At 46.5% G+C, this 243,793-nt stretch overlaps 3 protein-coding genes across 3 annotated transcripts; 2 read left to right on the top strand and 1 right to left on the bottom strand.

Annotated features, from left to right (window-relative positions):
- The first annotated feature begins 310 nt into the window (after window positions 1-310).
- On the top strand, window positions 311-124,177 carry NELL1 (neural EGFL like 1). The gene is made up of 20 exons (XM_032960037.2): window positions 311-630; window positions 8,171-8,299; window positions 19,180-19,330; window positions 23,809-23,991; window positions 27,335-27,431; window positions 32,991-33,063; window positions 33,642-33,724; window positions 40,359-40,487; window positions 42,726-42,828; window positions 68,466-68,560; window positions 71,937-72,039; window positions 76,584-76,712; window positions 85,673-85,798; window positions 92,555-92,677; window positions 97,415-97,510; window positions 114,857-114,997; window positions 116,331-116,524; window positions 117,323-117,499; window positions 119,556-119,795; window positions 122,891-124,177. The coding sequence occupies exons 1-20, from the start codon at window positions 522-524 to the stop codon at window positions 122,939-122,941; spliced, it is 2,532 nt and encodes an 843-aa protein (XP_032815928.2). The 5' UTR covers window positions 311-521; the 3' UTR covers window positions 122,942-124,177.
- Window positions 124,178-179,725: 55,548 nt separating this feature from the next.
- DBX1 (developing brain homeobox 1) lies at window positions 179,726-190,854 on the bottom strand. Its single transcript, XM_032960036.2, has 4 exons — window positions 190,090-190,854; window positions 189,144-189,245; window positions 182,989-183,188; window positions 179,726-181,725 (listed from the first exon to the last, which is right to left on the bottom strand). The coding sequence occupies exons 1-4, from the start codon at window positions 190,592-190,594 to the stop codon at window positions 181,378-181,380; spliced, it is 1,155 nt and encodes a 384-aa protein (XP_032815927.2). The 5' UTR covers window positions 190,595-190,854; the 3' UTR covers window positions 179,726-181,377.
- Window positions 190,855-207,867: 17,013 nt separating this feature from the next.
- HTATIP2 (HIV-1 Tat interactive protein 2) lies at window positions 207,868-222,067 on the top strand. The gene is made up of 7 exons (XM_032960035.2): window positions 207,868-207,953; window positions 208,207-208,320; window positions 210,045-210,237; window positions 211,379-211,486; window positions 214,624-214,761; window positions 215,943-216,004; window positions 218,460-222,067. The coding sequence occupies exons 2-7, from the start codon at window positions 208,214-208,216 to the stop codon at window positions 218,677-218,679; spliced, it is 828 nt and encodes a 275-aa protein (XP_032815926.1). The 5' UTR covers window positions 207,868-207,953; window positions 208,207-208,213; the 3' UTR covers window positions 218,680-222,067.
- The last annotated feature ends 21,726 nt before the right edge of the window (window positions 222,068-243,793 follow it).

Here is a 243,793-nt window from a genome sequence, read left to right as displayed (position 1 = left end):
ACACAACACACACACACGTACACGCAGAACCCCCTATCTATATCACGAATGTCGCGTCTATTGGCCCATTGGCTTTCCACACCGATAAGAATTTTGTAATTCTATAATTGACGAACGTGTTGGTACAATGACACGTCACAGTTAGGAACACGTCCATACGCTTCGCATGCAAGCGCATTGCGTGCCTACACCTCTGCTTGGCTGCTTGTTGGGAGAGATAGGCGGGGGGATGGGGGGGGGAGAGTTACTGCTGCCTAGGAGATGGTATCTCCGGAGCATTCGGGAGAGCTATCAGCCGTTGACCACTCGTAGCGAACGCCGGGTGTGCGGTAGGAGACACCTCATGCACCCTTGATCCTCCCTATTCCTCCTCCACTCCTCCATCCTTCCCTCCATACCCACCCCCTCCCTCCCACAGACCCTCCCTCCATCCTCTCTCCTCCTCCTCCTGCTGCCAGGGTAACTCAGCCCCTGTGCTCGCTCAGCTCACTGCGCTGCCGAACTCGCAAGCATACTATCGTATGCGCTCACGGCCAACAGAGACTCGCAAAGGCAGCAGCAGCAGCAGTATCGCCATGGATGTGTTGGTTCTTGCCCTAGCGTGCAGGGTATTCCTGTCAGCGCACGCAGGTGAGTGTGAGGATGATGATGGTGGTGGTGGTGATGCGCTTTTAATTAAGTACCGCTTGCTAACACGGATGCGGTTGTGCTATCTGTAGCAGCTGCTGCTGCTTCTGTTGATGATGATGACGGAGAGGATGCGTTGAGTTGTGATGTGCGTTATAATGCAGGAATACCTTGGGTGTTAAAACGTGAATGCAGGGGGGTGTTAGAGAATATATATTTTTGTAATTGTTAACTGCTCTATGATGTGGGTTTCGCGTGGGAATGAGCAAACCTAATTCTGTCTCTCTCTTTCTCTGTGTAGATGTTAATTTACTTGTTATTTAGTAAACTTGTGCTTTATTTCGTTACTCAACGCTCCACTGTAACGTGTGTGTTTTTTAAAACATGCAATATTGATTGCTTTTTTTGCGTTGACCTAGGGCTCCGATTTGTATATGGAGTGCCCCTGTCAATAATATCTGGCAAATGCAAAACATCATTTCCCTAACAAGCTTTGACCTGATAACGAGAATGGAACTGAATGTCAAAATCGATCCGAAGATTCGCGTGCTCAAAACCACCAACGCTGCTGCTTCTGGGTACAATTGGTCTGGAAATCCTCTATCGACTGTTAGACTAAAATGAACCAAAAAAATGAGCGGTGAGAATAACGGAAGGATACTTATTCATATATTTAATTGCTGTGCTGCGCGTGAACGCGGGAGGGTGGGGGGGGGTAGATCCAATGATTTCGCCGCTTCGTCTTGATTCATCTGTTGTGTTATCTGTATCACCTGCGCACGCAACTTGGCCAGTGAACTGTCAGGGAAGGCGAACGGCGCGTCCCGCCTAAGTAGATGTGCGGTCTGTAAAACAACAGCAGTCTTGATTTTCCACGGCATGAAACAGTCTACGGCACAGTAAAGCAGCCCCTTGTTCAGTGCTTTGTTAATGCCCCCCCCCCCCCAATTAATCATCAGCGCGCGCACAAGGTGCATCGGATTATTATCTCAGCACCTTGCCTCAAGAATGTCGAGTAAAATCGACGTCGCCGTCTCTCTGTGTGTGTACGTGTGTGCACGTGTGTGTGCGCGTATGTGTGCACGCGTGTGTGTACGTGTGTGTGTGTGTACATGTGTGCACGTTTTGTGTGTGCACGTGTGTGTGCGCGCGTGTGTACGTGTGTGTGTGCACGTGTGTGTGTGTGTACGTGTGTGTGTATGTACGTGTGTGCACGTGTGTGTGTGCGCGTATGCGTGCACGCGTGTGTGTACCTGTGTGTGTGTACGTGTGTGCACGTGTTTGTGTGTGCGCGTGTGTGCGCGTGGTGTGTACGTGTGTGTGGAGAGCGGTAGTGTAGCGGTTAGCGCGCTGCGCTATGAACCTGGCGACCCGGGTTCGATTCCCGCTCACGGCCAACACCAGTGACGATTATCTGAACCGGTCCTGGGCCTCCCCTAGGTCGACTCAGCCTCAAATGAGTACCTGGTGCGGTGGATAAGAAACATTGCCACTAGGGAGACTAAGGCGGTCGGGCGTGGTGCTGGCCACCCACCCCCTCGTGTACTGTTCCGGCCTTCAAAGGTGCTCGCTAACAGCACTTGCCCCTAAAGTCTGTTAAGGCTATACGGGGGATCTTTGTCTTTGTGTACACGGCGAGTCTAGCTCTATCGCGCGCCTTCGGGTTGCACCCGCGTGGCTTGCTCGACGTGATGTCCCCGATGTTGTTCGCTCCACGCGTCCCGGAGAAGTCTCCCCGCACGCGCAGCGAAACGTCGGACGTCGTCGACAGCGCAACTCGACAGAGGCTGCGCGATCGTAGCAATACAGTCCGTGTACCAGTGTGCAGTATGTAACGGGGCGAGTGGCTCACCGCGACACCACGCATATGACCAAATCGAAATGCGCTCGATCTCGCCACATCTTGGAAGCTAAATCGGGGGTGCCGAGTCTGGCTAGCACTTAGATGGGCGACCGCCACGCATAACACGGGTGTTGATAATATAATCGGTTACCGCGGAGGAAGTGGGAGGGCACGTTACGGACAGCAATAAGATGCAATGTTGTACTATGCTTCTACGCTCCCCCGTCATCATCCACCAAACAGTGACCACGTGATAAAGTATGTTTCCTGGGACCCGCACGGCTTGGGAAAAGGCCCTCATCTAAACAGTGAATCGATTGACAAAAGGAGGCTGTGCGAATGCTGCATACGTACCGTGTATATATTTAAAAAAATATATATACACGGAGCTTCATTTCTCATGGATTATTTTCCGGACTTCCACAACACCGGAAAATAATCCCCGAATATAACCCCCACCTCGTTGAAGCCGCTCCCGCATGGAAAATCTGCTGCGTTTAGGCCGCCCACTGGCGCACGACTCGTGTCCACGTGGGTGGCGGGTTCCTTGGGCATCGCCATGGATTCCTTCTCAAGTGGATTATGCGTGTGCACTGTAGATGTGTCGCGGGACTTGGTGCGTTGAAGCGATGGGGCTCATCGTAATGCGCGTTGTTTTATCCAGGTGGCCTTTTAGCCCCGTGATTTGGCAACATAATATTAGGAAACCAGACACTCATAACAGCAGACCGTTTGGTGATTGGCGACTGTATCCGTAATTAAGAGTGAGAGCCAATTTAGCATTTTAATTTTTTTTGGCAATGCAGTACACTCTGGGGTGGGTGGCACAGTACATGCCACGACCCGTGGCCACGAGTCGAACTTAGATATGCAGGTCCATAGCGTGCTGCGATTAACACTGCCCTGCTACTCTTACAAATATATATTTCATACTGTCAATTAGTTACCCAGAAAGGCCTCTCTGAAGCTAAAGACTTGCAGGAGACCATACTCTTTGGTTCTTTCGGTAAAGTCACGTAGACAATAAAATAATTAGATCACGACGTTTAGATCTCAACACAAGCAACCGTCATCAGGTGAAACAAACACAGCAGCAGAACTGCTGACGTAGGAGGAGAGCCCTACATTGGGATGTTGTGGCCAATGCTATTAATTCATTCGTGTTTGGCCTATGATATAAAATCACAATGCCCAGAGAATACCCACCACATAAACGAGGGGGTGACGCCACTCATCACTGCCATCAATTAGCCACATTTGGAGTATTTGACTGCTATAAATTGCCACATGATGACAAGCCACTTCGCTGAGCCATTATTTGTGGCCAAGTCACTTTGAAAAAGAGCTATATAGCTCAGTGAGCCTTACCTGGTAAAATAAAATAAAAATAAAAACCTCGTAGAATCGCCTGTACAACACCGGATAAGTCCTCATGGGTCACCCATTCAAGTCCTAACTATTAACCAGGCTCAAACCTACTGAGTATGCCAGGTCCAAGGTTGACCGGCTACTAGGCAAACAATTGACCACGTGAAGTGGAAGAATAGCCCAAAAATATCCTCAGTTGAGCTCCTCCTAGCGGGTGCTCTTCTGCCAGCAGTTGCGTGAGCGAGCAATTGCAGGGCTGCGCCTTTAACTTTGGACAGTTTTTTTTTATATTCGTTATATAAGGAATTATAATAAAACAACTAAATGTACATCGCGAGTTGCATTTTTTAGCAGCGAGCTAAGAACCCCGCTGGAATTCGATGGTGGATGAACACTTTGTGTTATGATCAATTACATTAATGGACATATACTTTTGATGTGTTCATGATTGATATTTTTGCTGTATTGATTAGTGGAGCAAGCGCATTGCACGGCAGGAGCGTGCACATTATTGTTAAGTGCACAGGTAGGAGGCTGGAGCAGTGGAAAGAAAGAGATTAGAACCAGCGGCGGGCACGCATTATATTTAGACATCTTTAATTATCTTAATGGAACTTTGATGTATCGGCGCAATGCTTCAAGTACAAAGTGCACGCGTTAATCTGTTCACACGTTTTAAAATCAATATCACGCCAAGAACACCCAACGACAAGTCTGCTGCACAGCCTGGAATAGGCTGTTAGCGAAGTTCTATTAAAGTCGGCACGCATGCCACACCACACTGGCGTCATGGTGGTGGCGATGCAAGCACCACGCACACAGAAGGTCCCAGTGGCGTGTGTCTCTCCAGAGACTCGGCATTGTAAGCCGTCGAGTCCGTGCGCCTATCAGAGAGGTAGAGAGGTCCATGCCAGGTTGTGATAGCCATTGTCTAATCTGTGTTCACTGCCAGGAATCGAACTGGGGTCCCAAGTGCAGTCAATGAAGCATGGCTCATAATTCGCACTTAATTTCTTGACTTACTTTTTGGTTCTTTCGGTAAAGTCACGTAGAAAGAAAATAAATTAAATAATAGAATACGACGTTTCGATTGCAACACAAGCAATAATCATCACGTACGAATGAATGAGAAAAAACAAACCTAGTAAACTTAGAAATATAATGCAATACAACACAGAGAGTCGGCTAACACAACAGTCAACACCCTACCTGGTTGATTACGTTCTTCCAAAGAGTGCTACATTTGAGAGATAGACAAAACAGACACGGAGACACATAGACAGACACACAAGCAGAGAGAGACAACACAGAGACACACAGAGAGAGACAACACAGAGACACACAGAGAGAGACAACACAGAGACACACAGAGAGAGACACACAGGGAGAGACAACACAGAGACACACAGAGAGAGACAACACAGAGACACACAGAGAGAGACAACACAGAGACACACACAGAGAGAGACAACACAGAGACACACAGAGACACACAGAGAGACAACACAGAGACACACAGAGAGAGACAACACAGAGACACACAGAGAGAGACAACACAGAGACACACAGAGAGAGACACAGAGAGAGAGACAACACAGAGACACACAGAGAGAGACAACACAGAGACACACAGAGAGAGACAACACAGAGACACACAGAGAGAGACACACAGAGAGAGACAACACAGAGACACACAGAGAGAGACAACACAGAGACACACAGAGAGAGACACACAGAGAGACAACACAGAGACACACAGAGAGACAACACAGAGGCACACAGAGAGAGACACACAGAGAGACACACAGAGACACACAGAGAGAGACAACACAGAGACACATAGACAGACACACAAGCAGAGAGAGACAACACAGAGACACAGAGAGAGAGACAACACAGAGACACACAGAGAGAGACAACACAGAGACACACAGAGAGAGACACACAGAGAGAGACAACACAGAGACACACAGAGAGAGACAACACAGAGACACACAGAGAGAGACAACACAGAGACACACAGAGAGAGACAACACAGAGACACACAGAGAGAGACACACAGAGAGAGACAACACAGAGACACACAGAGAGAGACAACACAGAGACACACAGAGAGAGACAACACAGAGACACACAGAGAGAGACACACAGAGAGAGACAACACAGAGACACACAGAGAGAGACAACACAGAGACACACAGAGAGAGACACACAGAGAGACAACACAGAGACACACAGAGAGACAACACAGAGGCACACAGAGAGAGACACACAGAGAGACACACAGAGACACACAGAGAGAGACAACACAGAGACACACAGAGAGAGACAACACAGAGACACACAGAGACACACAGAGAGACAATACAGAGACACACAGAGAGAGACACACAGAGACACACAGAGAGGCAACACAGAGACACACAGAGAGAGACACACAGAGAGACACACAGAGACACACAGAGAGAGACACAGAGACACACAGAGAGACAACACAGAGACACACAGAGAGACAACACAGAGACACACAGAGAGACACACAGAGAGACACAGAGACACACAGAGAGACACACAGAGACACACAGAGAGAGACACACAGAGAGACACACAGAGACACACAGAGAGACAACACAGAGACACACAGAGAGAGACACACAGAGAGACAACACAGAGACACACAGAGAGAGACAACACAGAGACACACAGAGAGAGACACACAGAGAGACACACAGAGAGACACACAGAGACACACAGAGAGAGACAACACAGAGACACACAGAGAGAGACACACAGAGAGACACACAGAGACACACAGAGAGAGACACACAGAGAGACACACAGAGAGAGACACACAGAGAGACACAGAGAGACAACACAGAGACACACAGAGAGACAACACAGAGACACAGAGAGACAACACAGAGACACACAGAGAGAGACACACAGAGAGACACACAGAGACACACAGAGAGACAACACAGAGACACACAGAGAGACACACAGAGACAACACAGAGAGACAACACAGAGAGAGACACACAGAGAGAGACACACACATAGGCACAGAGAAACAGCGCCTCTGTGTCGAGGCCTTAAATAGAGAGAGAGGGGGCAGAGAGAGGGGGGGGGGTAGAGAAATTAGCATGTCAATTAAAGATTTGGAGCTTTCGTGACTGCAGGAAATCATATTCTTAGCTCTTTCGGTAAAGTCACGTTGAAGGGAGACAATAAAAAATATATTTTTTATTTTAAAAAAATATATTATTAAATATATATTTTTTATTATTTTATTGTTTCCCTTCAACGTGACTTTACCGAAAGAGCTAAGAATAGAAAAAATAAACTTAATAAACAAACTTAGTAAAATTTGACTTAATTTACCGACTAGAGCCGTGCCCCCCCCAAGGTCCAGGTTTCATAGTTTCATAGTTTAATTTATTTGGTATAGCCCTGTGAGCCATTCGGTTCTTGAATCGGGTGCAACCGCAACAAACAAAAAAACTAAAACATGAACAAGAAAACATCTTAAAGTGACTTTGTGCATGTGCAAACAGAAAATCCAGGAAAAAAAAACATCAAAATATTCCTGAAATAGCACCGTACACCAACGCTGTATGCAAAAATCCCAGTGGGATGCAAGTCAAACAACAACAACAAAACTTAGATTAAGGCCATCAATCTAACTCCGTACTACAATAAACAAAAACATGGCCAAACCAAATCACTTTTAGAAATCACCAAAACAAAACCATAAATGCAATGTAACAGTGATCATAGGAACTGTGACCGAATTTTTTACAATAAACTGCATAAATAACATGTAACACCAAACCCTAGAGCCACAGCTGGCTGCATGAGTCACTCCACAAACAACAAGAGCATCAGTCGGAGAATCACATTTTCAATGCACCTTTAAGATCAGCACTCTAAATCAAAATACAGATAATACTTTGCAGCGGTCATCCGGAGCGAAACATTTTATTTTATTTTAGGCCACTGAATAGCAGTGGCAGCTAGGGGTGTACAACTCCTCTAGAGCAGTTTTGAGTGAAGATCTCATAGGTAGTGATTCAAGTTGCAGTTTATTGGCAACAGCATTCCAGACCCTAGGGGCATCAATAGCAAAGGCCCTTCCTCCAGTTTGTGTACGGCAATAGGGAATGTGAAGCTGGTTGATGAGCGAAGACCTGAGGTCAAATTTGTTATTTTAAACGGAGAGGAGATCCAGCAGGTAGTCTGCGTATTTTTGTAGGTTTGAGTGTTCCTGTTGCTTGATTACGACTCGCCGCGGAATCGTCACCACATTTCTTTGCCGTTGTTGCTGCTGCTCCAGCACACGGGGTGGCGGGCGACTCCACGCTGCAGGTGGAGGTCATGGCTGAGATGGGACTCCACAACGAGACTGACGGCGTGCAGCCGGTTCACGGCCTGTACCCCAGCAGCGGAGCCTACCTCTTCCAAGGTGAGAGGTCTTGAAGACACTCGCCGCTCCTGTGTGCACCCCCCCCCCCTCTCTCTCTCTTATGTATCGCGTTGGAAGAACAGCTACGTTGGTCTCGGTAATCCATTAAACGCCGTCAGGATTTGATTGATGCACGGGTATGGTGTTCGTGCCTCTTTTTATCGTAACCATTTATGGGGCAGTGAATGGATGTTGAACTTCTTTCGCACCGTATCTAGCCAACCGTGCCAATCGGAGGTGCGGGGGGTGGAAGGACAGCGGAACTACGCAATGGGCAGATGCGCAGCACGAACCCACCACGTCTATCGCTGTTCCCACGAGACCCACGTGGCTAAACCGTCATCCATCAGTGGCAGTGCAGCGGGTTAGCGCGCCGAGCCACGTGCACGCCACCATCGGTTTGATTTCGAGGCCACGGCTAACATCAATGGCGGGTGGTTATCCGATCCGTGGTGTTCTCGATCCTTCACCAACCAGCGCGGTGGGTGAAGCGTGGTCGAGCAACCTGAGCGAGAGGAGGCCGTCGTCCATCAGCGTTGTGTTTTGATCGCGTGTTGCCACCACATCGCCGGGCGTTTGTGTGGAACTACGCGTGGGCAAACGTGTTCAGTTTCATTACTCGAAGGCGTTGCTTTTACGGGGTTTCCACAAAGGGTCTCATCCATTATTGATGCATTATAATTGGACAGCCATTCGAAGTGCATCGTTGAAATGTTGCCAGCATATTCATTAATATACTTGAGCTTCCATTAAACATGAAACACTGGAGTGATCCCCGACAGCACGGTCGACAGGAGCGTTGGAAACAATCACAGCGGAGATATTGGGTGGAGCACCTGGAACTCTTTCAAGTGCCTTAGCGGACGCCTGGAGGTTTCAACAAGTGAAACTGTATATAGACTCATATACAGGAGGTACCGTAATGAGTTCAATCCCAACCCTGACCTCTGTATATTTGGATGTTGCATGTTTCTCCCCGTGGTCACGTGGATTTTTCTCCAGGCGCTGTGGTTTTGTCCCTCCACATTTAGAAACATGTGTTTAAAATATTTGGCGGATATAAATTTGTACGCTCAGTGGGCCTCACCTGGTAAAAAAAAAAATAGTTTCGGTTAATAGTTTACATATCACATTTTTAGTGATATTACTCTCCAATATCGGTGGTTCTGCTGAATGAATGTATGTAGGTTGAACTTCTTTCGCACCAAGCGTAGCCAACCGTGCTGTCAAGTGCCTTCTTCACTCAAGGCGCTTGACATTGTTTCAAAAACGGTGGCTTACTAGGATGATTTATATGGCAGGTGCGTGCAAGGATTGGGGAATGCGTGACAATGATAGAGGGCAGTTAGGGATCACGCCAAGGTATGAGGAGGGACGGTAACGGGTGCAGGGGCAAATGACGTGAATTTCGTAACGCAAGAAGAGTATAGGCTTTAAGAGAGAGGGAATCAGAAATGCATTTGGCACGTTTGATTCACGTGACTCCATGAATATGGTTCTGTCGGGTGGAGGAGGGTTTGCGGCACATTTTTACACGAGCTAATGCCCAAAAGAAAGAAAAAAATCACCACGATTCATAACGTTGGTCGCGAAAGCCTACGCTTAAAATTGAGACTCGTATGATAAAGCCTGCGGACTACCAGGTGTGTGAGAGAGTGTGTGTGTGTGTGTGCATCGTTTCGTTGACCTTGCTCAAACTGCAGTCTCATTATAATTCTTCAATAATGAATGACACCGTTATGCACACCCTGCACGCACACATACGGCATGTGCCGTTCTCCAAGACACACAGCAGAACATTACTTTCCGTGCATGGAGTCTGCAGAGAGGCACAGTTCATACATGAAGTGTTAATATTTCGCCATCTCGATGGATTTCGTGTTCGCATAATAGGCAAATAGCGCAGCTGCATGACGTGTGTGAAGAGCGGTTGTACGTTTTAAGGAAATCCAATTCAACTTGCCGGAGGCTGTAGGATTGCTTATTTTGTGTGAACCAGTTCAGGGAAATGTAGAGCTTTGAGAGGCAAGTTGTAGTCGGGGAACATCTGACAGGCTCACAGAGTTGGACTAAGAGAACGTTGGGATCGTTAAAGTTCAGCGTTAATGCCTATGGCTCGCTGAGTCAGATTAAGGCGACTGTCATCATATACTTGGAGTTTAATATTAATGTTGAATCCTCACAGATTCAGACCGGGCACCTTGAGGATTGTTAACGCTCAGTGGTGTTATCCGAAGTTCAGAGAGTCAGACGAAGGCACCTTTGCGATTCTTAGGGCTCGGTGTTTTTACGAAAGCAACCTGAGGCTCCGAAGCTGCATGCGGCTCTTTAAGGACTGCTTCGTGGACGTTTTTTTTTATTGAGGACCACAACCGTCTCGTATTCACGTGCATTGCGGCCCTTGAAATATTGAGTTTTGTACCAAATGCCCGTTTTTGCTATTTTGGTTACTGACCCCTGATCATGGGAGTCCATTTTACCATGGGAGTCCAGTTTACCATGGATGTCCAGTTTACGATGGGAGGCCATTTTACCATGGATGTCCAGTTTACCATGGATGTCCAGTTTACGATGGGAGGCCAGTTTACCATGGATGTCCAGTTTACCATGGATGTCCAGTTTACGATGGGAGTCCAGTTTACTATGCGAGTCCAGTTTACCATGGGAGTCCAGTTTACGATTGGAGGCCAGTTTATGATGGGAGGCCACTTTACCATGGGAGTCCAATTTACCATGGGAGTCCAGTTTACCATGGAAGTCCAGTTTACCATGGGCAGGGGTCGGCAACATGTGGCTCCGGATCTGAGTGCGACTCTTTAAATACTGCTTCGTGGCGTTATGTATTAAGGGATCACCGTGTCTCCTATTCACCACATTGCGTTGCGGCTCTTGAAATATTGAGTTCTTATTTTTTACTGAATTCGAACAAAAAATGTCTCTTCTTGTTATTTTGGTTTGCCGACCCCACTCGTCCCAGGTTATCACAGATTCAGACCAAGCCACCCATGGGATTGTTAGCGTTCAGTACTTATGCCCGAGGCTCTCTGAGTCAGACCAATGCATCTGTGGGATTCCTTTGGGCTCAAGGTTGTTGCCCGAGGATCACCCCCTGCTGTAGTTATTATATCAGAGTTCATTGCTGCGGTTGCACGCTCGGTGAGTAGAGTGCGTGTTCCGTTGTGGTGGGAGTGGGGGGCCATAGGAGCGGAGGGGGGGGTAGAGATATGGTGGGGGGGGGGGGGTGTGTAAGCATTGAGCTTGCGGTGGCGATTCTCATGCGCACGCGTCCGCGAAGTGCACGTAACAAGGCACCTGCCATGAATCATTTATCCCCGCCCGCTCGCGTGAAAGGGGCCCCGCTCTTAGGACCGTCGCCTCTGCGGTGTCACCGTTGAGCCAGGGCTGGAGTGCGCAGGCCCCGCCCGCTGTTGCATTGCCGCATTAAAGAGAGCGAGCGCGTTGGCCAAGTCACCCCTGGAACGCGCCCGAACTCGTCAGACCTTGCTTGGAAGCTAAGCAGGTTTGAGCCTGCCCAGTTTTTTGGATTTCTCGGATGGGCGACCGCCATGTGCCGCTAAAGTCAGATTTGTGACATGCCTTGTGGGCAGTAGAGGGCAACATCCTTTGTTGTTCTGCACCTCCACTCGACCCTCCCCTACAACTTCTCCAGCCCGCAAGTGAGCAGAACGGTATGGTGAAGCCTGGTCGAATAACCCTCACGGCCACGCAAGGAATGGTGAGACAGTCATCCAGCAGTGGATTGACCAAAACAAATAACAGGGTGTACATGTGCGTGCATTAAAAAAGACATGCCACAAAGCATCGAGGATGCAGTACTCTGATGTAGTAACGCATGCTGAGGGATTATAACAAAAACGAACTATATTTGTTATAAGTTACCATGGAGTGACGGTTAACATACTGGACTTGGTAAGTCCCACTTAGCCGTATAGCTCTTTTTCAGAAGTGACCTGGCCACAATTGATAGCTGAACAAAGTGGCTCATCATGTGGGCATTTATAGCAGCAAAATACTCTTAACGCACGTTTCTAAATGTGGAGGGAAATCTGGAGAAACCAGAGAGAATTTCACACAACCACGGGGAGAACGTGCAAATTCCAAATATACAGCAGGCATCAGAGTTACGATCGAACACAGGACTTCCTGGATACCAGGCGAGGTAGTTAACAAAGCACCACTGTGGCTCCTATGGTAAATGGGTACTACGATGCGTTAATTGGATTGATTATTGGGTTGTTTGATAAACATCCCCTCACCTGCAACACCTAGCAAGCTGTGGTGGTCACCGATGCAAGTACTAACTTATCACGTGCTGGACCCTGGTTGGCTTCCGAGATACGGCGAAATTCGGCGCGCTCGGAGCAATTTTGGCTGCACTGTCGGCTGAATTCGCGCGGATTTCACCGTTCATTAAATATGAACGCGGCCGACATTCACGTACGCGATGCGGCTGGAGGTGAAGTCGCCGTGTAAAGTCCCCCCCCCCCCCCCCCACCCACAGCTAAAACTTTACTAGGGTTAGCAACAGCAGGACGAATAATGTCAAACCCCAACGCGTCACGTCGGAGAGAGGAGCAGAAACGGGAGGGATGATGGCACGCCACCCTCATATTAACTCCAGAAATGCTTTTTCTCCGCCGCCGCCGTCTCGAACGAACCGACTGTCTCTTCTCTAGAATGCGTCCAGGTATTTTTTTTTTTCGCGTGCGCATCGCCATCGACTGCGACGGCGCTTGTCACGCCGCTGTTGTACGGCATCCGGGCGCGACGGACGCTCTACGAGCACGGATCGCACCGCAAGACGCAACGCGCACAGACGCGCGCGGTGCCGCGGTCGGTGGCTGCCAAACGCGCAGTTTCACTCGAGCGAAGCGAGCGCTCGAGAGGGAGGATTTGAACCATAACGGACGGGCCGCAGAGGCCGCCGTGGACTCGAGCGACGCGTACTTACACACACGTTCGTCGGTCGCTCATCACACGCTCGCTGTAGCCCCTCGTCCACAGCTCCGTGCAACAACGACTACGACAAAACCCTGCGAGGTTGCCAGGAGAGGGCACTACGGTGAAGGATCATTGAGTCCATCTGTGCAGAGCGCATGCTCTGAACCCCTTTGATGCGTGCAGTATGCGAGGGTTTCCTTCAGGAACACTGGCTTCCTCCCAAATGCCAAACAATCATGAAAGAAAGATTGAATGAGAGACTCGGTGAGACCTTCCCGGGTGCATCGGGTGTTATTTGTTATAAAGGTGGCTCGTCCAGTGTCAATAGCGAAGTGATGATTTATTATTAATTCATGGTTAGTGGGAGGAGGAGGGAGCGAGGGAGGGGTAGGCCATGTCTGAGTTTGATAGTGTAGAGACATAGCGAGTCTGCACTTTGAGCCAAGAATGTCTTACGATGCTTTCATTTTTGTCCCTGGGTTTTTGAGCTGCATTTGACTTTATGAAAGCATTTTTTTTCACATTCGACGGTTTTAAATGCATACTTCATTGCCGCCTGATTGCCTCCTAATTGGCTGACAATACAGATGTTTCTATTGCTAAGCAGCCCACTTTCGTTCATTGGATTTCACTTAAGATAGTTTTTTTTTTGTTAACCGGCTGCCCATTGCTGCGCTTGCAGTTCATTGTGTACCGTCTTCCATAGATGTACCATATATATTCACTCTTTGCTTTTGCATCTCTGCTATCACTGGGGAAAACCTGCTTCCAGATGCAAGGGGGAGCCACTGTGTTGCCTCATATTCTCCCGTTCCATTTAAGGCACATTGCCTTTTGGCAGTGAACGGGCGTTTTGGGATTTAGCGAAAGAAAAGAAAGCAGAATAGAAAATGAGTGCACCCTTTTTATTGTTTATATAATTATTGATTATTATAATTTCATCACAAGAGCTGTGTTTTGCCATATAGCGTTAATTAGGCAATAATATCAAAACCAACTTTGACCTCACAGGCTAATGCCGGCTATTAAAATGATCTCACTCTCACAATGGCTCTGTGATTTTGACCATATCGTCGTAAATGCATCAGATCTGCATCAGATAATGGGAGCTCGGCATGGTTGAGACTGGTTAATATGTGGGTGGGAGGCTGTCTGGGAAATGCCAGGTACGTTAGGTTTCGGGGCTGCAAGATGGCCAGGCGATGGAGTTGTAGCAGTCAAATGAATCAATCTGTGTGGAGCTATGAGAGAGTCATCCCTTGATATGCAGGGATTTTGCCCCAGGCACTTTGCTTTCCCTCCGCAAGCCAACACACACTCAATTATGCCATTGGCCAAACGTGCCAATATCGGGCCCTCCTGAAAAACTCACTCTTTCAACTCAATGTGGCCGTCCTGGATAAATGAAGGGCGACATGACAGGCGTTATACAACGCGCAACAAATGGCGACCGAGTTAATATTGAATTCTCGCTGAAATTGTCAGTGGGCACCGCTGCATCATCGCCAGTGTTTGCGCGGTGTGTAGCGTTATGGGCTGTGCCTTTTAAAAGGGGCTCTGGGCTACATTTGGCACCTAATCACAGCTGGTAAGTGTGTGCTTGTGTTGTTTATGATTTTTTTCCCTTCATACGGCTTACGAAACGATAATTGTAGCGCAGCTTCCCAGAGATCTCGGGATAATGTTTTCTTTGGTTGAAAGTGTCTCTTCGGACCTGGATATGCGATTGTTCTCATTAGCGGCGTGCGCTTAAAGTTGGGCCTCTGTTTGTTGCCAATTCGCAGCGTGTGTGTCTTAATAGGCATAAAAGTTTCACGGAGATTTGTTTTAGAGTAGTGTCAGGGGTCACGTAAATGTTATATACGATCAGCAACAAACGGGTCGCGCCGCATTCTCCAGTAATTACAAGTGCGTGTTTTCCTTCACGGAGATGGAGCATTGCACGCCCAGTTTTAATGTGTACTTTGAGTTGTGTGTTATCGCTTTTAAACACAATCCTCAGAAGCACGTTCAAAATGAAAGTTACGATGTAATGAATGCGGGGACATTTTCGCTGGAGTTATGGTTTCAAGAGTTCAAGAATAATTTCTTAATTCATCACGTGGTGAACTGCAGTGCCTTCAATCAGCTGCAAATGTGATCTGAACCCATTGCATACAAAATGTACGAATTAAAAACATTGATTCTTACAAAACCAATTATATGCATGTATCATAAACTTAAGAGTCAAGATTAATCTCCGAATCGATGCATAGTTCCACTAATGGCATCCAGTGACTAAGTATGTTGCCTCTATCCAATACAGTTTCATATTTTAATTGCACGCGGAAATGCCAGTTTTAACGTATCCAGTTGGCGCCCGTGCGATAGTGACGAATGGAAACGCAACCTCGACGTAACTTTCGTGGCTCGCCTTTCGGAGTTTGCAAGGTGACGTGTGAAAGACACGGATTCCCATGCATTGCGTGAGCACGTCGCCTCATGAAGACACCCTCGTTGGAACGCGCAACAGTTCGCTCTCCGACACACGTGTTTGGGTTTGCACCGCGTTGTTTTAGCAAAATGTCCGACGTTTCGCCCCGCGTTGCCGGGAGCTTCTGAAGCCCCGTTTTTGCTCCGACCGGGGCTGTGGAATTGAGAACGTCGGACGTCGCGCTGACGAGCACGTGGTACAACCAGAAACCACACTGGAGAGCAACGCAGCAGCACAACCGCGATAACCAGACGCGGCAGCGTTGCAGAGTGAGGATTAAATCAGCCTGCTAAGGCGTCCCTTTAGGCACGGCCTAAATCAATAAGCTTGCTCGTTGCATAAACTGTTTCACTTCATATACTTAGAAGTCATCAATTGTGCAAAACAATTTCAACGCGTCGTTATTATTTTTAGGAGCAGGCACACGTTCGCTCTCCTTTAAAATGAAAATCCGTAAACAAGGTGGCACGAGGGGTCTGGCAGAGGAAATCTTCAGCGGCGATGGCGAGAGCCAGTCACGGGCAAAGCAACTCGCTTGCAGCGCTTCTTCATTAGAGGCGTAACAATGATTCGATTAACATCGATGAATATAGATTCTTAAGCTCACAATACATTTGTCGAATCGCGTGTACAACAGTGCAGGACATCGTGGTTGTGAGATGTTATCCGCCTCGCCTGGTGTGCAGGAGGTCGTGGGTTCGATCCGGAGCCTGACGCCTGCTGTATATTTGGAGTTTACATGTTCTCTCTGTGGCCAGGTGGATTTTTATCTAGGTCTTCCGCGTTTTCCCTCCACATTTAGAAACATTCTATTTCATTTAGGATTTGTATAGCGGCCTTTCCAGGGCATTTAGAGTGTTTGGCTGCTATAAATGTCCACGTGAAAAGCCACTTCGTTAAGAAGCTATCAGTTTTATTTGGTTCTTTCGGTAAAGTCACGTAGAATGAGAATAAAATAATAAATTGATAAAATAAAATAACACAATAATATTCTCACGACGTTTCGGCCACAACACAAGCGGCCTTCATGGTAGGACAGCGCTGTCCTACCAGACAGTCTTGTCCCTTCACCTGATGAAGGCCGCTTGTGTTGTGGCCGAAACGTCGTGAGAATATTATTGTGTTATTTTATTTTATCAATTTATTATTTTATTCTCATTCTACGTGACTTTACCGAAAGAACCAAAGAAGATTAATCCTTGCAGTCACGAAAGCTTTAAATCGAAATAAAAGCTATCAGTTGTGGCCAGATCGCTTCTGAAAACGAGCTCAGTGGGACTTACCTGTTAATAAAAAAATACTTTAAATATTTTCCAATTTGTGTATGTAGTGGATGCTGCCTTGGTTTAGAGGTGACAACACTGGATTGACAATCCAGGGTTCATCCGTTCGGTGACCCAGTACCGGATTTACAAACAATGGCCACACCCAGGAGTAGTGAATTGGCAGATTGGGTGCTGTGGGGTCAAATTTGAGTACTTGTCTTCCAAAATAATTCGCCGGCATAGAAGCGTAGGCCTCATATCCACTGGATGGGCCTTCTATAGCTTCCTCGAGTTGAAGCCCTTCTGCTAGCACTGGCATAAGCAAAGCAATTGCAGGGCTGCACCTTTTCCTTTTTATAAATGCGGTGTATGTGATGGGTTTACATGACCCCTGTAGCCACGAAAGAGACCGCCATGTTCCCCACTATTGCAAAATAAATATACATACGTTCTCACCAAGGGACCCATTCTGGGTTCCAATTGCATTCCCCTCCCCGCACCTCACCCCCGATTAATGACTACAATGTTTTCTTTGTCCGCGACAGAACAGAGCTTTACACGAAGATAAAAAAGGCATTTTCGTAACGCGACGTTCCTTCTTTCTCCTTTGGTTTCCATCCGCTTGTCGCGTGCTTTTCATCTTTAATACGTTTATGCATTTGTCCCTTTTTCTCACAATGTGTTGCGATCATCGCCTGATTCTCTCTCCTGGCTGCTGGAACCCCCTTGACGCTCAGCTACAGCTTGCCCCCCCCCTTTCACTGCCCTTTTTTATTTCCCAAGTAGACCAAAACACAGCGCTTTCATTGCACCTGCACCTAACTGCTGTTTTGCTCCCACATGTTTGGTGCCTTCTTTCTCGGTTTGCGTGTGTTTATGTTACTGATCGACTCAAATATACTGGTCACTTGGCACCTGTAACTAACTTTTTCTGGCACGCCTCGTTCTCAAATTATATTTGCACTATTTGTTTTTTTTATTCTTGTGTGTCGTGCCATGTCCCGTAAGGACCTCACGCTCTGCAATACCGATATTTGTGTCTTTTTAGTTTGCTGCTGCTGTGCTCATGCACCACGGATCTCCCTTTTGTAAAATAGCCGGGCAACTGATTTTAAACAGGCATCCGTGTAGCAAGGCAAAATACATTTAAACGTAGCTGCATCGGATATAATTCCCCTACAACCCATTATACACATCTCCTTCGGAAATGGATAATTAAAAACAAAGCCACAGCAGTGCGATTGTGGCCATGCAACCCAAACTATGGACCATATCGTAAACCACTGCAGTCTGTGCTCCTTCAACGGAGGAGGAGGAGGAGCAGTAAAACTACACGAACTCTCTGCCGAAGCACTCTCGTGGCTAGCAGTAGCTCGACATGATCGTTTAGCTCATGGACATTTGTGGCCATAGGAAAGATTAGAATTCCAATAAGACATCTCAGCCGTGGTAAAGGGGTCTAGTTCACAAGAACTCACATTCATCGTGGCCAAGTAGCACGTGAAATCTCCCACTGAAAGCGGAATGACAAGGAATAGTCTTAAAATGTGAGACGCGCAATTGCTTGTCCACGTGTGAGAAACATCGTGACAGCGGGAACGGTTTTCAGATGTAATGTCTCCTCTTGACATGAGCACAAAAACTGCGATAAAAAAATATACTGATCGACGCTTGTTACATTCAATGTCCTCGTGGGGGTGCAGATGTAGTGCCAATGCATTGGAGAAGAGCGTTGGCTTCAAATGAACCTTGAAACATAGAACTGCGGTTCTATTATACATATTTAAAAAAAAATGTGAAGCTGGCGGTCCTTTCTCAATGCACTGCTGGATAAGAGCCTCCCAAAGCCGGTGTCGGCCGTGTGGGTTTTGTGACCGTACTTCGCCATGCTGGTCATCGTGGGTTGGCGAACGGTGGTCCCAAGACCGGCTCGGATAGCACTCGCCGCTGTTGGCGGTATCGATATTGACTGTTGTTTCTCGCTCGCGTGGATTGTACTGACGCGCACCTCCTGTTGTCTGTTACGTTTGCAACGCAGAGCTGGTGCCATTCACGCAAGCGGAGGCGGTGACATTCTAGGCAGATTCAAGAATAACCTTGACCATTTGCACTCCCAGTTGCAGTCACGAATGTTCTTCCCGTAATTCTTGTTTTTTTCGTTTTTTTTCCCCCCATCTCAGACTCGGCCAGGAATCTGAAAGCGCCGGAACGCTTACGGAGGAAAGTTGTTCACCTCCTGCAAAACAGGACGGAGTTCACCGTGTTAGCAACCGTCAAGCAAAAGCCACTAACTTCTGGAGTGTTGCTGTCCATCCGCGAAGCGGAGAAAAGGTGAGAAAATATGCGTGCGATAAACAAAAATCTAACGACGTTTTTTTTCGGACAATCGTTCGGTTTCGGAATGCTTTGACTTCCAGTGTGAAGTGTTGTCACTCGTTAGATTGTTACATTGCAGGGCCGTTAAGAGCTTGTGGCAGCTTGGAGAGGCCTTCATCCAGCAGTGGATTGATCGTGGCTGATGATTATGCCAATCGTGATTAATAAGCAGCAGCCAACCTGCTGTTTATGGAGTCAAATGATCTACAGGGCAATCAATAATAACTGCCCTCCTCCAAGCCAACGCATCAGGGCGCCACGGTGGCGAGATGTTAAATTCGTCGCCTGGTATACAGGAGGTCGTGGGTTCGATCCCGACCTTGATGCCTCCTGTACCTTGCGTGTCTCTATCCCCATAGTCGCGTGGATTTTTCTCCGGGTCCTCCGGTTTTTCCCCTCCACATTTAGAGTCAGTATGCCTTTCGAGTATTTGGCTGATAAAAGTCTCCACACAAGGCGCTTTGTTGGGCCGCTTCTGAAAAAAGAGTTAATAGCTCACTGGGTCTTAAACCTGGTAACATAAAAATACTTCACTTACTAATTTTTGATTGCTTGCGTTGCAATCGAAACGTCGTATGCTATTATGTAATTTTATTTCATTATTATTTCTTATTTCTACGTGACTTTACCGAAAAAACCAAAGAGCAACATAAAAATTGTTTCTAGTTTAGATTATCTCTCACCACCACCACCCCACCCACCTCAGAGTGCCCCTCTCTCTCTCCCTCTGGCTCAGCCGGCACGACGCTGTGCGATGGCCACGGCGGTGCCACTGATCTCGTTTGTTGCTTCCTCGAGGGGCACGGAGGGAGAAAAAAAGATGGCGGCGCTCAGTAGGCAGCGCCAAGTATTCTCATTAATGTCACAGCTTTCGCCTTTGCCCATCGATCGTAATGATTGCCTTTTCTCAAAAAATGTAAACCCACTGTCACAACAGCACCCACACTCGGGCACGCCGTGCTATCGCGATATTACGATGAATCGTTTATAACAAGAGCTCCTTCGGCATTTCGTCGTCTTGTCTTTGCTCAATATTGCTGAGTCGTAATTATCGCTTCCTGCCTTTTATTAAAGGTCCTTTATATCCTGACAAAATGTTGGTGAAAGTACAGATTACAATAATTACAGTTCAAAATAAATACCTGTTACCCATTGAAATTAGTAGTTTGTAAAATGTGTCATGGAGCAAAAGACAGCATGGCAATTATACGATATAATGTTCTTCGTTCACTTAATTGTGTAATTATTATTTAGTTCGACTGGTGGCGTGTGAGTTGCAAGCATTATAGAATGTAACAACGATGCAATCATTAGGAGACTCAGGTTTACGTTGGGTGGACAGCGGTTTTAATAACTTTTACGCAGTTGCTATCCATGCTTCTTATTTTGCTTGACCTCACTGCAGCCTTTGACACAACTGATCACCCCACTCTCATTTATACACTTTCTTCTCTTAGCATCTCGGGCACCGCTCTTTCTTGGGTCCAGTCCTATCTTTCCTCGCGCACTTCAGCTGTCTCACTCAACCACGTTACCTCTCGCCCTTCACCCGTCAATGTGCGTGTCCCCCAAGGTTCTGTCCTCGGCCCCCTTCTTTTCTCTCTTTATATATCTTTATATATCTCCAATTGAATCCCTCCACTCACCATTCAATCTCCCGCATCATTTGTTTGCTGACGACACCCACATTGTTCCATCTTTCTCCTCCTTCACTGCTGGTCTTTGCCCTGCACAGCTCCTCTTGGTCGATCGCCATCCAGTATTGGATGGCCTAACACTTTCTCTCCATCAACCCTCCAAAAACACAAATCCTCTTCTTCCCAGCTTCTCCTTCGCCCTGTCCCACTATCTCCTTTCCCCCATTATCTCTACCTCCGGTAGTCTGTCTGCAACCTTGGTGTAATCTTCGACTCAACACTTTCCCTATTTGGCTACGTAACTACCACTACCTATTCCTGCCGTTTTCACCTTCACAACATTCGCACAATCAGCCGTTTCATCACAATCACTGCCACCAGACCTCCTCATTCACTCCCTCATCTTCACTCGACTCGCCTCTTGCAATTCTCCCTCGATCGGTCTACCATCCTACGCGTTTAAACCACTCCCAACAAATTCAAAACGCCGCTTCCCGTATCATCTTTAATCTTCCCTTCCATTCTCACACATCGCCCCCCCCTCGTTGAGCTGCACTGACTCCGCGTTTATAGTGGTTGCCTCTTTTAATGTCTTACCTTTAGTTTATAAATCTCTCTTTGGCCTGGCTCCTCCGTATCTCTCTTCTCTAATTCCACTTCACATTCCTGCCCGCTCTCTGCAATTCTAAATCTTTGCTGGCTCTTTCCGTTCCTTCTCCTCTGTGCGCACGGTCTCGGTTTTGCTCATTTTCTCTCCGAGCCCCTCTTCGCAGGAATAAACTGCCCTTGCATGCCAAACAATCACCCTGTTCCGCTCCTCTCTTAAAACCCACGTATTATATTCTCTCTTGCCCACCCTTCCTCCTCCCCTTGTTGCCCTCCCCACTCGTACTAACGCCTTCCCTGTCCCTAACTCACCATGGTCATCCATCATCAATCCACTCGTTTCATTTCCATTATTCCACGCATTGTCACCACCACCTCGTTTTACAAATATCCCATCCACTCATCTCGCCTCATCTCGCCAACCATCTTGTACCATAGTCCACTGCACAGTGCCTTGGTTAAGGTGCTCTATAAATGCAAGATAAGATTTACCTGAAATGCAGAAATGCGCAAACACAATACAAGAACAATTAACGATACAATTGCAAAATCTGGAGGACACTCATCATGATAATCGTCGTGCCGTGCAAACGTGCATCGTACCCTAGCGTGAAAACGATCTCCTTCCGACAGCGCGAGTGAAGCGCGCGAGTGACCCACAATCGACCTGTGAGGTCGAGTCCAGCCCTCCTCCTCCACACCTGCGGGGATGCACGATCAATGTCCGGTGCCTCGCGTGTGCCGCTCTGCAGTCTCGGCGTGGCTCTGCTGTGGACCCCGCCGCAATTAATCAGGCGGCCCATAACGAGCGCTGCTGCTGCTGCTGCGGCTGCTTCCGCTGGAGGATGGACGCGTTCTTTTGAAGTCGAGAAAATGTTTTTACGCATCATCCCTCCAAATACGAAACTAAATTGAACATTACGAAACCAATTTAAATTATGTTTGCCGCGGTCGCGATTATGGGGGCTGCCACCAGCACCATTCAGTGACTTGCCACGCTTCAGTGTCGACATGTTATTCGGCTGCTAATGTTACTTAACGGGCAGGGCTTCCGCGGCGAATGTTATCGTTAATAACCGGTAGCACCACTGGTGTGTTGTTGGAGAGGAATCCACACACATTTAACAATTGGGTCCGGACGTTTCGCTGACCGTTACAATCAGCATCATCAGGCGCTTGCAATGAAATAATTGTGAAAATGGCCTCCAGTCCTGGGCCGTAATAAATTGTCATGTTTGTTCATCACGTGACGACTTTTTTCATTGGCTCTGTCAGGTGGAGGAGGGTTTATGACACGCATGTTACGAGTGCAATCTGACACAAAAATCTATGGTGAATCGGCACGTTGTTTCCGCTTCCATTGTGGTGAATATAGCGGCATATAATGGCCATGGGAGGGGGGGAGTCACGTTAAACCCATTGCATGCAACTTATACATATTGATTCTTACACACGTGACTTGATGCTTACATCATGAACTTAAGAATCAATTATCAATGACTCAATGCATCGTTCACACACTTATGGTCAATAACAGCTGTGCAGCTGTGCTCAGTATCATCCTCTCCAGGGTCAGGGGACGAATCGTCTATACAAAGAGAAAATTATTTTAGTCAAGGTATTAAATTTACTGTACATTTATTTATCACAATGAGCAAGACACTATTTAATTTTAGGATAATATAAACATTATATTGAGCTGGCTGTGTTTTTTTTTTAGACATGATATTTTTATTTCATTCTTGAGAAAAAAAGTATGACATTTATATGACGTTTGCAAATATAACTGTTATGAACACCGCAAAATGTAACATGTAATTTGCTTAACTATTCAGGAATTCTTTTGTTGAGCTTCATGAAGTGAGTTTTTTTATACTTTTAGGTAATTGAGGGAAATATAAACGGTTTTTTTTGGCGAGTGTGTCATTCGTGAACGAGCCTGTGGCGTGCAGCGTGTAGCGGCCTCCTTGCCTCAGGCAAGGGGGCATGCAAATCCTCCTGGAGCAGATCGGTTGGCATCCTGGGGCGACTTGTTGGGCAGTCTAGCGTGACGGCATGGCATGATGTCAATTGTTCTTCGGGCGTGACTTTTGAACTCGGCTTTTGAACACGCCTGCTGATGTCAGCCACGAGTCTGCTGTCCGTTATTCACTGAATCCAAAACCCTCTCAACCTCCCTCCCGCGTGCAGATACCTGGAGCTGGAGAGCAGCGGGCAGCGCGATGAGATCCGCGTGCACTACCGCGTGGGTGGGGACGGAGGCGCCCGCGCCACCACGGAGGCCTTCCCGTACCGCCTGGCCGACGGCCAGTGGCACCGCATGGCTCTCACCATCGGGCCCTCCCGCATCCTGCTTCACGTTGACTGTAACAGGCACGTCCGCGTCGTCCACGCGCCCAGCGCCCGGTTGGGCTGCGTGTCGCGAGCGTTCCCCCCCACACGCACAATGATGTGCCCGCAGAAGTGCGTGGGGCGACAAAGCTCGATAGAAGAAATGCCGAACACCCAGCCCGACGCAGGAAACGACACACCTGCGAAGACCCAGCGTGCTAAATTGACAGGGTCGGGTTTAGTTCGATGGGTGCGGGGGTGGGGGGATGGGGTCTGCTGGTGATTTTATAGATTTTGGGGTCCCTCTTGGTACCCTTGGATACCCGCGCTGCCCGTGGTGTCATCGTTAACGCACTGGGACTCGCAATCCAGAGGTCACCGGTTCGACTCGGCCTCCGAGTGCGGCAGTTGAAGCAATGGGGCAGGTTTCCTGAAACCTCTCAGCCAACGTCCCCCTGGCAGTATTAATGAGCGCACCACAGTTTAAGCTGTCGGCAGGTTCAGTGTGCTGTGGTCAACTGGGGGTACTTCCACCTCTTCCAAGACGTCTGGCCGACGTGGAAGAGTAGGCCAAGGGATGTCTCGCAGAGACCTTTCCCCCAGCAGTGACGTGAGCAAGTAATTGCAGTGCTGCGGATTTATATTCATCCAGTTTCAGCACCTCCCCACGTCCGATGCTGAACACTTCATCGTTAGTTATCCGTGGTTATTTCGGTTCCAGTATTTTTGCAAGTGTGATAAACCAGCAAAACGTTTTAAATGTATGCGCATAACTGACAGTGAGAAAAAAAATAACGCTGTGGTATTAATGAACAACTATCCGATCGCATTTTCCATCATGTTACAATATTGCATTCCAAGATTGTAACATGATGGTAAAGAAATACTTTTATTTTCACGTGGAGAGACAGATGAAAGACAGAGACATATCGTCTGCGTATCTATTGTTTGTTATATATTTGTATTCTCCACGACAGCTCTAATTATTATTTTGTGCTATGTATTATATATGTGTGCGTCAAACTAGGACCCAGAGCTTAAAGAGAGGATCCTTGCCTATGGCAGTTCGCCAGCATTGATTCAAGCAAGTCCGACTCTGATCCAGAATTTGAGTGTATCAAATCATTGCCACTGAAGCTATCCATTGCCAGAATGTTGTTTGGTTGATAGGTCGTGTAAGAAATGCTTTAATATCCTAACGTGACGAGACTTATTGTCTGTTTACCCAGACGCATGCATTGCCGATTATTCAGTTTTGTCCGTTGTCAACGGCAAGATAAAATGTCCTTGGCAATCTATTTAATTGAGATGTGAATTCGGCCCATAATTGTTTTTTTTCCCCAATTAATTTTACTCGCACCTATTTAGCCCAGACCTTTGTTTATGATGTGTGTTTGCCTTTAGACAGATGAATTATCACACAGGCTTAACAAAGAGTACTATTCAGACCTCGTTACCATTTTTGGCACCATTATGGCAGTTATTTACGTATCTTGGATAAACCATTGCCATTAACGCCATTTACTAAGATAGATTGTTTTATTTCGTGAGTTTTAAATGTTAATTGTTGCCAGGTTTGTTTGCTTGCGTAATATATATTCGTTACAAGTACCCGATCCACAGGTTTTAATTGACGTATTCCCTGTTTGGAGATGCACTCATAGTTTTTGCAGTCAGTACAATGTTTAATATAATTTAAATTATTCCAAGCACACACACAGTCACAAGGACAAAGATCCCCCTTATAGCCTTAACAGACTGTTGGGGCAAGTGCTCTTAGTGAGCACCTATGAAGGCTGGAACGGCGCACGAGGGGGTGGGTGGCCAACACCACACCCGGCCGCCTTTGTCTCCCCAGTGGTGATGTTTACACATCCCATCAGGTTACTCATTTGAGGCTGAGTCGACCTAAGGAAGGCCCAGGACCGGTTCAGATCATGGTCACTGGTGTTGGCCACGAGCGGGAATCGAACCCGGGGTCGCCGGTTTCACAGCGCGCTAAAAGCTACACGACCGATCCCCACAACAAACACACGCGCAAGTGAGCAACTCGTATTTACGAAGCGACGCACCGTGTGAATGTATATTGAAATGCATTCCTCCAATTCTTATCTCGGCCAACTATTTTTCAGCGGGGGGCTACAAGCCCCGTACCACGTTTGATTTGTGCCGTTTACACCAAGCAACAGCGAATGTTAAGGTAACTCGTGAATTTAACTGTGGCCAAGCTGTAGTAGACCTCTTAATGTTTACTTATTTTATTTTATTCTGCCATTGAGATGTATATATATCCCCGTTTGTTTATATATTTTAGCAATAGACTCGACCTATGTTTCTGCAGCTCCGTTTATTTATATATAATTTGCGATGTGATTCGTCTGTGGAGTTATTATGCCTCAGCCGATTTTCTCTGCAGGGAATATTTAGCTTTTATTTAACATTCATTTATGTTTGCAATATATATCTATTTTTTTTTATTAATTTTACCACGTGTGATGGCGTTTTTTTTGTTCTGATTCATATTTCGTTTGTTGTCGTTTATTTGATTTATTTTGATTTTGTCATTTTGATGACCCAAGGTCACCGTTCAAATTAGGCTATCCCCTGATCTCCGGAGTCCTCACCTCATTAAACAAAATAAACTTGACACTTAAACTAGACTCTTTCATTGTGGAATTGCTTGTCCTCCCAATGAGGGATGCCGCCTTGACGTGATGGTCAGCACACTGAACTTGCAATCCAGAGGTCATCGGTTAAATAGGATCTCACGGCACGGCAATTTAAATTCTAGGCAAGTTTTTCCAACACCCCCCCCTCTCCCTTCACTCACACCCCCCCCCACCGCCTCTGCTCACTCGGCAATATGAATTTGATAAATGGGTGCAATCCAGTCAGTTAGTTGTCAGGTAGGTCGCGTGCGGTGGGGGGGGGGAGGTGTGAGTACACCCACCTACTCCAATATGCTTTTGGCCAGCATGGAAGCCGAAGCCAAATACTCTCGAAAGCAGTGGTTCTTAACGTTTACTGCAGCCCTGCACCCCTTTGGTAATTATCAATCGTAAAAAAAAATGTATGATGCGAATAAATACATTGGTTTGATGAAACAAAGTAGTTGTGCTGACGTGCCCATGCTTACTTTGCACTATCGATTACTTATCTTCTAAAATAATCTGGCCATGTCTCGCACCCTCAGAACGGGCATCTCGAACCCCCAGGGTCTGCGTGCACCCCAGGTTAAGAACCACTGCTCTTAAGCGACTCTGAAGGGACTCGCCAGAGCTCCCTCTGATTGAGGCCCTTCCTCCAGCAGTGATGTGAGTAAGCAATCGCAGTCCGTACGCACCTTTGCCTCCTAATGAATTCAGCTTTGCCCCCATGCGCTCAGGATTTACGAGCGCGTGGTTGGTCCGCCAGACATGAACCTGCCGGAATCGACGGGCCTGTGGCTGGGCCAGCGTCATTCCAAGCACGCTCTTTACAAGGTACGAGAAAATCGACACAAGCTTGACACATTTACAAGTGCACGTTGCCCACCTACTTATGCAAAAGAGTAAGGACTCTAATTTGGCTCAATGATACTTCCCCTCAAGCACTATTTATTTTGTGATGTACGGTTCCATTTGCCACATCTTGGCCTGGTCACACATCGGCTAATGAAGTCACAATGGTGTATTTCACTCCGTGAAACTAAAAATAAAATAGCGTTATACTATGGTTCTTCTGGAACAACGCTTGCGAGCAGATTTTGCGTATTGAGCAGAACCCTGGATGGGTTTCAGTTCTCATGGCATCAGGCTTGACAATGCTCATGAGATGTTGAATACTGGTTTAGAGTTTGCTATTAAACGAACAATGCTGCCAAAGTGTGAATGGTTAGCATACTGGACTTGCACTTCAGAGGCTGTCAATTAATTATTCTGACACAGCAGTTGAAACAACGGTGCACGTTTCTTAAACCTTCCACCCTTGTCCACTCCCACACGATGTTTGACCAGCAGTGGCACGAGCAAGCAACTGCAGGGCTGCGCCTTTATCTTCTACCCACCAGGCTAGTGCTGAATGAGTTTTGTGTAATATAAAATTAACTGCTTTCCCCCAACACCTTAAACACACCATAAAAGATCCTGAGTGGTCTCCCGCTCAAGCAGGCGTGGGATGGTGCTCATATTTCACTGGCAGAGGCAACCCAAATGTGGAAATTTCAAAATCCTATGACAAGGGCAAGTTAGTAACTCTAATGTTTTTTTACACAATAACTCTTGCAGAGTTAATCCAATATGAAGAGAAAGGTTAAAGTAAAGTTGCGTTGCCCATTCGATACTTACCCTATAGAATCTGCGCTATTTCTGTGAAGAAGGCACATGCACTTCTCTTTATATGACGTCATTACACACGTGACATAATCTCATCGTGCGGTTTTCAAAGCGGCATCACTCTTGCTGATTAATTGCTTACGAGGGCAAAAGCGTGTTGAGAAGTGTTACGCAATCCGTGCACATGTATTATGTTTCTTCCTTGAGTTTCGAATTGGTTAAATATGTACTTATACATCTTGAGTTGGGTATTATCTTGTTGCTGATGCTGTGATACACATAGCTGGGGTAGAACTTTTCTGCTCGTGGATAGCCCAAGGATGAATCGCTCATTATAGCTGTGCTGGACTGAATCATGCGTGAGCTGTGTTGTGCTGGTTAATACCAAATTGGCATTCTATTTAGAGGCCCTTTGGCTAAGCTATCATCGTCGTCTTCAGTAATCCCTCTATTTAACACGCACTTAACTTTTCGTAAATCCCACCGTCTTTGTTAACTGGGCAGTGCAAGTGGGTTAACCACGGCGAGTCGATCGGCAGGCCGCGTGCAGTGGGGTAAAGTTTGCGTACTCCCACCTCTTCCGAGATGTATGGCCAGCGTGGAAGAGTAGGCCAAAGTAACCTGCTTGAGGGGGCTTCTCTCGAGCTCCCTTTAAGCGGTGGGCCTTCCGCCAGCAGTGCCGCGAGCAAGCGTTGGCAGCGATGCACCTTTACCTCTTCGTGGACGAGCACTACGACAACATCTCATTAATTTAAACTCCCTGTGATCCCCACAAAATAACGCGCCACAACAACGTTTCCCCCCAAAAAAATAACAAGGGAAGAATATCAAAAAGGTTTAAGGGAGGGTAGAAACTAAAAATAAACACGAACGCCACTTTGAAATGTTCTCAGTGATGTTTCAAACTGGACATTTATAAATGACCTCTTTCTCCGCGAGACAAAAGCCAGCCCTTGGCATCTCCTTGCCCCCATCCCTGGCGCGAGGCAATGTTTACTCCCCCCCCTTTCCCTGGCAATTTGAGATGCCACTTTGTTGGTGACTCCCCTTGACCCGAGCTTGATCTCTCTACGCAGGGGTTGGTTGGCATTCTTAACCGCCTAATGTCAGTGCATATACTGTAATACATTAATATTGGAAGGATGAATGGACGCCCAAGGGTGAAAGAGGCCTCCTTGGGCCAACCCAACGATATATCTTTCGTTGCCGAGAGAAGATTATTCACCACTCGGTTCAATTGACCTCCGAAAACCGGGTGAAGATTTCATCCAGCTTCATCGTCGACCAAGAAAAAAATAAAAGCACAGTTGTATTGGGTAAGTCTTTGTGGGTTCACGGCTGGAACACTGGGCCTTGGAACCCAAGAGTTCGCCGGTTAAATTCGATCTCCTGGCGTGACAGTTTAAACAACGGTGCCAAGTTTCTTAAATCACCTCCCCTCCCACCGACCTCCGTCCACCCAGTGGTGTAATTGCGTGCACCACAATGAGTCGATCGGCAGGTCGCGTGTGGTGGGGTTAAAGTGTGGGTCCTCTGACCTCTGTCAATATGTCTGGCCAGCGCAAGATCCCAACCTTGACGCCTGTATATTTGGAGTTTACATATTCTCCCTGTTTCTCCGGGTCCTCCGTTTTTTCCCTGTCAATTTAGAGTCAACGTGCGTTCAGAGTATGTGGCTGCTGTAAATCTCCACGTGATAAGCCACTTCGCTGAGCTGTCATTTGTGGCCAGGTCGCTTCTGAAAAAGAGCGATGAAGCTCAGCAGGCCTTACCTGGTAAAAAAAAAATAAAAAAAATAGTTCATAGTTATAAACTGGCACAGAATAGGGAGACTTTAATTCAGTAGCGGTTTGATAAAGTGGTTGTAAAACAATCAATCATTATATTAATAAATTAACTCGCATGATGATCCCATGGTGTGAATTGTAAGATAGTGCCCTCCAGAGAGGCAGAACAAAACGCAAAATCGCCCTGTCCACATGCTGCTTCCGTCCGCGGGAGACAACGTGGGCCCCCTACCTGCAACGTGCCTTCTAGCGAGGGTCTCCGCAAGACAATAATTCCTTTGCGTAATTTAACGCCGAACGCGTGGTGAATAATCGCTCGCGTATTCACATGCAAAATTTCCATGCCCACACCGTAGAGGAATGCGCCGTGACTTAAAGGCCCCAGCGCAATCGCGTGACCCGGATTTGGACTTGTGCGGTTAATTCATTATTCCCGACAGATTCGCGTTTTTTTTTATTATTTCGTACTGAAATTACTCGTTCTACATGGCTGGAAGTGCCTTCATATCATGGTGTGCATATCTGCAGCCATTTGAAACCGCTCTGACCGACATAAACTGTGTCACGGCTGAGAACACACTCACACACGCGCGCACGCGCGCTCGCGCGCACTCTGACATCCACTTGCTCAACCAATTTTATATTTTGTTCGCGATCGCGAGGGTATTTCGACAAAAAAAACGTTATCTATTAGCGATGCAGATACGCTCTTAAATTTTTTTCCTTCCTATTTTCGCAAATAAGATTGTAGGACGGAGTTTAGAGGAGCATTGGCGCTGAAAAATGCAACACCCCCCTCCCCCTCCCGTCCCGAGTGAGGTGCGTGATGACTCAGTGTACAAATCTATTAATGGTTGATGGCTGTTTAGATACATCAATGTGGGCTAATTACCGTCGGCATGCATTGTAAAGTGTCTAATTTAGGTGTGAAATTCGAAGCGTACAAGTAATTTACATTCTAATTAATTTATTTCAAGTGTCGCTTCATTCCATTACCGGAGGATCATAATTTTAGCTCCGTCGGAACAAACCGTACCTTTTAAATATTTCTAAATTAGTGGCGGGGTAACTTGTTATTTTCCCAAGCAATGAATAAATAAGGGAGTAATCAAGAATGAAAAGGGCATTCTCCGTCAGGATGCAATGTGCCGCTTTTGGGCACGGGGGTCAATCTGCGCGAGAAACGTCTTCCCGGGCTGCTAACAAACCGGAGGCCTGGAGGTGCATTGATCATTGTCAAAGGCGAAAGCGACCGGCTCGCTCTGATAAACCTTCCCGCGAGGCAGAGAAGGATCGTTCCTGGCCGCGCTGTTTTAATCTCCGGCTGGTGCTAGATCACAGTGGGTGCTTTAAAAGCGCGGACTTTCGCGTGTTTGAGTGCATTATAAAATTGTTCGGTGTGTTTGGCGCGCGTGTGTTATGGTGTGGCGGTGGCGCCATGGTTAGCGCACCACGCTACGAACACCGCCCGCCCGAATTGGATTCCCGGCCACAGTTAACATCGGCAGGTCGTTATATATGGATCGGTCCTAGATCAACTCGGCCTTAAATTAGTATCTGATGCGGCATGCGAATATCAATACTCGGGTGACAAAGAAAGCTCGGAATGGTGCTGGCTGTTACACCCCCTAATAGGCTTTGCCGTGCCGGCCTGCAAAGGTGCAAAGTAACAGCAATTTCCCCAACAGCCTGTGCAGGTTATGAAGGGTTTGTGAATTGTGCTGTGAACATCTGTGGTCTATTTTCAATTCTCAGCCACAGCTAACATCAGTTGACAAATGGTATCTGGACGGTCGTGGGCCTCTGTTCGTTACCTGGTGCAATGTGTAAATGAGTATCTGCTGATGGTGTGTTGCTGACCACGCCACCACCCCGTAATATGCCGTTCTAGCCTCAATGGGTGCTCACCAACAGCAGCTGTGTTTGGCTGCACAGTGCAAGAGAGTACGCTTTGAATGCATGTGGCGTCCAAATGCAACCACATCTCAAGATGCGGGTGGGGGGGGGGGGTGACCACTTGTATTTTCTCCGTGCTTGTGAATTTTAAAGGCGCGCGTGCTTCGCCGCCTTTGCCTGCTACAACATTTTAATGAAGTGTTAAACTGATTTTTTTTAATATATTGCGGTGAGATCTATCAGCGGCGGCACTTCTGAAAGTGTTTGTAAATTTGAGTACAACATCACTGTGACCAGAAGGAATGAGAAAAGCTGTCTGATGTGAGCGTTCTCTTCCACGTAGATATTGCATAAGACTTTCCGCCGCATTAGATTTAAGAACCGCAGATGACACAGAGTGAACCTCATGGATATTGAATGTGTACATAGCGCCCCCCCCCCCCATTCTCCATGCCTGAGAGTTCTTTTTTTTATATAGATTACCAGCATTGCTTTTTTTTAAATAAAGAAAAGACGGCAGAAACTCCCTTGATTATATTTATTTTTTCTTCGCTGGAGGACAAATTCACGCAAAATACACAGAGATAAAAAAAAATCAAGTTGTGTGCTGATGCGAGGTGGATCATCACAGCGCAGGATCGCGAGCGACAGTGTTGGCTTGAAGAGGCTTTAATTTGGGAGTGAATTGATCTTTGCTCGATGGTGATGATACAAAGACGCGCTATGGAGTGAAAGAAATACGTTTGCCAAACGAACGACTAATTGGTTCGTTTCTTGTCAATTAGAATTTTACTTATTGCAGCGAGATAGAGAACATAAACTGGTAAGAGTTAATGAAGAACACTTACCAGACAATTGCTTTCTCGTGTCTGTTATTGTTCCAAGTAAGAAGAATATAAATTAAAAAATACAGTTTAATGCATCTGATGGCAAATGTGACAAATGACTCTTGTGCAAGAGTCAGACCTGTTAAATTCAGTTAATATATCTTGGAATCAAGTTAAACTTTAAAAAAAAATGCATTGTGTGTTTTTTTTTTGTGCAGGGCATATTGCAAGACGTTAGGATCATCATCACACCCAACGGATATGTTTCACAGTGTCCCGATCTCAATCACAGTAAGTCATTACCCTCATCGCTGTGACTAATTAAAGTGCTGATTGTGATAAGTGCTGACGTCCGATGGGGATACTTGATGCACAAAAGGAAACTCAACCCTTTCCCATCCCGATGACGTATGTGTACATCATCAGTTTTTCTTCTGATTTCCGGTGCGCAATAACAGTCTCGTATATGCTGATAATAACGCCTTGGCGATCTCGTCAAGGAGCATAAACCATCAGACAAACTCCGCTCATCCTCACAGCGTCTTTTGGTTCGCCAGCGAACAGAGACGGTCAACGCATCGAGCGCTTTCAGATGTGCTTCTGCGGCCGTCTGGAACGTTCTTCCTATTAGGAAGCCACTTGAGCTACGCGCTTTTATATCTAGATTAAAAAAAACTAATTTCTTTAGAACTGCTTTTGGTGTTTAGTTTGTTGTCCTTCCCCCTCATCTCCCATTACGTACCGTGCAAAAAGATCTCAACATAGATACATACATATGGCTACACAGAGGCGGTCGCTTTGTGGGTGGCATCTCAGTGATATCTACACAGCCACAGTAACTGCCCTTTCTCCTCTGCTGCGCTCGTTAGCGTGTCCTTCATGCAGCGACTTCCACACTCTGGTACAGAACATCATGGACCTCCAGGAGCTGCTGGCCAAGATGACGGATCAGGTATGGCACCTATCTGAGCCGTGGTACAGCATTGTCGGATGCTGCCGTGCTGTGATGGGTAGCAACATTGAACTTGCGATCCAGAATATATGCATGTTGAACTTCTTTTGCACCACGCGTAGCTAACCGTGCTAATCGGAGGTGCTGGGGATGGGATGGACTGTACTGATGAGTCCTAATGCAGACGAAACCGGTCTACAGATGTGTCTTTGTCTCACCACTGCCCGTTCGGATGGTGGACTCTGTTGATGAGTCCTAATGAGGATGAAAGGCCAATGACGATGAAAGAAGTCGCCACTTTGGTCCAATCTTCCGGTGCGGCAGTTGAAGCGATGGTGCGAGTTTCTTAAATTTCCTCCCCTCCTCTGGCAAACTCAACCGTAAAATGTGTGCGACCACAGTTAGTCATCGGCAGGTCTGGCACGGTGGGGTCAAGTGTGGGTACTCTGATCACTTCCAAGATGTTTGGCCACTGTGGAAGAGCAAGCCAAACACCCTCAAAGCCCATCCGTCAGCAGTGACATGAGCAAGAAATTGCAGTGCTGCAACCTTCAAATTTAACTTGCGAAGGAGGAGGACAATGGGGGGGGGGGGGGGTGGTGGGGGGGGGGTGTACATATTTTCAAGGCGTTGGCAAAAAGTTTATTTTTGTGCAGCTGCTTACGCAGGACGAATGGAAACAACTCACCGCTGTTATCATTCACTGTGCCCCGCACTGGAAGAATGTCCCTTCCCCACAGCAGAGCGATGTGAGCCAGGGTGACCGATGGTTATAGAATGCGCTCCATAATAATATTGTGCCTTGAAAACGCTGGGAAGTTAGTGTAATGCATGCGATTTGCTTCGAAGGGTTAGTGGTGAGTAAACGTACAGTGAAATGCTTTCTACAGCTGTAAGTTAATCAAACCGGTGTGGAATTATATTGTTTTCATTTGTGCATATATATTACAGGCTAAAACAGTCCGAATATTTTTTTTTGTGATTGGAAATTGCGCACACGCATGCGCACATCTGGGACACCTTGTGTATTGCAGGTCGCGCCGCGTGAAAACCCCAACTCAAATGCACATAACCCCAGAGAACCTTCATGCACGCCAACTCATAATCTTCAGCTCTGAAGGCGTCTGCTGAGATGCTCTGCACCCAGTGGCGGCTCTTCATTGTCGGGGAGCTGCTGCCCCCGCCTACCCCCCGGGAAAATCGGATAATGGGGAAAAAAGCCTTAACTACACTGACCTCATTATACAAATTATAAACTGCATACACCCCCTTCCACCTACTTCCTACTACTTCCCCCCCCCCCACTTTCCATGCCCCATCATCATCAACCCACTGCTGGATGACAGCTTCGCCAAGCCGCTGGTCGACTTCTCACGATCCTGCGATGTAGCAATCCACCTAGCGCCTTCACGTGAACTGGTTGCATCGCTGTTAAGACCGGCACGGCATGCGACGGGGTGGATGGGGCGGCCAACACCACGCCCCAACCGCCTTTGTCTGCCAACAGTGCTGATGTTTACACACCGGGCCAGGTGCTCATTTGAGGCCGAGTTCGATCCTAGGGAAGGCCCGGAACGGTTTCAGATATCCAGCACTGTCATTGGCCGTGAATGTTACTCGAACTTGGGTCGCTGTGTGTTGCAGTGTTGTGCGCTAACCATTGTGCCACCGCTCCCCCACACATTGTAAATGCATTTAGACATGCACAGCATCTTATGCCGGTTCTCAGGAGAGTGAGAGATGGATTACTTCGCTGGTCATTGAGCAGTTAAAATTGAACCCCGATGTTGATGGCAGGCGCTCCCCATGGGAGCTGTTAATTTTGATCTTGTTGTGAAATATGCGCCACACTTTTAATGGCAGAAAGCTTTATTGATGTATTTTTGTACGGTCAGCAAAAAATATCAGAAGGAAAGAGTAAAAAAAAATACAAGTAACTAAAAAAATATATGGAAATGCTACCTGACTAACGATCTGCTCGCATGATCTGCTGAGAGTGTTTAAAAGTGCAAGAAATGCCAGCGATGCATCTGCCTGTTTGAAAGTGGCTCCAAATGCACAATGGGCTTTCCACATTAATCCTCATAACAATGATAGCCGCAGTCGATTTTTTTTTGCCCGTATTAAATAAGGCGGTGTCAAAAGAAATATTTACTATTACTAGGCAGGCAATGTTTCACCTCCTTTCATCATTTGAAGCATTATTACGATTCTGGGGTCATAATTGGAATCATTCTTTATCATTTTTCCATCGTGGCAAATATAGTGAGTCAAGTGTCTGCAGAGGTCACTTTAAGGAATCGAATAAGGCAACACATGCATTAGAAAATAATCATTTATTATACCGATGCTTGCAGCTAAATCGATTTTATGCCGAAGGAGTGTTTAATTTGCCTAGATTGTGATTGTATAAACGTGTCATGTGTTTGCTTACCTCCTTGTACAGCATCAAGTTATCGAATGGTAAATTCTAATTAATTTTCAATCTTCTTCTACGAAGGAATGTGCAAGGTTTTTTTTCTACAAACGAAGCAAAAAAAAGTTTTGCTGGCTGGGTAACGGTTTGGCGAGAGCTCGGTGGTGACATCGCCGCACACATCCGCGTGATGACATCGCCTGTATCCCACAGCGTTGAAACACTATTTAACTGTTTATAAAAACAAAACAAATAGTTTACCACATGAGACCCACTGAGCTATACAGCTATTTTGCAAAAGCGACCTGGCCACAAATGATAGATCAACGAAGTGGCTTGTCGTGTGGACATTTTTCGCAATCATAAACCCAAAACACAGGCTTATAAATGTCGAGAGAAAAACCAGAGGACCCGGAGACAAATCCACGCGACCACGAGGAGAAAATGAAAACTCCAAATATACAGGAGGCAGGTTTAGGATCGAACCCATGCCCTCCTGTATACCAGGCGTGGTAGTTAACATCTCACCGCCGGTTCGTGACTGGCGCTGACGTCACCCTAACCCGACTGTGTATTTCGCGCAAATACGCGGGCAGAGCTAACATAATTTGAATATTCATAATGTGCAGAACTTTGTCCATCCACTGCTGGAAGAAGATCCCCCACCCCCACCAAACCGCCATGTTGTCGGGGTTGTATGATCATACTTCACCACTCTGGTCATTGTGGTCAGGCGGTTGACGTAGAATGGCCAGGATCTATTCAGATACGGAACCAGAATATGTATTCATACTGAAGGAATCCGATGAGCTATGAAGCTCTTTTTAACAGGTGTCCAGTAAAGGGGCGGATCAGAAAGCCGCACAGCAAATAATGCACCAGCACCATTGGATTGTAAAGTATTGGAAAAGTAAACAATTTTAACACGTAGCAGGCTTTTGCGACGAATATTATTCATAATATATCGCATAAGTATAAATGTGTCGAAACCCTCCACCACCCGACACGGCCAATCAGTGAGGGATTTGTCACGTAAACAAAACGCGCCAATTAGTTACTACTTCAGCCCACCGGTGTGTTGGAGAGTAAATCCACAACATTTACAATTTGAGTAGTACGACATTTCGCTGGTAATTACATCCAGCGTCATCGGGCGATTTGTCAGAATAGTGAAGCCATCCACCTGCTTCCGGTCTTAAATAGAGCAGCAGGGCGACGTCATTACTGATGATGCTGGATGTAATCATCAGGGAAACGTCGTACTCAGATTGTAAATGTTGTGGATCCACTCTTCAAGACACCGGTTGGCTGAAGTAGTATCTATTTGGTGTTTTGTATACGTGACAAATCCCTTACTGATTGGCCGTGTCGGGTGATGGAAGGTTTTGACACATTTACATTTACGCAGTCTAACCCAAAAATCATTATTATAAAAGGTAAACAAATTTCAAATTTTTTTACAACTATTTTGTTACCAGTTAGAGCCCGCTGAGCTCTCAGCTTATTTTTCGGAAGCGACCTGGCCACAAATGAAAGCTCAACGAAGTGGCTCATCGCGTGGACAATGTTATAGCAGCAGCCAAATAATCAAGAGACGATATCACTCGCCACTGATGAAAACCGCGGCCTGGAAATAAATCGGGGTCGTCAGGTTCATCATGCTGTGCGTGATCCACTGCACCGCTGCTCCCCTCTCCGCCCAACCAACCCCAACACACGTAGCGACGCGTATTGCTTGAATTATTTTTGAACCACATCAGTACATTTGAACGCATTTTTGCTCCACAGGGGGGGGGGGGTGTTTTGATTTTGCGCTTCCACTCCGTACGTGGAACACCCCCCCCCCCCCCCCTTGCTCACAGGGTAGATGCAGTCGGCAGCCTGCGGGGAGTAATGGTCACACGCGCGGCGTTTTTGAACGACGCTGTGACGTTAGCGGGAAGGCGCCACTGCGGTGATTCACGCCAATGATCCGTGTTATGCAACAGGCGATGGGCAATGTTGCGAGCCGTCCTGTTCCATTCGAGACTGCTCTAAGTTGTCTCCGCCTTTTAACGCACAGGCGATCGCAAGTTAGTAACATTTCAAAGCGTTACGCAAAAAAAAAATAGCTTTCCCCAAGATATGGAGTTTCTGGATTTCCATTCATTACTATCCGGCCCTAATACGAAATCACCTGAACATGTGCAAGATTCTTTCTATATTTCAAAAGCTAAGCAGGTTTGAGGCTGGGTGGACCTCGGATGGGTGACCACCATGCGGCTGCAGGACTTGTGCTATGTGTTGGTCAAAATAATGCTGGGATTCAAACTTCTATTGTTTGACTGTACTTAATGTTGCCATCGCGTCCATGCCCCCCGCCTCCACTTATCCAGCAGTGGATTGACAAAACGCCCCACACGTGCGGATAATCCAGAGCGAATAATTCCGAATGCACCCAATCCCATCGCATCTTCATAGGTAAGCAGCGATGAGTTTGGTTAAAACGTTGATGTAAAACGTCTGGGGAATGACAGGTGTTACAGGCTTGGGCTGCATGGTGGTTCCGCGGTGGCGAGATGTTTAATCCCTCGCCTGGTATGCAGGAGGTCGTGGGTTCGATCCCGATCTTGACGCCTGCTGCTGTATATTTGGAGTTTGCATGTCTCTCTCTCCCCGTGGTCATTGCGTTTTTTCTCCTGGTCCTCCAGTTTTTCCCTTCAAATTTAGAATCGACGTGCGTTCAGAGCATTTGGCTGCTATAAATTTGAACGTGTGGAACATCACAACGTTATCGGGCTAGAAACACAATCATACTCTTTGGCTTTTTCGGTAAAGTCACGTAGGTATAATAAAATGAAATAAAGCAACTAATTCATAATAAAGGTTTTTGGGTTAGATCGCGTTTATTTATAAATGTGTCGCAACCCTCCACCACCCGACACGGCCAATCAGCAAAAAAAAGTGTCACGTTGACAAAAGACAAATAATTCACTACTTCAGCCCACCGGTGTGTTGAAGAGTTAATCCACATTTACAGTTTGAGTACGACGTTTCGCTGGAAGTATTTACCAGCGAAACGTTTCGCTGGAAGTATTTACCAGCGAAACGTCGTACTCAAACTGTAAATGTGGATTAACTCTTCAACACACCGGTGGGCTGAAGTAGTGAATTATTTGTCTTTTGTCAACGTGACACTTTTTTTGCTGATTGGCCGTGTCGGGTGGTGTAGGGTTGCGACACATTTATAAATAAACGCGATCTAACCCAAAAACCTTTATTATGAATAATATTGGTCGCGAAAGCCTACGTGTTAAACTAAAGCAACTAAATTAAATCACGACGTTTCGGAGGCAACACAAGCTTCCGTCTTCAGGTGGAACAGTCACAGCAAGATAGCTGCATCAAGTGATGCAGCTATCTTGCACTTGATGCAGCTATGATGCAGCTATCTTGCTGTGACTGTTCCACCTGAAGACGGACGCTTGTGTTGCCTCCGAAACGTCGTGATTTAATTTAGTTGTTTTCTTTTATTTTATTTTACCTACGTGACTTTACCGAAAAAACCAAAGAGTATGAATCCTTGCAGTCACCAAAGCTTCAAATTGTAAAATACAATCACGGCTGGCTTTGTCACTGAAAGCACTGTTGTGTAACTGACATTTTGTATCAGGCTCTGTTTTGCCAAAGGAACCAAGGTCAGATGTGTGAATTCGTGTGTCTATACATATGTGTGTATGCATATGTATGTTTTGAGCGTCTGCGTGCGTGCAATTCCCACCCACGACCAGTAATAGGACAGTAATAGTGACTAATATTTTACTTGGTGCTGGGCCTCTCCTAGGTCGATTCATCCTTAAATGAGTACTTGGTGTAAGGTGCAAACATGAGCACTGGGGGAGACAAAGGTGGCTGGGAATGGTCCTTGCTACCCCCTTCCTGTGCCGTCCCGGCCTTCATAGGTGCTTACTAATTGGACTTGCCCCAACAGTCTGTTCAGGCTATACGGGGGATATTTGTCTTTATGTCGTTGCGTGCAAGCACGCGTTTGTTTGTGCACACGGGTATATGTGTATAATTGCATGCAATCGTTGATGTTTGTGTGCGTATGCATTGTATGCGAGGCCTCAAAGTGCACCTAGCCTGGCACAAGTGTTGGGGTGACATAACCTGAAGTTAGTGGCGAATGGCAGCTGTTGCTGTTGTTGTTGTTGTGTGTTTGTGTGTGCTGTCCACCAGCTAAGAGGTGCTGAACACCGCCTGGCCGAGATGGCAAACTGTCGCTGTGAGCTGACGTGCAGAGTGGAAGGAGTCACGTACACAGAGGGGCAGCGCTGGGAGACGGGCTGTAAGATCTGCTCATGCAAGGTACCAGGCAGCAGTCTGTGGCAGATATTTCATTTATTCTTCCATCTGTCTGGCTGTCTGTCAAAATAATTTATGTTTTAATAATGCAGAGCTTTCGTGACCACGATGGCAGGCAAATTTATGTTTTTTTACATCGCAGATTCTACAAACAGATTGCTCACTCTCTGTACAAATTACAGGGAAGCCGCCATGGAGCGATGGTTAACACACTACAACTGCATTCCAGAAGTCGGCGGTTCGATCTCCCGTCGCGCCAGTTGTACAACGGTGCAAGTTTCTTAAGTAAACGAAACTATTTTTTTTATTTTACGAGATAAGGTCCACCGAGCTATATAGCTGTTTTTCAAAAGCGACCTGGCCACAAATGATAGTCCTCAGAAGTGGCTTATCACGTGAAAATCTATAGCAGCCAAATTCTCTAAACGCGTGACGTTGATTCTAAATGTGGAGGGAAAAACCGGAGGACGCGAAGAAAATCCACACGACCACGGGGAGAGAGACACGCAGACTCCAAATATACAGCAGTCGTCATTGTTGGGATCGAACCCACGAACCTCCTGTATACCAGGCGAGGGAGTTAACATCTCGCCACCGTGGTGCCAAATCCCTTCCCACCACCCCCCAGCCTCAGTCTACCCAGCCGTTTTCTGGATAGGACATTTATAATTCTATAACGTTTTTTAGTCCACAAACACATTTATTATTCCCTTTATAAATGACACGACCGTAGATTGGAAAGCAAGGAATCATCAGGTCGCTGCCAGTTATGAATTACCAGTGAAGGCATGCCATCAATACTTGATGTGATCACTGTCTCGTATTCAAATTGCTAAATTCATTCCCATAAATGAAGCCGATGGCAGCTAGTGCTCATTCATACTGGCATCATCACTCTTAATGCATGCTATTTACATTAAATATTGTATGTCATCTATGTCAACCATTCACATACGGCAGTGACTTGTTGTTGCCTTTGTGTGCCGTCGGTGAGTTATCTAAGTGCTAAAAGCTGCCATTCTGTTCGTGTTCGCGACCTCGATTGCGAATTTGCACGGTAGATGATAACGTGATGTGTTTCTCAGGAATGGGCCTGCATTTTGTTAAGTGGTACGATGCACGATGCACTGAGAGTGAGTTGGCATTAACGATGGTAGATTTGCGTCAACGTGAATCTCGTTTCGACCACACTGACAAGTGCTCGGCAATTTTATGTCACTTGCTCCAATCGCCTGTCTCCTTCGTGTGCTTCATTTGACACTTTTGACATTTTGCCAGGTAACAGATTTTGGGATGCTCATTATTCACCTTTGTCAGTTTCACGTTGCCACGTTGGCAACGGTACATGAGCAATAGGATACCGGCCGCGGTGTGATTTTTAGCACCCTTGGCTTGCAGTCCAGAGATCACTGCTCCCGTTAGAACTCTGGCCGTGCCAGTTGAAACAACGGGGCAACTTTCTTAAATTGCCACCGCTTCTGTCCACTTGCCAGAATTAATTGGTACGCCACAAATCATCGATCGACAGGTCACGTGTGGTGGGGTAGAGCGTAGGTACTCGCAGCTTTTACAATGACATTTGGCCAGGATGGAAGAGTAGGAAAAAATACCCACTAGAGCTCCCTTGAGGATAGGTCTTCCCACCAGCAGTGACATGAGAAAACAATGCCAGGGCTGCACTTTGCATGAGCAATGTACCTATAATTGACTGATCGTTAGTTCATTTGGCTTTCTGAAGCTTACGTACTATTGACAATTTGTCTTTGTGGCATCTAAGCGTGATGTCATGGGTTGGTGACGTGGCCTCGCGGTATCGCGTTGGCTGCTTGTTACAGAGGTCCACTGTTTGATTTCAGCGGCTGCCCTGATTATCACTGCGGGTGTATAATCCAGAAAGCTACTACTTGCCGCCTACTTCACAGTGGACGTCAAAGATCCTGTGACGCCATTCCCAAGAGTAGGCCCCTCCTGTGGCAGCGTCACGGTCACAAATTTTCCAAATTCGGAATGCAGCAATTCGTCGGCCCTTACAGCAAAAACCTTTTGCAGGACTCTCCTGCAAAAAAAGGTCCCGAGACTCGGTGAGGTTCTTTTTGGCCGAACGAGCGCAATGCACCGTGAGGGTTCTCGAGGCTCCTTAACTTGGGCAGCCCAGCAGAGCTCTGCGCAGCCCCCGGGGAGTTTTTGTTGTTGTCAATGGGTGAATACCATCCTGATGGAGTCAACGCTTCTACCTTTCAGAACGGAAGCGTGGAGTGCGAGCAGCTCGCGTGCCCTGCGCTGCAGTGTCCTTCGGACTCCACTGCCATATTCATCCCCAACAAATGCTGCAAGGAATGTAGACGTAAGTGCCTCTTTGTAACCCCCTCGCCTCGCTTTGCGTAATTAATGGTGTCTCCTTTGACATACCCTCGTCCACCTCCTTGCTCCATCCCCCCCCCCACACCCCTCAGCCCCCCCCCCCTTCCCCGCAGCTTTCTACGTACGTTTATCCCTCCCGCCTTTGCCCCGTAAATCAATTAACGTGCAATGTCCTTGAAGGCAATGTTGGCACAGGGTGTGGGCATGTCTTGGGGTGTTTCTGCCATGGTGAGTGGCAGGCAGTTGTTTATCGTCGAGTGGGGGTGAGTCCGATCTTCGCTTTGTAAAAAAAGTGCCGGGCGCACGTGAGATCGTGAAAATCGGAGCGAGGGAAGCTGTGAAGGGACGGTTCAGCTGCGCGCATCTCTCGGTCTGACTCTCCTCGCCTCTACGGCTCTCTTTTGCCATGCATCATTTGACTCGAAAGCAGGCCGCACTTGGCTTTTTTAAAAAAGTGATCTTTAATATATACCACGTAATACGGGTCTGTCTATCGCAGGTTCAGTTTCAGCGTTTTCATTTTGATTTAAAAAAAAAAAACAGTTATCCTCTATGAAATGTTCTGCTAAAGGATTGAGCACACTTAAGCCCAGGTTTTTCGTAAAGCTGTGTGGATGTGCCGGGTTAACGCTGCAAGCAGGCAGCGTGTGGCCTAAGCCTTTGTCTTTGTAAATGCTCAGGGTGGGGGTGCTAGCCCATTGAACCCCCTTCCCTCCTCCCCCCACTTCCCCCCCTTGCAGTTTATAAAATCCGAGCAAGATGACAGAAGATATATGAACAAGAGACGTAGATGTCGCGAGATGAGAGAAATATCGACACACTTTGAGACGGTAGTGCGATGAGAGTATGCGCGTATGTATGTTGAACTTCTTTTGCACCGTACGTAGCCGACCGTGCTAATCAGAGGTGCGAGAGAAGAGAGATACGGAGAAGAGAGATATATGAGGGAGATAAATTGCCTTGTTAAGTTTATTATGATTTTAATTTGAGATTATATTTGATACACACCTATTTTTTCCATGAATTATGTGCCCCTTGAGCTGCTTCAGCACCTTAGCTTATGCCTAGCACCACCACTGCAGATACGTATCCCCAGGGTAACGAATGAGATGCCTTTTCAGAATGAGTACATCAAGTTGGTTTATGACCTACCTGTGTAGAGAGCGAATGCTGTCTCTTCATATATACGTGGGTTGTCTACAGACACTCAAGCTTCCTCTCAATACTCGAATTTGGAAACAGCCAAACAGTTGAACCGATGTACTTTACTGGAATAGGAGGTGAGAGTACAGCAATGGATTATTGAGACTACCAATGTAGACATCTGAGTGTTATCACCCCATATGTTTGGGTTTTCTCCACACATCTCAAACACTCGTTGTAATTTAATTGTCAAAACATCCTGATGCAGGACCGTCCTTGAAATTGGTCTTCAGACTCATAAGTTTGAAGGACATTGTGATTGAACTGCTGACATTGTTTCATGGTTAGCACACGTGATTTGTGATGTAGAGGTCACCGGTTTTATCTCCCGGCACGGTAATTGAAATAATGCTGGAAGTTTTTTTAACACATTCCTGCGGAGGGAGCTGGTAGGAACGTTGGGTTGCTCGGTCAATGGCCAGGGTCAACGGCGGCGTGGTGTTTTCCACAAATATGCCCGACTGTGAGGGCGGGCACAAGCCGGCGTGAGTAGGTTAAACGTTGAGTTTTATAAGGGCACCACGGGGTGACCAGCCCCTCCCCACCCAGCCCCACCCTCCTACCGCCACCGCTCCCACCCCCCACCTCTCCCACCCCCCACCCAGCCCCACCCTCCCCACCCCCCACCCAGCCCCACCCTCCCCACCCAGCCCCTCCCCACCCTCCCCTCCCCACCCTCTCCAGCCCCTCCCCACCTTTCCCTCCCCACCTTCCCCTCCCCACCCAGCCCCACCCCACCCTCCCCTCTCCACCCAGCCCCACCCCTCCCATTTTATCCGGGTGTCCGGATACACGTGGACAGACATCCACAGACATACACAATTAATCCCCTGCCTGCTGTGAATTAATCCCGGTTGGGCTTCCAGTCCACTACATTTCCTACCAGTAACATTTCCTTTTGTTCCCATCCACCTCGATTTATAAATGGGCTACGCCACAGTTAGTCAATTGGCAGGCCGTGGTGAGGTCAAGTGTGGGTACTTCCACCTCTTCCAAGATATTTCGCCAGCGCGGAGGAATAGACCAATGTATACTCGTAGAGATCCTCTCTAGAGCTCCCTCTCGTGTGGAGGCTCTTCAGCCAGCAGTGGCACGGCCCAGAAATTTCAGGGCAGTGCCTTTATATCTTTAACCTTTGAATGAAAGAGTTGAAAGAAACAAAACGAAAAAATGTCAATGGGGCTTTGTAGTTAAACAAAAGAATATAATTACTTTTGGGAACACAATGCCTTTCCCCTAGCGTGAGTAATTTTTTTTCTTTCGGAGCGCACCTGAAGCACGTCGCTCAACCAGCCGGGGGGAATCTTTAGAGTCAAACGAGCGGACCGGTGATGGATGGCACGCCACGGGGGTGGGGTGGGTGGAATGGGGGGCTCTGGGTGCATGGCCATCGAGGGGGGGGGGGGCACGGCTGAGATTTGTTTAGCAGACCTGCGCTTGCTGGAGCCTCGCAACAAACAACAACAACAAAAACCCTTGCAACAGCGGTGGCTGTCACGGGCGGAGCAGCCCACGGCGACCGCTCTTGGTAATGTACACCCGGTGTAAACGCGCATTTGCATTGGCGCGAGACGGAGAGCGTGATTCAGCGTGATGGGCTCTGCATGTAAGTGTTTCGGATTAGGGGGGGGGGCACTGCGTTAAGTTATTTTCGCCGCGCGGCAAAAAAATCGCGTGCTGTTCTTTTTTTGTGTGCCTTCACGTGCATAGAACAAAAATGTGTGTTGGTAATAGCCGCACAGCCAGTAACTTAGTTTGAATAGGCCGCAAGCACTGTGCAATTAATCATGGCGTCCCGTGATTGTTTTTTGTGTGTTTATTGTAATTATTTTTCTACGACCGTCATTCATTTGTAACGTTTGAATTGCGGTATCGCCAATTCTTAAATTCAGCCCGAAACAGGTCGGAACGCGCTGTTCCAGGAACGATTGTCACGCCACATCCATCCCGCCTTATTTTGTCCTCGTTACGTTTTATAACCCTGTTCGTATCATTCTAGGAATATAAGATATGATGAATAGGCGTACCGTGTGATTTAGTGACAGTGCCTCATGGTGATTATCCCGACTCCAAACCAGCCAGTGTGCCATGAACATTTCGAGTGAGGAAATTAAGCCCTGAGTGTCGCTCGCCGTTAATGTTTACCCCAGCGTGCTAACGGTGCCAAAAGGTGTGCTCACGAGCATTGGCTCAGAAATCTCGGCTGTTTAAACAACAAAAGCGTACACAATCAGAACCATTTGTTATTCAATTGATAACAAGCTCCTGGGCAGGCATCGTCATTCCCCTTTCAAAAAAATGTCCACGGGCGGTCCCATGTTGGACATTAAGAATATTACCGAAAGAATTGCAGAGTAAAGGTCAAGTACATTCCCATGTCGGTCCACGTTACCCTGTACAGTATACCGTCACGGGTTTCTCTGAATAAACCCTTTTGGTGTATATATCACAAAAAATATATAATTGTAACCAGCCCCCCCCCCCATCCCCCTCCTCCTTTCCCTCCTCAGAAGCCATGAAAACAAGTTTAGTTATTTCCAGCGACTGAATAGAATGGTGTTTCAATCTTATGTCTGCTTTGGAACAAACACCTCCCAGATTTAGGTGATGTGGCTAAGGGCAAGAGTTATTTTATCTGCTCTTTGTAATGGAAGCCTCCTGGCTGAGCACTCGATTGTTTTCGTTTTTCTATCTCTCTCTCAAAGCGAATATTTATTAAAGTACAAATATTATAGAAATACACACATACCGTGCACCGCAGCATATTTGACTGGCTCTCATCCATGTATAGGCGGATATGTGATAAGGTCTTGTGAGTATAGAAAATGAGTTCCAAAACGATGCACAAATATGTTGTTGGACATAACAAATTAGACTCTACTTTAAACATAAGGGAATGCTTCCCTGTGCTCTAGAAGCTAGTGAATGTGTCATGACGACTTCGACGCATTCCCTATCGCCGTACACAAACTGGAGGAAGGGCCTTTGCTATTGCTGCCCCCAGGGTCTGGAATGCTATTGCCAATAAACTGCAACTTGAATCGCTACCAATGAGATCTTCTCTCAAAACTGCTCTAGAGGAGTTGTACACCCCTAGCTACCACTGCTATTCATTGGCGTAAAATAAAATAAAATGTTTCGCTCCGGGTGACGCTGCAAAGTATTATCTGTATTTTGATTTAGCGTGCTGATCTTAAAGGTGCATTGAAAAATTTGATACTCCGACTGATGCTTCTGTTGTTGTGGAGTAACTCATGCAGCCAGCTATGGCTCTAGGATTTGGTGTTACATGTTATTTATGTAGTTTATTGTAAAAATTCGGTCACAGTCCCTGTGATCACTGTTACGTTGCAATTATGGCTTTATTTTTTGGTGGTTTCGAAAAGTTTTTTGGTTTGGACATGTTTGTTTTGTTGTAGTACGGAGTTAGACTGATGCCCTTAATCTAAGTTTTCTTGTGGCTGTTGTTGTTGTTTGACTTGCATCCCACTGGGATTTTTTGCACACAGCGTTGGTGTACGGTGCTTTTTTCAGGAATGTTTTGCTGTTTTTTTCATGGATTTTCTGTTTGCACAGTCACATAGTCACTTTAAGATGTTTTTCTTGTTCGTGTTTTTGTTTTTTTGTTTGTTGCGGTTGCACCCGATTCAAGAGCCGAATGGCTCACAGGGCTATACTAAAATAAATAAACTGAAAACTGAAAGACTGACGCACTTGTCTTGAGATGGTTTCCGTATTTAAGGAGCCACGTGCTCACACTCGAACAGGCGGAGACCCCCACTGCAACAGCCCCGAGTCTCCCACGCATCTCCCTTAAATACGGTCCGAGGCCACGCTCCCATTCCCGAACCTTCTCGCTGGTTCGAGACCGCTCGCTCTACCGGCAGACTCCACCGTCCTCTTCCGTCACCTGGCCACGCTCCTATTCTCGGTCATTCCCGTAGCCACCAGTCCACTCGTACTGTAGGCTGACTCCCCTGTCATTACTTCCCGTGGCCACTAGTCCACTCGTACTGCAGGCTGACTCCCCTGTCATTACCTCCCGTGGCCACTAGTCCATTCGTACTGCAGGCTGACTCCCCTGTCATTACCTCCCGTGGCCACTTGTCCACTCGTACTGCAGGCTGACTCCCCTGTCATTACCTCCCGTGACCACTAGTCCACTCACACCGTAGGTTGACTCTACCGTCATAACAAATGTACGTTATTTTGAGAACACATGAATCTATGTAAAAAGGTCATACTGTATTTGTGAACATCTATAGAAACTTACAGGTACACCATGTACAAATACTGCACTGGCTGTTGACGGTTAATTGGTCAGGGCTGGCTGATATGTGATGGTCGGATATTCGAAGTCATAGTATACAGTGAGGGAAAAAAGTATTTGATCCCCGGCTGATTTTGTACGTTTGCCCATTGATAAAGAAATTATCAGTCTATAATTTTAATGGTAGGTTTATTTGAACAGTGAGAGACAGAATAACAACAACAAAATCCAGAAAAACGCATGTCAAAAATTTTATAAATTGATATGCATTTTAATGAGGGAAATACGTATTTGACCCCTCTGCAAAACATGACTTAGTACTTAGTGGCAAAACCCATGTTGGCAATCACAGAGGTCAGACGTTTCTTGTAGTTGGCCACCAGGTTTGCACACATCTCAGGATGGATTTTGTCCCACTCCTCTTTGCAGATCTTCTCCAAGTCATTAAGGTTTCGAGGCTAACGTTTGGCAACTCGAACTTTCAGCTCCCTCCACAGATTTTCTTTGGGATTAAGGTCTGCAGACTGGCTAAGCCACTCCAGGACCTTAATGTGCTCCTTCTTAAGCCACTCCTTTGTTGCCTTGGCCGTGTGTTTTGGGTCATTGCCATGCTGGAATACCCATCCACGACCCATTTTCAATGCCCTGGCTGAGGGAAGGAGGTTCTCAACCAAGATTTGACGGTACAATGCCCCGTCCATCGTCCCTTTGATGCGGTGAAGTTGTCCTGTCCCCTTAGCAGAAAAACACCCCCAAAGCATAATGTTTCCACCTCCATGTTTGACGGTGGGGATGGTGTTCTTGGGGTCATAGGCAGCATTCCTCTTCCTCCAAACACGGCGAGTTGAGTTGATGCCAAAGAGCTCCATTTTGGTCTCATCTGACCACAACACTTTCACCCAGTTGTCGTTTGAATCATCCAGATGTTAATTGGCAAACTTCAGACGGGCATGTATATGTGCTTTCTTGAGCAGGGGCACCTTGCAGGCGCTGCAGGATTTCAGTCCTTCACGGCATAGTGTGTTGGTGACTATGGTCCCAGCTGCCTTGAGATCATTGACAAGATCCTCCCGTGTAGGTCTGGGCTGATTCCTCACCGTTCTCATGATCATTGCAACTCCACGAGGTGAGATCTTGCATGGAGCCCCAGGCCGAGGGAGATTGACAGTTCTTTTGTGTTTCTTCCATTTGCGAATAATCGCACCAAATGTTGTCACCTTCTCACCAAGCTGCTTGGCAATGGTCTTGTAGCCCATTCCAGCCTTGTGTAGGTCTACAATCTTGTCCCTGACATCCTTGGAGAGCTCTTTGGTTTTGGCCATGGTGGAGAGTTTGGAATCTGATTGATTGATTGCTTCTGTGGACAGGTGTCTTTTATACAGGTAACAAGCTGAGATTAGGAGCACTCCCTTTAAGAGTGTGCTCCTAATCTCAGCTCGTTACCTGTATAAAAGACACCTGGGAGCCAGACATCTTTCTGATTGAGAGGGGGTCAAATACTTATTTCCCTCATTAAAATGCAAATCAATTTATAAAATTTTTGACATGCGTTTTTCTGGATTTTCTTGTTGTTATTCTGTCTCTCACTGTTCAAATAAACCTACCATTAAAATTATAGACTGATCAAATCTTTGTCAGTGAGCAAACGTACAAAATCAGCATGGGATCAAATACTCTTTTCCCTCACCGTATGTGTGTGTATATTATTAAATCTATAACTTTTAATTGCAGTTCACTGTAAATGGATTACACATGCGTATATTTAATGTATACGTTTACAGACCATAGATATGGTCTGTAAAATCTATAGTTATACCATAGTTATGGTCTGTAGTGGGTATAATGTCAGCACGATGTGCATGAAATGTTTCAATCTTCTACGGCTCCATTTTTTCTCACCCATTTATCAGCATGGCGAGGTATCGACAAATAACATGACACGGGGAGGCCTTCATCACAGAGTGGATTGACCAAGCGCTGTAAATGCACAGGATATGGGTCAACGTGTTGCGAATGCTTGGTGTATATTCTCTGAGTACATATTTTTCAAATTAACACGTTACTGTAATGGACATGAAAATTAAACAGTTTAGGAACGAGAGAAGGGACGGGGGATATAATATGAAATACATTTTTCACCACATCATGATCAAAGTGCGGTTTTCTGGTTTGGGCTACATGGTGAGAATGTATACTCTCTGATAATCACTTCCATGAGAAAAACAAGAAATGAACATCGCCGGGATAGCCACACCAATTTCATGACCCAGTGCAAACAGATCGGTCACGTTTTGATATTCGTAAGGAAAAAATACAAAATTAGCTGCACAAACCAGAAAAAACCCAAAGTGAAGATGAAATTTGTATGGGTTTTGCATTGACCAAATAGAACAGATAGGGTGGTGTGATGTGAGATTTCCGTTTTGTGATGACCAAAGGGTAAAAAAAACCCAGCAGTCATCCATCTTCGATGTCAGTGAAGTGCAAACAGCCGTGGTTTGTGAGCCGGCTCTGTAGAACGGCTAAGTCTATGGGCAAGCTGAGACGAAGTTAAATAACGCAGCGCTGTAATTGTTTGTTCACGGGACTGCCGGCACAAGGGCCCCCGCAAAAAAGAACTCTAAGAAAGCCCCTCTCGAGGGTATTGGTCTACTCTTGCTAATTTTAGCAAGACGTCTTGGAAGAGTGCAGCGAAGTGGATGCTTAATTTATCCAACTCTACATCTCGCTGTGTTAAGCAGGAGGCAAATTTCCCCTTACCCCCCCCCCCACCACCCTCCTAAACTAAACTATTAAACGATTTATTTTACCAGGTAAGGCCCACGGAGCTACTGTACATAGCTCTCTTTCAGACGCCACCTGGCAAACAAAGAGGCTTATCTTTGACTTCAAGCTTTCGTGACTGCAGGAATGCATATTAGGGGTCTTTCGATAAAATCACTTAGATAGGTTCTATCTACACGACTTTACCGAAAGACCCATAGAATATGAGGATTATCCTGTGCAATTTTATAACAGCAAAATACTCTAAACGCATGTTTATAAACGTAGAAGGAAAACCCGGACAACCCAGAGAAAAATGCACGTTACCGTGGGGAGAACACGCAAACTCAAAATGTGCAGACATCAGCGTTGAACCCACGACCGCCTGTATACCAGGCGAAGAAGTTAACATCTCCTAGCCGCAGTGGCGATGTTATCGCGTGGATATTCATAGCAGCTAAATACTCTCCTTAAAGCATGATCCCATTCCACCAACCTTCCTCTTTTTCCCTGCTGAAAAAAACACAAACAAAACCATGATTAGCAATTAAAACCAACAAGGGTAATTAAAATGGCATTACAAAGATATAGTTTTGTAACACACTGTTTCATGGATGTTTTTACTTGAAATCTGTACTATCAGGTCTAACACATAAAAATACCCTTGGTTATTATAGTTTAATAAAAAAAAGAACAAGTTGACCTGCCAAATATTTAACTTTTTTATTTATTCCTGTATCATTGGTGCTAATTGGCGTTATGTCCTTTGCCTTTCATGTTGTGGAAGCCAGATTTGCTGAAATAAGTAAATAATATATTGGTGTGTTTGTACCGGCAAGTGTTTGAATTTTTATTTTTGTCACCCGTCTTGAATGTTCTTTTTTGCAGAAAATAAATGGTACGGGAGAACTGCTTGCTCTCTCTCTCTCTGTATGTGATACGCTGAAATGATTCATGTGTAAAACAAAAATGCACAAATTTAAAAATGAGACAAAATCAGCAAATAAGACAATAGCTTGGAAATGCAAAAGCAAACACACCATTTAAGCAAAGACACCGTGAATAAAACACAACATGAGCATCATTATAACGAGAGGGAAAAAATTGAGATATTTTCATTTCGTGAAAAAAATATGTGTATATATGCACACTTCTGGTATAACACTACTCAATTAGCTTTATATATATCAATTGGTATTAGACATAGCAATCATTGCCTTTGGCAGATGAATGCCCGCTTGCAGGCCAGATGCTGAGGCCTCTTTGTGCCCACAAGGCTGCCATTAGGAGTACCCTCTGAAATGTGTTGAGATGTGGTGTCATTTAACGTTCTCTAAGATGCCCGGTGTATAGGGCTCCATATCAAAAAAAAATATTATCATAAGCAATACATCCTTATATTACCGTTGCAGCAGAGGAAGCTGATGGGCGACTTATAATACAAGCACGCGTGTATCTTTCTATATGCCTTCTCGCCCTCTGCGTTCTCAATCTTTAATGTCTCTCTCTCTGTTCCTGCTCCTCCTTGTGCTCAATCCACGCTCTCACTCTCTCTCTCTCTTCTCGCCCCCCTTCACTGGAATAAACGTTTCCCCTCCACATGAAACCTTCACTCGCTAGCTTCCGCTCCACACTCAAAACTATTGTTCCCTAGCTCACCCCACCACCCCTTAATCTCCCCCTCATCACCGTTACCGTTCCCTCTTCATATTCTCATTATGTCTATTACTCATTCCCCCATTCATTCAATCAATCCATGGATCATCATTGACCGTCATCAATTTTCGCTTTCACCGAATTTCACGCGTCACAGATGTACCCCCATTGTTCCCTCTCTCATCTGTTTTAGTCACCTCATCTCCACCGTTACATTCTTACGTTGCGCTGTTGTTGATTCTGCGCAAAACACCTTGGATAAGGCGCTATATGAATTATTTCAAGGTTAAGATGAGAAGGTAAACAGGTTGAAGATCAGGGTTGCATAAAAACAATATATTAAACAAGACATGATTGCTTGCATTGGAACCGCCATTCCCTGCCGTTGCTGCTGTGTCTGAATGCGGTTCATTGACAAGAGGAGTTAAAGCTATGCTGGGGGCAATGGACTTCACTGCGCCCGGTGTTTTCAGACGAATCCACTCTCAATGGCCTACGCCAAGCCAGATGATTCATTTAAAGCGGTCGAATGCGACAGGGGACAGGCGCGTGAACGCAGGCCCCCATCGCACAGCGCAGTTGCAGTTCATTGGCCGACGCGCATTGACCTGTGAATGGCATGATGCTCGCTCGACGTTGTTAGCTTTCAGTGCCCAATGAGCTCTAATCCTAGCCCAGGTGTGGACACACCGACTCGGCTCTGCGGTTTGGCACCGCGTGGCCCGGGGTTGCTGCGTGATTTCGAGCAGAGGGGATGCTCCTCTGGTTGTTGCGCGCCGAGCGAGCTGCGATCGAAGGTGCTGCCGCTGATGTTTCGCAAAATAAACCAAAAAAAGATGCCACTTCGCGACCAGAAAACAAAAAAATCCGTCAGTGTTTCATACGGCTAGGTGAAGATGAAACTAAAACTATTATGCTATTATTATTATTTTAGCAGGTGAGGCCCACCGAACTATCAAGCTCTTTTTCAGAAGTAACCCAGCCACAAATGATAGCTCAACGAAGTGGCTCAATTGGAAATGTCTCCAGAGGACCCGGAGAAAAATCCACACGCCCACGGGAGAGAACATGCAAACTCCAAATTTACAGGTGTCAGGGTGGGGATCGTACCCACAACCTCCTGTACACCAGGCGAGGGAGTTGACATCTCGCCACCATGGTGCCCCCAGGTGCAAAAATTAAGGTGCAGCCCTGAAATGACTTGCTCACACCACTGCTCTCAGAAGGGCTTCCACTCGAGATAGCCCTTAAAGAGTCCCTGTGGCAAGGACTATTTAGCATTGCTACTTAATGACCTCGTGTCCCAGTTAAAAGGGTAAAGGTGCAGCCTGAAATTATTTCATCGCTTTTTCACGCCTCTTCTGGCGAAATGACCTATGATAGAGGGAGCTCTGCTTTGGGATTTGATTCACTAACCAATGCTGGCCAGATGTCTTAATAGCCACACTTCATCCCACCACTCGCGAACTGCCGGTCGACTAACCGCGATGAAGCCGTTTATACTGATGGGTGGACAGTCGGGTGGAATAAAAATAAAACCTGCACCATTGTTTCAACTGGCACTCCGGGAGATTGAAACCGGCCTGCGACCTTGATTTCAAGTCCAATCTGCGGACCATTACTCCACCGCAGCAGCAGTTCTTTGATCAAAATAACGGCTGTATTCCATATGCATTCATATTGTGAGTTGTTTGCAAAATCTCTATTTTATATTTTATTTCTGATGTGGAGAGATTAATTGATAGCTGTTTATTTTCCCCCGATATCCACCCCCCAAAAAACGATTATATGTTTTTCTTCATCATTTATTCGTGTAATGTTTTATTTGTAGCGCAGTACAGTATATAAGATAAATAAGTGGGTGAGTGATTTATTTTTTTACGTAATGTGCATCTTTGGATTTTGAATTCACTTTTTGCATTTATATAACTTAGGTGTTATATGCAGTGCAGTATATATGAATATTATTTTGGATTGAGTTCACCATTACTGCTATGTAGTTATTGGAATTCATGATATTGATGTTATGGATAGCGAAAGCATTTTCTTGCCTTTTACCAGTTAACAGCTCTGCATACAAATGCGTTTTATAAATTACTCAATAACCTTTGACTACTCACAACACAAGTGAGTACTCATGCACAGGGGGTTGTAATCACTCGATTCTTTTCATTAAAAAAAAACATTACGTTTTTTAATGCATGCTTGCCAATTCGTTTCCTTAGCGTTTTTTTGTTGTTTTTACAAAAAATATGTTATTCATATTCAAATGCGATTCAGTGATGACATTAGTGGTCCTCACGCGATGCTGCGAGACCACTGAGTTTGATTCCCGGCACGCGACCACAAACAATGATGGGTGATGTCCGAACCGCTGTTGACATCCCCACGACTCCCTTCATCAACATGCACGGTGAAGTATGGTCAAGTAACCCCCAAGATTGATACGGCATGGTGAGAACTTCATCCAGCTGTGGATTGACAAAGGGCTGTACATCTGTTTTCCAAGTAGTTATCAGTGGTGGGCTAATGGTTTGGTGAATTCCGTATTTGAGTGTTTGACTTCATGTGGGAGGAAACTGGAGCATCACATATGAGGAGGTTACACACAAAGCTGCACACAGATAATTGTTGCACTACCATCTCCTAGCCACCTCGCAGCGCAAGCATAATACCACGTGGTATTCCGATTGAGTCTTCTCTCAACATACCCAGTACGCATCCCTCCTCTCCGAGTGTTAAAGGAAAAAGCAAACAACTAAACTACTCGAAGTGAATAATTTCAAGCAGCAATAGAGTTAAAATATAATTTACGAAGACATTTTTAAAAAATCTAAATATTAATTCCTCGATGGCGCTTTGGGCTCAGAGCTCCATCATCACGGCAGAACCAGAGAGCTTCTGAGATGTGACGAGCTTTAGGTTTCGTTGGTCATGGACCGTCTCGGTTCCTGCAAGAGGCCTGCGTCTCCAGTCAATCGTCTCCGATTAATTCGCAGACAGCTGCTGGCAGTGCCGGATTAAGCTAGCGCGGGGCCTGTAGCATGATGTTATAAAGGGTCCCTCAATAAAAGAAAACCACTTAAATATGAAAACACATTTTTTTTAACTTGCATAGTACAGTTATTGTATTTTTTCATTCGCGATGCAGCCAGATAATACGACAAATCGCTAACCTTAAACACCCAGTCGTTCACAAAAGTTGAAGGCAATATAGTACTATAGTAATCGAGCAAGTGCAGAATATAAGAACCGGAATTGATAGCTTGAAATCATTTAGCACGGGGCCCTTTAAAGTGCGGGGCCCTTAGCTACTACATATGGAGCTACTTTTGCTACTGGGATCATCCGGCACTGGCTGCTGGAGAGGAACGGCCTTTTATCCACCACCACATCGAGCTCGATTTGGTGCGTCAACGTCACTTCACCCCGCCCCCCCGCCCCCCAGAGCGAGACAAAATGGAACGTTACAAAATTCTCTGGGACGATTGTTAAGTGAAGACGAGTTGCAGTGGACAGACGGGGCCTCACTTAGTTTCATTCGAGTGTACCACAGGCTTGTATCTGTAAAACACTGAAAAGCAGTGAGTCAGGAAAAATATATATTTGGAACTTTCCATTTTGCAGAGGGGGTGTAAATGGAGTGAACTAATCGTAGAGTGAATTGGAATGTACTCCGATTGTAAATGTTGTGGCATTGCTCTCCAAAACACAGGTGTGCTGTACAAGTAACGAATTGGCATGTTCTGTTTACGCGACACTAAACCTTAGTAATTGACTGTGTCAGGTGGTGACGGGTTTAACGACACATTTATATGCTTACGCGATCTAACCCAAAAAAATACCTGCATTACGGATGAAGTGGAATATTGGGGGAACGCTCGAATGCAAGGGAACACAAAGTAGCTAATGCAGATGAACCATGCAGGTCCTAACCCTGTCACTGGAGGTCCCCAAGGCCCCATTGAGAAACACCAGGACCTAAGACAAACTCAAAGCTTATTCTTAGCTCTTTCGGTAAAGTCACGTTGAAGGGAAACAATAAAACAATAAAATATATATAAAACAATAAAAATTCTCACGACGTTTCGACCATAACACAAACGGTCGTCATCAGGTGTGCCGGTTTGCATTAATTTTTTTTATTTTAAAACGGTGTATTTACTTATTTATAAAAACGTCAGCGCCACGCACAGCGATTTGGCAGTTTATTTAGAAGGACTAGTCCATCTATGTTCTGAAAAGAGGAGGGGGAGACGAAAAATTAATGGATGCTGTCTGAAAGCCACCGTAAGCGTGAACAATCAATTAAGACCTGAAATGGTTTATCAAATCTTTCCAATGATTGCTAAGCCAGAATCCATCTTCTCGGTTGAAATTGTCTCTGTGCTTGTATATGTGGATAGCCTCATGAACGAATCTCTCATGGTAGCCAGATGGCTTACAAATAACCTCTGTCTTGGAAAAGTCAATGTCATGTGAGCCTACTGAATTATAACAATGATCTGCCACGGCCGAGATGTTGGTCCTACCGTGTTTAAGGTCTGCTTTGTGTTCACGAATGCGGTCCGAGACATGGCGTTTGGTTTCTCCAATGTAACTACTACCACAGAGGCAACTTAGTTTGTAGACACCAGGGTACTGTATGTCCGGAATCACATCTTTTACAGACGGAACCAGATCACGGATTTTATATAATGTGTTGAAACGGACCTGGATCTTGTGTTTATTCAAGATTTTGGAGATCTTTTTTGTGATCCCCGCAATGTAGGGTAAAGTGATGGTTTTGAAAGGCTCCTCAAGAGGGTCCTTCTTCATGGTTTGAGTGATAGCTTTGCGGATTGTATAGTCGGAGTAACCATTAGCCTTAAGAGCTTGGTGTACGTGCTTGAGTTCACTGCCTATGTGTTCCTGGTCGGATATGCATTGGGCTCTATGATACAGAGACTTGATGAGATAATTCTTCTGTGATGGATGGTGGTGGGAATCCTATTTCAGATAAGCATCCGTATGGCTAGCTTTCCTGTAGACAGAGTGGCTCATTGAACCATCAGGTCTCTTTTTAATTAGGACATCCAAAAAAGGTAGCTTGCCATCTTTTTCGACTTCCATGGTAAATCTGATGGCTGGGTGTATGGAATTGATGTGGTCGAAGAATTGGTCTAGAGCAGGCCGGCCATGTAGCCAGATGACAAAAGTGTCATCCACGTACCTCTTCCATAAGGTTGGGCGCAGAGTGGCAGTCTGGATGGCGTCAGTCTCAAATTTCTCCATGAAAATGTTAGCTATAACCGGAGATAGGGGGGAGCCCATTGGGGTGCCCTCAGTTTGTAGAAAGTTCCATTCCAAGTGAAGTATGTATGGGTGAGACACTGTTTGACGTTTTTTTTATAAATAAATAAATACACCGTTTAAAAATAAATTAATTAATGCAAACCGACACACCTGATGACGACCGTTTGTGTTATGGTCGAAACGTCATGAGAATTTGTATTGTTTTATATATATTTTATTGTTTTATTGCTTTCGTTCAACGTGACTTTACCGAAAGAGCTAAGAATATGAATTACTGCAGTCACGAAAGCTTTAAATCAAAATTTAAACTCAAAGCTGTTTTTTAAATATATTTGGCTCTGCGATGTTTTTTTTGGGTTGTACCTCGGCGTGCTGTTTGGCACGATGTCCGACGTTTCACTCCACATGCTGGGAGTTTCTTCAGGAAGGCCTCTCGTCGAACCACACTCTGTATGACCTGAAAACACATCGGAGAGCTATGCATTAAATTGCACAAATCTACACTGGTTTTATAATGTATTATATTTTGCCAGGACTTCATCCCATGATATGAACACATTCATTAGCAAATCTGTAACGGAGTCACAGGTTGTTCTTTTTTCTTTTGGGATAACACCTTTTAATTACGGCATCTGGTTAGAACCGGTGCAAAATAATAAGAATAAAAACGAAAAACACGGGGAACATAGTCGTGCACTAGGATTGTAAATACGAGGTGTCAGTAACGGTGTCATCCATTATTAAGTCATTATAATTGTGCGGCAAAATTTGAACGGCGCCGTCGAAACGTTTCGCGACGCTTTCCTTCCCGTGGGCCCCAATGTAAACCGGTCGCCAACAAGAAAAGCGCTCAGCGGCCTTCACAGGGCACGCAACAACCGAGGGCACTGGGAAGCAATCGCAGCCGCAATCTCGCCACAGCGCGAGTCGCCAACGCCACCGCAGAGGCGCGCGCAGCTTCATCGGGGCGGATCTCGCGCGATAAAAGTCTCAAGGACGATATTCAATTTATTTGGTTGCGTGCGTTGTAGCTTTTATATAATCGACCCCGCGCAAACGGCTTTTCTAATTACGGTTAGTTTAGCACTTAGGCTTTCGCGACCAACATTATTCATAGTAAAGGTTTTTTGGGTTTATAATTACGTGATCTGACCCCCAAAAACATCTTTATTATAAATAATTACAGTTATTTAATCATTCATAACACCTTCGTATACACGCTGTACTTTAACATAAGCGTGCATCATATATACACCGACTCACTCGCGGACTTCATTTCAGCTTCTAAGGCCCATTGAGCTCAACATTTGTCTTACGAGGACATCCACAGCCCACCATCCTGACACCGTGGGAATGTTACCATACACTTTTGATGTCCTGGCGTGGTTGTCCAAGTAAACTCAATTTTACTTGCACTTGAGGCTTGTTTTTAAAATCATACAGAAGCCGTGTTTGCTGACACGAAATATGCTCAAATATCTCCACAGCCGTTCACCTGTGAAGCTCTATCCTTGAATTTGCTGACACCCTCCATTTATCCCAAACTAACCCATAAGCTTTTGTTCGCATTGATCCGACATCAATACTTGTAAATTTCATTGGCGTTTGTGGACCAGCACTTAAAATTCACGGCTGTGCGACTGCGCGGTTGGGCAGGGTGGGGAAACACGATCGTATGTATTTTACAATGGACGCTGAAATCATGATGAACCACGACTAGATATACAATTATTCATAAGCACGCACGAACGCGCGACTAAACCTAACGAAAATAACGACTCGGTCAATTTACTCTATATTTTTAAGGACTAGCTGCATGCAGGAAAGCTCCCTAAGCCCAACGCATAACAGCTCAATAATCCACACACACACAAGCCAATTGCTCTTGCTGTTATGGGCTGGCAAGCTGAGTGTACAGCATGTAATTCGTATTGAGCACCCGTGCTTTCAGTCTGTTTCGTTACCCCTTAAATCTCACCGTGAGTTTGTTCAGTCCAGATCAGCCCAATAATGAGCAAGAAACATTGGTTTTCAGTGCAGTACACGCACAGCCCCGTTTTGTCGATTCTACAGATGGATGAGTAATGGGTAATCGGAGTTATTCGATGGGCGTAGTAGAATATACACGCGAGGGCATATAAGCACAGTGCAGTTGAGAACCCTGACCTAGTCTGCGAATGTGTCTCTGATTCACCTGGAGTGCCCGGAGTAAGCTCACCCACACATGCGTAGTACCCGCTAGCGCTCTCTAAGGGTCCGCTAAGCAGACGGGATCACGAACCCGCTTGCTGTGCTGCCGTGTCCTCACCACCTCGTCGCAGTCCAGCGGGAGCCTTTCCGTCCAACCTCAACCGGGCCAGCAACAAATAGCGCTCTTGATGGTTTATGAAAACTTGGGAAACGAGGCGATAGGGAGGGAATTCCAGAGTTGAGCAGTGCGGGGGAAATAAACAGAAAGGGAAGTGTTATGGCCTGCAGTGTGGTGGTTGAACCCGGTCAGTCTTGTAGACCGAGCCCTGAACGTGAGTGAAATAAACAATGAGTGAAGTTAATGTCAACAGTAGCCATGGTAGTAGGGAAGTGTTTTCACCTGCAGTGTGGTGGTTGAACATGGGCGAGGCGAAACGGACAGTCTGGTAGACCGAGTCCTCAACATGAGGTGGCAAAATCAACGAGTGAACTTCATGGTAAATTGTTCATGAGTTTGGGAGTTTACGTCACCCACAAACCCTTGCCTTGATAACATACGCTTTATGGCAGGCATGCGTTTTTCTTCAACCTGATTGCAAACATTATTTGGGAACGTTCCTGTTCGCTCGCCTGCCGACAGGGCCAATTCCAGGGGCAATCCCAGGGTCTCTGTGGCCCCTTGTGGGAATATCTGATGGGATGCTAAACAGTGAACTATTGTGTAAGCCACTACTGGATACATTTTTCATATTTGACGTTATGCCCCATGTGCATTCGTCTGTTGATGCCTACAGTGTGCTGGAAATGCGACGGACACTAGCCACAGCTCTATGATTTTCCTGCTTAGTCGTGCTGTAGAGCCCTTGATTAGGATACATTTTTGAGATTCTGGAGGATACGTTCGTTAAATTAGGTAAAAAAAAATCAAAAAAATTCCTGCTAAAATGATAATTGTGGAGATCATAATTTGTTTAAAGCCCTGAGCTTCTCCATAGTAAAAGAACCGTTGACTTTGTCACAAAGCGATACCTACTTTATCGACCGCAAAGGGATTATGGCCTGAGTCAACATTCAACCAGGACTTTGCCTGAAGGTGCCAGTTTTTTTTAATTAACTTATTTGGTATTGCAAGGTTTTCCACCCACTTTATTTTATTCTTAAGATTAGTTTCCCGCATCTTGTAAACTGGGAGATCCATGTGGAAGAGAGAAAAAAATTGACAAGGATATGCTTCCAGATCCCAATGCTTCCCTCTTGATATTTCGCTATCTGAAAGGTTGCTTTTTTTTTGTTTCAGCGGCATGAAAATAAGTCGGCTCCATGCTCTCTGTAGCATAGAAATGTCCGTGCCTTTGTTCTTTTGAAATCGCTCTTGGCAGATGTTTAAATATATACATAAAAATATCGTGAAATGTGCAAGTTTCGTGCGCCAGAGGGGCTCGATGCCATGTCCGTGTAGAACATTCTGCGGAACAAACTAAATCAATTAATAATGGGGGGTTGGGGGGGTAAATAGGATAAAGTATTTAGCTGTGCAGATGGTAATGATGGCAACAATATAATGGGTAAGTTTACAGTTTATCTTTTATTTAGGATGTTCTACTTATTTTCCCAGGTGAAAGCTAACTGAGCAATGAGCTATTTTTCAGACGCGATTTGGCCACACGTTACAGCTCATCGAAGTGCCTTATATTATCATCATATTTGGGAATTTATAGTCGTAGCGAAATAATTAAAATGCGTGTTTCTATATGTGTCGGGTGGAAACCGGAGGGTTTGGAGAAGAGCCACACAAATGACGGGGTGAAGAGCACGCAAACTCCAAATATACAACATGCATCGCCATGGTCCGGGATGAAACCCACGGCCTTCAACGTACCAACCAAGGGAGATAACATCTCGCAAAAGCAGAAACATTTTACGAGTTCGGATATATATATATTTTTTCCCATTTACTGTAGATTTTACACTTTTATTTAACATGATCTACCGTGTGATTTACCGGTTATAGTTTTCAATCTGCCCTATGAAGCGGATAATAAAAAAAAACATCCTTCCTAACATTGTACCTCTGTGTGTGCCAAGGGCATAAAATAGTGTTGTCTTAAATGCAACGACGTATTTTTAGCCTTATTCACACCAGTCACACTAGGTCCTATTGCTTGTTACAGTGGTATTACAAAACACGAAGACCTTGAGAACGATATTCATGACATTCATATTCTATGCTCTACAAATAAATAGTTAAGATCCCTATTCAGTGCCTTTTCACTGCCACATCTGATGAATTCAATGTGGTATCCTTCTGTCCACAAAGTGCATTTATTGTTATCTGTTTTTGGTTCGTCTAGGATATTAATTACATCTGATATCTCCGTGTGTATTCTGAGAGCACATTTAACCCCTTTTGTCTTCCCACTACTGCATCGTTAATAAGTATTTGCAGGCTACGTGTGTGTGTGGTGTGTGCATTCCCTGATTAGCAATTACCATTTTCTCACCCACAGTCCATCTCACAGCTTGTTGTGTGTGGATTTTGTCTTTTATGGATTGGTCTGAATTATTTAATGCACATACGCAGTGCCTATGCGATATTTATTTGGAGTCTATTACATTATATATAAGGACGCCGCCATGGTTTAACGGTTAGCACGCTGGATTTGCAATTCATAGGTCACCGATTCGATCTCTCGAAGGGGCCGTTTGAAAAGTTGAGAAGGTTTTCCTTCTTCAATCCTCCCTCCCTACCTCGCCCCTGTCCATCCAGCAGTGCAGCCACCGCTGGTCGATCGGCAGGTCACGTGTGGTGGGGTAACGTGTGGGTACTCGCACCCCTTCCAAGACAGCTGGCCAATCTAGATGGGGGACTCTGCAGAACTCGGTCTATTGGTAGCCCTGCCAGCGAAGGCGTGTGAAAGAGGAATTTCAGGGCGGCATCTTTACCTTTTGCATTAACTGCTGAATGTATCTCTCGTGTATAACACAGTTCTCCAATATATGTCATTTACAGAGACTATTTATTACTTTTGGCATCTTTTTTAATGAGTGACAGAGAGGAAATATTGTGTCAGTTATTATTATGATTATGCTTTCATTATGTTTTATTGTGACATATTTGTGGAAATGTCTTTATTTACTTACAAATGCAATCAAACGCACTTTTCACTCAATAAATATGACATGTCAGAGGATTCACGAACCTGACTTCGTACGTAGCGTGCAGCAAGAGGAGGCGATGGCAGTTCTATTTTTGTTCTGCCTTCATTCATTAATTTAGCGAACACATCTCAAAGTCTGAAGCAAGGGAGAAGTGCAGAGTCATTTATTTATTTCTTTAATGCCACTAAATTAACCCAGGAAACTTGTAACTAGGACACAGAGTGGTACGAGTTCTCATTAAATTAAACTCCACATCATTTACGCTGCGTTACGAGGCTCCCCTTCCAAGCCGGCATTGCGAGCCCCATTATGTCAACGTGCCCTGCACTGATTAAACTGTGCTGGAGTGCATACGAGCTGGAAAAATCGGGGCTTGCCGTCAAATTAGTCACTGCAATGGGATGGTTTATTTATTTATTAACAAACAAAAACAACTGTCAGTTCCTTTGCTAGCCGACAAAAGTGGGGTGGCAGTTCTTTGTATCTGTGATGTAGCTCCATGTGTTTCATGGTGTGTTGGTGGTGTTCAAAACGAAACGTCGGTTAAGGCTATACCGGGGGGGGAGGGAGGATCTTTGTCTTTGGTGCATTTTCATGTTTAGTCAGAAAAAAGTCATTGAGTTGTTTCTCGTATTCCACGCTCCCGTGGCAGGGGTGAGTCCATCCATAGGACAACCACAGTTGACTTCCCCCACAAAGTGGCGCTCATTTATCAGTGATGGGCTGAGTCAATCCTCAACCAGAATTTGAACTCACAGCCTCTGATTGCGAGCCGTTCGCTTTACTGCTGAGCCACCAGGCCAGATATTACAGGGTGGAGTAGCATTTCCTCTTCGCCATGAGACAGAGTTCCATATCTTATTCAGTGAACGACGTATTCTTCAAATGTGTGTGGTGTTGGTGGTGGATTAACATGAATGCTGGTTGTTATTTGAGCAATGTAAGTATGTATGCTGAACTTCCTTCGCACCGTATGTAGCCAACCGTGCTAATCGGAGGTGCTTAAGGGATTGACTCAGAGCAAAGGGATTGGCCTAGACCAGAGATGCAGTTCATGGGTATTGTGACAATCGGAAACACACCTTCTCATACGTTGCGTTTGAAGACATGTGTTTGACAGTTTCTGAAGTTCTTTAAAAGTTGCTGCTTCTGTGACCGTATGCAGTGAATAAAATATGAAATAAAGATGATAATAGCTTTTTTTTTTCCCTGTCAATTAGAGAAAAGAGATTTTGACATTTGGCTTAACTTGATTTTGTTAGAAAAAACCGCATTAAGCTTGGCTTACAATTTTCTTCCGGCTTCAAAATCATTTAATGCTGGAATTGATAAGAAGGATAAAATGGGTTTTTTTTTTAATCTGTCTTTGAAACAGAGTCGCATGACTCAACGAGGCTTTCCTTGATAAATAAAATATATTGCTAACACCAATGTTAGCCTTTAGTCAATCCACTGCTGAATGAAGGTTTCCCCCCAGAAAGTGGCACTCATTTTATCAACCCTGGAAGATTGATTGTTCTGAGTCAATTTTCAACCAGAATTTGAACTCACAGCCTCTGATTGTTGGGGGGGAGGGGGGGGGTTGTTTGACCATACTTTTATATATATTTACTGGGGGGGGGTTGTTTGACCATATTTTTATTTTATTATTTTTATATATATTTACCAGGTAAGGCCCACTGAGCTAAGAGCTCTTTTTCAGAAGTGACCTGGCTACGGGACCAGAACCGGTTCGGACATTGACCACCACTGATATCGCTGTAGCCAGAAATCGAATTTTGGGGTCACTGGATTCTTAGCGCAGTGCTCTAACGACAGCTCCCCTGTTCATCTGAGGTACAATATAACACATCGAAACATCTCCAATTATTCACAGTACCTTTTTTTTCACACATTATCAGAATTCAAAGTCTAAATACATCATGTACTTTGCGATGTGGTCCCAGTAAAAAAAAAAAATCCACTGGAGGGCTTTCCATTAAATATTATAGGGAAGTAATTTTCCCCTTCACGAATTTTTTTGCAAGAGTGAGAAAATAACAAAAAATCAAGAGTGGGGGGGGGGGGGGGGGGCATCCGACAGGGTCAACTGCCTGGCTGTAAAGAGAGAGTCTGTGCGACCCTTCAGCAGCTAGGCCAAATTAAAACCTTAATAGACTGCAGAGCAATGCAACTCACAATTACCTTCCCCAAAGCCTGCCAGTCTAATGATTACACGCAAAAGAACACAACGTAGTAAATAACATGATTTGGGGGGGGGGGGTATAACATTGCATACGCAGGTCATTTAAGGTTGTAGCATCGCCACGTTTAGTACGGCGATATCGCGCGTGGCGTGCGTTCTCATTAAAGTGTTCACAAGTCGTCTGTGAGATAATGACACTGTAATACTTAGCGCGTGGTTTGTGTAATCGTTTAACGTGAAAGTGTGAATTTTTAAATTGAAAAGGAAAATTTGCGCTCATTTGCCAGCCCCGTGTGCGTGAATCGCCTGAACTATTACGTCTGTCCCTGTAAATAATAACGAGCCGGTCCTCGGAGCCACTCTTTACTAACTTCCTACTGACCAGCGTGTGGTGAAGCATCCGTTAAACACTCCTCTGTGACTGACACGGCGGGGGCAATGCCTTGATCCAGCAGTCTACCGACGCAATTGCAGCAAACGAATTAATTCGTGAATTATTGCGCATATGCATCCTGGTCACTACAGTTAATAGCACAATACTCAAACTGGGGCCATGACTCAGAAATAAGATAATGATGGGTCAAAATCGGTGTCACGAGTATCGATAACGTGCAGTAATGAGGACCTCCAGTCAATGTGGGTGCTTTGACATGGTCGGTGGCTTTGGTCGAATGATAAAACAATACCAATACACAACATCTGGTGATTGGCCTGCCTGTTGGCTTGCACCAGATAGTTCAGTGCACTTGGCGACACCTGAACGTGTCGCTTACGAGAAAGTGAATGTATTCCGAGCAATAACGTTAGCAGCATTTCTGTGAGTGTGCATATACAGATTTAAAGCTATTTTGAAATTGAAGCAGTGACGGTTTTGCATGTAAATTCTTACGGCCAAAATAGTCGCGCCTCAGATTCTCGGCCGCTGTTGGCGCATTGTAACCTCAGCTAACCACGGGCTCCATCAAATTACCATTCAGTCGATGCGGGCTGAAAAATGCGTGCTGTATTAATTGAAGTGTTGCCGCACACCTTTGTCATCGTAATTAAATTCCATGCCACAAGCCACTGAACAGGAACCGGGACATCTCGGGAGAGACTCAGGCGGTGCTGCGGTGAGCACACAATGACATTTTCCTTTTTTGTTTGATGAATCCTGTCAGGATTGCAAGTTGAGCTCCTTGTAATCTACCTAAAGCCACGAGCGTGATTTATGTTTTGTAATTTTGAGAAAATTCCCAAGGAGCGGGTGCCACTTTCTATGAGGCGCTGGGCTCGGCTGCCGCCATGCGCAGTGCTCCCCTCACGGTGGGTTGTCACTGTCGGGTAGATAATTGGGCCTTGGCGTATGTTCCAGGCAGATAGCACAAATTAGACAGTGACACAAAGTTCTTCGGACGTTCAGGGTAGGTGTTTTATTTTAGTTTTTTTTTTCTCTCTCTCTCACCTTTTTCATTTCTCATTGTTTATTTTCTTTCCCAATTATGGCTTCACCTTTTGTCGTTCTTTTTTTTTATTCTCTCACTTTGAAAAAGAAAATTTGCCTGAAGATTTTACTTCGAATCAGATGCCGCTATGGTGCAATTGTGTTAGCACGGTGGACTTACAATTCAGAGGTCGCCAGTTCGACCACCACCCTCCGGAGCGACAGTTGAACCATTGGGCACGTTTCTGAAATGCCCACGCCTGCTGTCCGCCCAGCAAATGAAGCAATTGGCGGGATCCCGGGGTCCCATCACTGCCCCGGGGTGGGAAAAACCACGTAGCGACACGAGTCTTGCTGCCTTACCGACAACAAAACTAGCGGTCAATCGATTGGCCTCGTCGAGAGCTACTCGGGGCACTAAGTTTCGTAAAAACTTGAAAAATTACATAAACACGTTAAATTCACTTCCTGGGGGACGGGCTCGCCTTGGCAAAGAAGCTGAGGATCGACGGCTGACCGGAGGGCGTCGTCACCGCGCGCGACTGCGGCGGACGCTCGGGCTCGCGTTTGGCCGGTGGGGTGGTGCCCATAGTGTCGATCGCCGCCTGCTGCTGCTGGCGCTTGTTGGCGCGAGTCTGGGCGGGCGGCGCGTCGCTGTCGGGATCACGAGTGGGCGGACTGAAAAATAATAAATATTGACCTGATTTTTGCGGGCCCCCGGGGTCCCGCCAAATGATTCAAATGAAGAAATGTGCAGTGGACACCTCGGCGCGATCTGCCCATGGATAGCGATGATGACGACGATTATGAGAAACTGGATATGAGCACACACCCTGGGAGCAAAAGTCAGTGGTGCTTACATCCGAAGCAGCGTGCTTGTATCAGAGGCGTTCATTTGCCACTCTCCGCCAGCGGATTGCAGAAATGTTGTTGCTTACATAAGAACGGTGCTTGTATAAGTTGTAAAAAACACAAAAAAATGATTCTACAGCAACGCAGTTTTGACATGGCACGTCTGTTCTTGGCGAGTGCGCCCGCATTTTGAGTGAAAGTGAACAATTCCAGTTTGTCACCGGATGCTGTGATTTGTAACCTTGATCTTTAACCGTCTGCCGGTAGTTACATTTGAAAGTGCGAATTTATTGAGGGACGACTGTGCATTGTCTTGGTGTGGTCTGGGGCTGCGTTTGTTGTTGTTTTGCTGCCTTGCCCTAGCTTGCATTAAATGTTGAAAATTGGCAGGAATGTTCCTACTATTGCAGTTTGTACTTTTTGTTTTATTCATTTCTATATTCTAATCTGCACTCCTATCATTTTTGGGGGTTTATTTGTCGTTGTAACTTGCTCACCCGCCCCCTACTGGACATCTGTGAAAAAGAGCTTCATAGCTCATCGGATTCTTCCTTCTCGTCGAAACACAGATTCAATTGTGATGCTGACGTTTGTTCTAAAATAGACGTGGCCTCTCTTTCACAGCGACCTGCGTCTTCGGGAACCGGGTGATCCTCTCTGGCGCGAAGGTGGCAGTGAGGAAGGAGAGGGAGCCGCAGTGTCAACTTCACGAGTGCAGCGTGAGCCGTACTATCCTACCACATTATCCCAATTTATATTGTGTTTTTTGTTGTTTATTTTTTGTTTACCTAAGGAAAGTCTCGCTGAGTAAGTGGGAGTCCTGCTGAGTTTCAAGTGAGCAGACGATGACTACCACGCATGCTTCTCCAATTGAGTAATTGTGTTGATACGCTTTTGCGGAATTTTGCAAAACTCGTGCCATGATGCCAGGACACGTGGCCTACACTCTCTCCGTGTAACGTCACGGTGTCGTTAATGTCCCTCTGTGAAGCAGACGGCGCGTGGTGTGTCTGCGTGTTCTGGTTGAACACCCGCGGTATTAACCAGGGCGGCCGTGGGGCCCCAGTACCACAGCCAGCGGAAAAACGCGCCACCGCTGAGCCACGTCACCAATTTCCGTGACCTCTGCCCTTCCTCCATTCATGAGACATGAGCAGAAGTTTCCAAGAAAACATACCGCGTCGTGCGTGGCCGCTTGTGTGGCTTTCAGTCAGAGGAGGCGATAGCAAACTTCAACTGCAATTTTCACTCTCCATCGATCAGCTAATTGCAAAGTGCAGTCTGATAACTGGAAAGTACAGCAGAGATGAGCTAAACATTTTATTATGCAATAGATGAGCCAATATTGATTCGAGAGAATAAGCATTCCCCAAATATGTTTATTTATTTACTTTAAGAGATGTAATTTAACACAAAAGTGAACCACCCCCCTCTCTCTCTCCCCCCCCCCCCCCCAAAATAATATTTTTCACTCGCCGCCCATGAGCACCGTGTGATATTTATCACATCAAAGATAACCACTGCTCCCTGCCAACGCGACCTGTGAGCTGTTATCATTCCTCCTTTTATGCGGCAGGAGGGGGCTTTGAGGCAGGTGTCCTGTCGGCACGCAGATGTCACTTTTTTATTTTTAAACCATGGCCATTAAAATTTTGGCACGGCCCGCGGCCGTCAACTTTACGTGAGCTTTCTGGGTCTGTTGCGTTTCTGTAGCGCGACCTTGGGTCTGTAAAATGAATCCGCTCCCTCGTGGTCGCTTTTGTACAAGCAGCTTCATTGGGCAGAGGGGTCGTATGGCACCTGTTGCTTCGGTGCAATGGTGAGCGCATTGGACGTACAACCCAAGAGGTCGCCGGTTCGATTTGAGACGACGAGTACGTCTCTCTAATCTTCCCGCTCCCCTCCACCCAGCAGTATATCAATCGCGACATCGCAGTTAGTCGATCGGCAGGTTGAATGTGGTGGGGTAATGTGTGGGTATTCCGAAGAGTAGGCCAAAATACGTTGTAGAGCTCCCTATAGGCCTTCCGCCAGCAGTGATGTGAGCAAGACGTTGCAGGGCTGCGCCTGTACCTATTTTCTCTTCACCACATTTATCTTCTAAACGTGTAAACAGGCGAGTTGAAGTATTTTACGTCGGCTTTGCATCTTCATTGTTGTTCTCCGTGACTCGGTCCAGTCTGTCTCGCGGGGGTGTTATTTTCTTTATCGGTGTTCATAGTTAAAGCGCTGCTTGCGATATTGATGTATTGACTGCAGATAAGGCTCGTCTCATTGCCGACGGTGGTATTATTTAAACAGGGCTGTGTGAACAAATATAATTACGATGGCCTATCCCGCTGTGGATATGAAAAGGTCAGCGTGTCCCGTTGTAGCCATCACATTTGTTTCACTTACATTACGTAACAGGGGATTTTTTTTAATGAAACCACAATGCCTCACAAAGTCTTCCTTTCTCCCGTTTTTGCTGCTATTTCATAAATTTTCTCACGCTGAACAGCACTCCAGCTCGTGAAAGCAGATTTATTTAACATTTTCCATTTTAAGGCCGTATCCGAAGACGGAATAATTCATCGGTATATTAATAGAAAATGTGGCACGTGCAGCGATGTCAGAAAAGGCTACTACTGGCTTAACACCCATTACCACGACTTCACATTTAGCAAGGTTATGGTTAGAGGGGCATGCCTCATTCTCTTCACATTTAAAGAAAGCCATTATTAATAACACCGCTTCTTTGTTCGGCTCGTAGCAAAGTTTAATCGCGTTTTGACGTGATTTATTGCGTACACTGTTTAAATAAAGAATATCGACGGAGAGGAAGAACTTGGGATTTCAATAAATGGAGTGGATTTTATCCTGAATTAATGCAAAGTAATGGCATTATATTGCAAACGTGCCACGTTTAAAGAGATCTCAGAAGGGTTGCACAAGTCATAATATTATTTCTGTTGTGCCACTATATATTTTTTATGTGTTCTGCTCAGCACGCAGGAAATGTACGTTTGAATTGTGTATAACTTAAATAGCCATGTTTGGATTAAGTTATTGCAGTCAATGTTGAAGTAAACACTGAGCTCCAGACGATGACAATCAGCAGACCTCGAGAAACTCGTGTCTGCTTGAGCCCATACACTTGGCGAGGCCTACATAGACACTGGATTAGCAAAACAAACATACACAAATGTCATAATCATTTCCCCAACTTCATCTCGCTTATGCAGTCGCCGTCACGCCATGTACCCATTTGTATCTCTCACAGAGGTGCACGACCCTTCATGTTGTTAGAGGATGAGATCGCAGGGCTACCTCTGAGACCCCTTCAAGATTACAATTTTGGTCCACACAGCAGAGGGTGGCACTTTCCCACCTGCTTCTGCCATTGAGAGGAATGGGTTGTTTTTGCTGCTGCTGAATAACAGTAAAACGGATTTTTTTTATTTTAGTTCTCACAGCTGGAGTCAAATTAAGTTACAGAACCATCTCTCGTGCGATGGTTTTATTAGGAAAGTCAACGGTGGCCGGGCAGAGACCTCAACTGCACTACACTTGAGAACCTGTTTAATTCAAAGGTGGCGTTCCTGAATTCGAACCCAGGTTCTCAGTGGTACCAAACTCAGCGCTAATTACATCTCCGTGTGTTAGAGAGCTGTCCACGGAAGGACATACACGAACTACTTCTGAGATCCCTTCAGTCGATCTTTCTTTTTTTATCTACATACTGAGGAAGGGGAGGAACTTTTTCCTGCGTGCCCTGCTCAACCTTGGCCTTCTGTGTAATTTTTGTCTCCAATCGCATTAATATTAACGGTAAGTTCACATTTTTCACTTTAAATCGTCTTACATTGGTATCATATGCAATGTAAGTTGTGTATGCATGTTTTAGTGACATTTTGTGTTTAGTCTTATTTTTTAATCCTCCCCCCCCCCCAATTTTTTTTACCTTTCTATTTGCTTTTGAGAAATCCAGGCGTCCCTTGGAAAAGTTGTGGCCTCTGTGTGCTATCTCTCGCCTGCTCATAAATAACGGCTCCGTTTCGGGTGAGAGCACGTCTCATTAAGCGCCGTCTCCTCTCTCTCCCGTCTCGCGCGCAGGACGGGTTGATGGTTTTGGCTGACGAAGGTCCTTGTCCCACTCTGTCCTGCATCGCCGAACAACAAATAGACCTTCCGGACAGATGCTGCAAAGTGTGCCGCGGTGAGCAACCCGCGGGCGGAGTGAACACAACGACGAGGAGGAGGAGGAGGACTGTGAAGCAGATGCTTGACACACAGCGTGACTCGCTAAATGGGAGTAATGGCCTTTCAGCGCTTCATTACCATTCCCTGCAGAAACTGGTCATTGGTGGCAATGCTGTAACATGACCTTGTTTAATGGGGGGCGGGGGAGAGGTTTGGTATACAAAACTCAACAGGGGGGGGGGGGCAGGACACAGTCAAGTGTTAAGCAAACTTTTAACGGAGATTAAATGCTTGACAGAATGAGCAACGACACGATCTGTTTTTGCCCATCGTGCTTTCTGCTCTAGCTCTCTCCTCCTGTGTAAGGCTCGTACACAGGAGCACACAGTGGGTACCGCCCCCCCCCACTCCACCTCCCCGCCGCCCACAACGCTAAACGGTCGATTGGTGGTGCAGTCATGTGTCTAGGTGCGTTCGTGAAAAACAGCCGTCAGTCGGTTAGCGACACATCTGTCGAGTGTGTAGAGAGTAGGGAGACTCACATATGCAGCCTCCCGTGTGTACGGGGTATGGAGACTCACATGTACAGCCTTGCGTGTGTAGGGGGTACAACTACACTGGAGGCCCATGGGCAAGACGAGCCCAGGTGCCAGGCTACATGGAGGGCTTGAAAGGGCCCATGCCAGCCACGCCGCACCACCGCCGCCAGTGATTTCTTAATAGCACCGAATATTAACCATTTGGCACCGAATGAGCCACACGAATGTTTCAGAGTATTCATGTTCATTTTGTTGTCCTTCCTCCGCACCTCCCATTAGCACGACTCGCTACATACGGTGCGAAATAAGTTAAACGTACATTCATCCTCACGGTTATTGGTCAGTGTCAGCGGTAATCCTAGCGTTCCTGGTTGGAATAAAAGTAAAATATCCATTGGAAAGATGTGGCAGGCAATGACACCCAAACCTCTCAGTTCAAAGCATGCATTTAATGTATTTGTTTCTGCTATAAAGATTAATCAGCCTAATTATCTAGCTAATGGCGTGATTATTCAGTTCTCAAATTAAGGTTCTCACACATGTGCTTGTGGATGTAGAATGCGTTACGCACCAAGCGATCCATTATATCTCAAGGACTATCGGCTCCTGACTTTTGAAACGTTTCTAAAAAAAAAGACCACAACAATGGGAAAGCAACGTTGTTATTTTCATTGTTGTCTGCTTAGTAATAGACGCTTAATAGTCATCTTCTCCTCGTCGTGATTGGCTGATTCGTCACGGCTAAGCATTCATGATAACATCCATGCAGCTATTCATGTTTTTGCCTCGTTATTACTCACTCATTTGTATGATGTATTTTAGCATAGTTGATGAGTGTAGACCCATTGGCCAAAAACTACCAAGTGATCGGCAAAAACAAAAACAGCACCTGTAAAGGGTAAATGAATTGAGCAAGGTTAATAGAACTTGGGCGAAAGATACGATGGGAGTCAATTCAAAAGTCGAGCGGTGCGAGGAAAGAAGCAGAAAGAGGAGTGTTGTGAGCTGCTGTGTGGTGACTAACCGCGGTGTGGCGGATGAGATGAAACAGTCTGTATATATGTATGCTGAACGTCTTTCGCACCATGCGTAGCCAACCGTGCTAATCGTAGGTGCGGGGGAATAGTCTGGTAGACCGAGTCTGAGTAGTCTGGTAGACCGAGTCTGAGTAGTCTGGTAGACCGAGTCTGAAAATTCTGGTAGACCGAGTCTGAGTAGTCTGGTAGACCGAGTCTGAGTAGTCTGGTAGACCGAGTCTGAATAGTCTGGTAGACCGAGTCTTAATAGTCTGGTAGACCGAGTCTGAGTAGTCTGGTAGACCGAGTCTGAGTAGTCTGGTAGACCAAGTCTGAATAGTCTGGTAGACCGAGTCTGAATAGTCTGGTAGACTGAGTCTGAATAGTCTGGTAGACCGAGTCTGAGTAGTCTGGTAGACCAAGTCTGAATAATCTGGTAGACCGAGTCTGAGTAGTCTGGTAGACCGAGTCTGAATAGTCTGGTAAACCGAGTCTGAATAGTCTGGTAGACCGAGTCTGAATAGTCTGGTAGACCGAGTCTGAATAGTCTGGTAGACCGAGTCTGAATAGTCTGGTAGACCGAGTCTGAGTAGTCTGGTAGACCGAGTCTGAATAGTCTGGTAGACCAAGTCTGAGTAGTCTGGTAGACCGAGTCTGAATAGTCTGGTAGACCGAGTCTGAATAGTCTGGTCGACCGAGTCTGAGTAGTCTGGTAGACCGAGTCTGAGTAGTCTGGTAGACCAAGTCTGAGTAGTCTGGTAGACCGAGTCTGAATAGTCTGGTAGACCGAGTCTGAGTAGTCTGGTAGACCGAGTCTGAGTAGTCTGGTAGACTGAGTCTGAGTAGTCTGGTAGACCGAGTCTGAATAGTCTGGTAGACCGAGTCTGAGTAGTCTGGTAGACCAAGTCTGAGTAGTCTGGCAGACCAAGTCTGAGTAGTCTGGTAGACCGAGTCTGAGTAGTCTGGTAGACCGAGTCTGAGTAGTCTGGTAGACCGAGTCTGAGTAGTCTAGTAGACCAAGTCTGAGTAGTCTGGTAGACCAAGTCTGAGTAGTCTGGTAGACCGAGTCTGAGTAGTCTGGTAGACCGAGTCTGAATAGTCTGGTAGACCGAGTCTGAGTAGTCTGGCAGACCAAGTCTGAATAGTCTGGTAGACCGAGTCTGAGTAGCCTGGTAGACCAAGTCTGAGTAGCCTGGTAGACCGAGTCTTAATGGTCTGGTAGACCGAGTCTGAATAGTCTGGTAGACCAAGTCTGAATAGTCTGGTAGACCAAGTCTGAGTAGTCTGGTAAACCGAGTCTGAGTAGTCTGGTTGACCGAGTCTGAATAGTCTGGTAGACCGAGTCTGAATAGTCTGGTAGACCGAGTCTGAATAGTCTGGTAGACCAAGTCTGAGTAGTCTGGTAGACCGAGTCTGAGTAGTCTGGTAGACCGAGTCTGAGTAGTCTGGTAGACCGAGTCTGAATAGTCTGGTAGACCAAGTCTGAATAGTCTGGTAGACCCGAGTCTGAATAGTCTAGTAGACCGCGTCTGAATAGTCTGGTCGACCAAGTCTGAATAGTCTGGTAGACCCGAGTCTGAATAGTCTAGTAGACCGCGTCTGAATAGTCTGGTCGACCAAGTCTGAATAGTCTGGTAGACCGAGTCTGAATAGTCTGGTAGACCAAGTCTGAATAGTCTGGTAGACCGAGTCTGAATAGTCTAGCAGACCGAGACTGAATAGTCTGGTCGACCGAGTCTGAATAGTTTGGTAGACCGAGTCTGAATAGTCTGGTAGACCGAGTCTGAGTAGTCTGGTAGACCAAGTCTGAGTAGTCTGGTAGACCACGTCTCAGTAGTCTGGTAGATCGAGTCTGAGTAGTCTGGTAGACCGAGTCTGAGTAGTCTGGTAGACCGAGTCTGAATAGTCTGGTACATCGAGTCTGAATAGTCTGGTAGACCGAGTCTGAGTAGCCTGGTCGACCGAGTCTGAGTAGCCAGGTAGACCGAGTCTTAATGGTCTGGTAGACCGAGTCTGAATAGTCTGGTAGACCAAGTCTGAATAGTCTGGTAGACCAAGTCTGAGTAGTCTGGTAAACCGAGTCTGAGTAGTCTGGTAGACCGAGTCTGAATAGTCTGGTAGACCGAGTCTGAATAGTCCGGTAGACCGAGTCTGAATAGTCTGGTAGACCAAATCTGAGTAGTCTGGTAGACCGAGTCTGAGTAGTCTGGTAGACCGAATCTGAATTGGCTGGTAGACCGAGTCTGAATAGTCTGGTAGACCAAGTCTGAATAGTCTGGTAGACCGAGTCTGAATAGTCTGGTAGACCAAGTCTGAATAGTCTGGTAGACCGAGTCTGAATAGTCTAGTAGACCGAGACTGAATAGTCTGGTCGACCAAGTCTGAATAGTCTGGTAGACCGAGTCTGAATAGTTTGGTTGACCGAGTCTCAATAGTCTGGTCGACCAAGTCTGAATTGTCTGGTAGACCGAGTCTGAATAGTTTGGTAGACCGAGTCTGAATAGTCTGGTAGACACCGAGTCCTCAACATGGGTGGAGGACTCAACAAGTGAAATTCGCATTCAGTTTGTAACACAGTTGTGACTGTGTGCACGTAATCCTCATGCATCACAAGCAGGTATGCATCACACGACCAATTTGACACCTTAAGAATAAATATTTATAAATGAATCGATGCAATCATCAGAACACTATTCATACAGATGGTCACTGCATTGCACGCTTTCCGATGTGCCTCTGCGGCCGTCTGGAATGCTTTTCATTCCGATAATAGGAATCCAATGAAGCTATGCAACTTTTAAATAATCTAGGTTAACAAATTCACTTCTTCAAAACTTATTTTTGTCTTTCAGTTCGTTCTCCTTTCCCCGCCGCACCTCAGCTAAGCACGCGGTTGGCTACACGCGGTGCGAAAGAAGTTCAACGTGCATGCGAGACTTTTGACGTAAGTAAAATTTCATTGACGCCGCGACAATGTGGCCCTCTCTCTCCTCTTGCGTGCAAAGGACACGACTTCTGTGGGGAGGGCCACATCTGCGGCGATCACTCACAGTGCCAGAATCTGCTGACGCGCGCGGCATGCGTCTGTCGTCCGGGGTTCGCGCCCATCCGCGAGGACGAGGCCTACTGCCAAGGTGAAAGCCTGCCGCCCACCTGCCACTGTCACGGCTAAGGTTACCACCTGTTCTGGGTTGTTGTTTTGTTTTACTCCCTCCCTCACTCCCAGGATGGTCCTCTATTTGAGGCAGCTGTCGCGGGAAGTCTCTCCGTCTTAATGGAACTTTAAACGTAAAAAGTTGAATCTACTTCTTCCCTTCTTCCTCTGAGATGTCCCAGTTATTTTTGTAGCACAGCGGTGGCAATCTTCTTCATATCTGGGCCATCGTTACGGTTGCCACCGCTCCTGGTTTCCCCAGGATTGTCCTCTTGTTGAGGTAGCTGTTGTTCTAAAGAAATCTGTACGTCTTCCCAGAACTTTAAGAGTCCAGGTTTATTTCAATTTTGGTAATAATGCTCCACACAAGACCATATGTTTACATGCATTTCTTCCCTCTTCCAGTTGAGTGAGATGTTCTCATTCCCCATGATATGTCCCAGGTGTCTGTACCTCAGCGTTAACCACCGTAACCATCATCATCATCTGCATAGTCACCATTGTTTTCAACGTTGGCGTGATCATAGTGGGCAGGATGTTGAAGCTGCATCTGCACTGAGAGAGCTTTTTGGGGGCCTCCCTAAAGGTGAAATAGTTTTAGTCGGTGATCTAAATTGGAATTGTCTAAACCCGCCGGCCGTGGCCACAAATTTTGCAGATGAATTTAATCTGTTTCAATTAAGAAATGTCCCCACAAAACCCAACCTAAAAAATCCGGGATAGTCATCTCTGCTTGACGTCCTATTGACAAATGCCCCTCACAATTTCACACTGACTGGTGTTCTGGGTAATAACCTTAGTGATCACTCCTTCATTATTGGGGTGAGATCATCAACCAGACCCAAAGCACTCTATGAGACACTTCAGCACTCAGGCATTTACTAATGATGTGCTTCACTTGGATGTTGACAAGGTCTGTGATATCCCCAACCTGACAACGGCTTGGGAGACCTTCAGGTACACGTTTCTCCAAATTATTAACAAACATGCTCCGTTGGTTAGATTTAAAACTAAAGGCAACCGCCCACCATGGTTTGATCCTTTGATTACAAAGCTCATGAAAACTAGGGACAAGGCTTGGGCATGTGCTCAGAAAAGTAATTTGGTCAATGACTGGCTAGAATACAGGATTTTAAGGAATAGATGAGTAAAAAAATACGGCGTGCATAAAATGCCTACTTTTCCTCCACTCTCCTGGAATCACATGGAAATGCCAGTATTTTCTGGAAAACAATCAAATGTATCGAAAAGGCATCCAAAATAGACAATTTGCCCGTTGAGCTTAACTGAAATGGGAAGATTTTTCAGATCCCAAAAAAATAGTTGACAATTTTAACCTTCATTTTTCTGAAGCTGGTAATCATTTTGATAATGTATTGGGAGTCACCCCTGCTCATGCAAATTCCTACACCCCTGTCCAAACATTAAACGAATTTAGTTTCCAGCCAATCCACGAAAGTAATGTTCTGAAACAACTGTCTTACCTCAAAGGGTCCTCCTCTACCAGAGCAGATATTTTCCCGTCTTTGCTCTACTAACTGTTGGTCACCTAATATACAAACCTATAGTCCATATTTTCAACCTGTCCATCAAAGAACCATCAGTTCATCTAGAATGGAAACATTTCTATGTCCGTCCACTTCACAAAGGGGGCCAAAAAGATGATCTAAATAACTACCGACCTATCTCAATTTTGTCCCCGTTGATGAAATTTTTTGAAAAATGATTGACCTACCAAATTAGCAGTTTCCTGTCCACCAACAATCTACTACATCTAAAACAATCTGGGTTCCGAAAAAATACAGCACCACATCTGCTGCATTAGACTCTCTGAATCACATTTACAGTAGCCTTGATAATAAGCAATACTGTGCCTGTCCTTTTCTAGACTTGTCCAAAGCTTTTGATACAGTAGACCACAACACCCTGCTTAGTAAACTATGTTGCCTCGGTTTTCCGAAAACGCAATAAAATGGTTACAAAATTACCTCTTTTCTCGCACCCAAACTGTATTCACACATGGTTGGAGGTCAAACAGTGTTAAGATAACAAAAGGGGTTCCACAGGTTTCCATCCTCGGCCCCGTTTTGTTATCTCTTTATGTCAATGACTTGGGCACTGACCTGGATCATTCCAGGGTAAATATTTTTGCAGATGACACGATAGTGATTACTGCTGGCCGCTCTCCGGATGACGTGATTGCTAAGCTACAGGGTGATTTCAACAAACTACAACATCAGCTAGTTGCTCTTAAACTAGTCCTGAATACCTCCAAAACCAAGGTGCTATGCTTCTCACCAGGACTAAAGCAGGAAGTTATTTTCCCCCAATTACATTCCTTAAATAATTATCAAATAGAGCAAGTCAAGATCTATAAGTATTGTGGGGTCATCCTGGATTCAAAACTTAATTTTGAAGATCACATTGATTATATTGGTAAAACGACAAAAGTAAAAATTGGTTTTCTGTATCGACACAAGCACTGCTTCCCCCCAATGTTCCGTTTGGAATTGATAAAAGCTACCATACTGCCTCTACTTGACTACTGTGACATCGTGTATAAATCAGCCCCAAGTACTGTACTGAAGAAGCTTGATTCCATCTATCACTCGGCCTTAAGATTTACATTGAACTGCCCATATAGGACTCACCACTGTCATCTCTACATTGGGTTAAACTTAACATCTCATACTGTTCGACGGCTTGTGCACCAGATCTTATTTATGCACGATGTACTTACAAAAAAATCCGCAGACTACCTGCTGGATCTCCTCTCTGTTTCAAAGAAAAAATTTGGCTCAGGTCTTCGCTCATTTACCAGCTTCACATTCCCTATTGCCGTACAAAAACTAGAGGAAGAGCCTTTGCTATTGATGCCCCCAGGGTCTGGAATGCTATTGCCAATAAACTGCAACTTGAATCGCTACCAATGAGATATTCTCTCAAAACTGCTCTAGAGGAGTTGTACACCCCTAGCTGCCACTGCTATTCATTGGCGTAAAATAAAATCAAATGTTTCGCTCCGGGTGACGCTGCAAAGTATTATCTGTATTTTGATTTAGCGTGCTGATCTTAAAGGTGTATTGAAAAATTTGATACTTCGACTTATGCTTCTGTTGTTGTGGAGTAACTCATGCAGCCAGCTATGGCTCTAGGATTTGGTGTTACATGTTATTTATGTAGTTTATCGTAAAAAAATCGGTCACAGTCCCTGTGATCATTGTTACGTTGCAATTATGGCTTTATTTCTTGGTGATTTCGAAAACGTGTTTTGGTTTGGACATGTTTGTTTTGTTGTAGTACGGAGTTAGACTGATAGCCTCAATCTAAGTTTTCTTGTGGTTGTTGTTGTTGTTGTTTGACTTGCATCTCACTGGGATTTTTTTGCACACAGCGTTGGTGTACGGTGCTTTTTACAGGAATATTTAGCTAAATTTTTTCATGGATTTTCTTTTTGCACAGTCACGCATAGTCACTTTAAGATGTTTTTCTTGTTCGTGTTTTGTTTTTTTGTTTGTTGTGGTTGCACCGGATTCAAGAGCCGAATGGCTCACAGGGCTATACCAAAAATAAATAAAACTGAAACTGAAATATTCGCCATTACCAGCAGTATTAGCATCATTTTTGTCTACATCACTGGCATCATCATCAACATCATCATTATTATCATCAACATCATCATTATCATCATCATCATCAGTTTCATCGTTATCGTTCATCATAATTTATGTTTGTGTCAATCAATCGATTTTACGTGCCAATTGTCGCCCTCAATAAAGTAGGCTTCGGTGCACATTGGGGAGCATAGAGCAACACTGCCATAGTCATCGTTATCATGAACGTTCGGAAAGAGTCAGTCGGTGTCACCAAACCAAGTAGGATTTTTGCTGAAAAAATATAATAGATTCGATTCTGAATCGAATTGAAGATACACCCCCAGTGTCCATCATCAACATTGCAATCATCATCAGAAGCAACATTATATAGTCATTGTCACCATCATCGTCGGCTTTTATTTAATTTTATTATAATAATTTATAACGTGTGGCGCAAATATAAACTCAATGTCAGCGTTGGAAGTTGAATCATGGAAAAAATATGTTTTGTGCTCGCATTTCAACAGTAATAGGTTAATGGGCTGCTCGACAAAAATGTGTGCCTAGTTTGGCTTAAAATAGACACGGTTCAGGTGGTGAATATGCATTGGAAAGTACTGGGAATTCAGAATCCTGGGGGACCAATAGCAAACCCCCAGGGTCTGCCACTGCAATAATTAACTCAATTGTTAAATGAACTATAAACCCATGGCTTTAAGTGCGTCGGTCATGTGAGGGTTGTCTGACCGTGTCACCACGCTGTTCAGTACAGGTTGGTGAAGTGAGTAAGTGGGTATGGGCAGAACACATCGCCACAAGAGGTGTTGACCGATGGTTAAGAATAATAACAGGAGTTGCATCCAATAAATGGAACGCGTCCGAGAGAGAGTTCGTCCCTCCAGGGAGATGGAGTAATGAAATCAGCTCGTATGCAGCGGCTAGTGTGGGGATTGTGAGAGGTGGTGGCTGATTGCTGAGGCTTTCATCCGGCAGTGGATTTATCATTGCTGATGATGATTCAACGCATCGGACACAATGGTTGGCTTCCCATCAACCTGCAGCTGTGACAGACACGCAGCACTCCGTGTTCATTTGGTTAGTCCGTAAGAATGCACTAGGCTATCTGGCGTGGTCACAAAGAATGAATTCGTGATTATTCAACTGAATGCGGACCGCGCTATTATGCAGTTATCTGGGAGGCGCACATTTGCAGCCTCCCGCGACTGAATTGAGCATGGTGGTAAATAAGTGTATCTACCAGTGAGGCACATAGCCCATTTCTCTTCTGTAAGTTTACACTCAGTTGCACTCGTTCGTGATCAATGCTGTGGGCCTTTTAAATTTGAATTTCAATGTACAACTTTATGGATATGGCGTATTTAATAGAAGAGAAAAATAAAACAACAACAACCAATAACACATGAAAGAGAAAGATTACAGAAGCCTTATTTAAATCCTTATTTGAGTTCAGCTCTCTTGTTTCCAGAGCGGACAAAATTACATAAATTATGCATGATACAGTTACGCCTTTCATTGTTTTTATAAGTACTTCCAATGGCCGTTATGCAAAATAGATGACAAATGCTCTAATTTAAGGATGTTTCACTAAACATTAACATTAAATATATTCTCAGTGTGCAATTCATTGGAAATATAACATCGTGTTTCCAAAAAAACTAAGTTTGGCGACTCTTATCCATGCCCAGAGCAGTTCTATCGCATCAAAGTACTCGGGAAATTAACTTCTGATTCTGATTCTGACTACTAACATACCCATTTCCAGGTTCTTGTGGAGATATTTGCACTCTCTCCCCACTTACCAGTGCTTAATTTTAGTCGGAATGGTCTGGTATGATGTTACAGGATTTAATTTGAATGTGCCACATACTGTATATCCCATCTTATTTTAGCCTCATCATTAACATGAACCTTTTAAACAATCATTATATGTATATAGGGTATGATAATAATAGCAAGACTCAACTCTACTCCAAGCCAAACAAACAACATTCCCAGTAATACCGATTTGAAAAATTCAACCCGAGCGGTTACAAACAGCTTACGTAGCATATAGCTCCCCAGAGTAGCGAGCTTCACAAATGCAAGCCAACTTAACACAATTACACCGTTCGGTAAAAACGGGGGATGCCTTCGTGTTAGGTTAGCCTCGCGGTGATCCACACAGGTAGTCGACAGAAAGGCACTTGTCAAGACATCAAAACCACGTGAACTTTAGAGCCAGTGTCCCAGTGGTCTCTTGTTGAGCAGCAGAGACGGCTGGCTTGCAGCGCTGGGTTCTGCTACTCTTGGGCCATTATTGATGTTCCAGCTATTGTTTTTTTCTATCACACACCAACCGTATTGTGTCATCAGTTTGGCCTCGAATCGCAGCGGTTGTGCGGGATACAAAGGAATTGTCCGGAGGAACGCGTCCCACGATTGACAGTCTCTCGTGGATCTCCGAGCCAAAGAGATTTTTGAAAGCGCACGCTGCGATGCCTTGCAGAGTTCAATGCCCCCACTGCTTTGCCCAAACATGCCATCACCAGTGCACACACACACACACCAATAGAGCCTCTCTTCCACCCCCTTGGCATTTCATTGCTTTGGGGGGCATTAAATAGAGTTGGTGATCCATGTCATACCGTGTGTGTAACAATTGCCAAGGCCAGCCCGGTGGCTCAGCGGTAGGGCTGGGTAGCTCACAGGTTGTGAGATTCAAATCCATGGTCGGAGGTTGACTCCGTCTGTCATCCCCACATGGTGGAGCAAAAACATTTCTTCTACTTTTTTTGTTTTAACTGTGAAAATTAAAAAAAAATCATTATTTGTGAGTTAGCTTTTTGGGGGGCTATCCAATTAAAGCTTTCACGAGCCTCGACCAAAGTACAACAAATGTATCGCAAGCAAACGTGCCTGCTGATCGTTCCAGACTCATTGTTTTTCAAAGGCGAGAGAGAGAGGAGGGACGGAAATAGCAAGAGACTGGGAAATTTATCTGCTTTCCTATTCTTTTGTCCTGCCGGGAGCCATTATCTTCCTGGTATCGCGTGTGTGCTGGCGATGCACGGACAGACTGCAGACTTCAGCGGCTCCGCGGACATTCCCTCAAACTCTCACGGGCTATTGGGAGAGCGGCATCGCATCGCGCGGTGGGGGGGGGGTGAGATACGCCACACGTGCCAAGAGTCTGCAGCTCGGCAGCGAATTAAAAATGTTTCGCGTGCGCGCGCGTGCGCTCTCGTGTGCAATTGTTTGAGCGGCGTGCCAGTTCACCGAGGGTTCTGGCGGGGAGCGTGCTCGTCGAAGACACGGCAAAGGTTCAGACCTGCAAGTGTATGCTCATGTCACTGCTGGCAGTCGGGCGTCCACTGGCAGGAGCTCTTAAGAGAGCCACTTTATGGTGCACTGTCGGTCTACTCTTTAACGCTGCCCAGATATCTTTAAAAGGGCGGAAGTGCCAACACTTTAACCCCACCACACAACCTGCCCATCGATTAACTGTGGTGTGGCCTTGTATATTTATTTACGCTGGAGGAATCCGATGAGCTATAAGGCTCTTTGATCACAGATGTCCAGGAGGGGCGGGTAAGAACGTCACGTCAACAAACAATACAACACACACGATAGGAGTGCAAAGTACAAGAAAGGCAAAAAAATCACCCAAAAGTATACCCATAGAACTAAACCATCCCCATCTTACTAGGCAAAGCCCACTGAGGTATTAACTTTTTTTTTTTAAAAGCGACCTGACCACAAATTATAGCTCAACGAAGTGTCTTATCACGTGGACATTTACAGCAGCCACATACTTTAACGCATGTTTCTAAATGTGCAGAGAAAAGCTGGAGCGCCTGGAAGAAAATGCACGCGACCACGAGGAGAACACGCAAACTCCAAATATACAGCAGGCATCAGGGTTGGGATCGATATCACGACCTCCTGTAAACGAGATGAAGTAGTTAACATCTGGGAGCCAGTGTGGCTCCCATTGGTAAATAGGTGCTATGATGCGTTAATTCTATTAATTATTGGATTAATTGCTACACATGCCCTCACCTGGCAAGCTCTGGCGGTCACCTGTCCAAGTACTAACTGATCAGATGCTCGACCGTGTGAGGGGATTTAAGAAATACTCTTTGGTTTTATTCGGTAAAGTCACGTAGATAAAATAAAAGAAAAAACAATTAAATCGCGACGTGATTTACGTGACTTTACCGAATAAAACCAAAGAGTATGAATCCTTGCAGTCACGAAAGCTTCAAATCTAGAAGGGATTTAAGAAACCTTGCCCAGTGTTTCAGCTGCTGCCCCGGTGTGTCCCCCCCCCTCCACCCTTAACTCTACTGGGTGGAAGAAATTTCTATCTGCACAAAGTCTGTTGGCTGAAACTCCCCAAAAAAAATCCACTTTTACCCATACTCGTAGATAGATGCGTTTATCCTCAGCAAAGCGACTTTCCTCATTATTGTTCGTTGCGTTTTAGTCAGAGGGCTTACCATTTTTAAGTACAGCGCTTGTGTTAATATTTTAAAATCCATGTCTGTCTTTTTACGCAAACACAACAAGTGTCCCTGCCCCTGTAAACATTTAATTATTGCACAGTCTTTGCTTGTCATGCATTAAATAATGGCACACGTCTAAATGTGGAACATTAGGACGTATTTTTCTATAAACGTTACGAATGAGTCTCGTGGGCATAGGGTCAGCTAAATTTGCTACATACGTCCGGCCGTGGCCAGAAACAGAAGCTCAGATCGCCTAGTTCAGACCGCAGTTCACAAAACATGAGCCCAAAATCCGCTCATCTTTCTTTGTTCAAGCGATTTTATTGCAGGTTTTTTTTAAACGGTGTGCCGTCTGCAATTTCGTGAGATGTGATTTCGCGAACGGCAAACTTTTCAAAGAGATTAACGGTCGCTTGCCCATCCCTCGTTGGAAGCGTCAAAAAAAAGTTGTGAACTTTATTTTTTGTATTGACACCGACGTCATTGGTTGCAACGGTGCCTTGGGGCAGCGCGTGGGGACAATCAGCGAGTGGTGGAGACGGAACGCGGGAGGAACTGCGCTCTTCATTTCCCTTTAAATCCGGCGGTTTCATTGCGCTTTACAAGCTCCTGGCGTATCTCCATCACGAGCCCGCGACATGTTTAGTGGCCGTCTCCCGCTCCACCCCGTTGGTCAGGACGCCGTAACGGAGGCGGATTGGGGGGGGGCATGGGAGGGCGGTGGAGTTATTTATTTAGTTAGTGTCTCTTTGATGAACGGTTATCGGTCGTCCGCCCTCGGTTTTAATTTGACGGTGGGCACCCCCTCCCCCCCTCCCGGGCGTGTACACCTGCAGACGTGGACGAGTGTGCGGCGGGAGCCCATTACTGTCACGAGTTCACCACCTGCACCAACACCGCGGGCTCGTTCCACTGCGACTGCCTGCCCGGGTTCCTGCGCGTGGACGATTACTCGTGCACCGGTGAGTCACGGAGCGGGCAGCTGACGACGGCGATGATGACGACGACGACGATGATGATGACGACGACGACGACGTTTCAATGCTCGCCTGTGATAAAAAAAAAACCCCACCGCTTCTGAACGCGCCCGATCGCATCCCATGTTTGTGAGATCGTGGTTGGGCCCCGGTGTGTGGGTGGTGTTTGAGCGGTTGACCAACGTGCACACACGGGGTGGTCGTAGGTGGCTGTGGGGCTGCGCAATACGCTGGGCGCTAGAGGGGAGGTGCAGCTAAGCCAATTGTTGGACCGTACTTCTATGCTCCTCCACGTTCACCAACCCGCACCAACCAGCGTGGATAAGCATGGCCCCAGACTAACCCCGGTGACATAGACAGGCATGGGGGGGGCTCTCATCCAGCAGTAGAGGGACAGAATTGCTCTATCGGCGTCACGTAATGAGACGAAAGAATCCATTCGGACATTTCAGAGAGCTGTGCCACCCAACTCACTAGACCTGAGAATTCTGCTTGATCATGGGCAGTTAGAGCCCGGATTCAAACCCAATATCTCCACAGTGGTGCCTGGCTCAGTGCTGTGATCTCTGAGTCACCCTGACACAATCTTGAGATGTGGTTTCTTTGATAAGATAAATATGTTTCATGATCAATCCACTGCCGGATGAAGGTCTCCCCAAATGCCTTCCCCCCACCCCTTTTTCATTTTCACCAACCTCAAATTTAGCGGAGCAGTGCAGGTTTATCCCGGCGGCTTTCATAATATCAGCCACGGTCACCCCATGTGGCCTTTGAAAACGATGTAACGACTCCCCAGGCCCTCACCTGGTTAAATAAAGGTCATTGGATCAACCTGAAATTGAATTGTATTTGGAACGTGTGTTACCCACTGCCCACAATGCCTGTCGTCGGTGGGAGCTCACGGTTATCTCACAGGTGTATCTAAGTAAAGTAGGGTTGCTCCAATATGGCAATCCGTCGATATATCTTACGATATGAGGTCCTCGGTAATATTATCGTCAGTTTTTCAAAATATCTTCATATCGTGATTATCACAGCCCCATTTTATCTTTCCGATGTACATTATTTCCTGACAAATATGTTACGAAACAGCAAACTCATTAAATACATTTATGATTAAATAGCAATTATCCATTTAATTGCTATTTGAAACATTATTTCAGAGTAATTTGTGGCATGGTAATCATATGATGCTATCATGCAGGTAGTTTGGTAAACAATTTACTTATTTAAAGTGTAACTGACAGCATATGCATTATAAGCGCCATCATGTGTAAGGGTAAGAATGAATTATGGTAGGCTCATGGGTGAGTAAACTACAGTTGAAGGACGTTTAAATACTGTAATATTTTATTTGTACTTAGTACAGCAATGCACAAAAAACAACACGTTACATTTTTGTATGCAGTTCCAAAGTTACATTTAGATTTAAAGCTTTCGTGACTGCAGTAATTCATATTCTTAGCTCTTTCGGTAAAGTCACGTTGAAGGGAAACAATACAATAATAAAATATATATAAAACAATAAAAATTCTCACGACGTTTCGACCATAACACAAACACAAACGTGACTTTACCGAAAGAGCTAAGAATATGAATATAGTTCCAAAGTTGCGGGAAACTAATATCGCGAAAAATCAGGCTGACGTAAAATATATAGCCGATTGTGTAGCCGTTGGTGAAATACCGATCGCCAAAACTCAACCCTGTAAAAAAAAATATCTATAACGAAACGTCAACCCTGTAGGTTATGGGATTTGCGCTGCGTGGCGTTTGGCTCGCTGATCGCGTGCGGGCGGAACAGACTCTGAAGAAACTGCCAACGCGCGGGAGCGAGACGTCAGAAATCATACGGAACAACATGCGCGCGGCACAACCCCCAAAACACGTTGGGAGAGTCGCGAAACATCTTGGCCGCTAGACTCCTTGCAAACCGTTGCCTCATTAAGGGCTTGCTGGACCAAATTGGAGTGGGGGGGCGAAAGAGTCCCACACGTAATGTTTAATTTATCTTACCTTGCGTGCAATTATCCGCAGCGACCCATTTTGATTTGATTATATGCGGCATTGCGAGGCAACGGGCGGGGGGGGGGGAGGGTGTTGGGGGGTTGTGGGGGTGGGCTGTACTCTTCCAAATAATTATTTGGAGGGTGGGGGGGTGTTTTTCCAACCAGTAATTGCTCCGTCAAATCTGCCATAATCAGACCGGCTCGGTGGGTGGCTGTCATCATCCGCTGCCCTCAGCCCAGGGGCATCAATCATCCCCTCTCCAGAGGCCGGTGGAAATATATTAGCGATGGTGCAGCCTTATTGTACGTGGGCATATTTTTACACGAGGCGAGGATTATGGTTCGATCGCGGTGTTAATTTTCATTTGTAGTAAAATTTACAAACAATGCGCGTAACTTGCACGGAGAGGGAGAGAGAAATGCCACCCGTGAATGTGGGGCCCCGGTATGTTATACTGTTGGCTTAACCACCCCACCCCAAGTATCCTTTCCTAACTTTGCCCAGGCCTAGATTGCACCCGGCATTACAATATTTACGAGGCGCTTGCTTTCGCAAATATTTATTTGGGACAGATACCTGATGGAAGTATTTTTTTCTTAAATTAGGTGGGTGCCTTAGATGGAAACAACCAAACTACATCGCGATGTACCCTACTTTTAGTACAGTATTTATAATAGGAAATGGTTAAATGTGTACGATATTAATTGCGTATATGTCACCGTTATCCAAATGTATGGTAACAGACAGCTTTGTATGTAAATTATTGCAACGACTCATGAATTGGGCCACGAATATCTGGTTGTAATTCGTATTTTTTTGGAGGGGAGAGACTTGAGCTTGGGGTCATGGTACAGCTGTAGCCCCTCCTCCCCACCACTTCCCCCACCACCTCGTCACGCGTTACGAGCGCAACCAACGTGGGAAAGAGACCTGTCATGCATGTCTTGGTCGCGCACACAAGGCGCGTGACCGTCCGCGGCGTCGTCTTCGGACACGAAAGACAACGGCAACAGCGAGAACACAGCCCCCTTGCCCTACCCTACCATGTCACGAGGCCTGGATGCCAGCAAATGCATTGTGAAAAAAATAAATTGTGCGCGTGAGCCGGCGGTGCGCGTTTGAAAGGTCCAATCCGGACGAGGCCGTCTGCACCAACATCTCAGCGTCGAGACATGCATTAGGCCCAATTCGACAAAAGGCATGGTACATTTATCTTGAGTGGCACCTGCAATGTCCCGAATGGATAACTCCGCCTAAGTACGCCACGTGCACTTGACGACTCCCGCCAAGTGGAAGGCGTGCATGAACATTTTATCTCGCGAGTGTGCTCTTCGAACCACGTTTGGGGTCAATTTGCAGGAATATTATGTTGTTTATCGCACTTTGCTGCTTCCATAGAGGGAGGTGGTTTGTCGGGGGAGTTGTAGGGCGTCATTGCCGCCCCGTAATGGGCCATCTGTTATTGTGGATTATTGCGTCTAGGTCGGTAGAGCTGTTCTCCATCATAACATCGGTCGGGCTTCGCTGTCCATCGCCAGCATTCGGCAGTTAATTCCGCAGGGCACCGCTCTAAAACTCACCGCGCGGTAAAGAAACGCCAGATTACAAAACCGAACGCGTTAAAGAAAAACAACCCATATAATCGTTAAATGTATGATTCGTAAAACGATATATTTATTTATAATGGGAAAAATGTGTTGAAAACTTTCTGTGAGTAAATGCTCATTAAATACAGGGGCGAGGCCGTTGTAAGAGTCACAGTGTATATTTTTTTATTTTATTGTTTCCCTTCAACGTGACTTTACCGAAAGAACCAAGAATATAGTAGAAAGAGGTTAAGAAGAGGTGGATTGTGCAATGCATCTGAGCATTTTATCCTTGAATTCTCATCATTCCGCACACCAGCTTCGTCGTCCATACTGAAGCCAACTTAATATGAAGGGTGGCCTTAAATTTAGAATTTTCCACACTCTATTGACCAGCTTTCCCATATGCCGGCTATCAGCTGTAATTGAATTAATCACACCGCCCGTTATCTTGTTTTCAAAAGGTCTTTTATTTAATTTAATTTTTTAAGCTGACCTTTACGTATAGATTTTGTATAACTCCTTAATTGATGTATTGACTTTTTTCTTGACTCAAGGGAAGTGACCTCATTAATGCTGCGGCTGTCTTTTTGAAACTATCGCTACCTTAATAGCGTGAGGGCATTTCTTAAATCACTGCCCGTGTATGCAGGATTATTATAATTAATGCATTTTTAGCATGTGCTTAGCCAGTCAACCTGACAAGCATGAGCAAAGTTGTGGGTGTATATCCACATGAATCAAATTATGTCAAGTGAAAAGCCGCACCTCGCCAAAAGTCTTTTGTAACATTGGCTGGCGAATTTCAGTGGTCGACGTTTGTGAGTTGATAAATAACAGAAATTGCTTGAAAAGAACAGAAAACCTCGACTGGAATTCAGCAGAGAATTGCTCCAGCTTTTCTGCGCCCGTGCATTTCCTGAGTAGCGTCAGAAACTTTGAGATAACGGCACGTTTTTGCAAGCGCGCAAAAACAAGCGTCGGATGGGGGATTGTATCACACTCTGCATAATTTTTCATTATTTTTTTTCTTTCATTATGGCTGCGGGAAGCGATGTAATGTGGATGAGGTGAAGGGATACAAGTATGGATTCTTTTTTTTAAATTATGGAATATATAATGCCGTATTGGATAATTGCTTATCCCGCCAGAGTTAATCATTCCGATAACAATGTTAACACCACATTGTGTGCTTTTGCGGAGAAAGGGCCTTCTAATAGAAGACACGGGAAAAGAAATGTTCCAATTAAACAGATACAGTATGCTGCGAACTGGCTTATGAAATGATGAACAGTTTTAATAAATCTACAGGCCAGGATCTCAAAATGTTCCCTATTCTAAAGCAGCAATTCAAAGGTGGCGTTTTCGCAACTAACCGTATGAAATGTGCTCGTTATGCATCCGAAGCAAGCAAATTGAAACATAAGGGCCGAAGTAACCAGCTATATTTTGTGAGCCGCCGTCACGTCTCTGCCGTCAAAGTAGAATCGATACACTAGGCGACGTTTCGGGCGATGGGCCTTCTTCGTAGCTTGTTGGCTACGTACGGTGCGAAATATGTTCTACATACATACAATGAAAAATAAACAATTTACGATTCGGACAGTGGACCACGCCTCATCTCTCAGCTGCGAATAAGTGGCTGTTGCCTGAAAGGTCGCCGATTATATAAGTCTCTCCTTTTAGGGCCACGGTGTTATTGATTCATTCAGCGAGCGCGTGACCGCCCAGCCACGCGCCAGCGTCCTCCGTGGCCAAGTGTAGTTCCCGAAGAGACCTCCGCTGACCCTAATCAGTGGACGGTCATCAACATCACGCGGCATTGTTTGTGCAGTGCCACAGCTGCAAGTCTGGGGTTGGTCACGAATGCCCCGACGTTGGAGAGGGTTGGCTGCACAAGAGAGAACCTCGTCCTGCCCCGGAGTCTGTTCAGCTAGGCCCACCGATGGCGTGGCAGGGCGAAAAAAGGCGGAGATGCTGGAGGATCCGCAATGAGGAACTGGTTTGGGTGGCAATGGAATCGGCGTTCCAGTCGCGCCATCTGTCAGTACCCCGTTCACATTGGGGGGGGGAAACGAATGGTTCCTTCCAGCTAACTTGAATTCTTCGAACTTATGTTTTAAAAAATAAAATAAAAAATCCCCCTACCATCGCTACCAACCACCCAGTGTTACTGATGAACGCGTTGGGCTTTTGGTATGCGTGCCGTGCGTAACCACTGCCAACATTATCGCAAAAAAAACCACGCGGTGATGTCTTCGTAACACCAATGACCCCTGAGAAGGATTAGCAGTCATTTTATGTCTATATATTTTTGTTATGAATGCACGGTGCCCGGTAGTGCTTATTCAGAAAACGAAATCGTGTCGTTGGGGTAAACAGCTTCAGCACAAAGCAGCAGATGCCGGGGGACTCTGAGAAAAACAGAATCTCGTGTCTCTGCCTTTGTTTCGATAAGTTTCTGCGCAGTTATTGCTTCTGGAATGAGTGCAACCTAATGATAGCAGGCCTCACCTCTCAGCCCATTAATTACCACCCTGGAGAAACGATCCTCTTAATGGCCACCCTCGCTGACGGTGTGTGGGGGGGAATTAATGGAGTCGTCAAACAAAAGGAGTTTTTACGCCGTTGGTGCAACCGAAATTTGCATCGGTTTTTCAGCGTTTGTGTCGAAAAGGGAAAAACGGTAGACAGCGATTTTTTTGGTTTGTTGTTCCGTAAAGCTCTCTCCGGATTAACGCACTCCTTGACGCCGAGAGATGTAGCGGCTTTCTTCGGCACACCGTCTCGTCAAGCACTCCCTCTCTTTGTGCCAGGCTGGGAAGGGGAGGAGGAGACGTAGCTGCAGTGGCTTTCTTTATGGATTGTGTTAGATATTTTTTTGTACACTCTCTGGTTTTTAATCGGATTACGGATTCAGACCAGATGGCAAAGAAAGCAGTAAGATGTTTTTTTACTTACCCATGGCACATATATATTTTATATCCCCCCCCACCCCCCTTACAATGTTTGGGCATTTTCTTTCCATTTGTTCGCTCATTGCTACCCCGTTCATTTAATCAACTTTTGACACTATTGTTATGATGATGACATACTGTATTATGCGCGTGTGTATTGTCTGTGTGTGTGGTATTTTTTCTTACAGAGCACAATGAATGCATTAGCGGAACCCACAACTGTGACTCCAATGCCATCTGCACCAACACCGTGGGCAGCCACAGATGTACATGTGGCCCCGGTTACATCGGCAACGGAACGACTTGCCAGCGTACGTCCACGCACAATCGCACCACTCTGCGTTTTATTCGCGCTCTGAGGGTTGGAGTGTTTATGGAAAAAAAATCTGAACTCTGTAACGTCTGAAGGGAGCGTACGGAGTGTTGTTAGCAAAGCGATGGTCAAGGGCAACAGCGATCCTAAACGATTGTTGATACGTGTCAGAGGGAAAACACAGCAGAGCATGTGTACCTGAAATGGCTATTAAAGGCGAGACGTTAACTACCTTGCTTGGTCTACAGGAGGTCGTGGCTTCGATTCCGACCCTGATGTCTTCTGTATATTTGAAGTTTGCGTGTCTCTCTCCTCGTGGTCGCGTGGATTTTTTCCGGGTCCTCTGGTTTTTCCCTCCACATTTAGAAACACGTTTTTAGAAATGTTGTCTTCTACACATTTCCACATGATAGCCAGGTCGCTTCTGAAAAAGAGTTATATAGCTCAGTGGGCCTTGCCTGGTAAAACAAAACGTTTAGTTAGTTTAGACAGCATAACGATGAAAGATAGAGGCGGATGGGAGCAAGTTGGAATGCTTTTGGGAAAACTGAACTTTACAATGAATGGCAAAAAACGCAAGGTGCCTTGAAATGAACACTTTCAACCAGCGGATACTTCCTGCTCAGACGTGAAATGCAAAAAAAAAGTCCAAAGTAAAAAATTGCTCAGAGCAGCATGGAGTGTAGAATTCCACTGAGAGACGGATCAGGGAGCCAACCCACATCGGAGATTTCCGTTGGTTACTTGGTTTGATGCACCAAACCGCCCGCGATGATTGCCGCGTTCGCTCGCCAAGTTTCCCTCCTGCCGGCCAGCGTCGGAGACGGCGCTACCGCACGATGCGTCTCTCGGCAACTGGCGCGTCGGCGTTTGTAAAACATTGCCGTGTGACGTCCCCGCCAGCCGGCCCGCGCATTTTAATGCGATCATTGCCCTGTTTCTCAGCCGTGTTTGCAGTCATTATTATTTGAAGATGAATTACAACAACTTTTGCATTTTGATTTAAAGCTTTCGTGACTGCAGTAATTCATATTCTTAGTTTTTTCGGTAAAGTCACGTTGAAGGGAAACAACAAAATAATAAAATATATATAAAACAATAAAAATTCTCACGACGTTTCGACCATAACTCAAACGGTCATCTTCAGTTATGGTCGAAACGTCGTGAGAATTTTTATTGTTTTATATATATTATATTATTTTGTTGTTTCTCTTCAACGTGACTTTACCGAAAAAACTAAGAATATAACTTTTGCATTGTTTGCCGGGCGGCGGCGGTGGGTGCCGGGGGGGGGGGGGGGGTGGATTTGCACCGAGAGACGGAGAGGGAAAAGCGTGCATGAGAGAACATCCGCGAATAAGAGACGACATGCGAACGCGCGAGGCGCAGTCCAGAGACGGAGAGAGACAGGGGATAAGAAGTCCCAGAGACATGGGCCGGACACCGTTGCCAGAAGGCGCGATGGCCGGTGACCGAGACTAACGGTGGAGTTGCAACTGGGAGAGGGGACACGCTCTGCGTTTCCATCCCGACGACACCGGCAGTTGTCTGCACCGCACTTTATTTATCTCGCGCTTCAGCCGCGGCTAATTGAGGCAACTGAAGCCTGAATGCATAAACCACTGTTTCAGTCCAGACTCAATTAGGCACGCCCGTCGTCAGTAATACATAAAACATGGAGCGGATAGCACGGTCTGTTAAAGACTGTGCTCGCTTCTCGTAACGAAAGCGCCTCCGCAATTAGAAGAAGATTTACGTGCGGTTATTCCTGTAACAAACCAATCTTCTTCGTATGGCTGATGTTCATATTGAGAAACAACTATAACTTTGCGAGCGAAAATGTTTGAAAAGACGAAAGTTTTTTCATCGGTACGTACTGCCTGCTTTTGATATATGGTTCAAAAACAGGGTCATTAACAACAGCAAAAAAACGAACAAAAACTGAAAAGGGTGCAAAGAAGCATAGAGAGATGCACGCTTGGAATTGCATTGAGACGGAAAGGCCAACAGTTGGATTAGAGATTATACAAGGGTTAATGACACAATTCAAACTGTTAGGAAAAAGCGAGTGGGATTACGCAGGGATGGTGGTGGATGGTCAGAATCGTGACGGAGTGGCAGCCAAGGAATTAAATACGCGCCCTAGAGGGCGCCCGCCGAGGAGATGGAGTGAGTAAACCTACATGTCTGCACGTGCTAGGTAGGGGTTGCATTAACGGCTAAGGAGAGATGGTGATGGCTTGGGGAGGCCTTCATCCAGCAGTGGAATGATCTTGGCTCATCACGGTGACGATGGTAACTCCTGTACATGCCACCCATTCACTTGATTAGTTTCCTGAGAGTCTCTGACACTTCCGTTTGACCGATTCCCAAAATGACAGTGCACCGCATTAAATTAATCAACCATTTTACTGGAGGTGGCCAGAAGCCACAGAGGTCACATCACTGCCTCAGAACCACTGAGACCCTGGCTTTTAATGCGGGGAAGCCCGCCTGTGATTAAACTGGGCTCCCAGTATAGCGTCTTGATGGTGTCAGCCTGGTCTCAAATGTCTGAATAACAACAACAACACCCAGCGAATTAAATGTGGTTTTCAACTTCATACAAGTCACCTCTGACACCAAAAACATTTCAGCCTAAAGTTAATTCAGATGTAGTTCTGTTACGTCACGTTTCCCCGGGCAGTTTTTTAGAAACACGGTGATGCCACTGCTAACTGATGGAGATTGGAGTGTAATTTGTGCAGCTGCCAAAGCCTCGTAATTAAACGGCTCAAATGATGTAGGTTGCACGTTGCACCATTTCTTATACGAACCGTTTAATTGCATTAACCATCTACCACTTTGGTTTCACTTCCATTTATAACGCAAGCACAAAAAAAGGCTTTTACATTTTTTTTAAGGAAGAGGGTTTGTGGGGCATAGTTTCCTGCAGCCACAATGACTGGACTGTAATTTGTAACATGGGGTGCACTAAGGGTAGGACTGCAATAATTTTAAGTGGCACAATCAGCGATGATCCAGGCAAGCTCTTTTCTAATTGGTTTGGTGGTGGCAGAGGACACCTATGGATTATTACAGGCTGCAGAAAACGTTGCCTTTGCTGTGACAGAGCAAATTTCCTGACCCTCGAATCGTCATATAGTGAGCAGACGCCTGTTTAACGCCACCACATTTCTGGAAGGCTCATCCGTGCCTTAGTTAGTGGCCTTAAGTCAGCGAACGGCCTTCCTCTCTCTCTCTCTCTGACCTTTGGCAGCAGCCTAGTGGCTCATCGGCACCAGCCTATTCCCTTTCAAACCCCCGGACCACTGCACAGGCAGCAGCACCACCAGGGGGTGGCCTTTGTGAAACCATGGACAAATCTGGCTGTACGCCTGATGATGCTGGTTGTAATTACTGGCGGGAAAAAACGTCGTACTTGAATTGTAAATGGTGTGGGTTTACTCTCAAATATACCGGTGTTGCTGAACTAGTAACTAATTGGCACGTTTTGTTTACGTGACAAAATTACTTATTGGCTGTGTCCGGGTGGTGTCAGGTTTAGCGATGCGTTCATATGTACGCGATCGAACCCATGCACCTTTATTGTGGACCAGGATTATGCTTAACCAAATGAGGGCGGATCGGTCGGCTCGCCGTCGTAAAACTGCACGTCGATGTTGACCGGATTGAACATGGTTTTGCGAGCATGAGCATCAATTGCAGTTTCCGTAACGTGAGAGAAGTCTGTCCAGGAGGTTTGCCGTGTATTGAAAGGCAACGTTGTGACTCATTGCTTACAGCTGTCAGTGCCTGAGGCAGGAAGGGAAACCCTTCTTTTTAGAGACACATGTATGTATGTTGAACTTCTATTGCACCTTATGTTGCGAACCGTGCTAATCGGAAGTGCAAGGGAAGGACAGCAAACTAAACACAAAAAGCAGTTCGAAAGAAAAGAGTTTTTAGTCTAAATTTAAAAGTGCATAGCTCCAGTGGCGTCCTAATATCGGAAGGAAGAGCGTTCCAGACGGCCGCAGAAGCGCATTTGAAAGCACGCGATGCAGTCACTGTCTTTTGTTCCACGGTTAGCCAAAACGTCGCTGCGAGGATGACCGTAGTTTTCGTGATGGTTTATGCTTCTTGGCCAGATCAGCGAGGCAATGTATTCGTTCAGTAACTGGAAGCCAATGCAGCTCAACGAGCACTGGAAGGACATGGTCGGATCTTGCAGTACTCATCCGTTCATTGAAAACAACGTCTTGCAGTGTAATTCAATGAATGCTTTGGAAATACACTGAGAGATGGAGAAATATTTGGATCGGAGAACAAACACAAATCAAGGATTTAATTTCAAACTCTTTAAAAGATGGAAGTGGACCTGGGCAGGGCACATCACGAGAATGGGGGTTTATGGCCGATGGACATATGGGCTGGGTAGAGTGGCAGCCGAAGGAGCGACCGCGCCCAGCAGGATGACCACCACTGAGGCGGAGCGCTGAGATCTGCGCGCATCCACGAGAGAGACAGATTTGTGGCATCACAGGGCTGTCCCGAATGGCAGTGACATACGCGGGGAGGTCTTTATCCAAGTTTGGATAGAACATTGCTAATAATGACGATGACGACGACGATTATGATGATGATAATGATGATGTTGAAGAAGATTCAGAAATAAATTCTGCTTTTAGTTTGACTTTCCCCACCCTTGTCTGCCCCGGACTCTTCACGCAACTCCTCCCCACGGCGGCCCCAGCCTTCTGCGACGGCGGCTGTAAGAATGGAGGGAGCTGCGTGTCCCCCAACGTCTGCCTCTGTCAGTCCGGCTTCAAGGGCGAGCTCTGCGAAACCGGTGAGTGCCTCCAATGCTGTGCGCTTCCAGAGCCATTCAATATGAAAGCCGAGCTGCGACCGGTCCTGGGCCTCCCCTAAGTCGACTCGGCCTCAAATTTAGTACCTGGTGCGGTGTGTAAACATCGCCACTTGGTGGACAAAGGCGGCCGGGCGTGGTGCTGGCCACCTACCCCCTCGTCTGCCATGCCGGCCTTCATAGCTGCTACTCGCGAACATCACTTGCCCCAACAGTCTGTTAAGGCTATACGGGGGATCTTGATCATTCTTTGTTGGAATATGATGAGGTGGCAAGATGGGCAAGTCTTGTGGATAAGCACTCTTTATTACTTACGGTCCCCGGGTCATGCTCTGCTTTGGGGTTAATTTCAATGTGAAAACTCCACCGAAAGTTTTCCTGGGCTCTCGATGAAATGGGTTAAATAATGGCACGTGGAAGGCTTGCCTGTGAGTTGAGCGTTGGCCCTCTCATTACCGTGTTGCATTAGCGTGGGGAAATTTAGTAGGGCAGGCCTCCGCTAGAGCATTCAATCATCCATACCGAGTGCTGTAATGAGACAGTTCAAGTTCAGTTGATTTAGAGCACCTGAATGATTAGTAGTTGTCTTATAAATACCGACCCATGAGTCACACTTTGAATAATGTGGCTGATTATGTAATCAAGAGGGAAGTGGTCCTACTGCTGTGCTATGAACCTTGCAACTCGAATTCGATTTCCAGCGACGGCCGACAGTGGTGAGTGATATGTCAATGGCGAGCGACATATAAACAGGTCCTGCCTTCGCCAACCCGCCCTGACCAGCGTGGCGATCAAGATGCCATCATGGCCAAAGCCACTGATGCCACAAAGCTTCGCCAACGCTTACTACCCTCTGCCAGATCCCCGCAGACGCTGCAGAGTCGACATGCGATCTGCCCCTCCCAGGCAGATCCTATCCCACCATCTGGCCTTGCAGGTGTTCCCTTTGGTCGTCTGGCGGAGGTTTGGTAAAAAAACAAACCCGATGAACATCGTGGCATGGGGAGGCCTTCATCTAGACTTTGATTGCACCCGCCATCTAAATAATTTCTCGCTTGTACTGTTTTTTTATTATGTCAAGCCCATATTCTTTGGCTCTTTCGGTAAAGTCACGTGGATAGGTTCAAAGAAAAGAACAAAAAGCGATCGTCATCAGAAGGAAAAAAAGAGTTAAGCCCCTTGATGAAAGGCATTCTAAACATCTAAAATAAGATAATAAGATGAGATTAAATAGAGTCTGTAAATAATTACTCGATTATTATCATTATTTAATCCAGAAATGCCAATAGCCTCAGAGAAAGAATAAGTAATTCTACCTGCTTTGCAGATATTGTGGGACAAATTACATTTCGATAATGGATTTTGCCACGAAGATCACTACTCAAGAGAACTCCATTACGCTCTGCCAACCTATCATCAGTTTAATAAGAATGCATGATTATTTTACAGCCCTTTGCCAATCCACTGCTGGATTCGGGCCACCCCGCACCGTGTCGGTCATGGGGGTCGTTTGACTGTACCTCATCACTCTGGTGAGTGCGGGTTCTATGTTATGGTTGGGGAGGGCTCCTGCCGCTTTAGTTATCATTCAACAGGCCCAGAGGCCCAGAACGCAAAGCAGCCAGCAACAAACAGCACTGCTGAAGCTGCAATAGATAATTGCGTTTGTAAATTGCTGTCAAGTGCCTTGGATTAAGGCACTTTAATCCGAGGCACTTTAGTGGTGTAGTTATTTATGGTGACAGGAGCACAGGTGGGAGTGGTTAAGGAGGGTTTAGTGTAGGGTCTGGTTATAGCTGGGGTGGAGGATTGGGAGTAGCAGGAGGGGCAGTGATAGGGGTTGGGGTAGTGATAGGGGTTGGGGAGGTGATAGGGGTTGGGGTAGTGATAGGGGTTGGGGTAGTGATAGGGGTTGGGGTAGTGATAGGGGTTGGGGTAGTGATAGGGGTTGGGGTAGTGATAGGGGATGGGGTAGTGATATGGGTTGGGGTAGTGATAGGGGTTGGGGTAGTGATAGGGGTTGGGGTAGTGATAGCGGTTGGAGTAGCTAGGGGTTGGGGTAGTGATAGGGGTTGGGGTAGTGATAGGGGTTGGGGTAGTGATAGGGGTTGGGGTAATGATAGGGGTTTGGGTGGTGGTAGGGATTTCAGTTTATTTATTTTGGTATAGACCTGTGAGCCATTCGGCTCTTGAATCGGGTGCAACCACAACAAACAAAAAAACAAAAACACGAACAAGAAAACATCTTAAAGTGACTATGTGACTATGCAAACAGAAAATCCATGAAAAAAACAGCAAAATATTCCTGAAAAAAGCACCTTACACCAACGCTGTGTGCAAAAAAATCCTAGTGTAATGCAAGTCAAACAACAACAACCACAAGAAAACTTAGATTAAGTACATCATGTCCAAACCAAAAAACTTTTCGAAATCACCAAAAAATAAAGCTATAATTGCAACGTAACAGTGATCACAGGGACTGTGACCGAATTTTTACAATAGACTACATAAATAACATGTAACACCAAATCCTAGAGCCATAGCTGGCTGCATGAGTTACTCCACGATAACAGAAGCATCAATCGGAGTATCAAATTTTTTAATGCACCTTTAAGATCAGCACGCTAAATCAAAATACAGATAATACTTTGCAGCGTCATCCGGAGCGAAACATTTTATTTCATTTTATGCCAATGAATAGCAGTGGCAGCTAGGGGTGTACAACTCCTCTAGAGCAGCTTTGAGAGAAGATCTCATTGGTAGCAATTCAAGTTGCAGTTTATTGGCAATAGCATTCCAGACCCTGGGGGCATCAATAGCAAAGGCCCTTCCTCCAGTTTTTGTACGGCAATAGGGAATGTGAAGCTGGTAAATGAGCGAAGACCTGAGGTCAAGTTTGTTCTTTGAAACAGAGAGGAGATCCAGCAGGTAGTCTGCGGATTTTTTTGTAAGTACAAGTTGTCGAACATTAAGAGATGTTAAGTTTGACCCAATGTAGAGATCACACTGGTGAGTCCTATATGGGCAGTTCAATGTAAATCTTAAGGCCGAGTGATAGATGGAATCAAGCTTCTTCAGTACAATACTTGGGGCTGATTTATACACGATGGTACAGTAGTCAAGTAGAGGCAGTATGGTAGCTTTTATCAATTCCAAACGGAACATTGGGGGGAAGCAGTGCTTGTGTCGATGCAGAAAACCAATTTTTATTTTTGTCTTTTTACCAATATAACCAATGTGATCTTCAAAATTCAGTTTTGAATCCAGGATGACCCCAAGATGCTTATAGATCTTGACTTGCTCTATTTGATCATTTTTTAAGGAATGTAATTGGGGAAAAATAACTTCCTGCTTTAGTCCTGGTGAGAAGCATAGCACCTTGGTTTTGGAGGTATTCAGGACTAGATTAAGAGCAACTAGCTGATGTGGTAGTTTGTTGAAATCACCCTGTAGCTTAGCAATCACGTCATCCAGAGAGTGGCCAGCAGTAATCAGTATCGTGTCATCTGCAAAAAGATTTACCCTGGAATGATCCAGGTCAGTGCCCAAGTCATTGACATAAAGAGAGAACAAAAGGGGGCCGAGGATGGAAACCTGTGGAACCCCATTTGTTATCTTAACACTGTTTGACCTCCAACCATCTGTGAATACAGTTTGGGTGTGAGAAAAGAGGTAATTTTGTAACAATTTAACTGCGTTTTCGTAAAAACTGAGGCAACTTAGTTTACTAAGCAGGGTGTTGTGGTCTACTGTATCAAAAGCTTTGCACAGGTCTAGAAAAAGACAGGCACAGTACTGCTTATTATCAAGGCTACTGTAAATGTGATTCAGAGAGTCTAATGCAGCAGATGTGGTGCTGTATTTTTTTCGGAACCCAGATTGTTTTAGATGTAGTAGATTGTTGGTGGACAGGAAACTACTAACTTGGTAGGTCAATAATTTTTCAAAAAATTTCATCAACGGGGACAAAATTGAGATAGGTCGGTAGTTATTTGGATCATCTTTAGGGCCCCCTTTGTGAAGTGGACGGACATAGGAATGTTTCCATTCTAGAGGAACTGATGCGTCTTTGATGGACAGGTTGAAAATATGGGCTATAGGTTTGTATATTAGGTGACCAACAGTTAGTAGAGCAAAGACGGGAATACTATCTGCTCCGGTAGAGGAGGACCCTTTGAGGTAGGACAGTTGTTTCAGAACATTACTTTTGTGGATTGGCTGGAAACAAAATTCGTTTAATGTTTGGACAGGGGTGTAGGAATTTGCATGAGCAGGGGTGACTCCCAATACATTATCAAAAAGATTACCAGCTTCAGAAAAATTAAGGTTAAAATTGTCAACTATTTTTTTGGGATCTGAAAAATATTCCCCATTTCGGTTAAGCTCAATGGGCAGATTGTCTGTTTTGGATGCCTTTTTGATACATTTGATTGTTTTCCAGAAAATCCTGGCATTTCCATGTGATTCCAGGAGAGTGGAGGAAAAGTAGGCATTTTTTGCATGCCGTATTTTTTTGACGCATCTATTCCTTAAAATCCTGTATTCTAGCCAGTCATTGACCAAATTACTTTTTTGAGCACATGCCCAAGCCTTGTCCCTAGTTTTCATGAGCTTTTTAATCAAAAGATCAAACCTTTAGTTTTAAATCTTAGCAACGGAGCATGTTTGTTAAGAATTTGGAGAAACGTGTACCTGAAGATCTCCCAAGCCGTAGTCAGGTTGGGTGTATCACAGACCTTGTCAATATCCGAGTGAAGCACATCATTAGTAGATGCCTGAGTGCTGAAGTGTCTCATAGAGTGCTTCTCAACCAATATAGGGGGGCTTTGGGTCTGGCTGATGATCTCACCCCAATAATGAAGGAGTGATCACTAAGGTTATTACCCAGAACACCAGTCAGTGTGAAACTGTGAGGGGCATTTGTCAATAGGACGTCAAGCAGAGATGACTGTCCCGGATTTTTTAGATTGGGTCTTGTGGGGACATTTCTTAATTGAAACAGATTAAATTTATCTGCAAAATTTGTGGCCACGGCCGGCGGTTTTAGCCAATTCCAATTTAGATCACCCACTAAAACTATTTCACCTTGAGGGAGGCCCCCAAAAAGCTCTCTCAGTGCAGATGCAGCTTCAACATCCTTCCAACTAGGCGGTCGATAGCAGCACACTACCAATATCTGTTGATTATTTGGGAGAGTTATTTTGAGAGCCAGACCTTCAAAGCAACACTTTTTAAACAAGGAGTGAGCTAGTGAACATGCAATAGTATTACGAACATAGATGGCAATTCCACCTCCTTTAGATCCTCGGTCAAGCCGAAAAAGGTTGTAGTTGTCAATCGCAATCTGCAAGTCATTGACAGCAGGAGTGAGAAATGTTTCTGTTAGGAAAAAAATGTCTGGGTCAAGATTTGCCACTTCTAGTTTTAGTTGAGTTAATTTAATCACAAGCCCTCTGATGTTGACATGTAGAACACCAACACCTTTCCTGCCAAAAAATCTACAGAATTATACGAGTTCTTTTCATTTGGGTCAGGATGAAGCTCAATACCACCCAGAAATAAGAAAAGTAGAATTAATAGTTTGCACAAGTATTTTCGGTGAAAGGATGAAGAGCGGCGAAGCTTGGACGAATAGCAGTAGCTCGCAGATGGTGTTATTTTTAAGAGCAGAATGAAGTTTGGAAGGAGTGCTGGTGAAGTAATGGGACAAAGATAGGGTTTAAAAGGATACAATGATGGAGTGTAGAAGTGTCTATGAGCTGTTTCATTAGCAGGTGTAGTGGCAAATTGAGCAACAAGTATGGACGCAAAGTAACGAGGGTAGCTGTTTGTAGAGTTGAGTGTGGCACTAGATATGGCCGTGAGGGACAGCAGTAGGATACACAGCAGGAGAATTGCCATCTCTAAAATATCCGGGGTAAACACAGATTAACACACAAGCGAAAAAGAAAAAATATATACTTGTAGGCCGAGCACGAGAAAACGTCTTGCCGCACTCGTCACACATGCACGGCTTCTCGCCCATGTGCTAGGGTTGAACAGCCCCCCCCCCCACCAGACAGGGACAGCAGATTTTTGGCTGTTGTGGGCTCAGCTGAACCGCTTGCACCGCCTCCTTTCCCCGCCGCAGGATGGTGCTCGAGCTAGCCCTTCTAGAGCTCAGCCCACGACTGGAATGTCGTTTCTTGGCCTCTCGTGTCTCTGCTGCCCGACCAGACGGCCCCACTGAAACCCACACAGGGGACTACGACCCTTGGCCGTCTTGACGATCTCCGGGAAGTTTTCCAGGAACATAGCTTGGGGTCCGTTGCAATGTTGCCTTGGCAGGAACACAGCTTGGGGTCCGTAGTAATGTTGCCTTGGCATTTACACAGCTTGGGGTCTGTGGCAATGCTGCCCTGGCAGGAACACAGCCTGGGATCCGTGGAAATGTTGCCTTGGCAGGAACACAGCTTGGAGTCCGTGGCAATGTTGCCTTGGCAGGATTTACTAGGCCTCACTCAGGCTGCGCCAAGTGCACAATTAGTTAGGGGTAGTGATAGGGGTGGGGTAGTGATAGGGGCTGGGGTAGTGATAGGGGTTGGGGTAGTGATAGGGATGGGGTAGTGATAGGGGTTGGGGTAGTAGTGATAGGGGTTGGGGTAGTGGTAGGGGTTGGGTTAGTGATAGGGGTGGGGTAGTGATAGGGGTTGGGGTAGTGATAGGGATTGGGGCAGTGATAGGGGTTGGGGAAGTGATAGGGGTTGGGGTAGTGAAAGGGGTTGGGGTAGTGATAGGGGTTGAGGTAGTGATAGGGGTTGGGGTAGTGATCGGGGTTGGGGTAGTGATCGGGGTTGGCGCAGTGATCGGGTGTTGGCGCAGTGATGGGGTAGTGATAGAGGTTGGGGTAGTGATAGGAGTTGGGGTAGTGATAGGGGTTGGTAGCAGTAGAAGAGATGGGGATCGCTTTCAAGGAGGAAAGGAAGCAGGTTAGAGTTAAGGTAACTGTTTCGTGTGCTGCAGCGGCAGTTTGTTCCAGTGAAGGGGAGCAAGAAGGGACAAGGGATGAAAGTGTGAGTGCGCGCAGGTCGGGGTTGAACTCACGTCGCCCGGTTTTTGAGCACAGTGCGCTAACCACTGCGCCGAAATGCTCGCTCCCCCCGCCATAGTCGGTTGAGGTTTTTGAAAACGGCCTTTGGATGAAAAATTTGTGCGGGATGTGTTCCGTGAGATTGTCGCGAAATCGGACATGACCTCCCCGCCCCGGTGCTCCCAGCAGCAAGCACATGGATAGAGCACCACCACGCACTCCCTCCCCTAAGTGGCATTGCATGTTCCCATGATTTAGTGATGACGTTCGCAAGAAGGCAGAAATAACCATTGCGAGCGCAGTGCAAAAATGAACTCTACAATTGTACATGATCACAAAAATGCCATCAATAGGCTTTCATTATTACCATTGCACGCTTATTTACAACTCTTCTATTGCCGTTTTCTCTCAAGACGTTCACATTTGCTTCATTCCGAGAAAGGGATTTCACGTCAGTGCTCGCTTTCTCAGCATAATCGTGGGCATTGTGTGTGCTGTGAAGTTGTTATTTCTGAAACAAAATAACAAAAATCTTAAGCCCATCTCCGTTAGATAGCCTTCATTACACGTTGTTTCATTTGTTTCCTCGATATGCCTTCACAGCAAGTGTGCTTTGTAATGAACCTTCTGCTTCGTCAAGCAGGGACGATTGAAGCTTAACTTTGTTAGCTATTTCGAATATTTTTTTAATTGTTTATTTTCTGTTTAGCGACTTCACACCGCCTCTCACTTAAAACCGAGGTGATTGCAGCCAATGTATGAAGTCATCACGCACAGTGGCAGTGTCTTTGCGTGCATGCCACAACAAACATGGCTACGTCGTATCTCCGATGTGCTTTCGTGTTGTCCCGCCCATCGTCCGGTACAAATGTCTGACGTTTCGCCACCCGTGCCGGAAGCTTCAGATCAGTTTCCGAAGGAGCGGGCGAGGCGAAAAGTTGGACATCGCGCCGAACAGCATGCGGGTACAACCGCAAACACACACTTCGGAGAGCCAATAGTGAGAGCAGAACAGCATGCGGGTACAACCGCAAACACACACTTCGGAGAGCCAATAGTGAGAGCAGAACAGCATGCGGGTACAACCGCAAACACACACTTCGGAGAGCCAATAGTGAGAGCAGAACAGCATGCGGGTACAACCGCAAACACACACTTCGGAGAGCCAATAGTGAGAGCAGAACAGCATGCGGGTACAACCGCAAACACACACTTCGGAGAGCCAATAGTGAGAGCAGAACAGCATGCGGGTACAACCGCAAACACACACTTCGGAGAGCCAATAGTGAGAGCAGAACAGCATGCGGGTACAACCGCAAACACACACTTCGGAGAGCCAATAGTGAGAGCAGAACAGCATGCGGGTACAACCGCAAACACACACTTCGGAGAGCCAATAGTGAGAGCAGAACAGCATGCGGGTACAACCGCAAACACACACTTCGGAGAGCCAATAGTGAGAGCAGAACAGCATGCGGGTACAACCGCAAACACACACTTCGGAGAGCCAATAGTGAGAGCAGAACAGCATGCGGGTACAACCGCAAACACACACTTCGGAGAGCCAATAGTGAGAGCAGAACAGCATGCGGGTACAACCGCAAACACACACTTCGGAGAGCCAATAGTGAGAGCAGAACAGCATGCGGGTACAACCGCAAACACACACTTCGGAGAGCCAATAGTGAGAGCAGAACAGCATGCGGGTACAACCGCAAACACACACTTCGGAGAGCCAATAGTGAGAGCAGAACAGCATGCGGGTACAACCGCAAACACACACTTCGGAGAGCCAATAGTGAGAGCAGAACAGCATGCGGGTACAACCGCAAACACACACTTCGGAGAGCCAATAGTGAGAGCAGAACAGCATGCGGGTACAACCGCAAACACACACTTCGGAGAGCCAATAGTGAGAGCAGAACAGCATGCGGGTACAACCGCAAACACACACTTCGGAGAGCCAATAGTGAGAGCAGAACAGCATGCGGGTACAACCGCAAACACACACTTCGGAGAGCCAATAGTGAGAGCAGAACAGCATGCGGGTACAACCGCAAACACACACTTCGGAGAGCCAATAGTGAGAGCAGAACAGCATGCGGGTACAACCGCAAACACACACTTCGGAGAGCCAATAGTGAGAGCAGAACAGCATGCGGGTACAACCGCAAACACACACTTCGGAGAGCCAATAGTGAGAGCAGAACAGCATGCGGGTACAACCGCAAACACACACTTCGGAGAGCCAATAGTGAGAGCAGAACAGCATGCGGGTACAACCGCAAACACACACTTCGGAGAGCCAATAGTGAGAGCAGAACAGCATGCGGGTACAACCGCAAACACACACTTCGGAGAGCCAATAGTGAGAGCAGAACAGCATGCGGGTACAACCGCAAACACACACTTCGGAGAGCCAATAGTGAGAGCAGAACAGCATGCGGGTACAACCGCAAACACACACTTCGGAGAGCCAATAGTGAGAGCAGAACAGCATGCGGGTACAACCGCAAACACACACTTCGGAGAGCCAATAGTGAGAGCAGAACAGCATGCGGGTACAACCGCAAACACACACTTCGGAGAGCCAATAGTGAGAGTAGCGACATGATATGATGTGAACCGTCTCAGCTGTGGTGCATTCAGAGGTGGGTGCAAGGTCCCGTGCCTCACAATGGACACTGGGAGCAATGGGTGAGCAAACCAAATTTAGTTTTTTTTTCTCATTCATAGGAGATAATGAACCGAAGCCCGTGGCTCTCGGTTTAGTCAAATATGCCGCAGCTCTCCTGGCTTGTGAAAGCCCTTGCGTTCCAGTGCCAGGGTACAAAAAAAAAAACTGTCAAACGTGTTCACGAGTAACAGCACTCGGGAGCGACGAAAGTAAAACGTCTGAAAGTAAACGGCCAAGCGGAGGGATCCTGCGCCGAGTTCGTTGATCGATATATTTTAATGTAATCTCTGTACGAAGAGGGTTGCCGGGTTAAGGGTTAAGTCGCAGCCATCAATTGTGCTGTAGCAGATTGGCCGCGTGCGATGCATACAAACAGCGGGTGTAAAAAAATATATATTATAATATTTCAAACTGATTGCTTCTGGGAGGATGGAGCCGTGGTTTAATCGTGCCACCATATTTTAGATCTCCCAGGCAATTTTTTTTTAAGTGTGAGGGCGACCGCCAGACTGATTCAGGAGGACGGCAAAGTTGCAACAAAGGTTAAAGCAAATAAGAAAAAAACTAATCCAAGTCGTAGATGGCTTGCGTTTCCATCAGAGCGTGAAAGGCTAATTGCTCTGACATTAAATTCTGAGACAGTGACAAAGCTGTTACGATGCCTCTGCTTCTACTTCCTTCGACATTGCCCAAACATTAACATATTCAAATTACAGTTGACATTTAATAAAGAATACTGTTCGCGTTGTATGAAGGTCCTAAAAGTATACCAAAAAAAAAATACGACGCAAAAAAAAGGGAGAAAAGTAATTCTGACACATTTGACGGGAAAAACCAACTCGTGAAGAATGTTATCGTTTTGCGCTATCAAATGTCACACTTGCGGTGCTTTAATGTGCGAGGTGACTTGAAAGTTTTTTTTTTGAAAGGTGGACCGTACCGGGTGGCACGAGGGTGCAACAAAAATATTCAAGCCAAATCAAGATTCAACGCGACACCACGAAACAGACGGGGGAGCGGAGCGGTGGCACACTGCTTAGCGTACCGTGCTGTGCATGCGGCAAGCCTGAGTTTGAAGCCCGGCCACAATGAATATATATCAGCGGCGAGTGATATCTGAACCGGACCTAGCCCCCCCCCTCGCACCCCCCCCCCCCGCCCACCCTTGCCTTTGTCAACCCGCATTGACAAGCATGGTGAAATATGGTCTCCAGCAGTGGGTTCGCACATTGGGCTTTAAATTAGTATAATAATTATACATAACAGGTAGAGATGCACCATAATTTTAGTCTATTTTTATAATTATTTTTAGCTGGGCGGTGGTGGCTACGCATGCCTGCAATCCAGCACTATTGAGGCAAGGGTTGGTGGATTACACAAATGTTCTGAGGCTCCCTTGCCGTGGGTGCCCAGGTACCATACCCTGACTTGCCAGGCAAAATACAGTGCAACAAATGTGTACTCCATCTCGTTCCATCTGTTTGGGATAGAGCGTTGCCCGCCTGGCACGCGTAGTTTTCTCCGGGTGTTCTGGTTTTCCCCCAAATGCAAACACTCATTGATCGGCCAATCACATCTTTACTTATATAGAAGATCGCAGAGCTTGGGCAATTGTTGGCGCCGGCTCACTGCAGGAATGTGTAATGAGTAATTCGTGAGCAGCTTTATTTTATTTACCACTTCATTGCATTTTAATGTGTAGTAAAAATTGCAGAAAGCCATGCTTTTAGCTCTCCATGTAAAAAAGCCAAAGGCCATTGCCAAGAACGCACGCACCCAGATTGGATGTGACAGCTGAGCAGTTAGCAAAGGAAAGCATTTGTGAATATTCCGACGTGTCCCTGTAGAAACACTACCTATGTTGTGTGATGCTCCATTTTCATCTCGACTCATTTTCTAAATTGAAAACTAATTTTCTAAATTTAAAACTCATTTCTTTAGGACGGCTTTTTGTGTTTAGTATGTTGTCCTTTCCCCGCACTTCTGATTGGGACGGTTGGCTACTTGAGGTGCAAAAGTATTTCAACATACTACATACGTGCTTGACTACCGTACGTACTTCTCCTTCTGGTATATTTCTTCATGCTGCTCATTTTTGGAATGCCCTCCACATCGGCTCTTTGCCAACGTTTCTTAGAATAACCTTACTCAATCCTAGATATGTATTTGCTCTTATCTGTTACAACATCATTCGTGCTGTTTGTTGCTGGCTGCTTGGCATATTGGGCATTTGGTTGTGGATTCGATAACTGTAAATAATAATATATATGCGTTAAGAGGAGCCGTTGACCAAAATTTCACCAATTACATGTTTTTTTCATTTCAGGCATTGTTGTTGGTGAGTGTGTTGAGTTGTTTTGTTAATTGCGCTTTTACATCACTGCCGATGTAGCATCGTGAAAATATATGTTAGTTTATGTATTTTTTATTATGAAATGTTACTACCTCATAAGAATTCACTTCCCGACAATACTTATAATCATATTATTTGAATCCCCTTTGCCCAGTGTGTGAAGGATTCCCCAAAAGTAACGTATCCTATTTTTCCTGAATTATTATCGTGTTGAACTTCGTAAAAATGTTAGACAATTAATTAATGGGAATATCGTGAACATTTGGCTATTTTGCAAGTTTCCGCTCCGATCTTCTCTGCGTGCTTTTGACACCAGGGGTCACTCTGCACCTCCGTCACGTAACCACTTACGGAACAGCACCTGCACACCACCATCATAATTTTTTTTGAAAGGTTCCTACACAGGCTATTGTTGCGATAGGCCAAATAGATCAACATCAGAATCATAATCTGTATTTATCCTGGAAACATCCGAGGAGCTATGGTAACAGACCTGGGCTGCATAGTGAATGGGGCGGCACATTCCACTGCACAATACAGTCTGATGTTCTCCACATTGTAAGTGGTCTGGCATTGTTCTGGTTGTGTGCCATTGTCGTGTTCAAGGGAACACTTTTGCCGTCTGACAAATATTCACGACTTTGCCATGATTTAATAGCCATAGTCGTGTATCGCTTCCATAGGCTAAACTAAATTATAAATGCAAATGAGGCATTGCTTCCAGGGTAAAGCAAAAATGTCTTTGTTAATAAGACATAACACCACCAGTCACACATATATCAGCCAGACCTTGGTTTGAATAGAGGGAAGCAGGCAAATTACCATATGGAATATATTCAACATGTAAGGTCATTTGAAAACGTTTTCCTTCACGAGTTTTAACGGTAAGCATAAAGCAGCAGTTAGATATGAATGATCGCGTTTCATAAATAACCATTCGCAGCCCCTTTTCAATCAACTGCTAAACAAAAGCGTCCCGAACGACGTCGGCAGTCATTGGGGTTGTTTTACCATACTTCACCATGTTGGTCAGTGTGGGTTGTAGACGGGAGGCAAGCAGAGATCATTGCGGACATCAATCACAGCTGATGCTAGCCATGAACGGGAATGCATCTCGGGTCACTGGGTTCATGGCACAGTGCACCGCCACTATCGTACTCATTTACATTTTTATTTGCATATAAATATTCAAGTTAGAGTCAAAGTATCTACTTGCCTTAATGGGCAAAGGGATGGAGTTCATCCCAATTGGAGGCCGTCAGCCAGTGGTGTGTATTTGCCATCGTATGCCCCAGTGTCTTTTTATATATATCATTGGTTACTGTCATACATTACGTGTGTTTGTTTATGGATTATTATAATCTTGTCGTCAAAAGCACACTGCGCTAAGAACCTAGTGACCTGAGTTTTATTCCAAAGCATGGCTGCCGTTGTGGCGAGTGGTATCTGAACCGGTCGTGGCCACCCTAGGATCAGTAAAATATTACCCCCATTACCGACACGGCATGGGGAAGCCTTCATCCAATAGTGGATTGACTCTTGAGGCTTTAGTCTGCTGTTAGCCGTAATGACCCATTGTTGAGTGTACTGATTTCTTTTGCTCCGTGAATTTTTCTTCATTGTATTTGCCCAAGGTCTCCTTTACAAAGGAGACTCGTTATCCCAGTGTGCTGTCATTCTGGGGCTCTTTGGCAAATGCATTGATGGATCGGTGGATTGACGATTGATTGACGATTTCGCGCACGGCTTATTTCGACGATGGGGCGGACGTTGGGACGTGCAGTCGTTTGCAGTTTGAAGAACGCGCGTTTGGACCGCCCACAAAATTCGGCGGGCGCTAATGAAATATTTCACGACTGGCTAGAGCAATGAGTGAGTGCGTGGTGCCGGTCTGGTTGTGATTACAGGGAAGACAGCGCCGCAAATTAAGCCCAAATTTACACCGGGCGGACACGATGCATCTCCCCCCCCCCTCCCACCGCTCGCATGATTTGTTAATTATGAGCGAGTGAGAGAAGCAGCGCCATCAACTGCCGCTGTGCAATAAACGTGGCTGGGCGCACAGCCCACGGCTATAGGGGCCCAACTGTCACCTGCATAAATAATCCATCCGGTGCTCGCTCTGGCGATGGAAAGCGTTGGGCGTCTGCTGCTTCTAATTTACGTAGCAATTGCGCATGGTGGCTTGGAGAGTTACACACGTGCGGCCACTTTGGCGACTCATTAACGGGACCGTTGCAGAGTCTCCACGAGGAAGGGCCATTGCCTACAATAAACGTCGCGTGTTAGATCCAAAACAAAAAAATCCCTGCCCCTTTAGGGCAGTATTATTGATGGTCGTGTTTAGTTTTTTGTTATTTGTCCTCTTGCCACCAGCATTATTGCAGCAATTGTGTTCCACCGTGCACCGTTGGCCTTGGTTGAGATTATTTTTTGTTTGTTAGTTTCTCGAAGATTCGTAAAAGGCAGACTTATTCAACCGTGTACGTGACGATGCATCGGTTTGTCGATTGAAAGTCGATCTGTACGCTCACCATGCATGCACTGAATGGTGCATTTGGGAATCTATTATTTTTAAATCCCCCCCGAGTTGGAGGCCTTTCTGCCAGCAGTGGCACGAAGAAACAAAATAGCAGGGCTGCACCTTTCCCTTATATTCTCGTGATAGTATGTGACTGGATCACATACGATATCATCATCATTATCACGAACCATGGGCAGATCGCCCTTAGGTGTCCATTGCACATTTTGTAATTTTTCCCACTTTCCTTTGTCTTGTGCCAATATGCTCAAGTCGTGCCACATCTTTCTGGCACCAATCTCTTACGTCGTCAAGCCATCCTCTGTAAGGTATACATATGGTATAGATGTATATATATATGAATTTATACCATTACAAATTTCACATACCCAAAAAAATAAATTTTTATATCTGATAATGACCCTGAATTATGACAAATAATTGAATCTGCTGCCTGTGGGGGCAGATGGATTATTGCTCACCAAATACAAATAATACGCCATCTATATTACACGCACAGATCTGCAACCAATAAACCCTGAAGACCATTTTGCCAAATGGGATTTAAAAATATCAATCTCATCACAATACTTTTATCCCACCAAAAATGTATATTAATGAAGTTCAGAAAATATAACTTCCTTATCTATTGTTGAGAATGGCTACGAAAAGAGAAAAACGTTCTCAACCTATTAAAAATGGACCAACTTTTTCTCGGAGTGACTAAATAAATTAACGTACACGTAGCCTTTACTGGAAGGCGCACAGTTTAATGAAAGGTCGACTTATCGTAGCTGAATTACGAACAACCGTAAGACACATGCATCTAGACAAATCACACGCTATTCTCATGTACTGGCCCATTTCTCCTGCATGCCCTCAGCCCATAGCCCCGAGGCCCATGTCCCCACTTCTCACCCAAGCTGCTAAGTTTAAGTTACCCTTCACGTAACAATGCCTGGGCAATGTCCGGGCAATGTTATTGTTATTGTCTGCCTGTAAGTTCCCACTGTTTGGGGAAAGAGGCATTCCTTTCCTTCGTGATTTCTGTCCAGTAGCGGCCACCTAACTCTTTGATTTCGTCTCTCCTCATCTCAAAACTAAACTAAGAATACTCTACATTGCATGTCGACTTAATATTACAAGTTCATAACCAGAATCTTTATTTGGACTGGAGGAATCCGATGAGCTATTATTACGCTCTTTTTCACCGATGTCTAGTATGGACGGCCCTTCAAGAAAATGTGTAATTAGAAACAGGGGCGGAGCCAGGGGGGGTGACAGGGGTGACATTCTGCGTATAAGTGTACAACACTCGGTCTGGCGAACTCCGTGCAACTGCATTGTCAGAGTGTGTCGCTAACCGATGGCGTCTAGTTCAACAGCCTGACTCTCTAATCATTCTTGAAATTAAAATTTGTTGAATGTCACCCCGGCCTGAAATCCTGGCTCCGCCCCTGATTATAAGTATCTTTACAGCAGAACAATGCGGCCCCAAAATTACCAACGTCAAGTCCTGATCCACACAGAGCAGTAAAACTTCCATAAATAGGACACTCTCATCCCGGTGCTCTCAGCTCTTCAAAAGGCTCCAGCAAAGAAGGGGGCTTCCCAATCTCATCTCAACAAAGTCGTCTCCCCTCGCGCAATAGAACCCAGGTTATCTTGAGGGATCTTAACTCATCGCCTTTGTTGGCTGCTAACAATGAAAGCAGCCCGGTGCGTTCAATCGAAGAGACTCGTCCGCCTTCAGTGTGCGCCCACCCTCCTCAAACTCAACACTCGGCGGCGTCCGCACGATCAGTTGTCTTCAAGGCAGCATTGGAAGCAAAAAAAAAACTTGTCCTGCTGGACGGGATGAGTGTGAACAAAGGTGAATGAAACTTCCACCTGGCACGGGCAACGGAGCGGCGGCAACATTAAACGGCGGGCCTTGAGGCTCAGGCCCGCGACGTGGAACGCGTTGTTCCGTGTGGCGTTCCATCACGATGCCGCAGACCGTCCTTGTGAGGGGCGCCGTTAATTAGCGGCGTAATTCAATTAAAGGCGCGCGCGCGTGAGCTCCGGCGGTTTCGCCTCGCGCTGCAGAGATCGCTGGAGCGTCGACGGGGCAAGAGCGATTCCCCGATGAGCTAGGAGGGCTTTGCCGATCTCAAGTTCCTTGTGTTCTCAGGGTTTAGTGTGGATTACGCGACGAGCCGCGTGCGGATTTTTTTCTCCCCCTGCCATCGCCTTTGTGTTTGATGTTAGAAATCCCCACACTTCCTTCTCTCTCTCTCTCTCGTTCTCTCTCTGTCTCTCTCCGAGCTCCTCCACGTGAGCACCTCCCGCTGCGTGTCGCCGCTTTTACACAAATCCCTTCGCTCGCATCAATCGCATTATCGCCTTGCTGCGCCGGAAGCAAAGTCGGGCAGTGCATCTTATAAATGGGACGTGAATAAAGAAACAAGGGCGAAAGACCTCAGTTTCAAAGCAAACTACCGAGAGAGAGAGAGAGAAAACACATCGCCGGAATGTGTTGAGGCATTTGCCAATGTGTGTGTGTGTGCGTTTTTTTCAGACATGTCACGATACACTTTGAATATTGCAGTGCTTTTCTTTTGACGAGCGTTTTGTTGTTGTTGTTGTTGTTTTTTGGGAAGCGACGTTTGGATGAAGCGACCGCACCACCTCCCCACCCCCGGCTTGTGATTTGTCTCCTCGCTTAGACGTGAACGAGTGCGCGGTGGGCATCGCGCAGTGCCACCCCAACACGCACTGCGTCAATCTCCCCGGGTGGTTCCACTGCGAGTGCCGCGCCGGGTACCACGACAACGGCAGCTTCGCCCTCAACGGAGACAGCTGCACCGGTCAGACGCGACGCCGAATCAGCCTGCACCGGTCCGGCTAGGGCCGTCGTTGAATCGAATCTCGGAAGGGGGCGAACACGTCGAGCGCTTGATTCGTGATGAGAGGTTTTTTTTGGGGGGTTAGGTCACGTTAAACGATCTGACGAAATTTGTCTAAATTATCTAACCAAACCTTCAGGCATAGTATAAGAATGGGTTTTTACCCTTTCTGGCAATAAAACAGGTGTTGAGATGTTCAAACACCAAACATAAACCATTTGCTAGGAGTCACGTCGCCTTTGGGCGTCCTCTGGTCTAACGCTGATTGATACTAGGCCCTAAAGAAGGCTGTCTCTGGTATTGACCAATCCGTTTCAAAGACAATGCATTTATTATTACCAGAGCATGTTTTGTTTGCATGTTCACCACAAGTACGTGTGGTTAATGCAGACATGACTCCTTGCAAAAGATTTCTGTTTAGTGTTTAAAGATCGTGAAACATATTCTTAGTTTTTTCGGTAAAGTCACGTTGAAGAGAAACAACAAAATAACAAAATATATAAACGGTCCGTTTGAGTTATGGTCGAAACGTCGTGAGAATTTTTTTTATTGTTTTATATATATTTTGTTATTTTGTTGTTTCTCTTCAACGTGACTTTACCGAAAAAACTAAGAATATGAATTACTGCAGTCACGAAAGCTTTAAATCAAAATCGTGAAACATGTTTTATTACCAGAAAGGGTAAAACCTCTTATTATACTTTGTCAGTGGCAAGAACGGTCCCATGTTGTAATCCGTTAAATAGAATCGCAGAACAGCAAACACGTTGAATATTTAATTTGTAATATGAGATTTCTGGGTTTGGCCACAAAAATGACGGGAGCAAATTTGTGTCATCAAGATGCCAAATCTGTGTCTTGGGGTGGAAGGTCTGAAGAACAGAAATGTGGTTACCCGTTGTTTTAAGTAAGTGCCCGGTTCGAAATTGGAATAGTATCGGGTACATTGCAGGCAATGCATCGAGATGTACTACGTGGCAGGCACATTATAAATAATAATAAAATTGTATAAAATATGATTGTGATCATGATTTGGTCATATGCGCGAAATTCATACTCGTCGAAAACATCTATTCTGCAGTCAGGAACTGCTGTGCTGCACCAACTCGCTGTAAAAACTACTGCTAAAAAAACACAATCACATTTAGAGGAAACTGACGCAAAGCCTCATCATTGCATTGTGTTTTAAGTCCTCTCCGGACGCACTGACAGGTGTGTCCCTCCCTCCCCTCCCTCCCCTCCCTCCCCTCCCTCCCCTCCCTCCCCTCCCTCCCCTCCCCCCCTCCCTTACCAGACATTGACGAGTGCGCGACCGGGCGGCACAGCTGCCAGAACCAGACGGTGTGCGTGAACTTGGAGGGCAGCTACGACTGCCGCTGCCCCAGCGGGCAGCACTGCAGCGGGGAGTGCCTGCACGACGGGCAGACAAAGCGCAATGGCCACGTGTGGACCCTGCTAGGCGACCGCTGCTCCGTGTGCACCTGCGTGGTGGGTCTCACCTGTGCTTGCTGACTTGTCATTATTATTTACCTGTGATTAATTACCTGCGTGGTGGGTCTCACCTGGGCTTGCTGACTTGTCATTATTATTTACCTGTGATTAATTACCTGCGTGGTGGGTCTCACCTGGGCTTGCTGACTTGTCATTATTATTTACCTGCGATTACTTACCTGCATGATGGGTCTCACCTGGGCTTGCTGACTTGTCATTATTATTTACCTGTGATTACTTACCTGCATGATGGGTCTCACCTGGGATGGTTCTCACCTGGGCTTACTTACCTGTGTTTATTTATCTGCTTGGTGAGTCTCACCAGAGATGGATCTCACCTCTGTTTACCTACGTGTGCTTACTTACCTGGGTCTAACCTGCGCTGGGTATTACCGGGGGTAACTCACCTGCATTGTAGATTTGACCTGGACTGGCTGTCACCTGCGCTATGAGTAGCTACCAGCATTTAAACTTGTTACATTTGCCTCTCCATTGTGTCACTCTCACTTGTTGAATGTTTACTCTGCAGCAGTGCAAAATATCACACGTGGTAAATATTTGCCCTTAATAAATTGGCAGACCATCCATAGATCAACATAAACATTACACGTTTTAAATTCCGTGAGCCTTCGGGATGGCCACGTTTGTGCAAGGCGCCAAAGCGTCTGGCCCGCAGCTCCACGAGACGGACAACGCAGACGCGATGACACGGATGGGACGACGCGGACGCGGACGAGACGACATCGATTCTGGGATCTCACGGCCGCTCGTCCGTCGCCCGTGTGTCCCGCGCAGAACGGTCAGGTGTTTTGCCGGCGGACCATGTGCGAGTGCGACAACCCCAACGTGGACCTCTTCTGCTGCCCCGAGTGCGACAACCGCATCACCAGCCACTGCCAGAGCCACAACGGGCAGGTGACGTACCGCAGCGGGGACACGTGGATCCACGACTGCCAGTCCTGCCGCTGTCTGGTAAGAGCCGCCTTGCACCTTGTGCCTTAGAGTGTCCGCAGGGCAGTGGCGGCCGGTGGGGACATACTGTCTATTGGTTGGCCACGGAAGCCCCTGTGGGTGCGGGAGACGAGAATGGTGGGGGGCGGTGGGCGGAGGAGGGGGAGGAGTGGGTGGGACGGAGAGGTGTATACTTAATCCATTCCTATTCCGATGACGTACGTGTGCGTGATCAAATTTTCTTCGGATTCCGTTCCGATGACGTACGTTAACAGCATCGTACACGTATGTCGTCGGAACAAAATCGGAAGGAGGCCATGCGGGAGGGGGTGTGGCACGTTTTATCACCAGCTATCATAGAGTGCGGTCGTGTCGCCACAGTTCTCTGCGGTGAGTACAATATCTTTAAAAATGGCGCTATGCCTCTAAATAAAATGAACGCTACCCGCTGGCACGTTCCGAGATTCAGCGGTGAACGGGAAACAGCCTGCAACTTGCAGATGCCTCGGAACGGGAAAGGATTCATTGGATTAACCAAGAGCAGCATCTCCCCCTACTAACTGACCAAACTAAGGTCCACCTGCAGGCCAGTGCTGCCTCACCCGTAATAGGGATGGCTGCCGTCAGGGGGTCCCCTAGGTTTAAATAAAAACTACGGCTGGGCGTGGAAATGATCGTGATAATATGGCGATATCAGTTGGCTCTTTGCTTTTACTGGGGCATTAAAGCAGCCAATAAATGTACATCACTATCCTCAAATGGGCAGGTAAGTGTTGTTCAGTTTTTTTTGCTCCGTCTTCTTGCACTTGGCGGGGGCCTGGCCCCACCAGCCACCAATGACGAGCAGCCACCGCTGCAGGGTGATGGCAGCTCGACGCAGACTTTGGTTCGGCAAAGTTTTTAATGCCCATTCCGCGTGCGTCAATCGTTCCGTGGATTTGTTGGCAATCGATTTCGCCTTTCGAAAGAACGCGGCTTGGGATGCACACAAGCGACATTTGCTTTGTATGGAGACATATTCTCGCGTTGCCTCGTTGTTTTAAAATAACTGCGATGAGAATATGTGATCGTATAACTGTACGGTGTGTACTTCATGTAGTTCATGAGGCTATTACGATGTCGGAGCACTGGGGGAGCTCCATTAATATCCAAAGTTAAGATCTGCCTTTCAGAGTTCCATGATTAAATCTGGTTGCCAAGAGTCGTGAGTTAATGGTCTTGGCCCAGTGAGCAATGACTGTACGGGAAAAAAATCCATCACAGTGAAGTTGGTTTTATATATGGGAATTAAACATATCCAACTTGACATCTGTGAAAAAATAACTTCATAGCTCATTGGATTCTTCCAGTCTAAATAAAGATTCTGATTCTGATGTCGTTTTTAACCGTCATGCGATGAACATTACTTTGTGTGCGGTGCGAGTGGGAGAGTGCTGCCCCCTACTTTCTGGCGACGTCCGTCACGTGGAGGGATCTCTGATGCAGCTCAGTGATGTCCACTTGTCTGTGCTAATTCTCCAATGACGTGGGTCGCACTGATCGGAGTCGGATCTTGATGGATGCTTCGTCTCATAAGACGTCGAATATTGTTCTGCGTTTAACCTGGCGAAGTTTCGCCTTTGTCTTATGATATTCCAGCACACGTAAGATATTATTAAACGGAACGATAAAAAGCATTTTTTTTTTTTTACCAGGTAAGGCCCACTGAGCTATATAGCTTTGTTTTCAGAAGCGATCTGGCCACACATGATAGCTCAACAAAGTGGCTTATCCTGTGGAAATGTATAGCAGCCAAATACTCTAAAATCATGTTTCTAAATGTAGAGGGGAAACCGGAGGACGCGACCACGGGGAGAACATGCAAACACCAAATATACAGCAGGCGGTCAGGGTTGGGATCGAACCCACGACCTCCCATATACCAGGCGAGGTAGTTAACGTCTCGCCACCGTGGCAATGTCAACTACCTCGTAAACGTTTATTTATCAGGGGGGAAAAAAAAAATAAGAAGACAAAGTTGACGGTGACGGTACGGTTGTCCGCGCGCGCGCGTTCCATTTGACGCGTCGTCCGGCAGCAGGGGGAGGTGGACTGCTGGCCCGTGCCATGCCCCAAGCTGCACTGCCGCCACACGGTGCTGCTCGAGGGGAACTGCTGCGCTCGCTGCGTGGGCAGCCCCTGCGAGACGGACGGCGACTCGGCCGCAGCCGTCGTGCCGGACCTCACCAAGAGCTGCCGGGACGAGCGGGGGGCGCAGCAGCTCGGCGGGTCCTCTTGGCGGCCGGATGGAGGGCCGTGTATCCTCTGCCACTGCCAGGTGGGGAAACGCGGGGGGCGGGGGGTGGGAGAGGGGGTGGGTGGTTGCTTGTCGGCAGAATTCAGGCTCTTAAGACTATCAGTGTGCCTTTGGGGTGGATCCTCGGCAAGAGCACTGAGCTGGTGCTACCGGTATCCTGGGTTTGAATTCTGGCTTCAGCTGTCCATTATTAAACTGGGTTCTCAAGTGTGGTCAGTTGATGGTCTCAGCCCAGTCACCAAATAAATCACATTTTTACGTGTTTTTGCACTGAGTTTGCAAAAATGTTGCTCTCAGAATATAAAAAAACAGCAAAGCTGGGTTGACTGTCGCGACAAATATTACTTTCTGTCTCGGGGTGGGTGCCAAAGTGTTGCCTTATACTATTACACCAGAGGTCACGTGAAGGGATCTCAGAAGTAGTTCTGTGATGTCCCCTTCGGTGGGCCATTATTTATTGCAGAGAAATTTGCATCGCTGTGCGAGAGATACAAAGAGATGCTTCGCCTCATGAAATAATGCTCCAATTACCAAGTGGACGTTTTTCCAAGTTTATTTTGTTGAATCAGGCAACAGCTCAATGCACCAGGATAGTATCGTAGTTGCAAGTGTGACCTGATAGTGCAATCGGGTGAATATATATTTAAATGTATCACTGTTAATTACATTCATGCCGCATTCACATGACCACTGTGAAGAAGGCTGGCTCACTTTCGAAACGAGGCAAGGTGGTCTAGGCCAGGATTCCTGGCCCTACTGGGCCAAACCGGCACAATCTGGGTCTCATGACTCACTTAAAAGGGGCCAGTCTCTCCATAAGACATTTACTGTTGACGTCCCACGAAGTGGTACCAATTTTATCCATCCTGGAGTGGATATGATAGGCTAAATTAACCTCCCAATCTGGATGTAAACTCGCGTAACTCGAGTTGTCGTGCAGGCACTCTGTCAGATGATGTAAACGTGTTTGCTCAATAATTCGCTCAGCCACCTTATGCCCCAAAGTTGGTTTTCAGAGATAGATACACACCCAAATATATTGTTATTCTCCATGTAAACTCTCGGCTCACCCTGTATACGTTGCCAGAAGAAAAGAAAAAAACCTATACACGTAAACAAACTTTTAATTAGTAATATAAAACAAGTCTTGCTCCACTGAATAATGATGACCTTGGCCCTGTGAGGAAGTGCATTGAGAAAGAATAACGATGACCCTACAAGCCTTAAATAAAATGTAGCAATTGTAGGAAAAATCCATACTCTGGGACAATGTGAATTACTTCACTGAAGGGCACGGGCATCACACATTTTACCTGCCAGACGTTTTAGTTCATGTGCCGACTCATTAGAGAGCACTTAGAGATTGGAAGTCTGAACATTTGTTATCGTACACTCTTTACTTATGTATGATGGACTTCTTTCGCACCATACGTTGCCAACCATGCTAATCGGAGGTGTGGGGGAAGGACAACAAAATTCAACACAAAAATCAGTTCAAAAGAAACAAGTTTTCAATCTAGAATTGAAAAGTGCATGGCTCCGGTGGCTTCGTAATATCAGAAGGAAGAGCGTTCCAGACGGCCACTCTTGTGAGTCCAGTCCATCGCGAATGCGCCACGGTGATCACGCAGAGTCGGCTTTTTTGAACAGCACTACCGTTTTGAGTATATCGCAATACTGGCTCAGACTCGAGGATGGTGCCTGAACATTAGCCACGGGTAGCTAGTTCCAGGTCTTCGGGCCGGAGAGCCCAGTGAGCCTGAGCTGGCCGTGTGGCCGCGCAAGGGTTTACGAGTGGGCACAGCGGCAGATTACCGTGGGCTGTCGATTGGAGACAGCGTGGATTGGGGTCTGTTGAAGCCAGCTGCTCCTGCTCTGGGTTCTCTTGAGAGAGTCTTGGTACTGAAAGAGGCTCATGTATTAATAGACCACGTATATATATTTTTGTAAGTCTATCAGCCTATTTGCTTTTTCAGACCAATTGCCTGACTAGTTGTGAACAAGCCAGACTTTGCTGATGAGGCCTTAAAAGTTAAAACTGGTCCCGAATGATCTCGTTGAAACGAATGCTGTTGGGTAGTATTAGTCCAGGAGTCCCTTAGCCTGACAGACCAAAGCACATCTTATATTTATGTGGGGAGATAAATTATGTTCGTTTCACTTTATTCACCCATCATGCCCCACAGCAACACATAATGACCTCTTGTAAATGTGCACGTACAGCCCACACGCGATTCCACTATTGAACAGGGGCCTCCATACGCCTAAGTGGGTGATGAAGGTTATTTTACCATATTTCACCACGCTGGTCAGTTTGGGCTAGTCATGGTGGGCAGCATCAATGTTAATTGGAGGTGGGCAGCAGAGATGTTAAACTTGTATAAGTCCAGTATAACAACTTTTTCCGACGCTGTCTATTTGCGCATGGTGCTCACCATCCAAACACCATCCAGGCTCAAATCTGACTTGGCTTGTAAGATCTGATGAGATCGGTCACATTCCTGATGATTGTCTGATACATATATAAAGGTGGCTAGTGTTATGGCCGATGGATGAGACTGATCACACGGCATGGCAGCCAGAGGAGAGAATCAGGCTAAGCGCTGCAGAGATGCAGTGATGAGGTCAGGTCATGCGCGGGAGTGGGATGAATGGACTGTGATGGATGCTGCTGACAATGTGGGGAGGAACTTCATCCATTGGTGGATGTATGATGGCTGATTAGGATGATGACGATGGTGGTAGTTATGATCGTATAATTGGGTACAAACATATTAGGGGCCGTCCATAAATGACGTCACGCGATTTTGGACGATTTTTTTACCCCCCCCCTCCCCTCGTCACACGGCGTCAAAAAGTCAGACCCCCCTCAAATATGACGTCACAAGCTCTGCCCCCCCCCCAAAAAAACATGCTTCAAATCGCTTTAAACTATTGTCATTGTAGTGCGTATTTAATGCGGCACTGCACTCTGATGTTGTAGGAGAAAACATTAATTTAAAAAAGTCTATTTAATTAAGTAGAACGTGTTGTCTATATTTATTTAAAGTTGCGCATTTTGATGTGACGTCACATTTCTCAACCCCCATTAATTGTATATTTTTTTCTTTTCACAGGATGGGAACATCTGCTGTTCAGCCGACCCTCTGTGTCCTTTCAACAACTAGGGAGTTAATTATCACTAAGAGGACAATTAATATGTACACATCGGTAGTATGGCTGTACCGTTCTATTTTCGGTAAGTGAAAGCCATTGCAAACAAACGTTTAATTTTAAAATAATTTCATAACAGTCGGGGCAAAAATAAGAGCTCGATTATCAGAAGCACCATTATTCATACTCCTCAAATCCATCATTAGGATGTAGAACCCTTTGTTTATTTAAAATGTTTTCTGTTGGTGTTTTATTTTCTTTAACAGAAAATAGCATCCGAAATACAAAAAAAACTTAAACATGTCCAGAATAACTTATTGTGGATTTAAAGTCACTCCCTGTAAAGTTACTTGAATATGATGTAAATGCATCTTTTTTTCCATCTGTGATGTTTTTTTTTCATATGCTTTGCTGCGTACAAAAAAAATTGCCTACTTTATAATTTATTATCGTTTTAATTATGCCCTCGGATGATTATGTGTGCCAAAATTATAAGATGTAAATATGAATATTTATGAAAGTTGATCGCAATGAAATGTTTCCAGTTGTTTGTTGTACTTTCGCAATTATTTTCAGGGATCAATAGACACGCTGCGAAAATCTTAAGAACATAAATCGAATTGTGGAAGTCAAAAGTCTCAAGCTTTCATTCAAGTTACTTGATTGCATTATATTTGAACCTAAATATGACAGTAAATAAATAAATAAAGCCCACCTAGCCACCCGTCATTAAACCAACTTCTCAAGTGCGCACGGTGCATGGTCTCAGCCTGGTCACCGGTGACTTTGCTTCAACAACAACAACAAAAATCTATCAGACAATGACAAATTTGCCATGTGATAGACTACCATACCAAGAGTATGTATGCGCGAAAGTACACCACGTGCAGTGTAAAGTTTGAAGAAAAAAAAGGCCCATTCTAAAGATTTTTCGGGAGAAATCTTGGTTTAAAAATTCTCTTCCACGGCCACACGCTGTCTCAAGGCTTGCGCATCACTCTGCGCGATTTCCCCAGTGGATTCTTCGTCTCGTCACGTAGCGATGCCGTTCTATTGGTCCTGCCAGTTTCTCTCTTCTGAGCTCTTGCTTTCACATCGTGTCAAATGTCCATCGCCTGCTCACCCGACTCTTGGCCGGGTTTCTAGCAATGCTTGGTGATCTTGCGTGAGCTCACGTTGACATTTTTTGAAATACGGTACTGTGCTTCATTTGTGCTGATTGCTTAATAAAGAGCCACAATTCTAGACAAGGTGTGATATTAAATGTTTATTTGACTATGATGATGATGAAACTAATAATAATGCCCCTTTTTGGCCAGAAATACTTAACTGAAAATCCGCACATATTAGGAACGACACTTCCATTTCCTGGCCACCTGCAACATCTGCCAAGCCCTGGTCACCTACCCATGCTCAATGCTGCTTAGTTTGTGAGATCAAACATCACATGTGTGGATAGTTGTCCATTAATGTGATAGTTGAAAAATTGGAGAACATATTTTAAACTCGAATTAAAAAAAAAATTACATTGTGTACGTAAATGTGTAATTGTAAAGATGTCCATAATACAGGTATTTTAGGTTAGATCGCGTAAATATATAAATGTTTCGTTAAACCCGCCATCACCCGACACAGCCAATTAGTAAGGTTTGGCACGTACAGAGAACATGCCAATTCGTTACTCGTACAGCACACCGGTGTATTAAAGATGCGCCGGATGTGTACCGCGTGTTGTCCCGCACGATGTCCGACGTTTCGCTCCACGTGCTGGGCAGCTTCTTCGGCTTCCTCGAGAAACGTGGAGCAGACGTTGGACAACGTGCCGGACAGCAACGCGCGGTACAACGCAGGAACACATTGGAGTGCCGCACGGCACTATCGGCAAGGCCCCCTGCAGCGTTTTGGTGTGAGCATGTAACGGTGTTATGCGCATTATCTCACTCGCACACATACAAATAACTGGAATTCTACCCATTTTAAACTGATTGGATCGCTTTTATAAATTGGTATACTTATTGGTATGGATCTTGACAACTGTGAAAGCATCAAACAGAAAGACATCAAGTAAAGACTGTCCGCTTTGGCTGATGAAAGCCATTTCATCCACACTGCAAAGATGTTATGCTGTGGAAACGATGCACACAGCTTTGCGTTGTCCCTATGTATCCGCAATTATAATGACTCACGGACCCCCCCCCCCCCCCAAAGACAAAGATCCCCCGTATAGTCTTAACAGACTGTTGGGGCAAGTACTGTTCTTGAGCACCTATGAAGGCTGGCACAGCACACGAGGTGGTGGGTGGTCAGCACCACGCCCGGCCGCCTTTGCCTCCCTCGTGGCGATGTTTACACACTGCACCAGGTACTCATTTGAGGTTGAGTCAACCTAGGGGAAGCTCCGGACCGGTTCAGAGAATCGTCACTGATGTTGGAATCGAACTTGGCTCGCCGGGTTTGTAGCGCAGCGCGCTAACCACCCACACTCCCGCAACCATCTCACTCAAGAATGACAGATTGTTCTTGCCATTCTGCCTTTGGTTGACAGGAGCCGCAGTAACGCGCTCCCTCCCCCCCCACGTCTCCTCTCTCCCTTGCGCGTGTGCCACCTTGGCTTACGGCCAGGATTCTTAAAGTGTTTCAGTTTTGGAAGTGTTCCAAGGCATTGGAAGTCACAATGACGAAGTACACCTGAAAACAAAGCACGCAACAAAAATTATTAATGTGAGAATGTCCGGACAAATTTCCCTCCCCCGTGTTGTACTGACAGTGCACTAGTCCACTCTCTCTGGCATATGTGGTGTAGGTGTCTTTGTGAACTAAATTTAAATCGCAGTTTAACAAAATGACAACATTCTGCACAGTCACTTTTTTTTTTGCAAACTGATGTTTTCACAAGTACAGCATGAAGCAGCCATTCACACTTGTTATATAATTCAGTAGCTTCTATTTATTTATCAGTCATTGCTTTTGATAAACTATTAAACCGACCCATTAAATTGCCCATCCCATGGCTTGTACGGATTTTACTCCTAGCACCAATTCAATGTAATACTTTTTTTTAGTAGGGGAAAATATATAAAAAAAGAGATCACATTTCACAGATACATACCTCGGCTGTTCACCATGGGCCTGAAGCTCTATTAACGAGAAAAAAAAATACTTTAATATCATAGGGACACTCGCATAATCACACCGTTGCGTCAGGCCAATGCTTTTCAATATAACGCCACTGAAATAATGTCACCCCCAACTGTGACTTTAAATATCGTCTCGCTAACAAAGCCTCAAACGCGTGCTACGTCCATTGGCAACGGTGCATGAGAACACTACCACTAGCATCATCATCATCACTGTCTTCGAACCCAAACATACACTTCAAGTTCACATTGTGGGCAATCGCTCTTCTTCCTGAAGAAGGCATCGTCGTAATAAATGGGAAATCTGTATGTCCAATCCAATTCAATGGGTTTTTTTTATCACCCGGAAAATCCCGTTTCACCAGTTACCCAGCTCGTTTGCGAGGCAAACCCTTCGGACTTCAGCACAGGACAAGAACAACAACAACAACATCAGAGTAAGAACAACAGAGTAAGAGAACGACAATTAATCCAGGAAAGTCACACTTGGTCATGGGACCCTTTTTTAGGAGGCTCCGGCACTGGCTTTTTTATTTACTCTCAGATGTTTCCAGCTAATTAGGGATGATTGCTTATTATTATTGTTTATTATTATTATACACGTGGCAGGAAACCGGAGCACATAGAGAAACCCCACTCGAGCGAGGGGGCAACGCGCTATCGTCCCCGTACAGATGTAAAGAGATGGCAATTACTCTGCTTGCTGTACTGCCCTCTCCTGGTCAGTCCGGGGGTATGGCACGTCCTGGACGCTCCTCACGGGGAAGGGAGTTTCCCCCAACATCTGTGCGACCCACCAACATCCTGAATTACAAATGCATGCATGCACCACCACCGTCCAGTGATGCGCACAGCGGAACGGGTAACAGCACATCGGAGGTACAGGCGAAACATCATGCGTAGAGAACAAAAGTTACGAAAATGAACAAAATATAAACGGGCACATTTGCATATATATGTCCTGAAAACCCCACCTAAGCTAATTCACCAATTGCAATGAATGGGATGGCATTTGAAAGGTCATGATATTCGCTTTACGCGAATAAGGTCACGATGATGAAGGAAACGTTGTCCACCTTCGGATGATTCCGTTCTCGCCGCGTGCACAATTTCTATGGTGCTGCGTATGCACTGTAACATTTAAAATAACCCCGGGGGCGATGCAAGCCATCCCCCCCTCCCCCCACATTTAAAAACCGTACAACAGATAGACGCGTGCCATTGGAGAAGAGGTGCGATCCGTGCAGGCTCGAGGTGTGTTAAGCCGTTTTATGTTCCAAGTAGTTGGAACATAAAATTCCTCCCGACATCTGAATGCTGCAAATGTTCAAGGGGCCCTGGCTGTTGCGCCGTGATGGTGGCAATGACACATGATGAAGTACGGTCATTTTTAGTGCTCGCTTTTACTCCCCAATTCAGCCGAGATCTCCGCAAAGTCGTGAGTGTGTGGGAGTCCCATGGAGGCATCCGTCCCATCCCCTTTTTGCCCCCTTACCGACCGCAAAGCGTTGGGCATCAGTTCCGCGGGTCCCACTGCTGCTTGACCCACATTGCGTCTGTTAATCTTTGGCTGGCTGTGGCCAATTCAGGTGAGTGAAGGCCAAATTTCACCGAGAGCTGCTGACGTCGATATCGTTTTTGCACGCTGAGCTTAAGTGGGTTCTCGGAGGCTGTGCGCAGTGGTGAGAAGCCACTGCCTGTAAACTCGCGTATGGGTGATCGTTAGGAGTGCTCGTGTTGCATTTTGTCTCATAAATTGAGATCAATTAATATTCTCCCGATACAAGGATTAAATCGGACGTGCGATGGTTATTTTTGTATTTGTAAAAAAAAAATTGTATCTCCGAATTAAGTGAAACTCCTGCTTAGGTTTGAGCGGATGTGCCGTTCTACCGGTGAGTTCGGCATTGTCCGACGTTTGCGCCCAACATTTTGGAATTTTCTTCGGTTCCTGAACATGTGGCACAACCTGTAAACACAAGAGTGAATGCTACTGCTCGCATGCTCCGGTGCTACATTGCACCACAATCTCATAAAAAAAAAATGTTACCAAAATTAAGTCGCAACTTCAAACCGTGCCACACGAAACGCAAATTTGGACATATCGCCACAGGCTTAGTGATTATACAGGTACTCGATTGTATCGTTTGTATTCGAGATAATTTTTCTCCTTTGCAAATGTGCAACATTTTCGAGTGGCGTTTGAAAACGGTGGACGGGAATTTAAACCCCCGACGCGGACTCGATCATTCATCGAGTCCGCGTTTGGATGGAATTAGCCGGATAATCGACTAAAGCAGCAGGATAATCGATGGAAGTAGCGGGATAACTGCGCGATGCTTTTGTTTTGTCTGTCCACCAAAAAGCCGCTCCAAACATTGTCGCCGGCTCCTTTCGCCGATTGCCGCACCCCGGCAGCCGGCAAGCATTGTCCCGTTTATCATCCGCGTTTGTGCTAATTATTACTTTAATACGAATTACAACTTGCCGTGTTTACAGGGTTGGCGGTGGTGGGGAGGTGGCAGCGGAGTCTTTGGAGTTTTGTACTGAGAGGCAATACGAGGATGACGTGGATTAGAGGATGTCCGCACGTTATAGCGACGTTGCTTGTCCTGGAGGTCTACGCAGCTGTTGCCCTTATGGCTTCTCTGGTGTGTTATTTCTTTTTTCCGGGTTGTACCGTGCGTTGTAACGGCACGATGGCTGACGTTTCGCTTCGTATGACGGTTGCTTCTTCGGGTAATCCGAATGTGGCAGAGCTGGCCTGCATAAAAACACCAACAGCGGCCGGCAATTATTTCTAAATGTTAAACGTAATAAACGTTAAACACGCGCAGTATTCACTCTTGAAGCGAGAGATAAATAACTGAGAGGCGCGGGGAATCGTAGAAAGAAGGCGGCCACGCGAAAGCCGGCGCCAACAATTGCTCAAGCTCTGCGGTCCTCTAACATGAAGGTGTTTGCATGTGGGAGGAGACCGGAACACCTCGAGAAAACCCACGCGTGCGAGGGGGGAACTCTTAATCCCATTCAGACGACACCCACCCTCGCCTCCGACAGATTACAGAAGTGCGTAAGCCGCCGCCACATCCCCGGTTTAAAATAGCGGAAAAGAGAGAGCGAGCCGTTCAATCAATGTCCCCAAAGAAACTCCCAGCATATTCTTGGTTCTTTCGGTAAAGTCGCGTTGAAGGGAAACAATAAAATAATAAAATATATATATAAAACAATACAATTCTCACGGCGTTTCGATGACTGCTTGTGTTGCAGTCGAAACGTCGTGAGAATTTTATTGTTTTATATATATTTTATTATTTTATTGTTTCCCCTTCAACGTGACTTTACCGGAAGAACCAAGAATATGAATCACTGCAGTCACGAAAGCTTTAAATCAAAATTTAAACTCCCAGCATGTTGGAGCGGAACGCATCGTCCGTGGAGCCGAACGTACTGCGTGCGACACGACCCAAACACCACGTCACAGAGCTCCCACGTTGACCGCCAATGCGAGTTCGAGTGGGCTCGGGCATGCAGGCGTGATGGCCAGCAGTGGTCGCATTGTAACGATGACCGTGGCGGACAAAAGTGATCAACGTCCCCGGTGGGCGTCCCATCGTGGAGATGAAGAAGCGCTGAACTCGGTTTCAAGTAGCAGCGGCCGAGGTGGATTCTATCTACGTGACTTTACCGAAATAACTAAAAGAGTATGGATTCCTGCAGTCACGAAAGCTTCAAATAAAGATTATCGATAGACCGTTCATCCGGCGGTGTTCCCGGCCGATGACGATTCGTGAACACGGCACGTGTACGCGTTCTGCGATCAATTTGTTTTTCATCACGAGGCGCAGCTCGGCATCGCCTCTCCGCCGCGCTCTCTGCCATCACCGTTTTACTTTCGTTGTTGCCGAGTGAACCTTATGGCGGGACCCCGGGGTCCCATAAGCCCCCGGCTCTCGCATAAACTGCGTTGCGACGTCATTTCATGTCTGTTGAAGGCGAACGACACGGCGATCTATTTTTCTCGACGAGCTCTACACGATGCGCTAATCAAAATTTCTAAGTTTTGTTTCTTCCGCGCATTCGTCCTCGCTGCGCTTGGACACGACACGACAACAGAATGATCCGCGCCAGGCGGGTCGTGGCGTTTATGTGCGCAGTGGGACGGAGTCGCCAAGAAAAAAATAATGAATTACGATTTTTTTTTTTTTTTTTATTCGGGACCCCGGGGTCCCGCCATAAGGTTCAAGTGTTAAATGACCCCATTCCACTTACGTTACCATGGCTCCCGTGTTCCATTATCTCATTTTTTTTATCGGATTTGGTGGGCCGCAATCAATTAATCCCACAAAGCTCTGATTTTGGCTAATTACACAAAATCACCGGAATGTCACCGTTTTCTCCAATCGATAACCCCGGAGGAGTAATGAGACTTTGCCGACAAAGTGAAAGGTGTAATTAAACAGCCCATGCCGGCCTCAGCCAGCAAGCGATGTGGTATTTGTTAGCGAGCTATCAGAAGGCTTCTCTTGTGAAACGGACCCAATTCGAGCGCTGCATTCGTTTAACTCAATGATCGCCCGAAAGATTATCCCTTCGCAAATAGGGCCACAGTGTTTGTACCGTTTAAGTCTCTATAGCACATAATCTAGATATAAAAAAAGAAATGATGCAGCCCTGGGGTGTCTTGCTCACTCCACTGACTGTGGAAGGGCCTACGCTCGAACCAGCTCTAGAGCCCCTCCAGAGGGCTTTGTTGGCCTCCTCTACAAAACTGGCCAGACGTAATTGAAGAGGTGGGAAGTACCCACACTTTACCCCACCACACGCGACGTGTGGTGGGGTAAAGTGGGAAGTACCCACACTTTACCCCACCTAACTGCGGTGAACCCATGTACGCTGCTGAGTTGGACAGTGGCCAGGGGATTTAAGAAACTTGTCCCATTGTTTTAACTGCCACGCAGGAAAAACCAAACGGCGACCTCTGGATTGCAAGTCCAGCGTGCTAACTATTGCACCATTTAGTGTGCAGCATCTAATATAGATATATGTAGGGAAAGAAATTAACTGTGGAATCTTTCGGTTGCAAGTGTGATGGAATATTGATTTTGGAAAGTGGCTCCAAAATACACTGCAATGTGAATAGCCCACATTGTTACATTTTGCGAGTTCAAGCGCAAACAGTCCAGATCTATTCTAGATTTGAAGCTTTCGTGACTGCAAGGATCCATACTCTTTGGTTTTATTCGGTAAAGTCACGTAGGACTTTACCGAATAAAACCAAAGTCCAGATCTAATTTGATTTAAGAGTGAATTAAGCGCACGTTCTCGTGTGTATAAATTACCTAACACAGGAATTGTGAAATTGAGAGATGTTGCCAATAACAAGACAAGAATACGTTGAGGGTAAGTGGCTCACAAACGCATTCATAGCAAAGTGCAGGGGAGAGAAAAAGCAGTTAACTTTAACGCAATTAGAACAAAAAATACATGGCATTCCCATCAAGGGTAAATTGGATGTCATTAACCTAGGGGTATTGAGAGAACTGGTATCAATTTGAAGCACTTGTCAAGTTTGGTCCAATTACCCAGTACTCTTTTGCCTTGTGTGGGCAATATTAAATTACAAATAGATTATGCTCACAAAAGCTTGTTTTTTTTTCCCTGTCCATTCCACGACTGACATGGATTTGCAATGCCCAGCCTGATATATAGAGACAGAGACAAATGTAATGATTCACTTAAGAATCAATTGACTCTAAAGTGTTTCGTAATTGTATTTTATTGATTATTTATGTCACATCTAGAACTTGGGTCATGAAGACATTGAATTTGCTTACTCTTAAAAATAATGCCACATTAAAGTATGCCATGCCTAGCAAATTAGTTTACTATGACACGGCCATGCAATGCATTACAAGCACTTAACCGATATAAACCAGCTCGGCTGAGAGTGGAGGTTTCGTGAGGATCATTTATCCAGAGCTCTCCAACTCTGCTTGTCTTCCCACTTAACTGAAGGAATTCGTATCTCCATCTGCACAACATCTACCACGATGATGAAACAAAAATATGAATAAGGCTTGACACTTTCTGGCGATAAAAAAACCGGGAGGAGTTTACGATTATCGAACACCAAATCGATACCTTTTGCATCGAGGCATCCAGTCTGCATTAACCACACGTACTCGTGGAAAAACATGCAAACAAATGTGCTCTGATGATATACGCTTTGTCTTTGAAATTGATTGGTCTACACCAGAGACAGGCTTCTTTAAGGACCGTGTCTCAGCAGTGTTAGACCAGATAATGCCAAAAAGCGAATAGTACAAAGGCAATGCAAGTACCAAAAGTATCAATACTTAAAATTAATGATGAATGAAAGTATACATTATTTGGATGCCTTGCGATAGGTATCGATTTGGTGTTTGAATATTTTAACAGCTGTTTTATTGCCAGAAAGGGAAAGCCTATTGCTATTTTTTTTCATCATTTTGATACTGGCAAAAAGGTCCCACATCCGCACTTTTTCCTAACTGCGGCAGCAGGCACGGAGCGCCTCATTCCACGCGTTCACCAACATCCCGACTCAATGCTTGCGACTCTCTCCTCTTACCGCCTCCCGGAACATCCTGTCTCCACAACTCCAAATGATCAAAACTGCCACCTGCCGAAATTCTCAAATTCACTCGTTAAACTGCTTCTCTATATTAAATACATATGCACACACTGCTGTTGTAGTGTCTTCAGATCCAGTCTCATTTATATATTCTATGTAATTCATATTATATCACTTGATCATAAGTATACAGATAGCTTGAAAGCACAGTAATATAATGTGAGTCACAATCTGATGGTCTCGATATTAAATCCTGGTTAGGAATGGACTTGGGTCATCACAACCATTGAGGACAATAAAATTGGTACCACTTCATCGAGACGTCAACAGTGGCCATCCTAAGTATAAACGTACCCCTGTCACAGGAATGTAGAATTGCCACCATTGGCACAGAGCTGTTAAGAGGAGCTCAATTAAGCAACACACCACTTTGATATACGTGATGGGTGAAGTATCTAGCACACTGTGCTATGAACCAAGCAACCTGAGTTTCTGCTACGACCCACGTCAGCGGCGAGTGATATCTGAACCAGTGCAGGACCCACACACCCTCTTCACCGACCAGTAGCAACCAAGTACGGTGAAGTATGGTCAATCCACGTGACCGATACGGCATTCGTGGGTGGGGGTGCCTCGCTCAGCAGTGTATCAACAAAGAGCTCTAAATTATCGTGTGACCTTGAGAACTGCCATGTGCAGGATAATTGGCCAGCGTTACAAATGCCTTGATTATTGACTTCGCCGCTGTTAACGCAACACCAGGTGCGCGCTTTAAGCCCGGATCGTTTAATTGGGCCCTCGGGAGGACCTCGAACGGTGGTACGGGTGACGATTTTCGAAAACGTGGTGCCTCCAGAGCCCTGGGACGTCGGAGCCCTCACCCCCCCCCCCGCCCCCCCCCCAAGGGAGTGGTTGTCCGGGGCATTTCGCCATCCGCAAGCCTCCTTTGTCATCGCCCACTGGTCTGCAGCCGTATGACGACGCGAATGGCAGAGGCAATCACGACCGCGTTTCATGATTCCCAAGCCTCCTGCCGGCCGCTCTCGACAGCACGGGCGAGTTTCCATTAACGATCATCATTGTTCGTTCTTCTTTATTCGCATTCTTCCAGGGGAACTATTCGTCGTGGAAATTGTTGTGCTTGGAATAAAACGCTCCAATTATTTTACACTTCGAAGTTAAGCGTTTCCCATCAACTCCCCCTCTTCAATTTCTGCCGTGTGCTCTGATGTATGGGCGTGCTTTTTTTTGCATGCTGACACTATCTTGCAAAAAGACAGATTTTGGTATACGCCACTCCACCAGAAACATTCTATTCCTAGCTTAACAATAGTGTGAAGTGTCTGTAAAATAAACAAACATGTTTTGCAGTGGCAGTGACAGCCCATTGATAGCCCGAAGCAGTAATTGTTTTTTGGGTGAGTGCGTCACGTGGCTAGAAAAATGACATGATGGACAAGCGTCATAGCTTCAAAGTATCACAGTCATGTGAAATACTTTATTTAGTATGACTATTTACAAGTCACATGTTTTTAAGGGTACTTCTAAAATGATGAGATTTTTTGTTGGTAATTCTAAGAATCTGAAATTGAGCTGATTTTTGGTAAATCCCTCCTTCGGGCCTCGTGCTTTTGCTTAATATGCTGATACATAAACGCACCAATGATTCGACTGTAAATGTATTGTGCTTGTTTGCATTTGCTTCTCGCGTGCAATAATTAAAGCAATGCTTTGCGTGTGAAATCTTTCTGCTGAGAAAAGTGTGGAAAAGGACAATGCAAATGCTCTATTGTCAATTCTCTCCGTGCCTTGCTTTAATTATGGCAATTGCATCTGTCGTGTAAATCGCAATTGAACACGCAGGGCGGACGAATGCTAAAGGGCATTCTCGCGTCCCACGCGTTGCAGTGTTTTAATTAGCCGACCGATGTACAGAGCCTACCGTAGCAGGCAAACGCTCTTAGTGTTTCTTTCTCTTCAAAAAATGCAATAGCTCTGAAGCATCCCTGATGGCAAAAAAACAATGGCTTCTGAGTTTCTTTGACATGATTCACACTATTCCTATATTCTTTCGGATTGTGCCTCGGAAAAAAAAAACATCCGACGTTTCGCTCCACGTGCTTGGAGAGCTTCTTCAGGAACCGAATTTAAGAAGCTTCCAGCACGCGAAGAAATAATTCCCCGACATGTAGAACGAAACGTCGGACACGCGATGCAGCCCCAACAACACACCAGAGGGCCGTCCAGCACAACCACGAATACTCGCGCTGCTAGTAATATCGATTGCACGTTTTTTTTGGGGGGGGGGGAGTAGGGGAAGGGGGGGGGGCGCGCAATTATCGAGACAATCTTGCGCTAAATTAACGAGCTTTAGATTTAGGTAGGAATGCATTAATCACTTATTGCAGGCAGAGTCAATTTGGGTGCTGACACCGGGGTCCCCAGCGGTCACGTGCCCTCCGTGAAGGTCAACCTCCGACTCGACGCGATGTGTGCGGGCAGAGGAACGGGCTCGATTTGACCTCGCGAGGACGGCATTTGTCAGCGACCGTGAAGCCCCTTCTGCAGAACCACAGGGGACCAGATTGGGTTTGAAACCCCGCGCACAGCAGCGGGGCCAGATGGCTTTCCAGTCGCCATGGAAACTCGGCGACTTAGAGGACCGCTTGCATCTTATTTAAAATGTTGCACGTGCACTTGTTTGCGTGGAATACTGCGGTGGTGATTATGATAATGATAATAAGAATTTGCCTGTTTATTGGTACAAAAATGCGCGGCCCTGCGGCGATAGCTTGCTCACACCACTGCCGGTTGAGAGATCTCCACGAGAGGGTGCCCAAGAGGGCCACTACATCTTTCACGATGGAAATACGTCTTGAGATAAGTGGCAGTACTTACACTTCACTCCACCACACTGCAGTGCACCTATTATACTGCTGGATGGACACACGTGGGCTTGATTAAAGACACTTATCTGCCCACTGTGTCAACTGCCACAGCAGGATATGAAACCGGTGACCTCTGGATTGCAAGTCCAGCGTAATGCTCACCATTACACCGTGGTAACACCCAATGACGATGATGATGATGATGATACTAGTAATAATAGTAATTTGTCTATTTGTTGTTGAATGTTTAATGAAGTTATTCTGTGACAAAAGATCGCATGAACCGTGACGTGATGTCATAGTCGTGACATTTGCCGCGCCTCTGTTTAACATGGAGAAGTGAGGTTGCCCAGAGGTAGGGTGCTTTGTAGTTTTTCTGGCCAAATTAATACGGAACGAACCCTTCAACAAAAATAAAATGTACGGTGCTCAAAAGCGTGAAAATAAGAGTAAAACAAATATTCAAAAGCGCATTGGTAGGCAAATAGCGAAAACCTTTAAAACTCAATTCGCAGTTGCGCTGAATTCAGTGTCTTAAATAATGTATGTCATATTCCTTACGGTCATAGTCATTTAACTCTAAGGATGAAATTGATTTTGCACGGAGAGGCCTTTGTGTAGCTGCAGGACACGAGTTGATTAAGAATGAGAGGGCAAAGACCAATATTCGCATGCGTTAACATACATTATGCAAATTCAGGTCCCAGAGGTCGTCTGACAGCCGATTAAACCAGCCTTGACAATGTTCTTGTTTCATGGAAGTGGAAAAATAAAACTGTTGGCTAACGAGAATGGAGGCAGCTCTTGTTCAATACCCAAGGAATTTATCTGCCTTTCAACTTTTTCAATCTCTTCACACAATTTCGTTTTAAAAGAGCCACGTGACAGTCAAATGATGTATAAATACATTTAAAATGTGTGCACTTTATTTTTTGTTTTCCCATAAGACACCAAACGTTAAATGGCCAAACTTTATCCCCATGCAGTATTTTAACATTCTACCACGTAACCATATTTAAGTGGCTTTTAATGGAATCTTTTAGCGATATAACATATACAGAGACGACCACTACATTTGACAGATTAAATTGGGGAACTTTGAGTGCAGCAATGAACGTGAGTGTGTATGTATGTGTGTTCGTACGCGAGTGGGTGCTGCATAATCCTCTGAAACATAAATAGAGGAGAGAAAAACAAATTTCCTTTGTTCCAAACATGAATGCATTTTGTCCAAATATATTCATTCCACTGCAGGCTCCCATTAGCCCTCTGTAATACAGGTCACGGGCTGACTCTCCGTGAAAAATGTATATGCACTGACCTCGGCAGCCGCAGCCATGAACTGTTAGTCTTACTTTGCCGACATGAGGTGGGCTCGCACGCAGGTGCGTGTCTGCAGGAGCGGTGGTGCAGCGGTTAGCGCACTGCGCTACTAACCCAGCGACCTGAGTGCGATTCCCGCTCACGACTAACTCCAGTGACAATTATTTGAACTGGTCCTGGGCCTCCCCTTGGTCGACTCAGCCTCAAATGAGTACCTGGTGCGGTGTGTAAACATCGCCACTGGGGAGACAAAGGCGACCGGGCGTGGTGTTGGCCACCCATCCTCTCGTGTGCCGTGCCGGCCTTCATAGGTGCTCGCTAACGCCACTTGCCCCAACAGTCTGTTAAGGCTGTCTGTCGTGTGGTAACTATGAACCGGGCAAGTTGAGTTGAATTATCACTCACAGTTCACATCAGTGAAGCATATCTGAAACCGGCACTGGGCCTTTCCGAGGTTGTGGTGTGTAAAGATCAGCACTGTGGAGACAAAGGTGGCCAGGCATGGTGCTGGCTACTCGCTAATAGGGCCCTACAGCACAATGCAGATGTAACAACGCATCAATTGCTCGATAGAGTTTTAAGTTCACGATGCATGCGTTGAATCGTGAGGATGAGAATCAATGTTTCTCGATGTGCGGTGAGTCCATGGGTCTGCTGTAGTCACTGGTAGCCGCTACGTTCACAGAAATTTAAACAAACAAAAAAACATTCTTATTAAATCGAATCTTGAACCTAAATTGTGACAATTCATGGAATCGCCAAGGAGTGGTGAATGGTTACCCCTAATCATCATTTACAGCCTTTTGTCAACCTACTGTTGGATGAAGGCATCTTAACACCGTCAGTCATGCCGGTTGTTCACCACACTTCACGTCAGATGTACACCGTGGTGGAGTTTGAGTGGTCTAGAAATCTGGGCCCTATGTAGCAAATAATAGCTCGTATCGAAGCAGTACCAATACTGCTCATTCTCGCAAAAGTTTGACAGCCATGATTGTTTTTGGGATTGTTTTGTTCATGTTTTGCTGTAATCAGATTTCTGTATCCGGGGTCCCATCGAAAATGAGCATGTATTGCCCAGTGAGTTTTACCTGTGCCAAAATCAAAGCGGTAAAGTCACGTAGGTATAATAAAATAAAATAAAACAACTAAATTAAATCACGACGTTTCGGAGGCAACACAAGCTTCTGTCTTCAGGTGGAACAGTCACAGCAGAATCGCTGTACCAAGTGGGGAGCTCTTGAGATGACCGGGATTATATACAGGTTAAGAGGGGGGGAGGAGGCAGAAAGGGAAGTGGGTGGGGTGGAGGGCTGAGTTGAGCCGCCTTTTGTTATGCTGCAGGGGGTGTTTGGGGAGAGCGATGGTGCGCTGAAAGAAAAGCGAGTACAACCCCATTTTTGTTAGAGAGCAATGGAAATGGCTGTACAATTATAAGGCAGTTAAAGTTTGACATACAACCCACTGAGAGTAATGGAAATGGCTCTACATCTATAAGGCAGCTAACGTTTGACTTGGTTTATGACATCTTTCCAATGGTTGCTCAATTTGAAACCATGCTCTCGGTTGAAGTTGTGTCTATGTTTGTATATCTGGATGGCTTCATGGACAATTCTTTGGTAATAACCGGGAGGTTTGCAGAGAACTTTGGTATCAGAGAAAACAATGTCATGAGAACCCGCTGTGTTGAGACAATGATCAGCCATGGCCGAATAATTCGTTCTGCCGTGTTTCAAATCTGATTTGTGGTCGTGGATTCGGTCAGACATATGTCGTTTCGTCTCCCCGATATAGCAGTCACCACAGCTACAACTCAATTTGTAAACACCGGGGTACTGTAAGTCAGGAATGACATCCTTTACGGATGGGATCAGATCACGGAATTTGTGTACTGTATTGAACCGGACCTGGATCTTGTGTTTGTTTAGAATTTTGGAAATATTTTTGGTAACGCCTGCTATATATGGTAACGTGATGATTTTGATCGGAGTATCAGGTGGTTGTTTCTATATGGTGGGAGAAACAGCTTGGCGGATAGTACGGTCAGAGTATCCGTTCATCTTGAGGGCCAGATGTACATGTTTTAATTCACTGGCCAGGTGGTGTTGGTCAGAAATGCAATGAGCCCTATGGTATAATGTTTTGATGAGATAATTATTTTGAGTCGGGTGGTGGTGGGAATCAGGCTTCAAGTAGGAGTCTGTGTGGGTGGACTTCCTGTAAACAGAATGTCCCAAAGAGCCATCGGTCCTCCTCTCAAACAGAACATCCAAGAATAGCAGCTTGCCATCTTTCTCCACTTCCATGGTGAATTTGATGGATGGGTGTCTGGAATTAATGTGGTCTAGGAAATGATTCAATGCTGGGAGGCCATGTGGCCAGATGACGAAAGTGTCATCCACATATCTCTTCCATAGGGAAGGGCGAAGGGTGGATGTCTGGATGGCGTCTGATTCAAATTTCTCCATGAAAACATTGGCTATCACTGGTGACAAGGGGGAGCCCATAGGGGTACCCTCATTTTGTTTGTAGAAGGTACCATTCCAGGTAAAGTAAGTGTTGGTGAGGCAATGCCTAACCAGTGCAGGTACATCAGGGTTCAGTCCATGTTGGACCAAATCTTCAATTATTGTTATGGTGTCAGGCACTGGGACCTTGGTAAACAGAGAGACCACATCAAAGCTGACGAGGATATCGTCAGAAGACAGTATAATGTCCTTGACCATAGAAACCAATTGGGTTGAGTTAAGTACTGCTGAGGTGGTCTTGCCAGTGAAGGGAAGCAGAGTGTCCGATAAAAAACGGGCTAGTTTGCAGGTAGGAGAGTTTATCGTGGACACGATGGGTCGTAGTGGGGCACCTTCTTTATGGATCTTGGGAAGACCATAGAATCTTAATTGTGTTTGCCAGTAAATTTTAAATCCTTAATGGGTGTTGACCTTCGGAAACCTCGAACAGACATTAATACTTAAAATATTATCGCCTTTTAAAACGGAAAAATTTGGCATTTAGTTTGTAATTAAAATGTCAAAGATTATTCTCTTGTAAAATTAATTAATCCTTTCAATATGTTAAGTGGATTCACTCTTGATTGCTTGTGTACCTCATTTAGTTTCTACTTTGTGCTCATACGATGCGTGTAAATGTGCTTTTGCTTTGCTTTTATTGCGTGTGTATTCATGTTCCAACAACACTGATCACGGCCCTTTGTCAATCCATTGCTGGACGCAGGCCCTACCCACGCCGTGGCAGTCAAGGGGGTTTACTTGGCCATGCTTCACCACACTGGTCATCACTCCGAGTTAGCCAAGGAGGCGGATGGGCAGAAAGAACAGGCTAAAATATCACGAGCGGCATTCGCTGTAGCGGGGAATTGAACTCAGGTCACCTGGTTTATAGTGCAGCGTCCTAACCAAGGCACCACTACTCCCCACATTATTCACAACGATTTTTCCTCATCTTTTAATTTTTGTTGTTGTGCACTTTTATTAATATTTATGTACTTTTATTATGCCCTTCTAACATGCATATACCTTACAAAAGAGACCTGCTGTCTCAACCGTTCTCACGTGGGTACAAATAAAGATACCAGCCCACTGGTAATGTCAAAAACAACCACAGAGATAATCTTGCATTTGCACGAAAGTGGATCTTTTCAAGGTGACAGCCGAAAAACTTTCAAACAAATGTCCACACGCAAAGATAAGTTCGGCTGCTGGGCTGCGAGCAAGAATGCATGCGTTGGGCCTCACCTGCTAGTCATTGACAAACAGTGGTCTTCAGTGCAGAAGGAATAGCCCTATTATGGGCGAATGCCAAATGGCAGCAGGACCCTCTCGCCAGATATTAAAGTGAGGCATGAGTTCTTGCTATTGATTTCCCTTCAGCGAAACCAGGCAGTGAAATTGCCGTGCGTGATATACGTAAATTCATCCCCATGGCTAGAGGCATTCAATTGTTTATCAGACGGTGAAGCAGTTTCGTTCATTGTTTAAATTTGAAGCCAATTTTTTTAAAACAACAACAACATACGCACGTGGCATTCGGTTACCTTCGAAAGCTCACTGCCGACGTACAAGGCATGTGTATGCTGTAGGCGATGATGTTTTAATGGTGCAGAAGTGGGAAGAGAGAAAATCAAAACGGCTTTGAATACTTTGCCAATGCTCAAGTCATGCCAAGTCTGAGGTAGTTAGCGAGCTATGCTATCAACTCGGACATCTGAGTTCAATTCCTGGCCATGGCTAACACCAGTGTGGTAAGTGATATCTAACCTAAACTATTTTTTATTCTACCAAGTAAAAACACTGGGCTATATCGTTCTTTTTTCAGAAGCGACCTGGCTACAAATGATGGCTCAACGAAGTGGCTTATCGTCACGTGAATATTTAGATCAGGCAAAATATTCTAGACTCACGTTTCCACATGCGGAGGAAAAAACTGGAGGACCCCGAGAAAAATCCACGCGTCCATGGGGAGAGACACGCAAACTCCAAATAAACAGGCGTCAGGCGCCGGGATCGGACCCACGTGGTCATTTATACCAGGCGAGGTAGTTAACAATCTCGCCACGGCGGTGCCCTTATCAGAACATGTGTCCCCGCTGCATCGTTGACCTGCGCTGACCAACGGCGGTGAAGTATGGTAAAAACAGTGGTGAAGAATGGTAAAAACAGTGGTGAAGTATGGTAAAAACAGTGTTAGAGAATGGTAAAACAGTGGTAGAGAATGGTAAAAACAGTGGTGAAGTATGGTAAAAACAGTGGTAGAGAATGGTAAAAACAGTGGTAGAGAATGGTAAAAACATTGGTGAAGTATGGTAAAAACAGTGGGAAAGAATTGTAAAAACAGTGATGAAGAATGGTAAAAACAGTGGTGAAGTATGGTAAAAACAGTGGTGAAGTATGGTAAAAAACAGTGGTGAAGAATGGTAAAAACAGTGGTAAAGAATGGTAAAAACAGTGGTGAGGTATGGTAAAAACAGTGGTAGAGAATGGTAAAAACAGTGGTAGAGAATGGTAAAAACAGTGGTGAAGTATGGTAAAAACAGTGGTAGAGAATGGTAAAAACAGTGGTAGAGAATGGTAAAAACAGTGGTGAAGTATGGTAAAAACAGTGGTAAAGAATGGTAAAAACAGTGGTAAAGAATTTTAAAAACAGTGGTAGAGAATGGTAAAAACAGTGGTAGAGAATGGTAAAAACAGTGGTAAAGAATGGTAAAAACAGTGGTAGAGAATGGTAAAAACAGTGGTGAAGAATGGTAAAAACAGTGGTAAAGAATGGTAAAAACAGTGGTAGAGAATGGTAAAAACAGTGGTAAAGATTGGTAAAAATAGTGGTGAAGAATGGTAAAAACAGTGGTAAAGAATTGTAAAAACAATGGTGAAGTATGGTAAAAACAGTGAAGTATTGTAAAAAAGTGAAGTATGGTAAAAAATGGTCAAGTATGGTCCATTGAGAATGGCTGGAGTGTATCAACCCAAGTTCGTAGTCATGAGACCCATGGTAATTAATACACCGGAATTATAACAGATTTGAGTGTTTGATGGGAGAAACAAAGATCATGGGGGTGGTGGGTGAGCGGGCTATACAACTCAGCGTGGAGACATTCTGAACCACCCCACAAGCAATCATAACTACGCAAAGGTAAAAGTGCAGCCCTGCAATGCTTTGCTTATGCCACTGCTGGCCTAAGGGCATCAACTAATTTCTTTGTTTCGATGGCTTTTTGTTCATCATCAAATAATACTCAGTAGATTAAAAAATATATATATCCAATGATACATTGTTTAAATGCATGCCTATACAGGTCAATTGGGATTACCTATGAGCAGACAGGAGCAGGTACTGCTATTTTAGTGCACATAAACGACAGGAGGTACAATGTGTACGCATAATGTACGTTGATTACCACGTGACTAAACCAACCGGTAATGGATGCCCATTGTAATTTATATTCATTCAACAATCCCCCCCCCGCCCCTTCACACGTGAAGGGCTCACGAGTGACGCCATCGCATCGATCCCTCTATTTAAGGAACGAAACAGGAGGATTTCTCCGCAAATCTGGCTGTCGCCTGATGAAGCTAGTTATAATTACTAGCGAAACGTCGTACTCAAATTATAAGTGTTGTGGCTTTTCTCTCCAACACACCGGTGTGCTGTACTATTAACGAATTGGCCACGTTCTGTTTACGTGACAAACCTTACTAATTGGCTGTGTCGGGTGGTGGCGGGTTAAACGACGCAATTATATACTTACGCGATCTAACCCCAAAAAAACCTGTGTTATGGATGGCATTGGTCGCGAAAGCCTCCTACGTGTTACACTTTATGTTGTTTGCGCTCCTTGTTACGGTCCCATTTCCTCATTTGTTTATTAATTTTGGGTTTTGCTTGGCAGTAGGGTTTTCATTTGCTTGGTGTGTACGTGTGTGTTGGGGTTCTTTTACGCCGTATATGGCGGCATGAACGACGCTATATCAAAATGAAAGTATTACTATTATTAATACAAAATGGGGCTTCATAGAGCCGCTCTGGGATTGGATTTGTGGCCTACTCTTTCACAGACGTCTTGGAAGAGGGGGAAGCACCACCCATCCTCTATCCCTACCACACGTGATTTGCCGATCAACTCATTGTGGCGCACCCATTGATACTGCAGCGTGGACACAGACGGCGGGCGAGGGGGTAATTTCATAAACATGCCCCATTGTTTCAGTTGCCACTCCCGGAGATCGAATCAAACTGGCGACCTCCGGATTGCAAGTCCGGCATTTTAACCATCACACGTCGCGGTAGCATCCCCTGAACCACGACTCGGCATTAATTGCGAGGCTCAGCAGATCAATAGGGCTCTATTCCCCCCCATTGACCCAAGGGAGCAAGTTTTAGCCTCTCGTTTAAACAAATAATACCCATGACTGTGATTCATTGGGATGCACGAATAGGTTCTGCCACGGTACTGGCCATTTGTCTCGTTTGTAACAAGTAACGCCTTACATTATGAGACCTCCTTTGCCAGTAGCAAGATATAGTGATAGGTTTTTACCCTTTTATCCGGCACCAAAACTGACGCCTTTAAACAAGGAATCATGTTTGCTATAACCACAACACAAGCAGTCACAATGCAAACAAAAATAGACAACTCTGATAATGATATGCACTGTCCTTTAAATTGATTGGTCCACACCCGAGACGGCTTTTCTTAGAGCCTAGTCTCCACTGGTGTTGGACCAGATGACGCCAAAAGGCATACAACTCAAAAACAGTGAACTATCAGAGTCTTGAGAGCTCGGGTTAAGCATTTACATTATGAGACCTCCTTTGCCAGTAGCAAGATATAGTAATAGGTTTTTACCCTTTTATCTGGCACCAAAACTGACGCCTTTATACGAGGGATCATGTTTGCAATAACCACAACACAAGCAGTAAAAATGCAAACAAAAAGAGACAACTCTCATAATGATATGCACTGTCCTTGAAATTGATTGGTCATCTGGTCCAACACCAGTGGAGACTAGGCTGTAAGAAAATTATCAGAGTTGTCTCTTTGCATTTTGACTGCTTGTATTGTGGTTATTGCAAACATGATCCCTTGTATAAAGGTGTCAGTTTTGGTGCCAGATAAAAGGGTTAAAACCAATTACTAAGTAACGCCTTGTGGAGGTCACGTGCAATGACAATAATACCGCAGACGATAATTTTCAGGCCTTCACATCATTAGACCTCCTTTGCCAGTACTAAAATGTAATAATAGGGTTTTTCCCCTTTTTTCTGGCAACAAAACCACAATACCTGCAGTCAAAATGCATTTTGACTGCAGGTATTGTGGTTAATGCAGACATGAATCCTCGTAAAAAAAAGGTTTCAGTTTTGTTGCCAGATAAAAGGGGAAAACAACCCTTTTATTTCAGGCCTTTGTCAATCTCATTGCTGGGATGAAGACCTCTCAAAGCCACGTGAGTTTGTGAGTAGGGTTGCCACCTATCCTGGTTTTCCCAGTACGTCTTCTTTTTGAGGTAGATTTTCTTTGAAATCTGTGAGTCTTACCGGGACATTAAAAGTCTTGGTTTGTTTTGTTAGTTGCCTAATAATGTACCACGCAAAAAAAATGCATTTACTTGTGTTTCTCCCCGCTGCTAGTATCATGAGAGATTCTTCCCGTGATATGCCCTGGGTTTGTTTTCATCGCAGAGGTAGCGATTTGAGTCGTTGTGGGTTATTTGGCCATACTTCTCCATCCTGGTCAATATGGATTAGTGAAGCTGGTGATCAAAATTGTTCAGATTTCACTCTCCACTCGTCTTAGCGATGAATGGGAAACATCCTAACAATAATGTCAATACTTTAACACGTAAGCTTTCGCGACCAATATCATCCATAATATTGTTTTTTTTTGGATTGGATCGCGACACATGTATATATTTACGCGATCTAACCCAACAAACCTCTATTGTGAATAATGCCAATAGTTGTCTTTATTATAGTTACTGTTCTTCAGCGGCTGCTGCCAGACCATATTGGCTCGTAGCGGTGTAAGGATTCTTCAATTAATAGAATCGATGCTTCTCAATGCTAAAAGTAATGAGTTCGCCTGACTCACACGGCCCCCACGAGTGTAGTCGCCGTGTCACAGCGCCCTCCACCCTGGCAGGTCTCTCCCGGCAACATTTCCCTCCAGCACAGACAGGCCCGTGTCGCCCCGTGTCGCACTCAGGTGCGATACTGATCAGCTGTGAGGAGGTCGGACAGCTAGGACGCTTCAAATCACTTTTTTTGTATCGCTACTTCGCGGCACGAAGTTGATGCCTAGCAGCGATAGCACGCACGCGCGTTGAACGTCTTTCGCACCGTACGCCAATCGGAGGTTTCTTGGGAAGGACAACAAACTCATGGCGAAATGCAGCTCTTAGGAAATGGATTTTCAATCGAGATTTTCAAAGTGCATAGTTCCAGTGGCTTCCGAGTAGTAGATGCAGGGCAGCATGGGAGGTGTTCTCCAACCTCCGTATGACAATGGCCAAACAGCGATCACGGGATGTAATGCGACTGAGGCCGCTACGACGTGCCGTTACTGCGACCTTTGGAACGAAGTCGAATTGTAGACTCGACTGCTACTGTTCACTACAACTTAAACAATATCAGGTCCATGTATGTATGTGTGTCGAACTTCTTTCGTGCCGTACGTAGCCAGCCGTGCTATCTAAACGCACCTCCGATTAGCACGGTTGGGTGCGCATGGGGAGAAAGAAGTTCAACTTACAAACTTAACGATTCATTGAATTGCGAGAATGGAGAATCGGTACACCGCTATTGGGCTAGTGGACATGCCTCGCAGCTTTGTATGCGTAAAAATATAAACCTGTTCGAAATTGGGTATTCACACTTAAATTGCTTTTGTAAAATCAACAACAGTCATCTGCGGATGTCGTATATTTTAAAGTGTATTAAATTGTAAAGCACGCTCGCGTTTCACTTTGTGTAGTTCATTACGTAAAACGGCACTCTGGAGTTGCAGCGTACTTATTGCCGTCGTAGCTTGGACACAGTGTGCACATGCACAAAGAAACCCAAAGCAACACACGGACCTTAGACACGAAGCCAGCTCGTGGCGGTGCAAGTTTTGCTGAACGTTAAATTGGCCCTTTTAAAGTTTGAGTTATTTTGTGTTTCCTCTCGCAGAGCAACTGCAAAAAAAACTACTATGGCAATTTGGCATTGCGCGGGCGAGCAATGGTGTATCACGGCCAAAGAAATGTGGGGATAAAATATCACGGCCTGTAAAAAGAGACGCGTGGTAACGACTTCTATAGTTAATTCTAGGGGAGAAATGTCTTTACTTTCATCCTCTACCTCATTATTATTTCTTCTCGCCAAGTGACACATCCTGAAATGATTAAACGCAGCCTTGCATGATTTGATCAATGATCATCTCCGGGATATGTGATGGAATGAGATTGCGACGTTGAAATGGGCTGTTATCTCTCAGCTATCGATTTCGCGAACGTAACACCACCTTCTTTCCCTCCACGCCCACCACCACCCCTCCCACCACTACCACCATCGCCACCACCGCATTGCCGTCACCACAACCTTCCACTGTCACCACCGCCAATCGCCACCACTGCCACCGCTACCACCACCGCCGTCACAATCACCACGAGCCCCTACCACTGTCACCACCACCACTACCCACCACCACCACCCACCAAGCCCCACGCTGCCTCCACCCCTTCTCTAATCACCCCGACTCCTCAGCCCCCCTATTCCCACTTTCCGATCCCCCCCCACTCCCGCCCTTACATTACCCCCCCCCCCCCCCCCGTTTTCCGAGCTGCAAAGCCTTCAGTGAACAAGGCTAAATTTGGAGGCTCCGCTCCGGCAGGATAATGAAACCCCAGGGGAGACTGCCGATGACGATCACCATGCCCAAGGTCACGGAGAAGCCTTGGGGGTATTTTTTTTACTTTCAAATTTGCGTCAATGGAAATGCTTCAAATGATAGTGAACATGTATATATAATTTAGATATATCTGCTAACCTGATTTTATGGGGGGACCTGAAAGAAAATAAAAATATTTACTGTTGACTGTTTTAACTAGAATGCTTTGGAAAATATAAACCTTCTATTGCAGGCACATGTCACGTGATATTTTAATTAAATAATTATTGCAATTACACATGAATGGTTTTGATCAAATCAATGCCACTAAAACAGTGTTTTTTTCTCATGTAAATAGGGAAACCGTATATAACCGGAGCCGTTATCTTCAATTGATGCTAACGTCGTCATCGTCATCATCAGCCATGATCAATCCACTGCTGGATGGCTGAAGGCCTCTCCAAGCCACCATCAACTCTCTCGATCCTGCAATGTTACAATCCACCCAGCACCTGCACTCCATCTCTTCCATTGCTCCATCTCCTGGTGGATGGCCTCTCTATTCATAATTAATTCCACTCCTCGGCTAACACTCCATTATTATTCTTGACCTGCTAGCAATGTATCCTGCTCCCCAAGCCCACGTAATTTCCCTCGCAATGTGAATGATGTCATTAACCTGGCGTTTGTTCTCTAATCAATGTGTTCCTCTTGCTATCTCTCAGTATAATTCAAAGCAGGCATCTCTCCATGCTTTGTTGGGCACTTTTAAGTGTCTTGTACGATACATGTTTTATTTTAATGACCATGTTTCTGACCCGTATGCAATAACATTGTTCCTGATGTAACCCTTGTCACCGCTTGTAAAAGAGGCAATCTCTTATTCGTCTCAACGGGTTAATTTCACCTTCTGGTTTAATAAAGGATACAGCAGCGGCAACGACAACAATAGCGAACAGTACGCGCTGATTAAAAGCTAACACCCTGGTTGCCAACGCTTGCGATCATTCTCCATGGGAATGCCGACGCAGTGGTTCGATTAAGAAAACACGTTGGTTGCAAGTGTTACGCAAAGCATACATATGCGGTAAACACTTTGAATCTCCCCGGGCTTGCGAGCACAGGGCCTCTGTCGACCGTGTCGACCGTCATCCACACGTGCTGCAGGGGAGCTCCGATAGTCGTGGTACGCACACACACGCGGGGTGCCCCATCGGTTAACAAATGGCCACAATTGTTTTACCTCCGTCAAACGTGCACGGTCACTTACAACATGCCGCGGTTGCTGTGATTTTGTTCGCGTACGGCCCTTTTGTCGACGCAATGCTGCTTGCTGGATGAGGACGCCTCCCCATGCCGTCCTTGGCATCCCGGGGGGGGGGGTATTTGACCATACTTCACCACGCTGGTCAGTGCCGGTTGATGAAGGTGGGGAGCGTTGTGTCATCATAGTACGACAACAGATGTATCTGCAGTACCTCTGCTGCCATGAACTTAGCCCTGCAGGCTGTGATAACCTCTTTGGTGCATGGTGGTAGCCCATCCAAGCATTGTGCAGGCTCGGTCTCTGCTTGGCTTTTGAGATCTGGCAAGATCAAGCATTTTTCAGGTGAATTAGTCAGAGCCACGGGTATATACCGTACACTAATTGTATTTGTATCCAAGAGTGTATCCATGATACACTCGTAACTGACAACGTGTTTTATCTGGTTTCTAATGGATTTAAACACCGTGTCTGTCATGGGTGTTGTTTGACCGTACTTCACCACGTGGGTCAGTGCAGATAGGTGTAGACGTGGGTCAGATATCGCTCACCACCGATTTTAACCATGGACGGGAATCAAACTCGGGGACACCGGGTTCACAGCAACCTCGACACCACCACTCCACCCATGCACAAGAGTAAGCTATTGACCAGGTGTGCCAATGTCGTAGCATGACAGCCAAGGTGACTGCACGAGCTCACTGAATGTCAAATGAACGTCAGCCACTTCAGTGACATTTTGTGTATCTTATATCAGCACAATTCAAATAGTGTTGAATGTTCGCAAAGACACCCATAGACTCGCAGACCCATAGACTCGCTATAGAATATATATCCAGCAAGGAAAGACTCAGGCTTCCAGCATTTTCGCACAATTCCCCCCATCGCTACAGGTACACAGTGGGCCATCATCCTGAATGCCCCCTAGCAATCCCACATGCATGAATATTTAAACGTTCGACTGTTGGATGGTCGATAGAGGCCCCATCAGTGACTTTCGTTGGGTGCCAGAGAATCGCGAAAATACCTTCCATCGCTGTGGTGTAGGGGTGCACCGCGTGTCTTTCACACGATGTCCGACGTTTCGCTCCACCTGCGGGAAGAGTCTACGACTACTGAACGCGGTAAGCTCACGTTCTCCGTCAATTAGAACCCTTGTTAGACATTGCTCGGTTTCACCCCGAAATTAACCCAGGGTAGGAGTTACGGCATTCTAAGTCTGCCATCTGCTGGTGCGTGTGGTGTAGTTCAATAATATAATGTGACGCAACTTGCCAACGTCTGCTATTGCTTATGACCGACATGGTTGGTGATGACATTTGCATTGAAAAAAACATTTTAATTTCGTACCTTTTTCGTGTTTAAATACTTTGTTGAAAAATGTCTACGCGGAGAGACAAATATGTGAAGGAGACGTATTGTCTGCTTGTTTGTTAATTATATTCTCCGCAACGACGCTAAGTGATGATTTCATGCTTTGCGAAAAGACGCATTAACATCGAACTCGGGCCCACATCTTAAAGACAGGGCTGTTGTTGCCTTTAACATCGGGCAGGGGCAGTTTACCACCGTTAGTTCTAGCAAGCCCGACTCTGCTGATGAGACAGTGAAAGTCAAGAGCGGCCCACAGTTTGCTGCTATATTAATCACGCTGCTGAAATCATATGCTCCTAGAAGGTAATGTGGCCGATGGGATGTGCAAATAATATGTTTACATGGAAAGACGGATATATTAAGAAGTAGTCTGCTTATCTATCCTGTACTCTGACGAAATTACCTAATCAGATTACTTAGTGCAGCTGGAAATGTTAACAACCAAACACGGAGGCTTTCTCGGCCATTATTATCCATTATAGAGGCCTTTTTTGGGGTTAGATCGCATAAATATAAGTGTGGCGTTAAACCCGCCACCACCCGACACAGCCAATTAGTAAGGTTGGTCACGTGAACAGAACGTGCCAATTCGTCTGTCGCGTGATGATGCTAGTTGCAATTACTGGCGAAACGTCGTACGTGAATTGTAAATGTTGTGAGTTTACTCTCCAACACACCGGTTAGTGCTGTTCTAGTGACGAATTGGCACGTTTTGTTTACGTGAGGAACCTTACTAATTCGCTGTGTCGGGTGGTGGTGGGTTTAACGACACATTTATATGTACGCGATCTAACCCAAAAAAAGATCTCTGTTAGAAATGTTAACCATGTTAGAAAGGTCATCAATGTGAATACTGTGTAGTAGAATGCAATGTCAATCTTATACGTTCACAACAACCAATCAGCCAGACACAACAACAAGCTGTCAACAACCACTACCAAACACACCGACCGCTGACAATCATAAATAACCATACAACACAAAGAGCGTGCCAACACTACCAAAGACAAAGATCGCCCGGAAAGGCTGAACAGACTGTTGGGGCAAGTGCTGTTAGCGAGCACCTACGAAGGCCGGCACGGCACACGAGGGAGTGGGTGGCCAGCACCACGGCCAGCCGCCTTTGTCTCCCCAGTGGCGATGTTTACACACTGCAACAGGTACTCGTTTGAGGCTGAGTCGACCTAGAGATGCAAATAAAACCATTCTCCTAGACTGTTGGATGGTCGATTTAGGCCCCATCAGTGACTTGAAATTTAATTGAATGTTACAATTAAACACGCATGCCGCGTTGGCAAAAGTGCGCAAGCAGACATCACAAAAAACTCAGCCCATTATTCAAAAACAGTGCACAAAAGTAAAATGTCTGTAATTAGCGGCGCTGCGAGCAACTGCCATTTCCATAGTACTTTAGACCGATACAGTCGTTATATCTAAATCTAAGCAGCGGCGAGGGAATTGTATAACTCTTACTTTTTGTCGCTTTGTTGAGAATAAATCAAGGATAGGCTATTAAAATCCTCTTTTTGCGAGCATTTTTTGCACCCGTAAGATCCGCTCATTTCATTTGAAAAATATATATAACGAGAAATCGGATTAAACTTCGCGAAAAGACACTCCGTTGATTGAGCGTAAATTGAAAAGAAATGGCCTTCAGTTGGATTGAGCGGCTCCTTCGCCTCGAGGTTCCTTTTTTTTACACGGCGCGCAGACAGCGCGTTGGGAAGCGACCAGCGAGATTCGTCGGACTCTTCCAAAAAAAAAAAGCTCGATTGGCCACGGTGGCCAAGGGTTAATGGGGGCTCAAACGTGGCATAAAATGTTTGGAAAAGTGAATTTTCTCTGCGTATTCTCTCCACTTGGTCACAGTCTGCGTGTGGTGAGCCGGCCACCACTCCTCCTCTCTGCCACAACAGCCCACGGGCCATCTGTTCCCTGCTTATCCATCTTTGTCCGGTCCTCCTGGATCCTGACGAGGTAAGGAGTTTGTCACAGTCTCGCTCTTTGTGGGCCCTTTTTTGTATTTGTTCTTAACTCTTTCTTTAATACGCAGTGATTTGATAACGATGCATCTCTTGCCGTATATACGCGTATTTGCAAGGATCGCTTATTAAGGTAACGTGGCACAATATAGTATGCACGCGGTTGACAAATTGGATGTTGTTGTGAGTAAAAAATGTTCAAGTTCTCCTTTAAAGCAAGATTATATCTCACACATTGATTTTTGGTCAAATGCTGACGCTATTTTTTGAGCACATGAACCGGTTTACAAAGCCAAAAAATAAAGTTGTCCAGGTGACCGATTGAGCGAACGTGAATGATCGATCTTAAGAGTATGTGGAAAAATAAGTCGATTAATTTTGAAAGCTGCGGAATTGCAATGATTTACGCGCAGTGCAGGGAAGGGGGGGGGATGATGGAATGATAAACTCCCCGAGTGAATGGGGAGGCCTAGAAGACCATGCATTGTGCCCTAGCCGGGTGAATGAGCCTTTCATGCGGCCAGTGAAGGGCTGTCACAGGTAAGGAACGGCAGAGAGCCCAGCATTCACACATCATGCTTCATTCATTTCTCAGAAGTGACAGCAGCTATAAGGCAGGCAGCGAGAGCACTCCGCACGAACGTACACGAACGAACGAACGCACGCACACACACACACAGGCGTGCTTGCGTGCACACGCACACACACATATACATACTAACGAATGAACGGACGCACATGCATGGATGTACGAACTAATGCACGCACACACACACACAGACGTGCTTGCACGCTCACCACATAGACGCACGAACGAGCACGCAACTAATTTGCACGTGCACCTCCCTGCCACACAAAAAAAGCAAAACACAGCGCAGCACAAAACGCCACACAGCAGCTCACAATGACCTCTCGGTTACTCCCCACCCACCCCCCACCTCCCCCACCCTTCTCTCCGTCCACCGCCTCCTTGCTGGATTTCACCCCGATGAGTCTTTGCGGTGAAATGAACAGCAGTTAGCCAGATTGGGAGAGAGAAAGGAAATAAATAGGAGGGTATAATAGGATCAGCTCAGCGTGTGTTAAACCAGTGCGTGAGCCAATGAGCACCAAGCCCACAGAATGTACTAATCGTCGGAGGAGGCAGTTTGTTTTTAGGATGGAGTGACTTAACTGAATAACGCCATGCCAGAAAACAGCTGGGGAAGCAGATGGTTCCCTTAAACAGGGCTATTCACGAGATGGCTCGTTGGTAACATGCACGGACAATCCCCGATTTTGTTGAAATAGCTTCAATGCGGACGATTTATTTCAGCAGAGGTCTCACACCACAAACCATATGCTTGCTGGGAGACTTGTTTATTTACTTTTTTATTCATTCACACTACACACCATTAAGGTTAACAAACGCACAATAATAAGTGACGGCCACAGAGAGTATACCAACAGTAATTAAATGTTAAAGATATATAATTGGTAGACGAATGTTAAAGATGTATAATTGTTAGACGACTTCCTTTCGTTTATTAGTCACACTCCGTGGACGGTGAATTACTGGGTTCGCTGATTATATGGATCAGACACTTTTTAAGTGTTTAACAAGAGGAAAAAAATAATTTATAAACCTTCGGCTGACCCTGCCGGATGCGTAAAACCACAAAAATGTTCAATCACAAACATTCCAACATTTTGTTTTAGCGTTTTCCTAATTATAAGCGTAGACTTGACTCACGTATATTTGTGTCCAGTTGCAGCACTGTAGCCCTCTAGAAGAATATTATTCGAACATCATTCTGTCAGTAGCTCAGGTAGGATCATCTATGTGTATTCAGAAACATATTGAAAAGTGAGTCCTCTGCCACATAATTAATTACATGATTTGTAAGATCTAGATTTGAAGCTTTCGTGACTGCAGGAATCCATACTCTCTTGTTCTTTCGGTAAAGTCACGTAGGTATAAAATACCTGATGATGATTGCTTTTGTTGCAATTGAAACGTCGTGATTTATTTTTATATTATTTTATACATACGTGACTTTACCAATGAAACAAGAGAGTATGATTTGTAAGGTTGAGACAGTATGCATTAGACGTTGTTCGAGTGGAATTTAATAGACAAGGAATATTACAGCGTCAATTTCATTGATTTGACCAGGTAAGAACTCAAAGGACCAGGATAGTCTAATTTGTAAGAGTGACCCGGTTAGTGACTCAAGTAAGTGTGCTAGTTGTTGCTCAGTCATACACTCCAAAAGATAATACATTTGTTGCATAAAATACCATGAGCAACTGGCCCCCAATGTTATCATCTTGAGCTATGAAACAAAGTAGAAAATTATTGTTACATAATAATAATCACCAGCATGACATATGTCAAAATGTAGTCCGATAATTATTTTCCAAATAAAACGTATTTCAATCTTATTCAGGGGGGTATATTAGTTGTTCTCTACCAATACTATGTCATGCAGTGAAACTGCTCCTATCCACATTTCTGTCTGTGTACCTATTATCTGCAACATCTGCTTGTCCACATACCGTGATATACACAAGCTCATATTATCCGTGTTCCAATTTTATATTTCCCAAGCCTTTTTTGTAAGTGTAGTGAGTCACTTAGGAGACACTAATAGTAGGAGGCAACACACGTTCACTTTTACACGTTTGGACACTGTCCACACACGGGATAACTATAAACGGGTCGGAACAGCCGGTACGCTGTCTGACCCACGACGCTGGAGACGCACCTTGAGTTCCATTCCACCGACAGACAGCCCCTATCCAACCTCGAGACATCACTTTTATGCCCCCCCGGCGTGGCCTGGCTCCGCCCTCGGCCACGCCCCCTTCTGGAATCTACCAGAAGGTTCTGGGCCACTTTCCACGTGTCCCCTGCCTGGCTCCACCCTTGGCTATGCCCCCTTCTGGAACCCACCAGAAAGTTCTAGGGTATACCTCACGTGTCCCCATCGGTCACCTTTGGCCCACATCCTTTACCCCGGCCTATCACGTGCTCCACCATCCGGCCGGGGTGCCACGTCCTCATATGCCCCCTTCTGCCAGCAGCCAGCGCCACGCACCCTCGTGACCCACTCCGTGGCATTGCAATGCTCTGCTGGCAGAACGGCTGCCACACGCGGCTCTGCCGGCAGGTCGGCAGTTGCGCCCACATTTCCTCTCTCTGTCAGTAACCAGTGCTACGTGCCGTAATGGCCCTTCTATATCACTACATAAGTAAGAAAAGTTGCCCTGCAGCAGTGCTCTGGAAGCACTACATTAATCCCATTAGCCCTCCTTTACACGGATAAGAGGATTCATCAGGCGCATTATGAAGACATCACAATCAGAGTATGTATTTATACTGGAGGAATCCGATGAGCTATAAAACTCTTTTTCACAGATGTCTGGTAGGAGCATGTCGAAAGGCCTACAGTTGGCTTCCCAACAAAAGTGGTCGTCATTCGAGGCAAGATAAATGCTGAAACTTGCCAAGTTCAATCCATTGTTCGCAGTCAGATTCGTGTTGTACCTGTCAGACACCGCGACAAATCGAAAATTCAGCTAATAAAATGAACAATCCAAGTGGAGAGAGTGAGAGAGGGGCCGGTGGAGTGTGGGTCTGGAGAGGGGACTGGGTGAAGTCTAGCAGTGGAGAGATGGAGATTGAGAGGGCAAGAGCGGAGAGGTATGTCACTGTACCATCTACCCTGGACATCCTTGCAAACTAAACGCTCCATTTAATGGCGTTTTCCAGGTAAAATATTTCGAGTAAAATTAATTTGTATTTAATTTGTATGCTCCGCATTTGCGCTTGTCAGGGGCTGAATGTCACCTGGGATGTGTCGCGAGGCAGTGTCCCGGAGAATATGTCCAACGCCCCACATGCAGTGTACCTCTCGCTATGGCTGTGACTTTTGATATTTGTGTATACAGCATGTGCAAAGATCATGTGAGGACACCTTAAAGTAATGTAAAGGTCACGTATGGACATCTTAAGTATGCAATTAATGAGCGACAGCATGGAGTGCACTGGTAGGCACGGGAATGGACAATTGGCTAGGTACGGTGCGAAAGAAATTTAACATACATACTTGCCGAGGGAGATGTGGAGGGAAAGAGAAAGGAGAGCGAGAGGAAAGGGTGAGAGGTGAAGAAAGGGACCAAGGGACAGGGTTGGAAGAAAGGAGGCAATTGGGGGAACCTTCTGTGGTGAGTTCATCGCCACTACGTGGTGAAATTGAAAACGAATTTCTTTTTTAACTGCGTTTTGCGTGTTAGTTTGTTGTATTTCCTTTACACCTCCGATTAGCATGGTTGGCTACGTATAGTGCGAAAGAAGTTCAACATATATACATACAATGGCGGTTGTTGTGTCCATGCCCATTACAGTTGGTATACTCTTATTGACACAGTGGAGCGTCTTATTCTCCACAGAATATGTTATCTATAAATGGAGGCACACAACTTTTGTGCCGTGCTCAAAATTGCATGGCACCCAAGCGCTTCTTTGCTGACCGTTCCCGATGTCCACTGTGCACGAGAGACGACATTGCCCAGCAGCAGATGGCCTGACATGCCACGCTCCCGATAGAGGGGCATCTAGAAAAATTTGCAAGGGAAGGGGGCGGTCCCAAAGTGTCAAATTTTTAAAAAAATAAGCCCCTACATTCGTCATAAAAAATCTATGTATTTTCTCAAAGGCTACAGGAGGGCGATGGTCACCATTGCGACCCCCCCCCCCTCTTCAAACTACAACATCACCCTTGGATCCGCCACCGAGCCTTATTGATAATGATATAAGAAAACAACAACAACCTATGACGTGTTGATGACAACGTTTACAATGACGTGTTATGTCTCTCCGTGGTCGCATGGATTTTTATCCGGGTCCTCTGGTTTTTCCCTCCACGTTTAGAATCAACGTCACGCGTTTCGAGTATGAGGCTGCTATGAATGTACACATGATAAGCCACCTCGTTGAGCTTTCATTTGTGGCCAGGTCGCTTCTGAAAAAGAGCTGTATAGCTCAGGGGGCCTTACCTGGCAACATAAAAACGAAATGCTTTTAGTTGAGTATTATAGTGCCGCGCAGCTAACAAATGCTCACCTCCTTGGTCCTAGAGTCGATGCCCATTGGGCGCGATTAAAGATTGCCAACAGAGGGTGCTGCAGCCTGCCCTACAGTCTCTCAAATGCCTTCCGTCGCGTGTCCTCATCCACCCTTGCCTTTAACTGCCCAGCAAATAGAATGGATACTTAGCGAAGGTGTTTGCGGCAGGGTGAAATGTGGCAGGTGATGATATCATCCAGGCACAGAATTATACACGAGTGTTTATTGTTTCCCCATATATATTTATACAAAAGCAAGACAAATCGAGGGACTGCATTGGCAGTATGCAGGCACGACTCACAAAACGCCACATTTCGACATCACCGCTGCCTTATGATGGACATATATATAAAGTTCTGGGGGTGGAGCGGTGGCACACTGCACTGTTGAACCTGGGCGTTCGAGTTAGAATCCCGGTCACAGTTAACATCAATGGTGAGTGATATCGCAACCGATCCTGGGCATCCCCACATTCACCAACTGTAACTGTTATGGGTCAAAAAAACACACATGACCGACACGGCATGGGAAGACAATCATCCAGCAGTGGATTAGTGAAGGGATCTAAAAAATGGTTACGCTGACCGGGTTTAAAGATTATTCAAAGAAAGCCATTATACTAACACGTATTGTATGAGACATTATGTAAGACATTGCGATACAATCTATGATAAGATTGTTAATATGAGCGTATACTTCTAATAAGCTGTTCACAAAACGTTGCAACTGCCCTTGTACTGGCTCACCGCATGCTAAACCTTAATTTAAGCGATTTAAGAAAATGCAATCATTGTATTTTTTTTAAAGCCACGGTGAAGAATGAACCGAAGTGCATTGTGGCGTTAGAAAACGCCGAGACCGCTTACGTGAAATCAATTCGCCGTGTCATATTTATAATTCCTTGAGCCTTTATGTTTTTTTTAGAACACTACTAAATTACTATTTGCGAGCCGACCATACATTTCTCGGCATTGCTAACCTAATCCAGTCTGGGCGGCTCACAGCAGGCGGGCCACCCCCACACCGAGTCAGGGCGATTGCGATATTGCTCAAAGCATACGGCTCTTTTTTTTGTCTTACGCCAAGCGTCCCACCCTCAATTCTCATTAAAAGCTCCCCCCCCCCCGCCCAACTATAAGGTCAATTTTCATTAACATCCAGCATTATTGTGGTCATGTCATTAGAAAATCATTATTGCTCTCATGAGCTTTGGGGGAAATGGCCGAGTGAGCCGGGAGGGGATTTGTTTGCCGGAATCTGTTTGCGTAAAGTCTTTGGGGCGTATTGCCTTGGGCCCACTGCAGCCGTTTTACGTGAAAGTTCTTTTTTTTTCCCGACTTTCTGATCGGACGCCTCCGTCTGTCAGATTTGTGCTCAGCCCGATCCGCTCATTAACGGCTTACCGCGGCTGATAGACGCGTTTAATCTAACGCGTGTACACAAATAGTATTTAAACCGTGGGTTGAATGCTTTATTTGATTCTCAAAGTAGATCTGCAATCCCTGTCATTTTCCCATCCACTCTGCATACGATTGCAATGTGTGTGTGTATATATATGTAGCATGGCATATATAAGGTAAAAGTGCAGCTCCTCTTTGGCTTACTCATTTCATTGCTCCAGGTTGGGCACTCCACTAGGGCGAACTCTCGAGAGCCCCTCTACAGGGTGGTATTGCTTACCCGCGCGTGCTGTCCAGACGTCTTACAAGACGTGGAAGTGTCCAACCTTTACTCCACCGCACGTGACCTGCCAATCGACTAACGGTGCTCTAGCGATGTGTAGCGCTATGGGTCGACAGTCCGGAGGGAGGGTGGGGGGTTGGAATTTAAGAAACTTGTAACCGCTGTTTCAGTTGCTACGCCGGTAGATCGAATCGAGCCGGTGGGCTCGATGTTGCATGCTGCAAGTCCAGTGTACGAGCCATTGCACCGTGGCAGCATGTTGTTTAATTTCTGGACAGGGTTTCCTGTAGGTGGATTCAGCCCAAACTCAGTGCAGTGGATCATTGCTCATGGCTAAACATGTCCGATGTGTTTTCGGGGTGGTTGCCGCTTCGTCGCTCCGCACGATGCCCGACGCTTCGATCCACTTTGCCGGCAGCTCTCGGCCTGTGGAGAAACGTCGGAGAGCTCGAGACGGCAGCAGCTGCCGCAAAAAAAAACCTCCATCAGTCGTGCGAATCCGTTCACAAAACAGCACGTGTACGTTATTTATCGTGTGCCGGACTCGACATCCGTGAGTAAAAAGAGCTTCATAGTTCATCGGATTCCTCCAGTCTAAATCGAGATTCCGATGACTTGTGTACTTCGCCGGTGCTGATGAGCAAGCCCTTGCATTGAGCCGAGGGTGGCAGGGTCGGAGTGGGTTGGGGAGTGGCAATGTCCTATTCAACCGAAAGAAGAAAAAAAACTTTCGGGCTCGTCCAATAATTGTCATATAAATGACGAATGAATGAATAACCGAACACATTGAAGTAAACAAGCAAAGCAAACTTGCCAAGCCAATGTGCAGCAAAAAGACCCGCCGGTGGTTTTACGTCTGCGGCGATTCCCAAGCCACGAGGACGCGGGGATTAGATTCCTTTCTTGCACAAGCGGCTCGGCGAAGCCATTCACCCGAGGCGTGTTATTATCTGCCTCATTTTGTCAGCCAGAAACCAAGGAGCAAATGAACCATATGTGCCTGTTCCTCGCTGTGCCGCGGCTCTCATGCGTACGAACGACAAAAAATCCCATTCAAGTTTTTTTTTTTTGGGGGGGGTGGTGGGTGGGGGTGGATGTGGATGCTAAATCCCAGGAACCAAAAGCGGTAACGCGATACTGCCACGGAAGTTTCGGCTTGCAAGCGATCATATCGTATATATCATATATGGACGATGCGATCGGTATGTTGCATAGGATGTCGATGGCGTGTTTGTCGTCTGTCTCATCCGATGTGTTTTTATTGCACTTTTTGTATTTGACCCGCGACAGTCAATTGCCGCGACCGAGGGGTTTGGCCGCCCCAAAGCCTGATGTCTTCTTTATGCCAAGCTGACATTTTCAGCTTGAAATCATCTATTCAGCTCTTCTCTCTCCAGCTGCATTCAAACTCGTGGAAACTTTCAAGGCGGCTAGAGTGAGCTATTTAACCTCCGAAGAGGCACATACACAATTCGGTCACTGTTTTGTGCGTTTAATTGAATTAATTGAACTCGTTACGTTCACGAGATAATATCGTGCCTTCAAGATATGCGTATGCAATGCACATTTTTCTCGCTCGTGGCCCACAGCAGAGACGATGGGGGTTTTTTTTCATTATAAACCTGCGTTCAAGAGGTCAGCCGTTAAAGGCTCAGAAGCCCAAGGAGCGTTTTCACTCACCCCATTGTGAGCCATATTCAACTGTTTGCCCCAACATCTCATCACTGATAATATCCGTACCAATAATAATCTAGCTCCCCAAATTTGTTTTTAGAGTTGTGCAGCGCGTTGATCGGCATGAAGTTCGCCGCACTGGTCTGGGGGCTTTTGAAACAACCGAATGGAGCAGCTCGCATTCTCCCGTGAATATATATGAGAGCGAAACGTCGTTCGTCGTACCAGACGACACACGGCACGACACAGAAACAAACGCATCCCAGAGCCCTGCAGACAAAACGGCGAAAACATACGCGGAGTGGCATTAGGCAATCTGTCAAAATCCAAGTCTTGCTTCCCATTACATCAGCTCACTGGTTCCAGGCACAACAAGTGATCGTGAACAAACGGAGGCGAGTTTTTTGGACCGTACCGCTTGAATTTGATTTGTGCAAATGGCCAGCACGGCATTCATTACGTGTCCTTTTCCATTAAGTCTGCTTTCCGTGGCAAAGCCACCGGACAACACATCTATTGATTGCCTTTTTAGCCGTAACCTCATTGGCATGCAGTCGCCAAGTTGTAATAAACTTTGCTCTCCTCAGAGCAAAAGTGTGCCCGTGCGTCTGATCAATACCACGTGGTGATCTTGCGTGGTTGGCAGCGGAGAGGCGCATTGGCGAGGATGCCGTGCTATGAATCCCGCCGCCAGAGTTTGATTCCTGGCCATGGCAAACGTGCATTTGTTGAGTGACATCTGAACTAGCCTTTCAACAAACTGCACATACCAGCGTGGTGAAATATGGGTGACAAACTCCCCTGCCCAACACGGTGATGGGAGGCATTAATTCAGCAGTGCATTGACAAATGGGTATATTTATTTATTTCGTAATATTCATTACATGGATTAGAGTTTTAACAAATATTCATTAAAATATATCAAAGTGGGGTTCATTAAGGAAACAAGCAATGCTCCACATTTCATGGTCAGCTTTAAACTCTGCGCGTACCGCTTTAGTTCAGCATTCCCCTTTATGTCTAAAAATACTTTCTAATGTTATTCAACGAATCTAATTATTCGTTAAATTACAAATCGCCGAGCGTGAGAACTAATGAAAGGGAGCGTTCACCTCCCTCCTCCTGAACTAGATTTCTTTTAAAGGCGAAGATCTCTTACAGGAGTCCTCCCTCCCCTCTAGCCCCACCGCTACGAAATAAGTAAAAAAAAAGAATGTACTGATTAAACCGGAGCTTTATCTCAATAAGTGTCGAGCAAATTTGCTTTGCCACTTCTGCTCGGCCTGAATGCTGCGCCCGTGTGCAGCATACGTCCCGTGGGATTAGATGGATTAATTAAAAATCTCCCGGCTAGAGGGCCCTGCCAGCGTAATGGCGATTGCCTCGTGTGTGGCAACCCGCGGGCTCCGTGTATTTTTTTTTTGTGTAACGCGGCCCCGGGAGTGGCAACGGTGTGCAGTCGCGTTCAGATCCTCGTTGTCTCGCTCTTTTCCGTTTGTCAGCACGCGTTGGAAAATGTTTACTATGTTGTGTGTGTGTGTCTCTCTCTCTCTCTCTCTGTTTGTCTCTGTGTGAGTCTTTCTCTCTGCTTGTGTGTCTGTCTGTGTGTCTCCGTGTCTGTGTTTTGTCTCTCTCTCAAATGTAGTAATCTTTGGAAGAACGTAATCAACCAGGTGGGGTGTTGACTTTTTTGTTGGCCGACTTTCTCTGTGTTGTATTGCATTATATTTGCAAGTTTGTTTTCTCATTCATTTGTACCTGATGATGTGTGGAATTGTTCACGGGGGGGGGGGGGGGGGGGTTCATAGTTTTTTTAATCGGAAGCAGTTTAAATGTTATCTTTTTTTCTCATCCACAAGACTGTACTTTACTGTTTCATTTTATATGTTTCCATTTGTCACTATAGAGGAAGATCACGTTTTCCTGTATTCGATTAAAGAAAAAATATTATTTTATTTGTGTTTAATAAGTTTCTTATTGCCTGTGTTATACCACCTAACATTGCTTTCTGTATGACTTTTTGGAAAATTTGTGATAAAAAATCCGATTTTAAATAAGGACATATTGTATATACATATAAATTGTCATGGTTGCCAGTAACATTCAATCAGTGCTATGGCTTAGTACACTGTGGCACTTTTCTTTCCAAATCACCCACTCATTCACGTAGTTTCCTGAATTAAACTCCTGAAGATGCCCACAGTAGTGCATGGCAAAAGCTTTGAGAGAACACGTTGCTGAGACCAGTATCCAAACCCGGAGAACGACGCATGGACTACTCGAGGCTGAGAAAACTTGCGTGTTAAACATTGATGAATGCGTTCAAATGACCCACACCGCAAGGCTGCACGAATAGCTCATTTATAATGCACCTGCGACTTTAACAACCATCGGAACAAAATGTCAACCTTGCATGCGGCAGCGGCGGCTGTATAATCGTTGTGTTTATATTTGTTTAACAAAATTTTAAATAAGTTGGTTAGCTCTCGTGAGTTTGTTGTTTCGTTTCTCTTAAACCCTTTCCCCGCGTGTGTCTGTGCTTTCTGTGCGGCAGCCCCACGCAGGTCTCTCCGTGGCCAAATCAATTTCCATGGCGCGTCTCGTGCTAATGCGCGGGTCCGTGGCGCGCTGGCCCCTTACAAATTGCGGCAATGCGCCACGCCGTGTCGAGGCGGTGGTGGTCGCATTGTGTCGCCCCCAGGTGGTGGCGCGAGGGCCTCCCGGGGGGGGGGTGGCTTGGGTGGGTCGGTGGGGGGGGCTAGTGGGGGGTGGGGGCTGGTGATCGAACAAGGAGGGGGCCCCCAATCGATCGACCGGTGAACTCGGAATGGGATCCCTTTGTGCCGCTGGCCTTGAGCACGGTGCGCAGAATGAAATGCGGAATTTACGATAAAATATTGGCAATTTTTTTTGTAATAATGAAAGACTGGAGCATACATGTAATAAAATAGTTCGCCATGTTTAAAACAGACTTGCGACAGATATTGGTGACGTTTTGGACGAAAGCCGTTCCTCATATCATATAACATAGTCTGCTTTTTTTAAAATGTCTACAGTGTTTTTAATGGTTTTGTTGAGATTTTGCTATTTGTGCTCATGCATCACTTTCGGTGCAGTAATGCACACATGTTATGGTTTCGGCCTGTTTAACATAATTTAACATCAAGAGTGATTATTTATAGCAGAATAATGTATTATGCCTTGGATTAAACGTTAAACTACTATGAATATATTTTTTTTCTCCTAAAATACATTGTAAGTACAATTGCGTTGCATTAATTCATGCTTAAGCAACTACATTACATTGTCAACATAATAACTTTTTTCAAAACTCACTTTAAATTATTGTGCATCACGTTAATTCGTCGCTTCACACAACACACTATAAAGCGTAGCTCACTGAAGTAAATCAGAATTGCCACACTAACGGAAACCAACAACTTTGCAACGCCACGCGAACATTTGCATCGCACAAGCGTTCGTTACTTCCATTCGAACGAATTTCCGTCTTGTGGACTCTGCCTGCGGGCAGCTCTTTAATTATGCATTTTCTTGACCTTGTGAACTGTGGCCCATGATAGATAGGCGGCGGGGAGGGTGTGGGTGGGGGGGGGGGGGTGAGCTCCGACTTTTGTGCGATTAAAAGTTCGAGGGATAATGGGGGGTCAGGCAGAAGAGCACGGAATGATAGACTCCCGCGTGAATGGGTCAGCCTTCCCCGGCCCATTGTTGCCCGGCCGGGTGAATGAGCCTTTCAGCGGCCAGTGAAGGGCTGTCACAGGTAAGGAACTGCGGAGCCCAGAATTCACACATCATGCTTCATTAATTTATCAGAAAAAACGGGCGGGGGAGGGCTGGGGGGCTGCCGTTAAGGCGGGCCCTGAGTGAGAAGCTGAAGCTTTACCGCCTTCTCCCGCTTGCCTGCTGTGTGCTGGGGCTGCTCCGGCTGTGGGGAGGGCTGGCTGGGGGTGGGGGGTGCATCACGCACAGCGCAGCGACAAGTCGACGCGCCACAATGGGCAGAATTACCCCGCCAGTGCTGGTTTTCAAGTGAGCAGCCCTCCGAGGTTTTTTTTTATTCTTCTTCTTCCTTTTTTAAAGGGGGAATCGGAGCAGCGGCGTCCGCAGTGGCCGTGGCCAGGGAACGCCGCATTCTCCCAGAGGGGGTAAATAGAAACGCGCCCCTTAATGGGAGGATGAGCACGAATGAAGGTGTCGGCATGAATGGGCATCAGTGTTGTACGCGCTTCTAGCAGGGATCGCTCGGGCATCCACCGAGGAGAGAGGAGAGAGAGAGAGAGAAGATGATGAGGAAAAAAGGAAGCCAGTCCAGGTTTTCTTTAGCAGATTGTCTTTTGATTAAGTCAGACAGAACCCACTTCCAGTATTGCTCAGCCAACTTCCCACAATGCATCCTCATGAATATGTAAATGTGGATGTAAATGACCGGTGCCTCAAGCTGCTTTGGTTTGCCCAATCGACCGCGAAATGTACTCGGTCATAACTTTGGTGCAAGATCGTAAGCGAGGATTGCGACTGAAAATTTACGCGTCTCGGCTCGTTGAATCTCCTGTAATTGCATACCTTATGATCGTTAGATATGTTGAGACTGTTGTAGTTGTGTTTTCTTTGGTGCGGTGAAAAGGAGTCGAGGGAAACGGAATTATATCTGACGATAAATAAATCATTCACCAACCTGGACTGACTAACATGGGTAAGTGTGGTCAAACAATCCCCATGCCTGACACGGTATGGGGGAGACTTTCATCCACGTTAAACTTATTTCGCACAGTACGTAGACAACCGTGCTAATCAGCAGTTGATTGACGACAGGCTAAGAATAAAATAACGTAAATAATGAACAAACGGCAACAAATATACCAGATGCACGTCTTTTTTTTGTGTCAGCCCGACTTTGTTAAGCGAGCAATGTTAAGTTGTAGTTTTTTTGTAGTTGTCCTGTACCACTCTATGATGTTTGTTTTCGGGGTTGTACCGCGTGTTGTTCCGCGTTATGTCCGACGTTTCTGTCCGTGCGCTGGCAGATGCTTGAACTGAAGAAGCTCCCGGGGCGTTTCTGAAAGAGCTCCCAACACTTGGATCAAAATGTCGGACGTAATGCCAAACAGCACGTGGTACAATCGGCGAACACATCGGAGAGCTATAAAGTCGTTTTAGTGACAGCTTAAAAAAAAAATTCCCCCCTGAAGGGGGCAACAATTTCGAGAGATTCTCACAATGCTCGCTGCACCTGGTTAAAGTTCGCGAACTCTGGCTCACAGTTCACCCCCCCCCCCTTTTGCAACCGTGGCCAGTGGGTGTCTCATTGTCCGGCAGCAAAAATATTTAAGAGGATTTGAACTTCACAGTCCACCACAACGGTTCAAAACGAATGTGCCCGTCTTGCGGAATGGACCCTACTTTTCTCCGCGCCGCTTTGATATGGAACTCAGAGGGCCTCGCCCGCGTCCCTTTTGAGAGCTTTTCCCAAATCACGAGGCCAGCCCAACAAAATCCCAGGATGGATTTTTTTTCTCTTCCCCCCCCCCCCCCCCCGGCTTACCGGCGCGCTTTGTCGCTCGCCCACTGCGCACGACCCTTTCACACCTGCCCTCAAATCCGCTAACTGGCGTCCCACACGGGAATCGCTCACAATGGCCACCTCCGACGGAGGATTAGGCCTGGTGAGAGGCAAAGAGGCCCCCACTGGCCCGGCACGGAACAGCAGGCCCCACAGATAAATCCCTCGTTTGTGCGAGCTGCACGGTACGTCGACGCAACGTGGTCTGATGCGTTAATGCCCTTCCTTTGTTGAATTAGAGCAGCGTTACCGTGAGGTAAAAGGGTGCAGCCCGGCAATGTCTTGCCCACGCCACTGCTGGCAGAAGGGTCTCTTACACTCGAGGGAGCTCTTGAGAGCCCCTGTAGAAGATGTTTTGGCTTCGTCTTCCACGCTGGCTGGATGTTTTAGAATAGGTGGGATGAGTAACCAGATGTTACCCCACCGCAAGCGACCTGACGATCGCTTAACTGTGGTGTCCATACTTTCAGGGCAAGGTGAACAGATGCTGGCCGGTTTAGGATACTTGCACCGTCGTTTCAAGTTCCGTGCCAGGAGAACAACCTGATGGCCTCTGGAGCGCAAGTCGAGTCTCTTAAGCTTTACGTCTACGTGGCTTTCATGAAGGACCCAAGCATATAGTATTGTTAGTATTGTATCATTTGTGTTCGCTTTCTTTGCGGGGTACAATACGCATGATTAAGAAGAAGCTGTTGACAAATGACGCGACGAATTGTGTGTGTGTGTAGCTGGGTCATGAGTTACGCATGCGAGAGGTCATCAGCTGCATATGTTTCGCAGTGGTGAATGTTTGATTTGTCGAGTTTGTGAACCTTAACAGAGCTCGGTGAACGCAACTTCGCGTTGTTGTCATCCGAGACAAATTCAAGGTCAAACGTCAAAAGGTCATCACGACTCGCGCTGCTCATGCCACCGCACCTCGCCAGAGCTTCCCACGTATGAACGTGTGCAGTTAATTTTGACATCCCTTTGTGCGGTCATTGTTGAATGCATTACACATATCTATAAAATAAAATCAAAACTGGAACGTTTTATTTGTTTACAGCCTCACAAGATGGCGTAATTTTAAATTGATAAATTCCTAGTTTGGCACTGCCGCATTGGCACACTGGGATTATCTTTTTTTTTTAAAGATCGACATCAGCAGCAGCCATTGTCTAATCCACTGCTGGATGAAGGCCTCACCAAGCCATTTCTCGCGGTCACCAGAAGCGTCATCAATCCACCGAGCTGCTACAAACGAGCCGATCTCATCGTGCCATCTCCTCAGGGGACATCCGAACAACTAAAACATTTTTTTTTTATTTTACCAGGTCAGGCCCATTGAGCTGTATAGCTCTATTTTTCAGAAGCGAACTGGCTCAACGAAGTGGCTTCTCGTCACGTGGAAATTCATAGCAGCCATATACTCTTAAAACGCACGTTGCTTCGAAATGTGGAGGGAAAAACCGCAGGGCACGGAGGAAAATCCACGCGAACACGGGGAGAACATACAAACTCCAAATAAATATGCATCAGGGTCGGAAGCGAATCCACGAACTCCTGCATACCAGGCGAGGTAGTTAACATCTCGCCACGGTGGCCAGATCACATGCCCTTTGTTGTGTCCCTTCTTTTGGCTGTCGCTCTGTTGCTCGTCCTGGCCACCGGCCATCAATTCCTTTTGATAGATAAAATATACATCAAAATAGTTATCTTCGTAAGAGATTAAAGTAAGGTGCTTTGTTTCCTCCTTTTTCAGAGTTCCTTCCCCTGGCAACTGTTGAGGTTGCGGGGTTCACTTGCGTGAAGTGCTATAGCCTGTACTGACAGGTTCATTCTCTAGTCCAAACATTTCAAAGGATAACGTGCAAAAAAATGTACGTGGCAATTTTTTTGTTTTTAAAGAGAGCCAGCCACCCACAAAACCAACCTTAAAAATACAACCAACCCTTGCTTCTGCGGGAGGGGGGGGGGGGGAGATCTCGCACGGTGGTCAACGTTTTGCGGGAATCTGGCGACTCTTTAAGAAAGTTGCGCCGGCATTTTACAAGTGTACCTTTGTAGCGCGGCTTTTTTTTCCCTCGTTGAAAAACAAAACAAAAATCACACGCACGCGCACGCACGCACACGATTGCGAGCGGCCATCGTGGCCACCGACGCGGCTCGCAAAGACGGCGTGGAGTAGCATCAACAAGGAATCAAATCGTGACCGAGAGCCATGTCAAGACCCACACAAGGGCCCGCCCACCCCGCTTACGCCACCGCCGCCACCGGTGCATTGTGATATCGAAGCTGATTGACCTATTGAACGGCCGCTTGTTGCTCGAAGCGTCCGCTGAACGCTGAGAACGGCGCAAGCCATTAGGGCTGTCCACAAAAGCGGTGCCCCACACACAGCCCGAGTCAATACTCTTGCCCCCACCCTCACACTGGTCAACAGGTGTAGTTACCCCTGATCTATGCACCGCGTGTTTACAGGGGGTAAACTGGACTACCCCTGAGAACTTCCACGCTGTTTACAGGCACCTGTACGCTTGTGGCAACCGGGAGTCAAGGGAGGGGTGGGTGGGGGGGGTTAGCCAGCAGGCGTTGGTAAGATACCTGCAGAATTTTATAATAATGCCAAAAACAATGTGAACATCATTATCAGCTATGGTCAAATCACTTCTGGCTGAAGTTATCCCCAAGCCGTCACCATCTCTCAAAATCGTGTTGTGCAACGGGAGCTGCCCACACGCGAGTTGATTGCATTGCGACATCTCTCTGGTGGATGGCCACCCCGGTGTGTCCCACCCTTTGGCTGCCACTCCACCTTTAGTCTTGACCGCCAGCTATCTTCCCTTACGGCGACGTATCCGCACCTCCGATTAGTACGGTTGGCTACGTACGGTGTGAAAGAAGCTCAACATACATTCATAAATCCTGCCCAAGCCCACTTTTCTTCACAGTAAATATCCCCGCACCTACAATTAGCACGGTTGGCTACGTACGGTGCGAAAGAAGTTCAACACACATACAAATACGATGCCTCTAACTTGCGTGTGTCCTCCGTCTAACTTGTAAACATCTGTTTATCTCTCTCTCTCTCTAAAATCCATCTGTAAATCCATTCCATTGCTCTGTGTACATCGACTGGCACCTCACGGCCCCCAGAGATTCCCATTGACAACACCTGGTGTGCATGGTGGTGGTCAGGGCCGGATTAAGATTTTGTAGCCCCCCCCCCCCCCCCGGGCTACAGGTACTTTGAGGTCCCCCAGTAATATTTTCAAAAGGAAAACAAAGTTTGAGAAAAATCAAATTAATTTTTACAAGGCTAAAAACAAATAAAATTCAGCATTCACAAATGAAATAACTTTTTACTTAATCTCTGGAGGCCCCTCCAGCTGGCAGAGAGCCCTGGGCTGCAGCCACTAAAGCCCCCCGTGCCTTAATCCGGCCCTGATGGTGGTCACCCATCCATCGACTCCGCCAGGCACAACCCTGCGTAGCTTGTGAGATCTGATGAGATCAGCCGCATCTGGGGGTGAATCTAAACGTCGGCAATCTGATGGGCATGCGTATATAAGGAAAACAACAAAAACACAAATACCCATTTTTGTGTGGCGTTAAATTTTATACATTTCACAATAAAAGTTATTTTGGGTTAGATTACATAAAATATGAGTGTGTCGCTAACCCACCATCTACGCGATGTAACCCAAAACTTACTTTTATTGCGAATAATATAGGTCGCGAAAGCCTACTGTTGAATTTATATAAATTCTTCACTCATGTATGCTACAATCACAACGGAAAAAGAGATCTGGGAGAAACGCTGGTATCTCTGTGCACATCTTGAAACGCAACAGCCAAAGCAACAAGTGGCCATTCCGAACTGGTTTTTCTTTTTTAGTGGAACCTTGTAAAGCTGTAACAAACACAAAAAAATCACCCCCCGCAGGGCTTTGTTAATACGATTGAATTCACGGAGAGGGAAGAATTCTGGGTGAAGTAGAGCCACTCAGCATGCTACGGCGCTCAGCAAGCCCTGTAAGCTTTTTTTTCACCACTACAAACCTGTCCTTCCTGCCTCGGAGCCGCGAAGGTTTTGTTGCGTGGCAGGGGAGGAGGGAATCTCTCTTCCAACTCTGTGCCGTCCCACTGATCCTGCTGCCATCATCGTGAGATTATCACCGCGCAACATATCTCGCACGAGGGGCTCAGCTGTACCCAGTGGCGGCGCTAGGCAAAAGTAAACCAAGCAAAAAGTGTAGCCACCCCCCTCCCCCCCACCGCCCCCCCCCACCGCCCCCCCACCTGCCCCTTCCCCCAACTGCCCCCCCCACCACCTTCCCCTCCCCCCCACCTGCACCCAAAAGGAGCTCGAGGATTCGTAAAAATGTTTACCAAATCGATCGCACAATAAGCTCGGATGTGCGTCGTGGCAACTCAAGGGAGAGTGCAGGGAACTCGAGCGGAGGAAAGGGCAGTGGATTGGTGTCAAAACAGTGGGTCGCGTCAATTATCGGCTGAAATTCAAATCCTCACAACACATAAGGAAATTAACAACGTAAGATCCCTTACCTCTCTCCTCTGACTACGTCCCCATTCGTGTGCCCACGTTTCTCTTAGCTCACTGCATCTATATCTCTAGTCGTATAACCCCGACTGTCATCTCTCTAGTGGGGCTTGAATTCGCACTGAATATTTTCCGTTTTGACGATAGGCTTGAACAGTCACTTAGCGAGCAGGCCAACAGCCAGAGCGACCTGGTATATCGGGACGTACAGTCGTGTGCATAGCTATCAACCCATACGGTTTACCCGTATTCTTGCACAGGGAAATTGAGTAAAAGCATGTTACTGTCTATTTGTTTGTGTTTATCTCTTGTGATGGAACTTTGTAGGATGAACGTTGAGATTTATAAGGGCACGCGGTGACCAATGAGGTCTGAATTGGTCCGTAATAAGGTGGGCAGCACTGATAAGGGGTTGACAAGTACGGGTGTGCGGGGTTGCGGAAATGTGTTCTGTGTCACCGACCCGAACAGACCCTGCGGCAAGTCAGCCCTGCCCTCTAGGATTTGTGTAACGTGATCGGGGAACCACCAAATAATAACGCCTGGTTCAGGCCCCCAAATGGGCAAGCACCCAGAGGCCAATAATGCTATGTGAGCTTTAAAATCTAGATTGAAAACTAATTTCTTTAGAACTGCTTTTGTTGTGTTTTAGTTTTGTTGTCCTCCCGCCGCACCTCCGAGTTTGCATGAAGTCCACGTGGTCGTGTAGATTTTTTTTCTCCGGGTCCTGAAGTTTTTCCCTCCACATTTAGAAACATGCGTGAATACTCGTTAGATTATTTTGCTGCTATAAATTACCAAATTATTAGCCACTTTGTTTAGCTATCATTTGTGACCAGGTCTCTTTTGAAAAATAAGTTAATACCTCAGTGGGCTTTGCCTGGTAAGATGTGGCTGGTTTAGTGTTGTATTTGTATGTGTTTAGGTGATTTGTTTACCTTTCTTGCACTCTGCATTCCTATCGGAGTTTTTTTGTTCTTACGTTCTTACCCGCCCCTACTGGATATAAATAAATATTCTGATCAGCACAGTTGGCTACGTACGGTGCGAAATAAGTTCAACATTACGTACATAGCTAATGAACTATGTGGTTCCCATCTTCCTTGACTGGTAGACTCGCGGATTTTGGTGTTTCGCACAAATAAACCTACGGCAGTTTCTATCGCTTTGTCGCATCAGAGTGTTTTTCTGACCATTCCCAAGTCCTTGCCGAGTCGATGTTTGGCATTATCGGGCTCTGCCAGCCTCCGCCAATGTCCCTACGGCATGACGGCCGGCCGTATGATGTCACGCTGCCTGGGTGGGATGGGGACGCTATCAGTGTCTTGGCGTAATTAATTGAAAGAAGTAATTCATTCCCCGTGGGATTAGAGGCAGGGTTTTATTCTGATACATATGAGCCAATTATGTCGCAATTTCCAGCACCGCCACAATCCCTCGCCCACCCTCTGCCGATCCGGATTTGGTTAATTGAATGGGAGGGGGAAAACGGGATTTGCTGGGGGTGGTGGTAGGGGGGGAGAAGCAAGCTCAATTTACCCTGCCGTTTCATCGCCACCAGATTTGCTCTCATTTGTCGGCGTGTTTCACAAAGATTGGGGATTGGGAAGCCTTCCCAAAACGCACCACGGACAAGGGAGCATCTCTGTCAAATACTCCGAGCCAAAAAAAAGATTTTGCTTCCTCAAAAGGGGCCTCTTGTGCCTTGACTAGCAGCGAGTGTCAAAAGAAATTCCCATTCAAAGGGAAAATTAAATTACAGAATGCGTAGGACTTTGTTGTTGTTGTCGCCAGCAATGCAGTCGGCTCCATGAATAACGTGGCAGTTGTGTCCAAAGCAATTTGCTGGAAGTTAATGCTCACAAAGCTCACTCCGGTGTTGTTTTCGGGGCTGTTACTGCGCGTTCAAAAAAACACCCACAGAGAGTCGCGTATGATTGCTGCTCAGAAGTTCGTACTCGATATACGACCACAGATTTAACGGCGTGTTTACTCATCATTTGCCCGTGCTGTTATGTTCCCAGCAAAGAGAGCCGACGTAGCAAACCAGCAACTAAAAGCAACGTACAACAGACGGCAACTAAAAACCTTCACAAGAACCCCATTTGAAGCCGCACGAAACATTTATTTATATAGCCGACTTGTGTTTTTGTCCCTCGAATGTCATGCCCGTGTGTACGTGTTTGTTTTGATTTCCCTTCACGAAACTCCCGGATCCGTAAGGGAACATTCTTTGTGTGCTCATACGTGATGAATACTTCAATCTCACTTTTTGTAAGTGGCGGATTTCGAGACGGGGCTTATTTAATCCGCAGGATTCATACCATCCCACGCCTTAGACATTCCGCGAGTACAATGAGAGAACCGCTGAAGTGTAGATGCATGCCAACTCTGACAGAGCCCTAATCTTTAATGTTTTAAGCAGAGCACGTTAGTGGGGATAATTGACGTTTGATTTTTAGCAAAGTAAAGGCACAAAACTCACACACAAGCGCACGCGCACACATCTTTACACTATCTCAAGCTTAGTTCATTGTACCTACACGTTGCAAGCGCTCCGTGTCAAAGAAAACATGGGGTGGGAGATAATGTTTATATTTTAACAAGCCCGGCGAGTCGAACTTCTGCAGTCAATACGTTTGATTGAGTGATTTATAGTTTCTGTGAACGATTTACATTATGCCCATTGGCCGGTGTGTAAAGTAAAATTAATGAGTCGTACGCAGAGTAATTGGTCATCAAATTAACTCATTTGGACACGCAGTTTAGTGGCTCGGATAAATCCTAAGTCGAATTTTTAGACGAGTGAACGTGGAGCAAAGTGTAAAGCTCGATTTTTTTTTATCTGACTTGTTTTTTGTACTATTTATTTCACAGACCATTACATAAAAGGCCATCAGTGCAGCTGGATTTATAATAATTATGTCAATTATTAACTCAGGAAAGCCTCGCTGAATGTCAATACTGTGTTTCTGGAGGATTCCTGTATTGGGATGTGTGTCCAATTCTATTAAATGGGAGTTTGACTGGAGAACCTGGAATAAGCCCAGGCATATGAAGCTTCTGAGATGTAACAAGATCGGACACACACTCAGAGTGATTTAGTCATAGATTCCGCCTGAATGTTTCCACAAAAAAACATCAGATATTTTATCGGGATCCTCCGGTTTTTCCCTCCACATTTAGAATCAACATCACGCGTTTCGAGTATTTGATTGCTGTAAATTTCCACAAGATAAGCCACTTCGTTGAGCAATAATTTGTGGCCAGATGGCTTCTGAAAAAGAGCGATATTGCTCTTTTTTAACTATTCAAACTATGTACTATTTCTTTTTTTTATTTTACCAGGTATGGCCCACTGATTTACTATATATCTCTTTCTTAGAAGCGAACTGGCCACAAAGGATAGCTCAACGAGAAGCGGCTTATCACATCGACATTTATAGCAGCCAAATACTCTAAACGCGTGATGTTGATTCTGAATGTGGAGGGAAAACCCGGAGGACCCAGAGAAAAAAACCCACGTCACCACAGGGAGAACATGCAAACTCCAAATAATCAGGAGGTCGTGGGATCGAACCCATGCCCTCCTGTATACCAGGCGAGGTAGTTACATCTCGCCATTGTGGCTTCTCTCTTACCTGCTAAAAAGAAAGTTTAGTTTATACTACAGGGTGGACAGAGGTAGGGGAGGCGGGGATTTAATAAACTTGCCCCATTGTTCCAAATGCGGCGCCGGTAGATGGAATCGAACTGACGACAATCTGAATCGAAAGTTTAGTGCGCCGATTGTTACACCAAGGCATCATCTCCACACGCACATGCACTTCCTTGGAATCGCAACAACGCCTTGTGCAATTCCATCGACTCGGACAGCCTGTTGTTGTCACCGTGCCGCATTCAAACGAGCCATCATGCGCCAGTAGCAACGCCCTACCACAACGTCGCATCGGAAAATGTGAATGCCGCTTGCTCCGCGGTAAATAACAACAGCGACGACGTTGCTTTTGTGCGTTGAGCAAATTTGCCCGCGCGAGATGGAACAATGGCAACAGGCTAAGACGGCCTCCCCTCTACGCTTGCCGTGCGCGTTTGACGCCGGTGTTGAATCGGATCACGAACGGTTTTTTTCTCCACCACCCCCAAGCCCCCCCCCAATCCCCCCCAAGCCCCTCCCCAAGCCCCCCCCAAGCCCCCCCCCAAGCCCCCCCCCAAGCCCCCTCCCAAGCCCCCTCCCAAGCCCCCTCCCAAACCCCCCCAAGCCCCCCCAAGCCCCCCCAAGCCCCCCCCAAGCCCCCCCAAGCCCCCCCCAAACCCCCCCCAAGCCCCCTCCCCAAGCCCCCCCTCCCCCAGCGTCGGGATGCGAGGGAGAATTTGCGCAATGTGTTTGACTCGGTGTGGAGTGGCGTGCAAGTCCACGCCGCCAATGATGTAGCTCTTCTCTTGCCAACTCCCCCGAGAGAGGCGCGATTGTGCGGCGACCGTGCCGCACCTACGGGAAAGGTTGTTTATTTTATTCATTGAGCTCCTTCAAAGTCGTCGTACACCCACGGAGGTCCGGGGAACGCAGTGCATTAAAACATACAAGGTGGGGGGGGGGGGGGGGGCAGGTCATAGGGTACGGAATTTTCACCTCGGCCTGTCCCTACAAAAAAATATTTTGTAAAGTTGGAGACATCGTATTGGCTCGAGTGATGGACGTCAGCTCGCGTGCAAGAGCTGAACGAATTGTGCATCGCTGGACCGTGATTGATGGTGGCGGCTTGTGGTCTTCATCCAGCAGTGGATAGTTCATGGCTCATGATGACAAGAACACAATGCGTATTTACACCATGTTGCTGTTTTCCGTTGAATGGGCCCCAGCGTGTTTATGAGTATCCAGCACAAAAGAGCAGCCCTGACTTTGCTGACGAACGGCAGATTGTCGAAACTGATCCAGAATTTACCTGCTTTAAATAGACGCTGCTGACGAACATAAGTCCAAGAGGACGTGTCATTTATACGTGGATGGAGGGATGTCATCCTTTTTTAAATGCAGTACATATGTATAATGTGTATGGGTGGTGGGACAGTGCAGTGGTGAACCTGGCAACTTTAATTCAATTCCTAGCCCCCATCCTTGGCTAACAGCAGTGGTGAGTGATATATAAGTCAGTTCTGGACCCCACTCGCCTCTAGTAAACCATATACATGTATATATTTAAATGCACTAAATCAGTGGTTCTTAACCTTTACCGCAGCCTTGCACCCCTTTGTTCCGCAATCGTAAAAAAATGCATAATGTTAATAAACACACAAGTTTGATTAAACAAAGTAGTTGTACTCACGTGCCCGTGCTTAATTGTTGTTTTCAATTATTTACCTTCTAAACACATCTGTCTGGCATGTCTCGCACCCCCAGAAAGGGCATCTCACACCCCCAGATGGTGCGTGCACCCCGAATTAAGAACCACTGCATTAAATGCTAAGTTTTACTTGCCGACTTAGTTACCCAACATGCAAGGCACTGCAACTGCACGAAAGGGCCCAGAGACTAGAGGGGCCCAGGCACTGGGCTACGCAGAGGCCCCATCTCATGCCTTGCAATGAGGGCCCATACCAACCATACTGCGGCAGTGCCCAGCAAATACTCTGGCCTGATTGATCATCATTCCCAAGAGATAAACAAAAACAAATGCACGATTGCATTAACTTTCATTCCCATTTCGTGTAACGAGTTAATAATTGTGGACACTAAATGCAAAAACGCCTCGCGGAGGGTCTGACCACCCAGTCGGGTCCGGCCAGGGCTGAGCCACCCAGAGACTGTGACAAATCAGAGACAAAACCGAGGAGAAAAATCACACTCGCCAAATCCAAAAACCGGCTTTTTTGCCTCATTAGGCAGTGGCCTGCATGACTAATACTGTTTTATTCCCTTTGTTGGGCTCGCACCGTGGAACGCACTCAGCCCATCAATTTGTCGGAATGCATTTTAAAAAGGCTCATGGGCCCGCGGTGTGAAATGGCTAGCGACTTGTTAGTGTCGTTGATGCAGCGTTCCCTCTTCCCGCGGCAAACTGGGAGAACGTTTCGTTGCCGCTATTGTAAATGTACTACGAAGTTTACTGGTGCCAGAATATATATGAATTGCAAAAAAGTGCCGACGAAAAATATGATATGATAAATTGCAGAATCATATACGAGTATAAAATATATTTTTTTTATCTTTATACGTGTTTTCTTTTTATTATTTTATATATATGTTGTTATCATTCCTTTAACCTCACGGGCCTTAAATGCATTACATGAGAGCGGTAATCTTGTTCTGCAACTGCATACCAATTCAGCACTTGTTAAAGTACCCGTTAAAGAACATTTGTTCAACTGAGCATAATTACGTTTTAAAAGTCTTGTTTCAATAAATAGTTCAATTTACAATTGCGTTGTTTTAAATGTGGCATTGCAACCTCCTCTTTGCGAACGCAGTTTAATACTTTTTAGATCTAACGTACAACTAAAAAGCATGACATTGTTCACGCAATGCAGACCTGCAAAATATAATCCTAGCGCCTGCAGACCCCCCCCCCCCTCTCCTCCCACCAAAATAAACATGATAAAAGGTCAGTAAAACAAGAGCCACCGGTTATTTCAGCGTTGCACCTTTACCACCCGACTACTGGCCTGCCATCCTTACGATTTCCCGATTGATGCCAATAACAATTACAATAATAAGGCTTATTAAGCCAAAGTACTTTTTTTTTAAAGGAGGGTCCTGCATTTGGATGTTTTTGGCCAACACCATTGCCACTGGATTTTGTTTTAGTTCTTGGGAGGAAACTGGGGGCGGCCGAAACCCATGCAGAACATGGTGAGATAATACAAACTCTACACAGCAAGGCACCCGGCGGGGAACGAGTGTTACCACTGCGCCAGCCTACCACCCAATGTCCATACATTTAAAAAGGGGGCAGCGTCTGCCCGAGCTGAGACCAGGGCAAAGGGGGGGGGGGGGGGGATGGGGATGCGGGGGAGGGGATCGCATTGTCTGGCAATGATGCGGACGTCAGAGAATCATTCCTGCAATTTGCCACGTTGCTGTTTTGCGGCGTGTACAGCGAAGCCCCATGCAGAGAGGCAATGGGCTGTGACAGCGCAGTCGGAGCGCAGCACAAAGAGCCGGTAATAGGCATGAGGTGTCATGTAGCATAACTCTTTTGCTTGGCCTCGGGGCTCTGTTGCAGAGGTCCGCCAGCTCAGCCCCTGGCTGCTGAGGCCTCCCCGCAGAGCCCTCGACGATTGTATTTGGTTATTATGAAGTGTATTTGGTTATTATGAAGTGTATTTGGTTATTGTGAAGTGTATTTGGTTATTATGAAGTGTATTTGGTTATTATGAAGTGTATTTGGTTATTATGAAGTGTATTTGGTTATTATGAAGTGTATTTTGTTATTGTGAAGTGTATTTGGTTATTATGAAGTGTATTTGGTTATTATGAAGTGTATTTGGTTATTATGAAGTGTATTTGGTTATTATTAAGTGTATTTGGTTATTATGAAGTGTATTTGGTTATTATGAAGTGTATTTGGTTATTATGAAGTGTATTTGGTTTGTCGGATATGTAAGTCGGGGAGACCCCAGCCACACACTTTGGACGTTTTGGGGACGTCCTGGCTGCGCACGTTCCTGCAGACTGTTCTATTACAGATGAGTTATGTGACGTTCGACCCATCACGGATAATGGGAGTTACTACCGTCAGCGCTCGCCTCCGGCTAGAACAAAGCTCTGGCAATTGCTTTGGCACGCCACATCCATCTCGCCTCATTTTGTCTTCGTGTTACTTTCTTAGATTCATTCTCATTCGAAGAAAGCAGCGTAGGGTTCAATAAACAATTAGAGGATTTGCGTGGATAAGCCACTACATCAGCGACGGTGCCTCGCGTCAATGATCCCTACGTCCGAAGGCGGCGTAGCAGCATTCCAGAAAATATGGGTTGCGAAAGTGAGCCCTGTCCATGACGACGGTGCGTTGTGTGATGAGGAATGTCACCCGTGGGGCCACAGACGCTCTGTGTCAGCCAGGGGACGTCCTGCTCGCGGATGGTTTCCGTGTGGCTTTTGGTTTGAAATCACAGCTTAGATCGGCGAAGTTCGCCTGCCACTTTGTCACGGATAAGAGGAGTTCTGTTGTATAATATTATTATAATTATAAAATATACCGACTACTGACGCAGTACGGGGCCTCATGTTCATGCACTTCTACATATTCAAATGTCCCATCATCACCACAGCCGTAAACATCTGTTACTTTCATACGGGAGTATAACGTGGACCCAAAGATACCCAAGGTTTTTCGTCCAAAATGCTGTGGGCGTCTCTCTTTGCCACGTGATGCTGCGGGTGTTCAGACAACCACAACACACCGCAGTGGCTGAGCTCGAGCTGCCAACGATAGTGTCACTCGCCTCTCAGTGCAATTTCTGTGAAAGAGGTCGTCCTTAGCAATTGTCCCGTCGACAGGAATTGTGATTCTTCAATCGCATGTTTCTTCAACTTTCCTGCAGTCTGGGTATTGTAGAATTTTGTTGTTTTCTTTCATTAACACGTGCCTGTGTAAAACCAATAGAATGAAGAAGTTCAACACTCTGGCTAAACTTGCTAATGCTGTATCGAACTCAAAACATATTCCTGAGACTCTATGATACTTTCCTGCTGAAGAAATAGGCATTATAATTATTATAGACAAAGACTATGCAGAAAGAAGACCGTTCTTTGGCCTCTGCTTACCACTCGCAAATGCCCTTTTTTATTATAATATATGGACTTTGGCATCATTGGAAAATGGTAAAAAGTCATCATCATCACGATCCATGAGCAGATGGCCCGTAAGTGTCCACTGCACATTTCGTCATTTGTTTGCACTTTCCTCTGTCTTGTGCCAATATTCTCAAGTCGTGGCCACATCTTTCTGGCACCGATCGCTTACGATGTCGTCGTCAACCCATTCTCCGTTAGGTCTTCCTCTCTGTCCGGTTCCTTCAATGTTTTTTCCGAACCAGTGGGCATGCCCACACGTGCCCTGTGCCGGTCGACCTCCTTACTGTGTTACGTTCCAAAGTATTCTGCTGGGTGGGTGCAGGTGAGGACGGGGGGGATGGGATTTAAATTAAAAAACTTGCCCCAATTGTTTATTTTTCATGTGAAAAAAAATATTTCAATCAAGTGCACGGCCAAAGAAGCAATCTTGAATGCAATCACGTGTTCATAAATCAGCAGTAGTTTATTCAAACATTTTAGAAATACCAATATGCAAGGATACTAAAGTTTCTGAAATTTTTAAAACCGTATTCTCTTCCGAAAAAATGTACAATATTAAAAATATGTGCAATCCACGTTTCTCAATACTTACTTTAATAACTTTGTTTTCTACGTGAAAAATAACATCTCGTTCGAAAATATCGGATTCGCATGATAAATACTAGGCATAAGAGCTCTACAGAATAAAAGGAATATAAAAAAGTACCTCATTTCCCCTTCCTATACAAAAAACACACACACACACAACACCGACATGAAGGCAAGTGTTGAACGTATGTACAAGCGATAAAGTTTCAGGCACATGGTTAATTCCGCAAAATGTACACTCACGACAACGCACCGGCTCCCTCAGTAAGTCACGTCTCAACCCCTTCGCATCGCACGCACCGCACACACGCACCTCCGATTCGCACGGTTGGCCCCGTGCCGTGAGAAAGAAGTTCAACGTACGTGCACACGCATGCGCGATGCGAGAGAATAATGAAGAGAAGAGTCCAGTCGGCGTGTATCCCTGCTCGAATGACCGTCATGTGGCGTTCATCGCCCCTGGTGGCCCTGAGCCCGAGGCGGACGTCTCACGTCTCTCCCGCGAGGTCAACCGACCGCCGTTGACTTTGCGCAAAAGAAGCGATGTGAGTGGAAGGAAAGAGATGAAGAGGAAGGCAGAAGAGGAGGTGGGCCGAGGAGCGGAGAGGGAGACGGCGCAGGACCAGGGCAGCGTGGGGAAGATTGACAAAGAGAACGGGACCCCGCATGATTGGGAAAAACGCGTGGAAGAAGAAGAAGGGGGGTGGGGGGGGGGACACATTTTTTTAATCAACAAGGCGTGGTGGAATAACGCACTGAGCCCACCTCCCCCAGACGTCGCGAACTCGCAGGAAGAGCCTCGACCCTGGCAGTGCCACACGGCCGTGTCAAGCACAGGAGGCGATCATCAACGTGTAAGCGAAGGTTAAAGGTGCGGCCCTGCAAGTTATTGCTGAAGCCACCGCTGGGAGAAGGGCCTCAACTAAGAGGGCACTTTTGGCCTACTCTTCCACACTCGCCTGATGCCTTGGAAAATGCGGGAGTGCTCGCAATCTACCCCACACGCAACCTGCTGATTGACAATGTGAGGTGTACCCATTGATACTGTTCGGAATCATGATCTTTATTTATCCTGGAGGAATCCGATGAGCTATAAAGCTCTCTTTCACAGACGTTGTGTGGACCCAGGCAGAGGGTAGGGGGAGAGGTGGGCCAGGGAGTTTGAATTGCTGCACCAGGTAGTTTAAATTGCTGCACCAGGGAGTTTGAATAGCTGCACCAGGGAGTTTGAATTGCTGCACCAGGGAGTTTGAATTGCTGCACCAGGGAGTTTAAATTGCTGCACCAGGGAGTTTGAATTGCTGCACCAGGGAGTTTGAATTGCTGCACCAGGGAGTTTGAATAGCTGCACCAGGGAGTTTGAATAGCTGCACCAGGGAGTTTGAATTGCTGCACCAGGGAGTTTGAATTGTAGCCAGGGACCCCCCGGCGTGGCAAGTCCAGAGTGCCGACCAGAGCAGACACGACAGCATCCCCCCCCCCCACCACCTCCAACCGTCCCCGAATTTACAGCACGGAAATTTCGACGTCGTCCTCCGAGTCCTCGAACGACGCCGTGAGATGCCGCTCCTCGTGAAACTCCTCGTAGCGGAAGCTCCCGCTGCTACAGCCGCTGCTGCTGCTGCTGCTGAGCGGCGTCGACGGCGACTGTCGTTCAATTTCATCCACCGCCGTGGCGGCGGTGGTCGTGCCACCGGGAGAAAGGGCCCCGCGCCGGCCCTGCACGTCGCTCAGGTCCGGGTGCGGGTTGCCCTTGGTGGGCAGCGTCTGCTCCCGGCAGCCGCCGGCAGAGAGCAGCTCCCGCTCCTTGGAGTTGCGCCACTTCATGCGCCGGTTTTGGAACCAGATCTTGACCTGCGTGCGCGCGCGTGGGCGGTGCGGAGACGAGTGACACAGGGGTCATGGTTTGCGAATGAAGCGAAGTTCGTCGGGCGGTTTGTGGGTAACGAGCTGGCACCAAGCGGTAGATACCAGTCGGGTGGGGGGTGGGGGGTGATTACCACCCGCTCCACCCGGAAATTGGTATGTTGTTGATGTTTACTCGAGAAAATACGTGGGATTTTTGGTTTTGTTTCTATTATTCATGTGTGGCCCTATTTAAAGAAAAGGTTTAAATGTTTTACCCATAAACAATATTCGCATGGTCTACTATGAATTGATTCTACGGCAATGGGCGACATGTCCCTATGCCCCTGTCTTAAATTGCCGGTGAACAGAGTGGAAGAACGCAGGCGTCCATCATAAACACCTCGCTGTTTCACTTCGTTCGCACCGTACGCAGACAACCACGCTCAATCGGAGGTGCCTCTGAATCGCAGGACCCAGCGTGCTCACCGTCGCTCCGCACGGCAGCGGTGGCTGTCGACCTTCTTTTGGCTACTTGTTGCATTCCAGTTTCAACCGGGTTAACCCCCTTTTGTCTGACCCAAAACAAGGTTCTGAGAAATAAATAATTAAATGGGAAAATGAGCGGAAATATTTTGAACTATTGTCCATTTTGTGCGGTGTTCTAACAAGCTAGGAACAGCAAGCGAATAAAAAAGTCAACGGACGCTCTGCCATGCGCTCGCTGGTTACTCTAGGAAACCACCTTGTTAACAATCAGTGCGCTTAGAAAGGTATTTTATAGCGTTCTAGGTTACCATATGGAATTTAATTGTATCATAGTTATTTCATATTCGCGGATTCATACCTGATTGTTCACCAATGACTCTCACGAATTATATAACTTCACACTAATTAATCATCTCATATACCCCCTGGGACATCGCCACGTACTCCCAGGGGGTCCGCGTACCTCCTTTTGAGAACCACTGATCTGCAGTGCAAGAGCTCTTTGTGTGCGCAGGCCGGTTAAATCCTCCTGCGATCGATCGGCAGGTAGATCAGAATCTCTATTTAGACTGGAGGAGGAATTTTATGAGCTATGAAGCTCTTTTTTTCGAGATTCCCAGTATGGGCGGGTCAGCAAATTGCAATAGCAACAATACAAACACAACAAGGACAACAAAGATAGGAGTGCGAAACAGAGAAAATGGTAGGAAAAGTCACTAAGTGTGAACAAAACAACGCATTAATTATACATGTAATCTTCGATTTACGGCAGCCGCGGCTCACCTGCGAGTCTTTGAGGCCGAGCTTAGTAGCGAGCTTGCGTCGGTCGGGCTTGCTGATGTACTTCTGCTTCTGGAACATCTTCTCCAGGGCCTTGCGCTGCACGTCCGAGAAGACGGCGCGGCGCAGCATGCCCCGACGCGGCTTCCCGCGGGCCGCCAGGGCCCACGAGAACGAGCCGGGCATGGGGATGACGGCCGAGGCTACACAGGGGGGGAGGTGGGGTGAGGGGAAGGACGGCATGACGACGGTGGCTGCGTTAGCGAAGTCACTTTGGTTCAGTCTGGGGCGCGGCGGTGGCTGTGAGATGTTAACTACCTCGCCTGGTATACAGGAGGTCGTGGGTTCGATCCCGACTCTGACGCCTGCCGTATATGTTTGGAGTTTGCGGTGTCTGTCTCCCCGTCGTCGCGTAGATTTTTACCCCGGCTCCTCCGGTTTTCCTCTCCACATTTAGAATCACGCGTTTCGAGTATTTGGCTGCTATACATTTCCACATGATAAGCCACTTCAGTGAGCGATCATTTGTGGCCAGGTCGCTTTTGAAAAATAGTCATATAGCTCAGTGGGCCTTACTTGGTAAATAAAAAAAATATATTAAATTGTTGTTGATGATGTCTGACCAAGGTGAGAACTCGAGAGACGGTGGACGAGTCTTATTTGTAAGAGTTTGAAAACTAATTTATTTTAGAACTACTTTTTGTGTTTAGTTTGTTGTCCCTCCCCCGATCACCGCCGCATCTCCGATTAGCACGGTCGGCTACATACGGTGCAAAAAAAGTTATACGTACATACAGACCCGGGTCATTAAAATGACGTAAAGGAATACAAACAAAACGCAGCAAGGAAAATTTAACAAAATCGGAGTGGAACGACCGAGCTACAGGAGCGATAGATACATGAATACTGCTGCAGCAATAAACATATCAAAGTGAGATCGAATATTTATTGCAGCATAAGTTGGCTGGGTGAAATAACTTTTAAAAGTGCCCTCGAGTGATTTTGCATAATATGAGGAGGGTCAGGTTAGCACACCGCACTGTGACCCTAGCGACCGAGGTGTCATTAGGAAACACAAGGTGGTGCATTGATAGACTAATGACCCTCTTACTTTATTTCTCAGCAACTGTTTGATTAATTATAATCGACAGCAATGGCATCGCATGTTGCAGTGGAGGGTGTGAAAGGATGTACTGTACTGAGTTGTATTGAGACTGGTGGGAGATGGGCAAAGGCCTTGACATTCAATCTTGTTTTCGCTGTTTCATCTCCTTGCTTCAAGAGCTTGTCGCGTTATATTTTTCTTTAGTGTGGATTTGAAAATCCAAAATTTTAAGTTAAAAGAGGACGAATGTTACTGAAAATGCCATCGATAACTTCAATTGGGTCTTACCTATAATCTATAATAAATATCATTCATGTATGCATCGGCTGCTTTTGTTGTTTTAACAGCAATTACCTTTGACATTATCGATGTTTAGAGGGACAGACTTTATTTAACCGTTTCATCATCACGAATAGGCAAATATCAGTGGTGATTATATCTGCAATTTCAATAATCTTGCACGAAAATTTGGCAAGTATTGCCCGTGCAATATTGACACACGTTTCTCAAAAATGATCTCACAGCTTAATAAATGTGTAAATAGTCATAATCGTGCATTACACCTGTCAAGATGATGCATTTAACGTGATATATTTATAGCAGTTATTGATTTACATTTTAAGGACTGCAATCAGTGTAGTTTATTGTTTCCCAATTCCATTGACATTTCACTTTAGGTGACCATGGCTGGTAATGATGATGCATATTCTTGTTTCTGTCCTTTGTGCCCTATGACTGTCATACGTGTCAATGACTCCCATTGCATTAATGTGTTCTCACCTCAAGTCACCGTCTCTTATTTATAACCAAGTGAGAGTTCATTTGAGATAAAAAAACTATTGTCATTACATGAAGATAACACAATACAAACTAATATTATAATAGAACAAAGGTTTTGCAAAAAAAGCACGAATCTCTGTTATAACGACCAGGGGCCAAAACGTTGCCTAATATAAACATATCCATATTCCCTTATTAGCGCAGTGTCATCGACGAATATTTATATCAGTAATTTTCTATTCAAAAATATATGTTATCCGTACAGATATTCGCAAATGAGTTTTGTAAGCACCCGTACACCAGACAAAAAAATATACAAATTTGTTGAAAACTGAGCTACAGAAGATTAAATCATTTCTAAATGTGACGCAGAAGCAATGCGGTTCCATGTCCGTGGGACATCCACATTTTATCCATAATAGAGGTTTTTTGGAGTTAGATCGTGTAAATACATAAATGTGTCGTTAAACCCACCACCACCCGACACAGCCAACTAGTAAGGGTTGTCACATAAACAGAACGTGCCAATTCGTCACGAGTACAACACACCAGTGTGTTGGAGAGCCAAGCCACAACATTTATAATCTGAGTACGACGTTTCGCCAGTAATTACAACTAGCTTCATGTTCTGTTTACGTGACAACCCTTACTAGTTGGCCGTGTCGGGTGGTAGCGGGTTTAACGACACATTTAACTATTTACGCGATCTCATCCAACAAACCCCTATTATGGATGATATTGGTCGCGAAAGCCTACTTGGCAAATCCACATTTCACTTGAAAACTCGTCTTATTAAAATCCCCGCACGTTTCACAACCTGCAACCACACCTGCGAAGCTACACAGCACCAGCACGAAAACCCCGACATAAGTACACGTCCTTAACACACCAGCACTGCAATGGGTGTTATATTACTCACTAAGTAAAAACTAAATAGACCATAATCATTCACACCTGCTCACTCTACGCAGGGGGCAGGTTAAGGAACGGGTCTGTTCCGCTCAAGAAGAAGAAGGAGAAGGGAAAAAAACATTTAATCGCGTTTTCTGGATTTTCCTAGTCGGATTATTTGGCACTAAGCCCCCGTGTCAGGGACTGGGGGGACCCTGCACGTTGACTTATGGGGTGGCGTGGGCTATGCCTAAAACCTCGCGTCGCTACGCATTACCTAAGCCTGCCCTGACGCCCTGAAATGAAACTACTAAGGGCTGCGCGCAAACACCAAGGACACACGGGAAGGGATACACACGCCGTTAAAACGACAGGGACCTCGTGCAGACGTAAATCACAGGCGGTGAATTCACCCGTCTGTGTGTGTGTGTGTTGTGCAATGCTAAAGTGGTGAAACGACAGTGTACATTTGATGCGGAGGAAACTTTGGCTGTTGTCGTTGAACTATTCAGGTTTATCCGGCAGAGTTTGTTTAGAAACCGGATCTGAACGAAATTACAACCACAGCTTAGGTTAGCACTGTTGTGCCCGATCTTTGTTGTGTTTTTGCATGGTTGTGAAACGTCGGACATTGTGTAGAATCCACCTGCTGAACACGCGTGCTGCTGACAAAAAAAACTAAAACCGCATTGTTCCATCCATCGAGCTGAATGCAAATATTGGGTCATTTAAATTAACAGTATACGGAATAAAAAAAAAACTGCTGGTAATTTTATTACATTTCTCTTTGCGTTCCGTAGATTTGGAGCTGTTCGCAGTTGTGCTGCTGTACGGCTCTCCGATGTGATTTGCGGGCTGTGTCGCGTGCTGCCCGTCACGATGTCCGACGTTTCGCTCCACGTGCTGGGAGCTTCTTCGTGCACTAAATGCAGTTCTAAGGGCAGTTCTCGATGTTCCACATTTGTCAGCACCCTGCTACCTTCGTAACACGCAAAGTGTTTTGAGATGTACGCTACACAGCACCGAAGGATCAATGCGTAACCGCAATTGCCATCTGTACGGCATATGTCGGTTGATCTATTTGTAGATACCCCACTGATGTTCACGTTATTTTTCATCTCACGAGGTCTACGAAATGTGTGAAAGCGATTGATCAGTTTGTTACAAAGCAGTGTTTTACGTCGTTTAAAAAAAATGTGTTGAGATTGATGGCAGACGTGTAGAATTTGTAGAAATTAAAAAGATTTAAAATGTATACATATTATTTTAGTAGTGTATCTACAACCAGATCGCCTTGTATGTGTGTGTGCATTCTTTGGTTTGGGTTATTTGGCTGCTATACATTTCCACATGATAAGCCACTTTTTTTAGCTGTCATGTGTGGCCAGGTCGCTTCTGATAAAAAAAGAGCTATATAGCTAAGTGGGCCTTACCTGGTAAAATAAAAAATAAAGAGTTTAGTTGAATATTCTGTACACACTATATACACACATATATATATCCGACACACGGGAGGCTTACAGGGCAAATCTATCTGCCTTACTCTGTGAGGGCTGTGGGAATGAGAGGGACGAGAGGCAGTGGATGGGGAATTGAACGTTAACGTTGCGATGCAAACCGGGATGGAGGGAAGAAGCTCCCCGTGTGGGATCTTTCGCTGTGGACAGCAGCCCTGGCGACACGCGGGGAGGGAAGGAGGCTCGCTGCGAGACGGGAGCGCGACACGAGAGGAAATCGTGCGGCGTAAACCCCTCCCTTACCCATTCACACACCGGTGGGCTAAAGTAGTGAACTATTTGTCTTTTGTCAACGTGACACTTTTTTTGCCGATTGGCCGTGTCGGGTGGTGGAGGGTTACGACACATTTTTAAATAGCGCGATCTAACCCAAACACGTTTATTATGAACAATATTGGTCGCGAAAGCCTACGTGTTAAACTGACCTCCCTTACCCCCCCCCCCTTCCAAAAAAAAAACCCCAACCGCTTTTTCAAGAGCCCGTTCCACCCAACCGCGGCGAGTAAACAGGGTGCGTGGCGGCCACTCCAAAGGACCTCACGGGTCGCATTTGGTTTGTTAGCGAAAGGTGGAGTGGGTGGCATGAGCGGTTAGCGTGCTGTGCTCCGGCCACCCGAGTTCACAATAAAAATTAGAATCTTTAGTTATGCTGGAGGAATCCGATGAGCTACGAAGCTTTTTTTTTTTTTGCACAGACATCCAGTAATTTGATTCCCACTCACGGTGAACCCCAGTGACGATTAACTGAACCGATTCTGGGCCTCCCTTAGGTCGACTCAGCCTCAAATAAGCACCTGGTGTGGGGAAACCAAAGTGAACGGGCGTGGTGTTGGACAGTCACCCCGTGGCGAGGTGCTCGCTAAAAACGCTTCCACTGGCAGTCTGTTCAAGTGCTGCACGGGGATCTTTGTCTTTGGTGGAGCCGAGGCAGCAGTTGCTGTGAACCTCTGCGCCACCCAAGTTCAATTCTCGGCCACGGCTGACATCATGTGCGAGTGATATTGGAACCGGACCAGCCCCGCAACCCCCCCCCCCCCCCCCCCACCACTTCCCTCACCTTCCATCCGCGCCGACCAAAGTGTGGTTAAAACAAACAAACAAACAATAATCAACGTGGCATGTGGGGGCCTTCATCCAGAAGCGGATTGATCATGGCTGATGATGATGGTTGGTTGATGTTGGTTTGTCTTTGCGTTTATACTCCTTTGCCGTTTGCGTGCAGATGAGCACGCGTGGTTTGGATGACAGAACTTTAAATATAACTTTTTTCCGAACCGAGACGTGGTGTACAATGTAAGATCAAATGTGGCAACTGCGTGTTTTAATGGGTGCGCAGGCACAACTGAAAACACACACACGCCAATATCGACGTTTCAGGCAATGCGCCTTTTTCACCGCAGACAGCATGATGATATGATATTTGGACTTAAACATTTAAAAAAAATGTACTCCTCATAAAATGAATTTGCCGAGCATCCCTATGCAGGACCCCTCCAAAACAATCAGCGATACTTTCCCAGGATAAATACAAGGCATGGTAGGTAGTGTACTACTGTACCGTATTATTACATGCAAAAGCCAAACTACCATTACATCGTCCTCATCAGTAATGGTCAATTCACTGCTGGATGAAGACCTTCACAATGCGACCGCAAATGTTTACTTTTGCTTAACTCGTCATTGCCATAATTGTGACCATCTTTATTTAGATATTTTTCCCCTTAAATTAGGTGCCTGACCCTTACCTGGGTCACCGTAAAAAAAACTCAACACATTCGTCCATAATGACTGTGGCATTATTAAAGGGTAAAATTAAATTAGATTAGAATAGGCGACGTTTCGGGCAATTGCCCTTTCGCTCATACCTGGATAATACGCCGACCGAATGAACTGTTGAAAGTGGCCGTCGAAGTACGAGTAGGGAAGTGCCTTGGTGGAGTACTCTTGCATGAAGTGTGTAGAGGGATCTGCAAATGAAGATCGAGCGCGTGATTCATTAACTTCAAATTAATTAACGTCATCAATTTCAACGGCAACGCTGTAGCGCATCCAATGCAGGCAATTTAGAGACGTGGATGCTGCTGTTGTGCCACGCTACGGAATGATATTCGCGAGCGGTTAATTTCCACCCGTGCAAAGCATCGGTTAAACTTGCAACTTACACACACACACAAAAACACACGTGCGAAGTTATGGGACAGGGTTGAAAAAAAACGCGTACGACAGGATGGGTAGTCATTCGAACAAACAATATACATTTACGCACAGACACGCCGATAATGTCAGCATCATCGTTGTCTAAATTCTACAATGCATCGCTGCAATAATCATACACTTTATTTCGCTGTGGAAATTGCGCTGCTGTAAACTGAGTTAAGAACGGCGTGAGCGAGACGTTATCTTGTTTTCCGAGCGAATAGACTTACGCACGCGCACGCAGATACACACGCACAAGTACCCGTACACAACCCCACACAAACGCGCTGACCCACGCAAAACCCACAATAACACATACACACCAACACACACTCACTCACAAATACACAAATGCAAACATACACACGCATGCATGCGCGCGCGCACAACCAGACAATCATTGTGCAACCACATCCACACACAAAGGCAAAGATCGCCCTATAGCCTTAACAGACTGTTGGGGCAAGTGCTATTGGCGAGCAACTATGAATGCCGGCACAGCACACGACAGGGCTGGGTGACCAGCACCACACACACTCACACACACGCGCGCACATTGACACGCACCAGATAAGCCGCACCGGCAAAGCAAAAAAAGAGAGACCCTCATCTCACCTGACTTTGGCGGAGACGACAGGATGGCCCTCATGCCGAACTTGAGCGCGGTAGCCGCGTCGCTCGCCGTGGTCACGGGCATGCACGCCCCAGCCGCCGAGCACAGCGGCTCCGGGGGTAGCAGCCCCGCCGGAGGGGACGCGTTTGGAGGAGGCGCGGGACCCTGCCGCCCGTGCCCGTAGCCCCCAGGGGGACCCCGGTTTATCCTGAGCAGCTCGTCTATGAGAAAACTTGCACCAAGCGTGCGCGATGGTTGATGAATGCCCGCTGCTGCCTGATGCTGATGATGATGTTGTTGCGGTTGCTGATGATGCTGCTGCTGCTGCTGCTGTTGAGACGAGCTGGAGTTCCCAGCCGACACGGGGAATCCCAGTGTCGGCGTGGGCCGGTACACTGCGTGGAGCAGGTGCTGCTGCTGCTGTTGCTGCTGCTGCTGGTGATGCTGCTGCTGCTGCTGGTGGTGGTGGTAGAGCGCTACGTTGGCCAGGGCACTCGGGAACATCATGGGTGTGAAGGTGCTGTCCCCAGGCTGTGTCTGGCTTTTGCGCAACACAGACACGAAGGAGGGCAGGAGTGAACCAATTGGCGACCGCAGCAGAGAGCTGCTCTGCGCCGTGTTTACAAATCACTTTGGGTGGCTTTTTTTTGCTCTTTATAGGGCTCAGGCCACCTTGCGTGGCTTTACGTGCGCATGCTTTTGTACAATGCACTTTTTACGAGCCGTGCGCCTTAAACGAGGGAGTTATTTTTTTATGCTCCCCATTGGCTGAAATCGATTCACGTGGGTGAATTTCGCTTTGTCGTCCCTACGTCCCCCCCCCCCCCACGAGAGAGCGGCTGCTTTGAATAACAAAGGTGTCCGTCAGCCCCCACGGAGGGACGAAGGATTTTTTTTTCTCTCTCCCTCCCGTCCTTTTTTTTTACGGACCAATGAATTCAGTGATGGGGATGCTGCCCGTGCAGTGAAAGGGAAACTCCACACGTCGTTCTAAGTTTTTTTTAAAGTTATATGCCTAAGATTTTTTTTTGGGAGGAGGAGGGAGGGGTGAGAAGGGAGGAGGTGGGTAGGTGGGTGGCGCGCGCGCGCGCGCGCACACGCGCGGGGTGGGAGAGAGAGAGAAAGCTAAGGATTTATTGAAGAGTAATCTGTGTTGATTTCGATGTCGTTACACACGCATGTTTTCAGTGGGCTCGCAAAGCGGGGGTAGGCGTAAGGCCGTGCTGCTGGAACCCGAGTCGCAGACGTTACTTAACGTTAGCTCGTTCGCTTGCTCATCGCAAAGCAAACTCTTCGCGCCAAGCCCACAGCTGTGCGACAGAGTTATTTATTGCACTGTTGATGCCTTTGGCGTGTACAATATATAATGACTAACGACAAAAAGCACTGCCGCCTTTGTAAAGTCCATTACGGAACGAAGGTCTTCCCACGCTGTGTCGGAAGTTGGGCGTTGTTTGATCGATCGTTACCTTCTGCAACCCAAGCTGGGCAATCAATGTTCGCGAAGGGCATCGATCCGCAGCGGTTCAGAATCACACGGCCACCGATGTTAGCCGTGACCGGGAATCTAACTCATCTCGCCAGACTCAAAAGCGCCCACATGTGCGCAATTAAGTCATTACAGCATAGCTCTGTTTGAACTGTAGCAGATTCATATTTTCGAAACTTGTTTTAAAGGATAATCGACTGCATGACTATGTAATTCTTACGTATGTTATTGTTTTCAACTTGTTACTTCCCGCTCTCGTGCAAATGCCTCCCCATATTTTCATCCATTCCTTACTTTCCGTAATATCCTGTCTAACCGTGGCCTCCAAACTCTGTGATCTCATCTCGTTCCTGCCCTCGCCTTTCTCTGTCTTCCTCTCTTGCTGTCGCTCGGTCTCCACTCCGTTCGTCAGCTTTGTTCATCATCATCATCACCACCGGGGAGGCGCATCGAGCGTGTGTCGATTTTATTTGTATACCTCAACGAAATTAAATCTGTATTCTCGTGAAGGCGTGCATCCGGCGGTGGTGTTGCGAGGACCGGAGTCTTTGGACAGAGCCCTCTCTAGGGTACGGCGAATTACCATCATCACCATCATCATCATCATCAACTCTCATCAGATGTTGCCACGGTCATTTCCACTTGATATTTTTTTCTTTAATAAGATCATTGGTGGCCGATGATCATCATCTTCTTCTTCTTCCTCCTTCTCTTTCTCTTCCTTACAGTTATCCGCATGTTCTCAATGCTAACGCGTGGAATACGCGTCGCGAGATGCGCAAGACTGAACCGCACGCACGCCCGTTCACGTGGTTGCACGCGCGGGGTGCGACACGACCACGACTCATCAATCACGATGACTAATGGTGATGGGCCTCATAAAGACGTGCCAATCTATCGCGGCAAAGTAATTGCAATTGCGCGACAATTGCCTGCGGTAATAAATAAGTGCGTTCACGCGTGAGCGCACGCCAGCTTTTGGCGTATGCGCCGTATTCTCTGGATCACAAGACGCACTTGTCCCTGTCGCTTTATGAGCAAGAGTTGAAGGTGCTTCTCGTTTACCCCCTGGTGTGAGTGTGTGAGAGAGACCGAATTTGTATCATATTATTAACACCGGGCACATATGGGGTGCGTAGAGCAGCTTACAGTCTGACAAATATGGCAATTGTCGCAGGTCCAGTCCCATGTATTACGCATATTCAAAAGCGAAGAGTGTACACATATATATGCACAAGTAAATTACAGTCAAAACTCATTAATCTTTATTTACAGCCTTTATTATCAATTAATTGCCAGATGAAGGCTTCACCACGCCGTGTCGGTCATAGGGACTCATTTGACCATACTTCACCCCGTTGGTCAAAGGGAGATGGTGAAAGGGGGTAGGGTTAGCGCGGCGCTGCATGCCCGGTTCACGCATCACATGGCACTGTTCGCCGTAGCCAGACACAAAACATATATACTTATTTAAGGCTGAGTCAACCTAGGGGAATCCCAGGACTAGGTTGAGCGCGAAAAAAACTGAGCACAAAAATCAGGTCTGAAGAAATTAGTTTAAAATTTTTATTTTAAAAGTCCGCAGTCCGGGAACGTCGTTCGTTACCCGGCAGCGCAGCGCACTGACCTGCACGTCCCCGACATCTGCTCTTGAGACGCGCAAGATCTCGATTTTAACTTCAATCGGCGCTCTCCTCGCTCCTCGCGGGATGCGTTTAGCAATCATCGGGCGCGTCGAGCATATGCGCATTGACGGGTTTTTTTTATAACTGAACGAAATTAAATCGTGATTCTCGTGAATAAAATAAATCACGACGTTTCGGGCGCTTGTGTCGCGCCCGAAACGTCGTGATTTATTTTATTTTGTACCCACGTGACTTTACCGAAAGAACAAAAGAGTATGGATTCCTGCAGTCACGAAAGCTTCAAATCACGACGGACAATATTCGTATATATTTCCACACACACACACACAGGTATAATCCCCGCCTACGTGAATCGCAGCAGTGTGACTACGTAACAACCGCCGTGAGGTGATCGGCCAGGTCGCGTGTGGGTGGGATAACGGTGGCCAATGCTTCCACCTCTCCCAAGACGTCTTGGAAGAGTAGGCCAAAGCACTCTCGAGAAGGGGCGCTCGAGTGGAAGCCCCCATCCGCCCGCCAGCGGGATGATGAGAAAGCGATTGCAGGGTCGCGCCTTTAGCTTACTAAATAATAATCTTTAGGTCTCGTTGATATTTTAATTGAAGGGCAATAAGGTGGCGCTGAGCCGAGCACGATGATCACTTCGCAGATGGGACCCGGACCAGCGGGCGGTTGGGGTTGGTGGTAGGGGGGGAGGTTGGCCGAAGCTGGTGGAAGGAAGCGGTGGGGAGGTGGTGGTGGCGTAGGGGGGGGGGGGGTGTGGCAGTGTTGATTCGGGGGTCGAGTGAGTGACCGGAGCGGAATAGGAGTGGGCCTGTGGATCGCAAAAAAGTGTGTGGGGGGGTGAGGGGGAGTGCCGTGTAAACGTGTGTCCGTGAAATGAGAACTGAGCGCACGGCAGCTTGAGATTAGAGCCTTCTGGGTTGCCCCTATACGCCTACAGCATCAGCCAATTATTTGTGTATCAGCCAATTATCATGCCGCACAAAGTCGGGCTTGGCTTTTTAAATAAATAAATTACTATTTAAGCGATTTACGATTCAGAATAGACTCACGGGCTTGTGTGTGTCCCCCCCCCCTCCCTCCAAATCGCGTTATCTCGCCTCTGCGTGTCTCGCTTATAGAAGGCGGGGTAGATCTGAGGCTATCGGGATGGGTGTGCTGTCGGCCAATCTACGTGCAATTTATTTTCTATATATATGTTACGTGTATGAGAGAGAGAGAGGGTGTGTGTTGCACTAGATTACTTTGTGCAAGTGGAATATTTTTTGTTTAAATAGCTAGTTTATTCCAGAATGGTAGAGTATATATATAATGGGTGTGTTGGAGTACCGAATACTTCTGATTGTAAAGATGCCCCGGAAAGTAAGACGCACTCAAAACGTGTGCCCGTCGCCAAGGAAGTTATCCACATATAAGACACAGATTCCTCTGTAGCCTTAACAGACTGTTGAGGCCAGTACTGTGAGTGAGCACCTATCAAGGTAATGTTGACACATCACACTCGATACTCATTTAAGGCTCAGTTTACTCAGGGAAGCCCCAGGACTGGTTCTGATTATCGTCACTGGTGTTGGCCGTGAGCTGGAATTGAACTTCGGTAGTCGAGTTCGTAGCGCAGAACGCTAAACAACTACGCCACCCTTTTCCTGATGACGACCGCTTGTGTTGCGATCAAAAAGTCGTAGTTTTTTGTTATTTTTTTTACCTATCTACGTGCCTTTACCGAAAGACCCAAAGAATAACTACACCACCGCTCCAACAACAATATTCACCATTGGCAACTAAGTGGCGGTGACCTCATCAAAGCACTTGTGCCAGGCTAGGTGCACTTTGATACCGTGTGAGATGTAGAAAGCTCGCTGGCAGGAGGTCACGGGACAGACCCAGGTTTTTGGGTTGAATAGCTGAGATGACTACCGATCCCCACATATGGTCTCGCACACACACGCTTATCGGATTATAAAATGCACCCCCCCTCCAAATCTCTGCTTTATAATACAGAGGAGAAAGTGCGTCTTATAATCCGGAGAATACGGGATACATGCCTGTGCGACTACACCATTAGTGTATCGCACGATCGTGAGAAATGGTGACGGCTCAGAGAGAGGGCATCGTCATCATCATCGTCCAGCAGTGAACTGATCATGACTGCTAAATCCGAATGTGTAAATGACTAGACACTCCCCATCATGAACATTGGCCAAGGTTCGAAAACAATAACATTCTAACAATAGCACACGGAGGGGTACAAAGAGCACGAAAAACACGAACGCTTTCGTGCCCTTTCAGCACGCGGGTTTTTTCAAAGATGCTGCTCACACCCACCGATGGGTGAAATGTTAAGAAAATAACTTTAAAGGGGGTAATGTAAGACATTACATGCTCGACAGTAGTAAGGTTTATTTACCTATACAATTATAAATATTAAACACACACACACAAGATGCATGTGTTAAAAAAACACTTGCAGTCATCACGTTACTTGGAAACGTAATCACAAACGGTGTCGTAAAAAAGAAATTCAATTCACAATGACAACGATTGTCACACAAAACGGAATAAACCTATGGATCGCATTCTATGCAAACGCATTCGAAATGTTCAACAAATTATCTGGCGATGCCGCTACTGCGTTGGCTGCGGTGCACAAGCACAATTCACAACAACAAAACTAGTCAAAAACACTGTGGCCTTAAAAATGTACATACTAAATGACGTTTCGAGCAGTAGCCCTTCTTCATGGTACTTATTACAAAGCAATAATTGATGCGCCACAAAGAAGGCTCATTGCCAGAAGGCAATAATTAATCAGTGTCATTGACAAATGCGTTCAGTTTTTGTTGTTGTTAATTGTGCTGAATGTTTGATGAGCATTCTGTTAAAACTTACACCGAATTGCAACGGATTTATGTTGGTAGACCCTCTCCGAAGCGTCGGTAATGTTGAGGCCAACATGCTGAACGTAAAGGTGTAAGGTTTACATTTCGTGCCGTATCGAGGCGATGCATGATGAGAATATCGCATGAGGATAGTTGTGCGTTCCATTAAAAACACACCGAATCATGCAATGTAAGCTATAGCAAATCAAAGGCACATACGTGTCGTTTTGATTATTACCATTGTTATTGTTAAATATACCAGTAAATGCTTGCGTTTACGGAACGATGCAATAATAATAATAATAATGATGATAGGATTTAAGCGCACGTTTATCGTGATTGGCTACGTACGGTGCGAAAGAAGTTCAACATACAGTACATATGTATTTGTCTGACATACTTCACCGCTTTGGTCAGTGGGGGGTGGTGAAGGGACGGGAGAGAGGGGGAGGGGGCAGGACCGGTTCACAACATCATTTACCACTATTGTTATTCGTGGCCTGGAATCAAACTCACTCAGTTCGCTGGATCTAAACGTACAATGCGCTAACCACTGCGCCACCGCTCCAACAGCGGCAGCAGCAGCAAACCGGTTGCAGTCTTGGCACTTTAATTCGGCCACTTTGTCGGCACTTTCTCCATCGAGTGATGTTTTAAACGCCGTGCGATCAATCACCGTTTAATTAGTAATCAACAACAACGCCCACCGACTCAGCCACCCACGCCAGACGCTTTAATGCAAGTCCGCTGAAGCTTCACTCTCACGAGGGAGAAGAGGCATGCGTTCGCGTAGGGCCCGAGGTTGGCTTCCAACGTGCGCGCGTCCTCGGATATATGTGTGTATGGAAACTCTGCAATACTGTGTCTTGATTTTATAGGTAGGAATACCTTCCTTGAATGTATACTGTAAACTATTGCGATGCCCTCTTGAGTGGGAGGGGGGGAGGGCGAGTTTTTATTCAAATAAATTGAATGAATGAACGAATGAGGGGGATGAAACAGGATGGGTATAGCTGTCAGTCCAAGCCTTATTTCCATATTTGGAAATAAGCAAGTATGCCGAACTTCTTTCGCACCGTGCGTAGCCTACCGCATTGTGTCTACAGACTCCAAAATACATTTTTTATTTATACTGATGACTCGGTGGTGCTGCTGTTGCGTTGGAAGTTGGTGGCAAAAGCACAAATAGTCAATAAATGACTTTCTATTAAGAAGGGCCATTGCCCGAAACATTGGGCGTCATTACTTGTTTTGCCGTTTTTAAGGCCACGGTGCTATCGACGAATGTGTGGTGTAACTTTTTGCTTGTTAACTTATACAAAACTATGTTTACAGAGTTTTCGTGACAAAGAGCCGGACGGCGCCAGCGTGTTAACTGCACTCTCAAAGCTTAGTCATAAAGAGTACCAAAAAAAAGGTCGTGGTATATACGAAGATAAAAAAAAATCCGTGAACCCTTCCAAATACATTTTCGTTATAAAACTTGGGTCCATTTGCAGGCTTAACGCTTGGATTTAAATAAATAAATATTATTTCGTGGACAGGCACACACAAAGATCTCCCTTAACAGCCTCAACAGACTGTTGGGGCAAGTGCTGTTAGCGAGCATCTATGAAGGCCGGCACGGCACACGAGGGGGTGGGTGGCCAACACCACGCCCGGCCGCCTTTGTCTCCCCAGCGGCCATGTTTACACACCGCACCAGGCACTCATTTGCGGCTGAGTCGACCTAGAGGAGGCCCAGGACCGGTTTCAGATAATCATCACTGGTGCTGGCCATGAGCGGTAATCGAACCCGGGTCGCCGGGCTGGTAGCGCAGCACGCTAACCACGACACTACCGCTCTCCATATGTGTGCGCACACACGTACACACACACATATATACCAGAGGCCAGCCCTGTTCAGGATTAAATGACGCATGCAATAAATAGCTATGGTTCCTTTTGAAGTGGGTGTCGATATGGATTTCACGTGAGACAATGGTGACGCGCGCGGGCACAATCGCAGCCACGCCGTGCGCGCACGTGCGCACTCATTCAGAGTTCACTGCCAAAAAAGGGATATTTAGCTCACGCCAAGGACAAAGAGCCCCCCCCCCCCAGCGTATAGCCAAACAGACTGTTGGGGGTTGAGGGGGGTGGCGAGGGTGCCGCGAGCGAGCAACCACCGGCGGTGATTCGCCCCCGTATCACTCACTTTGAGCACCAATGTTTAACACGCCTGGTTCTCGCCGACGATCGCCAGATGGCCTAAACCGATCCAAGAGTTTGCCTGCTTGAACATATGGCTGCGTGATGATGTGTGTGTGTGTCTGGACATCCAATGGGGTTGATGGACCTATGTATATACATATACACACACAGTATATGAATATTGTTTATATGATGACAGACGGTATGACGTCCTGATTATATTTCCTCGTCACTCATGTATCGATACTTTCAAGGGTACCTAGAACTTTGCTCACTGGTTCCTCGTCCCGCGAATTCTTCAAGCGAACTCTGATCACCCGCGCAGCGGCTTTCGTCTCAGCCGTCGAACAAAGACGACGGTGACCGCATCGCACGGCGCTTCCAGGTGCGACGCTGCGGCCGTCTGGAACGCTCTTCCTTCCGATGTGAGGAAGCCACTGAGAACTATGCACTTTTAAATCATCTAGATTGACGGACTCATTTCTTTATAACTGTTTTTTCGTGCGTAGTTTGTTGTCCTTCCCCCCGGCACCTCCGATTAGCACGGTTGCCTATGTAGGGTGCGAAAGAAGTTCACACTGAGAACTCGGTCTACCAGACGGAGTTGGTCGCTTCATCCGCACTCTGTTCAAGCACCACACTGCAGGTCACCGCAACAACGACAAACATTCCCTGTCTCGCCTTAACAGACTGTTTGGGCAACTGCTGTTAGCGAGCACCTATGAAGGGCGGTCCGGCACACGAGGGGGTGGGTGGCCAGCACCATCCCCGACCGCCTTTGTCTCTCCAGTGGCGATGTTTACTACACAACGCACGAGGTACTCATTTGAGGCTGAGTCGACCTAGGGGAGGCCCAGGACCGGTTCAGATAATCGTCACTGGGTGTTGGCCGTGAGCGGGAATCGAACTCGTGTCGCCGGGTTCGTAGCGCAGTGCGCGAACTGCTACACTACCGCTCCTCACACCCACCCACTCACCCACCCACCCACTCACCCACCCACTCACCAACCCACCCACCCACCCACTCACTCACCCACCTTCTCACCCACCCACTCACCCACCCACTTACCCACCCACTCACCAACCCACCCACCCACCCACTCACTCACCCACCTACTCACCCACCCACTTACCCACCCGCCCACCTACTCACCCACCCGCCCATCCACTCACCCACCCACTCACCCACCCACCCACCCACCCACTCACCCACCCACCCACTCACCCACCCACCCACCCACTCACCCACCCACCCACTCACCCACCCACCCACTCACCCACCCACTCACCCACCCACCCACTCACCCACCCACTCACCCACCCACCCACTCACCCACATACTCATCCACCCACTTACCCACCCGCCCACCTACTCACCCACCCGCCCACCCACTCACCCACCCACTCATTCACCCACCCACTCACTCATTCACCCACCCACTCACTCACCCACCCACCCACCCACTCACCCACCCACCCACCCACTCACCCACCCACCCACTCACTCACCAACCCACCCACTCACTCACCCACCTACTCACCTACCCACCCACTCATTCACCCACCCACTAACTCACCACACTGCAGGTCACCATCGCTTCTCTTTCGGCTTCTGTCCTCGCTCTGCTCCGCTGTGGAATTTCCTCCTCCCGTCGTCTGAATTCCCAAATTATCATGAACTTCCTATATTTCAAGAAACAAAACAAACATCCAATCGTATACAGCGTTGTCCGCTGGACAGTTTGGTCCCTTCACCTGATGGACTCTTGTGTTGTGGCCGAAACGTCGCGATTTTTGTTGTTTTATTTTTTACCTACGTGACTTTACCAAATATAACCAAAGAGTATGGATCCTTGCAGTCACGAAAGCTTAAAATCTAGAATCCAATCGTATATTTACACATTCACGCGTGCTGTTTGTGACTGTCGGATCGTGAATTATGTTTTTGTTTGCCACCGTCTATAGACCGCCACGATTCAGATTTCCGAGGGGCGGTATCTTTATTTTTGGCTGCTAGAGCGGAGGCGCGTATCCAGAACGGTTTTCTGGATTTTAGCCTTGGGCGTGGAGGGGTACCCGGAGCACCTGGAAATAACCCATGCGTGCGAAGGGGAAACGCTCTATCCCGTACAGATGGAACGGGTGGGAGTCCACATGTTATCTGCGCTGCATTTTCCTGGTGAGCCAGGGATACGGCGCCTCGACGCCCGCAGGGAAGGGAGTTTCACAACATCTGCGTGGTGACTATTCTGGCAAATCGCCCGATGACGCTGGATGTAATTACCAGCGACACGTCGTACTACTCAAATTGTAAATATTGTGGATTTACTCTCCAACACACCGGTCGGCTGAAGTAGTAACTAAGTTGCGTTTTGTTTACGTGACAAATCCCTTATTGATTGGCTGTTTCGGGTGGTGGAGGGTTACGACGCATTAATACTTACGCGATCTAACCCCCCAAAAAAATTCTCTATTATAAATCTGTGTGGTGATTCACCAACAACCCTCTCTGCCTCGACCGTTGTGGAGTACAGGCCACGTGCGTAGCCATCGACGCCCGGCAGGAGACCTCTTCCACGTCGCCCCCGCTCCTGGTGCAGTGATCCGTCTTGCTCCTCCTGCACGCGCGCTCCATCTCCGTGATGGTCGTCCTTCGGAGTGGTGTTTCCACAACACCCCCCCCCCGCCGCCGCTCTGTCTGCAATTCCGTCACCAGTCTCGGCCCTCTTGGTCGTCCTTATGTGAGAAGCGATTTTACGATTTGTTGGGATAAGTTTTTGCTGTTTGTGCTTCGTTTGTTTTGGTGCCATTTCTTAATTTATTCATTTTAGATTTCGCTTGGTAGTAGGTGTTTCATTTGTTTTGTATGTACGTGTGTGTGTTTCTTTTGCGTCGTTCGTAACCAACTTCGTATATGTGATTTGGTCCTTATATATAATAAACGTGCAGCGTTGTGGGATGCTGTTCGCATGAATGACGCTATATAAATTTTTATTCAGAATAATTATCATCAATGTTTTGGGGCAACAGCCTTCCTTCATAACACATAAATTTGAGGTGCTATGTTTTATGTATAGGCAATCACAGACACATACATAGGCACATAAACACACATAGCCACACACCCACGCAGTAACACAAGCAATCACACATACAGGCACCCACAAGCGCACACGATCACACACGCACTCACAGACACATACATAGCCACACAAACACACATAGCCACACAGTCACACACGCAATTACTCACATACTGTACACAGGCACTCACAAGCGCACACAATCACACACACACAGACACATACATATCCACACAAACACACATACACTGTAGCCACGCACTCACACAGTCACACACGCAATCACTTACATACACAGGCACTCACAAGCGCGCACAATCACACACACAGGCACTCACAGAAATACATAGCCACACAAACACAAGAGACTCACAGTCAGCCACACACACACAGGCCCGTGCTTCTTAAACCTGTAGCCTTTGTGTTTTCTTTAGAGCGGGGAAGAAAATGTGTCAGATCGCGTTAAGATTGCGTATGGGGAATGACAGAAATCAATACAGGCGACGCTGGGCTTCTTGCGAAATGAGTTCGAATCCGTTTATCCCCGCTTGCTTAGTCTTTGGACCATGCATCTGCCGTTAGTTAAGCTGCCTTTTAAAGCCAGCGTGCGCTAAAAGGCGCATATTTCAGCGTGACTAATCAGATTTTAATTTTTGCATTTTATGAGCTCGCTTCATTATCTCCTCTTTTTAAAACACCATTTACCAAACAGTTAAATTGTCATAATAATGGCAGCGCATTATACACGCACATGTTACTCTCGTGCAAGCGTAAGAAGAGCAAACTAAAACGGATGTTTTTAGTAAACGTTTAATAAAGTATCGTATATAAATAATAATGATTTACAAGTCTTTAGTTTATACAATGCTGTGTGGTGGAAATCTTTCCCCGACGCCGTATGGGCCATGGCGGTTTGATTTGACCATACTTCACCAGGCTGGTCAGCGCGGGCTGGTCAAAGGGTTTGCGTGTGCAGATTTGGTTTAGTTAGATATCACGAGCCACTGATGTGGCCGGGAATCGAACTCATGGGGCTGAGTTCACAGCACAGTTGAACACACCACGTCTCTGTCCAGCTGACCGATAATTTAAAATATACTTAAAATAACTGTATTGTATGACTATTCATTCTGCGCAGTTTTTTTTGGGGTAATATAACTTATATACACTTTCTTATCGCATTATAAGACATCATTGTACTCGTATATTTTCAAGTACAAATTGGGGTTGCGTCTTATTTTCCACTAGGTTTGTGTGGCCAGATTCGTTTTTCATAACTTGATTGAAACTGGGAAATAACTTAATTTTGGGGTGTGTCTTACTTACCAGAACATCTTACAATGTGGAGAATACGATACGGTAATTGAATTTACTGGACATCTGTTAAAAAGAGCGTCACAGCTCATCTGATTTCTCCAGTATAAATATTCTGATTCTGATATTTGCTCATTGAAGACGTTATGTAAAAAAGAAAAACCTACAATATCATGATTATCATGATTATTTTAATAAGCAAGAGTGGAATCCGTAATTGAGTGTTAAGCACTTTCATTAATAATTCATCAGTGTGACCGTGTGTGTGTGTGTTTGTTGTAAGAGAGGCGAATGATTTGAGGGCAACTGCCCCCAAAAGTGTTCCTAATCTCGCATTGCCTCGCTTGGCACAAATAAAAGCCTCATTGGCCACATTGAGTTTTGAATGTTTAATGAAAAGGAGAGGTCGAGGCAAGGGGAGGGGTGGGTGGTGGGTGGGTGGGTGGGGAACAGGAGGAGTGGCGATTTATAGAGGGTCTATGACTCTATATGGATCTTTATAATCTGTATAGAAATAATCAGTTAAGACCCCACGCGCACACAACAAGTCGATTCCTTCACGCGTTCCTAATGATCGCACTGAGACCTTTATTTCATAACACACAGGACCCGCAACTGTCATCGACATAATGACCGCGATGAGCTGTATTTTAAACAGTGCCTCGCAACAATAATAATATAATGCGTGGCAAGCTTAATGCGCAATGATCTATCCAAAAAAGCGCCGTGGATGGCGCTTGTAATGGCTCCCCTATTGCTGTTTACTGTGTTGCAATGTGTGCGCGCGCGTGTGTGTACTTTATATGCTCCGCAGTTTGAAGTCATCCGAGTATGCGGTTAATTCTGCACGTGCATGTAGAAACTTCAGGGTTTCATGGTCAGCACATCGGACTTGCAATGCAGAGGTCGCCGCTTCGATCTCCCAGCTCGGCAGTTGTGATAGTGGGGGGAATGTTCTAATTCACCCCCTCTCTCTCCCCGGCAATACAAAATGGGTACGCCATATCTCGACGTTTTTCAGGTCGCGTGCTGCGAGGCAACGTGTGGGTACTGCCCCAAACGTCTTCAAAAACGCCTGGCCAGGAGCTTAGAAGAGTAGGCCTAAATTCCACATATGTAAAAAAAACCTCCCGAGAACTCCCTAGAACGGAGGCCCTTTAGCTTGCAGTGGTATGAGCAAGAAATTGTAGAGCTGAAACATTACAAATGTACATCCATTGAAGGCTGTGACCCTAAAAGTGACATCAGACTCTTCGAGCTGAGAACCCATACTCTAGAGAACATGTAAACAAATGAATAGGTGTATCATAACACAGTCATACTATTTTACAGCTCTTTGCCAATCCACTGATGGGTGAAGGCATCCCCACGTGTTGTCAGTCATGGGCATTGTTCTGATATCACCCACCAATGATGTGAGCCGTGGCTAACTCAGGTCACCGGATTCACAACGCAGTGTGCTAACCGCGTTACCACCGCTCCATCCTGCAACTCTACAACGCCGGCTATAACATTCCACGTAATTATTATATGTAACCTAAAGTTTTTCAAGTTTTTGAATACGAGAACATATCAAGATGCTGTGCAAGGCACACGTATATATCCAGCACTAGCGTACACTGTTTACAAAATGAAAACAATTAAATAAGACAACACACACGCATATGAAAAATGTGCTGTCAAGTCTATCAACGGCTACGTTGAATGAGTAACCAGCAAAAATAGGAGGGGTGATGATGTGACTGCAGTAAGACATCAAAATATATTTCACCGTATTTTAAGACGCACGTTTAACCCCTTGTATTTTAATTCAGCATTGGAGGTGCGTCTTATAATGCGGTTTATGTGAATGTGTGGGACCAGATATGTTTATCTCAATTGATACTGGGCACACATTTTGAGTACGTCTTAATCTCAAGGCCATCTCACAATACGGAGAATAATCTAATTTAAGGAATGTGTTCTGTCTACTGTACAGTACTTTTTATCCAATAATTTCCATTCTCACGAAGGTCTATAGGACACTCATTGTATCTGCAGCTTCATCGGTGTTTTTTTATCATTGAAAGGCATATGTTTCGGGTGACTTTTACCCACGACGACAATGTTCGATGCAAATAAACAAAAGACCCACAAAAATGTATATTTACCAGGAATGGAGTAAGGGAGGGAGGGAGGTTTGTGAACCGAACTGCTTGGCACGCGTTGGCGTGCGCAGAAGCGTGAGGGATGGTTGGAGACTTTGACTTTTAAACCACTTTTATTGCCGCCAGCAGCAACAGCACGCGCTGTGGCGCTAAAGGCACCGCGCACAACACGAAAGAAAAGTCACGTGGTGGTGGTGGTGGTGTTCATCGCGCAAGCCACGGTGACCAGCGAGCGCTTCAGAAGGTGAACATGATCGCGGTACGGCCATACCTGTCAACCCCTTATCAGTGCTGCCTACCTTATTGCAGACCAATTCAGACCGTGTTGGTCACGCCGTGCCCTTATACATCTCCACGTTCATCCTACAAAGTCCCATCACAAGGGAGAAACACAAACAAGTAGACAACTGCCACGACTACACTCACCACTAGAACACTCACCACAAGTACACTCACCATTACATACCTGTCAACCCCTTATCAGTGCTGCCTACCTTATAACAGACCAATTCAGACCGTATTGGTCACCCCGTGCCCTTATACATTTCAGCGTTCATCCTACAAAGTCCCATCACAAGGGAAAAATACAAAACATAGACAACGTTTTTTTGCCCGTATTGAAACGGCTGTACGCCGTATGGACCTGGCAGGTATGTACTTTATGCATCGATTGTAAAAGCCCGGTGTTCCGTTTGTTCGTCAATTTTCAGAAAGCCTGAATCAAAAAGTTATATAAAGTGGACCCCCCCACCCTGATGTGGGGGTAAAAAGTTGATCCAACAGATTTCCAAAAATTGTCGACCCCCTCCCCCCCAACAAAAACAAATATTTGAGGCCGCCGAAATTCCAGTTAAACAAATTACTTGGTGATACTGCGTCGGTAAATTATTATTATTATTACAGCAATTGTGGAAGACCCAACGCAGATCCCTGGATTTGATCTTCCACGAAAGCTCGCGGTCCACCCTAAACCGCATCCATCCACTGCACAAACCATGGCACAAACCATGCGACTGTAGTCATCCATAACAGACCGTACAACGTGTAACGACGCAATGAGCGGTCCACATCTAACAAGGCGACATCGCAGCGATAGACTTCGCTACTCCTGACGCGGTTACCTGGCTTGACGACCTGAATGTGGAATTGTAGTTGTTGATTTGCATCTACATCAAGATGGTTGTGGTGCAAACGCACACACACAGACACAAAAACTCAACGCGTTCGTAAATAGCGCTCCTTCTTCACAGCACGTGGGATTACGTGCGTATAAGGGAGAGCCATTCCCCGATACGTCGTCTATTTCACGTGTTTTCCTTTTGTGGGCGGTGTTGTTGAGGTGCGCGTTGAGTGTTTTTGGTGGTAAATATTTAACGAGGCGATCGGTTGCATGCACATGAATCGCTTCTATAGTGGTTCGCCGCACCTCCGACTAGCACGGTTGCCTACGTACGGTGCGAAAGAAGTTCACAATACGTACACATGTAGACGGGACACTTAGTGCAAATTGTGTCATGAGCAATAACACTGCAGCAGTGTACAAGACAGGGGGCTCACCTTTATAACGCAAATCACCCACAGCGATAAGCACCCTCCATTAGTTCATTTCACGCGCAGACTTTCGCGACCAATTATTCACAATACATTTTTGAGGGGGGTCATATTGTGCCAGTTAAGTGTCGTTAAACCTCCTCCACCCAACACATCCCATCAATAGTCGTCACGTGATGAACACACGTGCACAGCGCATTAACTACTTCAGCAGTACCGGGCAAATTGGCTAACCAGCAACTGCCTGAAGCTGGTTTTGACTCCCAGCGAAACGCCGTTACCCACCACGTGGTAAATGTGTTGTGTGCATTGCGCTCTTCCTTTCTCCACGGCACAGCGGTGGTTGCTGCTTACGCGGTAACAATTTGTGCCGGTTCATAATACAGCACAGTTTTTTGAGTTCGTGTAAATGTGTCGTAAAACCCACCTCCACCCGACACAGCCAATTAGTCATACCTGTCAACCAATACGGTTTAGGGGCCGTCCATAAATGACGTCACGCGATTTTGGACGATTTTTGCCCCCACCTCCCCCCTCGTCACACGGCGTCACAAAAAGTCAGACCCCCCCCCTCAAATATGACGTCACAAAGCTCTGCCCCCCCCCCCCCCCAAATAAAACATGCTTCAATTCGCTTTAAACTATTGTCATTGTGGTGCGTATTTAATGTGGCGCTGCACTCCGATGTTGTAGAAAACATTTATTACAAAGTCTAATTAAGTAGAACGTGTTGTCTATATTTAAAGTTGCGCATTTTGATGTGACGTCACATTTCGCAACCCCCCCCAGGTGCGTGACGTTATATATGGACGGCCCCTTACCCGTATTCTTGTACAGGTAAATTGAGTTTTCAGGTCCATACGGCGTACAGCCGTTTCAATACGGGCAAAAAAACATGTCTATTTGTGTTTCTCCCATGTGGTGGGACTTTGACGGATGGACGTCGAGATTTATGACATGGGGTGACCAATAAGGTTTAAATTGGTCTGTATTAAGGTAGGCACTGATAAGGGGTTGACAGGCATGAATTAGTAAGCGTGGATTTTTCTCCGGGTGCTCCGTTTTCCCTTTCCACATTTAATAAACATGCGTATCGATTATTTAGTTGCTTGTTATGCATTTCCACATAAACCACTTCGTTCAGCTATCATCTGTGGCCAGGATGCTTCTGAAAAAAAGCGCTATATAGCTCAGTGGGCCTTACCTGGTATTCAAACAACAACAAAAAGGTAAATTGTTTTTCTTTAGTTTAGCGAGGTTTGTCACGCGCACAAAAAGTGCCGATGAGTGGACAACTTCAGCAACAAACGGTGGTGCGTCGGGAGGCCAAAAATCCCACATGCGACGTAGACAATGCGATCACAACCGGCTCCATCGGTGCGATGGCCACAATTCACGAATCAAAGCTTCCCCCCCCCCCAACTCTTAACGCCCACCGGCAGTCAAGGGGGTGAGGAGGAGGGGGGGGGAGATATCCCTGCCGCCACCACCGCGTGCCGCTACCACCGCTACCACCGCGGGCCGTGCCACGTGGACCGGCCCTGGAGGTGGAGGGGGCCAGGTAAGTAAAACGAATCACCACGCGCTACGGAAAGCGCGCGGTGCCAAACATCGCACGTGGAAAATTAAACGCGCTTCGCAAATGTGTTTTTTTTGTTTTTGCCAACGCGGAAGCGGCTGCGCGGTGCTCGCCTCGCTCAACATTTTACTGCGGCGTCGTTATTGTGTCGCTCGCAGTGTTCTCTTTTCTCTCTCGCGCCCTCTCTCTCTCGTTTGCTTTCGTCGTTAACCGTTCGCTCTCGTTGTTGTAATAGAAGCCGCATGGTTTATCCGCCCTTGGAGGGGAGACGCGGAGCGCTGCTCGTAATCGCAGTGGCGTGCGTGGCCTGGTGGATTCGAGTCGACTCGAGTTACCCCGAGAGCGAGAGGTAATAACCAAATGCGTTCGTGCAAAGTCGTGAAGTGTGGGCTTCGTTCGTGCGTAGCGTGGGTTGCCGCCAACCATTCCGGTTTGGCCGGGTGTCTCTGGCCGGAATTGGCATCGATTATCATCGTGGGGGTTTTTTGTTGATTTTATTATTTTTAATTTATTGTAAAAAAATATTTACTATTTTCATCGTGGTTTTTTTTGCTTTTATTATTTTTTATTAATTGTAATTTTTTTAATTTACTATTTTTATCGTGTTTTTTTGTTGCTTTTATTATTTTCAATTTATTTTTATTTTTTTTCGTTTTCTATCTACGTGACTTTACCGAAAGAACCAAGAATATCGATCATCCTCCGCGGTCATTGTTGACATCAACCCGGGGAGATTTTTCTAAGAGATTATATTTTAAGAGGATACGTTGATTACAACGAAGAAGAAGAAAAAAAAACACAATCCCTGCGGAATTGCTTCGGTCAGAGTTGAGCAACCCTTTATAGCACGCGAGTCGTGTGCTATGAAGAAAGGGTCATTGCCCGAAACGTCGCCTATGATGTGTTTTGACGAACGTTGTCGAGGTTTGTTGCGTGTGCATGTGCACAGCTGCTAGCGCAGGGTCCCCATGTAATGGTTTAAACTGCAGCGTTGTTAAACCGGTTTTGTTTTGTTTTTGACATTGCAGGAAACCGCATTAATCAATAAAATCACGTCGGTAAAATTCCAGGAAACCCGGAGTTTGTCATGAATAAACATCTTTCTATCAGTCACAAACAGGGCACTCTTCCAGGCTAGGGCATGTACTCTCTCAGCAGCAGCAACAACAACAAATTGCATTTTGGGAATATGATTTTCGATTTCAGCTCAACCAAGCGTCGTTGTGCCGACCATCTTTCAGTCGCATGGCATGATGTGACATTCGACAACTGCTCTCTGACATGGGCATTATACAACACACGTGAATGCAGCAAAACATTGGTGATCCGATGTTTTATATATCGTGAGCCCAATAATTCGACGTGGGCAAGTTCAAGACTGCATCCAGGAGGCATTTCTGTTTTATTCGCAGAGCAGTAGGAGTGTGTGGAACTTGGCTGTGGACGCCGATTTCACCGGGACTGCTCGGGAAACGCCTCGATGAGAGCCTAGAATCGATCTTCAACTCACAACCGAACGAGCCGGGTTGGGCCCTTTCGGCCCCCCTCTCGTTTGTCATGTTATGTTCTTAGCAACTTAGTTATTGTGTGGCCAAAGCACACATTTACCAGCCTAGCCCAACACTACTTCTCGTTTGATTGCAGTGCGACATTAAACCCAAGTGAACTTTTTATTTTACCAGGTAAGGCCCACTGAGTTATGTAGCTCTTTTTTTTTTCAAAAGCGAGCTGGCCACAAATGATTGCTCAACGAAGTGGCTTATCGTGTGGACATTTATAGCAGCCAGTCACTAAATGTGGGGAAAAAAAACAGAGGACCCGGACAAAAAATCCACACGACCACGGGGAGAACATGCAAACTCCCAAATATTGAACCCACGACCTCATGCATACCAGGCGAGGGAGTTAACATCTCACCACCGTGACACGCCCCATTACAGTGTATGCAGAGGATGATGGGGAGTGGGAGCTGAAGACTTATCAGGAGTATGCCGAAAACCCTTCAGTAAATCAATGCCACCGGTGTATGGTACACAATGTGTCAGTCTACGAATCCGTGCGATAAATCCGCAGGAGGATGGAACAGGAGCTGGAGAGCCACCGGGAGAACTTCCGCAAGCAGAATCGGTCGTGCTTCGTGCTGGGCGCCTCCGGGGAGACGGGCAGCGTCCTCCTGCGCGAGATCGTGAGCAGCCGGCTCTTCTCGCGCGTCACCACCATCGGGCGTCGTCAGCTGGAGTTCCCCGACGACTCCTACAAGGACGTGGTGGGTCACGGTTAAACGACCCGCCCCGTTCGCACCCCGCGATTGGCGCGGTTGGCCTCCGTGCGGTGTGAAGGAAGTTCAGCGTGCGTGCAGCAGAACCCCCTCTTAACGTCGGTGATTGGTTCCACGAAACCGGCCGTTAAGCAGTTTGGTCATTAAGCGAGTATTCGCTCCGATAGCATCGGAAGTTACCATTTTTTCACCCAAAAAAAGATTTTTTTTATATTTAAACAATGTTTATTAATACATAAATATACTAATAACATTATAAAGACATAATATTATAAATAAACATGGTTAATGCATTAATTAATATTTACTGTACCTACAACAGCCCGTTGTTAACAGCGGAATGGTCAGTAAGTGAACACATTCGGCTCTATGGAGGCACCACACTACTATACACTACAGTATACACGACACAATGTGCTCTATAGAGGCCCTTCGTTAAGCGATTAGTCGTTAACAGGGGTGGTCGTTAAGAGGAGTTCTTCTGTACATACCAGATTTTCATTTATCAATGAGTGCTTTATGGGTCGCTGCGACAGCCACCGTCGCGAGAGGAGTGCAGGGCACGTACATTCTTTTTGCGTGGTGAGTTACCCGGACATACCTGGCTGAAATGCTCTGGCCACGTGTAATGTGCCACCGTTGCTCAGTCTCCGTCCAAGTTGAAATAAAGTCGCTCCTTGCTCGCACGTGACGTGGAGAGCGATCATTAACGTGTATGTACGTGTGTTAAAATTATTTCGCACCGTACATAGCCAACCGTGATAATCGGGGGTGCGGGGGAAGGACAATCAACTAAGCACAAAAAGCAGTTATCACGAAATGTGTCAAGAAATGTAACTTTAATCAACGTTCTCTGTACCACTTGGGACGCACCCGCAAAATGGGAAGAGATGGGGTTGGCTTCATTACATAATCAAAATAAACTCCGGGATGGCTCATAGGGTGGTTTCCTGCCTTCGAAAGGCAGGATGTCAGGACGGCCTTCATTTTTAAAGGGGCCTGAGAGTTATCGACCACAAATGAAGTAGTCTGTTACAATTTGTAGTCGATTAATCGGATTCATCGACGAATCGTCCCAGCTGGAATTGCGATTGAATGTGCTGTTGCACTTGCTGGTGGGGGGCTGCAGGTGCAGGAGGTGGTGGACTTTGAGAAGCTGGACGACTACGCTAACGCCTTCAAAGGTCACGACGTCGGCTTTTGCTGCCTCGGGACAACGCGGGCCAAGGCCGGAGCTGTGAGTGAGATCTGCCAAGCGTGCTCTTCTATCTCCCCCCCCCCTCCTTCCCAGACGCTCGCACCCCGGGCTAGATGTCGAGCGATCCATCAGTTCGTCGATTTATGCAAACTCGCTTGCGCGATGCGTTGAACAGGGGCCGCCGTAGTTTTGATGGAGTGCTCTCGCAAATAACATCCAGTCACCCGGGTAATAGTTGGTTAACAAACCGGATTCTGCCGATTTGATCAAATTTCATCCAGTCACCCGGGTAACAGTTGGTTAACAAACCTGATTCTGCCGATGAGATCAAGAGAGCAGAAACCGGTCCAGAGTTTTCTCACTTAAGCAAAGGCTGCTGTGTGATATTGGTCTGGAAAGCCAATATATCAATGGGTTAAAAGCATAAGCATGTGTATGTATGCGTATACCCATTAATTTTTTGTTGTTGAGCTTATAGTACATGCAGCGATTCATGTGTGTACTCATCGATGTTTGCCAATTCGATATGTCACCATAGCAACCACTAGAGGCGCTATTATTAACTACAATGTAAAACATTTAGTTTTGTTCATTTTAAAATCGCCCTCCCGAATGGACATCTGTGAAAAAGAGCTTTGTAGATCATCGGATTCCTCCAGTATAAATAAAAAGTCTGATTTTTGTGATTGTCGATTTATAAAATCGCTGGGCCGGAGAGGGGTCAATTCCGGAGAGGGGTCAATTCCATCCCTAATCTGCACAGTAAACAGCAACACTTCAAAGCTGTTGCAAATATTTTGAATATGACAGAGGAAGCTCGTCATCATAACACACGTTTATATAACACCACCTAGAACATTGTCAACCAGTTTTACATGGTTGTATTTGATTACATCATATTTCACATTATTTTGCAACTATGGTGGTTAGCGCACTGGGCTCTAAAACCAGCAGCCAATTTCCACAGTTAACATCGGTGGCAAGTGATGTCTGAACCATGTCTGGCCCCTCGGCGTTCAAACCAGCACTGACCGACGTGGTGAAGTATGGTCAAACAACCACCTTGACCAACGCAGCAGTGGGGAGGCCCTCATCCAGCATGGCATTGACAAAAGGCTGTCGGCTATCATCATCATTATTACTCTCACATTTCTTGAAAAAAACCATGACTGCCAATAGCACGGTCACAATGTCTGACCTTTTAATCTGTTGTGCAGCGGTAATTGGATTTAATTGCCCGATCACCGCGCTCGAGTGTGTTTGGCCACCAGTGCCGCATTACTGTCAGGCCTCATTATTTTCCCATGGAAAGACTCCAATGCAGAATGGCGAGTGTGGAAATTGGCATGCCAAGTTTAAACAGGTTTGTCACAAGTCAAATGCAGTTTGACCAACTTTCGTCCCTCGGTTAATTTACATTGTATTTTGGGATTTAAGTTGTGTCACGTGCCAAGTTTTACAATTGTTCAGCTTCATATATATATTTTTTTGAAATATTTGGAGGGTGATGGCGAAGTACTACAAATATTTGCATTGTTCAGATTTGTTTGACAAATGTATTTGAGGTTTATTCACATCAGCTGTGGGTTGTATGGATAATTAAGATTAACATTTTATTACTGAGGCCAGAAACCCGGTCGGTCGTCTTGCTAGTTTGAACCACTTGAAGATTCTTTCGTGCAAGATTTTACCATTGTACATAGATTGTATAGCAGGGGTGGGGAACCTTTTTTCTACCAAGGGCCATTTAGATATTTATAACATCATTCGCGGGCCATACAGAATTATCAACTTAAAAATTAGCCTGTTATATTTGGTCAAACATTTAATTAACTCACCCCTGTGATGGCTGGAACTGCTTCTCTTTGGTGAGGCGTGTGATGTTAGCTGGTATTAATGATGTTGCTACTCGCAACTGCTTTTGTAGGTTTGCTCCTAGATTGATTGAATTTCGAGTCCCGCCTGGGGTTGCCTTGGAGTAATGGTTATGGCACTGGACTTGCAATCCAGAGGTCGACGGTTCTATTTGATCTCCTGGCACGGCAGTTGCCCTCGTCTCTTTTCCACCCATTATTGTAAATGGATACACCACAGTTAGTTGATCTGCAGGTGGGGTAAAGTGTGGTTATTCCCAACTCGTACAAAACATCTTGACGAACGTGGAAGATTAGGCCAAAATACCCTCTGTAGAGAGGTTCTCCAAAGCTCCCTCTAGTAGAGGACCTTCCGCCAGCAGTGGCGTGAATGAGAAATTGTAGGGTTGTACCTTTTCTTAGGTATCACAGAATTGTACAAAGCCCCCATTAAGTGATGACGTGGAGCATTGTGGCGAGTACAGTGATTATTGACAACGGCACGTGAGATGTTATGAAATGTAGCTTTGTGTGCTGAATAGAGAGGGTGGTGCTCCTGCAAATAGGGAGTGCCCTTGCCAATAACATCTGGAAACACAGAAGTGTTTAACAAGCCTCATTGCACATTGGCATTGAACAGGGTCAATGCCTGTGCAGAGTTTGCCTGTTCAACCGAATGCTGTGAATAATGCGAGTCCAAAAGGGCATTTAAAGACAATCGGAGAAGCATGCTATTCATTTATTCCTGTACGATGTTTGCTTTTAATAATGTTCAGCGTAATGTGAGTGTTTAATGACAATGATAACCCCAATAGGAGAGCCATAACTCATTTTTCATACGGAGATCCATTTGTGTTCCAGTTCAAAGGACGATATTGACAAAATCACCAAGTCGCCCGGATTACACGCCGTCTCATCAGATCTCGAAAGCTAGGCTAGCTTGAGCCTGGATAACTCTGGTTTAGATGATCTGCATACATAAAAGTTGTATTAGCCTGTTGCGCTACGTCGTGGGCAGCAGAGGGCAATGCATCAAAATCCGTTGTTGTGCTGTACTTCCTCGCTCCCACATCGAACAGTCCTGTCCTTATCAACCTGCATTGACCAGCGTGGCGATCATCGGTAAAATATCCCCCCGCGGCAGGAACGGCGTTGACAGGCACCTGCGATTATCACGGTTGGCAACGTACGGTGCGAAAAGAAGTTCAACATCCATACATACATACATCCAGAGGTAGATTGACACACGGTCTGTACACGTACGTACGGATGTACTTCGACAAGGGACCCCGAGATCAGCCGTTGAGCATTGTGTTTGTCCAGGCTGGCTTTGTGCGCGTGGACCACGACTATGTGCTCAAGTCGGCTGAGCTGGCCAAGGCGGGCGGCTGTACGCACTTCAACCTGCAGTCCTCCAAGGGTGCAGACAAGAACAGCGGCTTCCTCTACACCAAGGTCAAGGTGAGAAAAGATTTGCCCATAACGCCCGGCGCAGTCCACCGCCGTTGCTTTTCGCCGCGTTTTTCGCTCGTCGCGCCGCGTGGCTCCCTCTCCGATGTTGTTGTCACGTTGTGTCGCGCGTTCGGCACGTTGTCAGACGTTTCGCCGCACGTGCCGGGGGAGCTTCTTCGGGCTCTGTTCGGTTCCTGAAGGAGATCCCGGCACGCGGAGAGAAACGTCGGACACCGTGCGGAAACAAGCGCGTGGCACAAACCGGTGAAATGACGTCGGAGGACCGTGCTGGTATCGTTCGTGTTGTTCGGAGTGTGGAGCTGCGGTGTGGGCAGCAGAGGGCATTGCAGCAAACACATTCCTGCGGAGGGAGCTGGTAGGAACGTTGGGTTGCTCGGTCAGTGGCCAGGGTCAACGGCGGCACCACCACGTGGTGTATTCCTCAAATATGCCCGACTGTGAGGGCCGGCACAAGCCGGCGTGAGTAGGTTAAACGTTGAGTTTTATAAGGGCACCACGGGGTGACCAGCCCCACCCCCCACCCAGCCCCACCCTCCCCACCCAGCCCCTCCCCACCCTCCCCTCCCCACGCAGCCCCACCCCTCCCATTTTTGGATGCAGGACGGACGGACACAATAATCCCCTGTGGGCTGGTGGTGTAACCAGGAGGTTCCTACCAGTAAATCCAGCATTGTGATGTACTTCCATGCTCCCGCACGTGCCAATACCGTTGTACTCAGTTTTTCAAACGGGAAAAGTTGGACGTTGCCTTTGGTGCTACACCAAAATAACTTTCTGCGACATTTTGATGGTGGCTGTTGGATGCGGTTAATTTTGCCTTTGAAAAGGTTTCGTGTTGTTTATTCTTTATTTAGATGATTTTGCTGCCATAAATGTCCAAATCATGGGCCACTTTTGTTGAGCTATCATTAGTGGTGGCCAAGTTGCTTCTGAAAAATAATTGAACACCACAGTGGGCTTTGCCTGTCAGGATAGAGATGGTTTGGTTTTGTTTGTTTGGATGAGTTGTTTGCCTTTCCTGTACTTTGCACTGCTATCGTGTGTTTGTATTGTTTGTTGTTGTAACGTTATTACCTGCCCCGACTGGACATCTGTGAATAAGAGCTTTATAGCTCATCGGATTCCTCCAGTATGAGTACATATTCTGATTCTGATGTTGTTTATCGCAGGGCGAGATCGAAGCGGACGTGCACAAATTGGACTTTGAGAGATACACCGTCTATAGACCCGCGTAAGTGTCATACAGGGCATTGCGATAAAAACGGAAAGGTCCATTATAGACGCACAAGCTTCCTCATTTCCTCCGCAAAACAATGCTTGCCTTGACACTGCTGTTTCATGCATTTCGACTTTGTATTCACTTGTTCAGTTCCCAGTGTAATTTTAGGTTGCTATGGGAGGGATGCTGTCACGGTTTTATGGATAGCACACTGGGCTTGCAATCTTGAGGTCACCGGTTTCGATCTCTCGGGAATAGTAATTGAGACAATGGGGCAAGTTTCTTAAATCCTCCCAACCCCTGTCCACCCAGCTGCAGCATCAATGGCTATGGCACAGTCACTCTGCAGGTCACATGTAGTGGGATATAAAGTCTGGGGTACTCCCACCTTTTCCAAGACATCTTGCCAGTGAGAAACTATATTTTTAAATAATTTATTACGTATACTCTTTGGTTCTTTCGGTAAAGTCACGTAGGTAGAAATAAAACTAAATAAATCACGACAGTTTCGATAGCGACACAAGCGCCATCGTCTTCAGGTGAAAATCGCGATAGCCGCGATGTCTGCTGCCTTGAGTATGGATTCCTGCAGTCACGAAAGCTTCAAATCAAGATTGAATTTATTATGTAACCAGGTAAGGTCCACTAAGCTCTATAGCTCTTTTTCCAGAAGCGAACTGGCTATCCCAAATGATAGCTGAACGAAGTGATTTGTTTACCTTTCCAATACTTTGCACTCCTATCGTGTTTGTGCATTGTATGTGTTTGTTGGCCTAACCTCCTGACCCCGTGCCTCTACTGGACAACAGTGATAAAGAGCTTTATAGCTCATCGGATTCGTCCTGCATTATAAATGAATGAACTAAAACTATTTTTAAATTTTACCAGGTTAACGCCATCTGAGTTGCGTAGCTCTTTTTCAGAAGCGACCTGGCTATGGCAAATGACAGCTCAACGAAGTGGCTCATCACGTGGACATTTAGAGCAGCCACAGACTCTAAATGCATGTTTCCAAAAGTGGAGGGAAAACCCGGAGGACCCGGAGAAAAATCCATGCGAACACAGAGAGAGAGGGACATGCATACTCCTTAATTACAGCATGCGTCAGGGTTGGGATCGTACCCACGACCTCCTGTATACCAGGCGAGGAAGTTAACATCTCGCCACCGTGGCACCCCAATACCAGTGTGGAAGAGCAGACCAAAATACCCTCGAGAGGGGCTCTCAAGAGCTCCCTGTAGTGGAGGCCCCTTATGCCAGCAGTGGTGTGAGGAAGAAATTGCAGAGCTGCACCTTTATGTATATCCTTTGCAAGACAGCTGTGACCCAATAAGTGTCGATTACATCTTACTGGTATGATTCATTGCTTTGTGTTGTATAATTACACAAATTCCGTGCCATTCAGACCTAATTAATCTTTCAAAGAAGGTTCTTGAAAATTGTGGTAAAATAATGATTTTGGTCAGATCAACGGGAGGTTATGGAGAACCGCGTAGAACAGGACGGGGTTTTCCGGCTGATCCAATAGAGGGCGCTGTCTGAGATTCAGAGCGTGGCCCATCCATCGCGCAGCAAGTGTGGTACCGCAGAGTTAACTTAGATTGACATCTCACACAGTTCGTTAGTTACAAGCATTGATAATGCAACCAGGGAAGATGAGTGAAGGCAAGAAGGACAACTTATAATTTGTCACAAAGGTTTTTCCAGATGCTCATAATCAGAGAGTGGTGTTCCCAGGTTGGGGTCATGTGTTGGGAATTTATTTTTGCGAGCTTCTGCCACGCATGACTGGGGGCATGTTGAGATGCAGTAGTGCATGGCAAACGCTTCAGGGGAGGTGATGAGTATTTGTTCGTAATGTTGAAGAGCAATCAGAATCTTTATTTATTTTGGAGAAATGCGATGAGCTATGAAGCTCTTTTTCACAGATGTCCAGTAGGGGTGAGTCAGAAAGTTACAGCAACAAACAATTAAAAAAACGGTAGAAGTATAGGAAAGGTAAGCAAATCACAAAAAAATAAATCCGTAAAATATATAAAGTATGTAAGTTCAAATTTGGATGACTACACCAAATTCCCAAGCTTGGGCAAGCCAGCAAAATAACAGCAAAAAAAATACATTGTACTCACTGCAGAGAACTGTAGCGATATGACCACCATCATAGCTGGTGCCAAACTGCCACACATCCTTCCCGCATGGCATTGTGGGAGCCTCGGTACGTCTTCCAACCTGAAGACGTACCGATAAAGTTAGTTCATTTTAGTTTTCCTCTGATTCCGTTCCAATGACATACACTTCCGAACCGGAAGAAAAACACGTACGTCATCGGAACTGATTCGGAAGAAATACCGATGACATACATTCATGTCATCAGAATGGGAAAAGGGTTAAGAGCCATGGGAGTGGCGCAAAAACTTCAACAACCCACAACACCACCCTGTGCCGGCTATCCCCCCCCCGCCCCCAGGGTTCTGCTATGTGACCGCAAAGAGTCGCGCCCCACTGAGTGGATGACTCGCAAGGTGCTGTCTCCCGTGGCCGCCCTCTTCCCCACGTTCATAACCACCCCAGTGGAAACCGTGGTGCGCGCCATGATCAACGTGGCCGTCACACCGGCGTCCAAGAGCGTGCAGCTGCTGGAGAACGCCGAGATCCACCGCTTGGCCGCCGGCAAGGGCGCGCACTGAGCCCGGCTTGCGACGGCGTGCCCGGTGGCCACGGTAAATGCGGTAATTGACGTACACCGGAGGACTCCCCTTATCCGTTTCCCTGTTACCCACGAGTCCTATTATCCGAGGGTGTTGTGGGGTAAACTCCTATTATTAGCCGCTTCGTTCTTCCAATTTTTGGCAATTATCCGAAATTTATTCTCATATAATTCATAATGGAACAGCTTCCAATCAAGCGCTCATTTAATGTAAGTATGTATGTTGAACTTCTGTTGCACCGTTTGTAGCCAACCGTGCTAATCGGAGGTGTGAGGGAAGGACAACAAACGAAACACAAAAAGCAGTTCTAAAGTAATGAGTTTTCGATCGACACCTAAAAGTGCATAGCTCCTGGTGGCTTCCTCATGTTGAAGTACAGATAAGTAGAGCTGCATGGAAAAATGTCATCAAATTACCCACAGCTTATCCGAAGTTTTCCCATAGATAAGTTTAGCAACATCTCAGATAATAGGATCTGCAATATTTGTCTCCCCACATCACGGATAAGAGGAGTGCTCCTGTAATTGATAATGAACCTCACCTGGCTATTGAGTTGTCAGCGGCCTGCAGTGTCAAGGCCACTCGCCGCCGCCTTACAGCTCGGCCGTGTGTCTGTAATTGTGCCTTGGTGGGTCTAGCGTAGGAACATGTGGTGGCATTGATCGCAGCATTTGTTGATCGTGAATTGTTGTTGGCTGGAATAATAGACATCATCCCAAGCTTCCCCACAGGCTCGGGGAGTATTGGTCGACTGTGATAGGAAACTTATTTGTTGTTTTTCCAGCCTGCACTTACTAATTTGCCTGTCTAATGAGTGCCTCATCATTGACAGAAATAGTTGGAAGTGGTTTACATTTGAGAATGTGAATTAAATGCACTACATATCTTGCTTGGGCTGTTATGCTTTTATGTACAGCATCCTTAACACGGTGCATATTCGATAGACGTGCTCAATGGTGTATGACTCTTGGTGATTGATGGTCGTCGGGAGTCATTGGAACATTAACTCTTGACGCATGAAATAAATTAAACCGGTTTGGTAAAACTCATTTGACTGAACTGATCACGTTAGGCCGTGATTAAACCACTCGCGACAACTTGGGGCACATGGACATTTTATTTCACATGTGGGATCCTTCGACCACAGCTGGGAGATTATAATAATTATTTATAATGATTATAATTAGCATCGCACAGTGAGTTTAAGTAGGTACGGAATCCACTGGGGAGGCGGTGAAACTGCACCTGTGCCAATGGGCCGGAGGGGCCTATGTGCCAGGCGATGGAAAAGGTGGGAAATTATGAAGTGGGGCACCATTTCACTTTTTGTTGAAGCGTAGCCTCAATATATTTCAGGGTATCAGCCAAAATGAACGTTTGATACAGGAAAATGTTAAACCTGGAGGGGGTCGTCCACCGTAATTGGGTGATTGTGGCTGTATTCATATTTTTTTTAAATCAGAAGTTGGATGGAAATGGGAAAACACATACCGGGAATGTTACTGAACACAGCTCAATTTCTAATTCTTCTCACTCACCCAATATTAAATGAATATGAACCTAAAGCCCGCGTCAAGGAGGTAGTGTGTGTATATCAGACATGTCGGTGTGAAATGGATGAACTAAACCGGTTTATTGCCTTTTCCAATCAAAAAGGGTTACTATTGTGTTTGGAGCTGACATCTACTGATAAGGTTGAGCAAGGTAATGAATCGGTAAACAAATCGGTACACAAAGACGTACAGCGATCGCCCAGTAACCAAACAGGCAAACGGGCACTTGAGCATGCAGTTTACAAAGCTCTTGAAGTGACCTAATGTACCATGTGAATACAAACGCACTACTTGTTCATCTTCTGTTGGTCAGCAGACTTGGACTTGCAAATCCAGAGGTCGCCGGTTCGACCAGGTTGCTGGCACGGCCTGGCGAAACAATGGCTCGCGTTTCTCTAATCCCCGCCGTCTCTGTCCGCGCAGCAAAATAAATTAATGCTTACACCGCATTGCGTTACGGCGGGGTAAAGTGTGGCTAACCGCCCGCATTAATTCCAAGAGGTCTGGCCGGCGCGGAAGAGTAGGCCAAAATGCGCTTCAGAGATGGAGGAGTGGGGGGGGGGGGGCTCTCTTTGAGCCTCCTCGAGCGGAAGCCGTTCCGCCAGCAGTGACGTTGGCGTGAAATCGTGGGGGTTCGGTTACACCTCGACCTTCGATTCTCTTCGTGCGCTGTAACCCCGCCATGTTGTCGCGAGGCTTCAGGCGCCGGCTGCCAAATTCTCGGCTGCGGAGGAGCCGCACACAGAAGCCGCGGGGAGGGGGGGGGGGGGCGGGAGGGCGAGCTGCAAACGCCGGCGTCAGGAGCCCCCCCTCCACCTCCCCCCGGTGCGTCTCTTAAAACAAATCCTCCCGGAGGTGCGCACCAAAGGTGACCCCCCCCCCCGCCCCACCGCCTGTACCGTGGACCTTGCGCCCGGTGGCTTCTATGGCACAGGTGGGGGCAGGGCAGCAGCAGGGCGGCTCGTGTGGGCGGGTGGTGGCTCGGGGTGGACTTCTTGGAGTCGTTGAGGGCCCCCCACACACCCCCACCCACCCCCACACACCCCCCCCCCCCCGATTCTCGAGCTCCTCTCCCGGCCTTTCCGATGACCGATTGTCCTTAATTGCGGCCGACCGCCGGATCCGACGGGTCGCCCGCTTCTTTGTGGAGACTCGAGAGGGAGCTTTCGTTGGATTTCCGGAGGTCAATATCGGCGCTCGCACGGCAGTGCTAATATTTGCTGCGCACGGTTTCAAAACGGGGGGATTTTATTGGGCAAATACGTTCAACGGGCTCCTCTTTTTGGGGCTTGGCCCCAAAAAATGTTGCTCCGTGCTTTCTTAACAGCCGAGGCGCCCAACGGACAGGGGACGGACCTGGGATACACGGTGCGGCGCGTTGTGACGTGAAGATGAATTGCTGGAGCGTGCTTGCTGGCGGTACGCAACGTAACGTGACCTCGTGCTCGCTCTTTATTTTTTCCTTTTTTTTTGTTACGCCAAAGACAAATGTATCGTGGTTTCGATCGCAAGTGCATGACGTGCACTTGTGGAATTGCGTGAAAAACAAAACGGGCAATGGGAATATATAACTGTAAATGTGGCGAATGTCCGTCCGTCCTGGTGGGCGGTGTGGCGAATGTTATATTTTGAGTGCCTTGATCATATTTGGCATTTTGTTTACTGTGCTTGGGTCTGTGTATGAATTCTGTTTCACTCTCAAGGCTGCCATATGTATCGATATAAATTGTTCTTTAAGGGATTGAGTGTTTTTTTTTTTCAATCATTCGCTGTTATGAATGAGGTCATTCAATAAATTAAGCGGAGAAAGCAAATGTCTAATTCGTCTCTTGGACACAGTTAAGCATTGCCTACGATGTAACTGTCGATGTGTATGCTCAGTGTGTTGTTTACAGTGCTTTGCGCCTGTCCATTACAATGTTTACGATTCAATTTCCTTTATTTAACCAGGCAAGGGGATCACTTAGAGGTGATATGTCAAACTCGGGAGACCCTGGTTGCCGTACAAGCAAGACTGAAGACATGTTTATATTTTGGATGTTGGCAACTACCCCGCACAATGACATCCCAGGGTTTTTAACGTCACATTTTAATCAGATGCCGCACCCTGGTAACATGGCCGGTCATTTCTAGGGCTCAAACCATGATCCTCTGTGTGTGTTGAACTTCTTTCGCACTGCACGTAGCCGTCCGTGCTAATCAGAAATGCGGGGGAAGGACAACAAACCAGACATAAAATTAAAGCCCTGTCGTCCTGACAGTTTTTTGTTCCTTCACCTGAAGAAGGCCACTTGTGTTGTGGCCGAAACGTCGTGAGAATTTAATTGTTTTATTTTATTCTCACTCTACGTGACTTTACCGAAAGAACCCAAAGAAGAAGAAACGTAAAGCAGTTCGAAAGAAAAACGTTTTCAATCTAGATGATTTAAAAGCACATAGCTCCAGTGGCTTCCTAATATCGGAAGGAAGAGCGTTCCGGACGGCCGCCGAAGCGCATCTGAACGCGCGCGACGCAGCGACCGGAATATGTTCGATGGCTAGCCAAAAGCCGCTCCGAGGATGACCGGAGTTTGCGTGATCGTTTATGCTCCTTGAGATCATTTGTGCGAACTGATTGGGGAAGCAGCAAGCAGTGCCGGATTAAGCTAGTGCGGGGCCTGTAGCACGACGTTATAAAGGGGCCATACGTAAAAAAAGAAAAACACGTAAATGTTAAACACATTTTTTTTTACTTGCACAGTAAAGTAATTGTATTTTTTCATTTGCTATACAGCCAGATAATACGACAAATCGCTAACCTTAAACACTCAGTCGTTCGCAAAAGTTGAAGGCACTATAGTACTGTAGTAATAGAGCAAGTGCAGAATTACTGAACCGGCATTGATAGCTTGAAAGCATTTAGCGCGGGGCCCTTGAAAGTGTGTGGAATGTAGCATGTGTAGCTACTTTTGCTACTAGGATAATCTGGCACTGTCAGCAAGCATGCCAACCTTTGGCTTCTCCAGAAGATACCTTTGTTCAGCCTGTCATCTTTGGATTTGAACGTTAGGCATGCGACTGTGAGGTCATGCATTTTCAGGACATGCCACTTGTTCACCATAATGTCCTGAAATTTCACTCCGTCTGCTGGGAGCTTCGTCAGAAAGTGAATTGTGCTATACGATCGAGGGGGAAAAATGTATGGCTGCTCACTTCACTTCCCGAAAAAGCTTCACAGCATTCGGAGCGAAACGTCGGACATCGCGCGAAAAACAACACGCGCCGCAGCCCGAAAACGCACCGGACAGAGAGAGCTGCATGGCACGAGCGTGCAAAGCGCTGCGCCGGGGGCATCCTGCTTGTTGGGTGGCTTCGAAGATGTCTCGCACGGTCCCGAGGAGTGCACGCGACGCGCGCCCCATACATGGGACGCGTCGCGCGTTTGGCTAATTTACTTCTGTCAGTTTTCTGACAAAAGGGCGTAAGAGGCGTGTGGGCTTGTTACACCCCCTCCCTGCCCCCCCCGCACACCCATGCAGCACCCACCCCTCCATCGGGCGCCCTCCGCCTGGCCGCCGCAGCGCAGATACGATCGGTCAGCGCGCACCTCCTCGCAACGTAGGCCCCGCAACAAGGACCCCAAACAACACCGCCAATTCGCCATGGCGCCATTTCAACCCGGCCGCCTGCTGTCTTCGTATAAAGCAGCCTCACCCTCCCCCCACCCTACCGCACCACCGCCACCACCCACTACCAGCTTGGCTCAACCACCGACCCACCCACCCACCACCCACCATACACCACCACCACCAACCACGCGGCAAGCACACAGCCCTCCCACTCGTCCTGACAGACGCCAAACAGAGCCCGACTGCTGTGCTCACCGGAGGCTGAAACATCCATGTCATTTGCAACAGCCTCGCCCCCTGGAAGGCGGCCGTAGGTTTAAAGGCATATGGGGGTGGGGGGTGGGGGGTGGGGGGGCTGACCTCGGCGATTGTTGAAAAGTGACAGCACCCGAAATAATTATTGTCTTCACACGTTTGTGTTTAGAGTGACATTTTGCAATGTAAATTAATACCTCAAGTGGTGCTTTGAAATTGTTTCATGTGGGTTTATGTGGTTTTTTTACAGTTTTTGTTTAAGAACTGGTTAAGCACTGTTTTTTTATTTTAAAAGTAGCAATGAGTTATTGACCTTCTGTTTGCACACATTTAGTGTTGCCTTCTCCTTCCGTGTGTTTTTTTCCCCAGATTTTTATTCCGATTTACGCACGCAATGCCAATCGCATGATAGGGAATGGCCAAATATCCCAATGGCTTGAGACTCGGTGAGGCTTACCTCAACAAATATGGGGAATACTGTTGTTATTATTACTCGCCATGCCATTCTGACATCTGAATGAGTGGAACAACTAGCTCCTAATTTTGGCAATGTTTCTTTATATCATTAGGAAGAAACTATCAAAGGTATTAGGGGCCGTCCATAAATGACGTCACGCACCTAGGGGGGGGGGGTCAGACATTTGTGACGATGTGTGACGAGGGGGGGGGGGGGTTGAGAAATGTGACGTCACATCAAAACATCAAAATGCGCAACTTTAAATAAAAATAGACTACACGTTCTACTTAATTAAGTAGACGTTTTAATAAATGTTTTCTCCTACAATAGCAGAGTGCAGCGCCACATTAAATACACACTACAATGACAATAGTTTAAAGCGATTTGAAACATGTTTTTTTTTAGGGGGGGGGGGGCAGAGCTTTGTGACGTCATATTTGAGAGGGGGTTCTGACTTTTCGTGACGGCCGTGTGATGAAGGGGGGCGGGGTCAAAAATCCTCCAAAATCGCGTGACGTCATTTATGGACGGCCCCTTAGACATTTATCCACTGGTGGATAAATAAATGATGCCACGATCACTCGTGGTCTGGAGGTACCACGGCCTCCAGCACCTGCACTGATCTTGTTGCTCCATCTCCGTGGGGCTCATCTTCTCAGTCACGTCATTTCCTCGCAAGTCTTGCCCAATGGCCCAACAATTGCTTTGTGGCCTGCCCAAGCCCAATTAATTTTCACGACGGTTAAATGATGTCTCCAATTTGCATTTTTTTCCCCCTGATCCGTGCGCTCCTCTTTTAGTCCCTTTGTGCAGTTCCAAATGTTTGGTTTTCTCTGCTAGCGGTCACGCTTCTGATCCATACGTCAGAGAAAGTTATATTTCTCGAAAATATTTGGTAAAACATAACATCCGTGTCAGATGGCATTGGTGATGAGTCTTCAATCATTTTAAAAGTTAAGAACAGAGTTTATACGCCAGTATCATTTTTGTTGTACTATTTTATAGCGGACATTGGACACCGGGCAGCGCGTAGCTCTTTGCTGCTATTCCCTCGTTCGTTCATCATACCTGTCAACCCATACGGTTTAACCGTATTCTTTTACAGGTAAATTGAGTTTTCAGGTCCATACGGCGTACAGCCGTTTCAATACGGGCAAAAAAATGCCTTTTATTTGTGTTTCTCCCTTGTGATGGGACTTTGTAGAATGAACTTTGACATATATAAGGGGCACGGGGGTGACCAATACGGTCTGAATTGGTTTGGTATAAGGTAGGGCCATGATAAGGGGTTAACAGGTATGGTTCATCTTCTGGGGCACCCGAATTGTTGTTTTCTTTCCCAGCGTCTGTGAGCAGCGGGACGGTGGGTTGGGTTAGTCGACTCGCCGAGATGGATTTTGCCACGGATGTGTGCGAGGTGCCTTTGCGCGCCCCCCCCACCCCCCCCCCCCCCCAGCTGCGTTAATAACCTGCTGCGTCATCTCTGTGGACGAACGCCACAATGCGTCAAGCCAGCGTGGCTTGGTGTTTTACGACCGTTGAAGAAGGGGCGTCTGCAAACGGGCACGCCACCCTTTGCTCTGCGTTGTCCACCTGTGGGTCCGGGTTCCCCGCGGGGACACGGTGTCACGCGCCGTGTGATTAATGTTGGACGTGGCTTTTACCCGTTTGCCAATGTTTGTGCAGGTTCCGTTCACGGTTGCAGTGGAATCCGCCGTTTAGACAGCAGACAGAAGCTTACATGCGTCATGCCTGTCACCCGCGGTTTGTTTTGTCATGGAGTCGTTATTATTGAGGGGGGTAATGTGCAGCAATCGTATGTTCATTCTATCCGCTGAGTGATTTACTTTGCTGCGTGCCGCTATTGTTTGCTGTTGTTGTACCGCTTACCGATGTGTTTGTGTTGCGCTGTACAGCATCGAGGTCTTCCGGGAGACGCTCTCCAGCACGTGGGGCGCGGTGCGAAACATCGGACATCGTGCCGAAACAGCACAAAGTACACCCCGGAAACGCATCGGAGAGCGAAGATTTGATTTTTTTTTATTCTAGAGTAGTATGACTACCGTCTTAAAATAATAACCAGGACAGCCTCACTTGAGCCTCAACATTCATTGAGTCTTGAGACTCTGTGATGGGAGGAAAGCACGCATTTGGTATTGGTTTTTACCATATTTTAAGCAACCTTTATTGAAATAAGGGGATCTTATTTGAATCAAGAAGTGAAACGGAAACCCGATTAGTGATATTAATCCGATTACTGTAGTCACTTGAATAAAGTGCAACTGTATGATTGCTCCTGCCACACCCATCAAAAAGGCACCGTGAAAATGTCTTCTTCAACTGCAATGTTCTGCGTCGCTTCTTTTACAGAGGCATTAACGCTGAAGCTGACATTGCTTTAGGCATGACACTTCAACGAGGCACGCATTACGAGGAGGTAACGCTGAGCCATGCCATCTTCTGCCCACCTCACAGCCCCACGCCTTCCAAAATCTGACAAGCCTCAGTGCTCATCCATCCAAGTATAAACCAGGCTGAGCGCCCGCTTAGCTTTCCGAAATCTAACAATATTGGACGCACGTGGGTGATTCGGCCGTATGCAACATTTTAACCGTGCGACATAGTGTCCTTGTGAGAGATTGTGTTACACTCCCGAACACGGCCGATTATCACGTCCCAGTCGAAGCGAACGCATCACACTTTGTGTATTCGATCTCGTTGCCAAAAGTTATGACCCTGGCCTCGTGCTTCCAGAAAGTGCATTCGTTGTACGCGTGCTTAATATGCCCAAGTCATTTATCACTTTACATTTTGAAGTATTACGCGTAGCTTTTGCCAATTGTTATGCAGCGACAACGAGGCTTTGCCTTGTTAAATTTGGAATTTATTAGGGCATTTTAAAATGGCCGTGAAGTGGGTTATGCAGTCTCTTGCCTCCTTATTTGTATGGTTTTATTGTTTTTCATCGATGAAAATGCCGCCTAGTTAAATACGGCCCTTGATTTAGGAGCGTATTTTAAAACTGGCCTGTAGAGTACAATCGGCTATCTCTTGCACCTAGGCTGCGTGCATAGGCATCGATGTGCTGTGGTGGAGGATTTCCACTTCTTCAGTGGCCCCAACAAAAGTCACCGTGTCAATGCACGTCTCTGTGTGCTTCCTTTCCGTGTCTCTTTCTGCCTTTATCTCAGAGTCTTTCTGTACATTTTCTACGTATCTGTGTCCCTCTGCAGCTGTCTCTTATCCATGTCTCTCCGTGTCCGTCCGTTTGGCTGATGGTTTGCTCATCTGCACAGGGCCCACCCCCCACCCCCCCTCCCGCTTGGTGTTGCGATGATTCTGGCTGTATCCCTGAGCACCGGCGAGCTTAACAGAGCTACTCGGAAACAAAACCTCCGCAGAGACAATTAGCTGCTAAATGCCCTGGGGGCGGGGGGGTAAAGTGGAAATATCTCCGAACAACAAGAGGAGTGAAAGCTTGCGTGTAAACAAGACCATTCCTTCGCTCCCTCCCATTCAATTAGCAGAGGCTGTGGTGAGGATGTGGCAGGCAACACGGATTGATTCGTAAATTTCACTTTGTGAGCCCTGATCATTTAATCCCCGTTGCAAAACCGCTAATGAGACCAACAGTTTAGCGATATCCCTGTCCCAGATACAGCCGCCCGGAGCTTGCCAAATCCCTTGGTTGTTATGGGATTGAAGACGCACAGAGCAAGAGATCGAGAAGAGGGGGCATATTGTGATCTGTGTCAGGCTCTGATGGCTTAATGGCTGTTGCTTAGGCTTGTGTCACAGTTGTGAGGCAGTGGCTGGATGTCTTAACAGCTTAGTTGCCCATGTGTCGTCGAAATACCAGGATAATTCAGAGGTGGATTTCCCCAGTTTACCCGTTTCCTTAACCCAACTTTTAAGCTTATTTTTCTTCTGCAATGTTTATGGGTTCCAAAATATCCCCCGTTATATGTAGGACACGACATATCCAGCCATATAATTCTGAGGACATTATTTTGGCCCTTTGTAAGCTGAAACTTATATTAAAGTTCGTGCCATTTAAGTTTTAAAATGATTGAAATGAGTTTCGTGTAGTGTTTTTTTTGGCATGGCGTTTAGAACCGTTACTATAGAAATAAGCGTATAGCAGGACAGGAAATAGGTTGCTGACCAATTCACATGTGCATGTTTTGGTTCTCAGTTTTCTGCGTTGAGTGTTTGCTGATTACATCACCGTCTCACTTGGCTCAAAATACTAAATTCGGATTTGGCCGGACATTCGTAACCTCCTTGAAAACAAGTCTTGAGGCTCAGTGAGGCTTTCCTGGAATTATATAGAACAATGAATTTTGCTTATTTAACCATTTCCCATTCCGATGACTGACGCCATGTACATCATCAGTTTTTCGTCTGATTCCGTTCCAATTTGGTACGCGCCGTTGTTTTTAAAGACATCCCGATAAAATAACTTTATATATATTTTTTACCGGTAAAGGCATTCCGAGGCTCCCACAAGGCTACGCTGGAGGGTGTGTGGCATGCGTTGGCGCCAGCTATTATAGAGTGCGGTCATGTCGCTATAGTTTTCTGCGGTGAGTACAATACAATGCCTTCAAAAACAACGGCACTAAACGTCTGTACATGAAATCAACGCCAACCGCTTGCGCGTTCCGAGAATCAGCGGTGAACGGGACCCACCCTGCAACTTGCATATGTCTCTGAAACAGGGAGGGGTTAACCAGTCAAGTTCTTACTGCTGTGCATGTTTTCGAAAGCCATTTGCTCTGTGCACAGCATCCGGTCGGTCTGTACCGAATCGCATCACAAACATCGTCATCTCCTCGTGCAGTGGATCACCGGAAATCGCCACACGGTGGCTGCGGCCACTCGTCTCGAAAACTAAACTAAACAAAAAGGTTTTTTGTTTTGTTTTACCGGGTAAGGCCCACTGAGCTATTTAGCTCGTTTTCAGAAGCGACTTGGGTCACAAATGACAACTCAACAAAGTGGCTTATCGCGTGGAAATGTATAGCAGCCAAATGCTCTCAAACCACGATGCACATGCTAACGCGGCGACCCGCTTCGGCCATTCAACGGCCACGTTTGCATATTTATCTACGCAGCTCAAGAGGCTCTCCGCTCGAGCCTCTTGATATCGTCTCTGACACAAGGAGCTGGACAAATACACGTGCTGATTATTACTATGATTATTACGATTATCTTTACTATGATTATTACTGTTATTATGACCATGATTATTATGTTGACTATTACTATTATTAGTACGACTCCTGAAGCTATTCTCCGGCTCACTCGCCAACCTCGACACGGACGTTGCAAACAGTGGCGGTCAACTCGGCGACGAACGGCAAAAAACGCAAAACGAGCGGGCCGGCTCTACGCGGCAACATTCACGCGCACGCTTCTGGCTCGGGACTCAATTCCATCAGATAAGCACACCGAGTCGAGTCCTCGTACGGAACGTGTTAGCGCTACGCCCGGGGATAGTGGGAGTAGCCTGCGGCGGGATTTGAATGGCGGAGAAAGGAGCCGAGATGAAGCGGTAACGGTGACCTCCGGACCTCGATGTCACGAGCAATGAAGAGGAAGGATTTTAATGAACCTCACTTCAGAACGGCTTTGCCATAAAAGCTAATCAGGGCTACATTCTTAACTTGGCATGGTTGCACTCGCGTAATGAGATAAAGTTGTTAATAATGCTGTCCTCTTTTGATTTAAAGCTTTCGTGACTGCAGTAATTCATATTCTTAGTTTTTTCGGTAAAGTCACGTTGAAGAAAAAACTAAGAATATAATGCTGTCCTCGTTCCCAAATCAAAGTTTTTGCTTCCAATTCGCTCATTTTCAGAGTGGCGCGGCGGCGCAGTGGTTAGCGCGCTGCGACTTGAAATCGATTCCCAGCCGCGGCGAGCGTTGGCGGCGAGTGAAATCCGAATCCAGTCGTGGGCCCCGTTCGCCCTTCAGCTCGTTCCGACCGGCGTGCCGAAGTACGGTCGCACAACCCCCGTGAGCGACTTCCACGCGGAGGTCCTACGTGCATTGTTCATCTTCCTAAACTGGCTTTGACCTTGGTGAGAGAGCTCGTTGAGACCTCCTTCGCGTCCCATTTGCGAGCGTGACCTAAAGTCATGGTGGGGGGGGGGGGGCGTGTAGGCCTCACGTACGAGGCCAAGACAAACAATCGCGGAGAAAATGCAACTGCAGAGAAAATGTGAAAGCTTGCAAAACACAAACATTTGTTTGGGAAAACGGTATAATAGTTAAAATACAGGGGAGGGCTAATTATATCAAATCAGGTGGTGGAAGGGCATGACGGCCTTGTACGAATGGTGTTGTTTTTATTCAGCAGGTTCAATTGAATGTAGTGGTCTTCGCCAGGTTAGAGCCCATCATGTGACAGTGAGTGTCTTCATAACAGAGACTCAGGGTTTAAATTAAACACAATTCCAAACATTAAGTGCGGAAACAGCATATTGTGCAAAACTTACCTACGTATGTGTTTAAACGTACGTGCATGTAACATAGATGATCATGACTGAGACATTGATGTACATTTTATGGCTAGAAAGCTGACATTTGGTCACATTTATAACGCAGCTTATATGAATAGCACAGAGTCTTAGGCTTGCAACTAAACGATCTATATTAAAACCAAAATTATTGAATTTGGGCTCCAAATAATTACAGTCCAGGGGCAGGCTCAGTCTAATGTTGTGAATTGCTTTAAAGTCTGGTGCTAAACACTGAACAAAATCAGCCAACTGCGTAATCCGCCTGCCATGGAGTGTGACACTGAAGCTGATAAACAGCGCACAACCAATCCGCTACCGATTAGCAGCATAATATATTTTGATTTAAAGCTTTCGTGACTGCAGGGATTCATATTCTTGGTTCTTTCGGTAAAGTCACGTAGAAGGGAAACAATTAAATAATAAAAATATTAAACAATACAATTCTCACGACGTTTCAAGAAAATTTGAAAAACACTTTTTTTTTCTTCAAATTTTCATGCCGTGGTTTTCACACCTGACGATGATTGCTTGTGTTGCAGTCGAAACGTCGTGAGAAGCATAATATATATTTGGATAGGGGGCCTGCAAGATGTTTGCGTCACTGGCAAAATGCAAATGTTCGCACTGGGTAGGTTTCAGTATTCTTCGTGGTACTTGTATCTCTGCAAGGTGTAACTATTCATAGAATAGTCATGGCCCTCTCAGCGCTTATGGGCAGGAGCCATTGACAAAACGCCAATGGGGCATAATGTTTCACGAATTTATACCTGAACGTCTAGATACTGAATCGCTTTTTTTTTTACATCTTATTTTTGAGCGGCAATTACACACATGTGAGTTAACATAAGTTTATTCTAAAACATAGTTTAGTTAGTTGTTTTAGTATTTACAGTAATATCCTGGTTTACGTCCGGGATGCGTTTCTTAAAGGTCGACGACGAATATCGAAACGCCGTCAATCTATGCGACTTACAGGGTAGTAAGCGACTTACGGTGGTGATGCTGGTGACGGCTGAGAGGCGATGGATAACGGGAACGAACGGAGGGTGCTTTCAGCGACGAGAGTTATCTGGGGGTTGAGGCGTTTATAAAGTGACGACGTATTTGCGAAACGACGCAAATGGGCGACACTTATGTCGGGGTATGACGGTACACATAACCTCGACAAATATTGACACTTTTTTGTGTTACGGTCGAAACGTCGTGAGAATTTTTATTGTTTTATATATATTTTTTATTCTTTTATTGTTTCCCTTCAACGTGACTTTACCGAAAGAGCTACGAATATAAATATTTACACGTGTGTGAAATCAAGTGGCACAGGTTACTTCGATAGAGAGGACTTGAACTCAATTTAACATCACTGTTCAAACTACCTAACATCCTGCGGCTATACCAGTGGTCGGTCAACACTCCGTTTGAACGACATCATTCGCCACGAAGCCTAAACTGCGCGAATGCCGAATTTGAAGTCGTCACCGCCAAAACTCCGTCTTCATCAATGTTCCATTACATTCGTTTCGGGGTTTTTTTTGTGTCTCTGTGTGTGTGTGTGTGAATAAGCCAAACATAAACGCACCATCTGTGTGCTAAACGTCGCAAAGGAGCGGGCCCATTATTATTCAGATGGGACAAATTTGTGGTTAATAGCTAAAGGAAAACGTGCATATGGGTGTAAGCGGCTCAAAAGCACAGGCGACCGCAGAGGTCGCACGATAATTCTAACTTCCCCCGCGTCCCTTGCTCCGGGATCAGATTAGCTGCGGATCGCTCGCTCTAGCGCGTCGCATATGGTTCTCCTTGCGCTGGGGGGGGGGGGGTCCTCCACAAAAGTTATTGTAACGAGTCGCAGGCTCATTGAGCCTCCTCTCGGCCGCCCCTCGCCCCCCCCTCCCCCTTTTTATCCGCAAGCCTCGCAGGAGGACGGCTACAGATGCGCCCCCCCCCTGCGAATGTGTTAACACAGGAGGCAGCTTAAATGGAGGAGGCGGCAGCAGCGCGCCCAGGGGGGGGGGGGGGGGGAGAGGGCTAGCCAACTTAATGTTGCCCGGCGAGAGCGCGTTCACTCCTCCGCCGTCTTTCAAACCCACATTTTCTGTCGAGGTGGTTTTTAGACGTTTCAGTGGCGGTTGGAAGCCCCTCTCTCAGCGCGCGCGTTCACACATCTTACTCCCCCCTTGTCCGTGTGCGCTATTTAATTTTTGTTCCTCCCGCTATTAAAATGTCTTTGCGATTTTTGGGTCGCGTGTTTATTTTTGGGCGTGGGTTCTTTTTCTTTTCTGTTATATATACAGTAGAGAGAAATATGTGTGTTTTCTCTTCTTTTAGCTTTTTGGGGGGGGGGGGGGTGGGGAGAGAAAGCTCTTCCGATTTTTTGCGCGAGCGGATTATGACGTGTGGTGGCGGTGGCAGCCTCCGTGAGCGGATGGGCCGGGCCGTGCGACGAAAAGCCAGGGGGGTGAATGAATTGAGGCAGAGAGAAGCGCGAATAATAGAGGCGTGAGGGCCATGTGGCGGCGGGCCGCGGATCCAGGTTTAGTATTTGGTTGTTTTGCAAGTGAATAAAACTTGTAACGGATTTTGAGATTAAGGCGGATAAGCTCTTCTTTACAGGTGTATCGTGGGATTTTTCACAAAGCATCGCGGCATTGAAAATTATGCAAGGGAACGAGAATAAAATTATGATGGTATAATCCAATGGCGATTACCACATTTTAACGTCAGAGTCGTTTGAAATTATCGTTGCATTCATTTGCATTTAATCGTTGTTTTAAATTATCGTTACATTCATTTGCGTTTAATAAGTTGTTCACTTGGCTACTCTGGTGTAATTGTGGTTGTTACTGGTTACCAGTAGTGGGCTGTATCCACTTTTCTTTTGGCTTTCGTATCACACACACACACACGCAAACAAACAAATTACTTCGCTCACTAATGATGAAGATTGTTTATTTATACGTGTTTAGCATGAGACTCAAAGCAATGTAGAACCTTCCGCTGACCGTGCCCTTTGGAGTGGATCCAATCGACCCCCAGGCAGTAATTATTTGGGGGGCCCAATTTTGAAAACGTTGGCTTTTGGATGTTTTTTTCTCGTTTTGAGCCTCGACTCAGCCAGTGGCCGTTATTTACGCAGGAAATGAAATAATCCCTTTGGGACAGATAAGACATTGCCTTTTCTGCAAGGCGACTATATTTGTGCCAATCGCGGCTTTCGAGTCCTCTCATGGAGCATAAATTCGCCATTTTTCTCCCGAATACATAGTCACAACAATGTATACAGTTATTCACAGACAGTGTGCAACCCTTCAATAAAAACAACCAACACGATTTAAAGCTTTCGTGACTGCAAGGATTCATCTTCTTTGGTTCTTTCGGTAAAGTCACGTAGAATGAGAATAAAATAATAAAATAAAATAACACAATAAAATTCTCACGACGTTTCGGCCACAACACAAGTGGCCTTCTTCAGGTGAAAGGAACAAACCTGTCGGGACAAACCTGTCGGGACGACATAGCTTCATTGAAGCTCTGTCGTCCCGACAGATTTGTTCCTTTCACCTGAAGAAGGGCACTTGTGTTGTGGCCGAAACGTCGTGAGAATTTTATTGTGTTATTTTATTTTATTACTTTATTATTTTATTCTCATTCTACGTGACTTTACCGAAAGAACCAAAGAAGAACAACCAACACGTTGCGTTTAATGGACGGCGCACGACAGCACAGCTCATTCTGCTGCACCTCGCACGCGAGATATTCGGCTCGCACTTCCAGCGATTCTCTCAAAAGCGAGAGGCCCAGCACGTGGCTTTGTTTGTGCCTTGAAAATGAAGATGCGTCGAGCCACACGGATCGACGTGGCCGGCTAGTTAAAAAAGTAGGGGGAAAAAAAGGCGTAATGATAATTTACTCGCTTTGTGCCGCTAAAAAAACAGACGACGGGAAGGGGGCGCCCAGTTAACTGGGGCCGGTCGACGCGGGGCCATCTGCCGTGGGCGTGCATAACCTGACCGCTTGGCGAGCGGGACGAAGGAAAAAAAAACCTGCCGCTGCCGACGGGGCCATCTTGAGGCGGGCACCAACCCCAGCGGCCCCCGCGGTTTTTGTCCCTGCTCAAGCACCATATCGTGGCATCATCTTTTCTCCAGCGGGAGCCCCCCCTGCCCGCCCGCTACCCCCAACATCTCCGTGGCCACTACCGCCCTCCTATTCCATCCCCGGCCTCTCCTCCTCCTCTTCCCACCACATCCCCACACACGCCCCACCGCCCCCCACCCAATCTCACAAACTGCTCACATCCCTGGAAAACCCAGTGAGCTGCAGAAGTGGGTTGGTCGATGCCAGCAGTTCATTTCAGCCGTGTTGTTTTGTTGTATTGTGTTCGGCGTTAGGATTGGTGTTTGGAGGGTGGGGGTGCAGTGGTTCGGGGGTAGGGATGGGGTTTGTGTCGGGGGTGGGGGTTCTTGTACGGGGGGGGGCTCGAGGGTGGTTGAGACGGAGGGGAGGGATGTGGAGGGGGTGGCAGGAGGGAGTTGCAACGGGAAGAGGAGGCCGTGCGCGTGTTGTGTGTGTGTGCGTGCACGTTGTGTGTGTGTGTGCGCGTTGTGTGTGTGTGTGTGCGCGTTGTGTGTGTGTGTGCGAGTTGTGTGTGTGTGCGTTGTGTGTGTGCGCGTTGTGTGTGTGTGTGCGCGTTGTGTGTGTGTGTGTGCGCGTTGTGTGTGTGTGTGCGCGTTGTGTGTGTGTGCGCGTTGTGTGTGTGTGTGCGCGTTGTGTGTGTGTGTGTGCGCGTTGTGTGTGTGCGCGTTGTGTGTGTGTGTGCGTGTTGTGTGTGTGTGTGTGCGCGTTGTGTGTGTGTGTGCGCGTTGTGTGTGTGTGTGCGCGTTGTGTGTGTGCGCGTTGTGTGTGTGCGCGTTGTGTGTGTGTGTGCGTGTTGTGTGTGTGTGTGTGCGCGTTGTGTGTGTGTGTGCGCGCGTTGTGTGTGTGTGTGCGTGTTGTGTGTGTGTGTGCGCGTTGTGTGTGTGCGCGTTGTGTGTGTGCGTGTTGTGTGTGTGTGTGCGCGTTGTGTGTGTGTGTGCGCGTTGTGTGTGTGTGTGCGCGTTGTGTGTGTGTGTGCGCGTTGTGTGTGTGCGCGTTGTGTGTGTGTGTGCGTGTTGTGTGTGTGTGTGCGCGTTGTGTGTGTGTGTGCGCGCGTTGTGTGTGTTGTGTGTGTGTGTGTGCGCGTTGTGTGTGTGTGTGTGCGAGTTGTGTGTGTGTGTGTGCGCGCGTTGTGTGTGTGTGTGTGCGCGCTCGCACCCCACGCGTTTCTTTTGCCCCGCTCACCCGCCTTGCCGCTCCCCGGGGAGCCGTTTTTTCTGAGAAATTAATGAAGCATGATGTGTGAATTCTGGGCTCCGCAGTTCCTTACCTGTGACAGCCCTTCACTGGCCGCTGAAAGGCTCATTCACCCGGCCGGGCAACAATGGGCCGGGGAAGGCTGACCCATTCACGCGGGAGTCTATCATTCCGTGTGCGGCGTCTTCACCGCTCAAATAACTGAAAGTCCCTGCTTTGCATTTCTTTTATCTCCGCATTCAAAATGTACAAACGGCAGCACTTTCAGCCATCCATCAGCCCACTAAAACAGGTTCAGAGGGTCAACCCTCTTTAAGTGAAGCATTTGAAACAGTATCAAAAAAGCATTTACATTATCATCCTTCAAACTGGCTCAAAAGTACTGCCTTGAAATATTTAATTCCGTGTTTGTTTTCTGACTTCATGTGTTGGGTTTTTTTTTAACACAAAGAATTTCGACGGGGTTTTTGTTTTTTTAAGTGATGCATCGGCCGCTGCCGCCCTTTGGAGAATCTTGGTTGGGTTGAAAGCTTTAATGAGTTTCGAGGCTTTTGACGTAAAACTTAGGCTCTCCTTCACTTTTGAAGTCAAAATGTGTGAATTCGACCTCAACCTTAGCCCGGTTGTTTTTCAGAATGCGCGCGTCGGGAAAAAAAAAAGGACGGCGGGGTTTAAAGCTGTGACGTACGTCACACGACACCTCGCCCGAAGGTTGTCTCGTTAACGGTGAAGCTGCAAGAGAAAAACGGGGGCCTTCGTTTTAATTGGTGTGAGAGTTCACGCGTGTAACGAACTCCAGTGTGTGATCACTCTCTCGGAGTGGAAGAATAAATAACTGTTGCTGTAGTTGTAGCGAATGTCCTGGGTGTGATGTTAAACTGCTCGTTCGCACTCATTGCACACAAAGTGCTTGCCACAAATGAACCACAGTACCTTGCTGATCTCGTCAAGGGGCATAAACCATCGCTCGAACTCCGGTCACCCTTGCAACAGCGGCTTTTGGCTATCCGTCGGACAAAGAAGGTCACCGCATCGTGCGCTTTCAGATGCACTTACGCGATCGTCTGGAACGCTCTTTCTTCCAATATTAGGAAGCCACTGGAGCTATGCAATTTTAAATCATTTAGATTGAAAACGCCTTTCTTCAGTACTGCTTTTTGTGTATAGTTTGTTGTCCTTCTCCCGCACCTCCAATTAGCACGGTTGGCTACGTACGGTGCGAAAGAAGTTCAACGTGCATATATACGTAGGGCCGGCGATGGGTGTCACCTAAAAATACACCGCCGCAAGGAGGAGCAATTTCAGATGTTCTCAACTTAGCCATGGCTCTGGAAGCCCAATGCGGTGTGTCGCGCTGTGTGATGAAGCGGAGGAGGGTGGGGAGTGGGGACCGGATGAGATGGAGGGAGCTTAACCATTGGCCATGTGAAGAGCGGAGAACCTTTAGGAGAGAAGGCGGAGGAGTACATCGGTACTTTAGCGAGCGAGCGAGCAGGCTGGGGCAACCCTGCACTGGAGCTCGGGGAGGGGGTGAAAAGTGGAGAATTATTTGCACGAGGGCCCATGCCAACCACGCTGAAGCCTCCGTAGCACAGATATTGCTGTGGATGTAAACGTGTTGCATGAGGTTCTCATTTTTCTTCTGAGCCAAAAGACACCACTATTGCATGGGGTTGGCTACAAAATAAAACACTATGAACGACAGATGTAATGCTTAAGTATAACAACGATATGCATAACCCAGAGTCATGGCAAACAGACGGACACGTCCCATTCTGTCTCCCCCAGCTATTGAAGCTCAGCACATACCCCCAGCTGTTGAAGCTCAGCACATACCCCCAGCTGTTGAAGCTCAGCACATACCCACACTTACGCCACTCCACTACCGCCCGCCAGTGCCACCGACGCGGCGCAGTTTGGCTCAGTGTCCCTGGACCGCCTCTCCTCGTCGCTCACCAACACGCCCTCTCACCTCCCCCCCCTCGCCCCCACGTCACCTCGCCAGGGCAGCCGTCCTCAGCCGGTGGGAATGGGACACGCGGTAATTGGAGCTAAATGCGTGGTTCCCCGCTGGGCCCAAATTCATCCCGCCCGGTTCTTGCCGGCCACCCAGGGACTGTGACGGAAGTGTGCAGAAAAGGGGCAGGGTCAGCTGCTGGGAATGGAGGCGGCGGAATGGGGGCGCATGCGCCCCCCCCCCTTCTCCCCGGCGTGCCCCGTGACGAACGGAGTTTTTGTTATTAATACGGGATGGTTATGCTTTAATTAAGAGCCGCTTATGCGCCTGTCAGCCGTCCTCTTGAGCTCGCACAAAGGCCGAAGAAGTTGCGTCTCGGTGGGCCACCCCCCCCCCCACTGGCTCCGCCAGTGTCCCCACCCCACCACCACCCCCGCTGGGTCATCGAAAGTTAATGGACCCCCCCCCCCCCCCACCTCGTGTGGGCGCACACCTGCGGGAGAGCGTGCTCGGGCAAACCCCTCGAGAACGACCGGAACGTCCACGTCCCGTCGTTCCACGTCCGCGTTGCGCGAATCCGCGGGTGCGTTCAGCGGGTGCCGCCGGCTCTGTGTCGCGGCGTGCCCGCCCTGTCCGCTCGAGCGCGACGTTGCGCGGTCCGCGTGGACGTCGCGGTTCGCGTGCGCGCCGGGACGCGCTGGCGCGCGCGTGCGTTGGCGGACGCGCGCGCGCGTACGCATTCACAGCGGGGACAGGCGTGCACATTCCACACGCGTTTATACTCGGTAGTGCGCTAGAACGCAATCGATTTACCATCGCGATCGGGTCGTGTATAGCTCACGGTCGTGATGTTGGTCATCGCTGAGTGCTGCAACATTAAACCAGTTTTTAAAAAGCAATCTTATCACTGTTCTGGCACCAGATTAGCACGGGTGGCTACGTACGGTGGTAAAGAAGTTCAACATACAAGCATACATATTTGCTTTCATGTAACATATCTGTTTTGCTGATATAGAAAATCTACAATGTTTTGGTTAGCTCAGTGATAAATTCATGCTATATCGATGACACTGCAGATATTTCAAGCAACGGTGAGCTCACACGATCCAGCCTGGTTAACCGCAGGATGGAAAGTAGGCGGGCCAGCTAAGACTCCCTTGCTCAAAATAAGCCTAAAGTGTGGATAATATGCTGTGCATGTAAACATGCAAAACATCATTATTCATGTTATCGTTAATGTCACCAAGCCATCGACACATCACAATATGTTCCTTCAGCCAGTTATAAAATTGCCATTTGCATTGTTATAGAAATTTACTCTGCTAACTGCAATTTCAGCTCGTGTGTAGCTTCCTTCGTACCGTACATAGCCAACCATATTAATCGGAGGTCCAGGGGTAAGACAACAAACTTAACACAAAAATAAGTTTTAATGAAGTAAGTTTTCAAACTTGATAATTTAAAAGTGCCCAGCTCCCAGTAGCTTTCCTGGGTGTCGCGAGGATTGTGGGGGATGGCGACGCCTTGGGGGAGCCCTCATCCGGCAGTGCTTTGATCGTCGGCCGATGATCACCGTGACTCGTGGTCGTCAACGTGATGATCATGATGCTGATGAACTGTTTACGCGAGTGTTCATTTTCAGCGTTCCCAGCGCCAAACGGCAGAGTCGCAGCCCCTCGGAGGGACAAGTGGGGTGGCAGGGTAGGACTTGGGGAGGGGGGGGGGGCAGGGGTGCAGGGCGGGTAGGTTTTTGGGGGGGGGGGGGGTGGGGGGCACACGAGGAGTAACGGCCCCACGCCATGGCCGGTCCGGCAACGCTCATTGAATGCCGCGCCGGAACTAATTGGCGAACAAATGGACTCGGGAGACTTGAGCCATTCCTCCCGTTCCTAAACGGCCGCCTGGCCGTCGTTCTCTGTCCTCTCAGTGGCCGCCCGCCCACCCCCCCCCCTTTTCCCTTCTCCACCCCGGGCGCTCCCACCACCACCACCGCCGCCACCTGGAGCGTCACAATGGTACCACCAACGAGCTCCGGGGCCTCGGCTCAATTGGCCAATTTGTTCGTGGACTGACCAAGTGCCCTCGCCCGTTTAGCGCCAGATGTGGCGTGGAAATTGATTTATGGAAATAAATAAATATATAACCGCCGGCGGCGGGGGGGGGTCGCTACACCCACCCCACCGTCACCCCCGCTGACTCCCCATCACCCTGACGTCCACATTGAGCCAACCGACCTCACGCCATCTTGCCCTTCGGCGTTTTACAAGTGATTTTTTTTTCTCCGTTGACCTTTAAGCCTTCGCGGCATGAGGGGTGAAAATTTGCCGCGAACTGTCAAGTTCGCAGAAGTGCTCTTGGTGTTTCACTGCTCAGGGCTATTGGATTTGGCAGTTCTTTAAGTTTAATACTTGTGCATGCGTGTGTCTTCCTCACCACGCTACAGTCCATCCCAACGTTTACCAGTCATACACTCCGAAGTTATACAGCTTTAAATTTGATTGAAAAATACGTAATAATATTTGGTGGTGAACATCTGTTCAGTATCGCTCTGAGAGTATACACAGTACTGGTGGGTGTATTATTACATTCAGGGGCGGAGCTAGGGGGTTACAGGGTAGACAATTGTTACCCCCGAAAAAAAATTCGAAAATCTGAAACATTCTGCGTATAAGTGTACGACACTCGGTCTGGCGGACTCCGTGCAACTGCATTGTCAGAGTGTGTCGCTAACCGATGGCGTCTAGTTCAACAGCCTGACTCTCTAATCATTCTTGAAATTAAAATTTGTTTAATGTCACCCCGGCCTGAAAATCCTGGCTCCGCCCCTGATTACATTTTATTTAACGGCCCTGTGACGTGAAATGTCAAGATTCAGGGCCAAATTTTAATAACAATCACTGTTTTTTGCTATTGCCTTGTGTGTAGATTTTCGAGTGGCTGCTGGCTTTACATCACTTAATTCGTAATCAGCCACGGTAAATCCACTGCTGGTCTTGGCGACGCAAAAATCTATCAATCCATCTCGCTTCTGCACAACAGATGATTCCATTGCTCCGTCTCCTTGGAGGATGGCCTCTCCTTGATCTCAAACAACCTTGCCATCATCGCTTCTGGCGATGTTTCCTACCAATCCCCACATTTCTTAACGGTCAATATTACCTCTCAAACGTGCGTTTGTGCTCTGATTCACGTGTGTCATGCTCCTCGCCAGTCGCTCAGCGTAAACCCCGAGCCTGCGGGCTCTCCACGTTTCTTTTCCTGTTCAGCATCCATATTTCTGATGTGGTCATCGTTACGCGCCTGATTCGTTGCCCTCATCGTGAGCATGAGGATCGATTTCGATCGATGAATCGATGCATTGTTACACCCTCGGGTCTGCAGAGTAAGTCTTGCACACTGAACAGTGCAACGTAGCATCGCCAACTCTCTGGGGACCGATACATAGGAGGATGTGCGAAAAGCTGAGCGATGTGAACATCTATGGGAAATGACAGTTAAACCACTGTGCACACTGCTTTAAACGTGGGAAAAAATTGCTTGACTGTGCTTTAGAATTGAATGTAAGTAGAACAGTAACATATTACTCCCGCGCGAAAAGGTCGGATTTGGCAACGTCTATAGAGGACTGCAGAGCTTGGGCAATTGTTGGTGCCATCTCAACAGCACGTGGCTGCCTTCATGCGCGTCTGTGGTTCCTTGCGCCTCCAAGTCGTTATCTCGCTTTGAGAGCGAGCGAATATCGTGTGGAACGTTACAAGTTGAAATAATAATAATAAAGTAATAATTGATCGTAATTATTACGATAGACATGGACAAATATTGTAACTGGGCGTGGGCAGGTTAATCGGCCGGGGTGAATGTGTGATGGTCGGATATGCGACGTTGTACCGTCCTTACGAGTTTGTCCCAATGGCTTGGTATGCCCAACCGAGTGCCATGGCATCTTAGAGCGTTTTTCCCCCACATGAAGTGGTTTACTCATTCCTCGGGAGTTCTCGCTCGCTGAGCCACCGAGGAAGCTCCATGGAGAAGGGAAGGGGCTGCCTTCCTGGCAAAGGGCTCATTCTTCTGCAGCTTAACCAGCTACGGGGTGGATGTGGGAGAGAGGGAGAGAGGATTGAAGCGAGACATATTTTTTTTCCTCCCGTCTCTGCACACCCACCGAGCAGATGGTCTCGTGGAGACAATGACGCCAAATGAATGGAGACATTACACATGGCCAGGCTGCCTTGCCAGCATATGCTCCACCGGCAGTTGTATGGGTGGACCCCTTTGCTATATTTCACTCTTTTGAAAATCTTGTCTGGTTGGTGACACCAACCCTCTTCTGCCTCCCCTCGCCCCCCCCCCCCACCCCCCTAACACAATGACCGGTTATGTTATGTACACCAGGTGTATTATCATCATCATGATAATCGAAATTGAAATGAGCATGGCAAGGAAAGTTGTATTGCACTTTAAGAACAATGCATGGCCCGCCTTATATTATTGAGCAGTGCCTACCGTACAGGGCACAGGAGTTAGCCACTGATCTATATACTGGACAACTGTGAAAAAGAGCTTCATAGCTCACCGGATTTCTCTAGGATAAATAAATATTCTGATTTTTAAAACTCGGCGAGAATTAATTCGATTGCCTGCCTGCCACATTAGTGGTGAGTGCCATCTGAACCTGGTTTTGCCCCCCCACCCCCACTTCACCTCCCCGCACTGACCAGTGCGGTGAAGTATGGTCAAACAACCCCCATGTGGAAGCCCATCGTCGTTTCACGAGTGTGCGAAGGGGTCCGTGCCAAAATCCGAACCTGATGGCCGGCTCCTCAGGGAGGAGAAATTGAAAAGCCACGAGCGATATCCCCGAGGTTTGACTCGGCCTCAAATGAGCGCCTGTTGAAGCGTGTGACTGACATCACGGGGGAAGGCAAAGGTGGGTGGGGGGGTAGCACAGCCCCCGTTAACCCCGCGACAGCCTTAATAGGTGCTCGCCAACTTCAGTTAGCCCGACAGCCCGCATCGCAATAGTGGAGATCTCTGCCTCGTGTTGTATGCCTTTGCGAATAAGTAATATTTTTTTTTTAACTTTTTTTAAAAAACACGCTTTCATGAAATGCATTGTACTAGTAATGGCAGAACTCCACGACTTCAGGAAGTTGCCCCGAAGCTTGCCATAACGTAAGAGACTGTGGTGATTTACAGCCAACGTCAGTCGAGCGTGGCCAATTAGACCCAAGCTGAAACATAACATATAAAAAAATAATGTTTAAAAATATATATATTTTTTTCATGATAGAATATAGCATTGTCATCAGTATGACATAAGTATACCAAGTTTGCAGTAGATACCACATTGGGAAGTGGGTAAAAATATAGTTACAAGATTTGAGGATACAACAGACAGAGTGAGCT

The sequence above is a fragment of the Petromyzon marinus genome, chromosome 24, assembly GCF_048934315.1.
Source record: "Petromyzon marinus isolate PM22_M1 ecotype Great Lakes invasive population chromosome 24, UKy_Petmar_22M1.pri1.0, whole genome shotgun sequence".
NCBI classification, from domain to species: Eukaryota; Metazoa; Chordata; class Hyperoartia; order Petromyzontiformes; family Petromyzontidae; genus Petromyzon; species Petromyzon marinus.
This window is presented reverse-complemented; position numbering and strand designations above follow the sequence as displayed.

Excerpts from the sequence above, each read along its gene's own strand:
- HTATIP2 (XM_032960035.2), top strand. The coding sequence starts at position 208,214 with ATGGTTTATCCGCCCTTGGAGGGGAGACGCGGAGCGCTGCTCGTAATC. Across the intron at positions 211,487-214,623 it reads CGCGGGCCAAGGCCGGAGCT|GCTGGCTTTGTGCGCGTGGA; the intron begins GTGAGTGAGATC and ends GTGTTTGTCCAG. Across the intron at positions 216,005-218,459 it reads TACACCGTCTATAGACCCGC|GGTTCTGCTATGTGACCGCA; the intron begins GTAAGTGTCATA and ends CCCCGCCCCCAG.
- NELL1 (XM_032960037.2), top strand. The coding sequence starts at position 522 with ATGCGCTCACGGCCAACAGAGACTCGCAAAGGCAGCAGCAGCAGCAGT. Across the intron at positions 27,432-32,990 it reads CCAAGCACGCTCTTTACAAG|GGCATATTGCAAGACGTTAG; the intron begins GTACGAGAAAAT and ends TTTTTTGTGCAG. Across the intron at positions 42,829-68,465 it reads ATGCTGCAAGGAATGTAGAC|CGACCTGCGTCTTCGGGAAC; the intron begins GTAAGTGCCTCT and ends TCTCTTTCACAG.
- DBX1 (XM_032960036.2), bottom strand. The coding sequence starts at position 190,594 with ATGATGTTCCCGAGTGCCCTGGCCAACGTAGCGCTCTACCACCACCAC. Across the intron at positions 183,189-189,143 it reads TCGGTCGGCGTATTATCCAG|CCTCGGCCGTCATCCCCATG; the intron begins GTATGAGCGAAA and ends CCCCCTGTGTAG. Across the intron at positions 181,726-182,988 it reads TCGGCCTCAAAGACTCGCAG|GTCAAGATCTGGTTCCAAAA; the intron begins GTGAGCCGCGGC and ends GCGCGCACGCAG.